The sequence below is a fragment of the Syngnathus leptorhynchus genome, chromosome 11, assembly GCF_054491065.1.
Source record: "Syngnathus leptorhynchus isolate UIUO chromosome 11, UIUO_Slep, whole genome shotgun sequence".
Classification (NCBI taxonomy): domain Eukaryota; kingdom Metazoa; phylum Chordata; class Actinopteri; order Syngnathiformes; family Syngnathidae; genus Syngnathus; species Syngnathus leptorhynchus.
In genome coordinates, this window is record NC_141205.1 from 2649912 (window position 1) to 2935009 (window position 285098).

General features: G+C 41.9%; 9 protein-coding genes and 2 long non-coding RNA genes across 38 annotated transcripts in view; 6 read left to right on the forward strand and 5 right to left on the reverse strand.

The window, feature by feature from the left end:
• Positions 1-11718: 11718 nt before the first annotated feature.
• Positions 11719-74704, forward strand: tox2 (TOX high mobility group box family member 2). 5 transcript variants are annotated; one of them, XM_085924764.1, is made up of 11 exons: positions 11796-11922; positions 29518-29574; positions 29853-29945; positions 40359-40418; positions 51791-52120; positions 64773-65060; positions 65935-66165; positions 69515-69595; positions 71666-72076; positions 72333-72478; positions 72749-74704. In XM_085924764.1, exons 3-11 carry the CDS (start codon positions 29904-29906, stop codon positions 72789-72791), a joined length of 1632 nt encoding a protein of 543 aa, XP_085780890.1. In that variant the 5' UTR covers positions 11796-11922; positions 29518-29574; positions 29853-29903; the 3' UTR covers positions 72792-74704. The 5 variants fall into 5 exon arrangements, with proteins under 5 accessions (XP_085780889.1, XP_085780893.1, XP_085780890.1 ...); XM_085924765.1 differs by having other exon boundaries at positions 29858-29945; XM_085924763.1 differs by lacking the exon at positions 29518-29574 and having other exon boundaries at positions 11719-11922.
• Positions 74705-80481: 5777 nt separating this feature from the next.
• Positions 80482-97042, reverse strand: snta1 (syntrophin, alpha 1). Its single transcript, XM_085924039.1, has 8 exons — positions 96392-97042; positions 93017-93202; positions 83430-83619; positions 83162-83351; positions 82762-82892; positions 82312-82508; positions 81628-81815; positions 80482-81508 (listed from the first exon to the last, which is right to left on the reverse strand). The coding sequence occupies exons 1-8, from the start codon at positions 96672-96674 to the stop codon at positions 81416-81418; spliced, it is 1458 nt and encodes a 485-aa protein (XP_085780165.1). The 5' UTR covers positions 96675-97042; the 3' UTR covers positions 80482-81415.
• On the forward strand, positions 96616-137335 carry cbfa2t2 (CBFA2/RUNX1 partner transcriptional co-repressor 2). Of its 2 annotated transcripts, XM_085924038.1 has the most exons (12): positions 96616-96742; positions 98139-98267; positions 128709-128882; positions 129081-129322; positions 129403-129492; positions 131758-131942; positions 132022-132275; positions 133570-133655; positions 133924-134110; positions 135576-135644; positions 135726-135916; positions 136000-137335. In XM_085924038.1, the coding sequence occupies exons 3-12, from the start codon at positions 128735-128737 to the stop codon at positions 136324-136326; spliced, it is 1779 nt and encodes a 592-aa protein (XP_085780164.1). In that variant the 5' UTR covers positions 96616-96742; positions 98139-98267; positions 128709-128734; the 3' UTR covers positions 136327-137335. The 2 variants fall into 2 exon arrangements, with proteins under 2 accessions (XP_085780164.1, XP_085780163.1); XM_085924037.1 differs by lacking the exons at positions 96616-96742; positions 98139-98267 and adding an exon at positions 119827-120118.
• A 727-nt stretch (positions 137336-138062) lies between these two features.
• Positions 138063-142244, forward strand: LOC147048820 (cell division cycle-associated protein 7-like). Of its 3 annotated transcripts, none has more exons than XM_085923870.1 (8): positions 138063-138301; positions 138564-138860; positions 138964-139056; positions 139173-139316; positions 139390-139534; positions 139644-139793; positions 139883-140019; positions 140135-140231. In XM_085923870.1, exons 1-8 carry the CDS (start codon positions 138194-138196, stop codon positions 140162-140164), a joined length of 1104 nt encoding a protein of 367 aa, XP_085779996.1. In that variant the 5' UTR covers positions 138063-138193; the 3' UTR covers positions 140165-140231. The 3 variants fall into 3 exon arrangements, with proteins under 3 accessions (XP_085779996.1, XP_085779998.1, XP_085779995.1); XM_085923872.1 differs by lacking the exon at positions 140135-140231 and adding an exon at positions 142145-142244 and having other exon boundaries at positions 138064-138301; positions 139390-139530; XM_085923869.1 differs by having other exon boundaries at positions 138066-138301; positions 139390-139530.
• sp1 (sp1 transcription factor) lies at positions 140404-146072 on the reverse strand. 6 transcript variants are annotated; one of them, XM_085923862.1, is made up of 6 exons: positions 145993-146072; positions 145365-145432; positions 143207-144578; positions 142478-142619; positions 142185-142378; positions 140404-142043 (listed from the first exon to the last, which is right to left on the reverse strand). In XM_085923862.1, exons 1-6 carry the CDS (start codon positions 145997-145999, stop codon positions 141748-141750), a joined length of 2079 nt encoding a protein of 692 aa, XP_085779988.1. In that variant the 5' UTR covers positions 146000-146072; the 3' UTR covers positions 140404-141747. The 6 variants fall into 6 exon arrangements, with proteins under 6 accessions (XP_085779988.1, XP_085779987.1, XP_085779990.1 ...); XM_085923861.1 differs by having other exon boundaries at positions 145365-145447; positions 145993-146049; XM_085923864.1 differs by lacking the exon at positions 145993-146072 and adding an exon at positions 145962-145979.
• A 110-nt stretch (positions 146073-146182) lies between these two features.
• On the forward strand, positions 146183-152277 carry LOC147048822 (uncharacterized). Of its 4 annotated transcripts, none has more exons than XM_085923867.1 (10): positions 146183-148774; positions 148884-148926; positions 149254-149294; positions 149943-149982; positions 150105-150128; positions 150234-150442; positions 150564-151000; positions 151085-151144; positions 151253-151307; positions 151426-152277. In XM_085923867.1, exons 1-10 carry the CDS (start codon positions 148630-148632, stop codon positions 151440-151442), a joined length of 1071 nt encoding a protein of 356 aa, XP_085779993.1. In that variant the 5' UTR covers positions 146183-148629; the 3' UTR covers positions 151443-152277. The 4 variants fall into 4 exon arrangements, with proteins under 4 accessions (XP_085779993.1, XP_085779991.1, XP_085779992.1 ...); XM_085923865.1 differs by having other exon boundaries at positions 146183-148351; positions 148605-148774; positions 150564-151144; XM_085923866.1 differs by having other exon boundaries at positions 148417-148429; positions 148605-148774; positions 150564-151144.
• Positions 151776-154831, reverse strand: tarbp2 (TAR (HIV) RNA binding protein 2). The gene is made up of 7 exons (XM_085923873.1): positions 154612-154831; positions 154024-154338; positions 153617-153686; positions 153425-153542; positions 153200-153327; positions 152910-153105; positions 151776-152783 (listed from the first exon to the last, which is right to left on the reverse strand). The coding sequence occupies exons 1-7, from the start codon at positions 154662-154664 to the stop codon at positions 152626-152628; spliced, it is 1038 nt and encodes a 345-aa protein (XP_085779999.1). The 5' UTR covers positions 154665-154831; the 3' UTR covers positions 151776-152625.
• Positions 154832-163961: 9130 nt separating this feature from the next.
• On the reverse strand, positions 163962-165791 carry sp7 (Sp7 transcription factor). Its single transcript, XM_085924646.1, has 2 exons — positions 165756-165791; positions 163962-165284 (listed from the first exon to the last, which is right to left on the reverse strand). The coding sequence occupies exons 1-2, from the start codon at positions 165789-165791 to the stop codon at positions 163962-163964; spliced, it is 1359 nt and encodes a 452-aa protein (XP_085780772.1).
• A 16738-nt stretch (positions 165792-182529) lies between these two features.
• Positions 182530-272719, forward strand: foxp1b (forkhead box P1b). Of its 13 annotated transcripts, none has more exons than XM_085923432.1 (19): positions 182530-182840; positions 188813-188898; positions 207249-207315; positions 218386-218545; positions 232903-233001; positions 244832-244969; positions 245051-245140; positions 247529-247679; positions 253208-253394; positions 255990-256097; positions 259878-259965; positions 260816-260899; positions 263521-263728; positions 263808-263884; positions 264820-264921; positions 265755-265924; positions 266176-266245; positions 266424-266590; positions 269190-272719. In XM_085923432.1, exons 4-19 carry the CDS (start codon positions 218396-218398, stop codon positions 269332-269334), a joined length of 2034 nt encoding a protein of 677 aa, XP_085779558.1. In that variant the 5' UTR covers positions 182530-182840; positions 188813-188898; positions 207249-207315; positions 218386-218395; the 3' UTR covers positions 269335-272719. The 13 variants fall into 13 exon arrangements, with proteins under 13 accessions (XP_085779558.1, XP_085779556.1, XP_085779550.1 ...); XM_085923424.1 differs by lacking the exon at positions 265755-265924 and adding an exon at positions 265344-265465 and having other exon boundaries at positions 182532-182840; positions 247532-247679; XM_085923425.1 differs by lacking the exon at positions 265755-265924 and adding an exon at positions 265344-265465 and having other exon boundaries at positions 182532-182840; positions 245054-245140.
• On the reverse strand, positions 256437-257842 carry LOC147048826 (uncharacterized). Its single transcript, XR_015067535.1, has 3 exons — positions 257801-257842; positions 257454-257520; positions 256437-256582 (listed from the first exon to the last, which is right to left on the reverse strand). It is a non-coding gene; the product is annotated as an uncharacterized LOC147048826 (long non-coding RNA).
• Positions 272720-282598: 9879 nt separating the features above from the next.
• Positions 282599-285098, forward strand: part of LOC147048827 (uncharacterized) — a 5005-nt gene continuing 2505 nt past the window's right edge. The window contains exons 1-2 of the long non-coding RNA XR_015067607.1: positions 282599-282739; positions 282806-282865. This is a non-coding gene — a long non-coding RNA (uncharacterized LOC147048827). The remainder of the gene's footprint in view (positions 282740-282805; positions 282866-285098) is intronic.

Genomic DNA, 285098 nt, shown 5'->3' on the forward strand with positions numbered 1-285098 from the left:
GGTGATGCAGCAGGGAGCATGCTGTCACTGAATGCAGTTCCCAATAAGCATAAACAGTTGCGGCAGAGACGATGAATAATACATATGCGTTACCTTTACGCAGTCCAAATTGTTGCAAAGAACACACACGCACATGCACACGCATATAGCAACGATTCTTTATAATGTTAATGAGGCCGCTAATGCTGTCACAGCGCTAGCGCTGCGGTTGATGTGTGGTAAATGTTTAACAGGTTTGTTTTTGAAATTCCTAAATGCAGCACACACAGGTTTGCTCTTTTTGCTCTTTTCCCGTAACATATTCAAAGTATACACCTCGGAATGGAAAATTTGTCTGCAACTATAGACTGATAGTTACGGAAGAGGATTAGGGCCAGTGAAGAAAAAAAAACGAGGGGTGACAGGATTCTGACTTTTTTTCTCAGAATTCTGACTTTAAAGTCAGAAATGGGGAATTCTGACTTTAAAGTCAGAATTCTGAGAATAAAGTCAGAATTCTGACTTTAAAGTCAGAATTCTGAGAATAAAGTCAGAAATTGGGAATTCTGACTTTAAAGTCAGAATTCTGAGAATAAAGTCAGAATTCTGACTTTAAAGTCAGAATTCTGAGAAAAAAAGTCAGAATCCTGTCACCCCTCGTTTTTTTTTTCTTCACTGTCCCTAATCCTCTTCCGTAGATAGTACTGTATCTATTTTTTTGTCATTAAAACATCTTTATGTTCATTTAAGCCTTAATAATAAGATGCAAGATCACATTGATGTACATATTTGTATCGCAACAACAATCATTAAATACATTGTTAATTGATGGATTGTAAATTAAAAAAAGTTGTAAATTAAAGTTGTTAAAATTATCATATAAAATAATTGCATAATGAATTTTACAAAAAAAACAATTATAAATAATAACGTTATTTCCTGGGGGAATACCTCACCTGGTTCTTTTATCTTTAATGCCCACTTTGCTAACTACCAGAAGACTGCATATTCTCAGTTGAACTATTCATGCCGGAAAAAACGAGATACACGTTCTACGGCCTTAATTGAAATGAACTAATAAGTGTGCCAAGGGTGTCACAGATAAGAAGATGCCAAACCAGGAGGAAAGGCAACACAACAGCCTAGCTGAAATCACCTAATTATTAAGAGGTCCAATCTAACAATAGAAACAATGAATTATCCATATATTATTATTAGTAGTATTATAAACTTGAGTGCACCTTTTTTTTGCATTCAGTACCAGTCAAAAGTTTGAAAACACAGTTTTGTCATTAAACCTTTATCATAGACACCAGATGAGGTTGGACCACGAGCGTGTGAAAGCAGATGAGGATGCTGTTTCATTGGTGTGGTTTTTGCCGGCATCTTGAGACTGGTGTAACCTTTATGTGCTTTTCAAAAGAAAACTCAAGGCTGACATGAACCACATGCAGCACACTTTTAATGAGCTGAACAAGAATCGTGTGGGCAAACAAATAAGGAAAGTACAGTTGACAGGTGATTTACACATAACGTGAAATAAATGTGTGTTAGGACGCTGCATATACGTAAGTTTACATGCAAAAAGAGTCACACTCAAGGTCATAAGATCAATTTTGTAGAAAACAGCTGCAGGCTTTGAATAGGAAAAGAAAAATTACCATAGAAGATGGCATTGCTTTATGTAATGGTAAATACAGTACATTATTATATTATATTATATTATATTATATTGTATTTTTATATAGTATTTTGAGTTGGTGTGGGAAAAAAAAAACAGTCAAGTGTATCTATACATATACCTTTACATGTAACAGCCAATGATCTGAAAGTAAAAAAAAAATGTGTTGTGGATGATTTTTAAATTTTGTCCTCCAATTAAACAACAAAAGTGAGCAGTAGCCGAGCAGGAAGTAATTAAGTGCCACCTAACACGAACAATAAAATTTCCAGTACAAGGACAAGCTTTAAACCCCTAAAAGATTGGTACAGTAATTCCATGATTTATGACTCCACTTGAGTAATCCAAAAGCCTCATACACACACAAACACAGAAACTCCTTACCTTACTGCAGATATTGTACTGTTCGAAGCACAACCATCCACATCCATCATGAAAAACACAAATATTGCACCCCTCTGATTGATGAGCCACAAACATGCGCACGACTTGGACGCCGCACAAGATTTATAGCCTGCACGTGAACAAAAAACAAACAATAGATGGGATTTAACCTATGTAATCATATAGGCAGGTGATAACAACAATGTGTCTTTTTTTTTTCATTCAATGTTGCAGGTGCAACTTATTATTTGTCGAGTGAGCATATCAAACCTCAGAGTTGGATGTCATATTGATGTTGAATAATATCAGTTGCCCACTAAATATGACAGTTCATCAATGATGAACGCCTGTAAACTGCATTCTACAAACACCGTAACACTTTTTTTTTTTATGGTTTCGGCTTATTTGTTATTAAATAGCTATCAAGCATTTTATGATGTTGTTCCAGTGGAGATGCTCGCTGTTTTTAGCATGTCTCACACTGATGTTCATGGGAGTTTCCATTGGGGCCAGGCTGGACTGAGTGGATGTCTGTTGCGGTTAGATCATCAGTGAGGTCAGTCCAGTGAACATTACTGCATGGCTGACTGACATCCTCTCATCAGTGCACAGCCAACTAACTGTGCTCTGACACTAATGTGTGTGCATAGTGTGCGTGGGCATGGACTATAAATCCTTATTTGAATAGAAATGGGCTGCATGCTCGAAAAAATCCTTGAATGGTCTCATAGGATTCTGCGGGAAGATTCTGGTTGTCATATTAAGGACGCAAGTACGGACGTTTAGGAATTAGTTCCTTAACTTGTCGACATTTTTCTTTGTTAAGAACATAAAACGTTCAAAATTGTTGTGCTCTGGTGGAGGGGACGAATAATATTTTTATATTTTACAAATTAACACACGTGAGCAACATGCAGGATGGAGCTGCTGTCAATCACAGCTTGCATCTAGACACTCACGAGCAGATTGGCCAATGCACACACCATTCCATCAGGCCCCGCCTCTTTCAGGCATACTGTATATTCTAACCCGGTGAGAGCCAGTGAAAGTTTCTTTGCAGTGATGTGTTCATCAGTCAAATTTAATCCAAGACTCACACATATAAACAAAACAATAAAACAACTTTTCTGAGTTGTCTACTGTCACGAACGATGCAAATCTTTAACCACAAGGCACATTTCTGTTGGACCAAACAGGTTTTGAATTTCCATCTGGCATATTTATGAACTGAAAACCTTGACGCCTAGATTCAAGTACCAAATGGAAAACACCATTTGCAACACTGTCTACTATCGTGATTAGTTTTACATTATTATTATTCGAAATTGTTTAGGTCCTGACTTCTTCTGACAAAATGTTGTTGCTAGGCAGCATGTTTATGATGCTACAAACCATCATGTGAACTTTGTTCCAATATCCTGCTACTAAAGTGCGCAAACTAACATACGATTTGGACGATTTCCAAACTCCACCTCATTTATGCAGCGAGGTACACTATACATGCCCTATGGTTGCTGCACATGTGCTGACCTCTTTGCTCTAAACACAAGCCTCTGTGTGCTTGTGTGTGTTTGTGTGTGTTTGTGTGTGTGTACATGCCGCATACCCATGAGTGGATGTAATGGATTTCATTTATCATCATCCACACAGCAGACATTATGTTAAACAAGCAGCACACTGTGTGAATATTGGAACATGTACCTGAACGCACGTTAGCTGTCGTTTGGTCTCACTCACGTTTACGAAGTGACGTGAACATCGGTGACTGCCGTTTTATATTATTCTCTTTTTTCGGAAAAAATAATAATCACAGGGTTTATTAATCCTTCTGCCCTGACTTGATACGTTTGTCCTGAGAAAGAAAATTTATACAGATATGGTCGGGCCTAAACTTGGTTTTCGAGATGGTGTTGCTGGGTGGTATACAGCAGTAAAAACCATCTCAGTGGGCTTTGTCTGGGTTCCTGATTTGCGTGATGGGGTTGACTCTCCCCTCTCATTTCTTTGCAGAGAACACATGAGTGAGCGGCTGGGAGGAAGTGATGCGACCACAAAGACATTTAAGAAATGTAACAAGCGAAAACACCAAACGGTGCGGCGGGCTGACCTCAAATGAAGACAAGAAAGTTTTTGCAAGGCTCTAAATGTCAACTTGTGACAATTAAAGGAGATTTTAAGTAACGTGGCGGCTGGGAAAATATTCTGTTTAAATATTATTAGTAATCCATTGCCAGGTTGCCTCGGGTGCTGTAATGGAGGCCGCTGAAGCAAAGCTAAGCATTTTTGACGGTTTTTCCCTCGTCCTGAATGAACTGTCACAGCAGTGGGAGGAAAGCAACCATCTTGTCACATTGACTTTATTTCAGGATTGTCCTGTCTCGTCCTGTCCGGCTCGTGTCTGCGAAAGCTCCTCAACTGAATTTCACTCCGCTCAATGTTTCAGGATAAGTGCATGACACCTTGGAAAATGTGACCCAGGATGAACTCAAATTTGGATTGTTTGGTGGCCCAGTTTTGGCAGAGGCCCGGCGCAAAAACGGGCACAAATTGATTTTCGTGCCAGTGCGAGTCTAGTCTAGGGTGTTTCGCGCCCGACTCATCTGGTGACGGAACGTTGCCAAGTCTGGACTCTGGTTAAAAGCCGCCGTAGGACAATCATGAATTGACCAGATTATAATCCTTCCCATAATTATTGAAATCATTTTAAATTTCAATTTGAACAACCCCATCACTGTTATTATACAAATGTGATGATAAAAAAGAAATGATTTTATTATAATTGATATTATTAGTTTCCAGTTTTTGTGTCTTCCTTTGAGTTTATTAAATGTCTGTTTTTAGTGCTTCCTGATTGGTACCAGAAACAGAAAACAATAAACGTCAAGTACAAAATGATCCACTTCTGCTGAACACTTATTTTAGAGCCTTTTTGAATCGCCCACGCAAATTAGTCATTTCACAAAAAACAAAGCCATTTCAACGAGTTTCGCTTTATGGAGAAGACTGGCTTTTTTGATCACTCAGCGGTGGTGGTAAACTGATGGCGGGATTATGACAAAATAATCCTTTTTCTTTTTTGCAAAGCACTTTACAAAAACATAAACGAACAATGCAACAGAAACAAAACAATCTTCACGTCGATGACAATGAAAGTCTCTCTGGCTGAATAAGCATTTAAAGAAGGTAGAGTATTTCATTTTTTTGTTCTCAAGTGTATCAGTGTATCAAAATACAGAGACAATAAATAATTACGGCACACTTTACATCCACTTGCCACACTCCGGTTCAATTCATTCCGTCCTGCCTCATCTATATGCAGAATCTGGTTACCACGACAACCAGGCAGCAACTTTGCAACTCTCTGGCAACCAACTTTTAATAATCAATCAAACTTGGAACAACACCTTTCTCTGCGGTGTGTCAAACTTATAAAGCATATTTATTTTCACTTTAAGATTTTTTTTTTGCAGTCACGCTGGAATGCAAAATGAGACGCCTGAAAATGAAAAAGTAAACCTGTCAATCATGTCACTCCTCTTTCAAAGGTGTCATAATCCCACGCTGAAAGCTGCCACAGTGGACCTGTTGCAGTCAGTTGAGGAAGTGAATGATAATCCATTTTCCACTGACTGAAAGGTTGGAAAAAGAAACAATATTTGCAAGTGTGATGCATCCGTGTTGAACTTTTCAAGTCTTTTTCAAAGAAGTGCTTTTAGGCCGGGCGAACCAAGTGACATTTGGGGAAGAAAGAAAAACCTCACTAAACCAAATATTGTTACAGTGAACATAATACAAAAGGGAGCTTATGTAATGTAGTCGTCACCATGGCGACAAGCCGGGATTTGTGTACGGTTGCGGTGATGTGCTCCATTTGAATTAGGTTGCACCTGTGTGTATTGTACATGAAAATAATGGATGGTGCACAGTGAATGGGACCATGCTTCGTTTTTTTTTTTTTTATTCTAATTATATCAGATAGAGCCAATTATGTGTTTATTTAAATGTTCTTTATTTTTAAAAACCTATTAAAATATTTTAAAATCTAAAAGATTAGATTATATTTAAATTTATTTTTTTTCAGTTTTTTAAATGATAGGGTCAAAAATCTTCCTAAATTCCTAAAATTGTAGCATTTTGTAATTATTTTTTTTGTTTCATACATGAAAAGATATCATGAGATGAGAACATCTACTGTAAGATGATAGATACATACACAAACATGCTGATTTATAGCACCACCAGAACGGTCAATACATTTCTTCACCGCATATAAACATTGCAGCAAATTAATATTTATGACCATACCGCCATTTCTAATAAATATTTAATGTCATCTAACTCACAAAAAGGTTCAAAGGGTTTGTTTAATTCAAAGTGTTGATCTTTCTGCCCACTACAGCATATACTGTATATACAGCAATTCACATAAATATAGCATCCTGTTATCAGCTGTGTTAGTTTCGTAGCCATGAATATTTGACTTGTTCTTTGAGTACCATGCGTGTACTGTCCACCAACACACTCCCCTCCAAAAGTAATGGAACGGACGAACTGGCTCTTTTATTTTCTGAGATAGACAGACAGAAAGCGCTCATCAATTTAGTTTGTCAGTTTTTGCATAAGTTTAAGTGACATCTGACTATGGGGCTTTGTGAAAATGCTCCACTTAGGTCTTATTCTCACTACATGTGTGCGCCTACCTCGCATAAGTGCTGCGTCCTCATTTTGACTCTTGGGTCTAGCAGTAAAACATCGAGGTGAGGTGGTGGAGATAAAAGCAAAAGCCTGTAATGTGGTACGACACAAGACTTTACATGTGCAGAGGAGAAAAGTCATCATAATAAAATCTTGCTCTGATAAAAAAAAAAAAAGCCCTGTTGACTGTCAAATATTAATGACCCCCGTGAAAGGCTTTGCAGCACATCTGAATTTATAAACAGAAAAGGCCTTAAATTACTTTCCCATCTCCTTACGACCACACCCGAGATCACACTCTCTCTCTCTCAAACTGTTTATGTTCAGCAATTGTGCGTGTGCGCGTGCACGCTGTGTTTGTGCAGCACTTATTATTCAATTTTCCACTTCCTGCCGTGAGTCACCATCAATGGAGGAAATTCTTTACAGCTCTACCTTTATCATTTTTTTCAACATTTAAAAAAAATATCATCATGCACACCCAGGACAAAGGCAGGAATTTGTGTGTGTGTTTTGTTTGACTAGGAGATTCGTTCATTTGCTTTGGTTACTAAAGCTGCATTATGGAGCAGTTACATAAGCACCTTGCTTGTTTAAGTGTGTCATGAGCAGAGAAAATGGCTTTTGCAAAGTTACAAGACGATGATAAAACGCAACACGCCGTTGTATCCCGCTTATCTTTGAATCCAAGATGTGCTTTGCGTTGATAAAAATTGCTCTCGGTGGGGGAGAATCTTAAAGGGACTGTATGTGATTGCGGCGTATAAGAAATGGCTCACGTCTCATCACATGAGAAAAATGATGGGGTTTTAGTTTTAGTTATGGAAATGGAGTTGGAAATATACAGTGCATTCCAACATACCTGATTCAAATGATCAACTCATCAGCAAGCTTTGCATCAGCTTGAAAAGCATCCTTTAGCTCAGCCAATGTCAATATTAAGAGTGAACAAGCCTGGACGTGTCTTGTTTATCTGCTAGCAACAGTGAGAAGATTTCAACAAACTTAGTCATGCACGAAAAAGATCAAAACATAACAAATTTATCATCGTTTTAGGAAATAGTAACATTAATTTCTAACCTCAAAACAGCGCCCTAAATGGAGGACAATTCAAAATTTCCCCAACCCACCAGTTGAGTCACTGGCCTATATCATGTTCTGACTTGTTTACAAATTTGCGTCGTACCAGAATTCAGTCACAAACCGAAGACCCGCTGTGCAAGCACTCCGCCTGATAGAAGCTCCGCGTTGTCTGTAGCAGGCCTCGGCACGTTTCATCACTTTCGCCGTCCCTCCACTACCGTACCGATGACCTTTTCTATTTTATACAGCATGTCGGATAAAGGTCACAACTGTTTTTTGCGATTGGAAACTATATTCGCTCTCTGATCCTGATGTATATCTTTTATTCCATTATGCTTGAAAATAAACATGCAAATAGAATGACAAAAGCTCTGTTGGATTACAAGTGGACCAGCCAGAACATCTCTGCTTTGGACTATTTCATTACTTTTGTTTTGATTTGAATGATCTGTGACCTTCAACTAATACATTCAATCTACTGCAATGTTAGACTTGATTTCATTTCATCCCTCTGTCTTCCATTTTGTCTTGTCTTTTTCTATGTGCGACACTTCTCTTTTTTAAGTCTTGGGCAAAAGGAGATGAGAAAGGACTCCACTTAAGCTCCCTCCCCCTCCCTCACAATGAGATGGAAACATTAATCAATTAGGTGGCTCTGAAAGGAGATGAAGCTGCCTCTGCTCTGGAAATGAAATGCCGTAGACTTTTAAATCCAGTCAAAAGGGCGTCCCCCTCGATTTACCACCCCCAACCGCCCCCGATCGTGTTTTCTCCTTCAACCCCCCCTTTTTCATCCTCCAGTCCCATACAAGTAGGTCGTCCAATGAGAATATGATGAAGATGAGTTGGGTTTATTTAAGTGTAAAATGGAAGGAGAGTGAGCTTGGGGGAGAGGAAAAAAAAAAGACATCTGTGCTAATTTTCTCTATCAGATAACTGACTTTATTGGTACACTTGTGCATGGCTGTAATCTAATCAAACAGGCGCATTGTTGGTGGCAAAGAAGCTCATTGACAGCATGGAATATGGGGTCGGAGGAGGAGTGGGGGGTAGGGGGGGGGCTTGTTTGAATAGACCATTGTGCGGTGGAACAAGAGGCAACATAGTGTCATTATCGGAGGTCAGCTCTTCCAAAAGGTTGGCAAAGGTTCACTACTGTGCATGCTGTGCTCACTGCACCTCATCAAAATAAAAAAGTATCATTTTACATGATATGATCAATGCAACTGTGAGTTGCCATTCGAAACATTAAAGAGACAACTATATATCATTGTAGACTAAATCCTGTTTTAATAGTATTCTTTCATATCATGAGTGTGTCCCCTCATCTGTAACAGCCATGCAGAACTTTGGAAATATTATTTAATGTCACTTTAATAAGTTCCTAATTCACACAAATTTCTTATTGTTTTACGAAGCAGGGCTGAACTTTTCATTTATTTATTTATTTATTTATTTATTTATTTATTTATTTATTTTATTTACTCAGTACAGGAGGAAATGGCAAGAAAAATAACATGATTGTTCCTCTTATTAAAATTCAATGTAGCAGAAATATCAGGTAGAAGTTATTGATAGTTAGTTGGACAATTTCATCGGTATCAACAATGTTTTTTTTTTCCCATTCAGAGTTAAAGTAAAGAGGAAATGGTAGCCAGTAACGAGATGAGTCAGTCATGAGGATAATTATGAATTAAATGAAAAAAAAAAATCAAATTGTACTCTCTAAAGACGTACTTTTTTGCTATTAAGGCTCATGAGTTAGTGTGACAGCAAAAAGGCCCATTAAATGCTTTCTGCCTTTTTTATATGAATGACTTTGCTTTTGACTTTATCTGCCAATGAATTTCTCTTTATATCCGTTTAAGCTCAATCAGAAAGCAATTCAGCTCTCTTTAACTTTTCACTTTCGCATTTCCAAGCAACTCTGGTGAGATAAATGAAAGCACTTTTGCTTGCTGAAGCCCCTGGTTTGATTCTCAACCGAGTATTTTTGTTATTTTGACTCAGACCTTCAAGCGATGACAAATTAGAGAGACAAAGTGGAATTAAATGTTAAAGGTATTGCCATGAAATGAAAGTGACCCATAAGGGGATTTTAATGACTTTTCATTCCGGTTACAAGGGAGCAGAAATGCTTTAAATAGATACAAACCGAGAACACTTTAACAGGAAATAAATGTGGTGGTTTTTTTGCACCACTCTTCAGCGGTAATTTAAGACCAAAGCATTCTTGTCAGGAATACATTTTGTACTTTTTCTCCTCTCCCCTGCATCAATTCTTGTGTAAAGAGAATATAGCAGTGGTGACCCAAGACTTTTGCCCAGTGTTTTCCAAATTAGTTTGACCTCATGTTGGCATGGTGATAATAATACCGATACCCCCCAAAAAATTATGCAAGTTTAAATTGCTTGTTCTATTAAATAATATGTTTTGTAGAAATGAAACAATCTGGTTCTTAAATGTGCTATGCTGTTGTCAATGGAAACATAACTAGATTGTTGTTTTAAGTAGCAATGTTCTTCCTCTTTTAAACTCCTTTATTCCAAACACCTACTCCAAGATTGTTTTGCTTCGATCGTATCGATACTTGAATCGATCTGCACCTGTTCTACTGTAATATTTCCTCCACTTTACATTACATTAGCTTACAGAGATGATTAGAACTTGATTGGCACACCCAGCGCTGGCCAGAAATGTCTTTGACGTAGCATTTTATGTGATCGAAAAGTGTGAGGTCAGCATCAGGACAGCTGGCCTACAGCCCAAAGTGCATCCCGGTGTGGTGTAACGCGTGTGATGCTCAAGAAACGTGTCATGGAAAAGCATTTTGGCCGTAAGCGTGTTATTTTCCTTCTCGGGGCTCTGCTTGGACATTGTTCTGTACTTACATCCTGTTGTGTCCACCAGTGTGTGTGAGACTGTTGAGTGCGTGTGCGTGTTTTAGTGTGTGAGAGGTCAAGACTGAAGCTGTGTGTGTAACATGGAAGCCACCAGAGGTCAAGCATGCTGGTTAACTCTTTGTAGGGAGGGCAAAGCGGCATACATGGATGTTGATACTTAGATTTAGTTCCTAAAATGGACACGGAATGTCTCAATTGCAAAAATTAGGATTAGAAAACTGTTCACATTGAAAAGGTAAACAGATAAACTTCAAAAAAGCACATCAGTGGTTTAGAACAAGCGTGGACTTCAATCAAGTGAACTGTGAGCTTGATGCATAAAAATGGATTGGATTGTGGGTGAGTGGGTGAGGATTGTTTGGAGTGGGCTCATGGGGAAACTGAGCTCATTAAAATGAAAGAAGTGTTACTTTTATGATGCATTTGTTGAATTCAAACATTAAATGAGCAAGTTACATATTTCATGCAGCTTTTATTATTCAATCACTGTTTTTACAATGGTTTCAAAAAGCCAATAAAGCAAGAACAATTTAGACAATAGTAAGGTGTCTATATATATTCAAATTAGAAATAAATAATATGAAACATAAAATATAAAGTAAATAATAAAAAATCACATTGCACAGGTTTGTATTTTCAGATTCATTTTATCTGAGTTTTAATATAAAAAAACAATTATCATTTTGAGGGAGTCCATTTTTATTGTTCATTAGTTTTAACAATAAGTAAATAGTGTTTTTCGAATGTTTTTTTTTTTTACATCCAAAATGAATAAAGTCAACCAATAATGTGCGATTAAATGAATGGGTACTAAATCTGGTTTCTGATTCGGCTTTCTGGTTGGTTCAATTAAGGCGATAAAATCCCAGTTTGGCCACAAGAGGTCACAGTTTGCTAGGCGCGCGTAGTAGGAAGGTGCGCTCTCCAATCGAAACAGTGCAAAGTGAGTGAGCGAGAGAGAGAGAGAGCGAGAGAGAGAGAGAGCGAGAGAGAGAGAGAGAGAGAGAGAGAGAGAGAGAGAGAGAGAGAGCGAGAGCGAGAGCAAAAGAGAGAGGTGCACATTCGACAGGATCTCGGCTCCTACCAGTCCCGCGGACCCTGTTATGGACGTCAGGTTCTATCCGGCTCCCCCCTCCAGCGTGGGTGCATGCACGTTAGCGCCTGACTCCACTTTGGACTATTACCACTCCAATAAGGTAAAAAAAACAAAACTCCTTTCTCTTTTTACTTTCCATCTCCTTATGCGTGGCATCCATCGCAACCGTGACAAGTGCTCCACTTTTCCCCCCTAGAGAAAAAACTGCGCAGGGCTTGCTTTGGACGCATAACTTTGTGTTTTGTAGAATTTAAAGTAAACAAAGATAGGAAAAAGGCATTGATGCACCTGTTTTAGCGTTTATCGGGTTCTGGGGTGACTTCCGATCAGCTGTATTGAATTTTCCCTGATTTCTAGTTTTTGCTTTACAATAAAGTGCTTGACAGCTTGTTTTTGAACTAACTTGGAATTGCAATAATAATCTGACTGAATGACACTAATGTATGCATTGTGCTTCAGGGTGGGCTCGGGGGGTCACCTATATGGAATTGCTATAAAAGCCCCAAAATCCGCTTAGAAATGTACAGTGGTGTCTTGACATATGAATTAGAATTTTTCAAGATACGAGCTGTGACCCGACCGATTTCCCAATACTAATTAGCATCCATGTTGCAGTCCATGAAGCAATGGCTTGAACACAAATGGTTGAGCAACATGTAGACAGACAATGTGGCAGTACTCACATGTATTCTTTATTCGATGCATAGAGATACCAATATTAGTGTTGTATCGATGAGCTGAAGATGGAATGTTATGAATTCCACTTGGGTTTCAAGCGGGACACTCCCCCCCCCCCTGCTCATGCAATATATGGGATTCATTATGCTTCAGGCGCACAACATTTTATTTAATTATGTCATCACCGTTTGCAATATTATAGAGTGCATTTCTTTTTCATTAAAATACCCATTAGAATATTTTTTGGAAGGTTGGAATTGAAGATTGGCCTTTGCATTCATTTAATTAAGAAAAGAAAATTTGCAATACAAATGCTTTGAGTTGTGTGTATCTCAAAGCACCACTGTACAATTTCCATTGTTGCAGCAGAACGGTTTGTTGTGATTGTGTCTTGTTTAGTGTCACATCATTTCAGTAGTAAACATGCATTGACTCCCCTATTTATTAGCTACAATTGTCTTTTTGTCAATTTTGCAAGATACTAGTTTACATTTTTGCCTTATCGTTTACTAATGTGGCTCTGCAGCAGTTTGGGCTCTGATGACAATGTGTTTAAGATAACATATTAAGATATTTGTTGACCCCATTTTGCTATCTGTGTTGATTGATGCACACAAGCGTATGCGGCCCCTATTTCTAGTGGTGGTGCGCTGGCTGTCGGCCATATATGGAACTGATTTGAAAAAAGCCCCCCAAAAAGGGCCTGAATATATAATTATCAACATTTCTTTTCATAATTTGATCATATTATACATTGGTGACTCCACCGACACTTTGAAAGTGTAGCTTTTTTAAAAATGTGCCTTATATAAATATACTATCGTATTAGAATTCACTAGTACTATATATGTCGTTGTATAAACAAATAGAAAGTGTCCTTTCTTTGCACTTTGATGACTCACAGAAATAGAACATTTACTTTAGAGGGCCCTATGGATGCCTTCTTGAGTGGTACTGACAATCACAGTATGTGAAAAGGTGATTTTAAAGCACCCTGAGGGATGATGAATTGCTTGCCCCTCAATGGGAAATTCGGTTTTGGTCACAGGGATCAAGAAGGAACTGTATGTTGCTCCTCTGATTTTTAAGACAGCCCTTTCTGTAAAAAAAAAAAGACACAACTGTCAATATATCTTTTCCTGCCATTGTCTGGTTACATAACAAGTTGTATAGTTGGCGTTATGGGGCAGGCAGGCAGGCAGGCAGGTACACGGCGGTGTCAGATAACTCCAAGTAACAGCTGTGACTGCGCCTACAACTGCGTAACTGTTGAATAACCATGCGTCCCGGATTGTTGTGACCTTTCGCTTGAGCGGGGATCCTCTGTTGCGTCAGGTGGAATTGAGTGTAAGGAATTATTAGAATAACTCTTTTTTTTTTCCCAAAAAATATAATAACATGGTGCATGAGTAGTGAGCAAATGACACATTATTTTTCAAACTCCTTCAATCCTCCCTATACCGTATTTAAGTGGTGGTGGTGTACCTAATGTTGTGTCTGTAAGTGTGTGTATTTAATGTCATCCAGGATGTGAGCGAGATATGATTCACATTCCATATGTCTATGCATGTCATAATTCATGGAGAAAAGCCCACACTTTGCTTTGTCAAGGAGCGTCTGCCAATGTGATTAGACGCTCATTCATTGTGCTTGATGGAAGAAGATATGATTTCTTGATTGACCATGCATTCAATCAATATGCTCTCGCTCGACCTCACTATTTTATGCGTTTTTACGAAAAACAAAAGTTTAAAAAAAAAAAAAAGAGTTTTTTTTTTTTTTTCTTCAGCCAGAGGGCATTGCAAGCTCCCAGCTGCGTCCAAGTTGTCCGCCGCTGCTCGCACAATCACCGTTAGTCATCTTTACATTGGGCCCTGAGATCCTTCCTAATCTTTGTGAAGCCCCCGCGCGTCCTCCCCGAGTGGGAGGCTTGTTTGCCAGCGCTGAAGGCCACTTTCTCTATAAAAATGCCTGTTTTAGCAGTGGGGCTGACTATTTGTCAAATGCATTATGACTTGTGCATATAACCCCCCCCCCCCCCACCTCACACACTCACACACACACTTCCCCCCCAGGCTCAATCACTCGGCTGCGTTGTAAAGTTGGATAGATTACTGGAGCTACTGCACCCTCGTTCTCTTACTCTCTCCATCCACCTCCATCCTTTTCTCTAAGAGAAGGCCCTCTGTAATTTATATATATATATATATATATATATATATATATATATATATGTATGTATGTACATACGTATGTATGTATGTATATATATATATGTATGTATGTATGTATGTATATATATATGTGTGTGTGTGTGTGTGTGTGTGTGTGTGTGTGTGTGTGTGTGTGTGTGTGTGTGTGTGTGTGTGTGTGTGTGTGTGTGTGTGTGTGTGTGTGTGTGTGTGTGTGTGTGTGTGTGTGTGTGTGTGTGTGTGTGTGTGTGTGTGTGTGTGTGTGTGTGTGTGTGTGTGTGTGTGTGTGTGTGTGTGTGTGTGTGTGTGTGTGTGTGTGTGTGTGTGTGTGTGTGTGTGTATGTATGTATGTATGTATGTATGTATGTATGTATGTATGTATGTATGTATGTATGTATGTATGTATGTATGTATATATATATATATATATATATATATATATATATATATATATATATATATATATATATATATATATATATATATATGTATGTGTGTATATGTGTGTATATATATATATATATATATATGTGTGTATATGTGTGTATATATATGTATATGTATATTTGGGGGGGGGATCTTGATCCTTTTTTTGGGTGTGCATGCCTTGGCCACCTGGGGGCAGTATAAGACAGACAGATGGATATCTTATCAGTACGGCATTAATATTTGTTGCTCTTTGCACAGGATAAAGAATATATGACTGCATTCTCTTAGATTGACATTGTATTCCTGCATGTGTTGCTGCGTTGTTTGTGTTCCGTCTCTTGAAATAGCAACACATAGTTGCTAATTTAAAAATTGGTGTACATGGGCATCAATTTTGGGCAATGTTCACTGCATTGACTGGGTGATTGCTCACCTCTTGTCATATGCAAAAGTATTTATAGTCTAACTGGTTACTCTCTTTCTTTGGAGGAATTAAGCTGGCTTGTCACCTTTTTGTGTGTGTGTGTGTGGGGGGGGTAGTCGCTTGAGGGAAAAGTTGCTAAACAGTGCGAACAAAGTGCAATGTTCGCAGAACTGACTGTGCTTTTGTCAACATGTGTCTCTTTGGTTGCAGCCATGTTGTTCGTGAAAGTAGTGCACATTGGCAGGAATGCACGTCTCAAAATATTTTTTAAAATTTGAATAATGAATCACCCGTCACTATTTAGGATTGGAATTGTAACATACAGCATCATTGCTTTATATCTCTGTATCCAGCAGTCTCTGTATCACCGCATTAGTCATGCCTTACTTGAGATTACGGCCCAAGCCCGTCTATATCTGCTCGTCGAATGTGTGCTCGTGTTATGTTTGGAGCTCAAACATAACTGCAACAGAAAGAGAAAATTCCCAGCGGTTCCTCGTCGTGTTCTCACAGATGAAGAAGTTAATTACACGGAGGCGAGCATTCTTCCGCCGGCAGCCTTGGACACAGACGTTTTTGGGGTTTTCACATTGTGCCCATTCATAACATTCTGCTGACTGGCCAGTCTACTGGCTGAATGTTAACCCATGCGTGGATGGGATGCGGAAATTACAATGTGGTGCCTTTGCGGAGGCGTATAACGACACGTTGATTATAGTGTTTAGTATTTGTTAAGCTCTCTAGCAATCAGGCCTGCTTTTCCTTTACTGTCCCAGAAATCTTGTGAAAAGGTCATGTGGACAAGCCGCGTAGCACTGCAGGCTCACACTGTCTTGCAGTTAAGTAGTCGCACATTAACACGAGGAGAAAGTTTGTGGTTAACAAAAAGTCTTGTCCTGATCACAACAACCACCATCAACTTTGTGGTGTTCCAATTTCACTTTGGAAGATCTTCTGCCACTTCTGTCATTTGGAAAGCTCGCAGGCTCACGCCACCAACTGCTGCATGCAAAAGCAACACGGCCACATCGCATCACATCCAAAGACGTCCGGGTAATTACAGTTTTGACGCTGATTGCCAGTGGAACCTCGGCCTGGCTGGCCCCGACCGGTGGCCCTCATTAAATCACATTAACCCTAATTACCATCTCTGACCCCGTTGACGCTCACATGGTACAGTCTTTCATCGTTGGCGTCCACGATACCAGGGTAGTCTCTTACAATATATTCTTGATTGGTTCCGGGAGTATGGGCACAGTATATAATATCCTTCAGCGACGTGGAAACCAAAAAAAAGAAAAAGAAAAACCAGATGTGTTCCAGCCTCGATAAGGTCTTGAAAGACAGACGTTTATTATTCTGCTGCCTTTGGTGTGGTTCGAACCCGACCTGCGGGAAACGCTGAGTGATGCCTTTCACTTAGCAATGAAAAACAAACAGGAGAAGTACAGTGTGTGCATGCTCCACTGGAGATAAGTGCTGCGTGGCTATACGTAGAAGAAGCGAGCCACTATATACGTTTATAATGACAATGTATTCAGAGTACTCTCAATTTGTGTTAAGTAACTTAATGGCTAGTGCAGGATGGCGGACCGCAGAAGTTATTGTTGACATTTGGCTGGCTTATAGGTCAGGAGAGTTTATTATAATGTTTAAAGCAGGCTTTGCCAACCCCCCCCCCCCCCCCCCCCCCAGCAAATTAGGAATGCAATTCCTTTCTGGGAGCAGAACGACTCGGCTGCAATATCTGCTTGGCAATCCTTTCACATGTACTTAAAGTGAACTAATGATAAACACAGCAAGGATGAACCGGAAAGCCTTTTGCTAAGAAATTGTGTCAAAGTGGGGGGAAAAAAGGTCATTGCATATTTCGACCCACAGGAGGTGTGTCCAACAACAACGTCGTACTGTAAAGCACAGATCTCTAAACACGGCCCTGGAGGGCTTCCATCTTGTTTTTGATGTCTCCCTCAAATGATCAGGGTCGTCATCAGGCTTCTTCTGAGCTTGCATTTAGTCTGAACATTTGAATCGAGCGAGTTGGAGGAGGGATACATCTAAAAGACGCTTGACAGCAGCCCTCAAGGACCAGAGCTGGACATCCTTGCTGTAAAGTGGCGGAGTCATTATGATCACTACCACCTTGCACATAAGAAACAAATAGAAATCATTTATAGTCCAAAGTTCACTGTATGCTTGATGATGCACTGGCACAGGCGGAACCAAAAGTTGCCATTTGATTACTGTCATGCAAATCATTAAGGCTGACCCCCAATTTGCATACTAGCGAGAGGAAAAACGAAAAATGCTGTTACATTAGATCTGACTGACAGATTTTACATTATGTCTAAAAAAAAAAAAATGGTGACAAAAACAACGTTGAAAGACCAAGTAAGAATGCGCCCATCTGGTGTATCAGACGCGAAGATCGCAAGCCTGGGCAAACGCCGGCGGTTGTCTTAGCGTCCTCAGGCATGTCCTGTGCAAACAAAAGTCAAAATGACTGCTTCACATCCATGACAATTTCAACACACTCTCTCACTCTCTCACTCGCTCACTCACTCACTCGCTCGCTCACTCACTCACTCACTCACTCACTCACTCACTCAATTTGTCTGCGCATGAGTCATGTAAATGAACAAGCTTTGTGTTATTGTGCGACTGAAACTCACCGTGTTAATGGATAACACATTGTTGTCAATAAATGAGCTGGTCCATTTTTTTGTCTGCTTTTGAGTGGTTGTGTGTGTGTGTGTGTGTGTGTGTGTGTGTGTGTGTGTGTGTGTGTGTGTGTGTGTGTGTGTGCTTTTATGTGTGTATATCATCCCAAAGCCGCAGCCCTCTCTCTCCCCCAGGGCCCCTTACCGCCCGCCTCAATCTACCCACGGCACCACTCGGGGCATTTTGGGGCTTTGTTCACAAGGTTTTTCGTCATGGATTTGCTGGCCGACTCTCGAGGAATTCCATTTGTTGCGTGCTGATAGTCTCCGAGCTACCTAGTCCCGGTGACTCGTGATCATAGCATCAGGAGAGGGCAAATGAAGACGTTTTTGAGTTTTCATTGACAGGTTTTTGCAGGGTCACTGGTGTTAGGCAGATTTTAAAGTGCAAGAGCTTTTGGTTCTTTTCTTGGCTTAAAATTTGTTCACATGATTATATTGCTGCATAACAATTGAAGATCAATTTAGTATTTTTATATTTTTGGAATTTTAGCATTTTTTTTCTCCCTCACTGTAATTACTTCTTTAATGCCTTGATGGTGGCCAGCAGATAGAGACAAGGTAATGAAAAAAAATGCATTGATAAATTAACATGTTTTAGTTCCATTATTCCATTCATTTAAACATTTTCAGGTTATGGAATTTTACTTCCCCAGGCCCGGAGAAGCTCAAGTAAATTGTTTTAGATTTACCTGAGCAGCTAATGAAATCAGCTGCATAGGAAATAATTGATGTATTATTTGATGTTTTTTCCCCCATATTGTTTATTATTATTATTATTATTTTATTTGACGATACAGTCAATACAAGTGTGACCTGGCCAAATGAGACAGAAGTACTCTGTAGCAATAAACCAAAACAATACGATTACAAGACAAATAGCCTCTAATCACATACACTAGTGGTAATATTGTATGAACTGAATGCTGACCAAATGTTTCCAGATGGAAAGATCCATAAAGATTCCTCCAGATGAATGTTTGCTTTCACAAATGCGTCGCTGCTTTCAAAGTCACCTCCATTTCCTGTATTGATCACCAAGGCACAAAAAAGGCTTTGTGTCTGCCGTGATAACTAACGTCGCGATGTGTTCCGTGTCCTCACTGTGCAAACATAGCAAGGCATTGACACGCAGCTTGCACAGGCGTGTGGCAGTGTGAGGCGCGTGCGTGGACGTATATAAACAGAAGGGGAATTGTTCAAATGGGGGGGGGGGGGGGGGTCGTGCCATTTTTTGGAGTTGTACAACGTATAAGTTAGTTATTTAGACAAATATTTTGAAGTCAAAGTCTCATTTTTTTAATCACAAAAAAGGCTGACTTTCAAGGGTGTGTAGATTTTTTAAATCCACTGTGTGAAATGTTCTCAGTCGTCATACACTTTACTTATTTTTTTACTCGCTTGTAAATTACATTTAAATTACAGACCAGATCTGTTGTAAACAATTCAAGAAGAATTTTTTTTTCCCAAGACAAGTGTGACACCAAATAAGAATATTGATGGCCATAACATCTGCTTGGCAGAGACAGAGCTGCACTGTGTTTGTTTGCAGAGTAGCAGTGTAACTGGAGCCAGAATATCTTTTCTCTCCAAACTTCCATCTTGACACGTGACTTTCAAAAGTTATCTCTTTGAGATGCAAAAGCGCATTCTGAGGTATATCACACGCATCCAATGAAGTACTTGCATGTTTTTTGGACTGCGAAGAGATTCAGTTGTGGCTAATCAGCAGATTTTTTTTTTTTTGGGGGTTAATTCTTTTTAGCTATGCATTACCTAATATTCTTTTAATGGACTTCACAGAAAGTGCTGATGGAATTACAAATTGGCAAAAGTGGCTCATTTGCACGGCCTGACTCCACCCCTTGGCTCTTTGGATTTGTTTCTGTGGAGTGATGGTTGTTAAAAGTCATTGTGAAGACTGCGCCCATTTGAAATGTTTCTCAATTTGTTCAGCTGCCTGACAATCATTTGTTTAGCTGGGCTGCAGGCTGCTTGTGAATTATTTTGAATGTGTTGTGCATGCCATCAATCCATCCGCTTTGTATTTTGACACATTTAGAATTTAAGGTCCTAAATGATGCTAATATCAATGTTTATAGAATTTGACTACCTGTTGACTGTGAAGCATACGTGCTAACCACTAGTGCTGCTAATATGATGCAACTTAAAATTAGTTTTGAGGTGACTCCTGTGTTGTGGTTACCCCCTGTTTGACATTTCAAAGCTAGGCCGCTTTTGAAGATTTGCCACATTTTTTTTTTCCCCAGTACGGTTATAAAGCCTCAATTGCCTTTCCTATCGTTGGCTGACCTGCTGAGCAAAGAACGCTTTGCAGTAATATTTTTATGAAAATCCTGTTGTTGGGTGTACAAATTTGCACAGAGTTTAGAGATATGCATGAAGAGAAAATGCTTTCAAATGTTCTCGAAACAGTCGACAGCAGTGAAATTTGCACATCAAACGTTTCGCAGAGAATGTTTTCACACACATCAGCTGAAAATGAGCAGCAGATTTCACACCAGCTGCTTTATCGCTTCACGGGCAAAATAATTACAAGATGAGAAATGTGCATTGGTGATTTTAAAAATGGTGGTGTGTGTTCAGGGAAACACTAACGTATACACCTTTTTTTTCATGTAGTCATATTTACGCAAAAGCAGCTATAAATTGAGACATTTTGGCTAGAAGGGGAAAAAAAATGAAGACCATAAACTCCCTTGCCGTTATTTGATGCCAATTACAGCATGACATTGCCAATTACTGGTTTGGCGTACTCGCTACAAGGCCGCTTTTCAATTCAATGTCAATCAAAACACTGATGTGATAAAAGTTTTCTAAAAATTGCAAAAGCCAACATAGGACTACGTACTGAGGGCCAAACACAACCAATTGAAACGTAATTATTGTTGTCGCTGCATTCGTAATGTGCCCGCTCGGAATTTTGACATTTTCCTCGTGTCGCTCGCTGGGATTCTCTCTCCTCTTCATCCTTGTCGTCAGCCAGTGTTAGTTGCCAGCGTGCGACTAAGTGACTGTGACAACAACCTCTGATGTTCCAGCTGCGGCAGATTTATGGCTTTATTAAAACGCATGTCGTGTAATTAGAAATGCTAATTCTTCCCCCGTAGTCGCTCGCCATTTTGTTGTTTCTTCTTTTGGCGGCTCATTCAATTACATGGGAAACTAAATGAGGACGGATTATTCAATCTTTGCAGGAAGCGTAATTAAGATTGTTTGGGAATAAATGACTATTAAGGATTCCTGTTTGTTATGAGATTTTAATGTTTCACACACGAGTGCCGGTCACGGGTTCATGATAATTTGTAACTTAAATTTATTGTCACAATTCATTAGGACACATTCAACAAATTATAGGTAAAATAAACACACTCGAATGATAATGATTAATGAGCCTATGATAGAAAGTATTCAGTATTGCATTTTGCAATCTGTACTGGGAACCGAAGAGTGGTGCAGCACAAAAATACACATTGGACTTTTTTTTTTTACTTACTACTTTTACTTTTATTATGATGTTCAGACCAATTTTCTTCCTCCAAATTTTAGGTATTTTTTGTTGTATGTGCAAGAGCAGTATATTTTCTTCACGGCTAATCGGGGGGGGATATTAAAACTTGTTTTTATTATAAATGTAGTCTTATACCCAGCTTTATTTGACATTACTGTGACTAATGAATTGTTTCCTTTCCTCAACGGTTCTCTTTCTCCCAATTAATTGCTTTTGTGGTGCTTTCTTTGGCTCTGTTTGGACTCATTATGAATTTGTTTATGTAAAGAGCAAGACGGCAGCCTGGTTGGACGGATCTCCTTTGCAAAAAATCGGTTTTCTCAGATGCGGTGGAATTTTGCACACAAGTATACTTGGCCTGAGTTGAACCTCCCTAGCTGGAAATGATTGTAGCGCAAAAGTAATTCTCATTAAAGTAATGAGAGAGAACTTTCCTCTCTTGATCGCCTGATCTTTTTGAAGAACTCTTTTGCTGAGTTGCACATCTCGCCAAATAGCGGCGAGATGACCGGCATGTGATATTTCTTTATGTACTGTACTTTTTAGTGGCTCCTCAGCAGCCTCTGCCAGGGATGTGCATTGATCTAGCATTGTAGCTCGATTTGCAAAAAAAAAAGTGCAATTGAAGTGAATCATAAAGTGTCACATGACTGCAGTGATTTGCATTTTTTCTGTATTTGAGCAACTATAGGCGGAATTAATTTCACTGTATCGTAGTTGTAAAGAAGCTGATCATATGGTATGTGCGGTGGCTGTGTTTGCTAATGAGCACAAAAAAACTCAACTCTCCAAAAGTTTGTTTGGTCTTTCTTGTTCTTGGATAAGTGATGATTTGACCGTTTGGAATGGCTTTTGAAAAAAAAAAAGCACATCCCAGCACAAATTTCAGCCGCTTTTATGAATATCTCTCGAAGATGTGATCCGTTAAAGACTGATGTTTTTCTTCCAAAAGCTTTGATCAGGCAAAATGCATTTTTTTTATTGATCTGCGATTCTACTGGTCGAGCAAAATAATATATACTGTGTGCAGGGGTCGAACTGGCCTTCAGAAAACCTTTATTAACATTAAAGACAATGTTTCAAAAGGGACATTCTAGATGTCTAATATAATCTAACAGTTAAACTAGTCTATGCTATTCAGATGGTCCATAACAGTGTTTTGGTTAAGATCTTACAAATCAGTATGCGTGTTCGCCACTGCAGCACATCTGTGGGAATAACCCGAACTCTGCACTCTGATTGGCCGGGAAACAAATTAGAAGTGTCAAAATTAATTGAGTAATAAAAATGTTAGGGTTTTTTTTCTTCAGTAATGTGCATTTAAGCTGTTAGAAAATCATGTGCCATAATTTGCCCCTTGCAATACTGAGCATCTGGACTAAAAAAAAAGAAAAAAAAATACTCAAAAGCACATGGCTGGAGTTAATTCTTTTCTCATTAAGGCATCGCAAGATTTTCTGATGCTTGACTGAGGTTAGGAGTCAATGTTTAACCAACACCGAAGCGCATTTAAGTACCTTCAATTGATTTTTCACTATTTTTCTTTACTCTGCTCTGCCTTTTGCAACAGCGAATACTCATTAATGTTGAACCTCGGATTCGGAAATGAGATCCGCACGTGTAAACTATTCAGACCGAAATGATCAGAATCCAATAATCAGTATTATAGAATGAGTGAGACCCTGCACTGCTGCCCTGACTGCAAGTCAAAGGTTTGTATTCCGTCAACAGTGTCGGGGAGTGATTAGACCTTGGCGACAAAGGCTGCGCTGTGCCATCAGTGTTCCCGAGCGGCATCTGCTTTTCGGAGCGTCCCCAAATGTGATGGCGAGTCACGGTGTCGTGTTACTCACTGGGCTTCACACAGTCAACGTGTTCACCTTGTCGATCAGGCCGATTATGTAACCCTCGGCGTGAGATGGAAAACATGTCAGAAGACCACCCTCTTGATGTGAAACAGTGAAGCGCTGATAGTTTATCAGAGCCGTCTCGTTCTGCACTAAGGTAACGACTGAAATAGTATTTGGTCTGTCCTCGGGGCAGAGATGTATTGCACAATTGGGTTATGAATGTAACCTGACGTGCCAGATGGTTTGTTTTAGGAATCTAGAAGGAATTGTTTGGACAAGTGCTTTCAAATAAAACTTGGGCGATTGGACAAACATCCTCTTGGAATTGTTGTGTTTTGGGGGCCCCGACTTGCCCAAAAGCCCACCAGTTTTGTATCCTGGTGAATAATCTATTATAGAGATTCTGGAACATGAGATGTTTGTAAAACTCAGTCATGAGAAGCCTTGGAAAGATCCCTGACATCACTTTCACCAATCAACAAGATGTTAAATAGTCTATTGATGGAAAGCCTGCCATTTTAGTTTGAAGATTGATTTCGGATTAATTCCAGGAGATATTTAGGGGCGTTGCTCCAAAGAAGCCAAATCACAATCAGATATTAATTTTTTTTATTTTTTTTGCTTACGCCATCTCTTATGGGCAGAGCATGGCATTTTAATCCGATCATTTTGAAGAGCCTCTTTTATTATTACTGATTGCGGGTGGTTGGTAACCTCAGACCTAACTAATTGATGAAAAATTAACTTTACCAGACTTACTTTGACAGAAAGCCCGACTGCACCCGGTATCCTCTGGTCACATTTGGTTATGACCCCCCCCATCCCTCAATTCTTAGCTGAAAGGTTATGACCTGCAAAGAGGGGTACCAACCCCAGCCAGGGGAGAAATATCAGTGGGAGAATAGCAGGAAACATGGTGGTGACAAGGGAAAAAGCTGCCCGTGGTATTCTAGAGCCCCGATGAGTATAAATAGGGCATTGGGCAAGAAGGCAGGAAACCAGCAGAGCGAGGCCTCAAGTCGGAATTTCTTCTGGGGAGCAGAGATAAGGGACTTAACTCCCTCCTGTCTGGGCCGGTTGACTGCTACATGCCACATGTGATCGCTCGCAATGCTTGTAGACGTTGACAGAGGAAGACCAGATTGAGGGATTGGATACACTGATTTTTGGTGCTGTGAGAAGTACATTTGATGTATGTTTTTGGGTCCAGTAACTAGGACCAAAGAGCTCTATTAACAACTTGGTACGAGATACTACACCCGTCCTGTCGTCACACTAAAACTAGTTTTAATCTAGTTTTATTTGGAAGGCAGCATCAGTGTTTAGCATGGCAGCCCTCAGTGGAGAGGTTCTAAATCGAGAGGTTCTGTTTGGTCTCCCAATGCCTCCGACATCTTGTTAAGTTCAATGAAGATTCTGATGTGAATGTGTGAATGGTTGGTTTCATGCTGGTCGTATTGCGAAATTCCTTTAGGGTGGTTTCATTTTGAATCTCGGAGGTACTTGTGATGATTTACAGCTGTACTTAACCTTTTGCTTCCACTTGAACTACTTCAGACACTAAAACTTATATCAATTGTTTCTCATCAAAATGCAGTTTTAACATGTTTGAAAAACTTTTTGCTGAGGTGTTGACAAGTTTTATTGGAAGTGCCTGTGCACTCAAATAAATCATCCTTTTGTGTGAGTTGGTCACACTATTTTACACTGTCTTATGCGTTCTTGAACGTGAGTCGGCAGGATTTGAAAGTCGGCCATTTCATCTGCAGGCATTTTATATTTTGCAAAGCAAAGAGCTGATCATTTATGAACAATATGCAAATGAAGTGCAGGTATTTTGACCATCTGCGGTCACCGACCTCACATTCTGTGTTCTAGTATCTGTGACTTTGTAGTTTTAAAAGACGGAGCATCTCCTGTTGAGGGGGAGCAATGTAGAAAAGAGTCAGATGGTGTACGAGGACATGAAGACCCGTATAACCACAATATTAATAAATGATACTCAAATGTGTTTTGGACAAGACAAAATACAGGTACAAAAATCATGACACCTGGTTCTTGGTCGCTTTCTAGTAACAGATGAGTCACCATTTTCACAGAAATCATTTTCCAAATCAATTGCGCTGAAGCCGCCTGACATAAATTCCATGACCTTAAAAAGAAGCGCAAAAAGAGGGTCACCAGCGGCATTGAAACTTTTTACTCCAATAGAAAAAACCTTTTTCACATCGGCATTAAGCTGCAAGTTCAAATAATAGTGTCCCACAGATGTTACTAACTGGCTATTTGGTCATGTTACATTAGGAAAAAAGTTAATGTGAGGCCATTTAATGCTGACTTCTTTTGTGGCTTGATCTCATTTCCACTCACCGCCTACCGAAGCTTTGGTCACTCTCTTAAGTGATTGCGACATTTTATCATTATGCAAATGATGGGCAATTCAATTTCAGTTGGTCATATGCGGAGGAGGGTGGTTCTAATTAGAGCGAGGTACTCAAGATGGGGAGAAACATGGGAGAACGGTAAGAAAGAGAGATGTAAATGGATAGAAGAAAAGCACGAGTGCTCTTTTGGGAAATAGCTTTTTCAGCCATCTTGTCAGATTTGACACAAATCGCAGTCTTGCTCTGAAAATTCATCCGTGAAACTTTGCAGATGAGTTGTTATTTTACGAAAAGCTGTCAGGAAAGGATGTCGTTGATCATTACAAATGATTATTAAGGTAAAACCCAAGATAAAGAAAAAATGTACTATGATGAATCTTTTGACTGTGAAGTAGTACATTTTAGAGGAACGTTATGAGAGTTATTTATTTTGAGTATTTGTATTAAAGTGTTGGTTTCCTATCAAAACATCTATTTTTTCTAGATAGTATGAGTGTTTAATTTCTTAACAGAATTGTTTTTCTTATAAATTTTATATTTAAAAAAAAGGCAATTTTTCTGGAGTAAGTAGCAATTTTACAGGAATAAAGTTGTATTCCTTCATTACATGGAAAGATTAATATTTTGGGGATTAATATGAGGTAAATGTTTTTTTAGATTAAGTAGCAGTATTGCAAGAACAAACTTGAGATGAAACCTAAAAAATATCGATTTTATTATTTTTTACCTTGAAAATACACCTCATAAAAGTACAAGTTAATTTTTTTCCCTAGTGGTCCTAATCATTTTTTTTATTGGAGAAAGAAAAATCCATCATTATTTTTCTTTTTTTTTTTTTTCGTTTTACCTCTCCAAACACATGCTGTACAGTATAACCGCATCGCAAATGTAGGCACATGCCACGAAGAGCACGCACACACAGATATAGCCGAGAGGATTCAGCTGAGCTCAGCGCCTGCCGTCAAATCTCACAATTGGACTCTTTAATTCAAAGCGGCGTAACAGTTCTCTGTGAAACCAAATCAAGTGGCTGTCGTCAGCACATCAACTCTTCCTCCTCCACTTCGTCTCTTCCTCCCACTTCTTATCATCACCTCCATCACAGTCACCTGCCCTAACCCAAGAACAAAATTGAGATAATTGTTTCCACGGTTACTGCAATCAAAAGGGTGTGTCCACCATTGCTTGAAAATGTATTGAACAATCAGATCAGGCTTTCTTTGTCATTTGTTGATACGTTACTTTTCAAATGCTAAGCAAATACTTTCAAAATGTCATTTCGCCCCCTTCTCTTTCTGTCATGCTGTATGACGCCACGCAGATGGTGCACGATGTGTTTAAGGAAACCAGATAACATTGCAGTCACAGGATTTCCTATTCAAGTCTTTTTCTCCAAGATTCATTCTCTCCAGATGCTGCAGGTAGTTAAAAAGAAGAAGAAACGTCCAAATCTTCTGGCAGCCATCTGTTGTCTTTCAACGCCAGCCGGCGGCCGAGATTTTGTTTGGCCACGCTGGGCGGTTGTCGCCTTGTTGTAACGACGTTGTTGTCGGTAAACCGCCTCGTGAAAAACAGACGTGCGGTTTTCGAGTGAATAAGAAAAGACTATCATCTTTTCTTAAAACTGTGTGGGAGAGACTTGGGCAATAAGTAAAATGTTGTGTGTCATTCCTTTGAGGGTCAACCTTTGCTGAGTCCGAAAGTGAGTTAGTCTCACTCCAGTCTAGACGGTCGCGGTAAAGCATATAACAAAGCGAGTTTTCACCTGTAACACCTGTTTTTTTTTTATCACAGCTCCATCTGCTGGATTATGTGGGTCACTGGCCCAAATGGCCCCCAGGCATGCTGTATATTTAAAGAGACTAGAATGCTTGGATTTTCAATGTTAATTCATTTTAAAAACCCACTACTCTCTTCAATAATATGCAAAAAATATGTTCTAACACACATGCATATATTTTAAAAAGTAATCGTAGGTCTAGTAATGGCTAATTATATTCCATGGGTTGCACCTCACCGTACAGGACGTCACCATCTGTAACACAATGGCATTCTATAGCCACAGTCCTGCGTGTCTTTATGGCATGTATGATGGGAACCTCAATCTGTTCTATAGCAACTGCACAACATCCTCTGTTTGTCATATATTTTCTCATATGACATCATAACATCTGGTTACAGTCAAGCACTGACACTACTCGACATAAGTGTCGTGCAAGTGTCCGCCCAGTAAGTGTATTACTACAGTCTATAAGTGCTTGCTTGTTGTATATAGTTATAGATCTTTTTTTTTTTTTTAATTCCATTTTTTGCACCAGGATAAAACTGCATGCATGTATTTTCCTTTAAGAACAATACAAATTTGAAAGGAAATGTCTTCACATTTTCTTAACCGCTGCTGTCGCATTCTGTAGGGTAATGTGATTTATTTTCATCAATATTTGCATGAATGTCATTCGTTGGTCATGCATTGCTAAGTGCATACTGTACATACAAAATGTATACAATCGCTGAATGATGGGATTTCCCCTCGTCTGGGGCAACACATTCCTCTCATCAATGCGGTGTGATGTATTTTTTTTCTTTTTTTAGTTAAGCCGGCAAGAATGTTGCCTTAAGAAAACACATGTGTTGCATTAAGCGCACCACATCTGCGCGCCGTGTACTATAACGTGAAACGGCTAACGTTACAGGTAACTATATCCCCTCAGCTGTGCCTAGCGGCTTTACAGAGCCATTGTTGGAATAGTCAAAATGTTGCACTGCTTACTAGATGGCAGCATTACAATAAGAATTAATATATGAAGTTATAACCAGAATTTAGAACAAAAGTAGACTAAATCCATGTTTTCATAAATCATCAACCCCGCCACCGGGAAAAGTTGATTACAAACGTTTGGTCAAGAAAATTTAAGGTTAACGCCGAGCCTCCACCCTAACAATGTGGTATGCCAAACATGGATGGAAATCATGACCTTTCATTAAGTCAACTCTTAGTATGCAACGGCTAAGCTCCATTAGCTCCGCATCCTGTTAATATGCACATTATTCCAACACTGCTAATAGGTTACTGCATATAGCATGCTTTTGCTTTTATCCCGTGGCCCATTATCTTCCATACATGGTATGGGAAATAAGCTTTGGCATACATTGTTTGTGGGTTTTGCGGCACGGTAATTGCATGGTAATCACTATGCATTCACAGCAGGCCCATAAACACAATCTGTTTATAGCACATATAATATATACAGCGAGTGAGGCTGCTTATGCTTAGGCCGTATTGTCAATTTGAATGCAGGTATGTGTCGCTGTTTTTTTTTTTTTTGGGGGGGGGGGGGTAAACATACGATGTTTTCGTCTTGAAACTGTATGCCGTTCACATTACGATAGGTTTACGATTGCATTAATCAAGAAGAAGCAAGCTGCTTAAGCGGGAAATGAAGCATGCAGCTCTTTTCAAATTAATGTATTCTGTTGTGTTTACAGTCAGTCGCCTGACTTCCGTGCACGCAGCCAGGGTTCGGGTCCCTACTCGGTGACACTGTGAGTGTATCTATCCCACGTTTGCTCTTTGCTCGTGTTTACATATCTCACATTTGTGTCAATAAATGATAGCATTGTATTTGATTTTAGCAAGTTGGGCTTCAAAGCAAATTGTGTGGTCATCGCATTATTAGGTTAGTTATCGCAGCCTACTGTGTACAGGAAGTCCCAGTAAGCTGTTTTCTGGGTTTGCCGATCAGCGACCATGATTGCTAACCTTTATTCTTGACTGGTGAAAAGTGATACTAAAAACTTGTTGTTTTCTTTTCTTTTCTCAGAGCAGATACAGCGGTGCAGATCGAGGCGTGAGGCTCTACAGTTCCCTGCCCATGCGCCCCAACCCTGACTCCAAGAGACTGCCATCCTCAGGGGTGAGACTTGCCACATGCTCTATTTTCTTAGACAGAGTATGGTTTATTTGTGGACTGGGGATCCAGAAATGTCTTTGGAGTCAAATATGTTTCCACTTATAGATTCAACGTCATTCCAAAAGTCAAACCTTTTTCATTCTGGAGCGGATTGAGTCAAATAATTTCTGCCTAAATTGCGTCGTAAATACATCTTCAAGTAAGACCAAAAAAAAATCAGGCCAAATTTAGCTTAATTTGAATTTTTCACAATTTGAAATTTGGAAGAAAAAGTCTTTTAAAACTCGTCATTTTGAGCAGAATTTCAGAATATTCAATATTCTTTCAAGTCATAAGTCAACAGAAAAATCTTGAGAAACATTTTCAGCACTTTTTGAAGAGAACCTTTCCGAACATTTGTGTTAAATCAAGTGGCCGCCATTCATACCTTGTCGGTCTGGACATTGCCACCATGATAAGCCGCGATGTGTTCAATATCGTCAGTGAGGGAATTCTATTGTATTAGTTGTATTTTCGATTTCATTCACCAGAGTGAAGTTGAATTTAAAGTGTTAAACTTTCTGAACTTTCACCAACGTGAACTTCCCCCATGCTCGGTGGGGTGCCCCGTTGGCCGCCACAAAGCTTCCGACAAAGCCGCCATCTCAACTTCTCTTTGGGTTTGTGTGGTGTCTGCCTGGTTGGCAGCTTTGTACAAGTGTGAAGCCAAAAGGCCACCAACTGTTATGTAGCTGTTTTTTTTTTTTTTTTGCATAAAATATTTCATTCCAAAATCAATTGCACTGCAACTCACTGAAGTTTTAGTGATGCTGCACTTGCAAAAAATATTTTGACTTTGACAAAGTGCTGCAAAACTACTTTCGCTCTAAACACCACCACTGTCTTTAGGACATCTTTCAGTATTGAGTGCAAATCATAATTACCATCTAGCTTGCCTTGCTTTTATGTGACAAAGGAGAGACAATGGCGGTAACAATAGAGCAAAAAAAGAGACAATTTAATTTCATCTGGCGTTGCAATTGTCGCAAGCGCTTCTTGAATTATCTGCCGGCTGCTTCGGGGAACGTGGGGGGCGGTGAGTCCATCAATGCAGATTGTTAGTGTCCACCTTTTTTTTTTTTTTTTTTTTTTAATTACAGCTGAAATCCCATTGATGTTTCATGCCCTACATTATTTATGAATCCAGAAAGAGCGAGACTGCTTACAAAGCATTTCCACCTGCTCCATATCTAAAGCGAATACCGTTAGTCGTTCAGCTTGAGAGAGATGCTCGCAAATCACGGCGATGAGTTCTGTGTCAAAGGCATGCGTGATGTTGTAAAGATATATATCCGCTCGCAGTGGATTCTCAAATCTTTAAAATCTGCATGCAAGTCCAAGTGCAACCCATTTCTCAATGAAAAAATTTGAACCAGAATAAAAAAAAAAAAAAAGGTAAAACGGGTACCTCTTCCTATATTCCTGTTTATTTTATTTTATTTAACATTTTATGTATCTCAAGGCACCTTTGTTTTCCCCCCCAAATCAAATAATAGTCAACAATGAATCCCCTTTACATCAGTATTTCTCCTAGGAACATGTATTTTGAAATCAAAACAACTTGGAAGTCAACCAAGCAACCTCCCAGAATGTCTCCTGCTTGACATTGGAGGTTAGTGTACGCCTTTTATGGCCTGTCCTCAGCAAAGTATCAGCTTGCATGGCGTCTGCATGAGGAGCAATGCAAAGCACTTAACATGCAGAAGGAAAAGCAGACGTTTTTCCATTGCACTTATCAGGCGCTGCAGCCAGAGAGAGCCTGCGTCAAGGTGGACAAGCCGCCCCCTCTCCGTCCCTCTTCCTTCCCCTTTTTGTAATCCTCTGATCTGGATCTGTGTCCTCAACCACCAGCGCTAACACCAGCCGCCAGCAGTTCAGTTAAAAGTGGGCCGGGCGCTTCCGCCGCAGCCGCCTACTTCGTTTCGAAAACCTCCATCTCCAACACCTCCTCATTTCCTGTCAAGGTGGGTGAAACCAAACCTCACCCACCGAGTGCAGATGCTTGACCTCGATACTTGCTCGTAAGAACATATTTCAGGGAGTTTAATTTGTGTTAAATACAGGGGAACCTTCCGGGGATCCTTTCCGTGATGCCGGTCCAATTTAATTTCAAACATTTGGTTTTTTTCATTGCAAGTAGTGCAACTTGTACGGGCAAATTTCTAAGAATAAAGAAATAGATATTTTCTACTGTCACAAAGTTGTATTGCAGTACGACCGTATATAAGTCATTCCACTGATACGAGTTAAGCCACATTTTACATGGCTACATTTTAAATGCGTACCCTATTGCATTACTTTGCAATGATAAAAAAGCAAATTTGGGCAAGTTGTATAGTTTGTTTTTGTAGCTGTGTTGGGAAAAATCAACTTCTTTGTACACAGGTTTATTTTGTTTGGGCTTTCCACACATTTGATCCACAGGGTGAAAGTTCTGTAGCGATAAGACGACAGGATCATCTAAGGATTGCTTTTCTTGCATTGGATCCCACGTATTCCTCTCGCTTGCTGTCTCTTTCCGAGTTGATTTGGAGCCTTGCATAGTCAATTATGTCGAGAGAGAGAAAGACAGTTGGGGTACCGTATTCCATATTTTGGTGGGATATTAATATTGCATGAGAGCTGTTCTGTAGCGAATATCTAAGAGAGTGAGCCTATTAAGGAGGCAGGAAAGATGTGACACACACACACACACACACACACACACACACACACACACACACACACACACACACACACACACACACACACACACACACATTGTAAGTACATTCCTCCATAAGAAGGTTGTTTTAATTAGTGTATTTCAGATTATAATAGAACCTGCCTCAATTTTCTTTTTGCTCGGCCAGCTCGGCTGAGTGATGCAGCGCTTTAATTGTGTTAAGAATGAAGTATTTCAGACAGTCGACTGTATAAACAAAGGAAGAAAAAAAAATGACAATCCACCCAAAGAAACTGTCCTAGATATAATTGTGATGCATCAAAGCCGGAACGATGGCATGACAGGATATTTATTTTTCCTTGGTGATGCATACGACAGACTATTTGGTGTACTAAGTAGCACTGATGCCGGATGATCAGTGATTGACGGCTCATTTCAGGCCAACGAAGATTGTCGACAAGCAGGGAATTGTAATTAAACACTTTTTCCCAGAATACTAATATAAAAATATTATAAGATTATATTTCCCACTGCACCAAACACCGAAAATCTGTTCATTTAGGCTCTTTCCCCATCGCACAGCTCCCTTATAACCAGATGGGATAAAAAAAAAGAAAAAAAACAGAACCATGGCCTAAAGTCGACACAGTCAGTTAGCCCCAGCACTCGGGGGGCTACACGCTGTGCTCGGACATTGAACAAGTGCCTGGTGACCTCACATCACCAGCTGGGCCTTGAAGACTTATTTAAACGGTCAATTCTCTGTGGCGGTATCATCGGCCATGCTGCAAATAGGGCCCTGCAAAAAAAAAAAAAAAAATGTATGGGTGAAGCCAATGAGCATAGAGGCTGGCAGTGGGGAGGAGGAGCAGAAAGGAACTCACACACACACACCCATGCACAAACATTCCCTGCCATATAAATGTAGTTGGCTCTCTCTGAAATTCAAATGGCAAGAAGGCAAGGGAGGGGGGGGGGGGGGGGGTAGAGCCAAAGATGATGAAAAAGGAGAAAAGAAACCTCTGGCTTAAAAGGGGAGGGGCCTTCCCCAGAAAAAGAAAAGCTGCCATCTATGTATTAGTGCTCTGTAAATATTACATGAGCTCTGCATTCGCTCACTTGTTTGGCATTACTTCCAATGGATGGCTATATTATTTTAGAAACCATGCCTTGTTTATGGAGAGGCATGACCTACTTCCACTTTCCACTCTCTCTCTTCCTCTCTCTCTCTTCCTCTCTCTCTCTTTCTCTTTCTCTCTCTCTCTTTCTCTCTCTCTCTTTCTCTCTCTCTCTCTCCTCTGTAGTGCTTTCTCTTCCTCTCGTCTCCCATCTGCAAAAACCCGCGCCGCTCGTCCCCGCAGAACAATTACAAGGCAGCGAGACTCAAATGGAGATGTTTGTACAAAACAACATGTGTATAATTACGCTTTAATGAGCTCTTGTCAGGGCCGGCGTGCGCAATTACTTTGGTAATAGAATATTCCGGCTGGATGTGAGCGTGGCAGTGATGGAAAGAACATCAAATGTATCCTGAATGTCAGATTGTGTTCTGTTGACAGAACTGGATGCAACATTTAGAGTTTAAAAACGGAACAGAAAATAATTCATGTACTCAAGCCATTCGGAATATTTGGACCCGATCAAGCCCATTCTGATTTTATTATTTTGGTTAGAACAGTCCATCCGATCATAATTTTAATCCAAACTCTGATGGGATTGAACAAATATTTTCAACCCTGGGAGTGCCGCCATTTTGTCACATACGTACAAAAGTGGAAGGCGATGCAAATAAAATGCTGAGCTGGGTACTGCGCACAAAATTCACTTTATTAGACTTGCTTCAAAGGCAAATTCAATGATGGCTTAAGACCTCGACGCAACACTGGACATTTAAACGAATGACAAATAACCCAACAGACATTAATTTATTCCAGTTTACACAAGCCATAAAACAACATTCAGCATTTTACTTTGACACTCGACAAGCAAATAAAGTGACCCGAGTTGTGCGGAAAGCACACATGAATAATGGACCTCCGAGCTGAAATTCCACCCGTGACTGTGACTTATCATTTCAATTTCTCTTGCTTGCACTCACGTGATGACTTGAGCCCATGTTTCATTAAATCCATCCAATCCACTTGCATATATCATCACACCGGGCGCACAATGGGAACCTTTCAAGGGTCCCCAGCCCCCTCCCCTTTCCCAAGAGGATGCCGACAAAGCTTCTCCCTTCCCCAGTGAAGTCGACTAATTCAGCCAGAGTCCCCCTCATCATTTTTTTGTTTGACTGTGTGCGGATCACCGTGCAATCAAGTTGAAATGAAACCAAAGTAGAATAAGAAAAGAGTCACATTTCTTTCCACTCTCACTTTCTCAAGGTCTGGTGAAGTAAAATAATTTATCTTCAGGATGAAAGAGCACAAAGGTAGAAAGAAATGGATTTCTGGGAATAAATGAGGGCAGCTCACATTCAATAAGTACACTTGTTTGTATGTTTCGTGGTTTCTCTGCTACACTAGAATAGTGAACATTGATGGCTATGTTAGAAATAGGTTATGGAAAAAAAATGGAATTTGAGAACTTTTACGTACGTGTTGCCAACCATTGGTGCTCAGCAGCAGTTGTTTGTTATCATTAAGATCATCTGTATTTTCTAAGGCAAAGGTACCAGATTTTTCTTTTGTTTTTTTTAATGGAGGGAGGGTGAAGGAGAAGGTGAGCACCAGGGGTGTCATAGCATATAATCAGCAATACATTAGCTTTGTTTTTAATAAGTTAACAATATGAACAATGGTGCAATTGTGCAACCATGGGAAACCCTACACCATACCCGGCCCAGTTTTTTTTTTTTTTTTTGGGAGGGGGGGTCACGTGCGCACGAAAGCGTCAACTTCTCCATCAAAACAATGTTGGCTAGCCTCCTCTGATTTTCTAAATATACCCCCAGCAGCCTCCGGATCACCTCGACGGCTCTGTAACCTGCCTCATTATGTCAAGGCATCATTTGAAAGCCCCCTCGGCGTGATGGACAAGACCATAAAGCCTGGCAATAAAGCTAAGACGAATGTTACATCTTAACACTGATGGAGGCAATTAAGTCCATCATAAGCAAGACGGGGGATGCGTCTTCTCAGGGGAGCCGTTCACTCGCTTGCCTTCGTTTCATTTCTTCTCTCAGCTCGTAGCTGACAGTCCATTACAAATGGAGCTCATGTCTTCTATTTATTGTTTGAGGTCCTGTTTGTTTGGGTCTCCCTCCCTGCTTTCTTATTTTTCCTCTCTTTTGTTGCCATGTGACACGTTAGAAGCCTGTTTTATTAAATGTATTTTATTTACGAAGCCAAAAATCGGAAAATTGGAAAGCAAAACAATCATTTTACATTACTGACGCCTTTTATTTTTGTCAAGTGAAAAAAGAGAACAAATTATTTGATTATTTTTCAAATTTTTGATTGTTAATTTTAAAAAGCAATTATTATTATTCCTTCCATTTTTTATGTAGAAAAATCTGTTGTGTTTTTATTATATTATTTTGTAGTTCTTTTATTTTTCAACTGTTTTATTTACTCATAGAAGCAATCTAATCGTATATACATTCAGTTGGATGTTTAAAAAAAGCAGATATGCAATTAAACATCATGTCTTTTTTTCAAGTTTCAAACTAATGAATACCATATTTCTGTGCGCTCTATCGGACCTGTGGGTGTGGTTTTGGCTCTGGGAAAAAAATAAATATCATAGGAAGTGTTATCTTCATCTGGCAGGGATCAGCGCTGTGTATTATTAGTCAGGTCCTATTACACAAACAGTGCGGTGGTGTTTGCAGAGAATATATCACTCTCAACATGCACATTAGGCACACACACACACACACACACACACACACACACACACACACGCACGTAGAGGTGAAATGTAGCAGTGGATATATTCACAAAGGCAATCCATATCTACTGTGCAGTGCACCATCCCCCATTACTCTCTCTATTTGGTTATGTATGCATTTGAGTGTGTATGTGTGTGCAGCCAGTCAACGTGAATGCTCTCATGACCACAGTCCTGACACAGGTCTTTGGACTGCTGTCCTTATTGTCAAATAGTGGTGGTAGTGCGTTTGAGGGGTGAGCTGGGGTACACATGCAATTTCTGGTAAGAAATTACAGTTTGCTTTTCAAATGACAATTACGGTTGTCTGTGTTGTTTTCCTCAACTCTTACATCCTGCCTGCCTCCAGCTCAGCAAACATGAAAGAAATATATTGCCATCGTTTTTTTTGTCTCTCATCATTATTTTGTTGGTGACTTTGCTAAGACTTACTGCATTACATCGCTAGCAAATCGGCCATTTGATTATTTTACCTCCTCTCGCGTATATTTGCACTGCTACTATGCAAAGCGGGCGTCTGCGACGTGGCTTGTTCACGAAGTCGTTGAAAATATCTTCACTGGAGCATTTCACTTCCATCCATCCATCCTGTCTATCTATTCAGCCATCCATCCGTCCTTCTCTGCGTGTCTGTTTTCTTCCCCTCCATTGTGTTGAACGCTGTGATTGATGACCTCTAAGACCGAGGAAGGCAAACACACAATGAAACGAGGAACTGTGCCATTCGCTCTTTGCTGTGCGTCAACAGGTTCACAGTGAGTACATCGGGGTAACTGGAGAAATGATCTGATCTATAGGTTAGGTTTTTGGGAGACACATGTTACTCCATAAATCGAATATGGGAATGTTTTTTTAAAACCAAAGAAACGAGAATAAACTTTGAAAAAAAAATCCAAGAAAAACTGGGGATGCTTCCCACCATAAACAAAAACAAAAAATCTAATTGATATTTTTTTCAAATGACAACTATTACTTTATTCTTATAAGATTGCTACCATATTATCTTTTTAGGAACAATACACAGTTAGAAAAAAACGTTGTTTTTTTTCATCTTACCGCATTTTTCTCATACACGTAAAATGTATTTTTCTCTGACGCTCTGTTGCAGCTGCAGCCATTTTGTTTTATTAAATCTTTGTATGTCACATCATGTCTTGGATTTGTTTTTTTTCACCGTTAATGTTGAGCATGTGGAAATATAAGAATAAGTCATTACCCACATTGACGTCAGACTATTAAATTCAATTTAGCCGTGGGTAAACACGACTAACCTGCGAGTATGCAGAGCTTTCATTCCACGCAGAGATCTCGACTGTATCCGCACTGTAACATAATTACAGCCCACTTTGCCCAAATGACCGCTTTGTGACCACAGAGAGCCATGCACATTTTTTGGACCCCTCAATGTAGATATTGTGTGTTATTCTGCCCTCTGTGACTCCATTTTGCTCTTTGCCGTGCTGTATAATTATCTGCTACCTTTTTTCTTTTTTTTTTTGCATTACGCATCGAGCGCAGATTTGCAGGTGTGAAAATAGGCCATTCACAGACACTGTCGGCTCCATGGCCGCGCGTTAAGGACGCAGTGTGAAGTCGTTTTTCGAGAGCAACAAAGGAAGTGATTTCCTTTTTTTTTTTTTTTTTTCTACCCCTCAGCAACCTGATGCAAAATGTAATGATTGTTCCCGACGCCAACTAACGGCGCTCTCGGAATGAAACCATTTGCTGTTCAAAGAACTTCCATCACGGGGCCAATGATAACATGGAAATGGAATTGGGGATTTCATTTGAATAATGTTGCAAGAAAGTGGACTGCTTGTTTGTGGCTCTGACTGCCTTTGTAGCTTTGAAATGATTCCGTGCAAACAAACCACCTTTATTTTTAGGCCCATAGGTAGAATCAGCTAGGCTATATAACGTCTTACCGCAAACTAATGTGACATCATACATGCACAAATAAATATGCGCACTAGAATAACATGAGACTACTTTTTATTCTTGGAAAGGTGACTTTTGTACTTTTTCATGTAAATTCCCAAGTTCATTGTGAGTTTGGTTTTCTCAAAAAATTGATTGTTCTGGAATTATATATTTTTTCCTCATCCATCCATCCATTTTCCAAAGCGTTTTGCCTTCTTATGTATAAAAAGCACAATATTGTGCTTTTTATTCCAATATCATGAGCTTTTTTTTTTTTTTTACATTAATATGAGTTTGAGCTTTGTTATATCGTCACCTTGAAATTCATACCGTGCTAATATCGTATTGTGATGTTTGGGTATTGTGAAAATGATCACATTATCCTGGTAGAAAAAAAAAAGAGACTGTCTTTGTCTTTTTAATATGATAGCTTCATTCTTGTATTAGAATGCCGTTTTGGATTCTTTTCCCAGGCAGTTAGCAAAGTGGCCTATTTGGTATTTTCTCACAAGAGCACAACGTCCTCCCAACCTTTCCCAACTCTCCTTCGAGCCAAAAAAATGTGTGAGCGAGCCTAAAATAATTTTTGCACTTTGCCATACGGTTGACAAAAGGCCAATGGTGCTGATTCACAGCTCCCGATCAAACATAAGCGAGCTTTTAGGTCTTACAGAGAAGACAGAGGTGTACCCCTGAGCTAAAAGAAAAAGCAGCGAGTGGGTGAATGTTTAAGTGGGTGTTCTGTGGCAACGGAGAGCACATGAAAGTGTCCAGGGTGCCTGCGGTTTATTTGGTTGTTGCGCGATTAACGGCGAGGTCGCAGCCAGAGGCCCGCAGCTTGAAAGACAGACGCAGCAACACAACGCAGACATTGGACCAGATGTCCGTCCTTGTGTCTGTGTCACACTTTTTGGCAGCCGCCACTTACAAGGAAGCAAAGCGCAACGTCCGTGAAGCCTTGAGATAAAATACAGCTGCTACTGTTGTGTTAAGAGCGTGTCGTGTTTTACTCAACTGCAAACACTTGTGTCGGCATTTTTGGCAAATAATAAAAGGAAATACTGTCTTTAAGATGTCGAGCCATTAGGGCTGAAAATAATGATTCATTGAATAATCGATTAATTTTTCGATTAACTTTGTCGATTAATTGATGAATCGGATCAAAACCATGTTAATTTTCATTGCTTTATCCAAAAATGGGAAACTAAGATTTAAATAGTGCTTTTATTCAGTTTTTATTTTATTCATTGTGTCAGAAAAAAAGCAAAAATGAAATAGCAGCATACTGGAAACTACTGTCATTTTTTCAAGAAAAAAAAGGCCTCACAGAATAAAAGTAATTCACCAAATTAAATTTTCCTGTAACAGTGATAATTTGAGTTGTATTTTTCCAAGGCAATTCATTTTTTTTTTTAAATGAAAACATAAATATGAACTATATAATGTTGTGACATGAAAACATTTTTTTTTGTAGTGTGCTCAAAGCAACTTCAAATCGTGTATTCAATGAACCTGAAGTGATAAAACACTGCAAGAGGAGTGAAACGCTATTTGACAGCTTATTTGACAGCCTGTTATGCCTTTGTCACTTTGTAAGTCGTGCACACACACACACACACACACACACACACACACACACACACACACACACACACACAGTTTGAAGCTTGAGGCACGCTGAGGGGAAAAGTGTGAGTTACACAAGCTTTGACAAGGCCTAATTACGCGTGTCTCTAATGAACTGTAATTACTGCCACACACCAGAGCGCAGAGGTCCGTAAGCCGACGACTTGTAGTCATTAGGCTGCTGCGTCGCCGTGGTTTCTCCGCAGACTGACTGGGGAGCTGTTTGCCTCTCTTCAGCCTCCCGCTTGTCTAATTGTTTCCTCCTCTGGTTGCAGTTTGATGGTGACAACATGTACATGAATGAAAACAGCCATGAGTTCCTCACGCCCGGCCAGGTGAGTTCCTGTGCTTCTCGCCTTGTGTGTTGAGTGGAAGATTGGTGTCAAGGAAGTATGTTGAGCTGATACATTAGCGTGAGATAAGATCTTTGCAGGTCTGGGATTAGGTAGTTGAATTTGGCCCATTAGTTGTGGAGGGTCATGGCCGCATATTTATGTTTTTGCTGTTGCATATTTTCCAAATCACATCATCTGTAAGTCATTTGTACTCAAAACACATTGCAATGTATATAAATACAATTAATCTGCTCCAGCCCTTCCAAAAAAAATGTTGTTTTTATTAGAATGGAAAACACAGCGCTCGGCCTTATTGTACTTTTTGAAAACATACCATAGTTACATAATAAACACAATTGTGAATGTCACTTTTTTCAGACCGATATATTAGAGATAATGTGTCCCTTGTTGCCTAATTTTGATTTATAAAATTTCATCTTAGTCCCAAAAAATGTGGCCTTTTCTAATATACATTATCATTCGCCATAGTGCCACAATATCGTGCACGTACTCGATATCCGAAATTATTTTTGCCTTAAGTATCAGGGCTGCTATCGGCAGCCTCTTCGAGTACCCCGATACGGTAAATTTAGGCCAGTATCAGCCCGATACCGATACCTGGTATTGGTACCTGCCCTTCATAATGTTCCATCTCTGATAAGATATTTTTAGAACTTTTGTCCTAGCAGACGTCCCAATGCTTATTGGCACTATACTATATTTGTTTGACAACCTCTAACAGCGGTCATTTTAATAGACAAAAAAAACAAAATTTGAGTGGCAGCCATGGAGATAACTGACTATGACGTTCACTTCGTTTGAATTGTTTAGTCATCATAAAGCACGGCTTCACTTTTGAGTGATTTGGACCTTATTGTAGTGGCAAGTAGAATAGAGTTTGGGGGGGTATGTGCATGGCAACCCTGCCCGGCTTGAATCTCTGCAGCGGCACAGCTGGTCCCGAACAACTGGGTGAGCATATGGTTGTGTTTGGACAGGCAGATTTGTCAGAGTTTGGGAAATAAGCCCATCTGACATCCACGGGGGAGTTGTGAATTTGTCTCTGTCAATTGTAATTACCGCAGCCGACTCACGGCCCACACTAGTTTTATGTTTCTGTTGAATTTACTGCTTTTTACGCTGGTTAATTTCTTAATGCGCCACTTTATTAAAAGTGTGGCTCTGAGCCCGGAATGAGACAGAGTGGATCGTGCGGCTTTATCATTTTTTTTATTTGCTTACGATTTATGAAGTCAATTGGGAAGATCTCTGCTTTTAAATCGACGGATGTCAGACGGTGATTTTGAACGCAGTTATCCGTCACATTTTCCCAGCTGTCAAAGAACTCTTTAGATCCACAGCTTTTTTTAACAACTCCGAATTCAGCGTCTTACAGCACTTGCCACTGAGTGATTACAAGATGTGCTGATGTGCACTCTGCGTTTTTGCCGTCGTACTGGAGAACAGATAAAAGCCTTGCAAATGTGGCGTAGATGATTGACAGGGCCAGAAAGACGGGCGGGGGTTCACCGAGCGAGTCAAATGGCGTGAAAGCGACGACTTTGCTTTGCCACGTATGTTTACTCCCAGTGACCTTATGTTTGACATGCGCCTTGCTCCGTTTGCTACTTCACCAAGTCCTCGCCTTCTTTCATCTGACAGCTCCAGTCGGAGACGGAGCTAATTGCAAACAATCCGTGACGTGTAACCCATTTGGGTAGTACGTGGATTTGTTTGCCTGTGTCTGATGTCACGTCGATTTGTGCTAACATGCTATTTAGGCTAGTATGCCTCATGTGAATCCAGTCGTTTCTGTAACATGGGTTCATGCTAGATGCTTATTGTTCTTTGCAACAATAAATAAATGAATGTAAACAGAATAGCTATAATTAAAAAGGCAGTTTTTGATAATATGGTCCCATTAAACTTCTTCTTGTCACCTTGTTCTTCATTAGCTCCATTCCAAATTGAAAAGTCTTAAAAAGTCTGCATGTGTGCATAAAAACATGACCATGCAGTGAAAGTTACCATACGGAGAGTTGATAGAGCAGTGAGGATATTTCTAGAAGGTCCTTGAATTCTTGACCAAAACACTACTGCGTGCACAGCAACAGTATTCGCAACATGTTCAGGCTTAAAAAGAAAAAACACAAATACAAAATTGTATAGGCTAAAGCTGACTTTCCTGTTTTTGCTGCTTTTTCTTCTTCTAGTTCTTTGACTCCCCCTCATTTGCTCTTTTTCCTAGTTTCTCTCTTTCTCCTTCACACCTCATTGCATTGAAATGCATTTGGGTCAGCAGCTCGGCATGCACACTGTGTAGAAAGTGAATGCGAATATGTTCTTTCGCACAGGATGTTCAAAGCTGCACCCCATCGTGTGAATCTGGCCCCGCCTTTCTTTTGTTGTAGTTGTTTTATACACAACAGCAGTCAACCAAAGTTAATTTTAATATTAGAAGACAGAATATATTGTGTGAATAGATGTGATTGATTGATTGATTGATTGATTGATTGATTGATTGATTGATTGATTGATGGTGGATGGAACATATCTGTAGCTTTTTGGTCAGTCACCAAACTGGAGCCCCCCCCCCCCCCTTCCTTCATCCTATGAGTTCCAAGTTGAAAGCACAAATGGACGGACATTGCATCACTGTTCATTCTATAGAGGGACTTTCCTCAAGTTCATTCCCTCTCATGGGCACGAGGTGACAGAGATTCATGGATTCCGTTCTTTGTCTTTCCGCTGTGATCATTCATCGTCTCCAGACAAGCAGGAAAACACCAACCCTGCCCCCAACCCTGCTCAAACATAAAAACCTCATCGTTGACGCTTTAATATGAGCAATGAATTTGGAGTGCCTCTTTTGCCCTCCTTGCGAGACCTTCGTCTGAAGTGGGATTTCACTTGCTGATAGTGAGCGGAACAGCAGCCGCATTCAAAGGTTGCCTTCTCACGGCATCGCGGGCCAACTGGAAAAAAAACTTCATCGGCACTTTACCTTGACGATTCTTCGCTTTGATGTCGTCTTGTCTGACTTATGAATCCGTTTAACAAGAGGAATATGTCATAAGGGGTGGGGGGGGTGGATGAGCAAATGGAAGGGAGGAGAGGTTGAGAGTCGGATGAACAGCACGGGGGAATAATTCCGCTAATGGAGTGACTGTTTGGATATTCAGCTGAAGTAGGAATCGGAGATTATGATCTTGCAATTAGTGTAACAAGGTTTTATTGATTGGCTGCCGCTGTTGCGTTTCTGTAGCCAAAAAAACGCCGCCGCCGCATGTGGTTTTAGCATGCACTACGTGTGGCGTGTTTAGCTCAGCCAGCCAGCCTCACTAGTACCGAGTTCGCATCCGGCTCGCGGCATCAAAGCTGAAACATTATGGATTGCCGAGTTGAAAGGAGCACATTTGCATATTTCTTTCACTTTTAAGTGAATACGTTGCCCTCCAAGTAAAACAGGTACAAAAAAGGAAACATCTGCTTGTGAATGATTGGATTTATGTTTTAGTGGCTCGTTTGCTGATTTGTCTTTAATTACTGCAACGGCAAGCAGATGCTTTCATGGATAATAAAAGAGCCGCTAAGCAATTTTGGTCATATATCCATATGATGGTCATATAGTAACAGTGGATGACGGAGCCTAACTGCAAATAACATCACAAAACACTTGAATAGTTCCTCAAACATGTACTTACCCGACAGTCTTTTCCGCTACTTGGCCGGTTCAATCAAAATAGGATCGATCACATAAACTATTGATGGTTCAGTGGAAAAAAACTAATCAGATGTAAGTTGTACTGCACCAGTGGTTGAATAATTAATTGTGATTTAATAAACGGCAGCACGGTCGTCGAGTGGGTAGCATGCCTGCTTCACAGTTAAGCGGTTCTATGTTTGAATCTCAGGTCAGGACTCAAAAGACTAAATATCTCAATAGCAGGCCTTGTGATGTGAGTGCTGTGTCTGTCCAATAGGATGCGAAGGCCTACACAAACACATTAAGGCTGCCATTAGTTTCATCTCATCACCAAGGGCACTGAGGGCCTTACACAAACATACGCCCGCCCATGTATGGTGCCATGTCCGACTTTTCATTTTTTTAAGAGAGCTCTTAAATGGACATGATGCATTAAAAGGTTGCCGGTGAACGACTGCACCGAGGCCACGGAGAGAAAGCAAAAAACGAGAGTGAGAGAAAACGCTTTCCATCTCTCTGCCACCGCCACAAATATGCCTGCGCATCTTTTTGCTTTGTCTCCCTGTCCCTGCATTGTCAGCACGCGGGCTATAGAAATATTTTGGCAGACTGCCGCTTGTTTTCATTTTCACAAAAGATGTATCAGAGGGTGGGGGGCGGGATGCAGAGGGGAGGGAAGGTGCAGTCGGTGGGAAACGGTGTGGAGACATTGCGTCAAGTCAGGCGGACGTTTGCTGTTTTCCACGATGGAAATTGCTTGTGGGGAGGAAGGAAAATGAAAACCAGTAGATGAGGAGCTACCAGATCAATGTGCAGATGAGGTGAGTCAGGTGAAGGGAGGAATTGAAGTGAGGAATCAATGAAAAAAAGACCGGGGCAACCACTCCGGACAAACCCCCCCCCCCGCCCTACCTAAACAGCAAAAGGAAGCCGTAAATCAACCTAATGTGGCCGAGCTGTAATTCAGACCAGCAGGGCCCGCACGCCGGCGTAGGGCGCCGAACGGCGGGAGTTTACAAAACCCCTGCGCTTTAATCAGCACACCGATCCAAAGATACCAGAACACCCCCCTGCCCCAATCACTTTGCTTCCTGTCAGTCACACACGGCTGAAGCCGGACTAATTCCGGCACGTCGACATCTCCAGACGTCCGTGGGTTTTTGGGGGACTCTGGGCGCCTGCCAACGAGAGTATTACTCATCCCGACTGGAAAGGTTGGAATGGAACTTTAATTCAGAACATAGAGGCCCAAATGTGATAGATTTGTTAAAGGTTGCACATAAAAGAGTTCAGGGATCGTGTTCGACAATGGCTCATCAGAAACATATGGTGGGAAGAGGAGACACACATGAGAAAGGGGGCCGGGGAGGGAGAGAGGGAAACCTTAACCAACTCTGCGAGGGCAGAAAAACGGTGAGAAACAAGTCATTGTGCCTTATCTTCTAAATCTGAAATTCTTGGGAAATTCTGAGGATGGTAATGTTGCATCCAATTAATTTTGAAAGTCAGGATAGGAAAGGATCTGAAGCTGTGATGAACAATATTCTGAGATTCTATAGGAAATTAAATGTTCTCAAGGGTTACATTAATAATTCAAACCATGATCCTAAAACACTTTAATATCATTTGAAACTCATCTTCATTATCTGGATAATGAATGAATACACCAAAATATTTTTAAAAACTGATTTGGGTTTGTACAGCTGTAAAGTAGCTATTCCCCAAAATAATTGTTAAAATTTAAATGATGGCCGGAGTTCTATCACCCTTGGAACAGATTATAATAATATCAATTATAATAATATTTACCTCTATTATATTTGACTCTATAATATATACCTATTTTCATTTGGCCTGACAAGTCACGAATTTAAATTGAGCATTTGAAATAGGAAGTTGGTATCAATGTTGGTATCAACCTTCACGTTCTTAGCGATGATGATCATCTCTGTGCCAAACAGCGGAGTTCATTGACACCAGCAATGAGCCGTCCCGTCCGCTCGCCACCAGCCTCGCGGCCAACAATGACAACCAAGAGCACAAGGGCACAGATGTTAGCGTCCTGTTGGCACCAGCTCTGCCAGTCACTCATACACAGCCTCATGGACTCTCCGCCCCTTAAGCGCACAGTGATACCAAGAAAGCAGCCAAAAGTTAAATGTTGAAAAATCTGACATATGTATGAAATGTGCACAAAAAGCCTTTCAATGGCTATTACGCTCATAGGAACGAACGGAGGATTTAACACCCCTCTGTTTGTTTAAAGCACAGTTATTTGTGGGTGACAGAATCCTAACAATTCTGCGAATAATGCCGGTTTGTCTGCGTGACTGCACCATCAGCGCTCCTTTTGTTATTCCCTACATTGTTCCACTCACTCAGTCCAAACGCTGCAGGCTTTTTTTTTCTTTTTTTTTGGGTACATTTTTTGGTATTCTCCATTTACCTTTTCTTGCAACAATAATTTGTTTTGTTGTGCGCGCACAGTAGCGCCATTGTGCGCTTGCTAATAGCCAGTTAGGCTGTGGGAGGAAGAAAAAGCAAGATGAGTGAACTCGCTTTAAAAGAGATTTTTATTATTTTATTTGCATTGTATGTTTGAGCGCCTGCTGTGGAGAGAAGATAGTCGCCAATAAATTAAAGAAATGGAAGAGGAGTAAAAGGGGGAATAAAATTGTACGCCGGCCAATGTAATCCTAAATGCGCCCTGTCAGGCAGCGTCTGTGATTATGCTCCTCATTTGAAACTTCCTTCCTGTGCCTGCCCGCTAAACACACAGCAGCCTCAACATGACCGGCACTCTGCACTACCAAGCTGGTTTGCGCTTTGTTTTTATCAGCTTAAAAATTGGGAACACTTTTCCCATAATCGATCCAAATTTGGGCATTTCTCACACTTTCCAACCAAAGTCATCAAAAGTTTTATCCTGAACAATTATCCCGTCATCCCCGTGTGGTAATAAGGTTTCTTCATTCCCAATCTACTTGGGAAACATTCAAAAACGGAAATATCAGAAAGATAGACTTCGAGAGATAGATAGATGGCGAGAGAGAGAGATAGATGGGTAGAGCGATAGATGGCTGATAGATTACTCTTGATTTACATTTGAGGATTTGCCAGAGTCGACATATATTATGATCGCCTGTGACTTTTTTCCCCAACTCAATCAGAGAGGGAATAGAAACACACCCCAACAAAGTGTTGTCAAAATTGACCTGATTATCGGTGCATGTATTCTCATTTTAAGGCTCTTTTCCAATGATGGAGGTTAGGACACAAGTTCTGTCTTCAGGTTTGGGCTACTAGCACACAACAGGTTTTGCGGTACACTTAACGTTTGAAAAAATAAAGTACCCTTCATTACCTCTGTTAGGAGTGGGACAGATCTGCCTTAACACTAGAATGCACTTTTCTGCCTATTGAAAGGCTTGGTCACACTGCTGAATCACACTTCAAACTCCACTCATGCTGCCATTACCTCTGACGCTACGCTGCTAGCTTCCAAAGAGGCAAGCAGACAAAGTCGGCCACTTTTTATCTCATCTCCCCCCCGTTTATTTACAAATGGTCTTGTTTATAGTGTTGCTAGAGTCCCACTTTACATGGAACACAGAGAAGCCCATTCTACAACACCATCCATCTCTGTTCGCTGTCAAGTTGGGCTTAATTAAAACCAGAGCTCATCTTGTGCCACACGATCATGTCAGAGGCACTACAAAGAGCATTCTGGCGGAGTACAGCAAAGACTGATGAGTGCCAGGCATCTGCTTACAGCTACCCTATACCTTGCTTGGTGCCTGATGGACACGGTAATGGCGCTATCTTGCCAACGTTGACCACAGAAGACATCATGTGGTCTGAGTGGTTTCATAAAACGGAGCATGGAAGGCAATAATGGTGCAAAAGTATGCAGATGTCCACATTCACCTTTTTGCTTATTAACAAAGAAGAAGAAAGACAAACTCGGGTAAATCATTCTGTTATCTAGTGACTTAAGATTCCGACAACAAACCTTTTTAGTTTCATATACCGGCCGCCGCCACCGATACTTTCGATCTTTTCTGTCTCCTTTCTGTCTTCGCTATGTCGTATCCTGTTCCCACCGCTTGTCTCACTTGTCAGACGGGGTTCACGGGGTCACCGGCATCTGATGGCGCGTCAAGGCCGATTAGCGTCAGCTGCGTTTGCGCCATGTCATATTTCATTATGCGTCCAGCGAGTCAGAGCGGGACCAGTGTGATTTGATTGGATGACAGAAATGATATAATTTGTGTTTAACCTCGGGCGGTACCAGGCTCTGAGTGGCGTACTAATGCATGTTGCAAAAAGATGAGGGCGGGTCATCTCTCGCTCCGCCAGCAACTAATTCAAAGTGGCACGCGGCCTAGCGGAAGCCAAGCCAGGGCGATTGCCCAACATGTGTCTAGGTTACCAGAGAATCCTTATCAAATAATAAACATTTTTATTTAGCTTTCCAAAGTATCATCCATCCATCCATCCATCCAGTTCAAGACGCTTTTGCCTGTTTCGACATGTAAATCTATTTTCAGCTCAATCTTCATGTATTATCGCCGTAAATATAGCATGATAGAATTATTATACGTTATAATCCCGTTTTGTCCTGGATGCCAATACGTGCAAGTGTTCTAACAATAATCTAATAAGAAAAAAAAAGTGCAGCTAATGAGCCATTAGCCACAGTCAATATCATCTCCAGAAGGCCTTGACTGCGCAGGAAAGGCTACAGAGGGAGGATTAGATGAGTGCCAAAATAAAAAGACAAGCTGGAGCGCTCCCCAATCAATGATATTTCCTCGTTCTGTCCCACGCCAACTGTCTCTTCATCTGTTTCCCTCCGACGGAAGGTGCGCTGCAATGCAACTGTTACGGTCCAGAGACGCGGCGCTTAATTAAAATGTTACTGCAGCTCCCACCGTGGAAGCCAAGTTCCCTATTCCCCAGTCAAATAATAACCCATATCATATAGAAGCTAATGATGTAGTAAAAATTGATTAGTTATTTTCATTGTCTATGTGGGAAAGTATCATGTTTATGGTGGTATACTCAATTTGCAATACTATATTTTTTTATATATTTTAAAAGGTCATTTGAGACAGTTTTATTCCTTTTTCTGTTTGTTTTACTTGTTTGTTTTTTGTTTCCTTACGTTTATGTTTCCATACCTAGAAACAAACAACATTGACCAAAATCATGGATCAAGTCATTCCACCAATATGGCTGATTTTTATTTGATACCATTCATTACAATTTTGTTGCAAAAATAAAATAATAATATTATTCAGAGTACAGTGCAGTACAGTACAGTACAGTGTGCAATTTTACATGCAAAAAACACATGCATGCACAATGGAGATGTATAAATGATTTATCAAGCCACAATCCAACTGGGGATGTCTTTGGCATATTTACATTTTATCATCGAGTCCAATGCAAGCAGGAAACTATCGCTGCTTTTGTGGATATACACTTAGAAAAAGGGCAAACAAAAAAAGGTGAACACGCTCCATGATCACTCAAAGATGGCACCCGTTAGAGCACAATGGCGAGGGACGCGCACAATGGCTTGGATGTTTACAGCGGACAATCCCATTTCCTTCCAACAATTATGAGGGACATTGAATCTCAGGAAATGTTGCTTTTCTCATCCATTAGACCAAACAATAACACAAGTGATCCCAAAAGGTTTGTACACACACACACACACACACACACACAAACATCTGTCTTCAAAGGACGGAGGCCGAAAACTCATGTCGAGACTGGAAGTGATCACCTTGTTCCTTTCGCATTAAGTGTAAGGAAAGAGGATAAAATGTCCAATTAAAAGCCTGGCTCAAAGGATTTCAAATGGATTTCAATTCTGCTGAAAGCTACAACATTCTCTCTCGTGTGTGTAAAATGATGCAGCTGTTCTATTGGCTGCTTTGCACGTGGATTTTTATTGGATGGACATTTTTTTTTACCTTCTTAGTCCAGGATTGGATGTTGTATAATTTGTTTTTTATTGGCCCATGAATTCATATTAAACGGTAATGTTATATATTGAGAGATTCTGGTATGTAGGTTTGCAAAGTCTGGAACATTTCAAATTAAAACTATAGTTAAGTTTGACATATTTATTGTATTTTAAATGTGTATGGTATTTTAATGTATTGTATTTCAAAGTACAGTGGAACAGTTGAACCGGGCAAACAATGCATTCACCTTGAAGAAAAATGACAACACAACATTCTCTCTCTCGCTCTCTCTCGCTCGCTCTGTCTCTCTCGCTCTGTCTCTCTCGCTCTCTCTCTGTCTCTCTCTCTCTCTCTCTGTCTCTCTCTCTCTCTCTCTCACACCCATCCTCTTCTTCTCCTCCAAAAGTATCTGCCACCGAGATAAATGACCACTCTGCCGCTGAGCATGACAGCCTACACAAAGATGATATTGAATTGATTTGAGAAATGTTGCCGGACTGACTGTTTGATGTATGCCGCATGACGTGAATCATAAAAATTCTATTAAAAAACTCTTGAATGGCTGACACCGGAATATTATTTGTGATGATTAATTTGACACAGTCATTACAATGGGAGTCGTTTCAGCTCAAGATTGCTTTTTCGTTCCCTGTTGACTCCGCTGGCTATTTTTTTTCTCTCTGGGTGTCTTTGTGGAGCTGATTGGACACGTCGTGTTTGCGTTCAAGTACCTTTTGGGTTTTTGTGCGCTCTTTTTTTTTTTTTTGTTGCGAAAAATGACTTGGAAGAAAATTTGAATTGAAAGTGAATTAGTAAAGGTTTTGGAGAAGTGTTGTCATCTTCCAACTATCTCAGTGTACTGGGTCATGAAAGCCTGCTGAAAGAACAAATTGAGTGATTTTGAGTTTTTTCCCCTGCTTCTGATCAAAGTCAGCTAATGCCTGATTAGATTTCTCGAAAAGATTATCATCAGCAATTATCTTATCGTTAACTTTGATTTTTTTTTTCTCCCTGATCTAATCACGGTGCACATGTGCTTATGTTTTGATATTTAGCAGCAAATCTTCATTAGTGTCTTTTTTTTTTTTTAGTGAGCATGTTGGGTTTTTTTCTTGTTTTGTTTTTTTGCACATTACTTTTGGTATGAGTTTCTGGTGTCTGGAGTCCATTTGGGATAATATGCATAAGGGTCATAGCTTGAGGTGCCGTTTCTACTTTTCTTAACTGAAAACAGATGAACCAGGCTTTATTTTCATACCTTTGCGTAAAAACATGAAACATTCAAAAATAGGAATCTTTTAAAGAATGGTGCTTAGCACACACTTAGTCTGCTTCTCAGTTTGGGTTAGGGATTTGCCGTTTGAATCTCATCTCCAGCTTTACTGGTACTCCAGCTTCTTCTTAGACTCCCAAAACTTTCTTGAGACTTCAAATTGTCCACAGGCGCAAACGTGAATGGTAATATTTGTTTGTTTACTGTATTGCCCTGTAATTGACTAGTCACCAGTCCAGGGTAGATCCAACTTCTCTTCCAATCAGATCTTACTGAGACTCTGGTGGACAGACCAGGGTGAACACTGTGTCTGGTCCAAACATGCTAGGATAGGCTCACCTTTATCTACCTGTAGCTAATGTTGTCTCCAAACCACAACGTTTCTACATTTCAAATGACTCTGTGTCTTCCTCAGAACTACACAACTCAGACTGGCGGCGGTAGCGGCAGCAACGGCGGAGGAGCAGGAGGCGGCGGCGGAGGTGGCGGTGGAGGCAGCGGTGGCGGAACGGCCAGCGGCAACGGAGCCGGCGACGAAGACTATGAGATCCCACCCATCACTCCACCTAACCACCCGGAACCTCCCCTCCTACACCTGATGGAGCACGACTCCACAGGCTACCTCTGTCACTCGCTGTCGCACAATGGCCTCATCAACCCTTATTCCTACCCGGAGCTGCCCACCTTGATGATGTCCAACATGCTGGCACAAGACGGCCAGCTGGTCTCCGGCCAAATGCACTCGGTGAGTACAAACCGGCGATTCCCAATGGCGAGATCATTAAAAACAACAATCGAATATGATCATTTGATTCTGAGCCTTGGCCATCAGTTTATCGGCTTAAAGGTGGCAGCCAGCGTATTGTTAAAAGTTAGTAGCCTACTAATGAAAACATAAGAGGCTATATTTTATACAGATTCACATCAAGGTCAAAGAGAATGTATTGGAGCATTTATCAGAACCAGAAGAGATATAGGACCAAACAACAGTCAGTACGTGGCTTGATATACATCTGAACTATAACTACAGTACTGGAGATTATGTGGAATATCGATAAGCATCCCCCACCACCACTCGGAGGAATTGGATTTGTATCATTTATCCTCATACACAATTTACATTTTGGTCGTGACCTTTGCTACAGAGGCGCTGCTTTAACAGTCAGGGTATTTTTTTAAACTACATAGTTCAGGAATTTAGGCTAAAGGTCCATTTCATGAAGATTGCTTTTATGTAGTAGGAATAACAACCCAAACTGGCTCCGTAGCACCCACTGGATTTCTTTTTTTTTTTTTAATCCAGGCCCTGGAGCCACTTTCACAAGCGACATGAAATTGGGTATTCATGTCTATCATGGATAGATGCATAAAAGGTCTCAAGGCGCCATTCCTGAATAGAAATGCTATGTCTGCCATTTTGGTTTGCAGCGGTCATTATAGGGTCATTTGGACATTTCTACCTTCAAACTGTCAAAGTTCCAAGTATGATGACTAGCCATGAAAGACAAAATGTCTAACTTCACTCCAAAATTCCACCCCCTAAGCCATATTTACTGAGTGACATAAACTTTTGGAGACATACCCATCATAAATCAATGAACAAAAAGGTCTCAAATAGCCCAAACTGGAAAGACACTGGAAATATACCTTTTTTGTTGTAAGCATACAAAATAATTTCAGTAAATTCATCCAGGAAATTTTGTCTGGTTGTTGATAAATTTGAAACATCCACAATGGTCTGATGGAAAGAACACCATATATATATTTGCAAAAAGTTTAGATTGTCGTCATTGTGCGTGGACAAATCACAGCTGTCACCCGAAGTGTATAGATGCAATACTTGATTTGCTGGCAATGTACGATCTTTAATTTCAACGTAGTTACTGGATATGGAGATTTGTCGTTTTCATATCCGGTGATAACCATCGTTTGTTTGTCATTTTTAGCAATAGATTATTCCAAATGAAGGGAGGTGAAGCAGACAGCAATTTAGATACTTTAAATAGCTTCTCGACGTTTCCTTGGTGCATGCATTTCTTTTTCTTTTCTTTTCTTTTTTGCTCTGTCAAGCTCCGCTGCTGAAAATCAGAAAGGTCTAAATCAAATAGTTTTCTGCCTGGCAAAGCTACCAAAGCGGAACGGAGCAAGGTTCATTTGTGCAGAGAAGGAATTTCTATTAAATCTCTGCCTCACCTTGACACACTCTGTCGACCCGAGTCATTAAGCAAACGCCCGAGTTCAAACGCGAGAATACCTGGGCGGACAGTAAAGAGGGTTAATTCTTAATTTTGGACTCTCCGAGATGAGATGATTTCATTTTGCAGAGGGAGTCGCTGCTGTGTATGCGGCCGTGTGTGCACACCATAAACAATATCTCTGTTGTTGAAATGGATCCACTACATCTGGAGGTCAGGGGCTTATATTCAATCTTGAGCATGTTGAAAAAAATCCATTAGGGTTCATCTTTCCTGCATCAGCCATTCTATTGTGCTGCTGCAGTGAGATCTGTTTTCATCAGGCAGATTCAATACGTGAACTGGGCAATGAAAAGAGGAGTGCAATAGACTTGGATGGAGAGAGTTGAGATGGAAGAAAGAAGAAATTGCAAAGAGGTGAATCTTACTCTAAATGAGCAAGCATATGCTGGATTTCATCATTGTGTATTTTAGAAGTAATTCACTCGAGTGAAATAACATTGAGCTCGGTACGGTGCGTGGACAAGGGCGATGAGAGTGTTTGGTCGCAGGTGCTCGCATAAAAGCATCGAGTAAATGAGCTAATTATGCAGAGAAATGAGTGGAGACCTATTGCGGTGATAGGTAAACATATTTAGGGAGCTATTAGGTACACAAGAGGCAGTGTTGAAAACTGAGTTTAGATGGAGTTTCTCTGGCTGGATTTACATGGTTCATGACACACTTGCATTTTTTTACTCTCAAGGGGCACTATTTGGATATACGTTGATGGGATGGAATCTGATTCCTTCATATCAGAAACAAGCTTCTTCCTAATATGGAGAGAAATGTGATGTGTATCGGGTATCTGCCCAACCGAGTTCATGGGGAAACATCACACGTGACTCTGAAGTGTAACATTAGCCTAGGAGCTAACACAAGAGATAGAAAAGGATGATCCGTGGTTGCCGTGACAACGACACAGAGGGTTTCACATGCCTACAGTTGACAAATATTAATAACATCACCTGATCTTGACCCACAGGAGGGCAAAGAAAAACTCCCAAACCCTAAACTGGGGAAAGAAAATGAGAAAGCAATGGGAGTTCTGAATCTGGTTGAATGCGAGGTCCCTTAAGAGTCTGTCCTTGAACCCTTGTTGTTCCATCTGTGTAGGTTACCCTTGGATCAAAAGCTTCAGAACACCAATGTTGGTTATCATGGCTAGACAGATGACACACAGCTGACTCAAGAACAAAATAAAACATACCGTAATTTTGTGAATATATAGTTTAAGTCCTCCTTCTCTGTGACTGCACTCAACAAGGCTGTTCTATCCCTGCCCCACTGTCATTGCATCACCAGATTCCAAAACACATGAGACATTTAATAGCTATGCTCAGGTGTCACTGATCTTATCATAGCAACCAGGCGAAGATGCTCATCTCTGCCGGACTCACCGAGCCGTCTTATTTTTTTTGCCTCTTATTCTGGACTTTGTCGACAACAACAAAAACACGACCAATATACATACTTCTTCATGTGGTATGATGGTGCAGAGCCTCACAATTGTGCTAGCCACCATCTGCTTGAACGGGAGTGCTTCATTTTCTATTAAGCGTGATTGGGAAAGACTCCGCTGAAATTCAAATGACCTCGGCCTCTTTTGCTCAATGGCGCGTCAGATATTATCCCTCGTCAAAGTGCCTCCAGTGTGATCATTTGAATGCGGAGCAAATGATGAATTTACAATCGTACCGAGAGACGTCCAGGCATAACGTGCAACAAATTAGCAGATGAAGTCCGCACGGTGTTGTCAAGCTCGCAGGTGTTTATTTGACTTTATACAAAGATGACAAGTGTTCCAGTTTAGCCTTATTTGTTAGAAACTGTTGCAGATTGTTCGAAAACAGTCCATAAAGTGCACGGTAGATGAACTTGGAATTTGCAAGTGAGTCTCTAAGTACCACAGCTCGTGATTGCCTGACATTTGGACTCTACCAGCCAACCCGTTGGAATAACATTCGTTGATGTCGTTGGATCTTCCCCCATGTGCAAAAGCTGCTTCGCAGCTTCATGAGCCCACGGCCGGCTAGCTGGCTAACGTAGTGGATAAACAGCAGCTGCTCCTCCACAAGTCCAGAATAAGTAACAGGCAAGTGCAGTGCAGCACGGTGTAGCATCGGTTTGCAGATTCGCGTCACAGTTGGGAGGTTGTGGGTTCGATTCCAGCTCCGGCCTGTGTAGGCTAGTTGACCACTCCAAATTGTCCGTCGGTGTAATTGTGTACGATTGGTTGTATGTCTGTATATGCTCTGCGATTGGCTGGCGACCAATTCAGTGCCCGATGGCTGGGATAGGCAGTTCAGAAAATGGACGGATGGCTACAATTAATGTCTTTGTTTCAATGTGAGATATGGTTCAGTGCCAGGAATCACTTATCATATTATTCCCGTCATGATTGTCGCATTAACTTGACCTGTGCTCTCCTTTATTCCTTCTTCTTCTTCTCCTTGTTCTTCTTCACAATGGCTTTGTTTTTCCTGGTGAGCAATGAAGTGCTCCTGGCAGCTGTTGGTGGCTCAGATGAGCCGACGCAAATGAAATTTGAGCTGCAATGTCAAGTGAACTTGTCACAGCCAAACTGCTGTGAATTATTGAGGAAAAAAATGGGCAGAGGTGTGTTTTAAAGCATTTTCCCTTCACTGTCAATGTTTTTGCAAACAAGAAAAATGATGCATTTAAAAAGAAGCTCAAAAGGAGAATCGCACATAACTTTTCCAATTTCAAAGTACAATATTGCTCGATGGACTCTGCTTTATTAATCTTCTCTTTCTTCTTCTGGACTTTTTTCCGCTCCTTTCCAATGAGAAAGGGCAAAAATGATTTTTTCAAGTCATTTGGTGGAAGGGATTAGAGAGCGTGTGCAAAAAAAAAAAAAAAAAGATGGTGAACGTCTGGTATTTTTCTCGACAGTTCACTGAGGCTCAGCGACAGACTGGAACTTTATTAATTATACCAACGTTAACTCATTCACTTCCAGCCTGGTTGAAATGGATCTTTGACGTGTATAGCTGTCAACGGCAGTGAATGAGTTAAATCCTCACTTGGAATAACCCAAGCCAGGGCAACTTGTTGTATTTGTGAATACTGCAAAAAAATTGAGATTAGAAGAGATATCATTTTTGCATCTCTATATGTATTTTATGATTGATTATATTGTATGACATATTAATTATGTTCTACACAGTTCTAAATCTGATTTATTGATGCATGTGTGACCCCCATATATGATTCTTGAGTGGCCAAACACCGAAATTATACAAAACAAGAAAGGTTCCTTGGCTTTATGTAACACATTCATGTTTTCCACTTCCTCATTTTAGTACTGCGCTGGTAAAGCCTGGCTAATAAAAGGCTCCTATTAATATGTCCTGTTGCCTAGCGACGGCAGGCAGCGAGTAATAGCATTCTGTGGAAAAATAGATGACCGATAAGGAAGAATTCAATTCTTTTCTCATCTCCTGGGAGAAAGTGGCTTATTTTTTTCTCTTCTTCTTCTTCCCGGCAATGTGATATGAAACTGTAGTTGTACATTAAGAAATAGCGGTTATTTTCCATTCTCATCATTTTGAAGGGATATTTATTGCCGCTTAGGTTGGCAGCTTATCTTTTTTTTCCCTCTTATAAAAGACAATTAATGTCTTGAGGCAATCAGAGGATATGGGCCCTGACTTCAACCATTTTAATCAGAAATTCTAAAGAGTCTGTATTAAATTAGCCAAAGCAAAGTTTTAAATTGCGTTTCCTTCCCATCCCAGGTGTAATTTCGACCTATATGTAAACATGGCCTTCAATATGGAAGCGCCACTCCAAAAAAGCACTCGCAATAATGTCACTTATCTGGGCCATCGCGGATAATCTCCGTCGAAGAAAATGTTCAATTTAGATAATTCATCACATCGCATTTCAAAAACAACAGTGCGAAAGATGAGCTACCGCACACCTGTTGTTGTTTTTTTTTGGGGCCGCCATCTTCATTCCGTGCCGCAGATGTGATCAACGGCGGCACTCAAGTGAAGAAGAAACAGATGCGGCGGCGACGGTGGCAGATCGCCGGCATTATAAGGCAGATACATGGCGCACACAAGGCGTCTCATATTGGAACCCGCCGTGGGCCCCTGCTGGGCGTTATCATGCCATGAAATCATGTCCATATTGCACTGTGGCCTATCGCCTCATTCCGCTTTCATCAGTGCGAATATTCTGCCCCCGGTGGCGGTGAATAACCGGCTCATGTCATCTCACTCAGAAATGAGTGGCCCACTAGCCACCGACCTCTGCTACTAGCTTCTAGCACCCCCTACTGTGCCACCAGACCGCCATCTCCAGAACAGAACTCAGTCGGCCCCATGGTCCAACACGATTCACGTTTAACGAGAGAAAATCTCTTAATTCTAGTCCGAGTCTGTGAATACTCATACATTCAGTTCATATCATTCTCAGGGTATTGAATCCAAAGGTGTCAAGTCACAATGTACAAAATTTGATTTTAGCCTTTTATTTGTGCCCTTTTTGTAAATATCTGCCTCATTAAGTTTTTCATTGTTCACCAATGCTTGTCAACCCGGTTGCTCGTGTCAACCAATCCTCAGCCGCTTGTGTCTTCTCCAGGTGGACCTGGTTGCCTCCTCTATTTGTTTGTATTTGGTTCCCTTCTTCTGTTCAGTCCCTGATGGTTCTTTGTTGTTTCTTGTTTCATGTTAAGTCTTTTGACTAGTTTGTTTCAGTCCTTTGAATGTAGTCATTTTGGATTCCTGCTTATTTTATTCCCCAAGTACCTTGTTTGCTTATTTGTTCTCTGTAAATTGATTTTTTCCTCACCACCCCGCTGTCCTGCTTTTGGGTCCTCAGCCACTTGCAAACGTGACAAATGTAGTATTATAGTCATTATGTCCTTAAGAAAAAAAAATACAGGAAGGTGTAGTCGTGTACAAGAGGATCCCAGTGCTACAGCTTTTGTCCTTAATGGATTTCCCGCCCCCTTTGCATTATTTTTGTACTTGACGTCCGTTCTGTTGTTTAAAGCCTAATATCTATGAATGTGAATCACTTCGGATTGAAGCGTTGCACAAGCCTGAGAAGACCAAAGAAAAAAAGTATAGCCTGACTGCATGCATTCAAAACAAAGCAAGGATGCATAACATCAGCCTTTCACTTCCATACAAGCTTCCAGATGCACTTCTCTCTCCTCTTTTTTTGTTCTTCCTCTTCATTCTTATCTTTGCTCACTCTTATTTTATTCATTTATATCTGAGGGGTGATGGTGGTGGGGGTGTCAAACTTAAAGTGCATTTGACACGGAAGTGAGGAGCCTCATTATCCGAGCATCCTTTTTTTTTTTTGCCGTCTGCTTGTCAGGGTTGGTGCGTCCTCCTCACAACTGTCATGTAAGACGGGACATGCGATTTTTTCCGCTTTTTGCGAGGTGATTCGAGACACGCCCGGGCCGAGGGAGGGGCTTGGCGGCCACAGAAGAAAGGAAGAGGGGAAAGAAATAAAAGCTAAGGAGGTTCCAACATCAGCTGTAATGAGCATCATGGAGGATGTCGCCGAGGGGGACATCATGACATTACTACCTGCCTTGTTGTCACGTTGCCCAGAGCGCCCTCCCCAACCCCTACCCCCACCCCCACCTCCACCTTCTAAAGTCTTCAGCAGCAAAGATGGTTGCATACAACCGCCTGGAGACATATTCAACATCATAAGATCAATCAATCAATTTAAACAAGACATGCAATAGTTAAAAAAAAAATTGGCAATCAAAACAATCTTTCTTTATTGTTGTCCTTGGCAGAGGAATAAAATTCATTTGAATAATAACATAACATTGCATCGTGATAAAAGAATCCATTCATCGTCGCCGTGACTATCAGCCTCCTGTGTTAAAACAATACAACAGACACAACACTGAGACAACCAGCATTACAATAGCGGCTTCAAGAAAAAAAGAAAATACCAAAAAAAAAAAACCCCATGAGCATTTGTGTGTCTGGCACATCTTTAAAGCCAGCCGTCTCCTACAAAATGTTGGCGTGTTATCGACTTGGCTGTGACTACTGTTGTGTCAAGGTCCATTTCAGCAGTGTGGCTAGCTGGAGATATACTTGGACTAAATTGCCTTTTCAGTCCAGTTTTTGCTCGTTTGCGAGGTATTTCTGTTTGCCTGCCAGGATGACATCATGTGAGCACGTTTGAGCTAAAGTGCAAGATGTGTTTTATTGTTTCGCTTGTGGCTGTGGAACTCAACTGCTGTCCACATGTCGGCAGCTGATTGGGAGGAAAAAAAAAAGTCCAAATCATGAATTGTTAATGTGTCCGTGTTGACCGGCTGCTTTGGTGTTTGCAGCCAACCAAAAATTTGCTGAAATTGTGCATTATTTTTCATTTCATGAGACATTGATTCAAGACCATATTTAATCTGTCTTGACTTACAATTCAAATTAAAAAATAATCACCTCTTTATTGGGTTCGTAAATTGGACAACCTACGTATATACTATTTCGTACATTGAATTCCACTTGGCTATGCCGAGTGCCCCAATACAGTAAGAATGAAATCTATCTTCAAATGGCCTCCAATTAAGCTTCAGCATATGCTGCTTGCGCTTGTCTTGACTCAGCATTTGCGTGAAAGCAGCGTTGGCTCCCAATGTATGATTCATAAAACGGCTGGTGCATTAATTCAGTGTAAATGACCCCCCCAGTGCATGCAAAGCTTGATAAAGCAAAGACACGATAGGGAGAGAACTGGGCGAGGAGGCGGCGGCGGCGACTCGCCGTCGTTAGCGTGCCGTGCCCTCGGGGCGAACGTCGAGTAGCTTTGAGGAGCTTGCACACATACACACACACACACACATCTTCCTCTCCACAACCCCTGAGCCTGCAGGCTGGTGTTTACTGCGCTTTTTGAAGGATGGCTCCCGAGCGCGCCTCTAATTAAAGCTGTCACGGCTGGGTGCCTGCAGGGATAATGTTCTATTATTATAGTCATTTGTTTCAATTAAACGCTGGCTGATTTTACAATAGCGGCCGTGAACCTGCGCGAGTGAGCCATCACTCTAAACAAGATGGCTCCAGTCAAGCAGCCAGGAGGAGGCGGAGTGTGCGTTTGTGTGTGTGTACAGTCACATGATCACGGTGTATTTGAAAAGAAAAAAAAATGCGGGAAGCTTATGAAAACGGTTCAAACGGTAAATAATGTGCAGTGATATAGATTCTGTTTTATGCTCCAATGAGGCGGTAGCGTCTGTTTATTTTGTATTTTGGTTAGGGTTGTCACCGATTGGTTGTTTTTCCTCCGGCGCGGTGGTTCTTAAAATCTTATTAGTAGTACAAGATAGCGCCAAAAACATAGACTACAATGTACTAGAATGAGACTATTCCAAGTAATTATTTCGAGATTATTATATTTCCCCGTCCTAAATGAAGGCTATATCCATGAGAACAGTCACATGATCCAGGGGTATTAAAAAGGCACACAAGATGGGACAGAGCTTATTAAAACACTGCAAACAGTTAATAATGTGCAGTTTTATCGTCAATGGACTTCATTTTTAGCTCACATTTAACAGTTTAATGTGGAATAAAATGATTGATTGAGGCGAGAAAGAAGGGATTCCAGTCAATAATGAATCAAAAATATATGACGCTAATAAGGTAGGGTGGGGGGGATAAAGAGAAGAAGCTACTCTCCAGGAGGACATGCCAAGGTGAGGTGTTTTCGGCTCTGCATTAAATCTCTCTCCTTGTATCTGAATAGCACCCTGCACCCCACCATCTCATCTCAGTGCTGCTGGTCAAATCCCCTTAGCTAAATCAAATGGTGCAGGCAATTGCAGGTGAGGTCGGGCACGGAGCAAAAAGGGAACAATGCCTCTGTGATATTCCATCTCTGGCCTCCAATGTGCTGCACATAATTGGAAAGCCTTTTGTTATTTGACTCCCATTTGACTGTGATGTACAAGGCAGGAATGCAAACACGACAGGCGTAAAGACGGCAGCGCGCGGTGGGAGAGAAGCGAGCTCACCGTCCATTTCCTGACTTTACATCACACGTTTGGCCGCGCCTGGACGCTCGCTATTGAAATATCCAAACGGTTCACCTAGCTCACTGTCTTTGAGGGATGGATTTGACGCCTCGTCTCATTTCTCTTCTATTCAATGAGAAGTTACGTTTTGGTTGCGGGTTGGTGTGTATTGTTATATCAACCTGATTTTAGTGATTAGCTCTTCTCCCCAAAATCTATTTCTGAGAATAAAATAAGACTGCATGTGTAACATGTTTAATCTAAATTGAATTCATCTGTTCCAAATTGCTGGTACCTCATTAGATCAAGTTTTAATTTGTTCAACTAATGATTAATTTAAGAATTTATTAATTTTTGAATTACTATTTTGACTAACCAATGAGTCGATTAAAAAAAAAAGGTTTTCTCTTTCTTTGCTTTGATTCAAAAACATTATTGCAAACTGCCAAAAAAACAAAAATTGATGGTTATTCACTGACTGGTTTGCTTTATTTATTATAAAAAAAATAAATGTACATCATAATTTTCCAAAGAAAAAGCAGGCATGTTTGCAAATGTCATTTTGATCAAGCATAAACAATCAATCCACTTTTGTAGAAGACTACAGAAGTCAGAGAATATTTACTTGATTGTCTGAAATTCTGTCCTTAAAAAAACAAACATTTAAAATAATTGTTGATTCATTTGATCATTGAATTGTTGCACCTCTAGTCACCAGTTGTGAATTTGGATTCAACTTCAATTCCTTGGGATTTCACAGTCGTTTAAGCCTGTGCAGAGTGCTGTTCATAGATTTTTATTTGATGTCTGTCAATAGAAATGTATTCAAAGCGCTGCTGAAAGGGGCCAGCTTCATTGTGGGATGTTTGCTTCCGCTCGGAGCAAAATCATCTCAGTGCCAGAGAGTCATTCATGCTAAAAGCAGAGAACGCGCTGACCGATAAATTCCTGTAACTCAATGTTCTCCCTCGTCTCCTTGCTCAGAAATAAAACCATGCCATTATGAATTAGCATACAGTACCTATGGCAACCGGCAACCTCTGTCTCTGTCTTTTATAATGTTTGTACAGTCATCTGTGACTGGCTTGAAACGGCTGCTGCTCTATTCCACGGATGATAATGATGAACCTTACCTCGAAAAGTAATTAAATGCAGATTATTTGAATGAATTAATCATACTGTGACAGTGATTTTTAAGTCTCTGGCTAAATGTAATGACTCGTGATAATGTATTACACAAAGGTCTGTTTTCTAAATTGCCGTTGACCCATCAGACCTAAAAGCAACAAACAACTTGACAGGCAGAGTTGACTTGGCAAATTAGGAGTTCCACAAGGCTCTTATTGTGAGCATGTTTTTTTCTGCTCAAATTTAACATATCATGCTTCTCAGCAAATATGGATAGCAAATGGAATCTTGCTGGCTGCTTGCCATATTTGCAAAATAAATACTATGTATATATGTATATATTTTTATTTTTTTTTATTTTTTCCAGTTGTGCACCGTTTAACCGCTTCATTAGTCACAGGGCACGACTTTCAAATGGAATGTAAAAACAGTGATTGCTGTGAGCTATGAGAACCAGTTTGAATGATGATGGCAGGGGGAGGGGAAAATATTTATGTACGATTCACAAACCAGCAGCAGCACAGTGAACGGGTTTGTTCTGCTTTCTGGGTGGAAAAAATATCGATGCCAATCAAACGTAATCCCACATCGAACACTCTTGATGGAGCTAGGGATGACAAGAGCAATTATGTTGCCGTGAATATGCGTGAATGCTGGTTTGTTCTATTGCAGGTAGTTGATCTCCTTGTTGTTTACATTAAAAATGGTGGCTCCCATTAAAGGGTGACTATTTTTTTTCCCAGTATGCGCCAGGAGGCTGTTGCTATGGAAATAGAAGCACAGTGGCTATGATAGGCCATTCATGTTTGATTAATTGGTTTTTCAACGCTTCTCGGCTTGTGAGGACCTATAAAGAGCAAGCCCGTGAAAAATGGAAAATTAATGGGTTTCTATTTCCTACTCCCCCCCCCCCCCCCCCCTTTATTCTTTTATTCACTTATTTTCATGAGGCTATTTCACCCTGGTGAAAAAAAAAGTGTTTTGAATTATGATTGGAAGTTATTCCAAATGCAAAAGGAATGTCTTTGTTCATGGCAGCAAACACAGAAAAATGATGAGTTTGAGCCTCGCTCGGCATTACTTTGTTGTTGTGCCTTTTTTTATTTTTTTTAACTCAGGCAATCCGCCGGAGGCCTATTATGATTAGAGAGTCTTCATCTTTAAACCTCTACTTGTGTTTTTCAAGACCTCATTCACACCGCGGCCCTTTCGATTTGATCTTTTCCAGCTCTGGCATTAATGTGTAATGTATTATTTAAGTCATAAATGTTTAAAAACAAATCAAGAAAAAAAAAGAAACTAAAAAGTCCCAACAAATGCTGGCTCATCGCTTTCCGATGAAGTAAATTGCCAAAAGCTTCCCCATTCACAGCCACATTAAAAGCATCCTTCTCTCGTTCTGTCGCAACGCATTTCAGAGAAACGCTTTGAATGTATTTGTTGTGCAGCGTCTTTTAAAAGCGACAAGAACACGATGTGGTGAGAGTCTTCCGCGAGCACCCTTGAAGGAAAATAAAAATTTGAAGAACACTGTCCAATTTTCTTAAATTCAGTCTGTGGACCGAGTGTAGTCTATGAGATTAGGCAAGAATTTTTTTGTGAGTTGCTGACCATGGGTATTGATTTCCTTACGCTTCCAAATTGTAATCGCGTGTGAACAACATTGCAGATGTAATAGCCAATCACAGAAAAAAGAGGAGCAGAAAGTATCTACAAAGTATCAGTAATAGGGATAATAAATACATTAATTACGTTATCCCCAAATATGTGATGGAAAATGGAAAAAAAATGCTAAGGACATACTACACAGCCACCCTTACGGTATTGTGAGGGTTTCTTCCCTCTGTCTGCTCACACAATTTATCATATTCATTGTCTAGCCTCTCTCCAATTGCTAAATGCCATCTCCTCTTCTATTTGCATATTTGGCTGATTGGCATTTGCACATTCTTGGGCTGCAGAGAAGATGATACTGTAGTAAAGCTGGTCTTCTTCTCTCACCCCAGATGCACGAGATGGCTTTGCACCACCACCACCACCTCCACCAACAACACCATCACCCCCACCAGCAGCACCACCCAGACGGCGTTCGTTACGACCCCGCCGGTAACCACCCCCTGATTAACCGATCGCCACCGATATTGGCCAACCCAATGAGCGCGCTGTCCCAGCTGAACCCTCAGCTGGGCCGGAGCGCACTGCCTCACGGTTCCCCCTCACCTCCCGGAAGCAAATCTGCCACGCCCTCCCCCTCCAGCTCCAATCAGGAGGAGGAGACCGATCCTCACTCAAAGGTACTGATGCGGCTTGTAGTAGTAAACCTGAAAATGTTGTAGGAATTTTCTTTTTGTTCGATTCAGTTTTGTGGGAGGGCATTCTAGGCATTTCAGATCTAGTGGATGAAAAACTGTCCTATTCTCCAGAGGCTATCATCAAAAGTCAGTTGAGATGGATGGATGAATTGATTGATGGATGGACGGACGGATTGATTGACGGTTACCAATTCTGACTTGTTTCCTACCTTTCTTGTTAAAGAGGGTGCTGAGATATATCCCATCTTAGAAAAACGGACTGATGGATGATGCAAATCCTGATAATATATTAATGGACCCAGATGAAGAACTTGAAATGTAGTTTGCATATTGAAAGGTCTCCTTCGACGGATGCTCTATTTGCATTCATTTGAATGCTAAATTGTAAAACTGTGCTCGTAAATCGCCTATGGGCCAAATTGTGAACGGAAACACACTGAGCTTCACACACATGGCCAAATGCAAACCAGCGCTTTGGCGTTCTTAACACTATTAGATATTAGAAGAGCAGACTATCCCAAAATATGTCCTCTTCTTTTACATGTGCGAATAAAAATGATTAGCATCTCTCTCTCTCTCTCTCTCTCTCGCTCTCTGTATCGGTAAGTAATTCCATTTGCACTCTCCACTCTGCTTGTGAGACCACCATCAAAGCTGGAGCAAATCCAGCAGGTAATTTAAAATTCCTCTTGCCCAGAAATAATCTTTTTTTTAATAACTTGTTGAAAAAGATTTAATGGTTTCGCCAATTGCGTCATGCTGGTATAGCAACAGGCATGTGCTTGCTTTTCTTTGGAGTTCTTCAGGGCAAAAGTGAATGACGTGGATGGACGCTTGTTTTTCTGCTTTTTTCCAGATGACGGGTGAAAAACGGTCATCCTCCGAAATGATGAAGCCCAAACCCAAACCGCAGAAGAAGAAGAAAAAGAAGGACCCCAACGAGCCCACCAAGCCCGTGTCAGCGTACGCGCTGTTCTTCAGGGACACCCAGGCGGCCATTAAGGGGCAGAATCCCAATGCCACGTTTGGGGACGTGTCCAAGATTGTCGCTTCTATGTGGGACGGCCTCGGAGAGGAGCAGAAACAGGTGCGTTGTCTTGAAACGCTAAAGCCACGCTATGTCATGTAACAGAAAATGTAACATGTAAAATGTAATGCATTGGAAGTCGGCCATTTCCAGGGTCCTTCAAAAACCAACATTTCCGAGATCTTTTGTCCCCATCGAAGCAAATTTGAGCCATGCATCATGCTTGGACCCACAAAAAAGTCATAATAGGGACATTTTGGCCATTTTTGGCAAATTTGGATGCCACATCTATCAAGAAAATGGGGAAAAAAAGATTTTAATGCGTTCTGAAATGAAATCCTGTCGAAAACCTATCGACGATTTTATTTGTGGCACAGATTTGTTATTTGTAGTTTGAGGGAAAAGCTCTGACCTGGCTGACAAAAGGCCTCAAGTTAACTGCGTTTGTGTGCCACCAAACACACTCCAGGTGTCGGACTTTGCAGGCTGTCCGTCGTTTTTATTCGCAGTTAATTTTTGCCTCCTCCACCGCTTCTCCTTGCCATGAATCTTCATTTGGGCGTCTGACACCCCTGAATGGGAATTCCTCATTTCCTGTCCTTTTATTTATATGTGTTGCTGGGTGATTTGATCACGCCGAGGGAATACGAGATTAGCAATTGCATCCGCGTCCTTGGTTTGGCCTCAAGGACATCTGCTGCTGAATTGTTATAGTTTGCAACCCGCCGCATGCTTCCAAAAAACATTTTCCGCATTACCTAGGAAGAGAAAAGGGCAAATCTGCCATTCCCCCATTTTGTTTGCTCTTTTGTCAGTTCAGTCAAACGTGTCAAACCTCGTCGTTGAGCTAATGGCGTTGTTCTGGCGAGAAAGCTCTCTGGCTGTCGTTGCGCTGATTGCTCTCTTTCCAGAACTGACTAATGGATATAACATTTCAATTAATAAAGAGCATGAAAAAATTATGTCCAGCAGACAAAATGTGACTAATGATTATGGCATAAGATGTAAAAGCTAAAAATGATACCCACAAATGATCCAAATATTTGAATGGATTCATAGATTGATCAATGGATTGATGAAGGGACAGATAAATGGATTAATTGCCGCTTGCTTCTGTTATTGTACGACACAGGTGTTCAGAACCCGCAAATAATCTCAATGAAAATATTAATTTGTTTAATTTAAAAAGATCAAATGCGTACTGGAATCAATAAAAACACAAAATAAATGTGAAAAATTACCGTTTGGTGCGTTCAAGGACACGGTCAATTGCTCCGCATGAACAGCACTTTCCAATTAGCTGCTGTGTGCTGTTAAGATCAATCAAGCATGACAAAACTTTCTTTGTTTTGGTCTTTTTCTCTTTGAGATTATGTAGTCGACAGTGTTGTCCTTGAGATTTCTTTCAAGCATGTTTTTGTTTATACTTGCCTTGTTATTATTATTATCAAAAGACAGTATTTTCTTCTATTTAATTCCCAGAGGCTTTGTGATGTGAGATCAATGCATTATTTGGTATGTTTTTGTCCTGAAGCTGACGTCATGTTCAAGCTGCTCCAGAAACACGAAAGCACTTTCTTTTGTTTTGAGTTAAGATGAAGATGTTTTTTTGAAATATATTTAAGAACATGAAAGAATTAGTGAAGTATTGTGAAGGTTGAGGCTCGATATTACCGTACACAGATATTAAAAGGCCCCTGACCTGTTTTTTCTTTGTACTTTCGATGTTTCCGTCAAGCTAGTGTGACATTTTTAGGGGCCTCAACGTTCGTAAAACCAGACAGAAAACATTAAAAATCAAACAGAAAGTTCGCCAAGTTGGTTTGAATGATCAATTTTAGATTCGATTGTAGGGCATTTGTTTGATTTATAACAATTTCTAACTTAACAACTGAAAGAAATTGTCAAGGACAAAAACTTGCACCAAAAAAAACATGAATTGTTGAAAAGTTAAACACATTTCTTCGTCTTCATTATTTTCCAAGTGATGACTTCAAATGAAAAACCTTTGTTGCATTTGAAATACGGTATGGATGTACAGAAAGTTCAACAAAAAGGAGTGTGAGGGCCTATTTGTCACAGCTTTAATCGTCACTAGAGGTTGTTTCTTCTTCACGCCCAGAGCTCATCACTCAGCCGGCTGTCAGTAGGGTGCAGCGTTATTGTCTCCTGTAATTAACTGCTTATCAAACAAGCACATTTCATTAAGCTACAATTAGGCGAATAATTTGCGCAGCGCACCTCTGTGTCGAGGTGGCGACGGCAGCGTACTCGCCTCTCGCGGCTTTAATTTGCGCTGACCTGCAGCCTCCCGATGTCGGCTAATGAATCCGCTCTTTTGGTAGTAATTAGACATCCTTAGGCTGGGGTAATTTATTTAAAAAGTCAGTGTCACTGTGTAAATCGTTAGCGGTGTTGAAATTAATTTGGAACGAAAGCTGCTGGGAATCGTTAGAAATTTTAAGTGCTTGCAGCAACATTTTTTTTTTCACTCCCACAGTCCATGTAAAGATGTGAAGTGTCATTAGATTTGCATTGATGCTAGCAGTAGAACAACATCAGTGTTATATAGACATTTCACTCCATTAGTCATTTGTGTCGTCAGAGAGGATCGTTAAGGGTTTAATAAAATGTCTTCTTCGAGAGAGAGAATAAACATCAGCTGGAGAATGGATCCACCTTATTTGCTTGAGTGTGTCTCTGTCTGTTTGTTTCCATGTTAGTTGTGGCTGACAGCTTACACGACATGCAATGGTAGCGCATGAATTCTTAATGGTTATTCGAGACCACCTCTTGGAAAGAAAATGACCCCCCGCCACATGTAGCGCTCCCGAGAAGGATCACTACTTACCCGTGACAACTTCACTTCATGGAAACACACTGGGGAAAAAAATGAGACTTGGCTGCAAATTTCATCAAATTGTTTTTTTTTTCATTTACTACGATTGCTCGGTGGCTGGGAACTTGGAAAAGTTGTTGAATGAGTTACAAATCTGACACCAGCGGGACCCACTAAGAGCACGGGCCGAAGGCCCTGGTAGTCAGGGAAGAAGGACAGAAAAAATGAAAAAATAAATTATGAAATAAGATTTTTTTTAAAAGAAAAAAATAAATACAATAAGATAAAATAGAAAATAAAATAATAAAAGGAAGGAAAGAGTTTGGAGGCATCCAGGAGCGTGGGACACAAGTGCAGGTCCATGCCAGAGTTGAACTCTGCAGGAACAATGAGCACATGGATATTTTGGACCGAAAGGAGAGCTAGTTGCACGCTGGTCAACAAGTGTTCGCTCTATCAAGCTAGTCGTCAATATCGTGATACGTAACACAGTCGTTTTGTCTGAGCCTATGATGACCTCCTGATGCGAGCTCACTTTGTAAGTACTGTTGTCATTGTTTGTTCCTGCAGAACTACAAGAGGAAAACAGAGGCGGCTAAAAAGGAGTACCTGAAAGCCTTGGCTGCCTACAGAGCCAGTTTGGTTTCTAAGGTAACCGTGTGTGTGCAAGTGTGCATACGTGTGTGTAGGTCAGGGTTTTGATATACATGGGTCAGCTGTGATATAAAGGATGAATTAAACCAGGAGAAGGAATAGGAAATGTTTGCTGTTCGTATTTGTGTGTGATGTGACATTCGAGTGTTTGTTCACATTTCCTGCTCGCCACACTTTATTTGACTCCAAAAAACAAGCCTGTTTTTTTTTCTTCCCCCATGCAGAAATAATCAGCAATCAAAATCATGACCATCACTAAATACAAACACTTCTTTGGTTTAGTCATTTTAGCAGTCCGTTTTTTAATAACTTAATACCTTCAATAATTTAAATTATACATAGGTAAATATTTGAGATAATCAATAAATGAATGGGACTACATAAATACAAAAAAATTAATTCATTAGTATTTTTATGTATACCTTGAAATATGAATAAATAAATAACGGTGAATATTTTAACACAAAAATCCAATATGAACAAACACAAGTAAATATCACTCCATCATTTCAATTTTTTGACCACCTGCCATACATAATAATAGGTTTGTTTGTTGTTCTCCGCATTTCCTATGTGTGACTTCCTCATGTAACATCTTCAAACCCTCCCTTCCGAAGCATATTCATTTCACAACGTTCCTCCTGCATTGTTTTCTTTTCAGATGCGACTCCAAGTGGCATTTTCATACTAAGCCCCACCCGCGTCTCGTTTCCTCTCCCCGAAACAAGCACCTTGATTGAGGCATGAATAGTTCATTCATCAGCCTCTTGACGGCGGGCGCACTTTTAACTCAAAGCCGCTTGTCTAAGCTCAATTACGCCTTGATTGAGGCTATACATTGACAAGATTGCTAGTCAAAAATAAAAACTTTGTCAGCCAATCAGATGGCAGGTTCATTGAAATGAGACTTTTGACTCTAAGTGGATTTGGAGGTAATCGTGGCTACGCATCATCGGCGTGCACCTGTTGCCTGTTTTTTTTGTCTAGTTAACAAATGTAGCTAACTACTCTGTAGCACAAAATCCTGAGAAAAAGTCTTTTCATAATCACGGCTTAAAAATAACTCTGAGCCTCGGGTGCTTTGCCTTGGATAAATCAAAAATCGATTGAATCCTCCTTCTCTTCACCAAATTATTTATAATATCATGTTGTGTGTGCCCCCACTAGTCTAAACACTGAATTCTGATGAACATTGCTTTTGTGAAATGTGAGTTAAGCAGCCAAATTCACCTGCTTTTATCCAAAATAGCCGCCCCCTGAGGTGTATTAAAAAAAAAAACTGAGTAGTTGGGCTAATTGCGCTGCAAAGAACACATTATTACAAAGTTGTTGTTGTTTTAGCTGACTTCCCCTTTAAGTCACCATTTCATTTTCCATTTGGCCCTGCTATCACCTCTCCATCTATCCCTTCATCCGTTTGCATTGATTATTCCAAGGGAAAGGAGTCAGGGGTGTACATCACTCCAACCCCGCTTGACATTTAATGAGAAGGAGTGCTTGTATGTCATACACACACACACACGGAAGGAAAGTTGGAGGAAATTGACACGTGTGGTTGTAGAGCTTCACTTTATTCCTCGTGACAAAAATGAACTTAATCATAAATGACTATCTCCTTTTTACCAATTAAATTTCATATTATTAGGAGTAAAAACCTTTGTTACAGTATTGTCAGTAGTATCTGACAAAGCCGAACTATTGCAAAGTAAATATATTACAATACTAATGTTTCATCCAGTGAGTGTGAGTGAATGTGGGTGTTGTATGTATAGAAAAGGAAGAAAATGGGGGCGAGCAGCAATAGTCCTGGCAGAAAGACGTGATTGTTTGTTGGAACAATGGAGCGTGCTGTTGGTCGCACGTAGTCGCCTTATGCTGGCACGCCGCCTCACGCTGGCACTTTTCACACCATTGAAACTTTGCTGTTACAATATCACACACTAGGACAGTTTTGACTCCCATAGAGTCGAGACAATGCACTCATCGACTGACTTGAACTCAAACGGGTTGTGTAGAAGGGGTAAGAAAGAAATCTGAGAATCAGATTGTCGTTGTTGTCCTCCGCAGACATACAACGACCCCGTGGAGCCAAAAAATGCCCAAACAAGCCAAGCGTCTCCTCACATGCTTTCCGCCAACCCCTCCCTGTACAGCGTGCCACACCCGCCTCAGCCTTCGTCCCCTTACCTGGGACCGGGGGCCTTCCCCCTCGCCGACCTGCAGAGCTACGCCGGCCACGCCCCCCGCCACGCCCTCTCGCAGACGCTCAGCCAATCGCAGATGCTGCCCAGCATTAGTGCCTCACCGCCCTCCTCCTTCCAGATCAGCCCGCCGCTCCATCCCCACCAGCAGCTGTCCCTGCACCAGAGCTCGCTGCTCAACCAGCCAATCCGCATGCAACAGGTCCAGTCGCAGCCAATCATCTCTCACCAGATGGGCCTGCAGGCCTCCCTTCACTCCCCGCCTCCTGGCCAGCAGGTAGCAACTTCTTAAAATTAGAGTTCAGCTAATACAGATTTTCGGATAAACCGATCAGCCTGTTTTGATACGAATGACCGAACGCTTGATTGTTTTATAATGCTTTGTCCCATAGTACAGTATTTGGTTGAGAGAAAAAGCTGCAAAAATTGGCCAATTTTTTGGCGGGCGGTCAATCTTTAATGTAAAAAAATAAACAAGCAAAAAACTAAAATATCTTCAGATGTATATAATTATAAAGCTGCTCTTTCTTCAGGGCTTTCCCCACCTCCAGTCGGAGTATCAGAAGAGCATTGGGGGACCGCAGTCTCCAGGAGGGTCTGGGGGTCCAGGTCCGGGGGTTCCTCCAGGCCACGATTGGGACGGGGAATACTGCAATCGGGAGTGCAGCAACCACTGCAGGTAAGTGATTTAGGAAAGTTCATCATTTGTGAGTTGGTCATGCAACGGATTATCATTTTTGCAGCTTTTGAGTCAATAGGGTTCTTGCATAATCAGTATAAAATGGTCCCCACATAGTGTATCCACAAATAATTGACTCCCCAACGAAAACGGATTATAATTGCCAATACAGTAGTAATTAGAATCTTTTAATCTCAATCAGTTGTAGAGAGTATGGATCCCCAAAATCACAAATCACTTCAATTATTGCCCTTGTGATGTGTTTTGCAGCGGCAGCATGATAGGCAGGGACAAGCCCCTCTACCTCACCTGAGCCACCACCGGGACGTCAAAATTGGCCATCGATGGGCCCGACCGACCATCTCTTCTCTCCCTTCCCTCTTCTCTTACATACGTGTACATACGTGTACTTAAACATACAAACACACCGCTCCACGCTATCGTTTCCTCTCGTTGTTGGACTTTTTCAGAGGGACCAGCTGAGCGGTAGGGAAGGGGCGACTTCCTGTATAAGCACTTATGAGGCCCCCCTTTCTGGTGAGGACAGGTTGTGGAACACTTGTCCTTTTTGTCCCCTCAGGGACCCCATCCAGCTTTAATTGGAGAAACTTTGTTCTTGTTGTTGTCGTTGTTGTTACTCGTTTTATTTATTTCTGCCTTGCTTTACCCCCCCCCCCCCCCCACACCACTTCTGCTCTCAGAAAATATTTACTCCCACTTTGACGTTTGCATTTGCTTAAAGGGGACATATTGTGGCCATGTTTGAATTGTTCATGTTTGTATACAGATAGTTGGCTCTCTGGAGTGCCTGTCCACCCATTAAGTGAGAAATGAAATGACAAAGTGAGTCTTAATTGTATATTTGACAATGTGCCTGAGCGAGCCCATAGACACATCTGCCCCACTGTGATGTCACAAAGTGGCTAATTTGCATAACCTCCACATTAAATTTCTCGACCAATGACGTAGCAGAATAGCATTAGCACCCTTACACACTAAAGGGTTCTTTCCTAACCTATTCGGTATTCGGGAAGATACATGATATGTCTCCTTTAAGGGCCCGCAAAGAGTTACAAAAAAATATCATGTGTCCTTTTTTTCAGTTCTTATATTTAAATATTAAAGACCCATGGAGGTCCAATGAGCTGTCACACAGTGTGATTGTAAATACAACTTTTATGGGATCAAATATGGAAGTTCACGTAGGGTTCTTCGTCTTTAAAAAAAAAATTTGTGTCAGTCATTGAGGGCGCATTTGCGTGTGTTTACTTTCTTTAGGCTGGATTCAACACACATTTCATGACATGCAAGGACATAAAAAATAAAATTAATAATAATAATAACCTAATAAAACATTGCCTCTAGTAAGTCATATGAAAAATATAATTTTGTCCCCTCTGTGACGTCAGTTTTAGACTTTAAAATATTTTTTTTGACTTTTTTTTATTGGTTTCTGGTTGTGTTGATATTTTTTTACCTCCTGTGTGATGGACATGAAATAAATTTTACAGAAAAAACTCGCCTGACCATTTTAAGTTGTACAAAAAAAAGTCAAGACAAATAAGACAATTGTCAATAAATTATTTGTAAAGTCAGTAATTATAAATATTTTAAATGGTCAACTTCTTTGTTTTACCACTTGCCCATCGCCCAAATACATTTTATTCATGAAAAAATGTAATGACTTTCCCCTATGTTTTAAAAAAAAGTTTAATTTCGTTTTTATTTTGCTTTTGTGTTCTATGGTCTTATTTTGTTTTATTTTACTTTTTGTGTTAGTTTTATATATTTTTTATTTTTTTCTGTTCTGTTTTAAGGTTTTATTTTGTATTTCACATTTTCTTTTAATAGTTTTGTGGTATTTTATTAGCTTTATTTTTGTTTTAAGGTTTATCTTTTTTTGTATTTTTATTTTGTACTGTTTGGTTTTGTTTTATCAGTTTTTATTTAATTGTTCTATTTTTTTGTTTTTTTTGTGTTGCAATATCTCATTTTAATTTGATTTGTTTTTTGCTTTAGTTTTTTTGTTCATTTCATTGTATTTACATGTTTTTATTTTTATTTGAGTTTGTTTTGATTTAATTTTTCACGCTCCCTGACATGAGGTCTGCCCTAAGCTCGACTTTCTTATTTCTTTTTCTGCAGCATCTCTTGTGTCACAACGCTTTTTATTTTCCCAAGTTGCATTTTGAAGATGATGATAATAATAAAAATGTTGAAAAGTGACCATGTTGCCTGACATCTTTTCATTTATCCACTCTTTGAATCTATTTGATTACGGTATATAGTCAGCCGTTTTGTTGTGACACACTGAAGTGTAATTGGCCTTCAATGTTTTGTAATAGAATATGCAGGATCTGTTATCTGTCATTGAACTGCATTTGTTTCCTCCAATAGAGGTCAAACGATATAAAATGTTGCAAATCACTTGAGTGTGTTTCTCCTCATTTGAAATGTGAGGAGAGAGAAAAAAAAAAGTTCTTGTTCACGTGGGTGTCACCTTGAAGGACTGCAGCAGGCAAAACTGTTCCATTTGCGACTTTGATGCCGCTGCAGTGAACACGTCATGCAGAGAGAAATATTGGTAACTTTGACAAGAAAACAAGTTGTACTCAAAGTTTTGAACAAAGCTCACATTGTCCATTTCATGCAAAGATAAAACTAATCATGTGGCAACACATTTGAAAAATATGATGCTTAATATAATTTTGCAGCATTTGTTGCAGTTGCATCTCATGTCGAGCGGGTGACAAAATGTACCACAGGACAGGATGTAACACGCGAGGCTCAAAGAACTTTTGCGGTTTCACATCTCCTCATTTGATGTAACCTCCTTCACGTGCTACGTGGCAACTTCAATATCGTCAAGTTTCTTATTTGAGCCCTGCGTGCAATGTGGAAAGTAGATGTATTATTATTTATTATTATTATTTGTTTCACAACATTAAAGAAGTATACCTGTACATAAAAAAAATGTTGGACTTAATAAAATAATTTATTTTTAAGTACATTCATATTTAATATTAATTTATTAGTTAATGTAAAACTCCAAAAATGTGAATGAAATATTTTTCATCTTCTACTCTAATCCACAATGACTTGCTTCTGTATCTAAATTGACCTCTTTTCTCATCTATGTCTTTGTCATTTGTGGTCTGCAGCTGTAACATCGTCTCAAAGTAATTTCAGTGGAAATGGGAAATATGGTCAATTGTGCTTGAGAACTCTGGCCACAAGTCTCACATAGTGGTGGGCGATAAATCGAGTGACAAAAACCAGAGTCGAAACCACCAGGTGCTGTGGTGTCGGTCTGTGTAAAAATGAAAATGATGGACCCTCAAGGTTTTCGCCTTAGCATAAAGTGATGAGTCAGATCTGTTCAAGTCTACGACACTGTGGGAAAGTAACAAAAAGAAGAGCTCACGTGTTAAATGCTTCACACGATACATTTTTCTACACAAGTTTGTCAAGAAGTAAGCAATTAAAGGCGTGTCAGCAGTTTTGTCTGTCACCTGACCGTCGTCACATATTCATTTTCTTTCCGGCCCTGATACTAACACTCAAAGCGGTGCCTTGATAAACTCTTCTAATGACAGCATCAGCATCAATTCAAACCTATCCAATCGCTCATTAGTGCGCTAATTGCATTCGTTAACTGCTCGCCGCTAATGACTGAAATCCCGTTTTCCTCTCGCACCCACGCCGACTTTGTTTCTGTGTTTGTCGCTGTCAAACATTCTGGAGAGGCCCATTTTTATTTTTCTATTATATATTTATTTTTGGTCACATTTTGATTTGATTTGCGGATTAATCAAATGAATGAAAACGACAGTGAGGAATGTCTATTCCTGTCTAATTGAATTACGGTGGGTGGCGTGTGTGATTTTCTGTGTTTGTGTTTGGCACCTGCCATCTGTTTGCCTGAGAGCAGCTCTATTAATAAGCCATTCACATTGAGATGGGCCTCTGTTCTTCACCCCTCTCTCTCCATCTAAATTATCAGAAGCTGCCAAAAACCCAGAAAGCAAAGACAAAAGAAGGCCTTTTTCAAAATACACCTGAGCCAAAAAGAACAGAACTGCTGTCTAATTACCAAGGCGAACAATTAAGGCCGTGCATATGTATTGACGAGGCAACTCACAGGGGAGCATATGCTGGTGAATAGCCCGGGATAGAAACATAAAGCAAAGAGTGAATACATTTCAATGTTGTTATGGTTATGCAAAATTACGTAAGGATGAAAGTATGAGAAACGTAAAATAGGCTTTGCTTTGCCCCTTTAAAACGTCTCCACACTTTATTTTTTTTATTTTTGGTTGCTTCTTTTTAATCATTTATTGACACAAATTAAAGTTAAAAACAATTGATGTATCATGGAAAATCCACTTTCTTTTTTTTACTTTTATATTCATTTTATTGTGTATTTGGAGTCGCCAAGATTGTAGAAAAGTGTAATCTATCCCTCCAAGTGCTGCAGAGATACTTTTATGATCTGTTTGGGGGATAATTTTTACTCCGTTAAATTTCTTTGTTTTCTATTACATATTTTATCTATGACATAATATCCGTTGGGGCGGGACAACCAAACCAGGTAAATGGGTGTGGCCAAACGGGGCGGGACTACCAAAGCAGGTAAATGGGTGTGGCCAAACGGGGCGGGACTACCAAACCAGGTAAATGGGTGTGGCCGAACGGTTTCCGCCATCTTTATTACCCGGAGGGACTTCAATCCACACAACTCAAGGTGCTGTTTTATCCTTGGGGAACACAATAATTTGTTAAATTCATTCGTTAGCTTGTCGCTAGCGATAGCATTAGCTTACTTCGTAGCTTGACTGCACTGGTTGTTTGAAAGACGTTCATAGCATTGGCGTCAATATTTCTGTTGATTGTGGAGCTGTGCACTGTTTTCACTTCTTGTGGGTGTATTTTGAGTCGTTGTATCAGATTAATTTATGGAAGGTGCTGTATTATTCTTGGGGAACACAATGTATTAAATGCATTCGTTTGCGTCTCGCCAGCGCTACCATTAACTTACTTCGTAGCTTGACTGCAGTGCTTGTTTACAAGACCTGTTCAATTTATTTTGTTACGTGTTACCTCAAAACAAGTATAAAGCATCACTCCTCCCTCACGTGTGATGCTAAAACAAGGAATTCAGACAAATGGATTGCTGTTCCACTTTATTTAGACCACAACTGAATGAGTTAAACGGAACCCGGCGTTTATGCAATCATGACTGTCTTTTTTACCTCCATGTACAGTATATTTATACATATGTTGGTATTGTACTGCCCCCAAATGGTCAAGGCGGGCACACCAGAAGGGGCAGCCCTCTGTGTACTGAACTGAAGCAAAAACTGGACACCACTGTCTGCAGTTACACACTAATAACGGTAAAGCTTTGCTTCCTTGTCGGAAGTAAGAACAGCAAAATAGTGTTCTTGTCATCCCGGGAGCCAATAGTGACCTCTGCCCTTTTTCTTCCTCCACTTTCCATGTTGACAGCCTCCCCCCCCCCCCTTCTCCTAAAGCCCAACCAAGAACAAGGAATTCCAATCTGGTGTTTTGTGTTCAGTATTCCGATCACACTGCACCTCTCTCCTGCAGTAATACAAGTCTACTTTAAAATTCATAACTACATTTAGAAGGGGGTGGGGTGGGGTACTGGGGTGCCCTGATGGAATATTTCCAAGGAGCTTACTTGTGCAAAAATACAATTTACTTTGGCATATTTAACAAGCCGTTTCCATAAGACACACAGGAGTAGCAACAATCCTCAGGAATAGGCTCGTGGAGGGACAGGCAAAAATGGCAAGCTCCAGTCTTTTTGTCAGTGATTCTGTGAGGGAGATTGGGGGAGGGAAGGGTGACAGAAAGTTAGCCTCAGCTTTCATTTGATGCCTTTTTTCCCGTTTTTCCCCCTGTGCTTGATCCCATCCACACATTTGACACACTTTTTGGAGAAGGTGATGGTGAATGTGCACCTCGCTTACGTTCCACCTGCTCTTAAATGCTACCTCCATTGTTGTTCCTGGAAAGTTCCCCACAATCCTGCTTTGAAGGAAAAACTAATGCTAGTGTGTGTGTGTGTGTGTGTGTGTGTGTGTGTGTGTGTGTGTGTGTGTGTGTGTGTGTGTGTGTGTGTGTGTGCGTGCGTGCGTGCGTGCGTGCGTGCGTGCGTGCGTGCGTGCGTGCGTGCGTGCGTGCGTGCGTGCGTGCGTGCGTGCGTGCGTGTGTGTGTGTGTGTGTGTGTGTGCGTGCATGCATGGGTGGAAAAAATAGATAACATGCTCTTTGAATTGGAATATGAATTGCTCATCCCATGCTTTGGTATTAATCTCTCTGCCTTTTTATTCGCTCTAGTCCTTTTGTGTTAAAGAGAGAAAAGAAAGGAGGGGGGGGGGGGGAATATTGGATATTGTAGGATGTCCTGTTCGGAATTAGGTCAGCTCCAATCAAATCTTAAGCGTTAACCCCCCCACCCGCACCAACAATCCTCGCTGTACTTCCACTTGAAGAAAGAGTCATGTCTTTCTTTGTGCTTCCTCTCAATGGAATCACAGAGACCCCTAGTGACTCCCAACACACACTGACATGCGTCTCACGCGGCGCACGAGTGCCACCCGTCGGCCTTATGAGTAAAATACTGAAAATGAAATGGAAAAAATACAAATACTGGAATAGAAATACAATAAATAAAATAAAACATCCAGAATAAAAGAATGTAAACATAGTCCTTAAACCTTCTTTTCGAGTTACAAAATGATTTATATTCTGCTCATTTATTCATTTTTAAAAATCTATTAAATGCCTGCAATTCCCACACCGTTAATAGATTTCTAGTTTTTTTCCCCCCTGCACCTTGTTTCACATTCCTCTCCCATCCCAACATTGTCTCCACTGCTCCTAGTTCATCAAAATACCCCCCCACCCCCCACCCCCACACACACACACACACAATACACACACTCTCTCCCCAGCAGATCTGACAGGCTGATTGCCAATTTCACCAGAGTTCAGCAAAAGCCAATGTGAGAGCACCCCTGCCGTTGCCACGGTAACAATGCAACAAGAGAGTGAGCAGAAAGGAAGGGGGGGAGTAGATGTGATCAAATGTGATTGTTTTGATATATGCGCAGCTCGCATTATGCTGCTACACATGCACTCGTGCACACAGACACACACACAGTATCTGCTCCATGCTGATAACGCATCCTTGTTGCAGTAAAAGCATGTAAGAGGGAGAACAGTTGGCAAGCAGCAGGCCTAATTGCCTCCATCACACACCCCACTGACTTATGTGGCCTACCATCATCATCATCGCACGCATGTTTGCATGTCATAAACGCCCCCCTCCGTTGAATAAAGGCCGCACAACAGGCACTTCTGTTTGCTTGTTTACGATGATGAGATGAGCCATTAAAGCTTACCAGTATCGCATTAGTTGCCAGGTCCAAACAATGTATTCCATCAGTCAAAGGTCGCATTGTGAGATACATACAGGGTGACAAAATGGCATTAATGTCAAAATTGGAACACTTTGCATGGCAATTATTGTAAAGTAGCTCAAGTCATCTTTTGTCACTGAAATCAGTGCAACTACCACTAATCCGTTTCAGCACCCCCGCCAAATTAAAATTATGTTTGTTTTTACGTAGGTTCAAATAGGACCCAATAATATCGTGCATTAAAGTCATGATTAAATTGAATGCAAAGAAATACTATCCTGATGTGATGCTGCAAATCAATTCAGTAATGTTTCTGGTGTGCCTACCTTGACCACTAGTGGGCGGTGTAGGTGACTCAGGGAGTTGCTCTAATAACTCATTTTTCTTACAGAACATATCACTGGCATCAAGCGGAATCCTCATATTGCCAAAATCCCGACGCCCAAAATGGCAAGTGAAAAATAATTTCATTTTCAACACTTTCGAAAGTCAATAATTTGCAGAAATATTACCCACACGTGTGATATATGCGAATGCAAAAAAGGACACAGTAGAGCAATGTATGTTAAAAGTTACCAAAGTTTATTACATGTTTATGTACAAACAACCCTTAAAAGGCACACCTTTGCTTGTTTAAATAAGAATAGACATTTTATTTTGGAGAACATTGACACAGGAATACAAGTTTAATGCGACGTTTCATTGTTTGTGCGAGTACTTTGTGATGAAGGCCATTTGGGTGCTTTAGTGATTAAATAAATGATTAAATGTTAATTATAAGGCCATGAATGCAGAATAGAGACATAGCTTAAGCAGGTGTCACACACCAATTTTTAACATTTTAACAGATTTTTTTCTAATGCAAAAGACCCTCCAACTCAATGCATCCATTTTCTCCTTTTTTGTGACGAGAAAAAAAAAATACAATTATGTTCTTAGTACCAAGACGAACCTGTGGGGAGCAGTGTGGTGCCACAGTTTATCCAAAAAATACAGAGAAGAAGACATATTAAGTTCTTATTTAGTATTATCATAAAACCAGAAAGAAAAAGTCATAAAAGGGTGTTTTGTGAGAAGGCAACTTAAACATCAATAAGTTCAGCATTTAATGAATCCTTACATCCATTTTAGATCACGTAGTGATCAGTCTCCCATCAATCCGCTAAACCTGTCTTCCTTTAATTAAATAATGGTTTCTCCAACATCAACCATCAAGACATTCATGACGCACACATACAATACAAGGTGAAGTGACGCTTACCAAAACTACAAAAAATGGCTGCTGCATAATCAATGCGTGACTCATGAGCTGTGCATTTGTAAAAAACCTCAACGCCCAAATGTCCCCCAGTCTTCCACGAGAGACCAGGACGAGCCGGAAGAGAGGACAGGAGGTTTAGTCATCACTTGCTGCTCTCATAACGGTCTGGGTTGTTGCTTTTTGTCAATTCATCAAATATTCTTAATACAAACTTTACGGACGTCATCACGCCAGGAGGCCGAGTCGCTTGACCTTGGCAGACAGAAATGAGTGGATGATGAATACCAGCGTCTTGGGGCAAGAATTAAGGTCCAGTTGCTGAGGACAAAAGGGAGCACTTAGTTTTCAAAATCAAACTTTGTAATAGTCGCTACTGGTACTTTCTTAACTTGAGTAAAGAAACACCAATATAGGATGCGAGGAAATACTTGACTCACAATTTCGGCCTCAGGCCCTCCGAAGTCAAGGAACATCATGCGTACGCCGTCGTCCGACGACATCCTCAAACGCTCGAAGGGATGTTGCAGCAGGACGCTCTTACGCACACCCAGCTCTTCGGTGAATAGCGTGAAGCCCTCGTCGATGTGAACACCTAGGGTGCACTCCTTTCCGTTCCAGCTGCAGGCTACCATGGGAGGGGTACATTGTGTTATTGGATCGACAATTATTGCTGCGCTACCTCATATGACCACTAGAGGTCACCTTGGGACAATAAAAGTAAAATTTCATTATTGTACTGTGTATTAAATAAAACTTTATCCAGGACTATCTACTTCATAACCACTTAAAACCAAGGAAATTAGTGAGTTAACTTTTACTCTCAATCTTGGCCCTTTTATTATTCTTGGATATATAATGTAAACAACTCTTGACGTCATTATCTCGATGAATGATTCCTGACGCCAGATGGTTGTTGATGTCTCCCGAGTGGGCATGTGGGCTGTGTTAAAAGCAAACACGTTATGGATCATTTTGACTCAAAAGTAATCATGAAGGGAGTCATTATGTTTTCATGGTTCACTTCATTTTATGCTTGTATGATAGGTAATAATCTCATGATTGGTTGAACAATAGTTAGTAATATACATTTTATTTGTAAGCGCATTCAACGACATAGTTACCTGTCGTGACCTCCTTGATAAGCTCGGCGGCATTGTGACAGCCGTCGACCAGCAGGTGAGTCCACGCCGACAGCTCCTTAGGGGAGTCCACTCGGAACACGTGGGTCTCCACACCTTGCTTGGTGCCCGTACGTAGGCCAAATGAAAGCTCGGATTCTAGGAGGGGAGAGGTTTTCCCTGGGCCGGAGTGGACCAGCCTAAGGCAGACATGTCGAGAGGACATAACAGGGTTAAAAGTATAAAAAGGGTGGAACCATATGACTCACAAATTCTGGTGTCACCCTTGTTTTCCAAATGAAACATCTGCTGAGGCAGACATGGAAAGAGTGAGAGTGTGCCTACTTTAACACAAAACTGTATTCACCAAATGCCTGATGCTCATACACTTACTGTTGTTAACTATTATGTATATACTGTAAGTGCGCACTTTACGTATTTATATATTTATACCTGGTGGTGATGAGAGGGTGACTCTTAGTGGGGTTGCTGATGGCGTCTTTGCTTTCGGGCAAGGCGGGGTAAAGAAGCAGTTCCCGGTCGGTCAGCACAGCGAGGACGGGCCTCTCCGGTCCCTGCACCGCCTGCACACATCAAATATGTTGACAGCTTCTTAAGGGATCAGCAGGCACGGTGACGACAATCGCATCTGTCAAATAATCAACATGAATCATAAATGTCCACTTCCTGCATTCAAAGTTGAAATGTATTTCCCTTTTTTCCCCCCCTTTTTAAAATCAGAAAGGTATTTTACTCCCAAAGCGAAGGAATGAAAGATATGTTCTATGAAATAGGAACTAACAAACAAAATGTCCGCCCAACAAAACCTCGTTGGTAGCAGATAGATCCTTACCTGTTCAACAATCCATCCCAAGTGTTTGACTTCCATACCCGGCTGCAATCGCTTCATCTCCTCCTTGACATGTGGTAAAAGGTTGGCAGCACCGGCCTGGATGGCGTTGTACCAGGACTGGGCCATGGCTGGGTCTTTGGCCCGCAGAAACACAGAGTTCCTCCTGTTGGGCGAAATTACCTCGAAGTACCTGCCAGGAAGAGATGAAGGACCTTGACTCTAACCCCTCCGATCAAAGCTGACCACACAGAGTGAAGTGCCTGCGTACCTGTTTTCTGTGTCAGGAGGGCATTGTTTGCGGGATACCTGGCACATTTTCAAGGAGATGCTGCGGGGTTCCTTGGCCTCAGCGGACAACTGGTCCTTCTGAGGCGTCGGGGGAGGCGAGTCCCACGGGAGAGCTCCGCCAGGGGATCCCGAGCTCTTGAAGAAGGCTGACATCTCCTTGATGTACTTGACTGAAACACAATGAGCAACATAGCGGCTCTTTCAAAAACTGTAGTTCACATAACGCTTATCGTAAAATCACTATGATCGGTATGACGGGCAAAAAAAAAAAGGAATATGCCATCATGAGCTATTTTCCGATTCCAACCCTTAGTTTCCAGCTGTCACCAGCGGGATTGTTCAAAAAGGAAATTGCCCATCTAAGAACTTCTCAGCATTACTGACAGTGAAGACAAGTGGCCTCTGTGTATCCGTAATTACAGGCAAAATCGAGGCCATAACTACACTTGGTGGGCATTGGCCGTAGCTCTATAAATTCAATGTGTTATTTGCACAGATTTTCCCATGAGGTCTTGAGGCTGGCTTTCACCAAGAGTACTTATTTTGGAACCTTCTATTTATTCCATGTTTACCTCAATTGAAAATGTGTGATGTAGTTTATCCCAACATACCATTCTATTCTTTATTTTTACATACAGGATTCTTCACAAGAGTTATTTAAAGTTATTCTGAACCCGCGGCATCTTTGACTTCTTAACCATAACACCAACACATGTACAACACACGCAGAGTGAGCTCTGGCGCAGCAGGCCAAAGTCTGCGGTATGAGTTTGGCACAAAGTAAAAATAGCCCCGAGGACTAAATCGGAAGACTGAAGGTAGGGATCTGGTTTCACTCAAGAAGTGTGAAGAAGTGCTCTCGTCTTGCTGAGGATAAAGAGTCATATAGCTCTAAGCGAAAGAACCTCGGGATGGGACAACGAGTGCGAGCGAGGGGGGCTTCCACCGTTCCCAAAATAGATGACATTCCTGCCGCTCAGTCAACCAAGCAGCTATTTTGTTTAAAAAAAAAAGAAAAAAAAAGAAAATTGAGTTGCAGGGCAAAAGTCGACAACAGATTCATTTGGCTTTGAAATGAAGGAGTAGCTCGAGTGTCTTGGCTGATCACTGCTTTAGAAAAGTCAATTCATTCACAGAAGAAATGTCTTCATACTACAGACAAGTAAGGCTAGGCAAGTTGTGTTATCATGTGCAAGGTCCAACTTTATGTGTTGTCTTTGGCATGAAAGGACAACAGTTCGAATTGCGTCGCTGCCCCCAACCAGTCAGAGTGAACGTTAATACCTGGCACTCCCGGAAATGAATTGAAAACAACTGGTTTGAATATTATACGAAGTCGGACGGTTCGAATTCAACCAAAATGTTCTTGGAAGAAATGTGTCATGTAAAACCTCATTTTGAATTGAACAACTGTAGTGACGGCAATGATCTCTGGAGATGTGAAAGTTATTTTAATAAAAACGTATTGAAGTTACTTTTTTGCCATGATTTCTTGTCTCAACTACACAGTGCAAGGCCCTCCGAGTTAGTAAGTGGCAGAAGACTAACAGGTACCTGCCACATTTCTCAAGTAGCTATCAACTTGTGTACTTAGTGTCTCAGAAATGACCTTCTGTCAATATGCCCCGGTACTAAACGATGGATGTTTGCTGTGTTCGGCAGCCAACATCGTCCACGATAACCACTCGGATTTAATGTATGAGGTTAAACACGGGTTTAAGTGATTTTTGATTTACACAAAGAGGCAGTTCGGGTGGATTTACATTCCTCTAGTAGGTGATGGCGCCATTAAGCCAGACATCAAGACGACTACCTTGATTGGTGATGTTTGTCAAAATGTAACAAGGTTCACTTATCCAACTACAGCAAAATCGAGTTAGTTGGAAAGAAGTAGCAACAAGGAGGCAAGGTCGGTCGTGCGTTTTGTGACGTTTCGTTGTACGGAAAATTTGATACAGCTCTATTTTCACAAAGACAGTGATGGATTCCACAAAAAGCTAGCTAAAAGAATTGTGGATGGAAAAAAAAAGGGTTTGCGGATAGAGGATTATGGAGGAGTAAAGGAATGAAAATGGGAAAAGTGAGCCAGAAAAAGGAGAGGAAATTGAAAGTAAGAGAATAATAAAAAAAAAAAACATGTAGTACTTCTAGTAAAGCTTAGCCAGAAATGTTGCCATGAATTCCATGGGCGGCACATTCAATACAGAAGCTAAAATTAGCTGAGATGGCACTGTTATTACTTCAGCTTATCTGGCAGCCAGTGAGACCACTTTTTCATACAGCTTTTGTGTGTGTGTGTGTGTGTGTGTGTGTGTGTGTGTGTGTGTGTGTGTGTGTGTGTGTGTGTGTGTGTGTGTGTGTGTGTGTGTGTGTGTGTGTGTGTGTGTGTGTGCGACTTGCTTCTTCCACAGAATCCCCCTCTAAGCTTTCCTTGACAAATCCTGACCAGACATTTTCAGCCAACTCACTTTAAACATTTTTTTTTCCCCCCCATAAAGCTTTTATGTCTCTCAACTGCCAGGAGAGTTTCCAAATAGCCAAAGAACCACTTCCAAAATGCTAGCCGCAATGGAAAAGTACCACTAAATGATTTGCTTTTGAATTATAATTATAGACACATTCGATCAATACCCCCACCAAAACTGTCAATCACAGCTGACAACATGACAGAATAAATACCGCCTGCTACTTTAACTTGATAAATGTCATCAGTGCATGAAAGAATGTGTGATCACAAAGTTTGGTTCCGCCTTTGTGTCAGGGCAGCAAAATGAAAATAAAAACAAGAGCACACAAGGAGCACATTAAAAAAGAATCTAAAATAAATGTCAGACTAGGACCTCCTAGTTGAGCACATATGTCAACAGTTGAGTTGAATTTCTGACACAAATAAAAGTTAGACTTTCAATTCAAGTTATTCCACCTAGGTCTGTGGGAGGCAGTCTTTCACCCGTAAAGTGGCTGGCAATTAAAAAAGAGGAAACCATGTCTACCCTTGTAAATGGCTAAAATTTGCAGGATAAATTATGAAATAAAAATCTGACTAAAATATTCAAATCTATTGTTACATAAATGCAATATCACACAAGTGAAAGGCTAAAATAAAAAAAAATTCCAGCCCATAAAATATGCAGTTTTGTCCCCAAATGCATTTGAAGTAATACAATTTCCATAAATGTTCAGACGATATGGACAAGCTAAAAGAGCTTTTCATATTTTTGAACGAACAAGCACAAAGCAGAAGAATCGTAGAGTGTTTTTTCAAAAAGAATACTTCAGAGTTATACAAAAAGAATACTTTAGAGTTATTCTTTTATCTTTACTCAACAAGAACTGTGCTATATCTGGGCAGCATTTTTTTTGCTTGTCTCACTTGGTTCTTCTCTGATTAAATCAAACGGGAACAACTATGCCCCCTGACCCAAAACATACTCAGCAGTTTAATAAGTAATTATTAAGCAAGTCAGCAGTGAGACATTAATGTCAAAAATTAATATCCAATTATTTCCATTTATTATTTGAAATGCAAAAAAAAAACCAAAGGTTGACAAGCATCTGGCAATCAAGCGTTTGTCATTGAAAGGTTTAAATGGTATTGTAAGAAAATTTTCGAAAAGTTCAGCCATTCCTCCTGCTCTACTGGTAACCGTGGGAACGGCTGGAATGTCATTGCTCAGCCAGCGACCTCAGAAGCATGCGGTTGTCTCTGGAAAGCATGCCAGGAAAACAATGTCCCAATGTTACAGCAGCAACGAGACAAAAAAAAGAAACGATATCTCGGGCCAAAACGACGCAGTAGATCACAAGCGTTTGCCTTAGCCTATTCTGTTTACTCGGTTCAATTGAGGTAAAACAAGCTATTAGTGGCTGCAATAAAGAAAAAGTGGAGTTCTTACAACAAAGCGCAAATATTTCAAAGATGCAGCACGTGCACGCCATGATTCCAACGTAAGGCTTGCGTGGAGATTCTTGGACCGCTTCCCAAAATGTGATTTCTAAAGATAGTTTGCTTATCTTACTTACAAAGGCAGGAAATTAATGCTCTGATTGGACGATGCTACAATCCGACTTTCAAACTATTTGATGCCAAATCTCATTTCTTGAAGCCTGGAAAAAGACAAACAAAGAATAGTTGTAGAAGAAGATAGGCGATTACTTTTCTGCTAACTACATTGAAGTGATAATGTACATCTCCTACACTACAAGATCTTTGAATCTTGGGAGGGAAGCTCTGTTTGGGTTCTTAACAGAAGGTATTAAAAGTCTTTTCCAAGTTATGAGCGTGTGCAGTACATGATGCTGCTAGCTTAATGCTAACACATGTGCAACACCGTACCTGGGCTAAGAAATAGTATCTGTGTGGCTGTGTTGTAATATTTACCCAATGGATATTCAAAGACAAACTGTGCAGCAAAGAAAGCATTTGGGCTTTATTGAACTGGCTTGTGCAACATCCAAGAGCAGTAATGCCTCCACACTGTGAGCAAACATACACAGTTAATAAATAACGCGCTGCCAGTGTGTTCGCCCGCTTAAGGTGTGCTCCATTCAGGTATTGTCAGTCATCTCTCGAAGGCTTCTCCTCTCCTGAATGATTTAGATAAGTTCATTATTTCCACAGCCCATCTCATTAAGATCACGGCGAAGGTAGATGGAGAATCCGACTCGTAAACTCATTCACATTCTGCCAAAGCGTCGATGTGATTACTTTGCACGCGGCGTCAGGAGAGTTCATTATACTAATTCCACAAAGTGAAAGTGAAGCAAACTTGAACAGGGCCTGGCCTGAAGACGAGAGGCGAGTGTAAAGGAGGTCATGCTGCTGACTTCTCCAATATTCTGGAGAGTCGAGATGAAGTCCACACACGCACACAAACACAGTATGTCCTCCTGTATCAAGCAGTGAGATTGTTCAGTCGAGTCCACCGTGACAAAGGCCTGGCCGCTAATTTATCGGGGGCCCTGGAAAAGCCAGCGGGGTTCACAAGGGCTCCCGCTAAGCAAACGTCACGCTACACGCGAAGATGGCCCTGCGGGCAAGAGTTGCGATTTGATCAAGCTTTGTTATTTTGCGAGATAATCCATCCCCTTGCTGTGCGTAAGCGCAATTTGCTCACGGGCCAGCAGAGCCAAAAGAAGAACCGAGCTTTGTGTCCAGAGGGTCAGAGCTTTCGCAGCAGGGATAAAACCACACGTAGACTTGGCCCAGAACTGGAGTTGGATTTTTAATACAAGGAAACCACAGTGAAATCTCTAGTTGACCTACAATTGTTCATTTTTATCACATTTTTAATTGGTATAAAAAGGACGTTATGATAAAAAAAATGATTTGGGCGTTTTTAAATCAATAAGATGTGCATGTGAGGTGCAAGTGTTATTTTTGTCACCATCCTTACATTTTACTATAATATTTACTACAGCGTGTTTGAATTTTAATAGGTGGGGCCTGGTCTGGTGAGTGATATGGCTGACTCAGTGTTGCTCAGGTTAGCAGCTGGCTGTTAATTAGTTAACAATTTCTAACTAAAATGTTTCAATGTCTGGATGTCAACTGTGAATTTATTTTGTGAATATCTGTCCGAAAAAAAAAAGATTGAAAGTGCACCAGTAGCTGATCATGCCAACTTTGTCATTTTGTGACAAGGCACATAGTCGTAATTTCAACTTTGGAAGTTTAACTGCCATTCACGTCACATGACATTCGTCAAATTAATAAGCCATTTTCAACGGCACATAAAAATATAACCCCAGGAATCAAAGTGAAATGTGTTCATTTTGAAGAGTGACTCGGTAGCCTGCTGGTCACTTTTCTTAATTAAAGAAATCCTCAGCAAAAATGAAGCCATGCATCCTGAGGGATTCTATCTGGCTATTAAACAAAAAAATGTGCTTTCTGAGTCAGACTAAAATTCATTCAGTCCAATCCAGAAGCAGAATGGCTAAATGCCAAACGACGTCATAGCTACACTTTTGATCTATAAGCCGACGTGATGTCTCAAAGTTTAACCACAAGCTGTTCATATTAATAACCTTGAGGGCAATCAATGGTGTTACTGATCCACAAGCTTATGTGCATGTTCATATTTCTAACATGGCGTTACCCTGGAGACATCCACCTGAGGAGTCTACACGCATATAGAAGTTGTAAATTCAAGAAAATCTCACTTGCCGTCCGGCTAATTGGCAACCTGGCCCAAAAATTATGAATCAGCCTGACATCAGCGTACAGAAGATCACATTTAGACAAACTGTACTCTAGTTTCTTGGAATGGATAATATTCTTAATTATATAATGAAGCTGGAATTTGACCAACAAAAAAAAATACGGCGGCGCTCGATGCATTGCCAGTTACTCGTTGGCTGACAACAGAACGGCAAGAGCGTAAGGTGAAACAGACCAACTTGTAATAAACAGCCAAGAAAGAAAAACTGTAATTTCACTGGACAATAATTGTCAGACTATTTTCAGTCGTTCCAGAATAGCTATATTGCAGGCAGTCAAAAGATCGGATGCGGGTGTGTGGCAAAGAAACAGACAGCGAGAGATTAGATTTGGCGTTAGTGCCTGTTGAGAGTGCTGACAAAGCGTCACAGGCACAGATGAACGTCCTCAAAATCTAATCGCACCCCAGGCATTGGCTAAACACATCAAAGCTTGCGCACATGGAATTTTCACACGCTTGTAAACTGGTATTTATGCGCTTAATGACCACAGTCGGTGCGGTTTTGTTTGCGTCCATCTGTTTCGTGATATGACACCGTCAGCATAGTCAAATCCAGCAGAACATGGCTCAAGGCCAAGGACTTGGGATGCAACAAAGGCGCCATTTGTCTTCTCGTGCAGTCTTCCCCCGAAAGTGACCAAACAATTGGGTTGTTTTCTCTCACACAAAGCCTCTGCCACTGATTGAATTTGCTCAATTAGCCAAAGACAAGAGCCAAAGAACACACCAGCGCCAATATGCACAAAAAGACGATCCAGTTTTTAGAGGACTGCCTGAATAGCCACAAATGACCACGAGCGGGAGGGACGTCAGTTCCCTTTAGTGCCGTGTGAAAGAATTTTCGCACAATGGCATTCAACTCCTAAAAATCAATTTAATCTTTTCCAGAATGTTTTGGTTGAACACCAAACTGTATGACTTTCTGAGTCAGAACTTTTTTTTTTCCCCCTTCCCTTGGCTTTAAAACGATTTTCCCAAAAGCATTCGACGATAGATGATGTCATTGAGGCATTGAAGATTCCACCGCGAGCAGCGGCGGCGTAATTGCTATTGCACAGACTGGACGGCCCGATGCGGCTGACATAACATCTAAAACACGTTCCCAGCCAGCCAGTAAAAGTTACTACAACAATGGAAGAACTTCCACTGCTGTGCTTCTATAACTAAGTCCGCTTAATCCATATGTGTGTGTGTGTGTGTGGGTGTGTGTGAGGATCAGTGATGAAAAGAACATGGGAGAGAGAACCAGCTGTGTCCAGAAATGTCCTGGCAGAGAGAAGCAACAAAGCAAACTCCGCACAAGTAACTTGGGGGTAAGCTAAAGTCCACAGCCACCATTGCGTGAAGATGTTTGATATAACAATGCATTTTGGTGCAGCTGCTGTGTTTGAAAATACAAACCGCTAGACAACGGAAACTAATTTGGCAGGAAGGTGAAACACGCACTGTGGGGAAGTGAAACCAACAATAAGGTCACGGTCTGACACTATTGTTCCATTTCATCGTTGTGACTCTGGAGCAAAGTTTTCAAAAGTTAAGTCAGACTGATTTCAAGGTTTACAATTCAACCTGTTTCAACATTTAAAGTACAATATAATCAAGCCAGAGTCATTTATTATTCTTATAAACAAAAAGATTTCTCACGCGCACACACGCAAAATTGTAAATATAACTGGGAGGAAATGAAGGCAGCTGGAGATTTATGGTTTCATCTGGTCTTTTATATTTATCTGACCCTCTCAGGTGTTTACTGTTCCTCTCACATACACACACACGCACACGCTCGCGCAGACACATTGATTATTCCATCACATCTTGATGTGAAGTCAGACAGGAAGAGAGGGCAACTCAGAGGGCAAGAGGGCACCTGACAGCATGGAACAGTTGCGGGTTTGATTTTCTTTCAGAAAGTCCAATTGACAACACACACACTTTCCTATTCATGGTGAGACATTTGGGGAGGATTTTACATTTGAACTCTGTATTCATATAAAGCTAGTGGTTTGAGTAAAAAAAAAAGATAAATCTCATAAACAACTAGAGAAATCACAGAATTATTATGTTTGAGAGCCTGAAATCAGAAGATTTCAACAAGTGGAGCGCTGGACTTGATAATTGAGTTGTTGTCAATTAATCGATTTATTTTGACACCTCTAGGGATAACATTTTTACCGGTCATACAAATGTAGGAAAATAGTTAAGTATGTGGATTTTTATGTAAAATCAAAACAAATTAAAACTAAGCAATGATCAATAGGCCCTTGAACCCACTTTTTATAGATCTATTATTATTAGAGGTCTGACACCATCCTCCACCCACATAGAGTAGGATAGTCAAAAAAATATAGAGATTTTTTTTTTGAGTGGCATGGAAGAGATGGAATGGCATTTCCGATTCAATCTTACTCTTGCACACATAAATAAATCTTCTCTTACCAGACCGAGTATCACATGTAAATCAAGCGAAAAGAAGTTTGCACTGTTAAAAAATACCGTCGAGCGCACCAGTGCACACTTTCTGAGTGTCCTGGTCTCTTTGGGTTCATTGCTGCTCTATTGAAGGGGGGGGGGCTAAAAGGATTCCTGACGTGATGGATCACAGAGCGGCACCGCTTGTCTGCTATTAACGCTTTTCTGCTTGAGTGTGGACAAGTAAAGCAGAAGTGCTGAGCTCTCCTGTCCGCAGCCTTGCTTCTCTGGCTCAAGTCAACAAAATTTGCCTGATGGCAAATCAAATGTTACCACAGTCAAAACGGCAAGAATTTGCAACCTCAATGAAGTTACAAGATGAACTAGAAATAGTTGCTTTGTTTGAAGAGAAAAAAGTCATCTACAATCGGACATAAAAGTTCTAGAAAAAGTTTGGAGAATGACGGAGAATTCATAAATAGTTGAGTCCCTTCTTTGTTTGATCTTCTACTTAAAATTCTGCAAAGTGTGTCACTTTTCAATTCCATTTCAAACCTCACTCCATGAGTTCTGGCAGCAAAAAGGATGGAAAAAAAAAACCCCCAAAACAAACAAATAAAAAACCCTGCTGATTCTCACTAAACATTCTTTGGGGCCTAGCGGGTGTTTTGTTGAAGTGGAGCGCCGTACTTGATATCAGAAATGTCATCTCTGCATTGATATTCTGTATCGTTCTTTGGGTCTGGTTTCACAGACGCTCATTATTTAAATCCATCAAGTGTGATCGAAGTATGATTTAACATAAATTATCCCACATGATCCTTAACTAGAATTATGGAAAATCTATTCAATCAAGGTCAGAAAAAGAACTTTGGTTTTCTTGTTGTACGTCTGAAGTGCTTGCGTAAATTTTGTGAGTGTGGAAACGTCTCACCTTCAAGGATGACTTCTTTGCCAGTTTTCTTCAGGGCCTGCACGGCCTCGTCGTGCGTGGCCTCCCGTAAGTCGCAGCCGTTGACAGACAATATGGCGTCGCCCACATAAAGCGCCTCTGTTTGGTCGGCGGCCAAGCCCTTAAAAATCTTGGAGATGAGAATGGGCATCTTGTTCTCCTTCCCACCTGCACGATATGAATCTCGTCATTTGCTTTGCAAGAGTCTGACGGGAGGAAAAGTTCCGTTTTTTTTTAACTCTTACAACACAATGTAAACGATAGATAACGGACATTCCCAGTCGGAAGATATAACTGACATATTATGCAAACATGGTGGTCAATAATGTCAGCTGGCAGTTGAACTCTTGATCTCGCAGCCAGCCCGTGATTATCTATTATAAAAGACAATATGACATTCAATTAATTTTAAATACGTCTCGCGCAGGTTTGCTCCACGCGGGACTTAGGAGTCAACGACCTGGCTCCTCCCGTGCAAGCCAAGCACATTCCCAATCGAGTTTTGGACAGAATGGCTTTCCTGGCTTTTGACCTCCCTGGCATCAGACTTGCTGCATGTAAGTATTAGAAATGAGGTAATGCCCAGAGGAGCAGAGTCAGTCAATACTTGCTGCTTATTTATATATATTTCTAAAAATAACAACATCAATGCTAATGCAGTTGTGTCATTGGGAGGGTTCAGAAATGAAAATACTGCCTTTTGTCTTATACGATTAAATCTATAAAGGAATGCTACAGTGAGTGTCCAATTATTATTTCTACCCATAACTGGCAGCCTAACACTTAATCCTCGCATATTCCTTCATCATCCCGCCGTGTCTTCATATGTCACGAACACGGCTGCACCTCCAAGCTGCGGAGGGTTGTAGTGACGCAAATGGTGACACAGGTGTATTAGTAGTAGCAAGGGTTTTTTTTTCATTTCATAAGTTTCATGCCCTTCAATTTGTTTGAATTTGGAATAATGAAAAATAGAACTGGATAGTCTCAGGTTGTGGGTATCAAACTCGAGGCTCGGGGGCCAGATACGGCCCACCACGTCATTTTATGTGGCCCGCGAAGACACATTTTGCATCAACTTTGTTATTGTAATTATATGTCATTATTTTGGGGATTAGTGGCTTTAATGTTACTTGGGGTGACTTTTTTGACAGTCTTTTAATATCAGAAATTGTAATGTCTGATGTTGATTTTCATATTGATGCAAAATCTTGGTTTCTCTAAGAGAAACAGCAGCTTCCATCATTAAGTCTTGCGTTATATAAAAGAGAAAGGACTAGCTGAAGAAAAAAAAAAAAAAGGCTAAACCCAGGCCCACGGCAACAAGGCTTCAATCTGACCGGACACTGTCTGGAGACCTGGAACTTTGCTCTCTGCTTAAATTAGACAGACCAGAGTGAAGGTTGACTGCCTCCACGCTTTTCTAAAAGCCAGGGTGGGCTCCCTAAAATTAACACAGGCGGTTGACTCCCTGATACATAGCTTTCGTCTCTGACCAATGACAAATGACGGCTTGGCTGCTCCTTTCAGCTGTTCACTGTCGCTAGTCCAACATCTCGCCACTTATCCTTTTCTCTTTTGCTTTGTGTTGCCTCTCACCCATCTTCATCTTTGGTTACCATCCAAGCCACATTGTAACAACAACATCAAGCCAGCAGGGTGCCAGCAATTATTTTGTTTTAATAATAAGACCTGTGGCTCTACAAGTCACCTACGGACAGAAGAGTTTTTGCCATTAGAGGCGCCATTGTTGTCAGGGTGCTAAAACGACCACGTTCGCATCAGCAATAATGAGGAGCAACAATGTCTTGTCATCATGTGCATACTGCAGACTAAAAAAAGATACAAGAACCTTTTGCTCTGTCTAGAAAAGCTGACGCCGGTGCCTTTTTTCTGCATCGCACGGGCAACTCAACCTGGCAGTTTTCCTGCATTCTGAGCTAGCATCCCTAGAAACTACCATGACAAAGGCACCTGAAATAAGAAAGCCAAGTCAAACGTCAAACGTCCGTTGTTGACATCATGCATATAATTATCTGATTGATTGAAAGGCATAAAATATAGCACCACACATCTATTTTTCTTGTTCCAGAACACAGTGTGAAAGCAAAACCAGTTGTGTGCCTTTGTTAGGTTCTGTCATCTGTCACAAATGTGAAAGAAGAAGCTACAGCCCTCCCGCTTGGCATTCTTGCTTAAAGGGTGGAAAGTTCCATGAAATTCTCAATCAATGTCCATGAGAGGTTAAATGGGGATTTTTTTTTTTTTTTTTCCAAACTGGAAACTTTTAATGGAGACTATGGGAATCAATTGGCAATTTAATGGAGGGTAAAAGTATGACATTCAAGCTTTAATAAAAACATTCAACAAACAAATACAGTCGAAACTACTTTTAAACCTTGTTTGCATTTCTAAAATCCAACCACAGCATGATCTCTATCCATGTTATTTACAAAACTTTAACTGCCCAACAACCGAGATGCCATCTGAGGTCTTGTAAACAGGATTGCAAAAGACTTTCCAACAGCCGCCACACATCACTTATGTAAGCCTGATTTTAGATGTGGGAACAATGCAAGATTGTCTCCTTGGGCCAATTTTATAGTCATATTTCATATATTTCATATATTTCATTCAAATCCTGTAGATATTTGATAAAGATAATCTGTACAGATTGGTGGCTACTGTTTTGACCTGTCTATACAGATTAAGCCAAAAAGTAGTTCATGCAGAAATGAATGAATAAACATAACATCAAATCTTCAAATCTCTTCTCTTACTATAGTCAAACAAAAACAAATAGGAGAAATAATGTATAACTATATTGTTAACATGTTAAGCAAATCAAATGAATGGCTTAATGTATAAAATAATTTACTGTACAGAGTTTGTTTTCAATTCATAGCTTTTTTTCTTCAGCCAAATAGCATACACCAGTGTCTGCAAAAAAAAAAAATCATGCACTTAATGCCATCGTGCCGAATATATATGTTTTAAAATTAAAATACACAATTTACCTTATGAGGTTTTTTTTTCTTAAACACCCTAGAGTCTACGCGGCACACTTTTTTTTTTTTTTTTTTTTTCTTACAAACGTTTCCTAATGACACTCACCGGACTCCCCGCTGAGGTAAAGAAAGCATGACGGCTGTCAACTTTTGGACCACACAACAAGTTCGTTGAGACATTCTATAATTGATCTGCTTCCATTCGAAACACCAGCGACATTGCATTTAAAAGTTACCAATCAAGTTTTTTTGCACGCTCAGTGAGGAAAAAGTTGAAACTCAGCTCGCGGTGTTTTGAATGGCGCTGCGACTCCACATTTGAGCCCCATTAGGAAAAAGTTGATCTCACCTTTAATACTAATCCCGAGTCCTCCGACGTCTTGCTTGGTAACTCGCACCGTGCGCTTCACATTGGTGATGGTCTCCGGGACGGGACATGAGCTGAGATTAGGGGGGTCTCCGTTGATCGCCCCTGCAGGATTCGGATTGGGTTTGGCCGTCTCGTCGGCACCCTCGCCGGGGTTGACCGTCAGCGTGTCCTCGGTGAGCGTGGCCAGCACCCGGATCCAGCGATCCACGGTCACCCGGAGCTCCAGCAGTCCGGTTTTCTGCGCCTTCATCGCGGCCGCCATGTTCTTCGCATTCCTGGAATAACTCTAGACGGGGCTGGCGGTCCTGTGGAGCGATATGGAGGGCTGGGGTAGGGGGCACACACACACACACACACACACACACACACACACACACACACACACACACACACACACACACACACACACACACACACACACATTTACGCGCGCACGCACGCACGCACGCATGCATGCTCACACAGCTCCCTCATGCACAGTTGCACGCCCTCGCAGTATGTTGTCCTCCAAAGAGGCTTATCCACGGAGTAGTAAGAATTAAAGCTAATTGAGAGTGACACCATTGCACACTTACTGTAACACAAGCCAGTTCAAATGAAGTGCTTCTTGCTCGCTCACATAGCGCGTAAACACAAAGTGCAATTCCCTCAGAAGTGCTCCAAAGAGCTGCCCGCAGCCCAAATGCCAATGAAGAAAGTTAGTGGAAACACAATTTAATCAGCACTAAGATACACACATAGTATTGTTTCACTGTGATGTTTTCATTATTGCTTTAGGCCAGGCTTTCCCAACCTTTATTGGGCCAAGGCCATATTTAGATTAGAAAAAAAAACTCACCTCACACCTCCAAAGAAAACCGTAAAGAAAAAAAAAAGGTGGATCATTGGGACAATCACTGTTAAAAAAAAAAAAGTTATTGGTATTCTCCCCAAAAGTTTTACACCGCACTGTAGAGGCTTATGGAGGCCACAAGATGGCGACAAAGTATTACATATGTTTGTCTAAAATAAAGTGCCTCACTTCACTTAGACTGTTCCTTAGCACCATAATGCCAGTTTCATCTCATATGTGTCTCAAAATAAAATCTGTAAATAGGCAAATTTACAATCCTTTGTACATAACTAAAACACAGACACAGTATTAAAACACACAAACTCATTTAAAATGTAAAAAAAAAAGGCATAGCATATAATCTGCAAAATGAATGCATTGATCATGAGCATCACCGACAATTCCAACATTACAGCAGTTGCACAATGAGATGCTTCATTACTGAAAGACACCATTGTTGCCATGTCTAAATCTCGCTCTGCTATGGTAGTTAGTGGGCCAATTCTTGTCTTCATGAAAAGTCTTTGAAGATGTTGTTGTCCTTTTCTGTGTTGCATTTGTGTGTGTGTGTGTGTGTGTGTGTGTGTGTGTGTGTGTGTGTGTGTGTGTGTGTGTGTGTGTGTGTGTGTGTGTGTGTGTGTGTGTGTGTGTGTGTGTGTGTGTGTGTGAGTGCCAGCTGGTGTTGCATCTGTTTCTCAGCAGGTGAAACAACAGCAAAAGTTGCAACAGTCAACATTTGCTCAAGTTTAGAACACCGATCAAAAATAAAAAAATCTATGTTGTTGAATGAGGGATTTTAATGCATGTCTTGTAGTAGTAAAACATCCCAATATGATTCATTAGCCCATGCATGCATTTAGTAAAATTGACAACTAATACTCTGCCTCCCTCTAGTGGTCAAAAGGCTGCACTACGCCTCAACAAACGAACTGCGCACTTGAGCTCGTGTTTCACACGTCTGCATCAAACCCACGAGATTCTGGATTTGAATCCCGCCTTGGGCCCTCCTGTGAGAGTTTACAGGTAGGTACATGTTCTTCATATACTTACGTGAGTTCTCTCCGGAGACTTTGGCTTCCCTCGTGTTCTAAACACATGCATGCTAGATGCACTAAATACTCCAAATTATGTGACATAAAAGTGTGCATGGTTGCTTGTGTATTTCTACCCCAATCTGATGTTCACCCCGTTTCTCTTATTAAAAGTCAGATGGGATAGGCTCCAGTGCACACAAAATTTTAATGAGGACAAAGAACTATTTTTTAAAAAAATGAACGGATGGAAGGATAAAATGCAAGCAAACAATGATAAACACAAGATAACCAACAGCACTGCTTGAACATGCAGTATGAACAGACTGGAGCTAATCTTTCTGATCTCCTCTGTTTTATATTACATGGAATAATCTCTTCAAGATTAGATAAGATTAAAGGTGCATTTAATGTGCCTTAAAATATATCCCTGCAATCTGTCCTGGGATTAAACGCACTACTATTTTTTCCCCCAAAAAAATAATGTTGTTTCCACCATATGGCGCATGAAAGTGGCGTATTAGAATTTATTCAGGTCAAATGGGTTGTAAACAAATATTGGTGGTTTGGATTTTTGGACAATTTTTGCAAATTGGAAATCATGGGAGTAATGTATCTATAGCACATTTGTTCAGAGTCAAGCTGTCATAAAGCGTTTTTTGATCGTGCAGTCAACAATTTTATAAAACGTTTGTATTTTTATGCAAGTGTAAAAACAAGTCCAACAAAATTATGCCGAGCATATTTTTTCACAGGAAAGGTAAGTTTTTTGGGTTTTTTTACTGTTTCAAACAATTCCTGGATAGCATCATGACGGTAAGGAAAATGTTTCAAGTTGACTTCTCCTTTAACACCTCTTGTTGAGAGCAAAACCATACAACACTAGCCAATCCTCTGAGCTCGCTGAACTGAGCTTTGGCGCGCTGTATTATCATTGGGGGCGGTGTGTCTGCACGATGACGCTTCTTCGCATGATGACAAAGTGTGCCATCTGACCCCCAGTCTGTACATCTGTCAGTCTTGTTCGCCTTTGTGATGTTGAGCGGCAGGTGGCCAGTAGTCTATCCTTCACACCAGACCCCCATTTTTTTTTTTTTTTCAAACAACGTTGGCATGAATAGAAGGCACAAAGAATACAATGTCTCACATGGAAAACACATTTCTATTTGGTCAATAGGACATTAGCTGTGTTGTGGCTGTGGCGTGTGCCTGTCATTAACATGTGGTCAGTGGGACATAGCCAATTGTTCCAGCCACTGACTTTTGACTTTTTTTTATTGCCTTTGTGGATATCCATCATAAAATTAGTCATTCAATCTTAATCCATTCGAGAAAAATATAATAATGCATTTAGTTAGTTGATGGAAGTGCAATACTGTGTATTCATGGTAACTTTATGAATGTATCCTGCAGTGGTGTTGAAATCAGTATTGAGAGCTAATATTTTGATTCATGTAGGTAAAGATGAGAAACACCTCTTGATGCAGCTGAGTTGACACTGTAAATTACTATCATGAAAATACTTATGAAACAAAATTACATGATTAACTTTTCTCATTGTCCGCTACCGGTAACTTGTATGATTATTTACAATACACAATAACGTTAGTATTTTCTTTTTCAATCCATTTTATGAGCATAACATCTTCCTCTCCTTTACGTGGGACCTGGCAAAGCTTTTTGACACAAACGAAAAGTTTGATGTGCTTTTTGTGGGGGTTTTGTCCACAAAATGAAAGTGGAAAAAAAAAATGGAATAATAGATAATACTTTATTCTCGTATTATTAGCTCCTGTATTAAAATTATATATATATATATATATATATATATATATATATATATATATATATATATATATATATATATATATATATATATATACCTACTAGTTTTTGCTCTCTCAAACGCTCAACAATATTAATAATTGGAGCGCGGCCCCCTCCGCCGAGCGTCCCGCTGTTCAATCAGACACATATATGCATGTCTCAATTCCCCAAAGACAGCGGACAGTTGGGGCGGCCCACCCCCTTAACATTCACCCCCGCAGACCCCGATTCCCTCTGCCGCCTCCTGCTCCTGCGGCCTTCTCTGCATCCCTCCTCGATCTGCTGAGGGCAACAGCTCCAGAGGTCTACCATATGGGCCAGTGTCTGAGCCCTGTGTGTGTTGTGACTGTTATCTTGCTCCACCTGTTCCACTATGACAGTCGAGTCCACGATGCTGCTGCAGGCTGGTGGCTGCAGATGAAAACAGCAATTAGCAATTCATACATACGCGGTTTACTCTGTGCACTGACGTAAGACTCCAGAACATCACTCAAAGCTGGGGTGTGCCCAGTTATGACCATTTCTGACCATCATCAAGCTTCCTCTTGATACCGCACAGACTTGATTCACGTTTCCTTCTGTAGTCTTCGACAGCTGACACGCCAGACTGTATCTGGTGGTGACACTTCAGCCCCACTAACCCACCCCTAGCCAGGTCCATGTGGGAGCCAGACCCCGGGCCAAGGCCAGAGCTCCCGCTTTGGAGAGGCGGGGATGATGTCGAGGAGGGGGCAGGGCGGGTGCCGAGAGGCTAGCAAGATGGCCCTAGTCATCATAATCATTAGTTGCCTGCTGGTCCTTCTGTCCTCCTCCTCCTCCTCCCGCTTGTCATGTCAGGGGGTGGGGGGGCACACGGCACGCGTATCAGCTGAGCCCAGGATGCTTTTTGAGTCATCGGGGTCATGTGGCAGACGCCTGGTTAATTCTCCTGAGGATCCCCAGCACTTACGTCAGCTCCGGGCTGCAGTCGCACCGTCATAGTAAAGCTCTGCGGCCACAACATTAGGAACACCTGCGTCAGGCTAATGAGATCCACTACAAGTGTTGTATGTATCACACACACACACACACACACACACACACACACACACACACACACACACACACACACACACACACACACACACGACTGTTTTATACTGCAATACTTTGACTTTTACAACAATGCAAAAAATACTTTTCACGGAGAGAAAACTCTTGGGTGGGGTATTTGAAGGCCATTATCCGATGATGTTAATATGTTCATTTAAAAAAAACAAATCAACAAAAATCATCCCCCAAAAATGTTTTTTTGCAGATTTTACCCAATTTTAAAAGAGCTAATATTGACTAATTAATCTGTCGAGCTCTGTACGCTGTATGAACCCATTAAAAAACAAAACAAAAAAAAACACCAATCACTGAGTAACACGGGGTTGAACGACAAACTGCGAGTCAGCTGGGGAACATATAAAGATGATGAGGCACCAAGAGGGAGGAGGGGTCGGTGACAAACACATGACCAGATGGAGAGGGAGATAGCCCTATTATGTAGATGGCTTCGTCCCCTCAGCCACACGTCCCTTCATGCAGATACACCTTTACATTATTCAGAAGGCTATAATGAGAGTAACCGAACGCGGCAGAAGGTTGGCCACAGGTGTGCAAGGCCGACATCTATTCTTCTGTCTGACCTCTCATTACGAAGCCCCACTTTAGATTCTTTACGGGGCGGCGGCCGGCGGTCTGTCCTTCACATACAAATGATTCCATATTTGAATTTTAAAATCTTATTGTCGGATCATCTGTTAAGTCTGTCGTTATCGCCGACATCTGTGTTTCCTTTGTTGCGCACCATTCCCGATGAGTCGTCCCCTCCCACCCACTTCTCGGATGATCTGGATTATTGCATGGATTATTTATGATAGATTCCCAATAGGGCCACTCGCGCAGTTTTTAACAATAAAAGCGTCCATAAAAACTGACATTGAGAACAGTGAGCTCTCACTAGCCACTTGCGAACAGCCAAAGTGCAATGATGCCCGCTAAATATTTATGATTGTCTATTTCCACATTTTTAACTTCAAATTTACCCCTGAGTATGACCCCTAAACAATTTGTCATTTCAAAGTCATTTTATATCATTCTTAAAATTCAAAATGCCTGATTTGATTTAGAAATAAAATGCACTAGTCGCAAAGTGCGGAAATACCAATGATTACTTTCCTCTTAGCCATTTTATTATTATTTTTTGACTCTTGCAGAAATGTTTTGATTTTTTTTTTTAAACTAAACCAAGTATGGCATTAACTTCCTAACCTTGAAATGTCGGTTCTGCCGTGAAGCGAGGGTCGCTTGACTCTACCAGCTTTCATTTTGTGGAGGTGTGCCAGCAGGCCAAGCACCTGCAGAGCTCACACAGATGGTCCGACTGCTGAGAAAGTCCGCTAAATAGTCCGCCGCCAGTGACCCGGCAAGTAGCAAATAACAGAGAGAAGCTTTCCTGCCAAGACAGAAAGCGTACGTTAAAGGTCACGTATGTGCTGTGCGCTCCCATCGCAGAGTCATTGTCTACTGCAGGGGTCCAGTTTAGGGAAATGTCTTCAAGCCAACAAAATGTTGAGCATCTGCGCTGCACGGAAAGCCTTCAAAAAATAGATTTTATTGTCTTTATTTTATTCTATAATTTTTTTAGTATATTTATTATTCTTATATTAAATATATTATCATCAGTTTAATTTAAATGAATAAATCAATAAAAATCACTTATGTCGCCGTACACTTGTCTCGATCATGTGAGTCGATACATATATAAATTAAGTCAAGTAAAAAAACGCTGAGCTTGCAGATTAGTCGGGCTTTGTAGGTTATAAAATTGGATCAATCAGCAGATGCCGGTAGCCTGGGAGGGCGTTGCTTTTCCGTTGTATGACGGTTCCATCTTATCCTGCCATCCAGACACTCAGTTGGCCAGCAGGTCACGTCAGCTGATTTACTCTGTAACAATCCTGCTGCTGTGACAAAGAAGGAGCAAGGCCGTGTCGGTCGTTCGTTCGGTCGGGGATGGGGATGGCACAATGTCGGGGTGGGCTCAGTGGCCAGCTGTCACACATAATGACCGCAGCAAATCCCAGCGCCCGTCTGAGCCTACTTCTGCTCTGACTCGGGCCTCCTGCTAACAGACCAGTCATCCTTTTGTTAAGCTGTCAAGTAGCTCCTTGACAAGATGAGTTAGACAACACATTGTTGTCACAATCAAAGCTTTAGTCTAGATTGATGCATTGTTTGGGTTGCTCACTCAACACGCGCTTGGTTTGAAGTTGCAGCGATTGATCAACATAGATTTGGAAATAATGACGGATGGATTGTGATGGTGATAAATCAGATGGATGCATAGTTGGCAGTACAAACGGATGCCTTGAGTCTCCAGGTTTTATTGTAACACCTCGGCTCACGATGCCAAAGTGCGCAGTAGCAAGCGAGGCTTGTTCCTGCAACGTATTAACACCGCTGCTTTGTCCTGACAACTGTTTACAGCGTGCACCTGCCAATAACTGCATGGGTGGCTGCTCTACACAACTGCTTAACACACGCCACTCCATTAAGGCCACGGGCTAAAAGCTTGGCAGCTACAGCTCTCCTTAAATTGATTGACTTCGACATCTCCCTGAAGGAGAGAGATTGGATTTGATAAAAGAGTGATGTTTTTCCTCTTGTTGTCTTAGTAAGGTAACGTAAGAGGGGTAAAAATGATATCCTTGATTTTAAGAGTCTTGAGCATAGATGTGGAAAAAAAAGTAATTTATTTGATTCCTTGTTTTGGGGGGAATTTGAATATTTGGGATATTTTGCAATAGAAACAGCAAAGTGAAGAAAAATGATGTCTGCTCCATGTGTGTTTTTATATTGTCACTTGAGCCTTGACCGTTGTTACCTGAGCAACTGTGATGTTTTATTTTCAATCAATAGCAAGTGCTAAAATGGCTGCCCCCTGAGATGGATAAAAAAAAAAGGTGGATCTTGCTGCTTAATTCACATTCTACAAATGAATCAGAAGCCTGTGTTTAAACTAGTGTTGACACATTATCGAAAAGAACGTTTTTGACATCCCTTTAAAAACTTTATGTCTTTCTATGTATTGTAGTGATTTTGAAAAACAGCACATCCCGTATAAGGTCGTTTGTCAGATTTGGGGGTTGCCCCTGTATTTTTTGACACCGATTTCCCTGAGGCATCACTAATAAGGTATTTATTGATTTTTGACTTTACTACGTCTTATTTCAGCTCGTGTGTTGTAACAATTCATATTGTTTTAATGTTCTCTATTTTACCGTCATTTGTGACACGTTTGGCTCCCCTTGAAGCAGAACAATCGCCCCCCCCCCCCCCCCCCCCCCATCTTGTGCACACAGTAGCCGACCGACGCTTTCCTCCACGGCAAGAGCGATAGGTAATGACTCCTGCCACGGTGGAACTTAATTTGTTATTGTGGTGGAGCAGCTGTGCGGCATGCTGCAGAGAACAGGTGGCCGCCTGGCAGGAGGAGGGGACGGAGGGGCAGGCGAGGGGGGACGAAAGCGTGTGGCATATGTGGGTGGCTGGAGGGGTGGGGGGGGGGGAGATGATGATGATGGTGGTGCGTGTCCTTGAGATAGGGGTGGTGTAACTCACAGTTTTGTCAGCCAGCATCCAAATATTATGCTTGTGAAGATCACTAATTCAAGACATTCTGGATGCAGGCCACATCTGCTCTTACTTGTTGTTGTTGTTTTTGTGTGGCTCAACAGTTGGTGCATTGCATATTGACCATCTTGAATTGTCCTCATTTTCACATGTTTTATGTGAAGGCTTTAATTAGAAAAGCTGGTTGTTAAGTACATTTGAGTCGAACGTCAGTTTTGCAGTTGGTATCCATATTTCCTGGTATATATATTTTTTTCTGTTTGACATGTGTGTTTCTCCCATTTAGCCCATCTTTTTTTTCCTGCTCTCCCAATTCATTCTGAGGAGAAAAAAAACAACAACATATATCAAGCTGCTTGAATGTAAATTCAGTGGAAAAAAAATAACTGCAAAATAATTCAGCATAAAAACCTAAATTGAGTTTTGAAAATAAGTGGACCTTTTTCTCATCAGGGGCCCGATATTGTTTTTCTAAATACATCGCAGGCCCATGCTGAAAGTATAAAAGAAATTATGATGCAGGGCAAATGTTCATTATTATATTTAATGAGCACTTGGATGTTTCAGGGCTTTTTATAACAGTTCCCACAAAGTCTGTTTTCGGTTGATGAGCAGACAGTCTACAATTACATAGCGTGGGAGGTCATCGTAGAATTACAATGCATAAACCCGTCATTACAACATCTATATGAGGCTTTGATGATTGCAAAGCAGCGGCAACGTTGCAGGAGGGACCAACGAATTTTTATTTTAAGTTGTACAATCTGCTTTCAAAAATGTAGAGGAATTGAGTCACTTTTACATATTTACACATTTTGTTCTCGCTGTGTCAGCATATTTTGACTCTTCACGTATCTTCAGGTGTCAAGCTTGCACACTCTGACCCAAAACAAAAGTCTTCCGTGTCCTTGGTAGCGTTTTGTTTCTTTCATGGATACTCGGCCTGCATCAAAAGGGTCATGAAAATGCACAAATGACAAATGAATAACCAAAGTGTTCTTTTCTTTTTTTTCCTTTATTTTAATCGTCTGCGCTTGAATGTGCTTCAAAACAAAACACAGCCGTTCTATTGTCGGCCCAGATCTTACGCCCATTAAGCTCCATTAAAGAGTGAGAATAAACTATGCATAACACTTACTCAATTGCATTATCCAATATTTAACGCCCCCCCCCCCCCCCCGCCCCCCCCCCCCACACACACACACACACACTCACAACAGCTATTATGCTCCCATTTGTTTGAGTAGCAGCTTTTGGGTCTATGTGTCTTTTCAGCAACGGATTTGCAGAGCCTTAATCCACCAGGCAAAGTTTTTTTTTTTTATCTTCTTTCCACCATCTGGAGTTTAAAGCTTTCAAGAGAAAAACACCAGGCGGTGAGAAACCAGGCTGGAGCTTCTGCTTGATGCAAGAAGGACTTTTCTTTCGCCTCCTTTTTTGTTTTCTTGTTTAGGCCAGCTTTCATATCAGGGTTTGGTTGTACCTTGCTGCAATGCCAGCTGGGTCTGTTTGGGTTCAAGGGCATGACTGCAAGCCCCCCCCCCCCCTACATACAGTGGCAATGAGGATGCAGATGATGTTAGTGATGGGGGTACAGTGGCCGCTAGGGTGCAGCAGAGAGGTTAACTGTAAATGGTCAATCAGTTGGATTTATCTTCATTGTTTTCTATGGCTCCAGGCTGCAAGTGAGGTCACAAAAGGGTGGAAAGTGCACGCATGGTACATTCCCAGAAACATTCCATGGCAAAGTTCATGAGGAATTTTGGTGGAAGCAAAAGAGATTAGCAATGGCGGCTAACATAGCAGTTTTTGATTTTGCAAATGGACCTTTCGTCATAGGACAAGTTTGAGAAATGCAATTCATTTGGTTAATCATTCTGGATATAAATTGAATAGATTGAAGCTAAAAGTATGGTCATTTTAATTGAAATGAATGATATTTAATATTAATGCACAGCATTTTCACAGTGCACATGCAAACTCATTTTAAATTGAAAGGATTAAAAATCTTTTTTAAAGTAGTTGTAGTTTATATTTATTTCATTCTATGAATTACTACAATCTACTAAAATGTATGTCCTATTTTTCATAAAACAAGTAATTGAGTCATTCATTTTGAAAAAAATACTCAGACAATATTCCCTTGACTTGAACTGCTGTCTTTTTATCTTTGTTACTGTTATGTTGAGTCTTGTTTGACTTGCATTTATTTGCAAGTACTACCATAAACCTATTCCCAACTTTTTTTTATAGTTATCAAATACCCTTCTACCGTGCACACCTACAACTGTATCTATTCCATCCTATTTGATCCAATTACTCCCAAAGAAAGTGTCCAACTCTATAATTGTGCAGCCCTATAAGGCCAAAGAATGTCGCTGTGTATTAGCCACACACGAGGCCAATATCAGTGTGTCAACTTATCCCAAACCTACTAACGTGACGCTATGCAGAAAGCTAAATGGGCCCGTGGGAAAGAAAAAGTATATTTTGCAAGCGAGCATGAAGACTCGTCAATCATTTCCATGTAGATCCCCTTGATTCAATTAGCCCCTCTTGGAAACATGTGGGTCCTTTTGGATGGAAGTCCCCCCCACCCCACCCCCCACTCCGATCATTTTTCCCATTCGCCTTCTATTCTTTGGGCTGAGTCGGATTCCAATGGCCTGACGTGAAAAAGGGGAAATAAACGAAAAGAGGCCCTGCAGGTTTCCATTAGAGTTCTAATTGCTTTTGGCTTTTGCTGGGCGGTCAGCCCCGGTGCCAGACGTCGGCCTTTTGTGTTTTGCCATGTGGGGAGAATGTTCTGGAGGTAGACGGCGGTCGGTACCTGCAGTCATCCCCTTCAACTCCTCTGGCCGCTTGTTTTTGCATGAGAGTGTGTTGTTTTTGTTAAGATTTGTGTGTTTTCTACTGGCGGCCAATATTTGTTAACGCGTGCGTCATGCGTGCGTTTTTGGTTTTGTGCCGTGTGTGTGCGTGCGAGGGTTTTGTGAGCCCTCAAAGTATCGCTCTCACTCTCCCCCGGTCACCGCGTGGGTCTTTTCCACCGAGACGGACACCTGTTAATGTTTTACTTCGGGGCCCCCCGAGACTACACCGATTCCAGAACCTTCCAGATTTGCTCATCGTGGTCCATCAGACCACTTCAATCTGGCTCACATTTACCATCACAGGGCCCGATCTGGGTTGGATTTTGCACTTCAGCTGAGTCAAGATGCTGATCCAACTTTGATTAATGACTCACCGGCAACAATTTTGTTGGGCGAGCTCGCCCGGCTGGATTGCCTTTTTAAGATGTTTGCAAAGTGCGGCTCTCGTGAGAATGGAGGGAATTTATGGGGTCATTTTGTTGCCCAATTCTCCTTGTGAGATCACCACAACAAAGGAATCTGACTACTTCTGTTTGAATGATAAAGTGGTGAGCCCGCAAATTAGCCAGAACTTGCCATGGGTTTGTCACGCATGTATTCCTAAATCTTAAGCAAACATTCCCAGGCTGTGGCGTAAGCGGGTTGCCAGAACCGGGCTGAGTCAGACTCTTTGGTGAAAATTTTCACCCGGGAGTCAAAGTTTATGTCTTTGCTGTTCAAATACAGGCAAATAAAAATATTAGAACTTTTTCACACTATTAAGTGCCATCAGTCCGTCTGGTTCAAATTTTGAATTTTTAAACCTTAACATTGCTTAACACCTTAACCTTAACAACCTTAACCTTAACAACCTTAACCTTAACAACCTTAACATAACCTTAACCTTAACAACCTTAACTTAAATGGCCTAAAGGCCATTTGGTACCGGGCCACACAGTTAATATTTATTTATTTGGCGGGGGGGGGCAGCGAAATATATATTCCTGATCAGGACTATACATATGTTTGTAAATTTGTACGCCCATGGATCAGCCCCTAGCGTAAAAAAATAAAATAAAAAATGGAGACAGTGGTCGAGGATACCTGCTTCCAATCGGAGCTCATTTGGGCCAATTCTCAAAAGGGCAACTCCCTTTTCAGTTCAGTCCTTGAGATCTGTTATGAAAGCCCAATTTAATGTTTGTCAGTGAAACTTGTGTCAGGGACTGATTATATTTGGCAACCTTGTTTTGTTGTTCCATGAGTGAGTTTGAAAAAAAAAGAAACTTCATGGTGAGGGCCCTATAAAGCAATCCTGTTTCTGCACTGTTGCAGAGCTCCCTGTTGTTTGGCAAAAAAAAAAAAAAAACAGCGTCAGCCTTGTCAACCCGATAGGAAATGTCGAGTTGGGTGTTTCGTGAGACCTTGTGCACTCTCTCCGCCGACGTCTGTTTCCAATTGAGCGCGCGCTGTCTCACCCCCTCCTCGTCGATGACTGCAGACAGTGTGGCAACTCCAAGTGAGGAGCGAGCGAACAGTTAAAAGTGTGGGGTAGGGGCTGGGCTGGGCTCGGATGGGGGGGCGGGGGGGTGGGCGAGGAAAAAAAAAACGGTGAGAGAAACGAGTCGAAAGGGATTAGCTGTCAGGGAGAATGTGAGGCTAATTGAAGCCAGCTCTCGCACAGCTGCTTCTTGTTGCAGCTCGGCGCTCCGACAAAGGATGGGATCCAGATGTGCTCCCAGCGCCGATGTTTCGCCCGCCAACAACAATCCTCACAAATACCAGCCTTGCTTACAGAAGTCCCAGTCTATTTAAGGTGCCCCGACAAAACATAACTCCCCCCCCTTTTTTTTGGGCTTGATTGCGGGCTCCCCGGGTTCTGCTTGGCGTGTTGTCATTTTGCACAAAGTGGGATACACATTGGCTTGGAGTTGCCTTGTGTATGAAATTGCCCTGCCCTTGCTCATATGTTTGAGCTCTAAATCTGATGAGAATCGATTCAGATTTCACCAAGAATAAAGTCAATTGGAAGGAAAAAACAAATCCCCTAAAAAGGAGTTATGGAATCAGAAAAAAAAATTGTAATTACATTTTTGGTGGGGATTTGTGATTCATTTGATATTACAATCAAAATAAATATACATAAATTAATGAATAAATAATAAATTTGACAGAATCTTTCACTGCCACCTCCTTTCATGACAGTGTTGACAGCTTCTCATTTATCTTCGATGGGAAGCATATTCAATGATGAGCATCTCCAGTTGAAAAAAATAGAAAGAAACATGACAAGCTAATGACAGAGATGACACGACTGCTCATCAAATTCATGAACCACAGAGGAGCTCTATTACTTCCTGGCTTGTTCCCCCCCCCCACCACCACCACCACCACCCAGCACGGTTGTGAGGAGATTTATGACTTTTGTCAAGTTCACCTCATGTTCTAGTGCATCTTTCTTCACTCCTGCCTGTCACAAAGGTTGGATTTACACTGAGCTCCCAACTGCACGTTTAATGGCAATATCCTTTTTTTCCATCCATCAACATTTCAATGACATACATCTCATATGGCTGACTGATATCATTGCATATTTCAAAATCTTACATTTTTCCGAGGTGGGGCTTAAGAAATTGGGAAATTTTAAAGGCAGGCACCTAATATTGACTCATTTTGCTAATTTAATAATATTTGGCAAAGCACTAGATTTATTTATTTTATTTATTTATTTGACACTGCCAGGACTAATTGTGTCAAATGGGCATTTTGTCACCCGTGCCACATGCGGTTTAAATTCACCCCAAGTTTCTGTGTGGATCAGACTGGAGTTGAGCTCCGTATCTTCCTCCCGTGGGTGGAATGTGTTCTGGCCGCCGTTGTTTATGAGCCTTGTCAGTTTGTGTCTCTGCTTCTTGTCCTTGCTCGGGGGTCCTTGTTGAGTTCTGGTGCGAGATGTCACTGTGGGGGCCACAACAACAGCCCAGTAGGGGATTGCCACAATACGCTGCTGGAGACATTTGGGAAGTGTAAAACTTGCTCTTTAGCACCGCAAATAATACATTATTTATATAGATATAGTACTGTATATCTTTCAAAATTTTGCGGAACCAAATCCATTCATTCACTTCCGACTGGCACCACCCACCACTGATTCCGTCCAATTATATTGCAGAGAAGCCAATCCAATAAAGTGAAGTCAGACTTGTAACAATACCGACATTATGAGCAATACTTTACATTCTAATGTTCAAGCAAAAAGCCACCACTGGGGATATTATAGGTTCTCGGGGGGAAAGGAAAAAATTGTGCAATTCAAACTGGAAATACTTCTCTTGTATACAGAGAGAGGATTGTATTGCAACATTGACAAGTCCAAACAACCCCGAGGCACAACCTTGGGAAATACCAACACCTTCCTGTGTGTGAGGCTTATCTTCCCTTGGGTTTAATTGAGCCCTTCACAAACCCCCCTCAAGCGCACACAAACAGTGACGGCACAGAGCCCGAAGGCTCTATCTGTTGCCAGGCCAGGTGTTTCCCTGTCGGCTGCCAGATGAGCCACCTGCACATCACAGGTGCCACGGCCGCCGGGGAAGTGAGCAACACAGCTGCTGCCGTGGCCTCGGGAGCACCCTCTCCAAAAAAAAAAAGGATGGAAAGTTTATACAAAATGGTAGCAGGAAGTATAGGATAACGCCTTGTCGTCAACGCCTGACTTTCTCTTCCCTGCAAATGACACAAAGTAGGCGTTGTGGTTCAGACCAGACTCTTGTAGCTCTTGACGCTGCATGTAAGTGCATTTATTACTGATATTTAAGAAGCGGTGGTTTTTTTCACTTGTGTTTCCTCTCCTTTAAGATGAATTTGATTGCAATGAAGAGTAACAAAACAGATGGAAGCTTGTTCTTTTTTGTTCTCAGCTAAAAAAAAAAAAAAATTTCAATTGTTCCAGGATTGGATTCCGTATCATTTTTTGTGCAATATGCTCAAAACATTCCGTGATCGACTCGGAAGCCGCACCCCCCCCCCTTTCTCTTGCCAAATGTCATCTAGAATAGCTTAAGACTGACATATCAGTTTAGTGAGGACAAAACATTGACTTCAAAAATTATTTTCAAAATGAATCAGTTCCGTTTGCATGGACACACAAAAAAAACCAACATTTTGTTATGTTACTTTAAAGTGGAGTGAACCGTGACCTTAAAACCAGCCTACATCCAGAGCCGCGATTTACAGCCAATAATGCCGACATAAACAAACTTACATAAAATGACAGTTCCAATTTCCCAAAGCAGGCACACCTCCAGCACGAGGCGAGGTGAGTGGATTTACTAACTGTATGTGTTATGACTGTGTGTGGCCCCAGCCAAGTGTTCTCCTTCCCCAAACATGGACTTGTTTAGAGAATTGTCCGTGTTTACGTGCCAACGCGGTCATGACGCCAGCGGCACACAGCGCGTTTCTACTATCCCTTCCACCTCAATTACCCGAAACCGCTGCGCTTACAGCTTGAAAAGTGCCGAGAGCAACTGATGAATGTCCACGGCAGTTCTTGCGGTTTGGGTCAGGGAGATCATTTAAACCAGGCGTTCATCTTTCTTTTTTTTTTACTAAGGACCCTATCACAAATCTAATGCATTTATATCAATTATATCATATGATATTTTCATAAAAATTTAAATAGCTGCATTACGGCCAATATCCGCATGCGAGTATTATTGTGTTTGTCTACAAGTGTTGCTGCACCGTTTGTTTTCACATACCCATTGTATGTTGTCGCTTTGGGTTGGGGACTTCTCTGCTTGCTCTGCTTTTTCCTAATTACGCCGTGGTCCGACTTGCGGCCCAAAGCGGTACTACAGTAAAGACACATAACTCCAAATGTGATTTTGTCGAAAGAAAACATCCCTTGAAAATCCATGTCGAGGGGGGTACCCTGTATTGTTGTTTTATTGGCACCTCAGTCTGGGTCGTGGATCCCATTTTGTGAACTACTGGTTTAAAGGGATTGAGGTTGAGGAGTTTGAGGGGTGGACTTTGGCGTCTGACTGCGCACTTGGCCTCCCCGTTTGGAAACTTTAGGAGAAGATGCAGCCAAGAGAGCGTGTGACCCCGCCGCTCATAAAAAAATAGAAGCACACATGCAGCCACTCTCTCGCTTACACTTTCACACTCACTTGCATTCCCCCCCCAGCCCAAAAATACCTGCGCCTCTTGTATTGACCGATCTCTGTCATTCGCGTATGGGCACATGGTAGCCCCCCCCCCGCCTCCCCGTACGAGTGTAACAGGAGATCTGAGGGTTTTTCGTGGGTGAGTAGGTGGGTCAGGCCTTACTTAAACTAATGGCTCCCAGCAGTGTTGAATAGCCAGACACGCTGGAGCCGAGGCCTGAGGTTTTGGAATGCCACTGCCGGGCTCAATGCTTGCCTTTCATCGGCATCGAGTCGGCGGAGGAGGAAAAAGTGAGGGAGAGAGCGAGAGAGAAAGAAGGGGGGAGGAGGAGCCCATTTGTTATGGGTGATATATGAAGCTAGTTGAAATAGAGGGGACAATAGATGAGGGGGGTGAAGAGAACCCGAGCAGGGAGAGGCGTGATAGGGCTAGTAGGATGTCAGGAGGGGCTAAAGCACCAGTTGGCTGGGAACCCCCAATGATCAGCCCCTCATTTGTTTCTAATGCCTTTAGGGTGGGCAGCAAATGAGTCTCCAGAGAATCTAGCCAGAAACAGAGCCTGTCGTCAAACTATCCGTTTATCCATCTAGCCGTTCTGAAGAGCACTTGTCTTCATTAAGGTCGCGAGTGAGCTGGTGCCTATGCCAGCCGATTTTTGGTGGGAGAAGTGGGACATCCATCCATTCATCTTCGAACGAGCTTAGCCTTTTGCCGGCAGACATATTGAAAGGCGAAGCTAACATGGAGCCATTTCTTACTTGAGCCTGCCGTTAAACTACCAGTGTGTGTGTGGAAAAACATGAAATGCGAATGACCTCCGAAAGTAGCGCGATGCGGTAATGCCTGTTAATGTGTGCCATGGAAACAACGCTGATGGCGAGTCATTAGGAACTGTTTCCCAGTACAACGTCACACAATTGGCAACGCTTATAATGATCGAAGTAGCCTCAAGTCTAACCAGACCCAACTGCTTTGACACGTCATTAAACTTCGCAGCGGGAATTTGACTTCAGAAAAGCGACCTTGTCGGCCAGTTCCTTCAACTAGTAGTAAACATGGCAATCTAATTGCGTTTTGGGACTGTAGTTGGATCGGGATTACCGAAACCACCACAGAGGCATCTGAAATGCTTTTTTTTTTAATTGCCATTGTTTCATTCTTTTGTAGAAAATGTTGCCATGGCATCACCTCAACATAATGGGTTGTTAAATGGCTTGTGGCTGCTGTTTTTTTGTTTTTGTTTTCCCGTTATACAACTTTGAGTCAAATATTTACTCCTGGAAAAAGTTAGAGGTGATGCGTTATTCCTTATGTGGTTATTTCGCAAAACAACGCCAACTATCATTTAAAATCATTAATTTCACAAGCTGTGCTTTACATCAGAGGTTCAAAATACTCTACAGATGAAAATGCTATTAGTCGTTCTTCACAGAGGATAAAGAATATATGACGAGGCGTATCCTTATCTTGTCCGTCTACATGTTGTTGATGCAGCATTTGGGACAAAATCTTGTCAGGGAAAATAATGTTGAAAACGGAATTGTTTTTCTTACATTACAAAAACGTAGTATCTAAACAGGGGTGTGTAGACTACCTATAGCTATTGTACATAGAGACGGGTATAAATGACTCCGGCAGGCGTTTTCAGCCACAAGGCTAAGAAAAGGCATGTGTGAATCCACTGAGCCAGGCTGCTTACCAGAACTGCTTTGTGGTTTCTCAACTGCTCTTTAACTCAAAGTGCAGGAGGAAGAATAGATTTTAAATGAGCGTCTTTATTTCGGGGAAGCGCATTCCTTTCCCGCATCGTTTGGGAGACGAACAGTCAAATCTGTTTTGTATTTACGCCACCTATCATTCACTTCATCCCTTAGTGATAACCCCACCCCCCCTTAAAAAAGAAAAAAAAATCCTCTTATTTAATCTCTTTTTATTTTTCCTTTACAGTAAATGGACCTCTGGACAATTACGGGCCTTAAAAGTGATGTGTCCCCATTAGATAAACACACTGGAGAGGAAGTAATGGATAAATATGTGCAAGATCAGACAGGGTAATCTGTGGCTGCATCAGATTAGCCAACATTGAGATAGTGGTGGGGGGAAAGCATTGCCGGTAAGGTGGTTAAAGCGACTCAAAAGTAGCACTAATGAAGAGGTTGGATCTGAAAAAAATCAAACAAATGTGTCGTTTTATCAGTAGAGTCGGAACGTCCGGGAAAAAGAGCCAAGCGGGAATGTTTTATGATCCACGTGACACTTAATGTGACGACTCATTTACTGACAAACATTGCCGGACTGTGCCATTGCTCCGGTTTTGGATGAATGTTTCTTGCTTGAATGAGGAAATGTTTTGCTAGTGAAGTTTGTGATTAGGAATTGTCAATGACCTCATCGGCTAATGGAACATTTGTTTAGTTTCTAAAGAATGACTGGAAATGGTCATTTTATTTATTTCCTCAATAAGTAACTCATTATAAAACTTTTTTTCAAATTTGTAGAATTGAACAGAAATTTTTGAAAGTACTGTAATAATTTTCATATATTTGTGATGTTTATGATCATATCTCGTATACTGTAGTTATTCTATTATTCTTTTTATGGTGGCTATTTTGTAAGATGCTTAATATAACGTAGAGATGGTTTTAAGTTCATTGATGTAACCAGCCAATTAAAGAAATAAAACATAATATATATTTATTGACATATATATATTCCTTTGCTTGCTGTATAGTGATGAAAACACCGATCTTAAAAAAAAAAATCCCCCAGAAATTGATTTTACGCTGTGTGGGAAGTGCTAAAACTCAAAGTAGTGGCTGGAATAAGAATCAAGAATGGCACCCTAGCAGCTTTTCTTGAGCCCATAAAAATCTCTGTCATCATTTTAAAGCCATTTGGCCGCTATTCTCTCGGTTTCTCAAAGGAGAAAAAAAAAAATACCCAAGAGAAATGCTGTCTGGAAGAAATAAGCACGGTGACACAGTTGTTAGCACGTCCGCCTCACGTTGCACGTTCTAAGCCTAACCTTCGACTCCAGCGCACCCTCGTAAGGTACGGATGATGAATGAATGAATGAATATTATCCCTAGGTATTATCCTGTGATGTGGGATGTGTTAGGAGTGATTGAAGACTCACTATTGTCGGAGGAGTTACTGTTATACGTGTGCTGTGCCGTGTTAGTCATCTTGCATGAACAACAGAACAGTTAGAACACACATGTCAATTTTCTCCTTTTCGTGTGGGGCCCTCTTACAATTTAAAAAGGAGTTAAAATGTTAAAAAATCAGCATGTGTGTTCTCTGTTTAAGTATAAAATCAAGCTGTTATGGTTGCATTTACAAGCAATCCTTGTGGTGAGTCACTGGGTGTGCTGCAGGAACATCAGGTTCGCATTTCGACACAATCGCTTACTAATATGCCCACTGTCTTAAATTCAGCATTTTTCATTTTCAGCACGACTCCTTTTTTCTTTTGCTGATTTTCATCCTTGTACAAAAAGTTCCACCAAAAAAAACCCCAACAGACATTACACGTGTTTTCTCTCTCGGCGTACGGCTGTATTGCTGGTGAGGCCCGCGAGGGAGGTTTTTTTTTATGGGCCGTTATGTTGCATTCTTGGGCTGTTGATTAAATTACAAACCACTAATGGAGATGTCAATGCAAGACCACGGGAGCATGGAAATAAAAACTCAAATAATGTTTTTAAAAGAGCCTTTGAAAACAGTCCAGTCGTGAGCAAAGATGTTATATTCATCCAGGGTGACTGCAGTGCATACACAACCGTTCAGTTCACAGGGTAGCCATATCAACATATATGTGTGTGTGTGTGTGTGTGTGTGTGTGTATATATATATATATATATATATATATATATATATATATATATATATATATATATATATATATATATATATATATATATATATATATAATATGTTTGGATGGAGCATGGATTTAGTCTTTTTTTTTTTTTATATATATTTGATATATATATATATATATATATATATATATATATATATATATATATATATATATATATATATATATTATTATTATTTTAATTGATATTTATGTATATATAAAATGGTAATTTGAATTGAATTGAAAATTGCCCATATAAAACGATAGGTGAATTGTTAGGGTTGAATAGATTAGGTTGATCATATTATGTTGGAATGTAATCAGTAATAATTAACCTAAGCTTGTCCTGTCTTAACAAAGTAGTAGAACAAAGTGCTAAGATCCTTTGCACTGATTGACCAACTGTAGAAGACGCAATCAAAGTTGTTCTGTCTACTCAACATCGTAAAACAACCCCTGCTATGATATGATCAGAGGCCAGGGGTTTCACCCCCACCTTGGCCACCACACATGTAAATTGTCACCCCCACCCTTCTTCTCTCAATAAATACTGTCTTGCATGAATGCAACGGCAGACTTTGTTCGGACATTGCTGTATCTACAGTAACGAACAAATTCTCCACTTGCAAGTGTTCAAAGGGCATACTGTCTCCCGTGTGGTTCTTGCAAAATAAGTTGGAGTCGGAACATCTCTAACATGAATTATTTATTTGCAGTATACACAATAAAAATAACACGATACAAAAATACACAACATTTGGATCAACATCTCATATGTATTCATAAATGAATGAATCTCATATGTATGGGAACATTTCAAGGACTCATGGAGGGAAGTTGACCATTTTTGTTATGAGTAGCTATTTTGGGCTTTTCCGTTGATAAACTCTCCTATAGGGGAATTCACCCTAATATGGCTATGATGATGATGATCAAACTTTATTTATCCCACAGTGGGGAAATTTACTTGTCACAGCAGCGTACAAGAGTGCAAGAATAGAGACAAGTGCCAAATGTAAAAATGGCTAAATCAGAAGTAATTTTATTGGACAGAAGAGTCATGCTTAATTGTCCTTTTTTGGGGGGGGCTAAACTTTCTTGGGTGAGCATAGTGTCAAATTTTGATCATTTCAAAGATTTGCTGCGAAAAAGGGCATCTTTTTTTGTTACTTATCTGCCATTATCTCTTCTTTTCATTTCAATAGGGCTGTGTTCACTGTATTTCCATAATGCTCATTTCCTCAGATCCCCTACTGCCTCTTTTTCTTCAGTCCTTTCTTAAAGAGGGAGGGGGAAGAAAACGCTGTTTACATTTTCTAAAAGGGGAAAATTGGAGAAGGGAGCGTGTGAACTGAAACAGATGCCGCACACACTCTCTTGTTCTGTCTTCATCTGGCTGCACACACATGTACACAATGGCAAACAGCTGCGACGCCAGGAAGACGGCCCGGCGCAAGATTGCCTGAATGTAACATGCGTCGTGATTGCTCTTGCTTTTTTTTTTTTGGAGGGGGGGCTGAATCAAAAGGGTTCTTGGTTTAAGTGGAAAGTAAGCTGGAATTGGTCCAAATTGGGGCAGCTGGAGAGGTAACAAGTTGTAATATTGACAAATTCAGTATTGATGGTTAAACCAATAGTTAAAAAAGTAATGTATAATCATATAATTAAGGAATATATTAAATACTTATAGTAATATTGTTACTGAGCCCAATTAGTTGCAAAAAAAAAGATGGCTGTTTTCTTTTTCAAGAATAATCAGGTATCTGAGTCACATATGCTATATAATATCAGCAGTTTTCTGAAGCTGAGCTGTGATAGGTTGTGAACTGAAACCTGGGAACTGCGATATCATGAATCAAAATTCAGAGAAGTGGCAAGTTCCATTTTCAACCTCCTTGGCCGTAGTTTGTTGGAGTTATTGTTTAAACAGTCACAACCTGACTTTGCTTGCCTTCGTGCGTGAACAATCCCAGGCACTACAGTAGTCCTTTCGCATCAGATGGAAGGCCTTCCTCATTGGCGCATCACTGACCCCCCCCCCCCCCCCCCCATCCCCGTTGTCTCCCGCTGCCCTCACCTCCTCCCTCATCCTCCCTCCTGCTCGCCGCCACCTGGCGCTGCCTCTGAGCCTGCTGGCTGACCAGATGCACTCTGAATAGAGGAGAGGAGGCGAGGCCAGGTTATTACGGATGATTATTCACACAAATTCAGTTTTTGAATGTGTGTGCCAAACAGTACTTGCAGGTTCACGGGGACACCTGGTTGTTACACCAAACAGGAAGTGGAGCGTGTCCGAGGGAATGTGTGTGTGTCTGTTCTAGTTCATCCCTGACGTGTTTGATGGGGTTTAAGTCAAGCGTTCTTCCAAGCTGTACTCTGAAGAGTTTCTTCCCAAAACAATCAATCCCTCAAATTTAGGAGAGGACATGTGGCAGACAAGTTTTTTCTTACTGTCTTCAGTCTCCTGGCAAATAAAAAAAAAAATAGAAGAAAAGGAGGACAACCTCGTTGTGGTCTGCAGGATTCTACAATCTCCACTTTGCTCTCAATGTGGTCTGATGATTGAATAATTGAGTATCGTAGTACCCGCAAAGCCCTTTCACATTGCCCGTGTCATCGAAACCGGTCCACGTTGTACTGTAAAAGTAAAGTGGGGGTCTCCTAAATAGCCACCATTTATCACCACCTGCATTGTCTGCTTGTGTGCATAAATCAGCCGGCGATTTAAGTTTAACTTGAGCGGGGTGGGGTGGTTTCAGGCTCCTCAAGTGTCCCCCCCTCCCCATCCCATCCTCGGACCAACACAATAGGTTGACTGCATTAAGGGCTGAGACAAAAGGGTATCGGTGAGAGGAAAAAAGGAGGCGGGGGCCGGGGCCGCATGCAGATGCGCACACTTTTGTCACCCTTGGCACGGCCTCTTGTTTAGCCTTTAGGTGCCAAAGCAATTAGTTATGTTAATTGCAGGGTCCATCTCAATGAATGAAGGCACTACTGGATGCTTGCTTGGCCAGCAGCCATACTGTGAGGAGAAGGAGGCGAGAGGAGTAGGCTTGGTGATGTCTCGCACGGTGGGAAATTGAGGGCGGGGCTTAAGGCACGGGAGGCAGGGTCTGGGTGGCTCGGGTGCAAGGAAGCTCAGAAGCTCAGAAGCTGCATGCAGTGGAGGAAGTACGGCCGGGTGGACGTGACCAAGACGAAAAGGCACACGTAGAAGAGAGAGACAGAGAGAGAGAGAAAGAGAGAGGGGACGTGAACGCACCACAGCACTGAACGCATGTGTGTGCGTGTCGCTCCATCTGGGTGCCATCTGTGTCTTCACATTTGCGGGAATGCAAACACACGCGTGACACATGCGGGAGAGGCAAAAAAGCAGCGGATAAGAGCAAAGAAGAAGCCACAAGTGCAGCTTTTTGACGGTCTCTGCAGGAATTCAGACGTGTGGACTCTACTAGAGAGGAGGTAGGAGCCAAACGCCATCCACATGCGTGTCTTTGTGCTTTTCTTGTGTATGTGTGTTGCTTTTAAGTCCCTTGTGCCGCCTGCAACGTGCAGATGGTGTAGCCTCATCCTGTCCTCTTTATCCCCCATCCTTGTCCTCTGAGCTAATGAGGACTTAATGTACAGCACAACACAATCTGTTGCTACCTGGTGTCCGCTTTGTTCGGAAAGAAACAATCCCCCTTATACAGGAAAGAATGTAAATGAATGGAATCAATCATTGACTTGATAGAATTTTGAAGTGACATTTGAACAGACAGCTGCAGAGGAGTAATCATAAGGCAGTGAAATGGGAAAGGTAATAAGAATGTGTCTGCGGTGTTCAACTAAATTAATACAATTCAATTTAATGATAGCAAATTATTGCATTAAATACGTGGTTTCGAATGACGTGTGATAGACCATAGGGGAATCATTTTGCCTGGGAGGCGAGTCTTATCACATAAAAACAACTCACTCCTGTAGAACAGAGAAGCTTCAACCTTCCATGATGCAATTTGAAAAACAATAAATTAAGAATAAACCAAAAATGATGAAACAAGATACAACTGGTATACAAAAGAAGTGAGAGAAGAACAAGTTGCTCGATGAAATATTCACGTGGAAAATGTGGGTCGGATGCAGACAGGGAAATTATTGCCTGACTACTTGTTACGAATCAAACAGCCAACAGTCTTGATTGTCATGGGCGAGAAAGCAAGTCAACAAGAAAAGTGCCTAGTTGTCATTTCCTCCTAAATAGCCATCACTTTTATTTTCCACGTGGCAAGCGGAGCTGAAGAAATCAGACGCATCTGTTGTATGGTGTCCAGGACATATGGACACGGAGCGGCCAGGGAATCCGTCCGCTCTGTGTGCATCTTATGCGTCAAGCTGTTACACAACAGGGATGTGTTTTTGCCAAAACATTTAAGGTTGGTTGTTCTTTCTTGCATGGGATAGAGGAGGTTGTGTACGTGTGTGTTAGGGGGGGGGGGCGTCGGAGTGGGTGGAAGTTAGATAGTGAAAACACAGAAGAGACCTGGCTAGCGTCACACCGGGCCTGTTGAACGAGGAGATAGGAGCGACGAACTGTCGGCCAAAACAGAGACCCCCGTCTGGTCTGCTGGTCAGCGTCAACCTCGTGACAACATCGGTCGCTGTGTGGAAAAGCAGGACGGGACAAATGCAAATATATTTCGTCATATTCTCAACTCGGAGGAGGTACCCGTATTGTTTTTGTAGATTTGAGATCTTCCATGAAATGCATCCTGTAAGGTTCTCATTAGACTGCACAGGTGTACTATTGTTTTGTATTGTTGAAGTCGTGCCATGTTCCCTGTGGCCAAGGTACTAAAAAAAAAAAAAAAAAACTTCCCAATTATCAAAAGAGCTGATCTTTGCATCAACCCGCCACCCACCATCTTTTTTTTTTTTTTTCATTTATGCAGCGTGGACCAGCTGCTTTAGAAGTGGGGATGCAGGAAGTACTCTATTAGTTCCAGTGGCAAGGTCTGTGATATCTGACCCCCAAGGATGGCGATTGGAGGGTGTGGGTAATGGGGGGGGGGGGGGGGGGGGTCGCTAGCGTGACGCAAAAATGGCCTTGTCACATCATAATGGCCACAGACGGCGGGGTTGAAGTGATGGTGTGTCATCTGACAACCTCGTGACCCTTAGCCGCCCCCACGACTGCCACCCGGTGACCCGGGAAATGTTGTTATGGTCTGAAGAAATTAGGACAACTCTGTTGATCTCCAGGAGGTGTCTTCTACTCCCCAGTTTGACTTGTTTGAGATGTCTGATGATGACATTATTTTTTTATACATATATAAATTAACATTTATCAAGAGTAGTTCAAGGCTTAGAATGGGCTCATTTGACACGGGGGGGGGGGGGGGGGCATTGTGTTAATAGCAGCTCAAAAGGGGCCAGCACTTTTATGTCAAGCATGTTAGATGATTAAGAGTTTTAAGAGTCCCACTTGAGGATGTGCAACAACAACAAAAACGGCCTTGTAGAGGTTCTGATAAAACTACCCCAATGTTAGTATCCGGGCTAATCCTCCTACAAAAGAATGCTGATCGGCCCGCAATCGTCTCGGGTGGATTTGTGGGATTGACACACCTGTACTCTCACTAATCTAAGCCTTGCAAGGACACACTGAGTGTGTGTGTGTGTGTGTGGGGGGGGTGTCTCAGACATGAATTTAAACAAGACAGAAGAATGCAAGGTATTCAAATGAACCGTTTACATCTATGTAGATAACACACATCCCTATCATTCATGCTCATCCTCCCCAGATGTATCTTTTTTTTATTTTCCGGCTAATATTCCGGAGCACAGCTGGCCTCTTTGTTTCACTTATCTGTCTTTCCCAGCGGCGTACAGCTGGGCTCCGCTCGCCCACCCGTCTTTTCACCTAGGGGCTGTGTTACTTAAGGCTAGGCCTCAAGTTTTCAGTTTTCTCCTCCAAGCGGGAAGCTTCTGTCCGCAATTGTGACCCCGGATGAATGTCAGAGAAGAAATGGAAGGTCGTGTGATTATGTAAAGTGGGTCAGAGGAGTTTTGGATAAACATCTTCAGCGTGACCCACGTGGTGATGGCGACATCTGGTCCGGCCCCAATTCTGGGACCGTGCGGTCCCCTGACACGCCGTTTGATCTAGGTCAGCCGCTACGTTTTCTCTTCTGCTTTATGAAATACTTTGGAGAACCCGTGCATGTTTGTAAAATTCTGTTTTGGTTGAAGTGGATTTTCTAGCTTTGAAACTGCACAGGAATGCACTTCATGCTCATTTTTGGGTGGGAAAAGAAAAGCTACGTTTCCAATTTCAAATGCAGGCTCACAGGAATGATAATTGATAGGCAGGATAATCAATTAGCTACAGAGAGGTGAGAAGGCTTGTAACCAAATAGGCACTTTATCCATTACCTTCAGTGTGTGTGTGTGCACGCGTATTTGTGTGTACATATGATGATTGGCAGCTTTGAATTGTTCTGTCTTGTATGTTCCACGTGTGGGCGTCTGCTGGCCTTTTCACAAGTTTGTGTGCGTGTGTATGTGAAAGCCACCCCTGGTGTGTGTATCCAACACGCACAAACACACACACACACACTAGTGTGACAAAGGCAACAGACAACACCTGGTGTGTGTAGCCAACACGCACAGACACACACTCACACATTAAATGTACTGCCATCACTGGAATCCCAAGCCACAACTCTGTGATTGGATGGTTGCTGACAGATGTAAAAGTGATTGATCGTCTGGTTAAAGATGCAGCTTTCCATTTCCAGATTTCCAGCCATCCATTTTCTTATTACTTATTATGTCGGCATTTTTAGTCTATCCCAGCTGGCGTCCGCCGAGAGAAGTGGGATCAACAGTCAGTCACCGGGCAAATATAGACAAACAAGCATTCACACTTCTCCCAAGGACAAATTCAGAGCCTTCAAGTGTGAGGCAGATGTTGCCATTATTTCCATAGGCAACTTTACTTTTTACTCAATGTGCCAATAGTGTAAAAGTGTTTCCCCAAAGTCGGCGATGATGTGTTGATGGGTGCGCTACCACAGATCCAAGATCCCCAAATTGAGCATAACCAAAACCCCAAAATGTCTTTAACAGCGGTTTGTTTTTTTCAGGCAATTGCATGCTAGTTAAGTTGTTTTGCTTCTTTGACTTTTTCACCTACAACCAGTGATTTTAGTTTTTGCACAGAAAGTAATCTCTGGATCCTTAGAATATTACATTTTCATTAAACAGAACTAACTGCGTTATGGATTTGATTTGCTGGAAGTCGCGCTACATGCTTAACAAGGAGCACTTTGTCCGATAAAGTTAGTCAAACAATTCTATGAGGGGGAGAAAAAAAAAAAAAGCCTTGGGCTATTTATTGACACTCCCAGTTGACATTTACTATCAAACTAAACGTAAAAAGAATTATATCTTGCGTATTCAAAATAACCACATAGCTTGCCTTAACCATATTGGGGTTTACCTTTTGTAACCATAGCGTGGCTAACCAAAATCCGGTCTCTACCAGCTCTGACCTCATGTGCAGTACCGAACAATCCGCTTCCAGAACGACATCACTGTGCTTTTTTTTTTTTTTTTTACTTTAATGAATACCGTCTGTATGCCTCGCCAGTGGCCTCTCGCAGTTCCTCTCCCACTAAGTACAATTCCATCCCCTGATTCCTTTTCTTTCCACAATACGCGGCACGCTGCATTACAGCTGTGTTTTTCTAATCATCCCACCGAGCGACGAGGTTACGCCAGGGCTTCTCCTCGCTCCAGGAACACATCTGTGCTTTCTCACATGGAAGTCACACTAACATTTTTATCCTGACTCATTGTCCTTCACCTCACTTTGTCTTTATCCTCCCCTTAGTCCTCTTTGATTTCTTATCCTCTGGCGCAGCCCGATACTTTTCTCACCTTAAATATCTCGGCGGTACCGCAAGGATGCCTCTTACTCCTCCCTGGGCCCGAGTGAAGAGAGCGAGCGGTGTGTTGACGTTGGGCTTGGGCCAAATATGTAGTCGATGGCGCAGGAAGGCGGTTGGCGGAGCCAAGAAAAACAGCCTGGCTCAGAGTCCGACAGCCATGCTTGTCTTTCTGATGAAACCCAATGAAAACAGTATTTTCTAGCCTTGTTCCTGAACCGAGCCCCGCCTGCTCTCCATCTGCCTCTCCCTGCTCGTACCTAACCAACAAACCTTCTTCAGTCTTAGCGCAAGTCAGTATTCTTGCACCTTCGAAAAGAGGCTCTTCTGTGATGATAGGTTGTTTGACGTTGGGTCATTTCAAAAAATGCGAGAAAATTCTGGGCACTTTGGCCAGGAGCCTCTTTCAGAAAATGCACAGAAGCTGGTCGCCATTTTGCAGTTGTGTGGTTCAGTGGGTCATGGCGGTAATCAGGGTCCAAATTCTACTCAGGATTCCCAGAAAAATCGGAAAATGCCCAAAATTAATGATCTGGCCTGGTACCTGAGGGTGTATGAACATTTTTTCAGGGATGGGCGGGGGGCAGTGCCCCAGTGGCCCCACCTTCTAGCTCCGCCTGTGCTTTTTGACGCAGCTCTAGGATCGCTTTTTCCAAATGAATCCATTTTAAATAACCAATTTTTAAGTGTTTCACAAATATAGGAGTCTCAATGGTATAATGTAAAAACTTGATTGACCATTCTTGGCTCAGCCCTTATCAAAATGTCATCAAAAACTACCGTGATATCAACGACCTCATCATGGCCCCGATGAACTGTTGTACTGCACAATATGGATCTAATGTGCCAAGAGCTTTGGCCAGCTGGGACCTCCAACAGTCACCTGTGAAGGAAAACATGGGAGGGATGGGGGTGAAGGGGTGCTCCAATACCCCCCCCCCCCTCCAGTGCCCCCGCCCTCCTCTTAGTGAGCACATTTAGGTTGGCTGGGGGTCGGAGGGGGAGGGTGGTGGTGTCGTGAGGCACGAGGACGACTGAATGAGAGCGAGTGGACTTAAATGCTAAGCAGACAAAGGCTGCACCTGGTCCCCATCCGTCCATGCACAAACACCACAATGCGGCGCACATCTGTTCCTCTGTCGTGTGCTCCCTCTTGACCTCCGCACACACACACACACACACACACACACACACACACACACACACACACGTGTTGTCAACACAAGCACGGCAAACCATTATCACTCGACAGCGCGTGATCTTCTTGGTGTCAGGTTGTTGTCGTAACCTTCGCAGCCACTCGACAGGTCGGATGAACGTGCTGTTTTCAAAGGCTTTTTAGGACGCGTGTGCTGTCGCAAAGGAGACACGTGTGGCTTCTTTCAAAAAGAATATGCCGCTGCCTTGATTTACAAGTGTAGATCATCTCATTTTATTTATATCTAAAAAGTGGTTGCTTTTGCAGATTTGAGAATTGTTGTTTTACCAAAAGTGCAATCAAATGTGTTCGCAAGTCCCTCCCCGAGTGTTTCGGTGATGTCACTGATAAATGACTGGGGCCTGGGTTACGTCTCTTCTCACCTCATCTCCAAAAGAGATAGCAACTCACACATAAGATACACTTTGAAAGTTAACTTTGGAGTGAAACCATAAGCGTGATAAATCCTGGACATTTGTTTATGTCTCGTCGTGTCATATATCCGAACTCCCGTGTTGTCCTAAATTAACATTTAAATGGGGCAGTCGCGGGACTGTTTTTTTTTTCCGCCTCGTTCGCAATCATCAGCCACCGAGGCAATTACATGTTTTAATGCGCACGTGCATCACCTGAACCTGAACAAACAACCCGCACCTGGCTAGCAACCAAGAGACAGATGTGCCCTTTAGGTTGCTGTGGTAACAATCGTTAGGAAAGCACGTAAGCCTAAGCAACCTTATACAAGACGCTACTGATGACTTTCGCTTTGCGAACTGGGTTGCTCGCCAGCCACCGTGCGGGCTCACCTTACATCAGAGGCCCCCCCTAGTTGTCTTAACCAATTTTCAAAATGTGACAGACCGAACACGAAATAGTAGTCGTCGAAGAAATAGAGAATCTTTCGGTATGTGCGTTCTCCGCTTTAATAAGTGTCGCGTGTTCTCAGTGTTGACATGAGGGCCATATGCTTCATTGATTGTGTTATTGAGATGTCAGTCTAATTTCCTGACCATACGCAAGTGTGTCTCCGTGTGTGCGCTGCAGGCTGCATCCTGCTGTGCACTGGCACCGCAGATACGGTAGCTACAAGCGGGTGCGTCCGTCCTTCCTGCTCCCCTTGTTGGTGAACAGGTGGACAGGAGGGAGCGGTGGCAGCCAAGGCACAGTGGGTAGTCGGAGAAGAAGCAGGCTGAACAGTCAAAGATGTTGCATGCGCGTGACAGATGGGAAGCGCGAGGGGGAGGGGGTGGAGAGCCAGGCACAAATATGGATACCACAAGCTTGCGCAGACATGTTTTTGTATAGCATCATATTTAAAGGATGATTTTAATAGCAGGCGTGTTTTGCATTATATTGGCATGCCAGTGAAGGTTGGATGGATGGATGGATGGATGGATGGATGGATGGATGGATGGATGGAGGGAGGGAGGGAGGGAGGGAGGGAGGGAGGGAGGGAGGGATGGATGGATGGATGGATGGATGGATGGATGGATGGATGGATGGATGGATGGATGGATGGATGCTATTATGCCATCATATATTCATACTTAAGACATATTGGAGGAAATTTGTACATAGAACTGTGCATTTTTTTATAAATGTATAAAATTTTCTAAATATGTACAATAAAAGTCATCTTTACCTTATCCTATTATTCTAATTCATTTGAGACCACAACTAATACTTGAAATGACAATACTCTATTCATTTCAAATATTCATATTGAAAATGGAACATCTGATTAGCTATTGTATTTACTGTATATATGGCCAGTTATTGATCCTTATAGCATTTCTATTAATAACAACAGTTTTTTCAGGATTCTACTTAAACTATCCTGAATGGGTAAAGTTGTGTGTTACAACCTTTGGAGGTTGAAATCCCAAAGCCCTCGTGAGAGAGAGTCTAACTCTGCCTCCATTGTTATGCGTGGCCCACTCTCATCTTAAGGCCTCCATCTTTATAAACTTGGGAACCTGTTGCACAGGGCCGTGCAGAGTTCATCGGCCGTGAAAGGGACATAGAGGGCTCCATTGATGACAAGGCCACTCGCAAAGAGCATGAAACCGTATTTAAAAGTCCTTCTCCGGGGATGAACTTCGACCCCGCCGGGCCTTGCGTGTCTATTAATCGGCCTTTCTTGCAGCACTTAGAAAAGTCTGATCCACTCCAAATGGAGATACTGGTGGTTGAGGAGGGGGTACATGGCCTCCATGGGGCCGCAGGAAACAAAGGCATCCCCTTATGCCGCATAAATGACACCCCCGGCCGGTACCCAAACAAGCCCCATGCCCCCTTATCTGGTGGTCTCATTCAGCGGCCAGGGGCATATTGAAAAGTTGCATTTAACATTCAAAAGCTTTGACGATCTTGTTAGTAAAGCGTGAAATAGTCCCGGCCTTCTTTCTCTCTTTTCTTTCTTGACCCCCCCCCACCCCATCCCCCTTCTTGGCCGCAACACTCAATGAAGGGGCATTCTTTGAGGCGCACAATAGCATTCTTTAACATTTCTTCTGTTAGTGATCTGAATGGTCGAGAGTGAGGGGCTAAACTTTAGACATCTGGCTCTTTGATGGGGGGGGGGGGTTAATGCCGGAGTAAATGACGAGAAGAAGCGTTTTGTGGGCTTTTTACTCTCACCAATAATGTTCCAATTTGACATGGGGCGTATGTTCTTTTACTGAAAAGTACTTCTAGAAATAAAATAGCAGTTATGATATACATTAACAACAAATAACTTGTTTAACTAAAGGTGTCTATATTTGTGTCAAGAAAAATTCTTTTTTTTAAATTATTGAGCAAATACGGGGAAGATTAAGCACATTTAAAGTCAGGGGGTGTTCAATCCCAGAGAAACAGGATTGAAAAGAACTTGCTTGTCAACTTTGGATCTTCTATCTAAGTTTGGCCTCCTCTTTTGCAGACAGTGGAGAGAAGAAGAGCCCTGCCATGCCCGGTTCTCCTGTGGATGCTAAGACTCATTCCAGATCAGCTCCCAGTAGCAGCAGCAGCAGCAGCAGTGCCGCCATCATCATGCCCCCCTTGCCCTCCATCAACCCCAGCGGCCCCCGCCTGGCCTCCTTCTCCACCACTGCATGTAAGTCTTTTCATTTTTAAAAGCGTCACAAATGTTCCAGTCAACAGAAGTCAAAAAATCAAGTGCATGAAATGCAAAACAAATGAAAAACATTTCATTGTTATACCTTTGTCGCCGACACGGGTAGAGAAACAAAAATACATTTATAGTACAAAAATAATCATTTCAATCTTCTCATTGCTGCCGTCTTCTTCGCAGTGACCAACGGCAACCACCATTCGCCGCCGACGCTCAACGCGGTGCCGTCGCCGCCGCAGCGCTACAGCAACGGACCTTCATCGTCGTCGTCATCTTCGCTGGCCAACCAGCAGTTGCCGGCCACGTGCGGCGCGCGGCAGCTGAGCAAGCTCAAGCGCTTCCTGACCACGCTGCAGCAGTTCGGCAACGATATCTCGCCGGAGATCGGCGATAGCGTCCGTAGTTTAGTGCTGGCTCTGGTGGTAAGCGTTGCAAAAAATCAAAGATTTGCGACGTGGACATGACCTTTGAATGTATACTGATTGTTTTTTTCTGTTTGTAGAATTCAACAGTGACCATCGAGGAGTTTCACTCGCGGCTTCAGGAGGCCACCAACTTCCCCTTGAGGCCGTTTGTTATTCCTTTCCTCAAGGTAAAACATTCAAGTTCGACCTTCTCGCCCGTAAAATATGTCTTTGTTTTTAACACGACTATTTTATTGCTTTGGTTTTATTTGAAAACAACAAAACTGGCACTCCAAGTTCACCTTGACCTTTTCTGTACCTTATAGGCCACAACAGTAGGAACACGTGCACAATCTCATGACATATTTTGGAGTTTTTCTGTTTAGCCATGACCAGTTCTTATTTTATTTTTTTACATTAATAAATAATTAGATATTAAATAAAATAAAATGAATCAAAATACTTGTATTCATAATTAATAAAAGCTTCTAATTGAAGAAATTATTTTTTATTTAAAAGTGACATAGTAATTTTATTATTAAAATGAAAATGGTGGTTACCTTATTTACTTACACGATAAAATATATTTTTGTACATTTTTGTAAATAATTGTAAAATAATTGTTAATATCATATAATAGTATAGGTCACAACCTTTGAACCTGCGATGCACTTGTGCACTATTGCAAAGTGTGGTTTATACGTACTTATTGAAGTGTGCGCCGTTACTCTTCTTATCTGCTGCCTTTTCAATTCATGACAGCAGTGAGGCGAATGCGCACGACCCCGTGACGCTTTGAACTTAGCAAACGCTTCCTCAAATTGCTTTCACCATCATGACCTAATGCGCAACAGATGACGTGGTGTGTTTAACGGCGCCCCCGAGTACGCCTTTTTGTAAGCGGGAGACGTTTCTTGGAGTGTATACTTTTCTATTTAGGATCTCCCCTTTCGGTCTCACAAGCAGCCTGTAAATCTTTCCGCGGCGGCTCTTTTCTCCGCGCATTTACCTCTCACTCACCTCCATCCGTCTGTCCTGAGAGGAGAAAGCTCTGTTGCTTTTGCTAATTTATGACAGAAGGGGGGGGTCACAACTTCATTCTCGAAGGGAGGCTTTTTGGTGGGCAGATGGAATGGGGAGGCGGGGGGGGAATAGAAAGTCGGAAGTGTGAAACATGCCTATAAAGTCTTGCCTTCCACCCCCTTCCTTTTTTTTTTATGGGCTCTGAGCGCCGCTGTCCCATGAAGAGTGCTCAGCTGCCGAGGCGCCGCCGATCTTGCATCCGCCACGCCAAAAAAAAAAAAAAGAAAAAAGGAGAGCCTCTTCTCAAATGTCCACCGGTTAGGGGCCCGGCCCGGGGGTGAGGGCCAGACCACCCTTTTTTTTCTTTCGGTGCTTTCAACTTTGTGGGAACCGTTTGGGGAAGACCCCTTTTTGTGATCCCAGTCCACAAAAACAAGGCAGAGACCTTCAGAGTCCAACTTTGGGATGGACTTGAACAGGGTTTCGCCCTCATACATAGAGAGAAAAAAACACATCCAATGTTTTTACTCTCTTTAATGCTTTCCTCATGTTTATTGCACCAAAGCACAAAATAAAAATGGACAAGGAATAGCAATAGATGAAAAATGACCATTTTGGATTGTACATACCAATTTTTGGATGACACGATACATGTAATGACCTCATATTAGGCAGTAGAAAATATTCATGAAAATATGAGACAAATAAATGATAAAGTTAACTTTTAGATAAGCGTTCGATAAAAAGTGAGAAATGTCTATCTATTGTCTTTTCATCTATGAAGAATCAAGCAACAATTTGCAGGTAGAGAAAAACCACAATTAATAATTTTATTGGTTTACTGTATAATGGTCTAGTAATTGCCTAGTTTAATTGTTCAAATCGTAAAAATACCACAAACAATCATCTCGAAACAGTTCAACATTACGAAAGTCATTTTACAATATAATCCTCCATTCCAGATGATGTCAACATCGTTCCTTGGCAAATCTGGTGTACGTTTCGGGTAATAATGGCCATATGAAGAAGTGGTCACGTTGTTTGTGCAAATGATGGTTTGAAAATGCTTTGCAAAATGAAGAAGAAGAAAAAAAAGACAACTCTTGGCTTTTATTTACTTAGCAGAGAGAGGAAGTAGGGTAATTGCAAGCACACCAGCGTCTGCTTCTAATTAAAGACGAGGAAGAAAAAAGGAAAAAAAGAAAAATCTTGAGGACAGGATGGAGACAGAGAAGTTCTCAAAAGAAAAAAAAAAATCACAAGTGGGGTGGAAGAGTTTGTTGTAAAATGTTTCCAAGATTGTGTGTCGTGGCTGTGCTGTGACTCAGCACCCAAAGTCATATCATGGACGTTTTGTTGTTGTTGCTTCAGTTGTCTGATGTTGCATTGTACGTGCCAACAAAGCAGTTTTCTTCTTTTGTAATCTCCAGGCCAACCTTCCCCTGCTACAAAGGGAGCTGCTTCACTGCGCACGTGCGGCCAAGCAGACCCCGGCCCAGTACCTGTCCCAGCACGAGCACCTCCTGCTCAGCACCACCATGGCCTCCTCTCCGGACTCCTCTGAGCTCCTCATGGAACCCTCCGACGCCGCCGTCAAGAGGCCCAGCCCGGGCAGGTGAGCTCAAATAACCGAATTTTAGACCGCCCACGATTCAGCGGAAGCCCGTCTGACGGCAGCCGCTAACGACTTTCAGGGTCAAGGAGAACGGCTTCCACGAACGTCCGCCCGTGGCCATGGAGCCAGCCGCCAAACGCATTTGCACCATCAGCCCGGCTCCCCGGCACAGCCCCGCGCACCCGCTGCCGCTCAACGCCCAGCTGCACCCGACGCCACCGCCCCTGCAGCACTACGCCCTGGACGATATTGCCGCGCCGCACATCTTGCACCGCGAGCACAGTCAGCGCATGTTGGAGCTACGAGAGCTCAAAGAGCGACCCAGGCTGCCAGGTAATTTCATAGCGTCAACTACTTTGTTCAAATAAATAATCCATTTCGCAATCTGGGGACATCTCAATTCTTAAACTATAGCACCCTCAAAAAAAAAAAACTGTTAAAAGCTGAGTTTGCATTTTCACTCACAGAGGCAGCACTTCATCACCAAGTGAGCCACACGCTAACGAGTATGTGAAGTCTTTACGTACGCAAAAATATTCAACAGCGGGAAACATTGTGCCTGCCAAAAATAAAATGCTTCACCCTTCGTGAGTTTTTTTTTTTTTTTCCTTCATTGAGGTGCACTGGATGGCTTGCTTGATGAAGGGTGGTCTTCTGTGTTTGCTTAATGGCGCCCCCATGAATCGGGACTCAGTGTATCGTCGGCGTGCCGCGTATAAACAGAGGTGCGCTGTCCGTGACCGGCTGGATGGACTCTGGTGTATATCTGCCCTCCGTTTCAGGGGACTTGTCAGCTCTCTTTGGAAATGGCTACAGTCTTCACACACAAACACACCTTGATATGCTTTTGGTGGAGGTGCTGTGTTTATGAGGTCCCTTGTCTCACAGTCTCCCGCCCGCCTGCCGCCACTTAACTGGAGACACACACACACACACACACACACACACACACACACACACACACACTATTCCACACACACGCATGGCTTTGAACTGATGAACGCTGATGAGAACCAGGAGGTCGAGGCGAGCCACCATAGGAATCATTCTTCTTCTCAACACGCCCAGTGTGCATGCGGCTTCTTGTCGGCTGTTTGTTTCTGCATTTTACCCAGATTGGCGCTTTCCTACGTCTTTGTTGTGTTCGTGTCGGGCGCACATGTGTTTTTTTTTATGATGGCAAACAGCGCGCGGCTGGTTGTGTTTAAATATCGGAGCCACTGCATTCAGCCTGAGTGTCTCCCTACTGGAATGCCGGGAGATCCGCAAGGGGAGGGTGCCAGCAGAGACATTTGGCGTGTGTGTGAGTGTGTGTGTTTGACAGCTGACTTCCAGATGTGCTCCGGCTCCGGGTGCCGAAAGTCTGTTTTGCATCACGGGGCTTCTCTTTTCCTCTTCATTTCAGCTTTTTCTCATCCTTCATCTCGCTCGTGTTTTTCTTCACCAAGTCAATCGTGGCGTCATGTGCAAAAAAAAAAAAAAGCACGAAAAATAAAACTATGTATTACGCGCCATGTGAGGACACTGCTGTCGTGTTACAGATTGGAATGATGTTTTTCTTTTTTTTTTTGCATGAACAGGAATGTTTAATAATTTATTGGTTTCATTTGTGTGTGTTTTTAATCAGGGACTAACGGGGGCTACCGCGAGGAGCCGGTGGACCACAGGCTGACTGACAGGGAGTGGGCTGATGAATGGAGGCATCTGGATCACGTAAGTGTCTTTTGTGTCTCCTCTGAGAGATGCATCAACACATATTTTCATCTTTAATACAGATCAGGAGGGTTTTTTATTATCCTGACAGAAATCCTAGAAAATATATCTTGTATACAAGTGAATAAGAAAAAATAATCCTTTGTCAACTGCCAGATTTTACTTCCAATGAAGTAGAAGATGTATACAATATACAAAAATGAAGTTTCCTCGATTGACAAATTCTAGAGAACTGAAATGAAGGCTGACTCAACATTGTCGTGTCCAGGTGCTGAACTCCATCGTGGATATGGTGGAAAAGACGCGGCGGTCGGTGAGTGTCTTGCGGCGGTGCCAAGAGTCGGATCGCGAGGAGCTCAACTACTGGAGGCGGCGCTCCAGCGAGCAGGAGGACGCTCGCAAAGGTGCCTTGGCACCCTTCTCCAAAACGCACAGCCCTCACTCTGCAGAGTCTGGTGAGGATTTTGTTCAAAACAAAACATTTATCGTTGTTTACTTCAGGCATTGGTCCTCATAATTCGTCATACTACGAGCCGTAGAATTTGCAGAAATTCAAATAGAATCCTCTTATGATTGACATGGCCACCCAATTTCATTTGAATTGAGGACACAAGTGTCGGGACGAGTTTTTTTTTTTGTTTTTTTTTTCAAATGTTCCAAGAATCGTCAAAGTCAAAACTTTGGCGCCATGCTCTTCCCACATTTGATGGCATGGCATAGGCAAAAAAAAAAAAATCTTGGCAATTTCAAAGTGCCCATCTGTTTGGGACACCTGCTTTCAATTGGGACTCATATGGGCAAATTGCCTAGTAGGAGTGCATCAAACTACAACCTTGGAATTTGTCCGAAATGGCTGCTTCGAACCAAAATGAATGACCGCCTGTTCCATTTCAGGCACGGGTCCTTGAAAAGTTGAGACTTTTTTGTGCATTCGCTTATGATATAGAAAAGGATACTCGATTTTGTGTGAATCAGTGCAATAAAACATTCCAAGGGTTGCTACTGTGTCTTTTGGGGGCTCAAGTTTAAAACCCCTCAAATACGTACATGCACTTGCAAGAAATGGTGAGTTTTTGCTCATGTTAACATCCCCCAAAACAACAATTCCAAGGGGGCTAAAAAGATCAAGAAAGGGCAATACTAATTCAGTACATGGCTGACATTGCCCTCTAGTGGAGGCAGGAAGAATTCCGCGTCATCTGTGCCCTGCCAGGCTAGCCTTGGATTGTCCCCCGCTGGGCCACAGTCACATTCACAGGTGCCAGGACTGGCCTGGGCCATATCGGCCACAGAAGGGCCATCCTGCGGGCTCAGCGAGACAAAGCTGGCCAACGTGCACGAGTACCATCTGGCACAGCCGGGAAGACAGCCCCGCCGTCCGAGAAAAAAAAAAAACATTAAAAAATATCAACAAAGACTGCATGGTCGCATAAGAGCGAAACTGTGAGATCATTAAATACTGCAGGCTTACCTGATGTGAGTGCAGAACGTATGGAATGACACACTGTGAGATGAAGGTGATTTGCAGGCAGATAGAGAGTTGCAAGCAGACACAGAATGTTGACACAGCTTGTAGGCCCGCCTCCCCACCGTCCAAGCCAAACACATTCCTCTCAGAGGCTTTCAGATCTCACACGAGACGACGATAAACAACAATTCTGCTGCGTCTCCAAAGCAGATAGATATGAGAACCTTGTTTGCATTGCACATAGAAATGCTTCCAAAGTAAAGGATGGGGAACCTCTGCAATTGGAAGACATAAATGAGATTTTGAAAAAAAAAATGCGGCAAAAAATTGTCAGCTGCATTGAAAGTCACGTCATGAGCAATCTGCAGGATCATATGGCGCAAAACTCAAAATGGCTCAGTAAACTGCCATAAAAGGAATACTCACACACTAACCGTGCTCTCTCTCTGCAGAGTCTCAGCGAGACTTTGCCCCGCGACCTGGCTCGGCATACGTCACAGACGAGATCTGGAGGAAAGCAGGTGAGAACTCACTCGAAGCCCCCCCCCGTCGTTTGCCGTCCACGTAAGCTAACCGAACAGTGTCGCTCTTTCCGTGCGCAGAGGAGGCGGTGAACGAGGTGAAGAGGCAAGCCATGGATGAGGTGCAGAAGGCCGTGGCCGAAGCCGAGCAAAAAGCCTTCGAGATGATCGCAACCGAGCGGGCCAAGATGGAGAAGACGCTGGCCGACGCCAAGAGGAAGGCTCAGGAGGACGCCATCATGGTGATCAATGAGCAAGAAGATTCCAGTGAGGTGAGCCCATATATACATTTTTCTGCAGTCAGCCTGGTTTCTTACCTTTTCTTACAAAAGTGACCTCCTACGTTTTCTCACAGTGCTGCTGGAACTGCGGCCGCAAAGCCAGCGAGACGTGCAGCGGCTGCAACGCGGCACGCTACTGCGGCTCCTTCTGCCAGCACAAAGACTGGGAGCGCCACCACCTCATCTGCAGCCCAGGACTTCAAGCTCAGCCCAAACCCGTGTCCGCCATCTCCGCTGCTAAGGTGGCGGCGGCGGCCGCTGCCGGAGTGTCCCCCACAGTGCTCACCACCTCCGATGTCGCCACCTCCGCATCCAGTCCTGGCGGGGAGAAGGTTCCGGTGGTGTCTCGCTCATCCACCCCTTCGACCCCGGCCTCGGCGCCCGAGACCAATGGACATTAGGAGGAAGATGGTGGCTGAACTTTTTTATTCAGAGTCACTCCAGAATAGCAGATGTTCAACCCTAACCCCCATTGACTCGCCTTGGACCAACAGATCCCCATGACAGATGGAAACTTGTTTATAGTTACGCGCTCTCCTCAAAAAAAAAAAAAAAAAAAAAGAAACGAAAAAAAAAAAAAACTCAAGATGATGACCCATCTCCGGTGGCAGGGTGAAAATGATTATAAAATGAGAGATTAAAAATAATGTACACTTTCCTCTGAAGCAGCTTTCCTTTCCACTAATTTCTGTGTATCCATTTAAAACAGTGGCAGGTGGGTTACGTGTAATAAAACCAGCCATGAAGATTTAGAGGTGTAGATTTCAAGACAAAACTGATTGTGTGAATGTGTCAAGTGTTTTTTTTTCTTGCCAAGCAATATAATAACACAAAGCGTTCAGGTATTAAACTGTTTGCGTACCACCAAAGTTCATTTTAATGAGGACCTCAGGAAAACAGACAGAATGATGTTTCCACCAAGTTAGTACACTTTGGTTTACTTCCCCAAGTAGAGTTGGGAGCTTCACACACTCGCCTCTCTATTTGTATGAAAATACACAACTCCAGCTTAAGTAAAACGCTGCTGTGCAACACAAGTGTAGCTTACATGCATTCAATAACTACATCCACAGCGGACCAGCAATCAGGTTTTCAATTTCTTGGTGGGCCCTTAAAAGGCAGATGATGACGTCCATTTTGGCACGCGGTGTCGTTGTAGCAACTTGGCAAATGGTCTCCTCACACAGCACAGACATATCTCAGGAGATATACTCACACAACTTCACGTCCAATGTTGTAGTAGCTACTACTACATACACTTGCTCTCGTTTGTTGTAAGAGTTTGTCAAAAAAGAATGATGCCGTTATTTTCTTTTATTTGCCCTGTTTGTCCTTTAAAGATTTGGTACAAGTCACATGACAAAAGTTATATTGACGCAAGGTACAAAATAAAGAAATAGAGCTACTGAAGATGGTTTTTTTTTTTTATTGTTGCTTTGGTTTATATTTTAATTGGCTTGCATTATATACCATTAGTACTCTTCCAATTTTTCCAGCTCTTCTTATTAAACTTTTCAGCAATCTTTTGGTAAAAGAAACTGGAAATTGCATGTACACAATTCCTACTGACATGACTATAGGAAATTTGGAGTGACCTTAACATGTTTCTACAAATTCTAGACAACCTGAGGTGAGAATTGAACCTGAGACCTATGAGGTAGGAACTCCAACCATAATTCCATCATGAAGGTTGTATTAATAATTCCACAATTAGATCTGTGGATTATACCACATGTACAGTACAGTACAATTCCTATACATATGTCATTGTGATTAGAGAGACCTTAAAATTTGAATATCTGAAATTAATACACAAAATCTGACAGTAAAGTAATAGTCAACCAACTCAAAACGAGCAAAACAGACAAATGTCCTATCAGAACTCACCACAAGGTGGCAGTAAATCGCACAATTGTATTGGGCTCGTAAGTCCCACGCCCTACAGAACCCAGTGAGGGTTTAAAAGCACGGCGTCACGAAATGAACCCTAACCCTAAACTGCAACAGAAATATATTATGGGTACAAGTTTAAAAGATGTGTTTGTTAAAATTCCCTGGGTGAAATAACGTGGGCGGTGTGATCATTTTTGCGCTACCCTCAAGCAGACAACAAGCACATTCTTCATCACTTAATCGTCTTAATTGGTGGGCAACTTTACCTGCGGCACTTCCTGTTTCGTCATAATTAAAATGGTGTCACAGACGTCGCGTCGTTGAACGCTCTTTGGCTTTTGTTATTGGGATTTTAAGCACTAGAAAGTTTTCGGGATGTTGCACCTCACAAAGGAACTGGCTGAAACTTTTGCCGAAGACTCTGACAATGACAAAACGTTTTATGGCTTTTGTGAAGATGAACTGAGCGACCACTGTGACAAGGTGCACCATTTTAGTTCCATAGACTTCATTTGATTGTGTGTGTTTGTGTGTGGTTGTCTTCATTTATGTAATTGCTGTTTTTGCTAGTCTGAGTTATGACTTGCAAATGAAAAGGTAGGTATGTGTGACCACAGAGTCAAACAAAAAAATGTGAGTACTAAAATTGAGTGTAGAAAAAAGAAGAACAATTATAACACCTAGAAGTTGTTGTATAATATAATATAGTGCATTGAAATGAAACTTGTTTGCTTCTACCATGCAGAATAGTGACCTGGAAGATGAATATGAAGGTCCAAATGGAGGCCAGCATTCTTGTGTTACCTCCAAGCAAGAGAATGCCAAAATGTCAAAAACCTTCAGGTTGAGGGTGGCGCTCCACTCGTCTCTGACTGACCACAACTCCGATGATGATGATTCTGTTGTTGATGATGGAGAGGAGGAAGAGGAGACCCAAAACAGTCACGTTGAGGTTGGATCTGTTCATTTGGAAGAACCAGAGGATGTGTCAGATTCTCTCCTGGTGAAGAGAGAGCGAAACATCAAGGCAAACAAAGCCATGGTAAAGTTATTCAGTTCACTTACAATTGATCATAAATCTGGAAGTCACTGCAGCTGGAATTAAAAAGAACCTGCTGTGTTTGATTTGCTTTGTGCTGCAATAGTTGGCTCAGCTCATGGCAGACTTGGAGAAGATGTCTGGAGGCACCAGTCGTCTGAAAAAACAAGAAGCAAAGCAGCCCAGTGAAAAAACATCTGTGAGTAGACAAAGAAGAAATACAATTGTATCCTTTGTGAAGACAATTATGAATTGTGCAAGTGTATCTAACATGTTGTGTCTTTCAATGACTATTGTGGACAAACCTGTCCACAGCATCCACCTCGCTTGATGCGGGAGTCCAGGAAGAACCCGGAGCAGGTGTCCCGCCGACGGACCCGCTCCATGGGCCGATGCGAGGACCTTTGTGACGCACGAAAGGACGAGCTCGAGCACAGCTTGGAAGAAGAGCTTCTCAAGGTAGTTTCTCTTGTCTCGATAGTGTCTCCAAATTTTCGCACGTTCATATTATGTAATTTACATTGGGTTCCAGGTGCGGCGAGCTCCGCAGCGTCGTAGCACCCCACGGCCCAATCCCAACCCTCATGTGATCCGGCCCGTGGACGACATCACGGAGGATGAACTTCAACTGGTGGCCAACCACATGACAGACAAAATCTACAACAGAGTCACCGTAGGTTCGCGCTAGAGGTGTCAAAATGAATCAATGAGTCAACAGCAAATTGATTATCAAATGAATTATTATGAATTAGTACGTATTAATGGAGCTTTTTTTTTTTTTTTCAGGGCTCCACATGCCACCAATGTCGGCAGAAGACGATCGACACAAAGACATGCTGCCGGAGCGAGGGCTGCCGAGGTATCCAGGGCCAGTTCTGCGGGCCATGTCTGAGGAACCGATACGGAGAGGACGTCAAGACGGCGTTGCTGGATCCGGTTAGATCCTCCAACATAACATTGACTTTATATACAAAAGTCCTAAACTGTGTTGGTGATTTTTTTTTTTTTTGTGTGTGCACACTCAGGAGTGGCAGTGCCCTCCCTGCCGAGGCATTTGCAACTGCAGCTTCTGCCGGCAACGAGAAGGCCGCTGCCCCACCGGCATCCTGTTCCCCCTTGCGCAATACCACGGCTTCTCGGACGTGCACTCCTACCTCAGCAGGTACCTTTCATCAATTGAGGTTAACAATGGTACAGATGTGTTTTGTAGGTTATGAAGTGGATGCTGTGATTTAGCTCGAACTTAAAATGTGTAACACAAACATCTCATCTTTCAGTCTCCGCAACAAACTGAAGAGCGATGGTGACGACTTAGACATGTGAACTTGGGAATGATTGTTTTAGTTTTTACCAAATAAAGTTTTGTTTCTTTTATGGTTGAGTTGTACTTTAAGTGGGAAATAAGTACATAAAGTAAGAGAATAATGATTTTAATCCAGCTGTTTGCATTTGCAGTAGTATACAATATAAAATCCCTCATTTTAACAGGCAGTGGGAAGAAAAAGAGCACTTGTATGAGAAAAAGAAAGAAAGCCTGACACATTGGGACAAAGGAAGACATTCTCACAGTGGTGATGAGTATCCTCTTAAATTGACCTGTTGAATAATACACTGAGCAACTTAAGCGCAAACTCGCCGCGTCATGCCAATGACTTTGTCCAGTTAAAACTCAACAAAAGACACGACCGCTCTTCATTTCCGCTTATTCGTGTGAACTTTGGTCTGAGCATTTGCGCCGTACAGCTTTGAACAAAAATATTTCACAAATAAAAAAATTAACTCCACAAGGCAAAGTGTCAGCTGGTACCACAGAGTGGGGAGATGAAAAGTTCTTGGAACATAATGATCGTACACAAATGCATCGTTCACTTGATCGACATACACCAACAAAACTCATAATATGATTAAGATTGTGCACAAGAGGCAAACAACTAAAAAGGCAACCTCTCACAATCAATAAGGACCATTCTGGCCTCTGCTAAGATTGCTGGGATTTTCTTTCTTAGCAAATATATATTTATATATATATACACTCAAAAGTTATTTTGCAATAAAACAATCAATCCTAGCACTTGAACTTGGCTGTGTACCTAAGCATGTTAAATAATTTCATTCGTCTCAGCAGTCACAGTTACCGTAGTAAGGATGATGTGGAAAATCCAGTTCTCCCAAAGAAAAAAATAATAAATGCTTTATTTGGCATTAAAGATGGATTGAATGTAGTTTTGAAACCGGTCGAGTGTTGCAGAGCAAATGGCTGAAACAAAATAAAACCACCTTAAAAGGTAAAGGAGAGTCAAAAATTGTCTTGCAATACGCACGTACTCACTCAAAACACTGCAGTGTAAAATGTGATGTTTTTTTTCCTGCTAAATTTGCACTCTTCAACCATATTTAGCACAATATTGTGTTTAAGACCAGTGGGGGTGCTTTCACATTACTGTATTGTGAAGGATTTTTTATTTATTTTTTACTTCCCCCTATGATTCATCATAATTTGACTTGCGAGTCAGTTTGGCAGTGAGAGTAGGGCTACTCAAACATAAGTAAGATGGGTCATATGTTCCTAGAAGTAAAGCGTATGTGTCATTTCAGTATCCGGGATCTTGTTTGAGAATCCTGCGCTACAATTTTCAGAGCTACGTGATGTAGTACAAAACATGATTTGAAAAAATTGTGCTTTTCATTGTGCTGAACCTTTGTAGGCCGTTATTGTTGTAGAGACGACGGTTTACAATTTCGGTCAATTTATTGCAGTTCCATTACGGAGATGATTGTAGTCGTGGGGCCATGATGATTTCTGTAAACAAATAGGCAACGAAACCTTTCAATCTAAATGCATAATCTTGTTTGATCAATGTCTGCGGTCCCTGAATGCAGCGTGCTCCTCTTAGTAGTTGCCGTTGATATGATTCAGGTCCACCTGCACCATGTTGATCCCGCTGCTGGCGAGCCGAGCTAAGCTCTCCGGGGAGAGCGTCTCCATGGTGACTATGGAGTGCTGGTCGCCGGCCGACATGCCCTCGTCCTCCGGGGATTGGGCGGCGGGAGGGGTGTCGGAAGCGGCGGCCCCGCTGTTGCTGGGCACTGCCACCTTCTTGTTGAAGTGGGTTTTGATGTGTTTGGAGAGGTGGTCGCTCCGCATGAAGCGCTTGGGACAGTCCGGACAGGCAAAGCGTTTCTCACCTTGGGCATGGATGAAGACAAATATGCATCAGAATGTAGCAAGTGCTCAATGAAATGTGTAGAACAATGCATTTTGAGACTAATATTTGGTCTTTTTTCAGGCCATGGCCAAAAAATGGTCATGTTTCATCCTCCTCTCACCTGTGTGCGTCCTCTTGTGACGCTGGAGCTCGTCGGAGCGTGTGAAGCGCTTGCCGCAGAAGGCCCAGCTGCAAACGAAAGGCCGCTCGCCCGTGTGCCAACGCAGGTGAGCTCGGAGGTGTGACGTCTTGCCGTAGATTTTTCCACATCCCGACATGTGGCAAATGTGTTGCTTTTTTTTGGTTGGGTCGCTGCTTTTTTGGAGGCACAATATGCGCGCGCACACAAAATCAGCCCATTAGTGTCAAGAAAATGGTAGTTGGAAAGTGTTTGGGTTTAGGACCATGACGTACCGTGCTTCCCCGTCCTTGCAGAAAGGGCAGGTGCAGGCCTCTCTGCGGTTGCGGCGTCCCTGCGACGGCGGACTGATGTCCTCGTCGTCGAGGGCTGCGCTGTCGTCCAAACCTTCTGTGCCTGTCTGCAACGTTTGGTCTCCTGCACAGTGTTAATGATAAACACTTAAGTTTACAACCAAATCTGTAAATCCAAATTTTCAATTTCCTGACATCCTTTTCAATAGTGAACAGTTTATCTCATTATATGAGGAAAACTACGAATGAAGTCATTTGAATAGTTTCATTTAAAAAGTTTAACACTGACTCTAGCTAATCTACACAGTCAAATGCACTGTGCTCAATCTTTGCAAATCTAACGGGAGTAATGTTTGCGACACAGCGACAGGAGGAGTCAAGTTACACCCTGTCCTTGTCCTCCACAGAACTTGTGGTTGAGCGTGATGACGACACAATTGATGACCCACATTGACTCGGTCGTTGGAGTAGTTTGACTGGTTGTGCCGGTGATGTCATTTGCACACAGGCAAACAAACACCCATTAGTTTTTTGATGTACAGAGAATCAGAAAGTAATTGCATTGGAATGAATCTACTCTCAGATCAATTTGTGGCCATCTTTAAGGCGAAGGGAAAAAAAAAAAATTGAACTATTAATTTGCAAACATCTGCTTCTACTTTGGGTAAAATAAAAGAGGTGCATGAATGAAGGAGATCCCCTGTAACTGACCTGCTTGGCTCGTGAGGGTGATGGGAACGCTCTGGAGCTGGTGCATCTGAAGGCCCGATCCTCCGAGCGTGTTGAGATTGATGGTCTGGAGTCCAGGGATTTGCACGGTGTTTACCGACACTCCTCCGGTGGGGGGGGCTCCCTGAGTCTGGCCCAATGGGGCCAGCGTGATCTGCGCCCCCGCTGGACTCTGGATCTGCAGAGTCTGCCAGCTGACCTGGCCGTTGGGCCCGACTGTGCGCAACAGGATAGGGCTAGTGTTTGGCATGATTTGAAGGTTCTGGAGACCTTCCTGGCTAAGAGTCGGTGTGGCAAACACCTGACCGCCTGCCGTTGTGATGGTACTGGCCTGGATGGTTTGGAGGGGCGTTGCCCCTTGGAGGACTTGCTGGGGCTGGATGAGGATCTGTTGCTGCTGTGGCTGCTGCTGTTGTTGTTGTTGTTGCTGCTCCCTGTTGTCCGGCTGTATGGGGACACCGAGAGAAGATGCGCTCTGTTGGTATGTCACCGCCGTGGCTCCGTTACCACTCTGCGCCATGCCGTACGAGGAGGAGGTTGGCGTCGTGACGGTGGACACGCTGGTCAAGTAACCCGCACTGGAAGACGTGGGCTGCTGCTGTACGAGCTGGCTTCCGCTCCCGTCGCCATCCGCTGCTGTTGTAGCGGTGGCTCCGGTGCTGATGGGCAGCAGCGTGATGTTCCCATTGAGCGACATGGGCATATTCGCTAGGAATTGTGTCTGGTTTTGCAACACGCCATTGCCCAGGGTGATATTCTGGAGGGGAATATGCCCCTGAATGAGACTGGGCATGGCGATGATGTTTCCAGCCGCAGTTCCTCTGTTGGCAGCGGCTATGATCTGCTGGCCATTGGCGGAGGACACGATCTGAAACTGCTGTCCTTGAGCTGTGGCGGCAGCGACCGTGGAATCTTGCTGGCTATGTGCAAACTGCAGCGGTTGACCGTCGACAGTCTGGAATTGAGGAATGACCTGATACTGAATGTTGGGCATCATGCCGGGGATGGCGGTGAGCACCTGTTGGCTCTGCAACGTCGGCGCCTGAGCGACGACATACTGCTGTTGCTGAGTGCTCACGGCCACCGAGGACGTCGGGGACAGCAAGCCTCTGGCCTTGCCGGCCTCGGTTTGTGCGTTCACTGAGTCGGTGGTGACCGTATTGCCGCACGATGACGCCTGCACGCTGATGGGCACAACCTGCCAACCGTTGGCATTGGAGGTGAATACACCTTGACTCATGTCCAGCTGCTGTTGCTGCTGTTGTTGCTCCCCGGGAGAGTCGCTCTCTCCCGGGGTGTCAATGCGACTGCAAGTGGCCGCAAGCATAGCCAGTGGAGATGGCTGCTGAGAGTCCTGAAAAGGGGAGGAGGGGGAAATATACAAAAACACAGCGATAAAGGAGTTACAACATGTAGCTTTGTAAATGAGTGACTGTCATTACTGCTACAGCGGAATCCCTCAAAGGGGGTACAAATTGTTGTCCAATCAAAGTCTTATAAAACAAATATGGCCAAAAGGTTGGACAAAATTAGTCCAGTGGTGCCTTGATTTATGAATTTATCGGGTGATCGAAATGAATGGATATACAATTAATCTACCAACATGTTTTTGTTTTTTTAATAAGAAAAACGCTCTACATGTTAGTGCTTAATACAAATAGCCATGACAAAATGAAATAGAATCTCAAGAATTTTTATGCAATCCTTCTTTTTGATTTTCATCAATTTAGAAGAATAAAAAAAAAGAAATTTTAATGAGCTATACGAGGGGAGGGGTGGGCGGTACGGGAGTGCCCGCATTTCTCTCCTCTCTCCCCCCATAACACAACAACGGCCGGCTCGGCCTCCCCCTGCCCCCAATCCCACCCATTTAAAATGCGGCCCTATAAACTCTCAGGGCTCCGGTGGACACCGCCTTCCCCCCCTCCCCCGCCGATGCCAGCCAAATGGGCCGAGCGAGAGGCTCCGCGAGCGAGGGGGTTTGCCGGCAACACCCCGTTTGTGGGCGAACTTTACCTGCCCACGTCCCCACCCCGAGACATGTGCTCCGCAGAGAGAAACAACACACAGCTAAACAATGAAAATCGACACACAAACCTTTCACACAACAATAACCACGGTTGAAATCGGGTTGACCTACTTGTGAATTTCTCTTTTGGCCGAAGCCTCCGCCGCTCTCCACCGCGGCCATTTCACCCTGCTGTTGATCTGCGGAAGAAGACTCTTTTAAAAAAAAAAAAAAAAGATCACTTAAGACTTTTAACTCCGTCGTTGTGTGCGTGTGGCGGAAAAGACGTGGCAACTAATCGCGATCTATTTGCCGCAAAATACACGGTTAATACTTGACGTGACATTCATTCAGACGACAAATGAAGCCATATTACATGCCACAAGTGCTCGAAGGGAGCTAACAAGCTATTGTATTAGCAGCGCTAACGTCAACCTAAACTACAGATCAAGTAGGGCATTTATCCACAGATCTTTACGCACAAACTAGTTGCCAACTCCTGAAGTGGTGATCGTTAATAACCTTTCATCGGAGTGTAAGAAAAGCGTTCACCCAATCCGCGACAAGGGCCAGCAAAGTATCTCTCTCTATTTAACTGCAGTGACTAGAGAGCCGCAGAAAAGCCAAAGGAAATACATACTTTTTACACAGCATAAAACTTTGTAAACGACCATACTTTCATAACGCTGTCTACTTGGCGGATAAATGTTTCGTCTTGTGGAGACTTACGACTTAGGGGGAGGAAAAAAAGTTGACTTACTGCTCATAATGTTCAAGACGGGAGGAGTTTCTCTTCTTTTTCTAGTTGACAACTTTTCCCAACTTCACACAAACTTGTCGCCTCCCCTCACCCACCTATGAAGGAGAAGGGAGAGGGTGCGCTTGATTTAAGTCACAGGGACGCCTGCTTTGCCTCTTGAGCGTTCCACATCCAACTAGTTCCCATTCAAATCATTACTGGTAGATGTGTCTGTCCTTTGAAGAGTATTAAGAGTATCTTACGACTTTTTTTTCACTTCCCACATTTAGAATATACATATACAAACGTCAAACTGTATCTTGTTTCATTATTATTTTCCTGTTTGATAATGTAATAGCCCAAATGTCAAAAATAGTAAACTGCAGTGAGATCTTGAGGAATTGAGATTTCGGGGTGTTACGAGACAGAACAAAATGGATTGCAGTGACATGGAGGAATGGGAACCATGGAGCAGAAATGAAAAATGCAACAGTTTTGGTTAAGCAAGACACCCCCGGGGCTTTCATGGTCTCGACATAATAGCTTGATGGTGTTGAAAACATCAATTGATAAAGAAAAAAAAACTACTTTGGGTGCAGTTGTGTTAAATATTGTGCCAAAGTGCGTGTTTTATAGTGGACATTGTATTATTTTTGTTGCACATTTCAGAGGCTGTACTTTTTAATGCTTGGCTATACTTACACTTAATACAGTCTTGCCACCTTAGTTAATTGAGTTCAAAAACTTTTTATGCTATGTTTATTGTTGTAGTCATCTTCAAGATCTCATGTTTGTACTAATCTGTGTGAAAATGTACTTTTGCAGAGCTGATCGTTTTACGCCCTACTGTAGTTTTATTGCATTGATCAAAACTGACTACACACTTTGGGCTTGAAGCATAAACTTGTGCTGTTTTTGTAGAAAAGAAGCGCACCTTTATTACAACTGATTGCCTTTTACACCAATAGAGAGCGTTTTATCAAGTCGTTTCCGGAACAACTCGAAATCCTCTAATATTATTGGCTACTAGTCGAAAAGAAGGCGGGTCGAATACGTTAGGTTGCGCCTCTTGAGTAAGCCAGAGGTGGGATTTCTTGTTTTCGCCTCGCAAAAGGCGCCATGTTAATTGGTCACACTTAATACTGTTAGACTTCCCCCTTGCATAAACATGTTCGACTTTTCTCGGCTGGGCAGCGAAAGATTGATGTGCATGTAAACACGGAATTGGGCGGGTGTGTACTGTGGAAGGCGGGCTGGTTATTTTCAGTCTTGCCTCCGTGGCTGCTAGCCACTCCCTTGGTGGCGCCCTGTGGGCTGGAAAAAAGCGCGGAGGCGGTCGGGGGGCGGCCATGGCTGAAGAGCGAGGACAGGCCTGAGACACGCCGGGGGCAGGGAATGGCTCTCTTGTGGGAGGGTTTTTAGATGATTCCGCCGTGCGAGGGGGCTGTCAGTGTAGCAGCACATGTGCCCACGTAAACAAAAGCTATTACTCTGCACAGTTACCGGCGGTTCCGTAAAGGCGTCGGCGAGGAACTCGCGAAAATGTATCATCGCGATATTTTGCTTCTGCTACGACAGAAGTATCGCGATACGATGATTGCGCAATAGTTAAATCAAGAGAAAGTACAGTCTAAAAAAATCACAAGACAACACAGAGGAAATCTTATTTTTATCCAATGAGAAATAGTAACAGTGAATATTTACTGTCCCCTCAAAATAATAGTCATACAAATGTGACCACTCAAAGCAGCATTCCATTCATACCTGTGTATATTTTATATTGAACATTACTCAGAACCAAATCACACACATGTAGGCTTTTAAAGAGAAATGTCAGCCAAAGTTCTTACAAAGAAATCTTGCACCCATTATCAATTCATTCCCAACGATGCTTTCTTTTCATTTGGAGTTTCTCATGGCTGCGCTGATAAGCATTGGAGATATTTTTTTCCCATCAGATTTTGGTCTCTATGTTTGGCCTCATGTTCATCTTATTTCCCAGGGCCTCGAGGATTAGTCGTGCAGGTTGTTGTTGTCACATCAACTACAGTATATTAACAATGAGCCTGATTGTTTAACCACTGCTCCTGATGATATTTAAAAGGGCTTGTTTTTGTCATGTTAAAAGATAAATATTGAATCTATATTGTAACATTGAAAATGCCCATGATGATAAGTGTCACTTATCTCTGCAGGATGTGCGGTGGTGACCGTCCCACGCAATGTGTCAGTTTTAGATGCTCACTTCCCCCCAGCGTCTATCTAATGTGACTTGTAAACTGATATAGAAGGCCAAAATGGTGAATTATTATCGCGAAGAAGCGTAAACGTCTGGAGCATGCAGCGTGTCAGCTGGGCTAAGATTGCAAACATCCTTCGGGTAAGTTCAGTTTGACCCACCAGGAGATGTAAAGCGAACATATACTATATGCCTCAAAAGGAAATGTCTGCAATTCAGGTAATGTTGCTTTTTACCTTAAAGTCTTGAAATTTATGAGCAGTCGATACAGTTTTTAACATAGATTTAAAAGCATTTACACTCTGGGAGGACTTCAGTTCAATTGGCAGGAAAGCGCAACATCATTCAATTGTTTTCTGCAAATCATCTTAAGCTGCTGTTCCTGTATTTTAAGGATCTCATCAACCACTCTGACTTCAATGATGGAAAATCTGTCCTCTACTGACAGAAGGCAAAGGTGGGCCAGTGGAGGTCAACAGTGCTCCAACCTGGAAGAAGTGGCTCCTCTTTACAGATTCCTCTCAGAATCCCTATCAGATGATGACGACGATGTCTTTGCAGACGGTTAGTGTGAAGGGTGGTTTTCTTAAACCTACCAATAAGTTTCTGTCATACAGTAAAAATGTCATTCCCGAAAGTACATATTGTGTGTGTATGTGTGATTTTTTTATAGGATGCTTAGCAGAAAAAGCTGAATTCTTGCAGCAGAACCGCGGGTAAGTCAGCTCTGTTTCAACTGTATTATTTTGTACCTGTGCCTGAGTTTCAATGAATGCAAACCTATAGAAAGCCTCTAAGGTCATATGTTAATAACCAAAGCAGGAAGTCCGCATACTGACTCGAAATGACGTCTTTAAACATAAATTAATTCATATTCAAAATGAAGAGCCGTTTGAGCAATCAAATGTGGTTTCAAACTTGCTTGATCTTGATGTTTATCAACATGAGGAAACCACTTTATCAGAAACATTGCGCAATACCAGCTGAATGTTTGCGTATGCATCGCGCGGATGGCCAATGCAAGATGTGAATGTGTGTTGCAGGTTGGAGGCCTGCTTGCATAATGACTCTCTTTGGGGTTTGGGTATGTGCAGGACTGTACATTCATGCGCTCTATATTTTATGGTCAAAGTAGCATTATTATTATTATAAGGAAGTCATGTGGGGTTTTTTTTCTGTTTTTTTTTTCTTTCATTTCAAATATCATCATTGCTTAGAACAATATTCTATGTCCAGGCTAAGTTTTTTCAGTGTTTGCAGATTAAGTCATCCGCTTGTGTTTAGGCCAAATAAATAACATTGCTTTGGCTTCCTCTAGTGGCATCATGGTGCCAAGCAAGCATTCTCCAATGGTACATGAAAGTATTACTAAATAAAAAATACCAATACAATTTACAACATTTTAACATGTAATACAATCGAACATATTAGAATACAGCTTGTAGGTCCAGTACAGAATATGTTTACCTACTCATGAGAAGTATATATTTTTAAGTCCATCACATTTTTTGAAGTTGTTAGATCTTTACAAGACACGGTTATCAGGTTAGCTGTAATTAAAAACGAAATTTATGACCATCATTTCCATCATTTCTAGCATGTCACGGGCTAAATGTTAAAGTGACACACACACACACACACACACACACACACACACACATGCAGCAGCACTTATCTTACAGACACACAATGACATTCCTTCCTTTTTTTTGCATTCCAAAATACATTTCAGATTCAACGTTAAGTGGCGGACATGTTCCATCCAACGTGGGGTGAGTGAGAAATGCTGTCTGTTGTTTTTGACTGAAATGATCTCATACTTTTCTAATTGAACGGAATCATTCCTTGTCCTCGCTTTAATTTTTTTTTCTTGTATTCCATGACAACTCTGAAGACTTGCAATGCACCCTTCCACCAAGTAATGACCAAACTCTTTGACTTAGCATGCTCAATTAAAATCAACATTCGCACATCCTTTATGTTGTTTATGACAAGTGAAAAACCTCATTTTTCCTTACGTCAGGGTTCCGGAGGTGCTCCGGTCACGTTCAGTGGATGCCGAAGAGATCCTGTGGCAGTTGGGCTTCGGCTGCGACGACCCGCAGCCCACTGTGCGCGTTCCCCCTCGCTTCCTTTCCTTCCCCTCTCAAGCTCGGGGTATCAACTTCCGCCTCTTCTTGGAGTCGCAAGTTCGACGGATACGTGAAGAGGACCCTAGCCTGTGTATAGCAAGTAAGACAGTGTCATGGGTTTTGATTATTTCCCATGTGGTAAAGTGGTTTTGAAACAAAATGAATGAAATTCGATTCAAATTAGTTCCATTAAATCACAAACTTGCCATCTTTTCCCACAGGCCGTTTCAGACAAGTCCAAGCTCTGACCGCAATGGCCAACGCATTCTACTCGCTGTACTCGCATGTGTCCGGCACCCCCCTGCTTAAAGTCGGAACGCCCCAGTTCACCTTGTCGCCGCCCACCGAGAGCGTGAGGAGCAACCTGAGGAGCAGCGTGAGGACCGAGCCGCGCTCCCCCGTTGAGAGGCTCAAGGATACCGTCTCCAAAATGTGCCTCTACACCTCACCTAGGACAAGGTCCAGCCTACCTGATATGGACAATCCAGTACCCCAGCAGGTCCAGAATGAGTTTAAGAATGTACTGGGAGAAGAAGACTGCAGTTTGGCAACACAAGTGGTGACAGATACTCATGCCAAGCAAAATGATAGTGTCACAATAGAGGATGAGTTGGAACCCATTGGCACGGTAACCTATGAGATAATCAATCCAAAGATAGTTGAGTGTGTCCGTCAAGCAAACGTCTTCCCTGAAGTGTCTTTAGATGTCTGTCAATACTCAATTGATATCTGCCATGCAAAGATTCCAAGATGCATCAACGACCTCAAGAAGTGTGACGAGGGGCTCAACATAGAATTGGAGGTTTGTAGACCTTTGTAATTGTTTTTTTAAGGTGGCCTGTGATTAACTAATGTAATGACCAGTGCTTGACCACTCTGATTATTGACATGTTCCGTTTGTTTCCAACAGGTGGATTTTGTAGAAGAGGAAGAAACAGCAAGAGAAACAACTCAGCAACTTAAAGGTACACTTTGAAATGTTTTAGTCACAAAGATAATTTACGCAGTGAAGCTTTCTTCCTAACTTCAAACTCAAAAGGTGATGTTCTATAGCCTGACTGCTTCCATGCTGGGTCTTTATAGGTGGTGAGATTGGCTGATGAAGAAACTTCAGACAAAGACAACAGATGTTAACTTCAATGAAGCCATTTGGGAAGAAAAACAGCAACGATGCTCTTGACGATAAATGACGGGTGAAGCAACCTAAGCTAAATTACTGGACAGTTTTTTTAAATAATTGAACTCATACGCATTAAAGGGTAAGTTGGTTTTTTTTGCAGTTTTTAGGTAATATTTATCAAATATTTTTGCATCTTCTGTGTTATTTAAACATTTAATTTACGCAGTCTAATTTATGAGTTTGCAGAGAAAATATTTTTATGTAACATGAAATGAATTTCTCTAAACACATTTTGATGATGAATAAATTTCACTTGTATGCATACAATTTTCCAATTTATTACAACAGTAACAAGTTGCAAAATAGTTAAGTGCAATAGAATTCGGTCATTTTAGCAACAAAATTGATTTGGACTACAGTACTGTGTTTTTATGGTCCCCAGGGGGTCTATTAAAAAAATGGGAAATAATACTTAAAGATATTCATTTAAAAAAAGCAACACTTTAATACGATTTTCCTACACAAGTGCAGCAGCACACAGAATGCTGGAAAACTAAAAAAAGAAAAACAGATACAAAAGAGAAATATCATTTGTTGAAGACTATATTAAAAAGTAATCTCCAACATGTATCTCATTTGAGGGAATTCAATTTTTTTTTCAGCTCTGTCAACAAGTCGTGCGTTCAAATAGGTATAATAGGAATATTCCACATTATTGTCCCAATTGTCCTTGACAAGGCAACAATTGTCAAGTTTAAAATGTGGCCACTGTCCCAAGTGCTGATTTTAAATAAGCTGAATAACAACTGAGACAAATCATTACCAGGACCAAAAAAAAAAAAAAAAAAACACTTTTCTCAGCTTTTTCCTAATTTATCATGTTAAAATTGCTAAAAATATATTCAGCAGTGTCCCAGTGTGTGTAATCTCTTTGACTTAATCATGATGAGAATCCTTGATAGCTGCTCGATGGATATATGGATTTGTAGCTGAATACGTCCGTGTTTTTTTTTTTTTTTTGTCATAAAATGTGTGAGAGAAAATGTACATTTGGGGTGATGTACATCTTCACTGGTGGCATTTAGACATGAAAAAAAGCAAATTTTTCCAAGATTTCTTCTGTAAAAATGAGAGGTATTTGGCGTTGTCCTCATCCATGACCGTCACTTCGCCCCGGCCATGATTTTGAGGTACTGAAGTGCATTGTGGGCGGCGTTGGCACGAGCGTCCTCAACGTTCATGGCAAATCCGTGGCATACTGTGATAGGTTGTGTAGACAGCTCCACAAGACACTGGCAGCGGCCGCTCAGGCTTCGCTCCTCTGAAATCAAAGAGAAAAGGTTCATTTTTAATTTTTTGGAATGTTCTCAAAGTCACTTGTGATAGTATCCGTCTTAACTAAGTCTTAACCAAATGAAGCACTATCGAAGCCCCACGCACGCAATACCTAGGTCGAAGTAGCTGACTTCAAAGCACTGCTCAGTCGACAGATCCTCAAGCACCGAGCAGAAGTTGGAGTCGTCGGGCAGTCCCAACGGGTGAGTGCGCAGTTGCAGAATCTTCTCACCGGCTGAGTTCCTCAGCGCGTCCCAAGTGCAGCTGTAGCTTTTATTCTTGCTAGACTCCGCCCTGCTCCCTGCGTGCTGTGCAACAGTATAGGTCATAATTCAAGGAAAATAACATATTACTGGTTCAACGTGCACCTCGTATATACGCATGCTTTTTCATTTCGCTCACCATGTTGAATGTGTCATCTTCTACATCACCATCGTTGTTGGTCCTCAGGTCCACCGGGACGTCGTGTATCCGCGCTAGCATTTTGGCAGCTGCGTTTCTCTTGGCTAGCTTTTTAGACGTACCACTTCCTGATTCAAAAACAGCAGACACATTTTATTAAGATGGCCACTCACTGGCTCGTTTTTACAAATTATTGAGATCCTGTGTTGAGTGTTGCGTTTGTACCGATCTCCATAAATTTCTCCACTCTGCAGGTCATCGTAAATTCCTTGCGATGCGCCGGACCGGACTCTTGCGTCACTGTATATTCTGGTAGACGCCATCCCTTCTGCACCACTAATTCCTGAAAGACAAACACAACATAATCACACAAGTGTTTGAATGTATTTAGCTTCTTAGTCCAGAAAGGGAACAAACCTGCAGAGCTCCTACGGGGTTACATTCTGATTGCTGCGAAGTGACTAAAGTCTTCATCTCGCATGGGGAGCTGCATACAAGACCGCAATGTCAGAAACAGGCTCACCTCTGATACCCACAAAGGAAGAGACACAACATCACCAGAATGATTTTCAGATTTTTTACATATCAAGAATGAAGCCCATGGAAGACAATCATGGAATCAATCGCACTAAACATTGTTGAAGTCCATTGGTGGAGCAGCAATTTATCGACATTTTAGAAACTTCTGAAGCGAGGTGCGTGTTTCCAAAATTAACATGTTTGCAACAATTGCGTTTTCATGTGAAAATAATCTAAGAATTTATTATTCTTTTAATGCATAAAGTATCAACAGAAAATGAGATTCGCTGTGTATTGTAACTGACCTATCTTCATCCACAGGCACATCAACTCCGACAAATGAGTCTCCTTCAAGACCAAAACCTATGGGACCTGCAAGGTTCCCCTTGAGCATCTTCAGTGCCGCCTCGGCCGCTTTGTGCTTGGCCGCCTTCTTGCTGGGGCCTTGGCCCGTGCAACTGATCTCTCCCACGGAGACGCGGAATGTGAAGTTGGGCTGGTGAGCCTGTCCCTCGGCCTTCAGCAGGTCGTATACCGGGGTCTTTCCTATCCGCGTTCCATATTCCTGCAGCAGACTAATCGGCGTCTTTCCGGGATTCACTGCCAGCATTTGCTCAATACTGGATAGAAGCAAAAGATGATATTAATTTAATCAGCATTCTTAAACTTTACACATACCTTAAAGAACAGAGCATCATTTGAGTCAAGGAAAAAAAACAAGTCTGAGTGACAGGAAGAAGAAAATTAGTAATGGAGTGTAATTGTACACTTCTGCCAATGCAATGCACGATTGAGGATCGCTACACTTTAACAATACAAATCTCTATTAGTCACTAAACAATGTATGTGATGTTTTGACCATGCTGATAGCCTAGCCTGAATGCATTTTTTACCTGGAGCACCCGGAGTTTCTGTTCCAGCTGTCCGAGGCTGTCTCGTCGTTCATTCCCTATTTCAGACGGACAGCGGGTAGGATTCGGATGGCAAGCCCCCCCACCAGAACAAACGCTTCCTTTCATTAGACGGGTTTTCCCAAACAACATGTAAAAACGCAGTCCTTCTTCTCTTTAGCGTCAGAGTTGCTTGGCAGCACAAATATGACGTAGGGTTGAGAACACCTTCTGATTGGTCGGCAGATCTTTGTTTTTCTTCGTCGGGGCACACTTGCCGGCCGGTATTTTTATTTTATTTTTTATTTTTGACGACGACATAGAGATAAAAGTTCATTAAAAATAACTAAGAGATACAGGATGGAAAGTTGTGCATAATGGTATTGGAAAAATTAGTATTCGGTAGACTGTCAAAAGACCCATGGTCATGTTTCCATTGATCCACCAGAGGGCGACATTTATTCATACATCCGAGGTAGCGTGGATTTTGATCTTTTTGAATTATGAAATGCGCCTGAACTCTACTTCACGCGTGTACTTTATTGCATTAAAAACATAGAGTTTATTCTACGTAAATCTTTTTTGCATTGGTATTTTTTTCAATTTTAACTTGCTTTTACAACTTAATTTTTTCTTTTTAAGTTTAGCTTTTGATGAGTGATACCCTTTCAGCTCTCTGTATGTAAAGTAGTAGCTGGATAGGTCGAAAGTTATAAAGTTTAAGTTGTAAGGTAGCACCTCTCTGTTTGCAGCCATATTGAGTCACCCGGCACGCGCTTTCAACTACAAAAGACCTACAAAAAAGAAAAAAATCTAAAACAAATGTTTTCTTACAAATGATCTTATAATAAATACATTTATAATATTGCCATTGTCACATGTTAATCACGCTGCTTTTGGAGAGCTTCTGCTGAATAACCAGCGTCAGTAAAATGGGCAGAACTAGCCACGCTTCTGTGCCGATTGGTCGACAATCATCTTTCCGTGTGTCAGTGGTAATGCCTTGTAAACTCAATTGTGGATTCAAAGCAGTTTGTGTTTCATGTTAGAAATCTAGTTTCTTGTAATTTGAGCAAGCAGGAGCTGGTTTATTGATTATATACACAAATCTTTTAGTGTTGTATTATTTTCCCCTTTCAATCTTGGTACTTTGGATGTGTTTGTGTGCCGAGGTCCCCCACAAAAATTCCCACAAGTTCACAGGCCCCGGCCCAACTGTTGTAGCAGCATTTCCATGAAATATCTCATCTGAAAATTTTCCGCTTTTCCGTCTTTACTCTTGCGGTTGAAGCAAATTAATCCCGCGACACTGTCGAAACGGCGCTGGGCCTTCTGACGGCTTTATCCGTCGGCGTCGGGCCGCCACACACATTCTGCCAAGCGCAACACCAAAATCGAACCAGCCGTGAAAAACGGCAGTCCTTACGGGAGACAAACCGCTCGTTATTTATCCTTTTTGCTAATCGTTCGCCTTGTACGCTCATGTTTCACCGAGGCTTAATTTGCTGGCCTGCTTGTGTTTTTATTGGGTCGGCGGTTAGATCAGCGACTGAATGAGATCAGGAATAAATGCTCGTCTCGCTGTTACGTTATGCCTCATCCAGTGCACGCGCGTGTCCACAAACACACTTTTCCTCCAGCTCGCTTCGGGTTGCCGCACAAGTACGTCTGCTTCCTTTTGTTGCCAAAATCATCAGCAGATAGGCCTCACCCCCAACCCTAACCATCTCCTTCCTCAATATGATGCGTTTCCTTTTTTGTGTGTGTTTTGATCCCTCTCTTGCGGCCAAGCTGCGCTTGTGGCGAGGCTCGGGGTTCGAGTGGCGCTCCCGTATTATTTTTGGCAGCGGCCGTGGTTGGTGGCTGTTTGAGGGGCAAGGAGTCGGGGTGCAGCCCCCCGTCTCCTCAAAACCAAGGCTGTTTAAGGGATTTGCGTCTGAAAAAATTGCTTTGTTAATGATCGCAGTTGCAACGGGGCTGTGAGCGTAAGCATTTAGAGGAAGACTGGCATTGACGTTAACACCTTATATGCACCTTTTCCGTTTGCAGGCCACACACTCAGACTTGCGAAACAGCTCAAAAGAAAATGAACTTAATTTATTTACAAGTGCTCTTATCTAGCTATTAAACAGAACTTTCTACAAATGATGTAATAGTAGCAATGTAGTGTGGCGAGTTCATATTTTGCTTTGGCCTTTGGTGTCACGACACAATCACAGTGGTTGGTATTAATGACGCACTTCACTGCACTTTTTGCTTCACTGTCGCGTCAAAGGTGGAATACCGCTATCTAATCTGATCCCGATTCCATGCCTGGGTCCTTTATAAAGAACCGTAACCCAGGAAAAAAAAAAAAAAAGGCGGAAAACCTCGGTTTCAGCCAGGGAATATTCCATCAAACGAGACGTAGCGCTTGCTGAGGCAACATACGGTGTCAGACACGTCACTCCTCCTTCCTCCATTCAAAAATGATTTTCTTCAATTCTATTATTGGCCACAGATCAAGAGAACGTTATTACCCAACATTATTTATTTATATATGCAGGACAGCGATGTGTGGAAGTGCATGTGAATGTGTGTGTAGTATGTGCTGCTGAGTGGCATGTAATTGCGTGTGTGTGTGTGGAAACCACAAAAGATATTTCAATTTCTTGAGAATATTAAATAAACAAAGCCAAGCGCAGGCTGCCAGTGGCTTCAGGGTGGATGGGGTAGCGGCAAGGCCTGGTGGTGGTGGTGGTGGGGGGACGTTGTGGCCGTCGCTCAGGGGAGGGGGGGGGGGGGGTTGAGGCTGCTCACGGTCCGGGCCCCCGCCGGACACACTGGCGCCTCCTCGCGCTGGAGGACTTCAGAACCACCACACTCGTCTCCACCAAAACCCTGCCAAGTCCGACTCCCCGCTCCTGCTTCCAACCGCGCTGCTCCCGTTCCAGAATTTGACTCTCACTGTCGCTTCTTTTTTTTCTTTTCCTTCTAATTGCTCCAAACCACCATTCTGTTGTCTCTTTTTGTTTTATTTGTTTATTTTTCAGGAACCGTCTATAGAAAACATTGAAACTCCAGATGCTTTGTGCCGGACTATATATTTTCCATCTGCTGTCTCTGTGACAAGTTTGAAAGGAAATTAAGAAAAGTGTCGAAAAGTTAAGGTAAATAAGTACGATGGATTAAAAAAAAAAAAAAGTCTACATACCCCTGTTCAAATGCCAGGTTTTTGTGATATAAAAATGGAGACCAAGATAAATAATGAAGTACTTTTTTTTATAACAACGAAAGAGATTTATTGAAATGGGGAAGAGAAAATAAACTACTGAGATAATGTGCTTGCACAAGTGTGCACACACTCTTAAGGATGTGGCTTTGATCAGAATCAACCAAATCATTTTCAAACATGTCAAATGTCATGACACTTGCCAATGATTAATCCCCAAAAAGTTTAGCCGTTTTAGTAGTAGTAGGCTTTGCCTAAAATTTCCTTAATCAGCTTTTTTTTTTATTCCCCAGAAACTTGACAATTTTGCGCTGACATTGAATGCTATTTCAAACTGTTTATAATACCCTCTGAGGCTTTTTTCAATTCAATTGTAAAGGTAATTCATGTTATGTTTTGATATTATTTATCTTGGCATTTGAACAGACTTTTTATAATGTATGTGTCAAATTTATGTCTTTTTTTCCCCTCTATATGTTCCTATCTATCAGCAGTACCCCCCCCCCCTTAAATCCTCTCTCTTCAAATGTTCCACGGAAGTATTTAGTGGCTTGAGCGTAAGAAAGAAAACAAGAGCTGTTTTAGGCTAAACGTCACTCACAATCCAGTCAAGATAGTACTTTTTTTTTTTTTTCTTGCGAAGGAAAGAACATTTTATTGCTGTGCTGTAAGGATATTAAGTCAGGACAGTCCAAAAACCTCCATAAGTATTTTTCCAACCATAAGAGGGCCTTAAAGGGAGGAGGGGGGGAGTCTCTGAAATAAATAAACATTATGAATGGAGATATTGAAATGATTAACTAATGGAAGACATTTAAGGAGATAGATAGATAGATATGTGTAGGATATTATCCCGTTATGGTCAAAATGGAACTCATAGTACCAATTATAGCTTCCTAAATAAATATTCATCATCACATTTGTTTTACTAGATGGTAAACCTGAAGGACATTCCCATGGATAGATCATGCCTCATTGGCAAAAATGTTTCTGCTGTCTCTAATTTAACTATGGATGTTCAACATGTCTCGTGTTGTGTCATATGTTGCAATTTCCTTCGCTAAATTTTTTACTCCCTGGAAGTAATTTGTCATCCGGAGGCCATTAAATGGGGAGCAGATTATCTTTTAAAGGGGTGCAGCGTCACCCACAAGCCTCCCGCAGCTGCTTATAAACAAAATGGCATCGTTTAGTGTCGCATTTGGTACGCTGGGCAGTGAGGGAGTAGCTCCCTTTTAAACTTTAAAGGCGGCTTTCGTGTAAAAAAGAAAAAAAAAAGAGCGGTTACATATATATGATTAGCGTCAAAAATATGAGCGGCACTTTCATGATTGATACTGCACGCTGCCACATTAAAATACATGTGAAATAATTAATACCTTGATATAAAAATATTTATGATACAAGTTAGTTTTATGGTGGTGTTTTCTAACCTTGCAACGCGATACCGACTTATCAGTAGTCGGGTGGGAATCGCAGAGTGACACAGTAAGATGCTGTCGCCGTAATTTTTTATATATCTCTCATAATTCGGGTTGCTCGTAAGTCAAAGCACCGCTGGGCAACAAAAAGAGAAACAATGAAGTCATCTATCACGATTTGTTTCCTCGCTTGTCGATCTCAATGATGTCTGCACCTGATAAAGCAATGACAAACAAAGGAGGCTCTATCACACGGCTTGACCTTTCTAGTGCTCTTATGGTTTTCCTCTTTAAGCCTTGTCGCATATTGGACCCCGGGGTCCCCTTATCTCGTCGTTACTGACGGCCTTCTCCGTCCAGCCTCCGGGCATGCCGGCCGGCAGAGTTGCGCTCACACCTGCAGACACCTGTGCTTTTGTTTTATTGTTAACCTGTAAAAGCTCCCTTTTCAGAGCCGGTGGGGGAGTAGTGTGCACCCTAGCCTGTGGCTATGAGAGCACACGCACCATTGTGCCATTGATTCTGCTCTTCAGCTAAGACCACGTAACAGTAAGAAACTTACATTATAACATACATCTTTGATTGTACTGTGTCTTATACAGTACATAAAATTGCATTATGGACATTGTAAGTGTGTTTTATAATTATGTGAATATTATGATGTACAATTTATTTAGAAGGAAGTCTGGATCAGAAATATGTCATATTTAAAACGTGTTCCTATCACAAGAGGTGTTTTTTGTTGTGTCATACATTTAATAGGTTTTTTTTTAACCACTGAAATGCACATAATATCAGGGAGGTAAATTTCATGTCATGAACTTCTGTTTTCATACCCAGGAAACTAGTTGAGAGTGACTCAACAGCGCCTCTGCTGTTTGCATATAAGTACTGCACTCTCTTTATGCCCCAATTCTTTTACGATGCAATTAATTAAGCATCATTTTCACACACTCAACAACATTTCTTAAATAAATCAGCCAAGTCATCGATAACCAATAGGAATTAAATTTACCACATGAAAGTAAAACTATAAGACAGGTCAAATGTTAAAATTGTGCATAAAACATGCACGCAGTTACTCTTCAAGTCATTTATTTTAAGATTTTCAAGGTAACCCAATTTTATTGTTCATGTAAATTTAGAGGTGTTAAGGCTCAACTAATCAGTGTTGGGATGAGTGTTTTGAAAATAAATAAAAAGTCATTTCATTTAACAGGTGTTTCTGGGATCTAATGACATAATGTGCTGGTTTCTTAACAAGTCTGTTTTATTTTTAAATGAAATGGAGCGGAAGTGCACTTGTGGCTCAAACATATGGAAAGAGTGGCCATCTTGTGGTTTTGCCTTTGTGTGTCCCAGCGTGATTATTTTCCTCCTTATGGTTTACACTTAATGTTTCCTGGCCGTTTTAAATAAAACGAGTAAAAATAAAGCTCACCGCCACTGTGGAGGGGAAGAGCGTGTGTTTTAAAAATGTCAGAAAATACTCGTGGTGCTGACCATCTTGTCAAAACCCCCACTCTCCCTACCTCATTGGCCTGACACACCCAAGTCCAAGCCATCCTCAATCACCCCCCCCCCCCCCCCGCTTGCCTTTTATTCTGCGGATTCGACCATGCACCCACTTCAGACCACCATAAACACGGCGCTCCCTGATGACAGAGCCGGCCCCGGGACGTTTTATATAAATTGACCTCAACTACAGCTCATTAGAAGCCCTAAATTGGAACCATGCAGTCCTTTAAGTGTAAATGTTACAACTGGTGAGTCGGTGGAAGATTATTAGAATGTTTCCTATTGCCATAGAATAAAAAATAATATTATCTGGGCTTAATTGATTTTATTTATTTGGCATCTCACCTGCTCGCTGGGTTTACACTACACTGTCCAAATGACACAATTCCAGGTCTTTATACTGCAAATGTATGGAAGCCAATGTGTACTAATCATTTGTGACTGGCAAAAATGTATTTGCATGTAAAAATTTGCATTTAGCCTGCAAGTATGTTCGAATGTACTATTACCATGTACGTTCAAACGTAAAAATAGACCAAAAAAACTAGTTTGTGCATGAAAATACATGATAACGCAGCACAAGAGAACAAGCTCAGTTACCACCAAACTTACTGTTTTTAATTTATTTTGTCTTACTGTAATTATGACTTTTCTTCTTCGCTAGCATAGGTTAGTGACACAGCACTTAGGTCCAAATTTGGTTTATGTCGTTGCCATAGGAATGAAACAAATCATAAACTAAGAACCCCCTTGTAGATTTAATGTCGAAAGTCACGCTACACAAGGAGAGTCGAGATTCAAACTCAGAAGCTCTCAAACGTGAAGCAAACATGATAACCACTACTCACTGTGCTGCCCGAAGAAAATCCCAACTCCCATAAAGCTCAAATTGTAACTCTAACCTTTAAATAAAGTCATATAAACTTTAAATAGGGTAACTCAGAATTGCATACTGAAGACCATTAAGGTTATTTCCTTCAAATCACTCCAGGCCAACAAAACTGTATGTAATGTAATGTAATGCGATTAATTTATTAATTTGCGTTCCATAAGAATGCATGTAAATAGAGAGTTAAATAAAAGTTTATATTGGCAAAATATTTCACTGAGAAATGCAGTTTGAATCCACATCTCTATTTTGGACTCGCTCCTGGGCTTATCTCTATTAAAACGCCCAGCTCCACCCACCTCAAGCATTTTTACTATCATGACAGGAAAGTGGACCTGCGGTGATGGTAGCTTCATGGTATCAAATTATAGTGGTTTTTTTTTTTTCCCCTCCGACAGCCTGCAACACATTACCCTGACGTCACTTGTATCTCCACATCACGTCTGTCATCCTGCTTTACAGCAATTGTCCCTTTTGTTGAAGCATCTGAACAATGCAAGCACTTGCCCTCAGTCCTAATCCTCCCTTCTGTTTTTCTTTTTTTTTTCATGATGACTGATAATTACGCCTCTTAATCTTAAGAGAGGTGCAATTGTTGTTAACTACAGTGCAGGTCCTTGTGTGGTACGAATAGCTCACCTGTGTGCTTTGTTTGTCTTACAAATGACAATGAAAGCTGTTGAGGTGGAAACAAGACAGGAAGTAAAGTCGTTTGTAAGGATGCAAAGAATTCTTTTGAAATATCTTTACTTTTTTTTTTTTTAAAGCACCATAATTGTCACAGAGCAGGACTCTTACATGTACACCATACATGGCCTTCACTATGTACAGTATTTTCTTATTTCACATCAGCCAAAAAGCAAACACTGAAACAGTGCTCACTGTGCATTCTTTTTTTTTTTTGACAGAAGCGCATGGCTTCATTAGGAAGGTTACAATGAAAAACAACATGGAAAATATAATAAACACGTTGAAAAACATCTATATATTGTTGAAAATATATAGTATGTAGCCCTTAATTCATCATTTGTATGGAAGACTTCACAATCAAAAGAATACATACAGAGAAATAGTCAATGTCAAGATCTTTAAATACATCTTAAACTTCCTTGTTATAGCTAATAAATAGTCTTAAATTAAGGCATTTTATTTTATATTTGACTGGCTTCCATTCATCTTGCAAGCCTCGCTGCCGTTACATTTCCCCGCAAGCTGCAACACAACCGGCAATGTTTATAATTTAAGACATAAATTAGATTATTCATGAAAATAGGAATTTAAAATACACACACCAGGAAGCACGATAAAAGACTTTTGACATGACAACACAGTTTTTTTGTTTTTTGTTTTTGGCAACGAGAAGCGTCAAGTCCCGCTGCGTGTTGATTGTTTCAAGAGCGACGACTGAAGTATCAAAGTACAGCTGCGAATCAGATATGTGCGGAAGGCTCCGTCAAAAGCCCGCCATCTTAACCAAAACGTCTCGCTCTCAAACGACTCGTCTTGTGGCTTCGGAGCTACTTTTCCCTCTGCCTGTGCAGATTCAATTTCCCCAGTGGTTGCGTTCATTTGAAAGGCAAAAAAAAAATGCATGCTGGGTTTAGAAACGTGGACGTACGTGCGAGCCTTCATTGTTTTCCTTTTTGGTTGCTGAAAATATTTGCTTGCTCGTATTTACATGGAGAGGCTTGCTTACGAAGGAAATGAAATGAATGATTGTCAAGGCTGAAATGCTATCAAAAGCACTGACCTACATTTATGACCTCACTGCTTACATGTATGTGGATGTTCAATTTTCAGTCCAATCTACCCAAGGCATCAGAATCAGTAGTGCTGGCCCATGTAACTTAACTCACTATGTTGTCAATGAGTGTGTTTCTTTAACGAAATCAGACTGGCCCACAATGAGCATCAGCATTTTTTCATTCTCTGACTTGTCACAGCTAACTTTGACAAGCAAAACATGTTTGTGGCGATCTGAGCACATTGTTGTATTTAATGATAAGCATCTTTGGTGAGTATGATGTAGTTTATTTAAATAAATGGTTTTGACATGTTATTAATGTTGATTCAGAACTGCTCCAAATGACAAACACAAGGCCAATAGGGCAAAGCGGTGACCCCTTATCTTGCATTTCTCAATAGTATTGATCAGTTCTATAACTGCTACATGATAGTGGTAAGTCGGGTAAATTCCCACGGGAAGCCCAAGTACCAGATGCACGGCCCGCCACTACGCAGTCATTTATTGCATTGATGTCTTGGGCATATTTGGGTCAAAAAGAAATAAAAAGATCTGGATGAAGTTGAGGCTTCAGATCTCCAGAAGCCCACCGGTGTTCTCCACTCCGGCGGGCACCCCCGTCTTTTCGTCTCCATTGGCGATTGGCTCGCCGTTGCTGGCGCCGATCTCTGCTGTCTCCTCGACCCGGTGGTCCAAGTCCCCCTCGGCTCCCGCGGTTTTCCCCTGCAACGCCGAGTCGGCGTGGGTCTTCTGGTGCTTGGAGAGGTGATCGCTACGTGTGAAGCGCTTGTTACACAGCAAGCAGGTGAATTTCTTCTCCCGCGTATGGGTGCGGACGTGGCGCTCCAGTTCGTCCGAACGGGTGAAGCGCTTGCCACAGAACAGCCAGTTGCACACAAAGGGCCTTTCGCCGGTGTGCCAACGCAGGTGGGCCTTGAGGTGAGACGCCTTGCCGTACACTTTCCCGCAGCCGGGGATGTGACAGCTGTGGACCGGCTTCTTCCTTAGGGATGCGGCCGAGGCTCCCAATCGCTCCAGCTCCTGGCAGTTGGGGCAGTCGCACGAGGACCTCGTGGGTGTCGAACTTCCCCCGTAGCCGCCTGATCCCCTCGCTGGTTTTAAGCCCATGGGGTTCTCCATTAGCCCGGCACTTTGCACCGGCTTGGGCTTGTACATGTCCTGGGGCAACATGTGCTGGGACGGCTGGAGGAGATGCGAGGACGAACCCAGTCCCACAGAAGGGTAGGGAGCCGGGTTCAAGGTGGTAAAATCGGTGCTGTAACTAGGCAGCTGGGGGCTCAGGGAAGCCTGTGGTGCCACAGGCTGCAGAGAGGCCTGGAGACCTCCGTCCGACTGAGGCTGGGTCGCCGACAGCCAGTTGGAGTTAGGATGGACGTCCCACCAAGAAGATGTGGCGTTCGCCGGGGCGGCCGTAATACCGGGATGGATACCGGCTTTGTACCACGAGCCGTAAGGGTGCGTCATGTCCAACGAGGTGTACACGCTGGTGAGGCAGTCTGCCGTTCCGTGGGTTTTGGACACTAACAGGGACGGGTCCTGGGATACGGACGTTTGGAAAGAGTGAGAGAAAGGGTTGTACTCTGTGGCGTAGCCTCCGGTCGTAGGAGGGGGGCTTCCGGTCGGGGTGAGCAGTCCGCCGCCTCCGGGTGTAGTGAAGGAACCGCTGTAAGAGTCCGCCAGGCCGCTGCCGTCGGCAGTGCGCCCGTTCTTGGCCGTCTGAAGGTCGGAGGTCATGTTGTAGGTCTTCTTTAGTGGACTATTGCCGCCGTTCTTACCGGGTGTCGCAGAGTCCCTCACTGGGCTGGTGCTGCCAAATTTGTTGCAGGTAGCAGTTAACATAGCCAGAGGACTGGAGCCATAGCGCCCGTCTTCCTGGGGAGGAGGAACAACATGAGACTGTGTGTCTGACTCGTGGGGCTTCTGTCAGTGTCAACGCTAATACAAAACTCATGTCCCGACGCAACTGATGGCTCTTCCTGTGCTTGCAAAGTGCTCAAGGCTATGGCAGGCAGCACGTGTTTATGCTTGTGGAGGTCAAGCACTGCACCTTTAGATTTTTTTGCATTGCTGTTTTTTATTGTCTCGAAACCTCCTGCTAAATGTAACAGTGTAGTTTTCCATTCATCGTACTGGAATATTTGATCTAATCACTTAAATCAAGGAAATTTTTTTTAGTCATACTTTTTCTAATTGTTTTGAATTCTGTCTTGTATCATGCGGTTACTCCTCATTGCAATAAATATCATTCTGCTGTAGCTGAGAGAAATAACGGGAACCTGCAACCACTTGGCTACCTTTAAAATATCAACTTTGAAAGGGGACAAAAAAGTGCTCCATACTTACAATGAGATTCCCTACCTCCAGAATCGATGCGGCCATCCCTGAGAAACAAAATCCGAGAGGAAGCTGGAGGTGCAGCGGGAAAGGCGCAGCTCAGAGTCCCGGGACAGTTTGGAAGAAGTTGAGCAGCAACGCGTGGATGTGTTTTGAGTCTCCGGGAACCCGGCCCCCCTAATTACAGGCTTGGGGCTCGCCTGGAAGAGGCAGAGCTCGGGGTTGGGGGAATGAAGGGAAATAGATGCCGATTGGTGGATGAGAGCATGCAATCCCGCCTTCCCAAACACAGATGCATGAATGGGTTGCTCATCAATCACCTTGTGGACATTCATTTCGATTGATAGTCTATCTAGTATTCGCTAGCACAGTTTTTCCATTAAGATGAATGACTAAGTCTCATGTTTGGAGACATTTCACTGCACGGGAGTAGAGTATAAGTTCAAGGTGGAAAAATCACAAAAGATCCTCATGGCTCATACACCATAGTTGATCTAAGAACCGTTTTATTTTGTGGTTTGTAATCTAGATTTTATTATTCTGGTCTCAAGCATTCTCTCAGTTTCCAATGCAATGGAAGTTTTGACATGACAGCTCACGTCGAGTGAGCAAGCAGCACAGACAGGAGAGGAAAAACAAGATCAAGTCGTTGAAATAAGGAGGAGATTATCACATCACATAAAGCCCATTTATATGAAGAAAAAAAAAGTTGGGGGGGTGACTGATGAAAAGAGGGAACAAATGACGAATGAACGGTTGTAAAACTTCATCTGCAACTCATGGAAATTTCTTTCTGGCATTTTTCATCAAGAATAGATTGCTCATGTCCCCAGGCAGCTTGTGTGCTACTTTAATGTTACTTTAATGCATTTTGACGATTGGCGTCGCAGCACAAAAATTTGGTTGATTTTTTATGTATCGACTAGCTAAACCATAGCAATTTTGAACAAAATGACTTGTCCATTCAAAAGGTTTTGAGTGAGTTGAATGAGTCCTGGTCACTATGAGGTCATATCGCTGTCATGGTTTCCACAAATGGGGCATTTTGACTACAAATCATACTCATGTGTCATATTATTGCAAAGATACACAATTCTTTCTTATATATTTGTGAATGATAAATTAAATTTGAAATCAGTGTGGGGACTACCAAATATTTAAGTATACAACTAATCATTTTACCTTTCAAGATTAGATTTTTTTTGTGGGGCTTTTGGTTCAGATTTTTGTGCATTAAGCTCATGTTGTTCATTCAAAGTCTTTGAAACAAGGACATGCATACAAGTGAATTGTTTTCCCAGCTGAGAAGCTATGTTTGTTTGTCTTATTTCATTTGTTGGTCAAAAAAAAAAAAAAACTCTCCCAAAACGAAAAAAAACTCTCCACTTTGAGTCAGAAAGACATATTCTCATCTCCTTCTTGTGGGCGTCTCATTTTTTCGTGAAGGCGAGCACAGAAGATTAAAATTGTTGTCAAAAATAAACATATAATTTCTGTCCTTATTTTCTCCTCAATTACAGGGCACGGTCGGAGCTGGGCTTGTCGTCGGGGAGAGTCTGGCCCTCACAAGAACACAGCGGCTATATTTGGGAGTCTGCTCTCCGGCTAACCTCCGTCGCTTTTATTTTCCCATTCCAAGAAGGGCTGCAAGTGAAAGAACAAAGGCAAGTGCTGTCTGTCCATCCATCCATCCGTCTGTCTACACCAGGGGTGTCCAAACATTTTCCACTGTGGCCCAAATCTAGAAAAATTGAAGGAAGGTCAGGATAGGGGACACTTCACCTTGTCAAAGATCAAATTTTCCGTCCCACCATCTATTTCACTTGTAATATTTCAAAATGTGCCGGCCCGATTAAAAATATTTAGCAGGTGGCCTCTGGTCTACTCCTCCGATGTGTCATAAAAGCTTATCAAATCTTCCGAAGCACTCTTGAGGGATTTCCGTCCCCTCTCATTTGGCGTGAAGCCCATTACAGGTTGCAGCCATTAACAAAGCCTCTCCTTTCCTTAACGCCTCGTTAATGTTTAACGTTTTACATACAAGTAAAAATGACAGGGCAGGTGAGGCTAAAACGGCGAGCGGCCGCTTCGCCTCGGCTTTACAAGAGTTACCATGCTCCGAATCTTTGGCGTGTTCCTCGTTTACAGCTGCCATCAAAACGAGGGCAAGCCAAAGGTGTAATTAGAAAAATGCGTAAAGCTCTTAACAGTCCTTTCAAGAGGCTTTTCCTTGCTTCACTTCCAAGTTGCAGCTTTATTTTTATTCTTTTTTTTTTTTTCCAAGAAAGACATGATTTTGTGTTGACAACTAGCGGTCCTAGCTTGAATGGTGTCCAGTGCAAACATCAACGCTAAAAGGCTAATAGGCTGAATGAGGCTAAATGTTAAATCAGAGATTATTTTGATTTACATGATGAAGTCAATTTTTAAAAAAAGATCACAGCATTTTTTGTCTTTCCGCACACTGAAATTCATCCAAATTTTCACTGTTTCTCTCTTTGAAATTTGTCTCTAAATTTCTTTAGACATCCATCCCTCCATTTTCTACAGCACTTGTTAAGGTCATGGCTAAATTGGGGCTCAATTTAGTTGAGAAGAAGTGAGATACAAACAATTACTCACATCCTAATCTAAAAATATGATTTGCTTTATCTTCTTCCTGACAATTACTTGCCGTAAGTCGCCCCGCTTTGTATGCATTTTTTTATGATCTGGGACTGCAGGCCTATCAACTTCCTTAGCAAGGTCATGGAGCGGCCTTCTTTTCAGAAATAGTTACACAGAGGTTTGGCACATTGGTTTTGCTACGTCGCATCTTTGTTTCTTACCCGCTTCTCTGAAAGCTTAATTGGCTCTCCTCATTTGTCTCGTATGCTTTTGTATCACATGCCACCAACCAACGTGCGCAGTGACTCATCCATGGAATACCTCCAAAGCTTTGTCAGACCTCAGAAAATTAACAATGTTCATAATACTTCAACGGCAGGGGGGGGGGAATCAAAATGATTAGAAGTGTTTGACTTTGCTGCTTGATGGAAATGTGGTAAGAGGGAATCAGGGTCAGGGATAGACTTGCCTTGCAGCATGACTCTGTGCTATTTTTCCAGACCGTGTGGTCAAAGATTGAGAGCGCCTGTCAACGGAAAATGAGAGCGAGTGAGCGAAACGTGTGTGTGTGTTTTCGCGTGATGGGGGCTATATAGACGGACAGACGGAGAGAGGCGGGGGGGGTTCCATTTGTAGTTCCATCCATGCTGGAGATTGTGGCTTCCAATCTGAGTCACCTTTCCCTCGTTTTTGGCTTTCAAACATGCAAAGTGACGATGTGCTTTTTGATGAAAGAAAAAAACAAACAAACACCTGGTCAGTCTTCCACGCTTCGGGGCAAAAATGGCGGTTTTGAGTAATGCGACCGCCAATAGCGTAACCGGTGGACAGAACATACTCAGTGGGCAGACATGGCGGCAAGCACGTAACGTTTCAGCGTCTGCAGATTTTTCCGAATGGCACAATGCAAATGGGGAGACGACGTGCATTAAGAAGCAGACTGAAATCCCCTTTGTGTGTTTCCAATGGTATCGAATCTCACTCCTCCAGACTAAGGACAGGCATTGGACTCAAGCCATGTCCACACGAACATGAATATTTTCTTTATGTATTAGCTTTTTAACTTTTTTGCCCTTGGACCAGCGCAAGGATTTCTCAAAACTGCAATATATGCGTTGACAGTCATTTGTAGCAAGGCCAACCCCCATTTATATTTCCCAATTATGACAATACATGGGCTACCATTTTTTGAAACTACTTCAAGTTGTCCAGTCTGCATACAAGATACGAGCAAATCTTTATGACATACTTCTACCAGATTCTAGAAACTAGTCCAGTTAGCAGCTTTCTCACGGCACACCAGTCGCCATCGTGGTCTGTCTGTCACGAAAACCTGCGGTCACTTAAACGGCGCCCAGCAGGTGTCAATTGCTCAGGGTGGCCATCTCTTCATTTGGACTATTCCCGGTTGGGAATGTTTTTGGCTACTTAAAATGAATGAAGTGACTTATGTTTTATATCATCCACAAGACATTTACCTTGTGTAATATTTTTACATGGCAGAAATATTACACCCCAGCAATTGTCTAAACAATCGAACTGTAACGCCCTTGTTTAAGTAAAAGAAAACAAACCTAAAAATGGAAAACCCGAACCTTACAGCAGCAGCAGCAGCAGCAGCGGCTCGGTGCCATACGTCTTCCCAATGTACACAGCGGCCAACTATAACATAATAAACCGAAAAAGCGGGTTTTTTTTTTTTTTTTTTTTTTAAGAAATACAGGTTGAGTGCGTCAATTTATCAAAGCGGCTTAAATGTACTGCAGGCGCTAACTCGACCAGCGTGTGGAACCTCACGCCGTTTACCATCCCAGACTTGATACTGTTTTACACAATATGATAACACTGCACATACGTTTGAAAAGTGGCTTGAAGAGCCATAAATATCCAAATGATTGTTCCTTTAGACAGTAAATTTGGTGGGCTGCACAGACACACAAGAAAAGCACCACATGAGTAGTCAGTGGAGCTCGTGAAGCTGAGTGCGGCGGGGTCTTGTGGGCGACGATAATTCATCTTAAGCGAGTTAAGCAAGGGAGAGACACGTGTATGTTGCCTTGTCTTGATATGTGTCATGTTAGAATTGCATTTCCATCAAAGTGCGCAGGCATTTTAATTCATTTTTGTACTGCATTGCTATGAATACAATAGAAGAGAAAAAATGATATTCTTACAGCGTTACCACACACAATAATCACGAAACCAAAATCAAATTGTTAAATGATGTAGATATTCCCAGCATCAGCCAATGAGACATGTTATTTGGCTTTTTTACACAATTGTTACAGTGCAGCTCTGCTTACCTTTTGACTTTGGCGGGCACTCGTTTGGTGTCATTGCCAAACTGTAATAAAGGCGTAAAAATGGCATCTTTTACCGTGGGGGGGGGGGGGGGGGATCTGCACCTTCCGCTCTTGCCTAACAGCTTCTTATATATTTAGTCAGTGCCCCCAGACCCTGACAGCAGCTGCTGCTGAGGTTTGGGTGGGAGCTCATTACTTCGCGGTGGAGCTCAGCCAGAAGTTGGGGAGGCTTTCTTTTTTTGGGCTGCTTTATTTCATATGGGTAAATCTTAACGCTATACGTGCCATGATCTGTTCCATGTGTGGAGCGTGTGCCACCGCCAGTCATCTTTACCCCCCAACCCTGCCTACACCCAACTTAAGTCAAATTGACTTCCGTTTTTTTTTTTTTTTGAATCCTTGAATGCATCAAAATATCCCACAGGGTGGAAAGGCCTCATCTTTCTTTCTTTCTTTCTTTCTTTCTTTCTTTCTTTCTTTCTTTCTTTCTTTCTTTCTTTCTTTCTTTCTTTCTTTCTTTCTTTCTTTCTTGACAATGCAAAATGTAAACTCAGAAGCACCTTATGATGATATTGACTCCGTTTTTTTTTTTTTTTATGGTTTTTGATCGTCAGAGTTCTTTTAAGACTCAAGCAAATACTTTAAAATTGTGAAAAATGTCTCCTTTAACTCCTCCTGGCTGCATTGCCAATATTTCAAACCTCTTCAACTTTGTGGTCCACGGCTCTCAAGACAAAAAAGTGCCCGCGCCTCAAGAGCCTCTTCCGTTAATCGAAGATCTTTCAGAGCTTCACACTCGATGCCTCCTCGCACCCGCAATCGTGTGGTTTAGGGAGATCGGGGATCTGTCGTTTATTTATCAGAGACATATTGAGCTGGCGGCGCGAGGGGGGATCTTCAAGCGCGTCAAATCTCCTCGTCTGCAGGAGTCGGGTGACCGAGAGTATCGGATGTCCCCCGTCTTTTATTGAGTGATTGGGTGCAACCCAAGTGAAGTGTGCTTGATTTGTATTTCCTTTTGAGGAGAGGGGACTGATGTGTGGGCACTTCCTGGTCAAGATGAGAAAAGGGGATCAAGATGAACAAAAATTGGAGAGGCTGTCAAGTTCAAGAAGCTCAGATTGAGAAGGAGAAGAAAGAAAAAAAAAGACAAGGCGGGTGGAGTGGAAGCACAGTCGTGAAATAGAAAAAGGTCATAAGCAAGGTAAAATAAGCATATAGCTCATGGGGACTTTTATTACTTATAACCTGAAACCCCAAAAATCAAAACAAACACAAAAAAGGCCAAGCTGTGCCATATGTGTGTGCGAGAGGAAGCTTGACTTCATTTCGTCAGACCACCCAGCGCTCCTGCCCACATGCTGCCTCCTAAAATGAGACTGTGCAGGGCCCAACATGGCATACTTGACAAGATCCTCAAAATGAATCCTTGTCATTCTTCCCAAGCGCTGAGAAACGAGCAAACAATTGCATCTTCAAATAACTTTATTTCAAAATCATGCCAGACGCCAGCGCAAGATATGAGATTGTGAATGCGCTATCTCAATTTTTTTCCTGTTCAAAATGGTGGCGTGTAGGAACAATTTGTCCGCGCCGGCTGAGTCAACCGGAGTGCAAATGTCGAAATTCTCCCCAAAGCTCTTGGGTGCTTTGAGTGAAAATAAAGAAAGCGTCCTTCCCCCCGCTAGCCCGAAGCCACAGCATGTGGTCTACTCTGGTGCTGCGCTAAAAATGGCAGTCGGGCGGCCTCGGGTGAAGCCCAGAACAGCCTCCACCGTAATGGCCCCGCGTGGGTGTGGCCCCTCGTAGATGGCTTTTGAGGGGGCCCCTCCCGGACGCCCGCGCCCCTTGCCAGCGCCCAAGGGCTCCAGGCTGCCTGACCAGAGACACCGCGATGCGGCCCACGCTGAATCCCGGCCGAGCCGGCGCGGGCCAGGGTGGGTTGGGCTTAGGTCAACGGCGTTGTCGGCAGAGTTTTCGACGTCTTTGCAGCAGTTCCCAGCAATCCTGCCCTCTGCTGGGGTCACAGGGCAGAAAGAAGGCTAAACCGAAATATCGCCTATCCAAAAATGTCATTCCAATTCAAGATGTTTGCTCCGCTTGGAGATAGTTCAACTGCAGCCACATCGTGTCATGTATTTAAAAAAAAAAAAAAATGTGTTGGAATATTCGGCAAATGTTTTATTGTATGGTGGATGCAGTTTGCAATGGTGGATGCAGTTTGCACTGCAGTAGAATTATCTTAGGTTTAGTGATACTGCAAATTTCCAATATAAGAAAATAGTCAAAATAACGAAAATCTTTTCAAAACTTAACATTGTAATATTTAAAAATACTTCAAAGGCACAGGAGTACTTTTCATATATTAATTCATGAAAGATGAAAAAGACTTTAATAGCAGTCAAAGCAAGAAACGACACAAAATTTGATCACTTTTCACACCTATTTACACGTGTCATTATCTTAACTTTATTTATTTATTTTATTTTGTTTCATTTCCAAGCCCAATGATTGCATAATATTGAAATAAAATAAAAATTATACCTAAATATCAAACACTAAGTGAATGGATAAAAAATAAATTGCACTACAATCAATTCAATAAATAAAGTAAATAAATAAAATGAAACTAATTTGAGATTTACCTTTTTGAACCAAAAAAAGTATTTACTTCAGAATATATCTGAATCGAATTGAGTTTCTTTTGTGCACCCACCTGACAAAATATTGTTTTCAGTGTAAATTCACAACTCGTATTTTCCGCTCCATCAAACTGTCCACTCGGGAGGCTTCATTTAGAATCTTGCTTTAATTCGTATATTTAAAAGCAGTTATGTTGCTAACGCTGATGGTCCAAAAGCAGTTTGGCGTGATTGGCAGACCTTTTCGCTAATCTGGTCTGTTTTCAGTCAGTGAAGCTACTAAGGAGCTGAATGGTGCTACTGTCACTCGAGTCAAGCGCCAAATCTCTTGATCGTGTCGACATTTCAACCCCGCCAACTCTATGGACGTGCGTGTGTGTACTGCTTCGCCGTGTGGGTTAACTTCTCCGTGTAAAACGTGCACACGTGATAATAATGCAGCCTGAGTGGCGATAGTAAACGATACAGCTAAAAGACAGCCCAGCCCGCCAGTCACCTTCTGGTTCGAATCAGCGGGAGGGAGGAAAGAGCTCAAAGGGGGTTTACTTCTGGATAGGTTGGCTTTTATTGCTTCTCCCCTTTGGTTCGGGCCTGTTTGTGGAAGTGTTGCTGGCTGGCGGTCGGCCCCTCAGCTGGCAGCGCGGTGGCATTTAATTGCCCTTTGTTGTGGCGGGCGGGCTGGATGGGGTGAGGGGAGTGCGGAGAAGGGAGGCGCTGTGGTCTTCCCTGCACAATGGGGCTTCGGTCTGCCAACTCACAAACTCCCCGTGTACCTTCCCGCTGCTTGAAATTCGTCATCATTTATCAACAGTCTCAAAAATGCCATTCCCGTCATTTGAAATGGACTAATCGCACACATGGACAAAATTATTGGTGCGCCCTTTCGTTAAAGAGAGGAAAACCCACAACGGGTCATTGAATAACTTGAAACTGACAAAAGCAGTCATAATTCAAGCCGGGCCCTCGTGCTGCCTTCTCCTCATCGCGAAGCCTCTAAATGATCATCCAGCTTTAACACCAGCACACATTAAATGGCATAGGCCAAAAAGCTGGACAATTTAGCGTGGCCCCATCTGTCTACGATACCTGCTTCCGATTGGGGCCCATTAAGGGTAAATTCCTGTCATAGGAGTTCATAAGAATATACGCCCTGAAATGTTCCCCCAAATGGCAGCTTTGAGCCAAAATAGCCAACGTCCTCATCAATTTGAGTCAAGTGTGCTTGATACTTTTTTGTGAGCCCTGTTGTTAGGGTTGAATAGATTAGGTTGATCATATTATGTTGGAATGTAATCAGTAATAATTAACCTAAGCTTGTCCTGTCTTAACAAAGTAGTAGAACAAAGTGCTAAGATCCTTTGCACTGATTGACCAACTGTAGAAAACGCAATCAAAGTTGTTCTGTCTACTCAACATCGTAAAACAACCCCTGCTATGATGTGATCAGAGGCCAGGGGTTTCACCCCCACCTTGGCCACCACACATGTAAATTGTCACCCCCACCCTTCTTCTCTCAATAAATACTGTCTTGCATGAATGCAACGGCAGACTTTGTTCGGACATTGCTGTATCTACAGTAACGAACAAATTCTCCACTTGCAAGTGTTCAAAGGGCATACTGTCTCCCATGTGGTTCTTGCAAAATAAGTTAGAGTCGGAACATCTCTAACACCTGTCATGATTGAAATGTCCACCAAATTAAGCGTTGATGGGTGAAAACGACTAACCTCTGCCAAGAAAATTTGCACATGATCACATTATTGAAAATGATCACCACAAATCCTCCATCTTATGCAAAAAACAACAAATATATATTTTCTAATCAATAGACTTGACTTATGTGATCTATCCACACAAAAAGCCACATTGCAACCATTCCATTGTGTTGTTATAATAATTAACAAGTCTCTCGTTCATGCCTGAAAAAAAAAATGGCGCAACAGTCACACAGCAAGACTAAAAAGGATAAAGACAGAAAAGAGCGCGCATGGGATGTAGACGTTTGTATAGCAAAGAGGTTACTGGTCTTGGCAGACAGCGGAGTGTTGGGGGAAATGATAAATGTACGTATAATTATAATCTATATATAATAATAAGGGATGGGATGAGAGTAAACAGAAGCTACATGATGTGTGTGTTGGTGCTGTTTTGTCAAGGGCCAAAGCCTATCATTATCGCATTTGTGAGGAACAGTTGCAGAATAATGGGTCGCGTGTGTGTTCAGAGGGGTGGGTGATTGGGCCCCTCCCAGTGGATGTGTCTCGGCGTGCGCCAGAGAGAATCCTGACGACATCTAACATAAGAAAGAATCTTTTATGCCTTTTATTAGTGTGGTGACGTGTGAACAGTGACTCATTTAAGAAACGGGACTGACTTGAATGTAAATGGAGAAAAAATTGCTTATGTTTATATATACAAAATGAAATTAAAAAAAAAGAAATAAAAAAAAAAAAAATGGTGTGGGTCCTTGAAGATATTTTTTAGAATGAAGGAAATTTATTATTTAGGGTGAATACCTTTATTTTTTAAATACTTTTTTGAATGGATAAATGAAAATGATCATTGAGGGGGAATAACTTCAAAGAATTACGTTTTTTTTAGATAATTGTGTTTTTAAGATGCTTTTTACATGATTAAATATGACATATTCTTTAAAATATAATAATAGAATATTTTTTTCTGCTTGTGCATCTGTCTTTCCTATAACATTGCAACCATACACTTGTATTCATTTCATTATTTTCAGAGTGATGCCTTTCCCAAAAGTTTTGGTCGTAAATGATACTTTTGCACCATATTGAGAGTTTTGAAATCTTTTTCCTCCAAGGGTGTTTCCCCGACACCCGTGTCTTCACCAGTTTTCATCTTCATATTTACCAGCTTCATGGGTCCAAACGTGTCTTTGCATTGTTGACTTTTCCCGCATCCCCCTTTTTTACCCAGCGCACTCCTCAATTCCCAATTCCGCTCCTCCGTCACGGTGGCTTTTGTGCTCACTTTGTGGTGAGTTTTGTGTATTCCTTGTGTGATTTACTCCACAACTGGAGAAATATGGCGATCTCCTTCTTCTTTTCCACTGATGCACTTACTGCAAAAGTGTTCCCCCTTCCCACAATGGCTGATGAGTCAGTGCACGCACGTAAACCGAACAAAGCACAAACAGTCTGGGAATATGTTTACATATGCAGCACGGTGATGTGTGTGTGTCTGCTACTGATATCTGCCCCCCCCCCCCCCCCCCAGTGTGTGTGTGTGTGAGTGTGCGGAAAAGAAACCCAACGCTGGGCCGCTGCGAGTTTCTGGAAATGAAAATGGAAACTGGCACCAATTAAGGAAACCAATAAAGTAACCTCATTTCTATACGTTTGCCAAGTGGTGAAGGGGATTGGGACTGGAAACGGCTTCAGTTACATTCAGGCTCCAGTTAACGTACAGATAACCTCAGACAGTTGCGGGTTTTTTTTTTTGAGCGTGCGCTATTGTCCTCTTTGACCCTACACGAGCTGGACATGGTGTACATCGCATTTTCTGATTCGGTTTACCACTAAAAAACTGTGACCCACTGGAAACTTTATGATGGGAATAGGTTAGCTCAATATGACGGACCTGTTGGGGGACCTGTTCTCATTCACCCTCTTGAGCGAGTGTGAATGCAAGCTTCAACTGTCTGTATAGTTGAAGCTTGGATTGTGTTTTCTCTCATGGAGGCAGCACTTCATCGAGCTGGCCAATTTGTGTGCTCATGCGGCATAAGCAGCTGACAAAAAAGAAAATCACTTTTCGCTCTGTTAAAATACAGAAATTTGTCACAAAAAATGTTTTGTTTTGAAATTATGACTTCTAAAAAAATATTATTCTTTTAATTTACCATGAAAATGTTTTTCTCCGGTCAATTTTAGTCTTCATGGACCAAACTTGCAAAGTTCACAAAAAAAGGCTGCAGTGAGATTGGAAAGCAGAACCGCTCGACTGTGCAAAGCACGCTTGACAATATTCGAAGACTTGAACTGGTCAAGAGGCATGAGCTTCCACAGCTATGCAAAACTATGCACAGTCACAGCATTCTCGTGTCTTTTTTTTTTTCATCATCTTTTATCATTCCCATTCTCACAATGACTCATGCGTCCGCCGAAAAACAATTCCCCACTCCAGACAGTAGTTAGATTTTTTCACAAACAAGAATTTCAAAGCATTTCTCACCGTGGTTTTGATTTTTCTTCATATATATATATCTATAAAAATCCCAACATTTCCTTCCCCTTATGGCTCTTTTCTTTCCGCTGGGCCATTTGAAAGCTTTCTGTTGACTCTTCCTGCCCCCCTCCCCCCCACACACACTCTGCCCCTCTGCCTAAGACTCATGTGGGACTGATTGAGGCTGGAGGATGCAGACCTCATCAAAGCATCAGTGCGGTCGAACGCGAGCGAGCGACGGAGGCTCCAATCTCGCGCTGGTTAATGAGCCCCCCGCCGTCCCCCCTCAGCATCCCCCGTCCCTCTCCTCTTCTTCTTCCTTCCTTCCCCACTCCTTCCCTCCAGCCGTGACATCCCTCCAGCGCCCATGCAACACATCAGTTTTATCTTTCCTTCTCTTGTTGCGACCCCACTCCACTTCCTTCCTTCCTTCCTCCCCCCCCCTCCCATCGTTTTGACACCCCTGGATTCAAATCTCATTTAAGCCACTCCAATGGATTGGGTGCTTGTGAAGACGCAAATGTTTTGGATGAAAAATTCATGACTAATGTATGAACTCCGCCTTTGGTTTCGCTGCGGACAAGCATGAAAAATGCCACAACATGAATACAGTAAGCAAAACCACTTTGCCCCCCCCAAAAAAAATCCAAATCCAGATGGTAGTTGTTAAATTTCATCAAACACTTTTGCAGCGTTGTGCGGTGGTCCTTCGCAATATTGCGGTTGACTTTTTGCAGCCTCACTGGATCGCAGATTTTTTTTACTCATACTGCACATAATATTTTAGCATTATTTAGCCGGGATTATTTTTCCACATGGACAATTACTGCAGACTGACAAAGCAATAAATGCGACAAGAAGAAGAAGGTCCAAAGTTTCACACCTAAAGGGAAACTAAACACCCCAAATGTTTTTTGTTTTGACATCCTGAATAAAAACTTGCACCAGACTCTTTTGTGATTAAGATGAAAAGAACTTGACTACAAAATAAAAACATACAAGACTGCTTCTTGTATGTTATACCACAAGTTATAAAATAAAACCGGCAACACAACTAGCAGGAGCCGAACAGCAGGAAGACAAAAAAAAAAATCTGCTGAGCGACTCATATTTTATTCCGCTATGAAAATGTTAGGCCGACGTACCACCGTCCATACTTATATTCTTGAGCGGGAAAAATCATCATGAGTGATTGAATATGTTATGTCAGACACATTTGGGTATAGAAAGGTGAATTCAGTGCTACAGGTCATTTGCTTTTACCGTCACGGAGCCTCACATTCTCCGTCCCGGTCTCAACGACACGCTCTGAAGCTTAGCTAAACATTTATCGTCGCATTCTTCTAATAAAAAAAGAGGAACCCAAAACCCTGGCTAATATAGTTCCTGCGCTAAATTAGCCGTGTTCTCGCTCCCCTTGCGCCCACTTTCTTTATTTTGTCTCGCAGCCTGAGTGAACGTGTGATATTAAATAGATATTGTCACTGTGCATTGAAAGGATGACAGCTTCAGGATGTGTTTCTATACAGGAGCAAAATAAACCCGGGACGGATTGGTATCCTTGTTCATGGATGTAGATAAAGAAACTAACCATGCAACCTTTACGACCTTTACATATGACGCCACACACGGCGCAAGGTCCGTGGATGACACGGGGAAGGTCAGGGGGTGTTATTTCCGTCCGACTGTGGCGACTGTAACTAAGTAATTAGAGGCAGGTCACAGTTTAGTCTATAGTGGCCTTAAAAGAGACAGAGTGGGAGTAGCGTAGGTTTACACCTAGAGATTCGGGTCTGGTCCATTGGGTTCAGTTTTTATCGTTGAACTCAGATCGACCGGTACGTTTGGCATCTAACTAAATGCCAGTAAAAGTCTGTTGAAAATAGAACATCCACATCTTTGAAGTACAGAACTCATCATTTTGAATGTTTGCTGATTTTGCAATTTGGTGTTTATTGCGCTAGCCAAAGCCATGTCTAATGCAAAAATAATGCTTTGGTGCCATCTGGTGGAATTATTTGCCAAGTATGCGTTACCCCACATAATTATGTTTGTTTCAATGATAGAAAGCAGCGACTGTTGGAGTGGTGAAACTTAGTTTACTTCTATGTCCACGCAAGTAACTCGACTCTTCCTCTCTGCTGGAGTCTGCATTTTCTGCCAACCGCCTTGTCAACCTGAGAACACCCTAATGACTTCCTCGCTCACTCGCTCGCTCACTTTCTGCTGAGTGAAGTCATCTATTTTCCCTTGTAGCTTCAAGTTTGAAGGCTTGAAGGAAGAGCAAGCGCGTCAGAAGTTGGGAAAGTAACGGAAAGGGAACGAGACAAAGTGCTAATGAGCTATTCTCGAGTGGCGTACATCCTCCTTGAGAAAACATATGAAGGTCTACTCATCAAGTGTCCTGTTTGAAAAGCTATAATGGAAAGGATGATTCACTGTAGTAGAAATGCCCCCCAAATTGGTAAAACTGGGAGTTTTTGCTGGAAATATTTTTTTTTTATTTTACCAACAAACAATGGCCGTACTTTGATGCTGAAAGCCCCTCTCCATTGAGCAATAAGCTTCATCCAGTTGATATTTTTTCCACAAAGCAATACTTTTGGTAGCGTGACTTATTCATGATTGATTGTTCCCAAACATCTAAATGTTATCTATATAATCTTGGATATTCCAACAGTTTTGGAAAGTTCTTAAATCCCAAGATAATTAAAGAGTGCAAGGCTGCAGCAATGTGCCAGCGTACACGTGAGTGAGTGAGTGAGTGAGTGAGTGAGTGAGTGAGTGAGTGAGTGAGTGAGTGAGTGCATGGCAAATGGTTTGACATCTCAGCCTCTGATTGGTTGTTCTTCCTTGTGTGTGGTGGTTTGAGAAAGACAAAGTCTCCTCTTAAGAATGTTAAAATGTTACGATGCAATTACTTTTTAGATTCAGTTTACATTTAAGTGTCTCTTGTCAGGGAAACATAATCCATAGTCACATTGGTTGTGATTTTTTTTTAAATTATGGATATTTTGTCAATAGGTTTTCACAGTAATAAAGTGAACAAAAATAAATAAATAAAAATTAAAAAGTATTGAATGTGTATTTATGAACATGCTTAACAAGGGAAAACTTGATGCATATTTGATGCTATGATTTTAAGATATAAGAAGGATGGTAGGTACGTACTATTGTTGCCCTGGATACTACTGGAGGAACGAAAGGTTGTTTGAATGTCAAGTGTTGTGCTGCCCTCTTGTGGCGAACACACAGACACACAGTTGCAATTGGTGTCTCCAAATAATACCATTGTGTATGCAGTACAGTACTAGCACACACAGCAACAACAAAAAGATATAAATCGACCCCCAAATGATATAGATAATGGATGGATGGAGATATAAATCGAAAGTGAACAAAAGATGACTGCGGATATAAAATTAAAATACTTCTGGTGCGCCAAGTGAATCCCATTTTATCCCGAGAGCTCCCCCTGCAGTTTAGGATGTTTAATAATGGATCCTCTTTGAAGCTTTGTTTTGGCTCCTCCCCCCCAACCCAGCTACAGTGAGAGAAAATCCCTGTGTGTGCGTGAGCCATTGGAACTCTTTCAGAATTCATAGCGGCTCCTATTCATTAGCCTAATTACCTAATTAACAGAAGGCTAATTACTTGTTGTCTGCATGCTTGCGTTAGAGAGGCTATCACGTAACTGATAGTGATCCTCAATTAATTTACAACTGTGCCCAATCAAGACGGGCCTTTAATCCACACAGCGCAGCGGCATGGTGACACGGGAGGAAACATGCTCATAAATGGAGGCCAACAAGCATGTTGGGACCTGGCCTTGTTCACCTTTTATTAGCGAGTTTACGTTTGTATAACAGTGTACAAGACATCTAAATTGTTTCAATCCATCCAGCCAATCAATCATGTTCAGAACCCGAGCTATAAAACCGTAGTTTATTTTTTCAAAAAGACAACTACACCCATTTTAAGGAAATGCATTTGAAAAAAATGTGCATTGAAATACCAATGTGCACAAATTTGCTGAACATTTTATTCACGACCATCATCAGCAAAGATTGGAAGAATCCAATTGGTGGAAACTAATGTTGGCATGTAAAGTCTAGAAGTTCAATAGGATAATATTTATTTTATGCTTATTTTAGATAAACAGTCCATTTCAGAAGTAGCAGGGGAAAAAAATCAATCATGAACGTATATGTACTAAATTCTTGTTTTAAAAATGGTCTGTCGCCTACAATCAACGGGTGGCGCTGTCTACTAAGAAACACACTGCAGCAGCAGCAGCAGCAGGTCTCAGCTGCAGCATAAAAAAGATGTTCACTTGTAATGTCTTCCATAATGAAAAGGGCTGTGCTTCTCAGACCTTGATCAAGGACAAAAAGCGACTTAAAGTAGTTTCTCGTGAAATCAAATCAATGTTGCTTTACAATTAGTGTTAACTGGACTGTTAAACTGCCCTAGTTATTTCTGTCCGAGTCAAGCAAAATACACCCGCTGTAACATCAGCCATGTCTAAGGCAAAGCAAAAATTCCCAACCAAATTTGGCAATAACCAGTCTTTCTTGATCATTTAAAAACAAGGCAAATAATGGATACTAACTAACCAATGAAAATACTGCATGCACCTGACCCATTTAGTCAAGAGCCTGATGTACTTCAACTTAACAATCAGGAAGCTTTAAACTCCTCCCAACCTATTTGGTACTATGTCAAAGTCTATTATGAAAGTATTTGAAATGGCTGAAATAAAAAAGAAACATGATTGGCATTTCAAAAATAATATGTAGTTAATTGCCTCTGTGTTATAATTAATAGACGTACTTCTTCCTGACCCCCCCGCACCTTCTGCTAAAATGCATATCATTACATCCATCCCCCCCCATAGAAAGAAGCGACTTATTGCTTCTTAGCGCTCTTTTCATCTGAATAGAATTGTGGCCACTGCAATGCAAATGAACCTTGTTTACGCAGCAGGTGGATATGACGTCATGGACCTGGACCATCAAAACAACATCTAAATCGGCGCTTCTTGCACCGTTTCTTTGCTTTTTCATACCTTCTAACAACACCCAGGAAGGAGCACGAGTATTTTTCAACATCCACCTGGACGACAAACTATGTGCTTGCTTCAGCGACCGATACGCTAAGTTAGGTGTGAAGTTAGTTAGTTCCCCCCCCACCCCACCGTTACCAAAAAAGGCCGGCGGAGTAATCTTGTTGGTGTTTACGGTGTGATTTGTATCGCACGCGGTCTCCGTACACAAGCTGGCGTGCAGCCTAACAACTTGTGTTCATCCGCGTGCGTCTAGAGCAGCCCTCAAGCCACTCGGATCATGGTAAGTTTCTATGATCGCGCTCACCATGTTAACATTTATCTTTGTTGTGTCCTATCACGATGCCTTGTGCTTCGGCGCGCACAAGTGCATGCGCACAGACATTTCTTTTGCACATGGCTGTCGCCTAGAAGTTTGCAGGACGGAATTGACAAATAACGCACGCACGCACACGCACTCACCTGTAGGCTAATGAGAGCTCATAAATACAAACTCGTAGGATATGATGTCGGTGTGGCGTGTCAAGTTTACTTTACAACTTTACCAACGTTGTGTTCTTGCGGTGTTTTGAAAGTTCTGGCGAACTTCATAGGATGGCAATGTCTTGCGGTATTTTTTTAAAAAGCAAGGTAAACTGTGTGCATGCAGTTTGTTACGTCCCATTGAAAGTGGAAGCGATCTCTTTGGATAAAATGACTTCTTTTAGCTCATGCAACAGAAGATTTGCAGTGATTTCTTTGGAGGAAGAGCAAAGTTGCAGTCGCATCAGCAGCAGCAGCTTTTGTCCACGTGTTTACTGTCCCTCAAAGTCAAACCACTACAACTGGCACTCATTTAGAAAGTTTCGGGGTTTTAATAGTAAGCATTTCAAGATTTATTTTTTCTATCTTATACTGTATAGAGTTGTTCGGCTTTTATTTGCCATTTTTATTCAGGCTAACCACTGCATAAATACCATGCCATTAAAAAGTGTCACTGGATATACCTAGGCATATTTTTGGATCATTTACCTACGTTTGCATTTAATGTGCTTAGTATGAACATATTTTAACTCGTTGACTGAGCCACTTTGTTTTTATTTCTAAATGCAGAAGATGCTGACCACTTGATGAATTCATAATTGCCAAATATTTTGTCAAATGCATTTTTTTGTGTTACTTTCTAACTGCAATTCAGAACTACTTTACTTCAAGCATTTTGTGTGTTTTAAAATATATTTTTCAGCAAGTGCATTACCAATCGACAATAAACTTGGCTTTAACTTTTCAGTAGTTTGATTTGTTCAGCCGTGTATAGATTTTGTGGACTCATCACTTTGATAGGTGATTACCATTGCACCCGCATCCCCCTTGTTTTGTTGTGTCCCCCACTTTCTGTGTTTCTGAAATCACTTCAAAGTATGTTAAAGAGAAACTGCCGCTTTAAGACGGTTTATGGTAGTACTCCCTCCTCCTTCGTCTTTGGATTAGTCATTGTCTGAGAGAGGAGGGAAAAATACTTTTTGATAGAAGAAGGAAAGTAAATACACTCCAACAAGCGAACCTTGACAACCCAGATTAAGGAAAACATCAGAGATCAAATAGTGCTGCTGCTGGGCTGTTGTCATGAGCTGCCTGAGGGAGAGACAGAGGAAGGGGGGGCTATACACTATTTGAACAGCCACTGGGGTCAGTGTGCTTGCTCACTTATGCAGAAACGGACCTTCAAAAAATGGGACCCAACTTTTGAAAGAAACTTGTTTTTCTGTATGTTCTCTGGCCATTGTGTTTGAGACCTGGATATTTGACATTCAGTCCGATGGAGTCAAACGTAGATTGTATATTGCCGACATCATATCCGTTTCAAGACCAAAAACAAACAAACAAACAAACAAAAAACAACGCCTTTTTTAAGCAATATTTCATTTGCGCATTTTTGTCCGATCGCGCAACTGCAGCCCACCGCCGAACACTCAACCGTAGCGCGTCGCCGAACGCGCAACTGCACCGCGCTGGTCCCATTATTGTGACAGAGCGGCCGCTGAAATTTAGAAAATAATTTAAAAGTCCTCATGTACTTTCCAAGATTTAAGTGGACCTCAGTGCGCAGGAAGTTTAATTTTGTCCGATCGCGCAACTGCAGCGCAGGGCCGAACGCGCAACCGTAGCGCGTCGCCGACCGCGCAACTGCACCGCGCTGGTCGCATTACTGTGACAGAGCGGTCGCTGAAATTTAGAAAATATTTTAAAAGTCCGCATGTACTTTCCAAAATTTAAGTGGACCTCAATGCGCAGGGAGCTTAATCTTGTCCGATCGCGCAACTGCAGCGCACCGCCGAACGCCCAACCCTAGCGCGCCGCCGACCGCGCAACTGCCACCGCACTGGTCGTATTATTGTGACAGAGCGGTCGCTAAAATTTAGAAAATATTTTTAAAGTCCTAATGTACTTTCCAAATTTAAGTGGACCTCATTGCGCAGGGAGCTTAATCTTGTCCGATAGCGCAACTGCACCGCGCTGGTCGCATTATTGTGACAGAGCGGTCGCTAGAATTTAGAAAATATTTTTAAAGTCCTACATCCGAAGCAAAAAAATCTCGCATTTTTTGTTCGAGAACCGGGACGTTCGAAAACCGAGGCTCCACTATATTTGCATCCAGTCTTATGGGGCTCACGCACCCGTATGCTGGAAGCTGTGCACCGCTTTCAAGCGAAACGTTAGCACCTGTCTCCGTCAGCTGTCCCCTCTGGCTTTCATTTATGCATGTTTGATGTGGGAAGGTCCAATCAAACAAATAAACAAACAAGCAAAACCAATGTGTCCCCAGCCAACCGACTCACTGAAATAAAGCTTGCACGTTTTTGTTCAGAAAAAATGATTTATTGTTGCTTATTCAGTAATCAGTCTATAGAATGAATAAATCATTGGCAAAGTAGAGAACCTGACGAGTATTAATTCCTAGTTAACGTAGACATCAGCAAAGCCTCATAAGATGAAATGGCAGTAGGTTTTAAAGTTGTCTTGTCTGTCTACCCGGTTGGCTTACGGGAAACCCAACAAGTCAGGGTTGTTCCGTCGCCATTGCTGGTTGGAAAGTTGGATTTCTTTCATCCCGTCTTCTGGATGCATCACTCTGGCTAAGCCGGCTACTTGCTATGTTCTAAACGCATCAGCGTGCTCCAATTTGAGTCGGCAACTCTGTGACTGGAAGTGGGATGAGCCGAGCGCTGCTAATGTTGTTGACAGGCTGTTGCTGCTGTTTTTGTTACTCTTCTCTTGTCTTTGAAGATCAAACCAGTGAGTGTCAGAAATGTGCTTGTCTTCCGTTTGGCAATTTGAGGTGCATTCCAACAACACTTAAAAGACTCTTACTGCCGCTATCACTGCATAAAACATCAACGTGAGGCCCTGTTCCGAAAGGGAGCTCCTAATTGACTGGTTGTTGCTTGTTTATTTGATATATATTTACAAGCCGGGCCGGGCCGTGCCGTAATTGGAAGGTCGTAATTACCCAAGATGCAGTGCTGTGCAGCGCTGAGGTGCTAGCGGGCAGATGAGAGCGCAGTACAGATATAAAAGTTTGCAGGTTCTTATTATCATCTAGCATGCTGCTTGATAGCAGACGGGGAGATTGCTAATTGGCCCATTGTCCCACACGCAATGTCATTGTTTACTATTATGGTGTCCAATATGAGCATCAAACACAGGCCGCTTTTATTGTTGCACCTTTTTTTCCCCGAGCATTAACGGCGTCCCCCAGAACAGAAGTGAATCATTAAGTGACAATTGAACGAATGTTACTCCTTCACTGAGAATGACCGAAATGAAAACGGATTATTTCCTTATGCCAAGGTGCTTGAATAATGAAATCCATTTTGCCCTCCTGGGTTTACTACTATGAAGTCATACTTGTTGTGGTTGTGTGTGTGAGCTCTTCACGGAGGATGACGGTATCTTGCCTGACCCTTCATGATTCAGTTGACCCGAGAAATGGCAAGATAGCGGTGCCATCTGATTTATTTTGTCTCTCGGTTTCATGTCCAAACAATCTCGGTATATTTCTCAGACACTATCTCTTGCTTTCCCAATCCCCCCCCCCCCCCCCCAAAGAGGTGTAGACCTTGTTTATACTCTGCCTGTTGTTTATTTGCTAGCTTGCTTTCCCAGTAGAGTTTCAGACATTGTTTGCCTCTTAACGCCAGTGTCCTTAGAGGCACTTTGTTTTTGCTCTCAGAGTTGTAAATAATGTGGGGGTGCCCGTTCCCAAAGCGCTATGGTCAGAGTTGATTTTGTTTTGAAATATTTCACTTGATAGAGAAGTATAAGTGGATTTCATAAATGTACATTTTGTAAATTGCCCAAACCAATATGTAGAAATGTGTCAGAGAGAAAGTGTTTTGCTGCTGCTGCAAAACTAACAAAGGCGATAGCATGGTTGCAAAAATGCACACACCCTCATAAACATGCTTCCTTTTTCAACAGCGACAACAAATGTTCACATGAGGGAGAAAGGGGCAAAATGCTTTCCTTTCACGGAGCAAGCATGCCATTTTCTTTTATATTTTACTGCTGCCATTGGTGTTGGAGTTTAGCTGCCAGCGATTCCTCCAAAAGGAGGGTTCGGATTAGGGTTGAACATTTAATTGGAGCAGCTCAGAGTGTTTTTTTTTTTTTTCACCGTCACCTTGTAATTGTTTCGGTGTTATAAGCAGCTCCCGCTATTGCTGCAAAATGGAAATGCTTTGAGTCATCTCTTTGGAGAATGGCTCTCGATCACACATTCTTTTAAAAGGGAAAAGGAAGATGAATTTTGCCCATAAAGGCTGTATCACAAGGGCTTTTTATCCTAAATGGCTCGGGGAATTGTTATCTGTGGGAAGTGTGTCCTGCCTCGATCGTGTTCAATCAAGTGTCCACTTAGCTGTGACTAGGAGTAATTGTTCCCAAGTGGGCCACACACTGACCTGTTAATGTCTGCTTTGACCCGCTAACCTTGTCAGCACGTCTTGGGGAGGAGTTTAAATCATGTGGATTTCTGTCGTGTCTTTACCCCACCGGGTCAAGTGGGCACCGGCCCAGAAAGACCACTCTCTTGTAATTGTTCCCAGCACCGCGGGTCAGCTCGGGGTGTTCCCAAAGATCAACACTTATTGGATGTGTTACTGAGAGTGGCGTTACTTAAGTGGTCAAGCCATTGATCCCGAGCAACGCCGGTCGGTGCCCTTCCATGCCTTCGAGTCACAGCAACTGATGTTTTGGTTTGTTTTCAAAACGAAAAGGTGATCTATGACTTTGCACTGTGGATACGGGAAGAAAAAAAAAAAAGTTTTTTTTTTTTAAACTTTCACCTCTGAGCAAAGTCCACTTTACTATTGGTCCAAGGTGACAGGACCTCACAAACAAAGGACTTGCTCGTTTCATGGACATGTAAATACAGTTGTGTCGCCACAAATCCACGCGGTATGGCCGCCTGTCGGGATCAACATATTTTTGGAAATAATGACAAGCATGCCAGCGAGTAATCAGACGGGTGTTATCTTGGGCCAATAGCAAGCACAAGAATGTGGACAGGCTGTGGAAACACAGCTACAAGTGTGGATGCTTGAATTCCTCTCTGGCGAATTATGTAGAGTTGGGACATTGGACATTGGTTGCTTTGTTGTTTGTCTGCTTGTAAAGCTGCCCGTTAAAACCAAGACACGTGTTTGCAACAGAGCATGCCATCAAATGAATATTTGACAGCTGACCATATTTGTTTATTTGTAATATATTCCAATGAAATGTATTTTCCAATTATCTTCAATAGTTCTATCTGAAAAAGCAGAGTGCTGTCAAGTGACATTTGACTCAACATTTGATCACACACAACTGTATGCAAAATAATGTGTGTTCCACATCACGCACACAAAAATGATATGAGTCAGTTTGTGGCATTCCATTGTTTTAAGATGAGCAATGAATCAGTATCTGTGCTTAAAGACACAAGCCTTGTGGCCAAAATTGCTTTGATATGTTGGTTCCGATATGACACAAAAATTATGCATGTAGGCCAGGAATCAATGTGTCATAATGTGTCAAATTTGGTAACAAAAAAAATCACATTTGCCCCTTTTAATGTCATTTCTTGGCTCAGTCAACAACTGTAGGGGTCCCCCCCCCCCCCCCCCCCCACACACACACACACACACACCTTTTTTACTTCCTGTTTGTAATTGTTGTGTCGCTTCCTTCCCTCCTTTCTTTTTTTCTCTCTATCTCTCCCTCTCTCTATTTTAGATGTACCAGTGTTCTTGTACTAAGACATCAAACTCAATTCTGATTGGTGGAATGGTGTTCCTGGAAATTCAGCAGGCGTGATTTGGGTACGTAATAACTAGCCCACTCTTTCTTCTTGACATTTCATTTGACTAATTACTGATGTTTATTTTATATGAATTTCACATGTTATATTTAAATATTTTTGCCATTCTTTTCAATCAACCTCTGGGTTTATACATATGACTGAAATTTATAATTCTATTATCCACCTGTGCCAGTTATTATATGATCCATCTTTGCTCTGTGTGACTGTGTTTGTTAGCTGTGTGCAAAAGTTGGTCTGTTGGATTTTGAGGTGTTACACAATGACTAAGACTTTCGTGGACCTCCCCTAGTTACGATAACTGTCTGATTCAGCTGCTTGCCACGAGTTGGTTCAATGTGGAGAATTACAGACGTGCGCATTTATTCTCCGCTGACCAACTGTAAAGACACAAAGTAGCGCTTTCAGTCGTTAGCAGACATTTCTTTGAACAGATATTTCCGTTCCCGCGAGTGCCTTTCCAGTTATTGGTATTATACGAGGATATGTTCCTCTTGTTCCTGCCATATGACTTGTGAACGTGTTCTGTATCTGGCTGCTTGCCAGCCATGCCGCCAGTGGCTGCTGTAACCGCTGATCAGGAGAGAATGCGACACTTGTGCAAAGTCATGCAATCTGCAATTAAATATGGGACTGTGAAGACGAGGCTATCTGCAACCCTTCCCATCAGCAGAGGTGCGTGTTGGCCGGACCATAAATCCAACACAGCAGGGCTTTTGCTGTGCCCACTACTGTCCCTGTCTCCACGTCAGCGTGTTTTTTTTTTTTTTTTTCCCTTCCACATCTGGCCCTTTCATAAACGGAGTCTTCCAAATCTCTCCACAAAATGAACTTTCATAGATGACGTTTGATCGAGAGACTAGCGCATTGCTCCTGATCTTTTTAAGCAATAAATTTGTGTTCCGGTTGAGCATGTTTTGACAACGTTTCCCAGTGAGGAGCCCATTCAAGTGAGAAAGCAGCGTCGGAGAGATTCACGCATGGATGAGAAGAGGGTCATATCTTTCTGCTCCTTTTGTGCGCTTGCCCCGCCATGACACTTAACGCCTCATTTGTGGGCTCTGTGGTCAATGGCTTGAGTCTGTGATCTGTTACCATAAAAGGCAGCTTTTCTCTAGATGCTGATGGGGCACTTACTTGTGGGTACCAGCACTCCCCCCTTGGATTGACTATCTACAATATAGAGGCTATAGGAGGACTTGTATCTAATGGATAGTTATAGATCATAAAGACAAAAAGCTCTTCTGCCATTTTGCTTGCAAGAGCGAGTTGAAAAGGACACGTAGACTGTGAAAGCACTTCCCTTGAACTTGTGTAGGAGTCTTTCTTGTCAACACTGGGTGGACAGAGATGCAGGATATCCAGGTCAAGGTTTGGGCATGTCTCGTTTCTTCCCACTCTGTCCACACCCCTTTTGTGTCTGCAGTCCATGGCAGTCGAGCCAAGTTTTGTCATCCATAAACTGCCGCAGCATTTTTTAATAGCAGCTGTGTTCGTATTTTGTCACAATGAAATTATTAGAATGTTAAATGGCAACTTTTCTGATGCCTGGGATGGATCTTGAACAAGTACCCAGATGATGCCCCGTCTCCAATGTGCGTAGTTGCTCACCAACATCCTGCTAAAGGCTTGCACTGTAACTCTATTCCTCTTGGCTCTCTTTGTTTTCCACTGATGCAGATGCTTTGCCTTCATTGTGTCATATAGGGGAAAATACTTTGCTCGGGGAAGGATAGAGAGAGCGCCTTACTCCATTAGTGTCATTTGAATGGCTTATTAGATCAGTCTGACTGATAGATGCAGAAAATTGTTTTAATTGTATAATTTCTGTGGTTAACCACTTGTGCATAAAAGAGCCGTCAAGCGGGCGAAGCATTTGGCCCCTTTTTTCTTATCGTTGCCTTTGCACAGGAAAAGAACAACAATCGGGGCTCTTTTGGATTAGGCGTAAACACGGCCAGAGTCACGCCCCCCTTGGGCAGGTTCAGATGAGCTCAGTGAGATGCTGCCCTTTTAGTAATGCATCTGACCAGCGAGACTCCTCAGGCAAAAAGAAAAGCGCCTTTGAGCGTCTGATCAAGATGGCATAACTTGGCACACATTTTACAGCCTCGGAGAGCACGGCTCACTAAGCCCGGCACCCAGAAGAGATGGAGACTCAATATGTACAGTCGGTCCAAGTCCGACATCAACCTCCTTCTGCCGCCTCCTGCATTTTCCTGTTTGGACTTGAAGGTGATTCAGAGCCAAGGTGGTGACAGTTAACGGAAGCAAGGCAGAGGAGAGAGTATTTATTTACAGTGAGGCTCAGTGATGCTTGTTCAGGATGCGGTTTTACGCAGGATGCCCCCCCCCCTCCCCAAGAAACAAAACAAACATCCAAGCCCCAAAGCTCATCTTATCTTTCTCATCTCCACCCTTGGAGGTTTGATTATGAATGAGGGAATGTGTTTTAGTGGAGGGAGGGGGGGGGCTTTGCCCTCCGTATTGTGTAACTGTCAAGGTCTGGACGCAGCCAGGACGAGACTTGCTCAAATTGCCTTCCTGCCTGCCCGGCCCAGGACTGGCACTAATGTCACCAGAACAAAATGAAGCGCCAAAGAGAAATAATTTTATTTGGGAGTGATCATGTATATTGAGAACCTCATAGCCGATAAAGTAAACAGTACAAGAATCAAAATATAAACTGCAATGTCATGAAATTTTATTGCCTCACTAAAAAGAGATGTTTGGAACATTTTAAACAGATCTAGTGCAAACCAAAAAAATCGTATCAGCAAAAATCATTGAATGATACGTGCCTGCCCGTTGAAAACAAACTACGTGGAGCTTTTCTCCTTTTCTGCCATGTTGACAGTCTTTTCCAAGTTTCAGCAGCAGGTTTTATGGTCTGCCTTACGGCCTCATCTGTGTGGACGGACGGGGCCATTTCAACTGCCACATAAAAAACACATCTGTTCAAGTCCAAATTGTAAAACAGACGCACGTGTCCGTCCGTCGGGGCATCATTGAGTTCAGAATGCAGATATACAGTAAGAGACACATTGGAGTTGATATTTTGTTCGGAATTTTTTTTGAACTTTCAAACACTTCCATTGCGGTAGTGTAATTGAGCAGTCTTTAGACTTTAACCAAACATGCATGTTTGAATTTATGACTCCAATACTGAATTTGGTTTATAAGGTGGCTTTGCTCCAATCAATGTATTTCGCGGCCTTTACGTTGATGTTCCAGAAGTTCACTATAAGATAATGTGTGCAGGCCTTCTCTCCGCCTAACGTCAGTCACGTTGACGCAGAGGCCTTCAATATAAATACTGTATATTTTTATCGATGCATTTATTTAATGGTCACAGTTGTGCATTTTACAAGCTCCCAGGCACGTCCCGTTTTACTTGATCAAATTGTTTTGTGTATCGCCATCATTTGTGTTCTTAGCATTCCTTTATGGTGTGCCGTTTGCCCTTTGGGGGACGGCGCGAGTAGTTAGTCATTTCTTTTTTTGAAACCACACGCACTGTTGATTTTGATTTATGAATTCGATGAGTTACTTGTTGTTGCTTGTTGAAAATGCACACTAATGAATATTTGTACATGGATTAATATTTGAGATAATATAGTACCATCTGCTGATGTTGAGTGTTTTTGTAAGAAGATGGTGTACTCAGACATGTCATTTTGCATGTAGCGATGATGTCAAGACCTGTTTCCTGTGCTTTGTTGTGGAGAACTTTAACACCTCTACGTGATGAACTCACAAAACTTCAAATATAATTTTTATGCGCGACATATAGCTATCGCAACACATTTTATAACTCCAATGGAAATATGTAAGTTTGTTGTTAGTATATATAAATTGTCCAGTATATTCATTAATTCATCAAAAAACTTGGTTTTTCTGGCCTGCAAAAGTATTCTTTTTTTTTTTTTTTTTTTAAACTTTTGTACTGTCTTGTATTCATTGCAGTGAAATTCCGACAACACTTTTATGTTGTGGTTGCAGAGCCTTATCTGTGTTTGAGGTCTCCACTTTAATGGGCTTTATTGATCTAAACAACATCAGGGGTTGTGGTCATGTTCGTCAGGCTGAGATAACTTCTGTGTAATTCCACTTCAACACTATATTAGCCTCTTATCAGTCTAAATAACGTTGCCTTTTAGGCTGTAATGCACCAGTAAGTCACAGGAGCTCTTCATGTTGGCGGAATCTTAATAAAGCATATCCTGTGGACATCTTCCTGCGGAGAGAGTGAAAAACTAAAAGGTTAAAAGGCATGCTGGGAAGCTTCCACACCATTACTGAGAATCGTCTCCTTTGAAAAGCTCAGTATGTAATAAATGTAAAAAAACAACCACAACTGTACAAGATGCAAAATAGTGGTTCAGGAATCATTAAAAAAAAAAAAAAAAAAGCATACCATACCATTCTGCTCAAATTACATCCGGTGGCGACTAACTCATCTGTGTAAATCCAAATCCAAACTATCCAACGCATTTCAAAAACAAAATGAAACTGAATCAAGGTGCAAAACAAAAGTCCAAACAAAAACCCAAAAGAAAAATCCAAAACAATAATAACTCTGTTTCTGTGCTGACAAAGAAATCTGTTAGCATTTCTTTTTTTCAAAAGACAGAAGTGAAATCACTGCGTTTGGTCATCATTTATTCTTGTGCATGCTGTGAGTAGTCAGTTCCTTAAAGGCTCGTTCAAGCCAAGTGTATTTTGTTTCCCTTTCCGTGAATAACCAAGCGCAAAACAGAGATGGGCATTTGACCAAATTTTGTAGATATATTTATTCATAGTCAAGGACAAAGCGTGTTGGGGAAGGCAGCTCTAGCGTAGAGTCCCCGAGCTCTGGTTGAGCAGGAGATCCCTTTTCAGTGCCAGCTGTTCTCTCAGATACGCCGTTCTGTGCTGAAATTCTCTTAATATATTTCAGCGGGCTCAGGAGAATAGTCCAAAACAAGCGTGCCAGGGAGGAGAGTGTTGAATTTTTTATCAGCGGGCTTCAACTCGCTGAGCTGGTGGGCAGCGCTCTCATTCATGAGCAGATGTTCGGTGCAGTTCGACTCTGCAGCTAATGTGAACTTGCTGGCCTCTCTGCCATTGGCTGCAAGGACGTTGGCAGTGACCTGGCATCTGAGAATTGTTCTCTGTAAAAGGCACGGCTTTCAAATCGGAACCCCCACCTTTTTTCGCCGCATCTTAGCCCAGGAGCTGTGTCCTGCGTGGACAGCCTATCTGTCTTCCGTTTGACAGTGATTAAACACTCACTTCTGTTTATTGGGGCATACACAGGGCAGCAAATTCCGTGGACTTTCTGTTTATTTCTAATTGAGAGTATGAACCAACAATGGTCATCATCAGGAAAATGTGTTTCATGATTTAGAAGATATTTTATATTTGTTAAAAAGCAAGAGTTGCTACTTTTGAACATTTTATTGCCAGTCACAGGTTTAAGCAACACACAGAATGTTTGCTATTTAAGTTTCTTTTTTTCACTTTATTTGACCCACATTATTGTGGTTTTATATTTCAGTGGTGGCAGGGGTGAGCTTTTATGACATTTTTAAAGGGCAAATTTTGTCGATTCATCGGTTCATTCTGACAGCTCTAATTTATCAATTAAATTGTAACTAAAAAGGCTTGGTAAATTTAAAGTGACAAATAACACGGTGTCTGTAGTTTTGAAGTGAACATTTTACCTTTGTTTTGAAGTCAACAGTATAGATCTTGTTGCGTTTAATTGGACAGTTGTTCATTTTCTCTTCTTGTTTACTGCCGTTGGCATCTTCACATCTTGGCAAAGGCGCACCAGCTTTTGGCAGTTTCCGCTTGTGACTCAACGAACAAATTGCATAAGTAGTCGTCGGGAGTCGTGAAATTGACTCAGAACATAACCTGCGTCGTCGTCGTCGGTGTGACATTGCAAGGCATGCAGGAGAATTACTGCTCGAGCATTCGTATAAATAAAGCACCTGTGAGAGGCAAGCTGCTTGGCTCTGCTTGGTCTACTCCTTAGCTGGAACCAGCTGGTGCTGCGGTCAGCCCGGCCGGCAAACGCTTTCCTCTCTATGGACCGGTGCTGCTTCTGAAATCTGCACGGACAAGCTGCTCGGCCTGGCTTTGATGTGGCCGTATAGATTTCTAACGCTTTCCTTTTAACGTCGGCTATTTGGTGCGTATAGTGCCATTAACAAATTGGTTTGTGTGTGTGACATTGACTATAGCAGGCACCCTGCCAGTCATTTTCCGTCGGAGCGTACGAGTGAAAGTCATCCCACAGTAAAGTTGTACATAAGGGACTTGAAGATTGGAAATGACAAGCTCTTGTTTCGTCTGCATGTCTCATTTTCACTTTCTAATTGGTCGTTTTTCAGGTTGGCTTTATGAGAGCAAAACTAATTAGTGTTACTAAATCCAGCGGAAAAAAAATAGCACTCTGCTTGATTGTTCTGGTTTCCTCTCCTGTGTCAGACGCTCAACAATAAAATGTGACTGTAATAGTTTTCCAATCGCTCGTATTTCAACGTCCCAGAGCTGAATGGAAATCCCGGTCTCTTGACATTTTGTTTGGCAAGATCCGGGAACAGTGGTTGCCCTCTTGCTTGTGTCTTTGTGACTCATAGGAAGCTTGGTCTTTTTCGGTTGTTGTTTTTTGCTGGTAGGGCAAAACAATGTGCCGTGTTTTCGAGGGGGCAATCACTGCTTTGATTTGGACGTGTCCTGCTGAGAAGAGCAGCCAAACAAGTTTACAGTAGCAGTGACATTGGCGTTACCTTTATTCAAAGCGCTCCAGCTGCAGCGAGCCCTCAGGAAGCACATCGCGGGCCCGCACGGGCGTCCGGCGTCCACAAAGAGGAATACGAGCTGTGTTTGAGTTGGCACGCGCTCTTCTCTCAGGGAAGTTTTGCTGTCGGTGCAGAAAGTCCGGCGGTGGCGGCTCTTGTGGGGTGGCGCTGATTCCAAGGGCAGGATGGGCCTTTTCCACCTCTCCCCTCTTTCAGGAAGCACATCTTGTCGTTTTTGTAAAGTAGGCGACGGCAACGAGCCGTGCTTGCTTCCTGGTGACACTGTAGTTGTGCTATATTATTTTTTTTTCTGTTGTAGACAGAACATACCTGGCCGTTCTTTTGTTGCGCAGCCACTGTGGCTTTGTGCAATGAGCTAATAAAATGTGTGGCAACATCAGTGTGACAACAATTGAAGTCAACCATTGCAACCATTTTGTATTCAACAACACAACAACTCTGTTGGGAACTTGTCCTCAGAAAGCCGTAATTAAGAAGTGCTTGATCCAAGGTTAGGGAGGAGCGGTGTTTAACCGCAATTAGAGCAAAGCGCAAATTAATTTGGACTCGTTTACAGTTTTTGAAATGTGTCATTATTTGTTTAATCAAGGGGGGGTCACGTTGCTGTGTGTGTGTGTGTGTGTGTGTGTGTGTGTGTGTGTGTGTGCATACCAGATTGGGGGTAGGGTTGTGTTGCTGCTAATGGGGAAATCTATTTATTCATTCAGCTTTAATGAATCGTAATTTGAAAGTGACCTGTTTTGTATCCCCATGTTAGTCCGCTAACATTTCTCTCTGAGGTGCACGACTAATGTACACACACACACACACACGCGTCTGCACTATGTCTCCTGGCGGTGGTGCGGCTCTTGAAAGCTTAACACATAAAAATAAATTGGGTCCAGGTTTCCTTCAGTCAATTGTCTAAATAATGTGGTTTATTTCTGTGTGAGCATGGCAATAATATATCACAGCATTCACAAGCATTTCTAAAGGAATCATGAAATAAAGCACACGCACATGCATGCACACGCACGCCCGCACTCACACACACGCATTTTTTAAGACCCGCTTTTTGTCGGAACTCCAATCACACATGATAATAAACACATTATTATCCAGATATGTGGTGAGAATCAGAGACAGTTTTCCGGGTCTGGATGAGCAGGCATTCACTAACTATCCCACAAGTCATTACTCCTTGTGTGGCATATAAACACGTTGAAAACAAACAATGACCCTGCGCAGACGCCAAACCGCAAAAACAATTTCAAAGCTACGCAATGTGGTGTAAACACACAAATGACTAACCTTCATGCTCGAAAGGCTACACCGTGGCCATACTGTATTGTTTGTATTATGTTGACCTTTGAGGGATTCACTTTGTATTTCTTTTTTTGGTCTATAGTCCCTGTTTTTTTTCCAGATTGGCCTGAGGTCTAGAAGAAGTTGCTAAGAAGTTGATGAGTAGTCAAATAGAGGTCAACAGTTGAAACCTATTCAGATAGATGTACGTAGAGTTGACCCAGTTAATGATATTTATTATTTCTTCAAAATAGCTTGCGTGACATTAACATTAATTTTTGGCGAACTGAAGGTCATCACACAAATATGCTAACATCTGTAGGACAATAACTTAAAATAGCCAATTTTTAGTTCTTTCTTGTTTGTCTAAAAAAAATAACAAATCAAACGATTGTGAAATGTGTATATGCTCCGTTGCTCTTGTATAGAAATGCATAGCAGGGTTTCCAAATATCAAATAGTAAATATTTATATGAACATGATACTCATGTGTGCTCTGAGCCAAGGGGACTTAAGGGTGATGCAAAGTCATACTTTTAATAAAGCCTAGCTGCTGTATGATCAAATAGTGTCCCTAATTAAGACCTAAGTGTACACCCATGTAACATTCTCCACGGAATGCTAACAGCCTGTCATATTTCCAGAGGAATTGGCTGCGCGTGTCTCCGAAAAAACAAGCCGAGTGAATTGAGTGATTGGATTCTGGGCTGGGGGGGGGGGGACATGTTACGTGGCAAGATAACATGTTTGCATCCATGTCAGGTTGAGGCTAATGAAGGCCAGAATGATTCTTGGATGCAAGGCTTAAGCAAATGATCCCTATTTTGAATATATTAGAGCCCCATAGCGGCAAAGTGCCTCCCCGCCGCGCCGGAGCTGCTGCATGTTGACTTGTGGTCTGCCGAGGCCGCTCAAAAAAGGCAGTCACGCTCTTCACTCATGCTGTAAACCACCTTAGCCTTAAAATAAAAAAATTAAAAACTCGGGTCTTTCAAAGATCACTTGTAATACATCAATATTATTGACCACTTTGATAGATATAGGGTGCCTCTTCTCACAAATAACTTAAAGCATGGATGAAATTTTCCTGCTCCTAATAATGCTAAGTCAAGTCAAGTTTATTTGTATAGCCCTAAATCACAAGCAGTCTCAAAGGGCTTCACATAGACAATCAATTGACAATAATTCTCAAAGCATCCCCTGATCTTAGGCTCCCAAAAGGGCAAGGAAAAACTCAAAAAACCCCTACAAGGGGAAAAATGAGAAACCTTGAGAAGGGACCACAGATGGAAGGATCCCCCTTTCAGGATCACCAGGCTGCAATGGATGCAAAGAGGGCACATAAAATACATCATATGGAAACCAAAAAGTGGATGCCCAGGCCAAAGCCAAGAGCTGTCGGAGGTGCCTTCGATTGTCCTGGCAGTGTCCTCCAGGAGGGTATTCCACTGCAGTTCCCTCATGGTGAATTGGTCCACGAGAATCTAGATAGCCATCGTCAGCATGGGTGTCACCTAACCACCTCCCCAGCCGGGGAGGGGTGGGGGAGTGGGGTCGGGGAGAGGTTAAAGGCCACATCATAGAAATACGTCTTTAAACGTGTCTTAAATGTTTCTACTGAGGTAGCAGTTCTAACATCCATTGGCAGGGCATTCCAGAGCTCTGGAGCCCGAATGGAAAATGCTCTAGCCCCTGCAGACATTTTCTTGGCCCTCTGTGTCACTAAAAAACTAGCGTTTTGCGAACGAAGGTTACGAGACGGAACATAAGGAACAACAAAGTCGACGAGATATGAAGGCGCTAAGCCATGCAATGATTTATAGGTTAACAAAAGAACTTTGAAGTCACATCTTAAATGGACCGGGAGCCAATGTAAATTGGCTAATATTGGGGTAACGTGATCAAATTTTCTTGCCCGTGAGAGCAGCCTCGCAGCAGCATTTTGCACTAACTGTAGACTTTTGATGCTGGACTTGGGAAGACCAGAGAATAATGCATTACAGTAGTCCAGGCGCGACGTGATAAATGCATGTATAATAATTTCGGCATCACTGGTCGAGAGGATTGGGCGAATCTTAGCAATATTACGAAGGTGAAAAAATGCTATTCTGGTTATATTTTTAATATGCTGTTGAAAGGAGAGCGTTTGGTCAAATATTACCCCGAGATTAGTCACAGTATCACTCTGAGTGATAGTACGGCTATCTAGAGTTATAGCGGTTTCCTTAAATAAATGTTGATAACGAGCTGGACCAACTATCAACATCTCAGTTTTATCTGGGTTCAGACGAAGGAAGTTGAGAGACATCCATTGCTTGATCTCTGCAAGGCATGCCTCAAGATTACAACAGTCCCGCGGATCTGTCATTGATAATGGCATATATAATTGGATGTCATCCGCATAACATTGAAAACTAACATTATATTTACGTATTATGTCCCCAAGCGGAGTCATATAAATATTAAATAGAAGTGGTCCTAGCACCGATCCCTGTGGGACACCACACGTAACTTTATAGAGCTCAGAGGACGCATTGCCATGGACCACTCGGTGCGTCCTGTCTGATAGATACGAACGAAACCAGTCTAGTGCTGACCCCGAAATACCAACACAACCTTTAAGACGCTCTAGCAAAATATTGAAGTCAACAGTGTCAAAGGCAGCACTAAGATCTAGTAGTAACAATACCGACGAAGTATTTGAATCCATAGCTAAGAGGAGATCATTAGTCACTTTAGCAAGTGCTGTCTCAGTGGAATGATTAGCTCTAAACCCAGACTGAAAAGATTCATATCGATTATTAGCGACCATGTAATCAACAAGCTGCTGCGCTACTACTTTTTCAAGCAGTTTTGCTATGAATGGGAGATTTGAAACTGGCCTATAGTTACCGAGACAGTCCGGGTCAAGATTTGGTCGCTTAAGTAGCGGTTTAATGATAGCGGTTTTAAAGGCTGTAGGCACTATCCCAGAGGAGATAGACAGATTAATTATATTTAGAACGGACGGTCCCAAGATTTGAAATAATTCTTTAAGTAGTTTGGTTGGAAGCGGGTCAAGTAAACATGTTGTTTGTTTAGCCGCACTAACTAATTGTGTAAGCCCTTCGAGGGACACGCATTCAAAATTTGAAAAGGTTATCGCATGATCATCGGCGCCGGTAATCGGCGGTCCTGACTGAACGATCGGAATGGTCATCTTGATCTCATCCCTAATGGAGTCAATCTTCCGAGCAAAAAATTTCATGAACTCGTCAGCCGAGTGAAAGGAGCTATCAGGGGTTGGCTGGCGTAGTGTTAGCTTTGCCACCGTATCAAATAGGTATTTAGGATTGTTCTTATTGAGATTAATGACCTGCGAAAAATAACGAGTTTTAGCTAAGATAAGCGCATCTTTATATTTCAGGAGGCTGTCACGCCATGCCTGATGGAAAACCTCAAGTCTGGTTAAACGCCATTTGCGCTCATGCTTTCTACTTAATTGTTTAAGCGAACGTGTTTCATCTGTGAACCACGGAGTAGGCAGTCTACGGCGAGTTTTTAGACGTAGCGGCGCCACCGAGTCAATGGCATTTAACAATGTAGCATTGAATTCATTCGTAAGATTATCAATAGAGCCGGTATATGAGGGCAATACGGCAGTTGCTGGTCGCAGTAGCTCAGATAGCGCAGTCGCAGTCATGGAGTTAATATTACGGCTGCTGTAATTCTGATTGCTATCTTGTCTTTGACTAAGAACTAAAATTTCTAATTTTATTAAGTAGTGATCAGACAAAACAGTAGTGTATGGCAGTACTGTTATATTAGAGGTTGCCAGTCCTCGGGATAATACCAAATCTAAGGTATTACCATTCTTATGCGTTGCTACCTGTACGGCTTGCGTGAAACCAAACGTATCAATAAGAGTCTGAAACGCCGAAGTAAGTGGCTCAGACGGTAAATTCATGTGGACGTTAAAATCGCCCATGATTATTATATTATCCGCGTTTGTCACTAGATCAGCCACGAATTCTGAAAATTCATCCAGGAAGCTAGCGTAAGCCCCAGGTGGACGGTAAATAACAGCAAGATAAAATGACGGTAAAGCGGTAGATCGGACAGTGAGAACTTCAAACGTTTTAAATATGTTAGTCGAACGAGGCGTAAATCTAAGATCGGAATTCGAGATGAGGGCAACACCCCCACCCTTTTTTCGAGGACGCGCCACATGCGAGCTCACAAAATTTGGAGGCGAGGCCTCATTAAGCGGTAGCAGTTCATTAGGTCTCAACCAGGTCTCGCAAAGACCAAATATATTTAGATTATGTTCCGTGATGAGGTCATTAACGAGAACTGCTTTCGTATGAAGCGATCTAATATTCATAAAACCAAATTTAAGTGTAATCGGTTGGTCAGGGGTTGCAATTGTCAGAGGATTTTTGAACGAAACGAAAGTAAGATTGTGTTCTCTAGGCCTGACATCACCTCTCAATTGTTTATTCGCGCGGCGGGACGATACGACCGTAGGAATTTGATAGTAAACATTTGGTACACACGTAATATTATCTGAAACAGGCACCATATCATCAGCTATACCGGAGCGTTTGGATTCGTCTGCCACCTCAGTAGAAAGTGTGTTCAGGTGTACTGTAGCACTATTCAAACTGTGACGCACTAGTCTACACAAGGAGCTATGTGCATGCTGGAAGTCTAGCCTAGCGCTAGTTAACTTGAACTTAACTGCTGCCGGGCGAGTTGGGTTCGGCGCTAGCCTGGTCCGGACACCTCCGCGTTTTCCCCTCTTCTGCCTCCTCGCACACCGCTTCCGACGCTGCCTGGCCAGGGAAGGAGTAGCAGACGAGTCCGGCGATGATTCAGACCGAAGCAGTCCTAGCGACTTTAACGTCCCCGTATCAAAGCCCGAAACGCCGCAAAACTCGCTTTCGCCGATGTCGAGCAGAACCTGCCTGCTGTACTTGTAGCGCAACATGGTACGATCAGACAAACAAGAAAACATAAAACTGTCAGACAAACACTCATTAAATGAACTCATTGCTTCTATGCTAAGCAACACATGTAACTCAATTTGACGTATCAAATGTGTCATTTTCAAAGTAGCATTCATGTGGGTGATCGTACATTTAGCCAAGCCACAAAGTGTCCCAGCGTGCGTGTACACTGCAACATTTTCACGTAGAAAACAAAACTGTCTACATATATTGTGTTACATTGATGGAAATTTAAATGGTAATGTTGAGATCTAAAACACACTATTTGAATATTCAAATGTACGCACAATAATTTCATGCATTATGGCTTTTAGTATTTGCATACAGGTCTGCTGCTCTGAGCTCGGGTGGTTTAAAAAAAAAAAAAGGCAGCAACAATGATACTGTTTATGTTTGTGGAGATAATAAAGTGAGAAAGTGGAAGTATGCCACTTCACATGTCTAAACTTTGTGCCAATGTTTTAGTGCTGATCAAAAATATGAGATGTTAAGATACTTGTGCTGTAAGAGATCTTTTTTTGCTTCATTAACAACATCGCCAGATTTTTGCTCATCTTAGCTTAACATTCAGGTCTTTAAATATTAATAAAGATACTTCATTATTTAAAAAGGATAATTTCTGTACAGATTAATTTTATGTCCCTATAAAATATTGATTGATTTTTAAAATTATGAATTTACAGAACTATTATTATATTCATAAACAGAAACACGAAAAGGTAACATGTTCAGTAAAATTTCATCAGACAGCGTTTGGCGTCAGTGAGGAATTTATATTTTAAATGTATTTTTAGCTGTTATTTTTTCATTATGTCAGTTTCTCTTCTAATTCATTGATGGGTTTTGGCAAACTGATCCAGGGAAATCTATCTTTTTCTGTTCTGAGAAAATTATAAAGCGAGATGTCACATTGCCATGAAAAAGAGATGAATTCATTACACATGAATCATTTTCATATATATATATATATATATATATATATATATATATATATATATATATATATATATATATATATAATTCATATTTCCTCGCTCACTCTCTCACCATTTATCAAGAACAAAACAGGAACAAAGATGCAGTACCAGGGTCCACCTTGCCTAATTTGACACCGATACTAATATATACTCATACAAACCGTATCATTTAATCTCCATCCTATATTTAATATATGTTCAGGCCAGTGATGTTCTATATAGACATGAAAGTGTTTGAATTTAAAATCTGATACTCATGGCGAAGCAAATAATTTCAAATAGTGTGAAATGATTCTCAAATCAACAGAGACATGAGTAGAGCAGAGGCGAGTACTTTCCCCTGGTGATCCTCCAGGCGCCTTTGTTTCCTTGGTGTGTCTCCAGCTCATTAATGTTCTAAGCATGTGAGCAAACCAGACCATACTCCATAACCCATAGATTGGTGACATCACACACGCACGCACACACACAGCCAACAATCCCTCAGCCGTTTTAAGTCCTCTGGCTCTTTTAGGAAGTGATGGCCACTGAGCTGCCCTGATTAAAATGACAATAGTCTAATTAACTCGACCTCGGTGTCAGTGCACTAAAATGGCTGATGGCCTGTCAGTTCCTGTTTGAAAACCTTTTGTCTCCCCATTGTCCAAAAATAAGACCCCCCCCCTCCCCCACAAAGAATGCCTCAACCTTACTTGATGGGATTTGCTAATGGCAATTATTTCTCAAAAGCTAATTAAATCTAGACATTTATTTCAAGTGTTTTTTTTTTTATTTCTTATAGTCCTCGAGTTATCCTTTGAAGGTGTACAGTTACAGTAAAAAATATGTTAAGTAGCTACCTGCGAAAAAAACAATTTAAAGGCCAAAAAGGTGCTGTGTACATAACTTTTTACTCTAGACCTCTGAATGACTATGCTGCTTGCGGCCCCATAAATTCTTACATTATTTGATGAACTCATCTTAAACTTTGAGGCAGAAAAAGAACAACAAAAAAAGCTTTAATGATTGAAATCGAACCTCCCCCTATTTTTCTATTGGCGATCAAGGCCTACAGGGAGATAATTAGGCTTTAGACTAAAGTTAATGAAATGAAAACCATTCTTTTCTTTTGAAGGGGAGCTTCATCCTAATATCTGCAGACATCTCTGTATTAGTTTTGTTTTGGCTTACAAGCACCTCTTCTGGCTGTCAGTCTGTGGCTGATATGGATAATCATCCAGGTCTGCCTTCTCTGCATCTGCCTGTCTGTGGCCATCTCATGAAAAACTCAGTCGAAGTCACATGGGATAAGTCTGGATTTGGAAAAGAAAATCAATTCCAGGATAAACGTTGGTGGCACGTACCTGCCAAGGGCTAACAAATGCCATTAATTATATTTATAAATCGTCCATCATTATGTAATCATTGTTCTACATCACTGACTCTCTAACAGTAAACCATTAAGGCGACCAGTAATAAAATATACATCATAACGTAAAGCCACAAACAATAAGTGAGAGACAAGAAAAAAACAAAACCAATATTTATTTCAATACAATAGACAACAAATCCCTGATTGGCTATTTGTTAGCACAAATGCAGCAGCGAAAAGAAACACGGAATTCAAATGGAACGACTTGTTCTTTGACTTGTCACGCATGATATTAATTCTTGCAAAGAGCAGACACCTTGTTTATGAACACAAATTGAGGTGTTAGCCATGCCGTTGTCTGACCCAAAAGCACAAGTGGTGGCCAGAGAGCAGTGCATATATTAAACTGTCCTTGTGGAAATTCACATCTGGTGAGTGTGTGTGTGTGTGTGTGTGTGTGTGTGTGTGTGTGTGTGTGTGTGTGTGTGTGTGTGTGTGTGTGTAGTGTGCAACAACCCCCACTTCCCTTCCCCCAACTCCACTCTCGCATTTCATCCTCTGTACACCAGTGTTGCGGTGCTTCGGCATTAGTTGTCTGCTCTGCGTCCATCTGTTGTTATTATTTTCCATTGATAATTGGCTTCAACAATGGAATGCCCCCCCCTGCCCCCCCTGCCTTTGAAACCAAATCCCGTGTTTGTTTTCCAGAGGTCTCACTTATGCTCTCTGTTGTCTGGTACTCCTTCTGACCCCACAATTTGTCACTCACCTAACTACCTTAAGACGTTCAGATCAGCAGAAAAACAAATGACATTGGTACTGTTTACATCACTCCTCAAAGATTCATAAGGTGCCGTGTTCTGTCATTTGGCCAGAACTACTATAAGAACTTTACTATAAGTTTGATGGAATTCCATGGTGGCAAATGTTGCTTTGGATTTAACAAAGTTCAGTTATTATGAAATGAGTGGACAATGTATTGTGTATTATAAGATGCATTGTATGTTAAATGGTTTATTCAAAGTGGACCATAGTATGTTTGTTTGGTGGGTCTAAACGACAACTGTACCATTAGGTCTGTGATTGGTCAATATGAATTACAGATGACAGACCGAAAAGACGATTTTTGGGAAAATGAAAGGATTTTAACTGGTCTAAAAAATTGGGTGTGCACAACTCTACAATAGCAATATAAGGCTGCTGCTGAGCACGTTGCTATCATTCCTACGTTTGCAGTTGTCTTATTTATATTCCGATCAGTTCTCCGCCACTCGGTTGTTCATACAGAATAGTGAGGTGTAACATTGGCGAGCCACTTCTGCAGTGAAATGGCCGTAAAAGGGGCTATTGATTTTAGCATGAATTAATATGATGGTGATGTGTGAAGTTCATTAACGAGCCACCGCAGACAGTATCAAGAGTGCTTAGAGAAATTAATGGAATATCTTACTTAATGTAAATATTCATGAGCTCTCATCTTTTTATCTCCACAGTGTGAAACGTGATGAGAGCCTGTCCATTAGAGGACCTTGAGCCCATTGTTGGGATTGGTCACATTTCAATGGAGGGGTATCAATACATATGAGCATAACCTTACAACAAAGCCATTCCCATTGATTTCAAATCTGGGTTGAGAGAGGAAATTGTGAAGCAAAGTCCTCTTCACAGGTTTGTGGGCTTAATGGGTCCACCGTTGTTCATTAGCATCTAGTTGTCCAGTTCCTCTTAAAATGTAAAAACACAACAAAAGAAACCAAATAACCAAATAAGCAAACAATGTTTTGCACACGCCGGTTATACATATTTTACATTTTAATGTGCTGTATTAACAACATCTTAATGTGTTCCTTTGATTGATATTTGTAATTTATTTGTCTAACAGAGCATTCAACTAAGCCACCTGGGGGGATAATTATCTCGACAATAATTTGTTCCGTTCCCTAAATTCCGATGTCGGAATGTGTGATGACTTCTGACGCAAGCTCCCCTTGTTTATCCTCACCGTGTGTTACCTGCTCCCCTACCGATCTAAATGGCAACTTTGCAGCCTGTTGCGGTTTGAAATTGAGGCAATTATCTTTCTCTTATTAGGGCTTCCGCTGTTGTCTTTACAGTGCACAGAGAAGAGGTGTTCCCACCTTCGTTATCAGGATCTAGTTGTTGCTGGTTTGTTCCAAGCAAATACCAATTTGCTGTCATCAAAAATGATGGAAGACGTTTGGAGCTTGAAATTAATTCATTTCATTTGTCACCACTTGCAATTGATTTATGATTCAACTGGTGATGTGTTAATTGAAGTGTAATTTATCACAATAATTGGAGGGTATTTGAGTTGAAACGAGCCAGCTTTTGTTATTGTTTGATCTGTCTGTCTGTCCAACCTGTTTAGATGCTCGTTGGTGTCTTTTTACTCAAATGTCTATTTTTCGATGAATACCAACTCTTGGTCGCAGTTTTGACTGTCAAATGTTTGACAAAACAGGGAGGGTTTGCGGTTGTGAGATTTTTTCTTCTCTATCCGCCTCCATATTTGGTTACGCTTTAATGCTTTAATTCAAATGCACCTGATATCTTACCCCACAGTGACATTTAAATTTTCCATAAAAATACAATTTTGTTTCCTTCAGCTTTTTTCCTTTTTCTCGGGTTGAGTGCTCAGTTGGGAAAGTCTTGTGCAAACACATCAGTCGCGTCAAATGCATCACATACTGGCACGTCACATTAACCACAAGCGGTATGGGGTTTTCCATCAGAAAGATGATATTTTCCATATCAAATTACCAACACAATTTTTAATTTGTGCTTTTATAGTAGGGTTGAAATGAAAGGATTTGTAGAATAGAATAAATCCAATTACCTAAAAAGAAAATGCATAAGCTTCTTTGTTGGTTGCATTGACAATTAAGTCTTAACTTTATTTTTCCATTTCTTTGGTCTAGGCAGTATTTAGTGTTTTGCCAACGCTGGAAGAGAAGATTGCGTTGACTAAGCAAGCTCTTCAATAAGGTAAGCGACATTCCCATATTCAGGGACTACACTGGGGATGACATTCGAGTGATAGGCGTACTCTACCTAATGCATAACTGCAACTGCATGCAATAACATTTGAAAGTAATTATAGCGTTTTGATTAGAATTAAAAAATATATATTACGAATGAAAATAAACAATTTGGGCTTAAAAGATTGTGTGCACATTTTGGACATCAGTTTAATTTACTCTGTTGCCTTTACTGGCTGCTTTAAAATGTAATTTCTTTATATCAGCATCAAACGGAACTGTCCATCTATTAGTATTTGGCTTGCTAAGATTCGAATTCGGTGGCATTTACAGCCGTCTGTTTTTCCAATGCATTTATAAGACTTTGATTCGACAAAGCTCTTTAATCGTTTACGCCTAGGTTGGAACATAATAAACAAGTGTAGCAAAAATGCCTCGTGGGGGTAATTCTGGCAACAAAGTGAACCGCTTCTGTCACTTGCAGTGTTGTTGCTGCACTTTAAGTACCTTCATCTATTCTCTCTGCATTGCTGCCATTGTGTAAAAAAATAGAAAAAATAAAATGGCAAAGCAAATGCGAGGCCCCTTTGCAAATTGGAAAGATCACCTTACAAATATTGTATAATGTGTAGAACAACATATTGAACAACAGCTAGCTTGCTCTCTATTGTTTTGGCTCTGCTGTTTATGCATGTATTTTCCATTTGTGTGTTCAACAAAAAAAAATATATCTGAAAGTTCACTCATTTGACCTTCAACAATACGTTGATCAAAATACATTTCCAGTCCAAAAACAAACAAACAAAAAAAGTCTGCTTCATATCCTCCTACATTACGTGGTGCTCTTGTATGGATTGGAAGGTAGAATGAATCACATTTTTGTTGTATAGATGGTCATCTCCAAGAAGATTTCCTTTTGGGAAGGAAAATGCATTTGCTGAGGATCAATTTATTTTTCTATCACTATCAAAAAGACCATTTGCACTCCTGGTCTCACACCTTCTGTTTTGACTTGGACATGGATAATATCAACCGGCCACCAGCAGGTGAACACATTTCTATGAGATGTACAGGGAAATGTACATACAATGAGAATTACTATTTAATCACATGAAATGGATTTGGATCATTTTAAAACAACAAGTCTTGAGTTTATTTGCAAAACAATCTCTGTGGCTGGCTAGAAAACCACAAAGCCAGCGTTGCAACAAAAACTGGAATGACAAACACCATTAGCTGAAACGTGTTAGGGTTGACAAATTATTTTGATCATATGATTATGTTGGTAAGTAGATTAGAATCATTAACTTTGTTAAAATCTTACACCTTTCCTTGACTCTGGAAAGTTTCCACATCCAGTTTTTGAAACTTTCCAAATGATGTGAAAACATTCTTGCTTAGTTAATTATCTAAAATGCTCCACTAGTTTCTGTTTCCAAAACCTTATAAAACAAAGAGCTAAGACCCTCTGTACTGATTAACCAGGTTGCAGAGGTGACCCCCGAAACATGTTCACTCTCACCCCCGCCTTGCTTTCTCTCAATAAATATTCTCATGAGGCATAAGTCAGACTGCTTTCAAGCACCTCTGTACCACACAGGGTGCCGATGGCTTTCTCCGCTTGCAAGCGTAAAATGGCCACACTGTCACACGTGTGGTTCTTGCATAAAAGGTAGAGTGAGCAAAACTCTATCAAAACGTTTCCATCCTTTTGCAACCATCTTGTTGTTTACCCTCGCGTACGCTTACCCCCTTTGTCAAAGCTGGCCACGGCCGATCCGAGAGGCCCTCGAGGGGAGACGTTTTCAGCTGTCACCTCGACAATAAGAAACAAATGTCACAGCTGGGCAAAAAAAAAAGAAAAGATGCCTGACTTTCTTACAGTACTTGGCCTTCCTTTGTGTTTGACTGCAGCTCCCCTGTGTAAGCACTCTCTATTGTGACATGTCCACTTTTGTGTTGCCACTTGTCTTTCTTGCTTTTTTTTTCTCTGTCGTTATTTGTCTCTATGTCTCTATTGATCTGTGTCCGTGGCCTGGTGTTAGCTATGTGGAGGTTGAATGATGGGTCTCCGCTTGCTGTGTTATTTAGAAGGAAGGAGGAGTGCAGTGCTGTGCTATTGAAGTCGCTATTGCCACTATGCAGGCACAGCGCACCTCAACTGCACGTCATAGCCCGACTGAAGCTGTTTCTGTTCATCACGGTCATGCTTGCAGGATAGAAATGAAGCTTCATGTAAAAAATCGATTGTCACACTAGATTTTTTTGGTTGTTTTTTGCTTCGGAGCCTTCCACCTGCTCTTTCTTGTTACAGACAAGAGCTTGATTCAACTCCAAAACAACTTTTTAGGTTTCAATTGTGCAAAGCAAATGCTGATAAAATATGACCAATCAGGTCCCATTGCTGTCTGTCTTTAGCAGCGCAATCCACTGAGGATACTCTGACTGGGGTTTTGGCAAAGAGGTCAGCAGCCTTTTTTCTGGCGGAGGAAATCGGGCTTCATCAGATGCATAGTCTTTCTTTTCCCCAGCTGGTGGAGGTAGATGGCAACCTCAGTTAAATCCTAAAATCCTCACGTTTATGATATTTGCCCAGCATTATCTGTGCCTGTGGATGAATGGGAGCGCTGAAGATGTGGAATGTAGAAGGTCATACGTCGTGATTTACACAGCGTACAGCCCCACAATCCCTGGGAAAAGACTTGGTCTAGGATCAAACGGACATCATGCAATATGTTCATAACACTGACCTTTAGATTCATTCATTTTACTTCTGCCCCTCAAATCCAGCACTGTATGAATAACGTCGACATTTAGGAAATTCATGATGATAAATGTATTTTTGGCCCTGGTTTGGAGAGTGCATCTGGGTTAACTGTCATGTGAAATGTCCTTGTCTCGATAAGACAAAGCTCTATGAAACAAGATCGGAATCGCTGCCAAGTGTCACTCCAGCGTCCATCCAAATCGGCATCGAAACTAAACTGATACCTTCATCAGGTGAATTCACGTAGGGCAAATGTCTCTCTGTAGCTAATTTAGGGATTTAGATCTTTGTCTTGATTCTTAAGCAAACTATCGTACTGTGCGCTCTTTGCTTTCAAAGACTAAAAATAAAGTTCTGTTGTTGTTACACGTGCCCTATGTGATAGGCAGATGACATTTACCTTTATTTGATGTGAATGAACTCTGTGGAAGGCCTCAAGGTCACTTTCTGAGAAAGGCAGCTAACGCTAGTAAACATATTTTCAGCCAAAGATTTGTCAACACTGTAAAGGTATACAAATCAAGTTCATCAGATACCAGCAATTCACTTGCTCAGATTTCACAAGCTATAGAAAATTGGGCTGCGTTTTCATTTGTCAATTTTGAGAAGAAGAGCCCACTGTTAGCCGTGGAGGTGCATTTGGACTTCAACTCCTTTTAATTAGAAGTGAGATATTAGCATTTGCTTGGGCTTTATGTGGGGTGAGGGGATCGGGCAGCGACTGTGCTTTCATTAGCCAGCTTCTCTGTGTAATGAGTGCCGTCATTAGCTGATGGAGGGGATTTGCTGGAGCTTTACCTTGAAAGGCACATCTTTTAAATACTTGCAAGGAATACGGCGTTTTAATGGATTTCTTAATGAATAGAATAAAGATGCTACATGTTGAAAATTTGAGTGCCGATCGTGTGGATCAGCAGTGGTCGTCCAAGAAGGGGGGGGGGATTGAAAAGCCAGTTGGGGGAAGAAAAATATTTGTGACTAAAAACAACATTAGAGGTAATAATTAAAAAGTAATTTATTTTTGTGCAATTTCTGTGTGATTTGCAAGAGGCATCTAAGCTGTAGTGCTTGAATTGAAACACTCCGCATTTATTAAAGAGCACTCGCGGGATAAAGCTGACGGCACAAATGTCTACACTGAAGTGCATGTGGACTTTCTGCCGTCCTGACAGTCAGAGAGCTGGGGTGTTTTTTTATGATACGGAAGTCAGTCTAAGCCTTTGACGGTGACTCCATTCTAGAAATCATGCATGAAGTGATTTGTATTTTATTGATGAGTTTTTGAAGTGGCAAGTGTGGGAAATTGGATCTTTGATCTCCTCGAGTTTGGGAAATATCTTCTGAGTGTGTTGAGCTCTCCAGGTAAAATACCCCCATCCAGCCATACGCTCTCACGAGCACAGAGACCGAGTCAGACCTGTCATTTAGGAAGAATATCCCCCTCCCCTTCCACCCCCCCTCTTTCAAAACACTTCTGGTATTTGTTGTGGATGTTTTCCCTGACTGTACACGGTAATTAACGTTGTTCATTAACAAAAACCGGGTATTTGTTTTCGACTTCAACCAATCACTTTGATATGCTAATTACAATGTAATTTAATTTGAGCCCCGTAATGATGATGCTGTTATTATGGACATAAATGATGCAGTTAAGCCGAGAGTAATCTCATTTGCATACTGTACATGCCAGTAAATTAAGCCCTTTCCTGTGTTGCTTCAGCTTTAATTTTCCACTCCTTTTCACACGGCATCCCTCAGCCCCTGTGCCTAATAGCAGACCAGCTTGTTTGATGTCGACAGCTGCTTACCGTACTAAATCTACTCACAATATGTAGTCCATAAAGCCTCCTAAGTGCTCTTTTAAGAAGTTCCTATTAATAAGCTAGCAAGCTATTCGTACTTGGTGCTGACAGAAATGCTTGCATTTGTCTTACACCATCTTTCATCCGCAGTTGATACAATCAACCGATACTTACATGTGTACTGTGCACAGGAAGGAAATAGAATTAGTTAGATGAGCTGAAACATTTAAATGTGAACAACGCATCAAAAAATGCAGAAATTAGGAAAGGAGAAATACTTTTTTCACGGCACTGTACTTCCTGAGGATTTCCGAGGGTGCCCTGAAGAGGGAGAATGCTTTATGGGCTTTTACTCTCGTATCACAATCGCCCTTTGCTGAGACTCCTCCAGTGTTATTTATATCATCAAGAATATTATTATTATTTTATTTTTTTTTGCTGGACAATTTTCTGTTAGTCTCTAATTGGCCGCATAAATCTAGTCAGTTGAGGGTGAGAAATGTTCTGGTGTCATCCAGTGTAATCTTCACCCTTATTTACCAATTCATTAAGATTCATTGATGCAGGCTCGCTGAGAGGAAATGACAACATAAATCAGGCCTCCAACATAATGACCCTAATCAGTTGGGAATTGCACATAATGTCATGATGAACTATGTCCTTGTGTTAGTGCCACTGTATATTGTAGTTTTGCTGCTTTATGAGTAGGACACATTCCCCTGACAAGGGCTGTATTTAAAAGAAAACATAAAATGGAGACCAAAAAAAAACAAAAACCCTGACACTATTAAAAGGCAGAAATCCATGTCAGGTCTTTTGATATGTTGTCCTTCACCCTACAACTGCCCTGACTTTCTTCCATTTAACCTCTTTGTCCATTTGCTGGGAAGTTGTGGCTTTTAAAATAATAACATGCTTCACAGGCTTAAATGAGCCTGGTGTATTGTTGAAGATGATTTGTGATTTCAGAAGCCAGCCAATGTGTCAGGGAGTAATAAGCGCTCCCGTACCGATGAAGTGAGCACAATTAGATGCCTAATTGAAAGTTATTGTGCCACAATTGTTTTACGACACTGACAGTTAGTCAATCTTGGGGCTATCACGCGTTTGGTCTCCGAGCAATGCGGCCTGTGATTGGGTGACACAAGATTTGGACTCAACCAGCCAGGTGAGCCCAATACCAGTCGTTCACACTCTGAATACGTGCTAAATTCCTACTCAAACGCCAATGGCTCTTTAGCGTGATCATTTCAAGGGTGCTACTGACATAAGAGGGCCTCAGAATCAAAAGAAGGGAAAAAAAAAAAGATGAGGTGACTCATTGTCAGCTCACACAGAGGACATTGGTCCCAAAAGACAGTAGTTCTAATAATATTGTCCCTTCTTTACACGGGGACACAATATTAATTAGACAAGTTCGTCAAAGCTAACCTTGGTTTTCCCAAGAAAATGTGTTTGACATATTTCATCTCCACAAGTTTGCATCCCCACTCGCTTAGGAAGACTCCTTACATGACTCCTTGTAAAGATGATTAGAACTATGACACCGTTTAAGTAATGTTAAAACAATAAGTAGCTTTACAGATCCCAAAGGTTGGTGATGGACTGAAGGTATTTTTTTTTTTCTAATGGTGCCTTCAAGGTCTAATTGGTTACCTCAGCTTGACGGAAGAGGTCCGCACGTCTTTTATTTCATGATGTCTGTTCTCTTGCTGCCGTCTTGATGGGCATGAGCCACACGCAAGCCAAATGATCAAAGTCAAATGAAGGAGAAAACGTGCGGGGAACATCTCCTGAAAGAAGCTCCAAATCCCAGAATTGCCATTCCATTCATGTACAAGCAGATACAAAGTCATTAAACTTTTCTATTTGCTTACTCCCACTTCGCCCTAGTTGTACTAAAAATACCGTGGCCTGCCTTACTTTGCCACATGTCATCGTCTGGGCACCGTGGGCCTTAATGCTGAGCTGTTGTCGGCGTTAAGTGGTTTTTTTTTTTTTTTTTTTTCTTGCTTAGCTTCTTATCTGTAGTATTCATAATGAAACTATCTGTGACCTTTTGTAATGCAAATGTATGGTTACATTTGACATGCTATTGTAATTATTGTGCGACTGGTGACTTTTTTTGGCTTGATGACTCTCTCTGTGCTTATGTGTCACGTCTTAAATTTGGTCTTTTTGTTATAGTTGCTTGTTGTTGTAAAACTAGCGTGGCTCATTTTACCAGAGAAGAATTCCTTGTGTGTTTTTACATACTAAAGATGATTCTGATTCTTTGCTCTGCAGTTCTGTGCATCAAAGATTCATTGTTGTACCAAATGATTTTTTTCCCATGTCGTGCTTATTTTATTGCACCACCAGTATTTGACATTATAAATGATGTGGGTTTTCTATCAAACATGTGGATTTTTGTGTGTGTGTGCATTTTTCCCACCGCGTCTCGTGACGTTGTCGGGATCAAACTCGGGAGTCATTCGACACACAGGACCTATTGTCATTTCCTTGAACCAACTGTAGTTACTGAATAATTAAACAAAGTAAATGTTTAACATGTTTTTGCAAGTTCCTGCTGTTGTGTTGTGTGGAGCCACTGCGCTACATATGCACTGTGGGAGAAACACAGGCATACTTTGCTTTGACGATGGCAGGAGCTCACCTTGTTGACTGCTCACCGCAACGTGGCTTTTTCTCAAATACCGTCTTGCTAAGCAGGTGGGACAAGGCATTGTATTGAGTCTTCAAATGTCAGAAGAACAGCCATTTGTTTATCTTGACTTGTGCCTCGCTGTTTATTCTAGCCCAAGCTGCATCTGCATCAACAATGATTCCCTAAAGATACGCCCCCACATATCTGGACCTGTTTACACTCTGCCTGCCCCCGAAAGCCTGGGAGGATATCGGCTGATCATTCTACCTGGTTAATATTGAATGTTGCTTGCAAAGGAGAGCTGTTTGTTCATCAAAACAAAAGCTGCTTCTCCTATTTACTGTCGCCATAACAACAATCAGCAAGACAAGTTTATGTTTTGAAGTTAAATCGTTGAAGTGGTGGGACAATGATTGCTAAATATTGGTCAGTTTTCAAATCACAGCAGATTTTTCACTCTGAGTTGTCGATAATGTGTTTTGTGTACGTCTGAAGACTTTTCCCAAGAATCTGAAGCCAAAATACAGCAAAACATGAAGTTGTTCAAAATCCTTGAGAAAGATTCTGTTGTCGTATGGATTGTTGTGTTGTCTAGACGAGCAAGCGAGCTGAACCCAAAGAACTCTAAAGTGAATGACTCCCCTTTGTCCCCTCCTTTGTGTGTCCTTATCTCACTCAAGAATTGTGCTCTTGTTGTGTGCTTGTGTAAACAGGGCTTGTGTGAGAACTGGTTGAATTGTAGCAGATGGCTGCTTGGGCTTGACTGTCATGAGCATTAAGGAAAAACACAACATGGAGAAGGGTCAAGGCACAGCTGTGCGAGTCGAGCCTACCTTGAGTGGACTGCGGTCTTGCTTGAGCAGCCACAAACCAGGATTTGATTTTTAGAAAAATGTTTTTGGGGAGGAAGAAGCAGCAGCAAGGTGAATGAGCTCCGGACACGTTCTCTTAACCTTCAGCTAGGAGACGGACGGAGGTGACGCATTTTTTTTGTACGATACTTGTCTTTAGTGAGCTTGTCGAAAATTTAGATTTCTAATTTAAAAGGCCGAAGCTCCAGATTTCCATTTGTGGGTTGAACCACTCTTGCTAAAATGACTTCATTTAAGTTTTGTTGCAAATGGCACTTTTTGCCATGTAGAAGGGATCATTGATATATGTAGTCATCGTTGCAATGTCACAGTTCATCTAATTGTTTGGGGGGAAAAAATGCTTGACACTAAATATTGTGCTTCATTTACCGCATTCCACTAAACCTAGAAGTTGTAACTCATGAACCAAAAATTATATCATGACACAGTCTGAATATCTTGATATTGGCTGGGTAAATCTGTGATGAAACATCGTATTCTTTCTTTCTGCTCTAATGCAACATTTTAACAGTGGCAATGGATACTGTTGGAAAACACAGCACAGACCTGACGATGATATGATCCAAACTTGTAACGTTAGGCAGCAGTTTTCTCTGGGAAACTTTGCGTTGAGCAACCACGAGGCGAATATGTCACTTTTGTTTTTATAATGTGAATATGAAACAGCGGTTAGAGATAGAAATACCTGGTAACAGCAAAAGTTTTGCAAAACTTATATTTTTCCAAAACTAATACCCTTTGGAAAGAAAGTCTTTAATAGTATATGATAACATGTTTACATATATTTACAAAAAGCTCAAAGGTTAACTATATAAACATCGCTCGCCATAATTTCAACCCTGCAGATCTGGTTTTATGATTGTTCTATATGCACATAGTATGTTTGTTTTTGGAGTAGGAACTCCCATGTTCTTTACCTCAGTGAGTGCAGCACTATATATTTTCTGGACACCTGACCTATAATTACGGCTGCCCGCCAATGTTTAGAAGCATATGAGTTTAATGGGAACATCTGAAAAGCACACAAAACATGGCTGTCCCTTGAGTTAAGTGAAAATAGATATATCAAATGAAGAAAAATGCAGGGCAGAGTTACTGGAGCTCCCTGATGTGGCGTCGCTTTCTTGGCATTTCTCATATCGACTTGATATTTTCTGTGATTTCTTTTCATCTCTAATTTTGTTGTATCTGATATTGCAACCTTAAACGATTCAATGATAAAATTAACACCAGTGGACATTCATGGGTACTATTTGTCAAATAATCTAAATTAAATAGGCAGTGCCTTCGTCACTTCATTCACTTTATGTGAACGCCTGCCTGTTTTGATTTAGTGGCTTGGGAGGAGAAACTGTTTGCAGTGGCCTGCAGATGGAGTTGTTAGTCGATGTGTCCCATGCCACGGTATTCCTTTTTGCTTGCTGCCTGTTTAGAAAATCCCATTATGGAGGGAGTCAATGCCAGACTGGAGGGGTTAGCTGGGTCAACATCTGTCTAGAGAGGGAGTAGTCTCAGCCTGGAGAACAGGGCCTGTAGGCTGGGCTGCTTGGGGCTGTTCAGACAGGCCTCGAAGTGTGTGTGTGGGGGGAATTGGGTGATTGTGGGGGGTGACACACCACTGAACCAGCACAGGCCACAGTGTCAGATGACTCTCTTGGCTAGGTTGAGCTCTGTAGTATCATGCAGCCAGCCATACTGTACTTAATTTATGTTGGGTTGTAAGTTCACAGCGAGCGCTTCCTGAAAATCACCACCTCAATAGAAACCTGCTGTTTATTTTCCTTGAAATATTTCTACGTTGAGATGATTATCTCACCTATGCGTTTCACATTTTCCCTTTGACAAGTTGTCAACTTCAATTTCCTGTCTGTCAGCCTGAGTGTCGAGGTATGTCTGTATCTTGTTTCCATCTGCACCTCCAGAGAGGCTCGATCCGTCCGAGCCACCGAGTAGATATTAACATACGTCGGCCACCCCCATTACAGGCCTTAAACGCGAGCCCATAAATCTGTATTTAGTTCCATTTTCTCTAGCTTTCATGATGAGGCCCTGTGTTTTAAAGGCAATTATTCCGTTTCAAATAAATAATTAATCGGGCAAGCAGATTCGCTTCTGCCTGACTCTGTCAGCTTCATTAACCCGGAATTGGGAGGCTCGGTGAGTTGCACCAGTGTGGCGAGCAAGCCATGCGCAGCAGCTGTAAATCACCCTCCTGCTTAAAAATAGAGGCGCTGATACACACCAGTGTCACGAGGACGTATCCCTTGAGAGAAATGGCTGCATCATCTACTGTATGTGACTTTATCCAGACACGGACCATTACAGCTAAAATGTTGGCATGTAGCTGTGTATGCATTCTTGGTTCCCAATTTGACTTAAAACGTGAAACAAAATGTATTTGTTGCTCTCAACATTCTTTCCAATCATCCCATTGGGATTATTTATATTCCAAACTGCATTTGGGTGTTAATTGAACAGCCCTGGAGAATTACGCTGTTTTTGCTCAACCACGCATTGGATGTTTCTCATAGAGCTCGTTTGGCACGCCTCACGTAGTCGGTCGCCCTGGTTCCCATTAAAAGGCCATTGAGCAGCGGTTCTTCTGGGAGCTATGCGAGTAAATATACCCATTTCCATAGAACGTATTTTCTGTTTTGTTTTGGAGGGCCGGTGTTTTCTTGGGCTCCCCTGCTTTAACTCATCCAGGCTGGGTTCCTCTCCGAAGAGCAACCGTATTTATACTTCATGATGGCGAACACAAACACAACCCCAGTTTGACTCCATATTTTCCATACCGGTGCTAGAAGAGCAAACAAGATACAGACAAGCAAGGAGATGTGCAATAAAAGTGAAATTCTAAAGGAAGGATATGACAGATGTTTATATTTTGTCCTGGAGTTGTAACACAACCTGATTGCTGTGTTTTAACAGCTGTTTGACCTTGTCTCTCTCTCCCTGGCCCTCCCTGTCCCTGTTTTCTCTCGGCAAGTTTTTAAGTCATGATGCAAGAATCTGGGACAGCGACAACAAGTAACGGAGCATTTCATCAAAACGGAGGCGCGAGCACAGAGAGCGATTCCAAGGAAGGACAAGGCAAGAGCGCCACGCCATCGGCGGAAGTGACCGCAGCCGATCTCCAACAGCACCAGGTAGGGCCCACCTATCTTCACTTTATTAAGACATGTCATCAGCAGGCCAACAGCACCTCTTTAAGTGCCACTTAATATTTCATTCATCCTCAAAGTACATCTAGTACATAAACACATTACTATTATTATTTATGTATATTGAGGCACTTTTTGAATATTTAAATAAGGGGAAGTGCTCTCTGTGTGTGATTGTGTTTGGTTGCTAATGTGTTTACCGTAGCATGCGGCATCGGAATTTTTTAAATATTTATACGGATGTTAGGACATATTTTAAGTGTGTAGGTGCAAAAAGATCTTGCTGACAGTTGGGGGGGAATATTACATTCAATGGAATGACAGCATTTTCTTGGGATGGCTGTAAACAAACCTTGCACTCACGGGAAATGCCACGCTCTGACGTGTTAACCAACGAGGTGCAGAGTGGCGCATCAGTGTGCTTGTCAGCCAAGCCCAAAACATTTTCTCCCATCTCAGTTTAGAGGCGGAAAGACAGGCTCTTTCTGTTGGTGTCAGTGTTATGTGTGGCACACGACAGCGTGTTTAAGGAAACAACATTGAAAAGATCAGTGTGTCTTGTGCTATCTGGCTCTCGCCGACAGGGCAACGGAGGCTGTTGTCACGAGCTGTTTGGTGATGATGCGCAGGCTCTGTGCAGCTGACTGTTGTCACAGCGCATCCGTCAACGTTTGCTTCCGAGAGCGCAACAATACTGTCGATGAAGAACGGAGTGATAATTCAAGAATCTTATTGTTTGTCGTTGGTCTCAACCCAAATTGTGTCCAAAAGTGGCTTAGTCCTCACTTTTAGTGTTCAGCCTTTACTCTGTCAGCTCTTCATCTCGGCCCTTTTTTTTTTCCATCGCAGGAGGAGAATGTCGTCAGTGAGAAATTCCTAGCCATACTGAATTCATTACTGCAGTAGTCAGAGAAAACCACGGATGAAATTTCAATCACTGCGGGCAACACTTGAGTAAACAGTTGTGCTGAAACCAAATTCCTGTTGACTTTTTCCTTCATTCTTTACCAGAGGCATTTACTTTGGTTCGCTGTGCAAAGATGACTCGGTTGCATGTGAGGCGATCTCAAAGGATGACGGGCGAGGGATGACACCTTTATGTTCTTGGGTGTTAAGGAATAAAAATCCCCTAATTGATGGAATCAATCAAAATGTTTTACCTCTTTGTAACATACTATGCATGTTTATTTCACTTTTAAAATTACCTCCCCAAAATATCCAATAATCTGTTTCAAGTATATTTTAAAAAAAAAACATATTTTTTCGTCCTCAAATACAATTGTCATGGACTCACTTAGCTGCGCTATCATAACAAACCTGGCAGTGACGTATCATTTATTCTTATTAGGCAATGTAACAATGAAAGACAGTCCTCATTAATAAAGACGGGGGGTGAAATAATTGTAATCTGTTTGATCATCTTGATTTTGACAAGGGAATTCATCTTGTCGACTAGTCAGATCTGCGGAGGGAAGTGGACCATGAGCTGAACTCAAGCATGTCTACTCATGATATTAGATTCAAATACAGAACTTTTTTTTTTCCTAATTGGGTGTGCTTTATGCTTTCACAAGACTTACTCCCTTCAAATGTGCGTATGTTTGTTTTGCAGAAGCTGTGGTTTACTTACTCTATACGCGCATGAGGAAGTGAAGATAGTCTTGGAAACGATTGTAAAAAAAAAAAACACTTTGCGAATGCACTCGCCTGTTATTTGATTCGACAAATTTGCAATTGCAAAACGTGTGAATCCTTCTGTCCTTGAAATCAATAGACATTGATTCAGAAAAGTTTTTAAGCATGATCTAACACCACAACAAAAAGAAAATTGACAACCGGAGGAGTTGATGTGGTCGATCATATTTCTATTCTTAAATATGACAGGCAAACAAATTGAAAGCTCGCTTTCTCTTCTTCTGCCTTTGTACTGAATGGCCAAGATGGACGTGCATAACAGACTGCAGAAAGAGCTGAGCGGGTACAAATTTCCACTTTGCATAATACAAGTCATACATGATTCCCCGTGGAGGCTCGAGAAAATGAAAATGCACTTTTCAACACCGCCGTCATTGCCCGCTATCGTGTTGAGCTTGCGATGACTCGGTGATCAAACCTTACCACATGATTAACATGTGTAAGCAGAAGTTAAAAATAAATGAATAAAATAAAAAGCTATTTTGTTTTTAGCATTTGATCTACATTATAACAATACATTCAACAATTTAAATTGTTTACTTTCGATTTTCTGGCGCTATTATGGCTACAATGCCTAATTTACGTTCAGCATCCCCCATAATGCAACGGGCTATTTACAATTTTTTTTTTTTTTTTTACTCTACATTGGCAGCTCTACTCTTCAGTACGTATTCTAATAATTATAATATCGAAATGGTTTAAAACTCCAGTTCTAAACTATGATCCCAAAACATTTTGATATCATTACAAACTCATTTTACAACATGACGCCTCAGACTACAAGAGCTTATGCCTTCCCTATCAAATTGCTGAAATCATTTTTCCTCAGTCTGGTTGTGAATTCTCTGTGAATCTCAGGTATCTCCACCTGTTCTGCTCATATTGCCCCAATATCACATGAGGCCCGCCCGGCAGAGCTTCTGCATCCAGCTTATTGGAAAATCAGTGAAAGAGGATAACATCAGTGTTATGACACTGCATATTGCCTTAAATTGCTTTATTGGTAAAATGATAGTGCTCGTCCAATTTGAATAATTTCATGGAATCCCTCACAGAACAGATTAATTATGTTATCACACAACTGGCAACATCTGTCTTTATAGCACAGCACATGACAGTTTTATTACAAGCTAAATTTCTTTGCTGGTTCTGGCAATTGATGTGTGATCTGATTATTAATCACAGATGCACAGCGATGGTAAAAAAAGGGATTGGAATTATTTGAAAAACAAGGACATTATTACAGTGGAGCTTCCAAATGCAAACACCTTCAAGGGAGGGCATCTAATTTGGCATCTGATTTAGAATTTTCTGAAAAGTTGCACAAAACACAGGAACAGGAACTACATTTGCAAGAATTAAAAATTGTTGACCAGTTTTTTGCTGGAGACTGGACCTCTGACAACTTACGATGTTGCTCGATTTATTGAGAATTCTCTCTGAGAAATGGCAAATGGCAAATACCGCACAACTTAAAAAGTAGTATTTTATTGTCAAAACACTGTTTACCCCAAACCTGTCCTTTCACCCATTTAGTTGTGTAACAATACCCGTTTTAGAGAGGGCGTTCTTTAAGGACAGCCACTTGAGAGACTTAAGAAAGCGCCGTTGCTCCTGAGAAAACAGAGGCGCAGGGCCTATTCATTTTTAATGAGAGCACTACTTTGAAAACTTCACAGAATTAATATATATCAGTGAAGCCTTTCCTATGCATAAAACTTGAGGGTAATTAATATTCATAGGCTGTGCTTGTTAACACCCCAATGCCAATACAATGTAGATCCAATTAACATAGAATGGACCCAAAGGAATTGTCCAGATACTGTAAGCCATTGAAATTGATAGCGGGGCTGTCTTCTTTTAAAACACGTTATTTGTTTCATTCGGCCCTAATCCTTGTCTGATGAAGGAAGGCAGCGTTCGGGGCCTGGCATGAAAGCAAAAGATTTTTGTGTGTGTGTGCGCGTGTTGAGGTGGTACTGCGTGAGTGGCTCGATGTACGCAGAGAGGGAATCACCTTCACTGGCCGACTGATGTGAAATTTCTGTAGTAAGTTGAGTTTTTATCTCTTATTCATCATCTCTCGGCACAGAGGTTGTTGTTTTGCTTCTTTGTGTCAGAGCACAAGTCTTGTGAGTGGCAGAGAAAGTGCTGCAGGTCCAAGGGGAGCAAAGTGAAGAGAAGGGGGATGCCACGCTGTCCATTGTTTGCACACATCTTGCAGGTTTTGCGCCTCAGCACACACGCAGGGCCAGCCCCACTCAACCTCTTGCTGCATCGCAGCTCAATGTGATTATCAGCAGAGGACTTTGATTCCGCTGTCAGTTTACATCATGGTTGCATCGTGGCAAAACGTTTGTGTGACTCTTTTCTACCTTCTGTAAGATCAAACCACGTTGCACGTTCTCAGCTGCTGATGAAACGACTCAATCTCGAGAACACGTGCCATGATGGCCGTTCTTCCACCTGAGCCGTGGCAAAATGCAGCGGAAAAAAAATAAAGTGAAGATCTTGTGCAAAATGTCGACAAAATCAAAATACAATTAGGTTTGCATAACCTTTTTAATCCATCTTCACAAAGACAAGAATTTTAATTGCGTCAAACATAAATATCTCTACTCGATGTGGACAAAAGGGGTATTTGTAAAATATATGCCGATCAGTAACTGATGATAAAAGTCGTCGTAGTAGTAAATATGCATAGGCAGCCAAATTGTGTACATCTCAAGGTAAACGTGATAGTTTGTCATTCAACCATTACAGAACAGGCCTGTTATGAACGGCATCTGCTGTGCACAGTCAGCAGCGACACGCCTCCTCCGAACGGCCGCCTTCCATGTAGCGCGTGATATAGCATGATGAGACGCCGAGTCATAAACAACCGTAATGTTAGCGCGGTATCATGTGAATGACAGGTGCCGTAAATACCTAAGGCAGAATAGAGACAACGATTCATATAAATCCCATCGTGTTTCTTTGTACATAAAACAAGTCCGCTTTCAATGGATGAGAAGAACATCACTTTGACTTAATTTGCCAGCAGGAGAAAAGGACAATGTGCGCATGTCCTTTACAGCGATGGCTGTTGTTATTTACTTGTTTACGACTTTCCACAAGATGTAATGGGATGGCTGGGTGAAAGTAGTTGCTGGTAAATGACACAGAAAATAAGACCTTTATGTTTTCCCTCACTTTCTCCCGCTCGCTCCCCCTCCCTGGCTATGGTCTGCATTTAAGTGAAGAAACATGAGCCTTGAACATAAGTAACTGTTTTTTACATTAGGTGCTCCCTGGAGGTTTGAGGAAAATATCGGGGCACTGTGTGAAATGTGAATGTGAAATCTTGCAGAAAGAAATATTTATGACCATTTTCTGCTTGATTAGAGTTGGGGGACAGGACTTGGAAGCTATTGAGTGGACAGTTGTGCTTCTGGGCTCACATTAAACAAAGAATATCATCGGGAAGATATCATGGTCGTTGTTTTTTTTTTTTTTATTGTTACCATTCCTATGTTAAAGCAAAAGCACTGGTTAGGGTTTCATCATTTTTGTGCAGGTCAGTTTCATTAGTTGTTTATCTTCCAAATGATTTTTTTGAAAAACAAAAAAAGCCTAAATTTCCTTGTAATTTTCAGTAAAATCAGTATGACTTTTGCAAGTTTTGAGAAAATTGCGATTGGCTGGGAACCAGTTCAGGGTATCCCCCGCCTACTGACTGATGACGGCTGGGTTAGGCTCCTGCACGCCCGTGACCCCCGTGGGGCCAAGCGCTACAGATAATGGATGCATTTTTTTTTAAAATAATTAGTAGCTCTCAGACACATCATAATACCTTCAAAATAAATAATCCTTTATTGTTTGCCGAAGCTTGAATGCATTCGAGGTGTCACCCTTGTCCATCTGTTTTATTGTACTTTAGCTTTAAGAGCTTCCTCTGTAGCGAGGGTTGAGGATATCATGTTTGATCAATCCTGCCTGTCAGCAGACAAGGAAACGTTCGGAAATGTTCTCACCACTGTTCCCCACAACCGAAGCCACTCTGTGACCTGACAAATCCATTTGCTCGATACTTCGAGAGAATTCAGATTCTTAAGACTGCAGATTTGTTCTGTTGGTGTGACGTGCTATCACACCTCCAGTCTACTCTGACACTGTGATCTTTTGAGACTATACTCTTCAAAATAAAACCGGCGTTGAGGAGTGATTGAATTAGCGATTTGTGGCAAAATTTATCTCAATCCGCAAGTAATTTGGTGCTCACTGTCTTAACACTCATGCTCAATGAAAACAATAAATTGTGTCCTTATCTTCGGGAGGGGAATCAAGATAGGAGCTTGAGGCTGTGGATTAAATGGGATTGATTTGGTGAGGAAGTTGACACAGGAAATTGATGCCCAGCTCACATTGCATCTGGCGGGAAAGAGGGAAAGCGTTTTCCTTCTTTAATCATCGGGAAGCTTTGCTTCAAAAAGTGTCTCAGACGTGTCTTCGCCTCGCAATGAGTGAGACCTGGTTATGTCCAGTGTTAAATTGAAAGAAGGGCTGTTGGGATTTGGAGGTCGCGAGACAAGAGAATTGGTGCTCACGGAAACTTGATCAATTATCACAGTTTGCGGAGCTCTTGAGGGCTCCCTTCAAAGTGCCCCAGGACACAACAAGAAAACCATGAGGAAATGCGCCCGTACTATCATTAGCACGTTTAGAAGATGTGCAATTTGGTGAGGTGCCAAGATTTGTCTTTGCCTTTTCATCAAAGGCTTGATGAATTTACAATCGGCTCGAAGGTATGACCGCTGACGGACCTGATGTATTTCCTGATCTTCTGTCTGTGGGCCAGCTGTAAGTAAAGCTTCCACTCCAGCCATATGTCCTGGTGTTGATGTGGAACATGTATGGAGTTCTGTCAGGCAGGTGCATCCTTTTTGCTGACTTCCGACCACACCGTTCCAGTTGTGTGTTTGGCTGGCAAACTATTTTAAACCTCTGACTAGTGGCCACTGTGTTCTTTTCACCATCTGTTTGGGGAATGAAAAAAAACCAAATACTGAAAATCAAAATAATTACATTGTGTCGCTTGAATGCTTACAAAGCGAGATGGATTATGAGGGGAACAAGATTTGCTTTCAACACTTTTTTTTAAATGACCCTTAAAATTGACAAGAATCCACTTCACACCTTCCAACACAGCCAAGGCACTCGACTTATTCACATTTTTTTTTAGTCTTCATTTTTTATTCACCTCAAGCTAATTCATGTATTAATTGATTGAGCAAGTAATGCAGAATTGACAGTATGTAGCCCGATTCCTAATAGATTCCCTCATTTACCTTCAGGGGAGTTTGTTTTTGGAGCACATTAGCTTTGCCGCGTCGTGGTCTGTCAGACGTTTTCTCTAAGGAATCTGTGTTTAATTTGAATAATTATACAAAATGTGTTCTTTTGGTTTGCAGGGACATCAGTGCCCCAGATGAATAAAGAAGTAAATTACTATAAGAAAAAAACACACCCAGGTAATTATTCTGAACGAGTAAATGAATGACCCATTGACGCCCAGTTTTAATTGATTTTGCAGAGGAAAATCATTTTATTATTCCTTCTGATGTGTTTTTGTCTTGAGCGTTGGGAGGGGTTTCAGCTATGTATATATTTCACTCTTTATTTCAACATTTTAACATCCAGAAAAGAAGAGGGATTTTTATTTCTACACAACAGCGCATTTCATACACAAAGCAACTCAATGTGTTCATATAGCGCACGCTAGTAAAGTGAGTAAGACTAAGAATAGAAGGGAGCTCATTTTATACCACCACTGTTATGTTATTCCAAAAATACGTCTCCGTTGTACATTTGACTCTTTTAAAGTATGCATTGCAAATTAGAATACGAGCGAGGAAAGCCTGAAAGGGAGACCCTCGCAGTGGCTGTGGTCAGAGAACATGCGTTATTTGTTAAGTTGCACTCCTCTACTTGATGTGCATTTTCTCGGTGATGACATGTGCCACTTAGCATGTAAATTCTTTAGCGATTCACCTTAAAGTGAACCCACCGAGAGTGATTCCGGTACCGGCTTAAAGACAGAGGTGTGTTTTTTACGAGCAGGCGAGGCATGTCCTTTCCAAGGCCCTCGAGCACCGTATCCCGCTCCCCTCCCCTTTAATCACTGTATCAACTCCTCTCGTAAACTCCATGAGCTGTGCGTCGACACGCACGCGCACAAATTTCTCCGGCTCTGTTGTAATGTGCTCCTTTGTGGTTCGCCATTTTTAAACATAATCAGCAAAAATAAAGCTGTTGTAAGCTACTTTGTCTTAAACAGGCGATTATTGGTAATAAATAATTTTTTTATACATACTTATTACAGAGGTAGTTTTCTTCCTTTGCTTAATGAGAGTAATTTGATGTGCTTGAGAGATTACAGTGGTGGAATTAATGCTGCAATCCCCATTCCAAGATAGAGCGAGATCTAAGATTCTTCACAGGTCGTGTGCTGCGAGATGCGCCCCTCTCACACAGCGGCTAATGGAGTTGAACAGCAGTCTGTCATCCGGCCGCCCACCACCCGAGCATCTCTATAGCCCTCATGCCCTTGGTTCCTGCAATGTTTGTTGTTGGGACAATTTGGGCCTACGTTTTATTTTAGGCAGGCATTTTGAGTCTTGTGGCTAAAAACCTCTTGTTGAGCTATTATGCTTACTTAACTATAAAGGGATGCTAGCCACTTACCTTTTCATTACTTTTTAAGTAAAAATCACATGGTAATCACATCCTATTCCATGTCGGTACATCACCCGTTGATTTTATAAAGGATAGTAATAAATAAATGCAAAATGAGTTCAAACCTAGAAACTTTGCCTCACCACCACGAGTCCTATCGTCTACTTACGAGACTTTAACACGTTACACTTGTGTGACGATTGATATGTCTAGACTCTGTAGGAGATTGCTCCTCTATGTGGCTGAAGCAATCAGATCACTCCCGCCCTCCTCCTTTTCTCTTTCTTTTATTTCTTTCGGCCCGGGATTGTATTTCCCATCTTGGAATGCCTTCAACAGAGACAGCGCTATTCCCAGGGAGCCATCTCTGACTGCTGCAACTCAATCCACAGCCAATTGGACGTGGCTGTGATTCATACACAGTCCGTAGACACGGTGGGAATTCTTTCCAGCCGCCTTATGATGTGGAAGGTCTCCCATCAGCAGAAGTTAAAACGCTGAGCATCACATGGTCGACCGACATCCAACTGGTCTTTTGGACGCAGAATCCATGATTATTGGGTAATTATTTAAAAAAAAAAAACGACTCTACAAAAGTCACTGCGATATTGCATAACAATTAACAATCCGTTCAATTCAATGGTGTTTTTGGAGAAAATCGATGGTGCATCTTGAGGCTGTTGCCATGTGGATAATTTGAAATATTTACTGTGACAGTGTGCTGAGAGCTCAAGCACTTTGCGATGGAGGCTCGTGTCTCCTTCGCCTTTTCTCTCAATGCAACTTTTGCCTGTCGGTTGCTTATGGTTGCTCTGGCTGCACATGGACTACATTCATTTATATTCACCACAAGTGAATTGGAAGATTTCTGGATTTTACCAGTCATATCCCCAAAGTTTCAAATGTATCGTGTTGAGTCCTCTACCGACAATGCAACGTTAGTCTCCCATTTTAAACAATAGCATTCATGCCATGCATGATAAAATCCTCTCATCGTACTCAGGGTCTCACGCTGGGTTTTTGGAAGTGCCCATTTTCCCAAGCGCAACGCTCCCCCCCATCAAGTGATGCAAGACTTCTAACAAAGATGCAATCCGGAGGAGTGCATGTTTTCTGACAGTCCGGCACAGTTGGCATCTATCGTCTTTCTCACTTAAACTACTTGATTTGTAATTTTGTGTCTGCTCTGAGTATACTTTGGCATCATTCACTGGGAACAAAAAGGGAAAAAGTTATACCTGATATGTCCTCATCGTTGTTTCCAGTGATTCGATCATCTCTATTTTTAGTTTCTTATTTATGAATTGAATCCATATGTCCTTTCATGCCCGACCACTCGAAATGCAAATTCTCACAGGCATGAGTTTTCCAGCTTGAGACGGCTTGATGCCTTGCTCAAGGACACGCCAACGAGGCAACACTGAAACTCTCCTGTTTTCTTCCTTATATTTTAGCGCATCATTCTTTTAGCATTTTCACCATGTGAACTAGGCCAACCGTACTGTGGATGTCACCATTGCACGGCATCACTTTGAAAGCTGTATATGGGTGCGTTGACAATCTCCTACAGGAAGAAAATGGTCTTTTTCTGCTCATCACCATGTTGCAAAATTGCACATCTGTCTGATTTGTCAGTGTGACCTCCCTCTTTTACTACGGACTCATTCCCAGCCAAGCTGAAATTTAAACACAGCACTTGGCTCAAGGTGGAGAGACATAAGAGAGACGCGACCGAGCAGCGATAGACTTTCCGCCGGAGTGGAGTAAATCAGCATCGAGTGCCTGTAAGCTCTACTGGAGCTGATGACGCCAAGGAAGAAAATGCGCTATCTTAATGGTACATATTTTCACGAGGCAGCCCAGTTGCCTAATATGTCTATTCTTATGAGTCATTTACTTCTTTAATTACCTTTAGCAGCAGATGCACAACGGTGTATTAATGTGAATGATTTTTACTGCCACTTTATCATACCGAGCCTCTGAAATTGAAAGGCGTAATTGAGGCGGAACAGCGACTCACAAGAGAAACAATATACCTTAGACTTGGGAGTGTGTTTACGAGGTAACGGCCACACGGACGTTGTAATAAACACAGAGTCTATTTAATAATGGCAAGTGAAGGAAGGAAATGCTTTTAGCGAGATCTGCTCGGTTGTTGAATCATGCTCATTGTTTGGCATAATCAGACAACAGCGTGTTCACTTCCATGTGTCTCTTCAAGTGTCATCAGTTTGGCCTGCCTTTTTTTTTTTTTTGCTGGCAACAAAAAGTTACTGCTAGAGAAGCTTATTTACTGTTCCCATATTTGCTGCCTGTGCAAGTCCCAACAATCCATGTCATTTGCATATGCTGGCTTTTGGTGTGTCTGTGTGTTTTGTCTGCCGCTTGTGTACTTTCCTTGGTGTGATTTTCGCCCACAGCCCGCTCTGAATAGAGGCCTTCTTTAGCCATCTGTTGTTAAGCTGCTGGCTAAGCGAGGCTAGGGAATCCAAACAAATACAGAATACACAGCAAACGGAACCTGTCAGGCTTGCATAATTGGGCTGACCCCGCCGGGGAAGCGAGGGACGTGAGGGCAAGGGTGACATCGCAAGTACTGGGCTCCACCCGCCTCAATCGCCTTCTTTGGGCACTCTTTCATTTGCTGCCATGTTAGTTGAATTGGATTCACTTCATGTTACTTTAAAGTATCATTATTTCTGAAATACTGGGGCGGAAGCGGTGTGTGACCCTGGAGCGCCTACTTTATTTTTTATTTTTTACTAGAATAAGTGAGAATTGCACATCGTCTACAATCTAAGCTTGTTTAATATGGCCTGGATTCTCTCAAAGTAAAAGAGCAAAGACTGTCTTGTCTTTGAAAGGAAAGAGCAGAAGTGAAGAATGACAGGTGAGTGTAGAATCGGTGGCAAAGTCAAACACGTAACCTTGACATTTAGGCCCATGCTGCCGAAAACCCCACAGAGGCCCCAGACAGAAGCCAGAGGGCTCGCTATCTTGTGAGACGGACTACATTAAGGGCTAACCTGTTACTCGTGTTGTTGCTGGCTGTCTCCGAGCTGCCATCTCCTGCCTAATAATGTCTTCTGATACGTGTCTGTTAAGTAAATACAGCAAAACACACACGGCGCCGCCTGCGCCTGCTCCTGCGTGGGAACACGAGCGCATCTCATTCCATCTCCTTCTTTCGCCGTGGCCGCAGGGATCAAGTTACACCTGCTTGCACATCGTCTGGCAATTAGCAGCAATCTGCTTCAAATCATTCCACGTTCAAGGTCTCCACCACCTGTAGCGACAGGAGACAGACATTTGTAGAACTCGAGAGAGAGCTCTTCAATAACGGTCCAAGAAAAACCAATCCTTCAAATCCATCTGCTAACTTATTTTTTTCATCCATACTTTGGCTTCTTGAATCAAATTTCTGCATGGTGTTCAACAATTATGATGTACAGCATATGGCAGTTGAATATGATAATGTGAGTAGATTTTTTTTTATCATTGATGTTTGTGCCCAGAGGAGCTGGTTTGCTTTTGTTGTGGGCTGGGGTGATGTGTTGTATCCAGCTGAGTACTAACACGACTGTGTGGCAATGCTCTGAGCTGGGATTTGTAAGACACCCGGAGCTGGCTTTAGCAGCAGGAAACTCCAAAGCCTGTAAATAATCCACATGTGCAGACAGCACATAAAGACATCCAGTACTTAGCAGTTCTCTTATCGCAGCTTGATGGCCCCGGGGACAAAAGAGATGCGCCTCCCTGTAAACACTAATATGATGTGAAAAGTAGATGTGGATAATATTTTAGCACAGGGAATCAATAGTACAAAAGATGACTCCATAGGACAAATGCTAAGTCTGTGTTGCTGATAAAGCTTCTCGTGTGCTGCAGGTTGTTTTGTAATCAACAACCCCTGCAGCTTTTCCCTCCCTCAGTTGTGTGTGAATTTTTATTTTTTTCCTCCACAATGTATAGCCATAGTGATTGTGAGGGTCAATATTTGCCTTTTCCACTGTTCACTTCTCAGGGGAACCTGCTTAGCATAGTTATCTGGCTCAACTGTTTTCTGCCCGTGCATTGATTTGTTCAATCAACCCGTTGGATGTCCAAACAAAAGAAAACGGCTTAAATTTTTAGGTGTGAAGGGTGTTCTGTGGCTGTCAACACTTTGCTTTATTTATCACGTTTGGCCGAAGCGGCTATCAGAATGGAGTTGTGACTCAAGTGAGCGCTATCTCTGAATGGAAGATCAAAAGATGAGATTGAAGAGTTGAGGGAGGAGAAAGCTCTGAAATAGTAGACTGGGTGTTATGTAAACATGTAGATGCAGTTTACATGTTAACATTAGCAGACTGTGCACGCTTGAAAGCAACATTCCTGATGGTGACAGAAAAACTCCTATTTGGTGCTTTAGTCGCCTTTGAAAAGTCACTTTGTCTTATAACCCAGAAGAAATAGTCAAGTGCCGTCAGGCAGCAATTTGAATTTAATTTGCCAAAGTCAAGATGATCATGACTCTGTTTTCAATTGTGTGATCACATAATTATTGTCCTTGCTATAATTAGAAGAATGATTTCATATAACCGTTGACATGAATAGAATGGGGCTGATAATCTTTCTAATTCCCCGTAAAATTGCCTTTGCTAAATTGATATGTTCCTGAGGCAGAGCGTTACCTAATTTTTTTTCATGTTATGAATAATTTGTATTTTGTTATAGTTTTCAATATTTTTTAACAGACTTGATTCTTTACTGAGGTTGACAAAAGAATCAGTACAGGTTAATTGATACTCATGATATTTTTACAAACATTTCAGTCAGGGAAGACTCAGACATGCATTTCTTTCTCCATTGCTCTCTGAACTTTCCATCATATCCTGTTGACTCAACTCGTATGCCGACACTCACAGACACACGCACACACACTTGAATGTCTCACTGCATTTGTCATCGGTTACAGTGGAAAAACAATCATGTTGACATCTTTTTAAGAAAAAACACATTTGCTGTCGGTGACTTTTCAGTAACATTGACTGTTTTGCTTCTTGATTACATTCAATTCTTCATCACTAAGTTATCCTTCAGTTCTTCATCCAGGCGCCCATGTGACTTGGACTCTTTTTCAAAGCCAAAGTCACACGTCAGCATCTTCTGGCGCCCATTCACTACATTTATCCCAATATTGCTCCAATAATCGAAGAGAAAACGGATAGATTTTCCATCGATGAGATGAGCGATGTGCCCCTGACTCTTTGTTTCATTGTGGGAGCAATCATCTGAGAATGGTGGAAAGAATGAAGCTGGTTATTTACCCAGATGGTTTACTGGTGGAGGTGTGAGACAGGCCAGCTCGCTGTGGGAACACAAGGCTTGCTTTTCTTGGTATCGCTGACCGTTTTGGAGACCGCAGTCTCCCCCCCCCAGCACTCGTCAGCTTTGTTTGCTCTGGATGGCATGTTTGATTATTTATCGTAAGGGAAAAGGGAGTAGCTGGAGCAATAAACATGTGACTTCACTGTATTTTGTTTTCCACCAAGAAGGCTGTGTCCTTTACCAGATATTTGAGGCAGTCATAAAGCTGTTTATTTGCTTTCTTGATTGTAGTTTGGCAGAGCTGAAGGAGAGCCAAAAGCTCTGATAACTATCAGACAATATAAAATGCTCTCAATGGAACGTCTCTCTCTGGATACACTTGAGTTTGTGTTTTGTCATCCGATCATTGTTTATACCAACTTTACCTCCGGTAAATGATATCATGGGAGCGTATCAAGCGATTGTCGGCTGTGTTTATCTGTTCATTGGCAGAGAATATTGTTTTTGAAGCATCTGCTCTGAAAAAAAAAGGGCACAGGTGTGCACTCACCAGACATATTTCTGTTAGACACTTTTTCTGTTGGGCTTCATGAAAAAATCATTTAACCTATTTTCTCTTTCAGACTCTCCAGGTAGCACGGCAGTTACTTCTGCAGCAGCAGTTCCAACAAAACACTGGCCGCAGTTCGCCCAAAACAAATGACAAAGACCAAAGCCTACAGGTACTGTGAAATATTTTGCTTTTGCTGCTAGCTCTTTTATGCTTTTATCAGTCTGATTCTGTTTCTCAAATTAAAAGCAAAATGTAAGTTCAAATGATGATTTTTTTTTTTTTTAATGATACATTCTATTACACAAATGCATCATTGAAAGGCAGATATTCACTACCACAGAGGCGTTGATTCCTGATTAAATAGCGATTCGGCACCGTTTTTAGCCACACTCTCTAGCCGGCCGAAGCTCGTTACCAGTGCGATGTAAATGGCTCGCGTCGACCTACGACATGCACAAAGGTTACACAAGCGCATCACGCAACGTAAACGCGCATTTATAGTGCCCGGCAAACATTTTTGGGTACCGTTTCTACCCTTCAGTTATTGAAAAAAATTTTTTTTTTCATTGCTTCTGAGTTTTAACTGCTGCTACTGCACAGGTACTAAGTTGACATGATTGAATTTTCCATTCAGTCTGCATGCTGCTTATGAGGCGTATCTTTGCTTGGACGAGCGAATCCGTTGTTTGTATCGGTGTGAAATTGCTAACAACTTCAGGGCATATGGGGTGATTAATAGGGAGCCCCCTGTCCTTTGTGCATGTATATATAATATTTAATACCCCGACTGTCCCATTGGGAGCCCTTTTTAATGAGCCATTGTAGCGGCTAGGTCTAATGTCAGGTTGTGAAAAAAAGCTTCTTTGTTGTGCAGATGTCTTCAGAGTTGCTCCAGAGGATGAAATATGACTGCGATGACCTTTCAGTTATGTGCATATTTGTCAGGATTCAAATAAGTTAAAGGGATCAAACCCAACAGTTTCGCCAGCCTGGCAGGGAATTGTGCTTCAGAGGTCAACAGAGGGGAGCACAATCGCAAATTCCTGCGTCCAGCCAGTTGTTGGTACACAGTAAAGTACTCGGCCATCTTGGGCAGACAAAGACAAAATTAGAATTCTAATTTATTAATGTATACACAGAGCTTGGCCAAGCTGTCACTCAGCTTTTGAACAGAGAGTTGCCTGCCACCCCGCCCGACTCATGCCCACTTGGTGTGAAAAGAGCGCAGACTTGCTGGAGTATCTTTACTAACAGCATAAATTGCCTGATGTCCATTGTTCTCCTTTGCCGGGTTAAATTTGCAGCAATGCAAATGCCACACGTCCGGAGGGTGTTTATCTCTGAATTACATGTTCTGCTCATTAAACAAATCCCAGTCCCACACAATCACATTCAGAGCGTAAACATGAGTTGTGAGTACATCTCAGATTGCTCTCTCTCTCTCTCTCTCGCCGACTCATCTACTGTCCCCTTTTAAAAGCACGCCGGTGCTGCAATCAGCGTGAACGTTCACCGTCTCCATTATACCAACACCCTGTATAATGATTTGCCGTTGAACCAGACTAGTTAATAAAAGGCATGATCCAGCAGTTATTAGGCTGTGTAGTAAACCTCATAAAAGCACCTGATGTGTGGAAAAGGCTGTGCTCTTCCCATTAGGCACAAGAAGATGCGCTTAGAGACTTTTAACTCATTTGGAGATGGAGATTTAGAGGCGTACTTTCCAATTCACTCTTCATCAAGTCCAAAATAATGAAGCGCAGTGTACACACAGCATCGAAAATAAAGTGACTTCACAGTGGTATTCGTGGAGCACTTGATTTGCATTCGATAGCTCTTTTCATGGCGCCAACCGGGGTGCCCGCACACGCACTACTCCTTTGCTGCGTCTGGATAAAAGAGGCCTCCGCTTTATCCCATCTTGCCTCGAGGCACCTTAATCATCCTCGATAGACAAACAGCTTCCTCACTCGCTGGATGGAGTTCAGCAAAACATACTTGACCGGTCGAAAAGCCAACGAATTACATTGACAGGTTGACGTGTAATTAAAAGCAACCCATGTCACTCGTACCTTTAACGCTTCGCACCTACAGTGACACGACGACGAGAGCCAGCGACTCCCACCCCACTAATTACCATTATCAGTGAAATGCCGAGGCTTGACTCATTAGTTCCATGTGCATTTAATTAGAAGCCGGCTGAAATTGGATTTAACTTATTACTTTTTCATGGATCACTTTCTTGTCATCACTTCAAATTGGATTGCAGCCCCAGGTAACTAATTATGCCAGCCGTAGGATCAGGAATAGAGAAATAGGTAATTAGGAACAACACTGTCGGACCCTTGCTGATAGTCCACCGGCATCAAAGAAGGGGAGGGGGGCCTCGTAGGTGTCATTGCTAGCCAGACGTTGCATTGCAAGGGATCCCGGGAAAGGCATCAACCTCCCGTTGCGGGATTAAGCGCTATTCAGCGCGGCTTGAAGACGTTATGTTAACATGATGTCTTTGCTACTCGTTTGATGCCCGGATTGCATTTCTTTGTGGGACGGGATTGGCCGGCATTATTCATGTCATTGGCACAGCGATCGGTCGGCCACAGTCCAGCTAATGTTCCCGGTGCAGACTTGACTCGGAGGTGGATCCATTTGGCATGAAATATACATAGACCACAACAAATGAAGCATGAGCCACAAGGCCGTTTTGAGTTGCATCATAGCAGAAGTAGTTTGCTTCCTCCAGAAAAGGGAACTTGGAAGTTCTTTTGTGGACTTTCACCTTAATGTGCTGATCGCCTTGTCAGGTATTGGAATCTAAATTTGATTTGTTTATGGTGGTATGAATTACACGGGGTAATATTTACTACTTTTGAAGAAGGTAGTAATATTTTTCCTCCCTCTATATACTGCTTTTGTCCTCTTTCCCTTTCTCTGCCTTGGTGTTTGTTCACCATTGTTGTGGTGCCTCGCTGAGGGGCATCTCCAGGTCAACAGATAATGTCTTTGGTGTGTCCAGGATGAAAGGCCCTTAAATTGTGTGGCGCTCAAACGCCCCCATTCAAGCGCATGCGCTTTTTGCATCCTTGGTTTGTGGTCTAAGCGTGATGTGACACAATCCATGGGCCAATCCTCCTGCCGACAGGACGAGGAGGAGCTGCCGTCCTTCTTTCTTTGAGGCTCCTACTGCTTCTGCAATGGGCCCGTGGCATTGCCCTGACACATGTATACCACAGCGCACCAATCTGTAAGTCATTAGAGCACTGGGCCAGCCAGGCAGGCCTGTCAGCTGCACCCCCGCCCGCCAGTGCCGCAGGGTGATCGGAGACAGCATTATGAGGTGTTTCTCAAACTAAGTCAGCCAGTAGCCACGAGTGTCAAAGTAGTTGCAGCAGTGAGCATGAGATTATATGATCAGAGGTAGAGTTGCTGCGGTCCACACGGAGCCCACCTTTTTACTTGTTTGTCGGTAAAAAACAAATCCTTTTAACAGAGGCTGAATTGCTTTTGTATATGCCAGACCTGAAGTGCAGCTAACGCTGCCACAGGAAGTCACTAAAAACAAGAATAAGTGAGGCTGTGCAATGTAAACAGTCACAACAGTGGAGGGAAATGCGAATTGCGCAAGAAAGGAGACATTTGTGTCGGCTGACGACGAGCTGCAACTTGATCTCCCTGAGCGTTTTGCTCGATTTTTAAAACAGAGATGTTTATTTTCTCAGCGACAAGATTTTTTTTTTCTCAAATGTGCAGTGATTTTTGTTGTATTTATTCAATTTTAGTTTTAGTGCTTGCACAACATAAAATTGCCTCGATCCAGATACATTTTTTAAGTCATCTACTTCAATAATATATCTGGATTCAAATGATTTCAATTTGTTGCAGCCAGTTGATTAAAAAAAATGAATAAATTGAATACCTTTTTTCTTGCGTGCATTTGCTCAGTTTAAAAAAATCCACATTCAAGTGGATGATTCTCAAAAGATTTGATTCTATGTTTCTGTCTGTTATTTTACGTCTGGAGGTGATAGACTAATGAAATCATGTTTATATGCTTTGAGGTGAGACACTCTGTCCTTCATGATCAGCCCAAAACCGAGAATGATTCTCGCGTGAAACCCCAGGATCAAGCTGTCTCTTTTGTCATTGTCATGTTGTAAAAATGCATTATGCGCACTGTATAGATTCAATCCAGGTTTGGGCTAATACTGTCAGAATGAAGTCATCTGTCCCAATTCTGCATAGCAAACAAGCACTTGGGGGGGGGGGGCTGCTCTGTTTCGCCTCCTCTCCTAGCCAAGATGATGAGTGTCGAATCAGCTCCAGTCACAGCGCTGGGAGCCATTCTATCCTTTCCAGGCCTCCGTTTGTGCCGCGTTTCCCTGCAAGCAGTTTGTTCTCTCATATTTCCATCTTACTCACCTCCTCACTCACTCACTCACTCACTCACTCACTCACTCACTCACTCACTCACTCACTCACTCACTCACTCACTCACTCACTCACTCACTCACTCGCCTTGGACAATTGAGGCACGGGTTGGCATCTTCCATCCCGGCTGCATTTGAGTTTTGAGAAGACTTTGTAATTGGAGCCGTATCGGTTTCTTCAGCCGGAGCGGAGCAGGGCTGAGCCTAACCAGGCATTACAGTACTTTCACTTGAACTCAAGCAGGAAATGGGAGTGTTTTATAATGCAATTCACTCTGTCACGGGCACAAACACTCACTCCTCCCCGAAAACTATCACCGGGGATGCAGTCCAAGGCTCAAGGTTACTGATGTTTCTCTGCGCGCGGGGAAATAAAATCTATATAGCGTGCATCCCATCGACACCAAAGTGTAATTATTTTACATGGCGCTGGCACAGAAGCAATGGATTAGAAAGACCGCGTGTGAGAGGAGATGCTTGAACTGTGTGTCTGCTAAATTTATCACAAGGCCGTTGGGAGCGTTGAAATGAGAACAGTGGCCTATTACTGCTAAGAAGGTGTTTTATTGAGAATACGTTGACATGCCACCCCAGGGAAGATGCTGAGGAAGAAGAAGATGGCCCTTGGCCTCATCCGCCGCGTGTGCGTTTGAGAGCGAGCACGCATGCAGTTGCGGAGCTTTGCGCGAGAGCTGTCTCGCCCGTCTCGGATAGAAAATAAAAGCACCTTCGCCGGCGTTTAATTATTCAGTGTGACATACAATGGAATTGTCACTTTGAACACTTGAGGTGTCCCATTCAATAATTAATTCGGGCCGGGCCGGCTTAGCCCAGCTCATTGTTAGTTATTAGCCGGCGAGAGAAGTGGCTTGTCACGCCAATACCGTGTTTAGCGGTGTTTATTTTACCAATGTGTTTGCGGACTGGAGTGCAACCCGTGAACATTCTTTCATCCTTGGCCAAGGCTTTATAGCTTGTTGATATGTGATGCGTTAAAACTCGCGGTCGCTGCCTGCTGTTTATTTTCACAATCATGAACAAAGTGAGGTGTTAATCTTTGCTCGTATTCTTTGTTGAATAGATTTATTTTTATCACTGTTGAAAATTGGTTTTAATGGCAACTTTCAGCCTTTTATTAGGTTTTGATGTACTCTTGGATGAGTAATAACATGAAGCCGGTGCTACAAAAAAAAAAAAAGGTTTGGCCACATAAGGCATGCTTTGCCTCCTGCTGTCTAAGCCCTTGGGCAGTTCAACTTCATCTCCAGTAGGTGGCAGAGGTCTATTTTCTTCTCATGTCTTGGCTGCTCAGTGAGTGCACATGGGTGTTTTTAATGGTGTGACGTTATCACGGCAATAATTGCTCTCATTGGGATGTCATTGAAAAGATTGCTTGCTAGTGGCTCTCCCTTTTTAGTTTTTCTAAAGGCGCAAGGGTCACTAACTGGGAGAAATGTGTTACTTTCATATTCATTTTTATGACATAATATACTCCAACACGGCATGGAGATTTTTGTCATAAACCTCTGCAGTTGGGAAACTGTGTAAACAACAGTGCGTCAGTTGTTTAATCATTTGTTGTTGAGTCACAACTTTTGTTCTGCCACTCATTTCAATTTCCATTGAGCAGAACAATCAAGGGCTGATAGCTTGGCAAGTTTTCTTTCTTTCCACTGGATAGCAATGTGTACTTATCTGTTGTTTAATTAAAAGGCTTCTCATCTATAGGCTTCCATTGTTTACATAGCATGGCCAGAGTCCCAGTGGAGGTCAAAGGGTCAACTTTTTTTTTTAAGGGACAGCCCTCATCCCCCTCCTTCTGCAAAGTTCACCTGCAGCTCAGCCTCCAGCTCTCCATTGTGTGGCCCCATTTGAATTAATGATGTTTAGAGGGATGCTTGTGATTGGTGGAGAAGGGTGTGGTTGATTGGGTAGTTTTGTATCTTGTCAGCCTGGGAGTCACCTCGCGCGTGCAATCCGTCTGTATTCCGAAGAAGATCGGAGACGCTACAGCACAACAGAGCTTGTTCTCAGCCTGCCTGCGTTGCCACTGCCTCTTGCTATCTCCCTCCCTCTCTCACCCACTCTCTCACTCCCACTGTGTGCTGCCCCCCCTCTCCTCTCTCTCTCTTTCCGTGGCTGCTCTGTTCTCCGCTCTGCTTCACTCCACACCGCGTGGCCCGGCTTTCTGTTTACCCTGCCAGCTAAATGGAGTTTGTCAGGTTTGTCAATATGATTGAGTTCTTTGATATAGCGAGCGTTTTTACTTTGAAACTTGACAATTGAATTTGACCGGGGGGCCAAATTCTAAATGTATTGTCTGCTTGTTGTTATGTTCTGCCATTAATAATGGGTTAAATGTGTCATGCACATTTGCATGAGCCACAATTGACTACTTTGCTTCACATGCCTGCTGACAAGAGAAACCAAAACAGTTATCTGCACTTCCGTGTCTCTGTTTTATATTTTCCTGGGGATGTTTGGAGTAGTTACTTTTTCTTCTTTCGAAAGTGTGCTCGTTTATCTGTCATTTTACTCCTCGTGTGGGAAAGAGTCTTAAGAACTGAAGTCCTTGGAAGTAAATCATCTTGCATTTTTTTTCTGCTCCTTTTGTCTTGTTTACTTTTCTGACAGTGGACTAACCAGTTAAACAAGATTTAGAAAGGCTCTGTATGATGTTTTAATTATGGACAGTTCTTAGGAAAACAGGTGTCACATTGCCTGTTTCCACTATAATTTCTGCGGTTGTTGTTTTATGTAAAATATTTTATCAGTGGAATTTTCTTTTTGTTTGTTGTAGTGCCAAAGCTGGGCATTCAGAATTTGATCAAAGTATGTTTTTTTGCCTACTGTTTATTTTGTCATTGGCCAGACTCTGCTTGGTTTTGTTTGAATTAAATTATCAGAGTTTGTATTTAGCTGAATCAATACAAAATACATTTGGAGGCACGCTGCCACTCGTATCTTTATGAATAGTCTCGTGAAAGTTGATGTGTGATCATATGTATTATTGCACGGTGATACATTTTTGATCTAATTCCCTGATAATATTATCCCAATCATTTTAAACATTCTTTTAAAGTTTTGGATCTACTTCAGATTTTGTAAAGTTTTATGCACCATATTTGAGTGTTCAAAAAGTGGGTAGGTGGAAAAGTATAAGTAAAGAACAGTTGAGCAGATTGTCAGCTGGTTAAGCCGAATCGAACGTCAACAGGGCAACGTGCACCGCGATGCCGGGCAGCTGCGCCGAGCCGCACACTTTGGGAGAGCTGGAGTGCGAGCTGATTGGCTTGACAGTTTGTAATCAAAGTTGATGTATTGTTCATTAGTTGTGCATTAGCCCTTTCAGGCGGGGGCCTGATTTGCGCAGTGGCCTGTCAAGAAGAGGGGCTGCCAGCACCTGTCATTTCTTAACTACAACATCGGCAAACGGATTCGAGGTGTGTCCCTCCGTTTGTTAGGATATCCTGGACAAATGTGGCCTTTGCTTTGCAGTGAAACGAGCTGACAGTACACAAGAGCAGAGACAGGAGAATAGTTGAGCAAATGTGTGTGCCACCAGTCGATCCTTTTTGGTCTTGCCTTCATTGTCTCACACAGAAATGTATACTCAAAAAAAAGAAGAACAACTTTTAGTCTGTCTTTTAATGTCACTACTGTTTAGAGAATATGCTTGCCACTTGTAGATGCTTAACAATGTAAAGTGTCAACATCGTCGCTGAGGTGTCAACGTTTTCACCACTCGGCTTGTATAATTCAAAGAATGAGGGCTAAGGCAATATTGGCAAGTTGCACCTCCCAGGAGGACTTATTTTGCGCCACAAGTTTTGTCAATTCCAGAAATGCACGAAACCTTTCGACAGTAAAGATTGGCGGAGCGACACAATTTGTGTTCCTCTTGTCTGCCGTCATGGAAACAAGGATTAGGTGTTCTTTGCTGGATAATATAAACAATCAGCAGCAGGATGTCAACCATTGTCTTGTGACTACAGTTTTATTTGAAAGGGATTTATAGGCTGCGATCTTAATTAAATCTCAATTGACTGAAATAATGCGTCTCAAAGACATGCCGTTGCATAACCGAGTAGCAAAGATGAGACGCGTGTTCTTGTGCAATATTGTCGGTAAAAGATCAAATAAACAAACAGTGTTGTATTGGACAGTACAGTCCTCTCCTAATTTATGAGCAACGTCCATGTTTTTAATATATTCTGGCTCCTAAATACATATCCGAAGGTCTGTGCGACTTGGCATTTACATCAGAATAGTGAGGATGGAAGGACGTATTTGTATTTTTTTTTTTTTTTTATAAATATGATTTTCTATCTGGTATTGCAAGACATTCTGAAGCATTTTCATAGTGTGAGTTTGTGTGTGTGTGTGAGTGTGTGTGTGTGTCCGTGCGTGTGCGTGCATGTGTGCGTGTGTGTGGGCGCTGGGTGTCATCAGCAGTGGTGAGAACCAGGGTGAGGCACACTACTCAGCTGCTGTTGGGATGAGCTCACCCGCTTTGCCGACCAGTTTGTTTATTTAAGTCTAACGGCGGGACCAGCAACCCCCCCCCAAAAATGTAGAATGAAGCGAGTCCAAATAATTTTTTATACAGTACATTTAATCACAAACTAAATATGTTCATGATCCCATTTACGTATATGCACTGTAGACATCTTAATTGTTTAACATTTTCTGGGTTTATTTAAAAAGAAATTTGCATATCAAATATTTTTCATCATTTGTGATCTTCGGTATTAAATGTTTTGGCTTGTAACGTTTTATTAATTTATGGGTGGTACAAATTGTACAGTGTTCATATTAGAATCCAAAATGTTCTTACGTAATAAGATCAAATCTTTATTTCTGACATTTTGAATGCAGGACACTTGGTTAAAATTGGTTGCCATAATGACCACAGAGGTGAGAATTAAAAAATGGATAAGGCCCCCCACCTGGACTTTACTTTGAGCCAAACGGCAAGTGAAATGTCTGAGTCTCACTATTTTTTTATCCTCTTATGTTCTTGTGTTGAAAGGCGAAAAAAATGTCTCTCTTTTCTCCTTCTCATTTCATTTCCTTTTTTTTTTTTTTTTTATGTCATCTTCTACTCCTTCCTTCCTTCCTTCCTTCTAGCAGCCCGGTGACCTCTCATATCTCGGGAGGGTCTCGGAAGCATCTTTATTATCTTGCAATCCTGTCAGTGTTAACAGTTGAGCTTTTGTTTAATATCTTTCATATTTGTTTTGAGGTAAAGTCCTCGAGAACAAGGGCGCATACATTTTGGTGCTCCGAAATGTTTTGGCCATCAATGTCAATCTTACATGCCAAGATTATTTCAAGATGTCCAGAATGTGACATATTTGTGGAAGTTGGACATGTGTATAAATGTGTCCGTATACGAGTAGCAGGCCCGAGGTTACACACACGATTGCCTCTGTCAGTCTGCAGCTGTGCAAGAATGTTTAAGGTGGTAATGTTGGAGAGTGCCACACCTTCATAAAATTCATAAACGTCAACTATTTCAGGCTTCCTCAGAATGTCCTCTTTTTTTCCCGAACACACTCATATTTGTGAGTAGATTAGAGCTGGGCTCTTTGGATCCCTTTCGTTATTAGTGCCAGTGTCTCTGGTAGACTATCTTTAGATGGTAATGTATCTTTTGTAAATCATCTGGATTAATCCCAGAGATAACAGCGAACACCATATGGGAGTACTCCAAATGGCGACCGGCGTCTTGTGTTTGCGTTAAATGGGAACGATACAGCGGCCAGGACGATATTTTCTTGTTAAAGTGCTCCCTCCTGCCCTCCCTCTCAATAGCGTCCCGTTTTGGGCAGATTTTCAGTCCTCGGGCGCAGGATTAAATGGCCATAGTTACATTGATCGATAGGTTAAGAAGCGGACAATCCCTCTCGCTGCTAATAACCTCAGTCGTATATACGTAGGTAATAAATAGGTCATAAAATGGGAGTCTGTAAGAGGCTGTTGATGCTGTGAGTCAGATGCTGGAAATCACACAAAGATGTAAAGAATTAAAGCTCTTCAAATTCAGAACAATCTTGATGGAATTTGCGGTTACTGTTGAAGAAGCGCTTGTGTGTAAAAACCTGATGTGTTTGCCATTCTTGGGTTTTAACATCATTTTAATGTCGTTTTGATATACACAATTTGAACACTGTGACATGCGCGCTCATAAAATGACCAAATGCGTTCATGACTAGACTGAAGAGAGAATGAATATCCATTACAATCGCATCATATGATGTTTAACATTTGCACGTCAGAAAAATTGGGCCGCTCGCTTGACCTTCAGAATAGTTCATAAAAATTAGTGATGCCGAGAGAAAAAAGACCTTGTAAGAAAATGACTGTGAAATTAGGGAATTAGAAGGAGGGTGCCTATGCAGATGACAGGACAAGTCATGTGCAAAACTCAAGATGAACTGCATATTAAGATACAATGGGCGAGCGGGATTCATATTGCATTTTCCTCCTCGACCCCCCCCCCCCTCCCCGCTACGACCGCCGAAAATAAGAGAACCTGTTAGTCCTGCATTAAGGTTGAATCTCATTCATTGGCTGGAGGTTTGACAAACACAGCTCACTGCATTTTATATCATGAAGAAATTAATTACAGCACAGTCCTCCTCTTATTTATTATTGCCATATTATATATGTGGTCAAACTTCAAATGTTTCAGATATGCAGGTATGTCAAAAAAAGAGAGAACATCCCATCAAAATTGATGAAAAAAAAAATCTAAATTGTATCATTTCAGCGTGACATTCCGGTACCGTTTGAGCGACCTTGACTGTCAAACGTTAGCTTGCCCGACATTTTAACACCTTCACGCACATACGCATTCATTGCAAAAACGTGAATAATTTCGAGAGGGAAAAACACTTTGACGTACGTTTACAAAGTCTCTCGTTCACTTGTCAAGGAAAGGCGTTTTTAATGGCGCCGCACATCGCCGCCTGCAGATAGACGGCGAGTTCCCCGCGACACAAGAGCAATTAAGGCACCCTGACAACTGTGGGGCCTTTTTAGTGTCACAACAAATCAGCGGCTTTGAAGAGCCACGCACTCGCACCTTCCAAGAGTTTGTTAGAGGCCCGCGTGTTCGTCGGCCTGGCTCCTCCTCCGGGCACTCCAAATTGTCACAAGAACAGATCAATGTTGACAGCAAGTCTAATGAAATGTTCTCACATGACATGTCCTGCGAGTTTGGCCTCCTCAGGTACGGCGCCTTTGCCATGTTGTATAAGTGGCAAACACAGAGATGCAGATCATTCGCAATGTGTGTGAGCGTGCGTGATGAAGAGATGTTGCTGAAAGCAAGAGGATGGATATGGGCGGACAAATACTCTGCAGGCATGAGTTATCCCTGCCTGCCCATTTTTTTTTCTTTCTTTTTTTAGGAGGGGTAGAGTGGCAAAATTGATATGCATTGTTGTAAGGGAGTGTTAAATTGAAACCACTCGGGAGCAAATGGCCGCGTTAAACGAAAATATTGTTCTTGTTGATTTATACAATACAGCCTTGTGGATAACCTGGCTTTTTTTTTCTGTACAGGTTCCAGTCTCAGTGGCTATGATGACACCTCAAGTGATAACACCTCAGCAAATGCAGCAGATCCTTCAGCAGCAAGTCCTGAGCCCTCAGCAGCTCCAGGTTCTTCTCCAGCAGCAGCAGGCCCTCATGTTACAGCAGGTAAACACGCTGGCCGACTCCCTTTCACACAGGTGTCCATATCTCACCAAATGTCATCTGGGTTCTCTGGCTTCTCTGTAGCAGCAACTCCAAGATTTCTACAAGAAACAGCAGGAACAGCTCCACCTCCAGCTCCTCCAACAGCATGGAGGCAGCAAGCAGAATAAAGAGGTAATAAGACTGACATCACTGCAACTGGCTGCCAGTGTGAAAACCACTGAGCAGACAGAGAGCATGGAAGACATGCGTGCACCCTCCCTCAAAGCCATCTGCCTCCAGACTGTGGTTAAAGCACGGAAAGGGGGAGGCGGCGGGTGGGGGGAGTCAAGTGCATCCATGCTTCTGATTAGTATGTCAGACTTTCTGCTTAAATGGCAACGAGTGAGTCATGATGTGAAATACTTTTCAAAGTTTTGATTTCCCCCTACTGTCCCCGTACAATATTTTCCTTGCCTTTCTTTGGAGCCTTACTACTACTGCGCAACAAAGACATGAGCGCTGCTGAGAGTCGTGTGCAGGACATAATGGAAGGCAAGAGGAGGAGGGGGGCAAGAAAAGGGCCGCATGTAAATCTGAGAGGCTTTTCTTGGTGATTAACATGGAAATGGCAGCGGATGGGAAGGCATGTAATTGTGAGATATCAGTGCGGCGAGAGCTCCCAGCTTTGTTGTCTGTGTTGCGGTTTTTATTTCTTGCCCCATCTTTCTCGTTTGCACTCTTCTGCCCCCCCCCCCAATACAGTGGGGCATGCTCGTAGGCTTATTGCGTGCTAATGATTGGCGGAAACGGCCGTCGCTATGGACAAAGCAAATTATTGTGCGGTCAGAAGAAGTTCAAAGACAATCAGGGAATTTTCACCGGTCCCCATTGAGTTGAGCGTTTGCGGAGGAGAGGAAGCTTGGAAAAACGCAGCTCGCCATCCACGCCGCTCACGTGCCGGCGCACTGTCAAAGCTCGCAGCTTCAAAGTCGAAGCTCCCTAATTAATGAACTGCGGGCTTCAGTTTGGACAAGTTGTGGCGTGATGCTCCCATAAATCAACATGACAGCGCGGCTCCTCGGCCTGTCACGAAGTCGCATCTGATGTAAACACAAGAGGAGCAAGGGAGACAAAAGGAAAGGGGTGGAGGAGCCAAGGAGGGCCAATTGATCAGTTGAATGGAGCATGAGAATAGAAGAGAAAAATAACTTTGCAAGCATATTATGTGTGATCACAGGAAATAGACGCAACCCCGCGAGGCTTCCCCTCTCTGCTGTCTCTTTCTCTCGCCGCTCTTTTTTTTTTTTTCTCTTTGGCATTTCGGGAAGCCATCAAAAGACAGAATAAGAATTACGCTGTGACTCCCTAGTGACTGCCAGACAATAACCCCCCGTTGTTGCTTTGTGCCCCCTTTTTATTTTAAAGACATCAAAATTTGCTTTTTCAAAGATCTTTAAGTTTATATTTGAAGCTCCACAATGAAAGGCCTGCCAGTGCCACTCTTTATCATTTGTCGGGGTCTATATTTTTCTCTCCCTTGTGCCACTTCTTGTTAACCTCTTATTTGGTCTGTTGGTTCGTGTGGTTTTTACGCGTCTGCATGCTGGGAGTGCACAGGAGACCTGCCCCCCCCCCACACACACACACACACACACACTTCCCACCGCCCCGGCCCAGAAGATAAAACATGCAACGACTGAAGAGAGTGAAATTAATTTGCAATAGTCAGTGTTTGGTTCTTTTCTCTTCTTTTTCAGAGAAGCCAACTTGTATTTATTAAGATTTTTGATGAAAGGCCTTGTTCCCTGTGAACTACCACCCCCGTGGTACGACTCTTTGTATCAGACTGTCAGTGAGGAAGTTGCGAAGGGCAAACCGCTAAAACTTCTCTTGCACTAATGAAAATGAGAAGCCATCTACCTTTCAATTAATATGGTAGATCATAGAAAATCGCAGTTCGTCCTTAAGGCCGCCGGAACCCTCCCTGGAACCCGTCATGTCGTCGTCTTTGTCGTCTCATCTTTTGGATCAAATCACATTTCATCTGTAGCTTCTGTCCGTCACCCTTGCTTGGTTCAAGAACCTTTCAAAAGTTGACCCGATAAGATTTCTTCTCTCATTTTATCCAAACTAAGAGCTTTACACCCTTTCCACATCCATTTTATCCGGCTTTTATTTCCGAGCTGCTAACAAGCGACCTGACAGCTGCTCACTGTCGAGACTTTTTCGTTTTATATATGCACTCATTTGTGAGAAGTAAACAAAAGTGCGGCATATCCTGTGTTAGCTAACTGGGTGTGGTACACAACTTGGCACAGCTTTGAGTGCCCCCTTCTCTCCTCCTGCTCGTGCTGGCACTAGCCATGTACAAAAACGGTTGCTTTATTGATTTGATCAAAAACCAGTTTCCTGATCCATAGCGCCATCAAACTGGTAGTCATAAGTTGTTGGAATGTATTCAATATGCAATGTTGATTTATATATTTTTGCTCAGTTTGTAGATTGAAAAAGAGCTTTAAATATTAACACTCGCTCTTGAGCTTGAGTGACTCCATTTTGTGACAACGTGTGTGTCTTCAGCAGCAGGTGTCAGCGCAGCAGTTGGCTTTCCAGCAGCAGCTCCTTCAGGTCCAGCAGGTCCAGCAGCAACATCTGCTCAACCTTCAGAGGCAAGGGCTGCTCACTATTCAGCCTGGACAAACGGCCCTGCCACTGCAATCCCTCACGCACGGTCAGTACACTATATCATGCGCTATGCAGCTATGCCACATGTTCATTATTTTGTTTATTTATTTTTCGATCAAACAAAGTACCATTTTAAATGCCTCATTACCTTGACACCAAATTAGAGCCAGTATATTTTATGACGGGGGGGGAAGTTAATTTGGCATAGGGAGAAATAAAGCAAATCTCAAGAGAACGAAAAAATCATATGTAATGTAATGATACGTACTATGAAGAGATCAGCTATCAACGGTGAAAGCTGCCAAGCCAAATCCACACATGACTGTAAAGAGCAGAATACAAAAGAATTTTGAGATGGTTGGATTTATCATTCATAAAGTGTCAGTATGTTTGCTTGTCCAGGAGCCAGTGTGTCTATTTGGCTAACAATTTTGTGTCTTTATTTATTTTCTTTAATATTTGTTAAGGAGTGGTGGCCTTGTGACAAAAGAGACTGTGGCAACATGTCATTGGCTATTCATTCCCAGCTAAGACAAACAGTTTTGAAATAACAAGATAAGGGTGATTAAAAACAGGAGGGTTCAGAGGTGCTTAGGTAATAGGCACACACAAACACGTTTGTACAGTGCTGTTATTGTTTGGACTGGCTATGGAATCACTCATCCGCTTGCAGGCAATTGCCGTGGGCACAGGCGTGGAGCATTGCTGTGTTGAGTATGCTTTGTGTCAGATGTCTGGCAAACAAACACACACCCTTTGAGTAAAGCATTATATGGACACATACTGTACTTTTAGGAGCCTTTGCAATCGTCCCATCCTGTTTAGACTGTCATTGGCAAGCGTGTGTGTGGGTGTGTTTGTGTGTGTGTGTGTGTGTGTGTGTGTGTGTGTTTGGATTTAACATCCCTTCAAAGTTGAGACCGTATTTAAAATATGTATTTGTATTTCACTGTTAGCTTTATCATATCTACCTTAAACATCAATGAGTTTTGAGTTTCACATCATTTGTGCAAACTGTGCAATTATGGCAGTATTTTTTGTTCATGACAGAAGTTGCTATTTTGCGTTCAATGCAAATTTCAACGCCGCTGTTTTTCAAAATATTTCGTTGAAATCCATTGTCTAAGGTAGTGTCGTCTTTAGTTTTGGTCCCCACAATCCATTGATGTTTTACTCTTTGCTTCCGACAGCTGTTACATGACTTAAGCTCGTGTCTCAGCTCACCCCCCCCTTCCTTTTTGTCTTCCTATTCAACACATTTTCTGCTTGACTGTTTGAAGTTATTGATGACCTTTCTGTTTTCCACATCACTTAACTCTTTCACGCATGAGTGGTCTTGGCCTATGGTGCTGTGATCTAATCGACACTACTCGCCTTGCGTTTAGCGCTGCGTCGTCGCAAGTGATGACTTGATCGGCTCTATCTGGGCTCCAGTGATCATGAATTCAAACTCAGGCGTAATAAATTGGCACGGTTATCTTTCTCTTCTTTTGCTCATTATAAATATTATGAATACAATGATTTTGTAAGGCTATCGCTCGCAGCCTACATTTTTTTTTTCCAAAAGTCAAGCTAAATAATTGGAAAGAAAAATACAAATCATATCCTGTCCAAATTCTGACGTAATTGCCTGAGAGTGATTGTTCTCCGAAGGTGGAGCACATGTTGATTTTATATTTTTTATTTTTTTATTTTTATGAAAAGCAATGATGCAGGAAAGTGGCAGTTGAGTTTATGTGTATATTTATTGCTATTTTTCTCACATTGCTGTCATATCCAATGCTTTAAATGTATGGAGTACTTTATTAGAATGATGTAATTTAGCATTATACAAAATAGTTTTCCCAGTAGGGTCTTATATAGTTCTCCAAATGTAAAAATAAGAATAAATATATATAAATGGTCTATTTTTTTAATAGCACAAATTATTCTTGTGTAAATCAAACACTTCACAAAATAATTACTTTAAATGAGATTTTGGACAGTCTAAAAATTATTGAACTCTCTAACCACAAAAAAAACCCCAAGATAAAACCACTTTTGTTTAGCTTAATGTATTTTGTATCATTCTAATGTGCTATAATTAATGCTTTCCAACAGGCTGTTGAAATTTTGTGTAAGCCTGTAGATAACAAAGTCAAACACAATTTGGGTAGCCTCCGTACTATCCGTTTGTGCAGCCATAAATTTTTTTGACATTAATGTTCAAAGTCCTGGAAGCAGTTAGACGATATCTGTTATAAATTATAACAATTTGCTCTGGAGGATAAAAGCCCCCCCCTCCCCTCCTCAACCCACCTCTCACCGCCACCACATGCACACACGTTTTCACACACGCGTCCTCTTGACCTGATAAGAGAGTTGCCAGTAGTGTGCTCACATTGCTGAAGGCTTGAAAATGTGTTTTCATTTAAATGCAAAACACACACACACACGCACGCACGCCACATCTGCACACTGTGGCTAAAATGGCCCGGTGCCCCTCGGAGTTCGCCCTGCGAGAGGTCTCGTTGCCGCACAACATCATTTAAGTTGCCTCCGAGATGCCGGTGGGATGGTGACAAGACAAATTTGCCCGTAATATGAAAGCAAAGAATGTGGCCAGCCATGAAGTGGCCACGGAACAGCAGCACATCAGGGACAGCGGTGGCTAATGTGGCCGACCTGTCAGTGATTGATACATGCAGCCGTAGGTTACTGGTAATAGTTCCTGCAGCAAGAAGCGGCACATATTTCTGGCCTAGGGGTGCATATCAGCAGGCCAGTGATTACTGCAACATAAACAGGGGTGCGCTAAGGTCCCAGCCTGACGGAACAATAAACTAATAGCAATGTCACTCCCCCCTCCCCCTCCCCATGACACCGGCACCGTGTGCGAGGAGTAACAGCCCGGTTTAAAGAGTCTAGAGCACAAGGGGCCATTTTTTATTTGCAGGATGACGGCCCGCAACTGATGTCATTATGAACCTTAAATCAACTTTCTGCTTGCTTGAACATGGTCACCTGGGTACAGGGGGACAAGGACAGGAAGAGGTTGAAGTGCCCGGCCCGTCTCCGTGCCACAGCTTCCTGCCGCGACAAAATTGAGTTGGGAGGCGGGTGATCAATCAAGTGTCCCACCAACATACATTTTTTACGGGCTTGTCCGTATTTCCCCATTGTAATGAGTGGAATAGTTGTGTTGAAAAATGGAAAGAGGAAAGATAAACCAATCCGGCGGTTGAAAGGCGGACGAACCGCCTGGGCAAGAGAGAGGTTTTTACAGATCAACGTCGTTATGTGAGGTTGTAATCGGATGGAGACATCTGCAAAAGCAACTCGATTGTTCAAGCATAAAAGATAACGTCGTCAGGACAATTTGTCTAATGACATTTTAGTGTCATTTATGTGAAAGCGCCAGCCAGAGCTGTTGCTGGACTTTTAAAATGGAGGATGCAATCAAGGTAAGAGTGAGAAACGAAAGAGACGAGATCCAAAAAGAGACACCTTGGTCCCACTCCGTCGCCTCTATTGTCGGCCTCCTCCATCCGTGGCGTTTTCATCTAAGTAAACAGTCGAGTTGGGGTCACCGGGACTGCTTGGTAATTGAGCCGGTGTGGGCCGCCCTGTCAAGCACATCGGCTAAAAATACATCGCCCACTGTCAGCGGGCACCAAGTGGGGGGAAAATGATTGTTCCCGCTGTCTAAGTGCAGGACACCAGCATCAACAGTGACCTTCTCTTTCTTCTCAAAAAGCAACTTTTGGCTCAAAGCCTCTTTCACAAGCCGCAAAGCTTGAATGGAACATTTAGTCATGTGATTGTAAATCGGCGAGCAGGGGATTTGCATGCTCAAACGCCGGCGGTGATACGAAGCATGTTTTGCCTGTCATGGGCGTGCACTTCCATTAGAACTCAGCAAGGCGCTGAAGGCAAGAAGGGTAAACACACGCCCAGTGGAATGCCAGCCAGCGTCTTGAAATATTTGAATGAGGAAAGACGCTCCTTGGAACGTGAAAAGGTTATTGATACGTCCTGCAATCATTTCCTGCTCTTTGATATGCAAACGATCTGGTGTGAATTTAGAGCAATCCTATTAGACTCATTTCACACTTCTTAGCCCTGGCATCTCTCTGGAGTCCTTCGCCTCATTAGGCCAATGTTCTCCATTACCAGCATAATTAAAATCTTTAGTAGCTGATCAAATTAAAAATATTTTTGCTGATCGTACTGAGATCTTCACCTCACATTTATTTTCCACAACAGGAATAAATGAAGACTAAGCATTTTGCATACGACCGTATGACAATTTGGTGCTTGAAAGGAGCACTTGTGATATCTATAGAGCTGCTGATGAGAAACGGGGAGGGGGGGCCGGAGACCAGAAACTCCAGTAGATAAGCACGTGCAAATCATCTTTCATTTAACACTGCTCATTTGGAGAATTGCTTTAATTAATTGTAATGTTAAGCGATTGGCAGGTTTTGTTTTTCTGCGCACCACATATGCAAGGACTTATTTCGCCAAGCTTTAAACATGTGGATTACGTCAGCAGACTGGATTTGAATGGCAATACATTGTTTCAGATTTTCCTTTTTTTTTTTTTAAATGGGCGTCAAACGGGTTACGCAGTTAATTAGTCAAAATAATCACCTTCCGAAAATAATGGCCTTTTTTTAAATTTCTCTGAAACACGAAAAGAGAAATAGTCCGGATTATATTATATTTATTAATAGTTTTATTTTATGCTGTGATTGATTGGTTTAACTAAGAATGTATCCAATTTTAGCATGGGTGGCCAGCATCATGAGATGTTTACAAACAAAAAATATTAGAGGTCAAAAGATGACTTAAGTCATTATTTTCAGGTGACAAAATGCTATAGGAGGGAAAAAAACGACAGTATATGGCTTCCTGACAAAAAAAAGACAAAAACCGGATTATGTCTTCTTATTTCAACTCCTGACCTCCGGGTTTCAGGTTTGCTGTCAATCCAAAGCAGAAACTCGCACATATGCGCGCACATATCCCCCCCCCCCCCCCCACACACACACACACACACTGTGGATGCGTTGTCAACACACCAATAATGTCATCTGTCTTGAAGGGATTTATTTTTCAAAGAGCTGTGCGAGATGCAGTGTGCTTGACTTGTTAAATGAGGTTTAAGTCTTGTGTGTCAATTGGAGGCGGTGCAGAGCTTTAAGTATTTTGCACATTAATGCGCTTTTGAGAATATTACCCCAGGGTCCTGTTTCTCAAAGAGGCAGGGGGGGATGTTTTCTAGTGTTGCGCTCGTAAACTTATTGTCGTGTGCGCGCGACACCGAAATGATGGTCATTATTCAGATTTCATGCCTTGTCTGAATGTTAATGATTTTACTCTGGGCATGAAATTTGTGTGAGTACGAAGGGATTTGTGTACACAAACAAACATTATCCAGATGACAGGAGAACTGAGGAGGGGGGAGAAGTACTTGCTTGGGATTCTAATTAATACGCGGTTTTGTTTACAGACAAATGATTGAATTAAACAGCGAGGACGAGAGTTGGATTAGCCCCTAATTGATTTGATGATCCAATTTGTTTGTTGCAGGCATGATTCCCGCAGAGCTGCAACAGCTATGGAAGGAGGTGACAAATGCTCACGTAAAGGAGGAGCACAATGGCAGCAACAACGGCCACCGGGGCCTGGATCTGTCCTCGCCGGTCCCGCCAAAGAACCCTCTCCACAACCAGCATACCCCCACCAACGGCCAGTACATGAGTCATAAGAGAGAAGTGTAAGCCCTTCCTTTTTGTCAGGCCTCATTTGCATGCGCTCACAAAAAGCCGGTTCCCAAAAATTCTGCCTTTACCGAGTGATTTAATTTTGACTTTGCACAATTGGAACGGTATTAGTTTGACATTGTGAAATATATTCGGACGACCTCTATTTTATGAAATTCCTTTCTGTGTAAAGGCAGAACGTCTGGGCATTATTGTTATATTTAATTTTAAGTGGTGGCAGTGCCTAATGTACATGTCCATTGAACATGCATTATCCATCTATCCAGCCCTCCCTTTTTGTCTTTGCTTTTTATATCATTTTATATAATCTTACAGCGGCATTGTCGGAGATCTCATCTAATGTACTTTCTTACATTTTTCTCATTAAGTCGCATAATCTTGCAGAGTCTCCACATATTGTAATGTCCCCCACAGGCATTGCCATGTTTATGATTAATTTATATTTTATTTAATATTTCAGTAGTGTTAATGAGGGGGTCAAGTCTGCCTTTCTGTCATTCAGATTGCCTTTACTTGAGAACATTACGACACATTTGCAGTTCTTTCTATTTAGTAACTCTGTATGGGACTTGTCTGTTTAAGGCTGGCTTTTTCATTCAGATGGTTGTAAAAAAAAAATGTTTACATCAATTTTCAAATACGAGGTTTTATACAGTCAAAAATAATCCGATCCACTGACTTCCAGTGCTTCATTTGGCTCACAACAGGGCGTGCGTTTGTACATGTGTTGAAGCATCATGTAGGCGGGCGATATTGACTCACTCACTCCATCGCACATGGTCACAAGTGAGCAAACAAGGTGAGCATCAGTGGCAGAAAAACACGGAACATGGAAGACGACAGCGCTCGAGCTGGCGAACGCTGAGTGTCAAAGATTAAAGATGTCAGCAGCAGTTTAGCATGAAAGCTTAGGTGAAGACAGCATTCAGATGGAATATTGTCGTCATACGTCGTTTCTTAGATCTGTCAGAAAAGCAAGCAGGTGACTCTTTTCGCCCGAATTGTGTCATTGCTCACGTAACAAACAAATAACAAAATATGAAAAAATATAAATGAATAATAATAATAAAATAACAGAGACTACTGAATCTATCTGAAAAGATTTGAAATAGACAGTTCATAGCATTTTGAACTATTTTGTTCGTGAAGATCAAGTTTATATTTACACAACACTGTTATTGAGCATATTTCAAAGAAAGAACCGGCTCGTAATCTAAACATTTAAAATTCCAGTCTGACGAGCGCATCCTGTGATCTTGCCAATGCTGAAGCTAATGAACTTTTAATTGATGTGGTTTGGCAAGTCCTTCTGTCAGGCAACAGCAACACGCCTCCCTTCTGATGGACCTGTTTTCCCGACTGGCTTCAGATTGGTTTACAGCGGGCCCTAAGTACCGTGTAGTTAGTTTCATGTGTCATATCAAATCTGGCCAGGCACGACGACGCCTGCAACTAAAACCTTAAGTGCATCCACAGGAATCACTCATCGGCTTTGCGCTTCCGTCTCGAGGAAGGAGGAGAAATTCAATCACTGCCGTCTTGACACCCCGAAGCCGCGGCACGTGCTGCTGCTGCTGCTGCCGCCGCCGAGTCGTCTTGAAGAACAAACAGGCTCCGAACAGGCCTCTTTTTCTGCACATAGATCACAACTTATAAAAGGCACCGAAGGCTTTAGATTTGTTTCTTTCTCTTCTTGCGTCTCCAAAAGAAACCAATGACATGGTTGCCCGCGGTTATAATATAATTTACGCGTTCTACCCTCAGGCTGCCCCATAACTGAGCATCATGAAATACTACTTGTCAGTGGTGCACATCAAATATAATACAATGCATTGGACCATGGGATATTTTTTTTTCAAGATTATTTTTTTCTCAAAAATGTAGAAAATATATTTCACACTTAAAGCTCTACCTCTGTTTCGCCATCCGCGGACTAAAATGCCCATTCTTTGCGCATGCTCATACTCATTGCCATTTATGTTTGAAAATCAGATTAAGACAACCAAACAAGAGTGCTCAGACAAGATTGTAAAAAAATATACTAATAAATAAATAAAATTAGAACCATAGGTAAATAGCAGAATAGCGGTAAATTAATTTTATTCACTCTAGATACATACTTTTTTGCACCAATTGGACACTATTAATAGTGAATTGTGTCAGTCGTTTTCAGTCCAGTATTTGAAAAGCATCAGCTGAGGTGAGAAGTAGCAGCGGCGTGCACCATTGGGAAGCGCAGGTGGTGGCGAGCGATACAGGCCGCCGCTCCCTCAGGCTGTTGTAGCTGAGACTTGTCATGCTTGTTTCCATATGGCGGACTGTCTTGTTCTCATGCTAGTCTCCCCACTTTTCTCAAGAGCAAATTGGGCTAACATTCCTGCGACACCTTTTGCCATATGGAAGATGTAGAGTGAGTTTTGCCAAGATGTCTCTGCTATGGCGTTTGAATATATTCGCATGCCGCTTGAGGTTGTCCGTCCGACAGTGAATTGATACCAGATGGAAATGTTTATAGTTTGTGCTCAATTCGAAAAGTATCTGTTGCTTTTCCCATCGTGCCAATAAGTGAAGTTGCATTTCTCCTTCAGATCCACAATTGAAGACTGCCACCCCCACAGCCATCCTCTCTATGGTCACGGTGTTTGCAAGTGGCCCGGATGCGAAGCAGTGTTTGATGATTTCCATTCATTCTTGAAGTAAGTAAAAGCCATCTTCGGCGCCGTCCTCCATTTCCAAACGTGTGTCCCGGCCGGCCATGGGTCGATTACATGTTTTTGTGGCACCAGCCATACAAAAGCTAGTTGTTATTCCTGAGCCTGCATGGGACGGTCCTCTCTCTTGACAAGGGTACGGAGCCCGGGCCTCCCTCGGAGGACGCCATGGGCCTCTAATTCCCGTGATAAGTGCAGTTCCCATGGTGACGGGGAGCATTTTCCCAAACAAACAACCGTAGGATGTTTATCCGTAGCAGGCCACACTTTGGGCGCGCTGCGTGTTTGCCCTTGTCATGGGGACCACGGGGGTCTGTTGTTTGCCTTTGACTGCTTTGTGCTCTATTTCTGTCTTTTCCTCGCTGTATGTCATAGCTTTCTTTCTCCTTTTCTGCTTCTCCACTTTTTCTGAATTGAATTGTTGTCCACTCCATCGCTGTGGAGCCCTCTATCTCAGACAGAAACACCTGCTTTGAAATGACAAGTCAGGAATAGATTAGACCTTGTTCAGCCAGGCGCGGACCGTTGTTGTTATACATCACGATTGGCTCGCCTGAGACCCCGCGTTTGCTTATCAAGCTTCGGTGTGCGGTGCGCTCTTGTTAATCCAGCTCATAACGGCGCCATGGTTACGGAGAGGATGAAAACATCTGCGGCGTGGCAGCAGATCAATGGCTCACTGTCACCCCGGATTAGTCTCACTTTAAACAAGATATGACACAATTCCATTATCCCAAAACAAGCGCTCACACAGCCTCCCAACAGACGCGGGGCCAAAGGTGTCGTGCAGCGCAGCCTGAAGAGATGACTGCGAGTTTTGATGCTTTGTCAATATTTTGAATCCTCTTTTGATGGTTTGCATAAATCCACACTATTGCAGCTTGCCTTTGAAGTGCTCACGACGGAGGCTTGTTTGCTAATAAATAGAAAGTGTGACGTGCAGTTTGCTAAACAGAAGGGTAGCTTTTGCTTTTCATGCCATCGTCACGTACAACCTTGTATTAAAATGTGCATTACACCCAAATGCCCTCGCATATATTTTGCCTTTGGGGGTGGGGGGGGTGCCTTTAAATCATTCACTCTTTATTGTATTCTGACATTGCCTCGCCCTTTGTTTATACAAGCAAAGGGAATAAAATTCTGGGCACACACAGTAGAGCTCTCCCTAACAATGTGTGTAAGCGCGCTCGGCTTTGTTTTTACAAGTGTTTTTATCATGGCAACATCTTGTTTACTTTAGTTGCCTGCTCAAACTGCTTGGAACATGTTAAGAAAACATTTGGGGAGAGTCTCCACAAAGCCGTCTTTGTCTAACAGCAGGCTAGTGTGCGTGCAGCTCACCAAGGTGTTAACTCTCAAAGCCTTAAGCGCTTCCATATGAAAGCCAGGCAACCGTTGCTGCGGGCCTCTGAGAAGAATAAAAATGACAACAACAACAAAAATGTATTTAGTGGACTAAAATGTCAGAGGATGGAAGAATTGTTGAAACTTGAAGTCAAGCTCTATCAATCTGTGAGTGTTGAGTCAGCAGCACACACACTGCCGAGCAGACAGAAAGAAAGGTGAGAAGGACTTTAATGTCAACCACATTTCAGCGGCACATGCCAACAGTAACAACCAACACCGGGCTCAAATGTTGTTTTAAACTGTGTGTGTATTTATTCTGTTTCAAAGAAAACATGACATACCTTGGTTCACTATCTTGATAAACACAAAGCACCAAATCCCCGTTCCTGTTTTTGTGCTGAAAACACAGGGTGTGTGTGGTAAGAGCTCAGTGGGGAGGGGGGGGGGAAGCGGTCAAGAACCAAATCGACAGTGTCCCGCCAGGGGTCAGTGCCAGGAAAACACTGCAGTGCCCTCTAGTGCTGCTCTGTCTGCAAGCCAAAATCCACGTACACGTTCCCAATTCAGAGATTAGCAAGGGCAGAACATGAAAATACACATGGATTCACGTGAAATTCATTCTTGCGTTAATAGCTGTCAATCAAATGACGCATCAAACAGAAATCATCCATTTCTAATTCAAAAGATTCGGTGGGAAAAAGAAATGTTGACCTTCAGCTCACTTTGTCTAGTTTCTGTGGTCAGTAATTGCAAAGGAACAAAAAAGATGGGCAAACTAAGTGACATACAAAAATGATTGCATCACAGGCTTGTCTTGAGTGACTTGTTTTATTGTTCCATTTACATGAAACATTGCCAGTCTGCCTCAGAGCTTTTAAAAGTGGCTCCATTTGAAGTCCAAAAAGTGACACACGCCAACATTCATAGTCTCTGTCGTTGTCAATTCGCCGTCGCCGCTGCTCTCGTGTCCAGACGGTTCTCTCAAGGCCGCATTAGGGCCATTTGAATATTTCATTTCCTATTAATTATGCACTGTGACTCTCCATGTCATTAGAAGAAATAAAGTGGAATGTAACAAAGGATGAAAAGAAGCGGGGCATATGTCGCCGATGAACGGAGAAATTTCAAAGCCGCTCACGTCGGCTGCCCTTCATTGAAAATTCACTCTATGCCGCTTAAATTGAAGTTGAAGCATCCTTACCCATTATTTTCTTCTTTGAACATTTTCATACACTGAAATGTTTACCTGCTTCATTTACAGAGCTACTTAAATTGAATTGACATTTATTTGACACAAATGAACAGAAAGCTCGTAGAAATCAGTAGAAGTGGAAATTAGAATGCTTTATCTTAATGCTGTACAACATGAATTTTAAGTACCGGATTTAAAGGAGGGTTGAAAACCACAAACAGTCTCACAATGTCCTTCCATGTGTCAGTGTACAAGTGGTATTAAGAGCAAAAATACATTTAGGTTATGATAAAAAGCGTCCCCCCACGATGCCGTCACTGACTATTTTTGATTTGCTGTGAATGGCAGCAAAAAGTGTATTTCTAAAGCCGGGCGCCTAACTCTCGGCACCCGCCGAGACGAGCCTGGTGACAGTGACCTACATGGTCACTGAAGATGTGATATAATTTATGATATATATATATATATATAATATATTGGATCCATTAGTGAGCATAATGAAGTAGTGAAATGAAAGGGTATTTGTGAAATCAGTTCAAACATCCTGCTCGGATTATGATTAAATGATTAATGAAATGCCCCTGCATAAGCATTTTCAAACAGTAATTCATGCGGCGGCTGATAAAATTCCTCCAATCATATTTCCTTCACTCGTGAACCTTATCTGCACCATTTTATATGAATCACTGGGGGGAAAAAAAGAAAAAAAAAACCTTGTCTGGAGCCTGCCGAGCTACTTATTTAGATTAGTTATAAAAGTAGCGGCAAAGAGAATATATTTTCCTGTATAAGATGATCACATATAATTATATCCATAACTCAAGTTGGTGACAGCTCCCATTTGCTTCTTCTGTTTGTCTGGGTTTTATTTCAAATATTTAGATATATTTTAATTACATAAATAAAGGGGGGGGGGGGGGACACAGATATGTATGCAAATGTCATGCAATCCGAATGCCAGCGCAAATTCTACAATTCTTCAGTCATTCCACATATCTGCCATATAACACTGACTATCATCCATCTATGCTAAAAAGGAATTTGCTTGGATATATTTCAGCGACATACAGCAATTTTCTCTTCCCAGCTATTTGCTGCTCCTTGCAAGCATCGTTAAAAGTGACTTGACTGGACTGTTTCTGACATCAAACAACTGAAACAAGCTGCTGCGCTGTGAAAGTGACACATGCATTTTTTTTATTCTTGCTCTGTGTTTTGTTTTCCAGGCATCTTAACAATGAGCACGCTTTGGATGACAGGAGCACCGCCCAGTGTCGGGTGCAAATGCAGGTCGTGCAACAGCTGGAGCTGCAGGTATTGTCTCGGCTTTTGTTTTGGACCAAACATTTATGTCCTCTTCTCCTGACAATGCTTTTGCGTCAAACGCCCCCCACCCCTCCCGAGCTCGTCTGACATCAGCCACGGGGTCACCCGTAGACGCCCAATGAAATAAATTTGTACATTGGCAAGTAAGCAGTCATTAAAAATGTGTTATGAATGCATGACAGCTAGAAAAAGATATATGAAGAGCCGGGAGCTAAGTAGAGAAGATAATTACGTTTTGTATATTACTGGGTTTAAAAGTTATTTATGACTAATCTTTTGCGCAGACAATAAAATAAGAAATCTCTCACATAAAGGTGATTGAAAGAAAAAACTCAGTGATGAATTATAACAAGAAATAGACAAAAGATCATTTTCCTTTGTAAAATCTCTGGATTGTTATTTATTACTTACTTATATTATGAGCAGTCTTTTTAGATTTTCTGAAAAAAAAGTCTATAACGTTTCTCCATCACTCACATTGTCTGATTTTTAGAGGGACTTTAAATGGATTCCTAAATTAGTTTCAATTGGACATTGACAGGTTAAAAAAGGGAGTATCTCCTATAAATAACCCGTACTAAAAATCATCTGAATTGTTTCATTCTGTGGCTTCATTTTATTTTATTTCTGGTTGTTTAATATTCCAAGAGCTGGAGTGAACATTTGTCAAACACACAGTTCTGCTTTTGCTTGCTGTTGATTATGAGCAGCAAACCGTACCCAAATTCTTTTGACCACAGTTAAAAACATGTTTGTCACTATGATAATGCAGTGTTTGTACTCATTTAAAAAAAAAAAAAAAGGGGGAAAAAAAATAATGTGCTGTCCTCCTTTCCAGCTCGCAAAGGACAAAGAGCGTCTGCAAGCAATGATGACACACCTTCATGTGAAGTCGACAGAGCCCAAAGCCACGCCACAACCGGTGAGCCATCCCTTCGTACGTCTACTGCCCCCCCCCTCCATTCCTTTGTTTGTCTTAATTGGCACATATGTATCCATTCATCTGGCCCTGCATCATCTTATTTTATCTACTAAATAAAAACAGCTGTTGTCTCCAGGGAGGCAGTAGATATTGTTGGGAGCACATCTGCTGACATCCAAGATTCAATTTGGTGTCAGAGATAAAGTGCACACAAACAGCTTCGTCTCGGTAACTAAATAGAAGCTCTGCCTCTTTGCCCCGTGAGATTATCTTTTATCATCATTACTATTGATTATTAAAGCCAAATAATTGACATCTGGATCACAGTCATCATGAAAACATCTCCAAGAACGTGTAAGGTGTCCTGTTAGATAACATGACAATAAATTCAAATGATACTCAATTATACTAAAAATTAAAATTGGTGGGATTATGAACAAACGAAACAAAATTGATATATTTAAAAAAGGACCCTTTTTTTTCCAAATAAAATATGTTTAAATAGTTGATTGGATCGATGAGGGTTGACTGACCATTTAAAAAGAAATAATTCCTAGAAATAATGTAAAGCTGCGATCAGCGAGGAACCAGTTCAGGTATATATATAATATATAATGTGTGTGTGCGTGTGTGTGTGTGTATATACACACACACACATATATATATACAAACACACACACACGGGCACACACACACACTCACTCATACCGTATATATTTCTTATAATTAGCTTGCAGTAGTGTAATCCTTATCCTATTGACACAAGTGCTTACCTAGCATGTGGCATTTTAATGGGATGGGTTAGTCTGTCATGTTTTTGAAGGGACCATGTAACAGTGTGAATGACACTTCTTTCATCTCACCACGAGCCAAAGATCATTGTGCTGCAGTGCCTGAATTCAAAACGGAACACACACACACACACAAAGTCACCGCCATAAATGCACCATAGATAAGCAAGAGTCCTGTGTGTCATGACACTGTGCAGCTTGGATCATTTATTTACAGTGGCCTATTGATGTGCACAGGCGACATGTCCACTTGTCTCTGCAGTAAGAATCAACATAGCCTGCCTGGAGACATCAAAAGACAACAACAAAAGACTCTCTTGTCTGTTAACGCTGTCCCTGTGTCACACACTGATGGTGTAGATTAGAGTGCCAAAAGTGGGCTTTGACACCGGGACATTTGTATATGAAAAGTGGCTGAGGCAGCCGATAGCATGGCTGTCTCCCCAGGGCCTGCGAGAATGGCTGTGTCAGAACTCAACAAGAACGCTCGCTCTCAAGGGGAGCTCAGATTTTTATGCAAATTAATAGGCTCCTTTCATAAAAAGTTCTTACATTAGCCACCGTAATCTGCTATCAAGTGCTGTATGTCTGGCTTGGCTGGGTGATTGGTGGAGTTACACAGGTCATGGACGTGACCCCCCCACCCCCACCCCAGAAAACCTCCTGCCGAATGAATGCAAACACATCTCCCATAAATTGGTTGTTACACAATGGTGTGCTATAGTATATGATAAAAGCACGTTCAAGTATCCAGGTGACACAATAAAACAGCAAATTGTCATTTTGGATATGATTAATGCTCAATGATGGCGTGCGTGTAAAACATCAACCCAGCAGGATTAATTTTATTCTCATAAAATGGATGAGGTTGGGGGGTTTAAAAACAAACGCGTTACATCGCCGAACGCGTGCTTGTGCCTGCGCTGGGTGTCACTAAGCATTCCTGTCAGAAATCTGACCTTTTATCGCCATACATAATTGAGGAGGGACTTTTTGTTTATTTTCTTTAGCAGCTTGCCGAGTCAAAGCCAGTATAATTAGATCACCAATTACCATTTAATTAATTTCAGTCTGAAGTCTCATTTTGTCTGTACGCTGGAGTGAGTCCAAATGGTGAAGCAAACAAAGGCCAGGCTATTACCAGCCTGTCTGGCCTATTGTTGCAACCCCTCTGTGTTTACGGCCGGGGAATATGGATGAAAGAAGAAACAAAGCCAGCTAATCCTCACCAAGAGAAGTCAACGTACTATTGATAGCATTGTGCTAGTGTGATTTATTTGCTTCATCATTTGCAATAGCTTTTCTCTTGCTGCTGTTGGTGAGAGGGCTTCAATGTACATTTCCACCAGCGTTACTACAATTTAGTCGGCCCGATGTGCTTTAATATTGATTTTTTTGTTTGGTTGATGACGTTTTACAATTGTGATTATCAAATAGATAAGAGGTTTGTTTCTTAAATGTGTGTTTGGGGCCTATGTGTTTATCAACACAAAAAAGTATTTGATACATTCTTGCAGATGGAATTCATGTTTCATTTGACACTAGCAATCTTATTGCCAATGATGTGTGCCATACGATTGCCTGCAAATTAATAGCATAGCTGGAGCGAGGGTCAGAGACAAATTTTCTACTTGTCAGGCTGTACATTGCTCCCAGCTGCCTCAAGCCATGTTATACCTTCTGAGCACTTGCCATAATTAGTTTACCTCGTTGACGTTATAACTTAGCCCCAGCATTGACACCGGCCTCAGACTACTTAAAAAAAGACAAAAGATTAAAAAACATGGAGGCACTAAGTGAGCTCATCTATGTTTTTGCTCTTTCCTGTAGCTCAACTTGGTGTCCAACATTACATTGTCAAAGTCCAACCCTCCTGAAGCCTCTCCTCCGCTGAGCCTGCCCCAGACCCCGACCACACCCACAGCGCCGCTCACACCCCTTTCGCAGACTTACTCTGTCATCACGGCCAACAATCTCCACAGCATGGGCCCCATGCGACGGCGTTACTCTGAAAAATACAACATGCCCATCTCTCCAGGTACCCAGACATATGTTCTCTTTTTTAAAAGGTATTGCCCAGTGTAACGATGCTACTTCAACCTTTTCTGACATTGCAGATCTCAGCCAGAACAAAGAATTTTACATGAATGCAGATGTTAGACCGCCGTTCACATACGCCTCATTAATAAGACAGGTAATGTCTTCCATACTATTTTCTCTTCACTTAGGGCCTCATCGACTTACAGTTTACACATGCAAAAACTGCTGCATAATTAATCAGTCATGCAAATGGTTATGTAAACTGTTCTGCTAACTGGGAACATCCAGAATTGCGTATGCCAAATACGCTAAATTACCACGTGGTTCGTTTTGTGCATTCTGAAAGAAGTTTATCAAAAGAAAGCACCACCACTTTTATACCTGTTGCCAGCAGCGCGTGAAATATGTTCAATTGAATAAACACGCAATTTAACAGCCGCTATTTGGAGTACTTGTAAAGGATCTTTACAAGCTTAGTCAATCATTTTCAACACGCACACTAACAACGCTTGCTATTTGTTCGCTATTTGGGTTCTTGCTGTCATAAATCAGGGCCTTAGTGTCTCCAATAATTTCAATTCAGCTTTTTAGGGGACATTTTAGTTTCTCTGTGTTTCTTGTTGAAATTTGATTGGATGTCGACTTAACTGATTAGTCAACCTCAAGTGATTGCATGCATACGAGACTCCAAATACATGCAGATGAAAATTTCATGTGATTAAGCATTTGGGTGATTATAAGCAAATTCATTTCACACAAGAGTAGGGATGAACCTGTTTTAAGAATGCCAGTCAATTATGGCTTGCTCCCACTAATCTGGAATCTCAGGAATTAGTCTGAGCTGGCCATAATTGCTGCCCTGTAATCTGCCTGAGAAATGTTTTTTTTTTCCATGCCCTTCATGTACACCCACAAAAGAAAATGTATTCACATCTGCTATTTGAATGAAAAGTGGATGGGGGGGGCATTGTCTGTTGCAGACACACACACACACACACACACACACACAAGGCTTCTAATGATTTATTTATTACTTTGTGAAGGAGGTAACATTTGAAATATTTGTTTCTGTCACTGTTCCTTACCCAGGCGATCCTCGAATCTCCAGAAAAGCAGCTAACGCTAAACGAAATCTACAACTGGTTCACACGAATGTTTGCATATTTTAGACGCAATGCAGCGACGTGGAAGGTAACGTTTCTGTTCATCATTTGACGTATTCAAGCTGTTACATGACATATTGCCACAATGAAATTTCGCCCAAGAATTATTTATTAACTTTGATCCTTACTTTTACCAAATGCCTGATAATGAGCTCCATATTGCCTTTAAATGGACCATAAACAATCTCGCTGTAATTTGTTGGGATGCTCAGTTGGTGGGTGGCTTCACTCCACTTTCCACCACAAATGAGCTCATAGACGCACAATCCAAAACCAAACAAACAATTTAATCAGAAGACACGACCAAAAAAAGGCAAATTATCATACCCAGTCTTACTCGTGACAAAGATTGCAAATTGTGTATCTTTTTTTTCTTTTAATGAAATGTTCCTCATGCAGAGATGTTTACTGATAGAACCTTTTTGTCTGTTTGTTTTTACACAACTGCAGAATGCAGTCCGGCATAATCTTAGTCTACACAAGTGTTTTGTGCGGGTAGAAAACGTAAAAGGGGCTGTGTGGACAGTGGACGAAATAGAGTTCCAAAAGAGACGGCCTCAAAAGATCAGTGGGTAGGTTTGTTTGTTTGAGTTCCTTGATGGGAAAGGGCCGCTGCTGCCGCTGCTCCATCTCACTGTCTGTGTGCCACATCGTCCAAAGTCCCCGCTTGCTTGGGCGTGCACCCCCTCCATGCTCTCAGAAGGCTTTTGGTGATGCACCGTAACCCACCGTGGCTTTGGCTTATTTTCATTGTGATCCTCTCCCCCCCCCCCCCTGTGTTTGTGTGTGTGTCTGTCCGTGGTCTGTGTCGTCACACACTGCATCCGCATCTGGCTGTCCCCCACCGGTCGGCTTTGCCAGGGTGCCGTTCGCACCAACCTTTCCCTGCATAAGTGCTTTGTGAGAGTAGAAGATGAGTTTGGGTCCTATTGGACCCTTGATGATGAGGAGTTTAAGCGCGGCCGACACGTACAGCGAGGCCGCCCTCGGAAATACGCCGCTGATGTGAACTTTGATGAGCTGCTTCTCCAGTAAGCCCCCCCCACCCCATGCATGCTCCCTCCCCCATCAGTGTTGCTGTGAATGCGGTCAACCATCAAGCTTTTGTCTTCAACTTGTTCTCGCTTGCCATGCACTTGAGTGTGTTGAAAGATACTTTATCATTCCTCCACCACTAAATGTAATTTGCTCTCCCGCCAAGTGCATTGATTTCTTATTAGCAAATATGATACTGTAACTGAGGTGCAAGCAAGTAGCGGTAATTCAATTTTGATGTTTGTAGGAGTCCAGCATTGGTGAAGAATATTCAGACAAGCCTTGGCTATGGGCCGGCCCTCTCCGCTGCATTCCAGGTGAAAATAGAAAAACAACCTCTGGGAAGCAAAACACACCACTCGGTTTGATTTCCTCAGTCACCTAAAGTCATGGCTCAATGTATTTGTATAGTAAAAAGAATGATGGGCAACTGAGAAGGCGCTGACAACTCTCTTCCGTTCCCGGTTTAATGCTCGGGGCCTGCCTGCATTTCAGGCTTCGATGGCAGAGAACAACATACCTCTATACACAACTGCTTCCATTGGAAGTCCCACCCTCAACTCTTTGGCAAACGCCATCCGAGAAGAGATGAATGGAGCAATGGACCATGGAAACAGCAACGGCAGTGACAGCAGCCCAGGACGCTCGCCGCTGCCAGCTATGTGAGTGGCATATGCTTGAAAATATTTTGTATCTTCCATTCCGCAAATGTTGTCGATGAACAAAATTGAACGGTGCCAGTAGAAAAGGATGTTGAACTTTAGACAAGCTTCTGTCGAGACCAAGAAGGAAGAATAAGGAAGTCGCTCCCTTTGTTAGTTTAACAATTTATAAACGATTATATCTGCGTTTGAAAACTCAGAGTAATGTAAACACTTTGGAAATGACGGAGCGCAAAGTGAGTTAACCGTCAGCTCAGATATCGTGAAACATGAGCTCCAACACATTAAACAGTGCGGAGGAGCCGCCTAAAGAAAAACAACACGAAAAGCAAAATTAGTCTGGGGGACATGATTCAAAGCTGTTGTGTTGGAAAGTTGCGGTTGGCCTGCCAACCGCAGTTCCCAATTCACTTGTTGAGTAGGAGTGTCTACTAAGTTGTTTGAAGCTTAAAATAATACAGCATCACGCATGCTTTCCAGATGTGAGGGCACAGCACTCGAGGATGGCCTCCCGAAATTTTGCCTGCAAACAAAACGCACGCGAAAAAAAAAAAAAAAAAAGCTCAGGGCCAACTAGAGGAAAGTGCCATCCCTTATCACAGAGAACATACTGTAGCTGTGAGCATAGCCGTGGAACAGGAAAGGCAGAGACAGGATGGGTGTGCTGGCCTAAAGGCAGCCTGCTTCTCCCTTCTGCCCCTCCGCGTCTCGCTTTAGGCTCAACACTCTCACTCTTTCTTTTCATAATTAAGTGTATATGCTTTATGCCAAGACAAAAGTAGTTTCAGCGCTTTTCTTTTGATTTTTATACGATCCACGTTGCCATTAGCTCTATGTAGTACGTTTGCTGAAAAGAAATATGGATTTTTGTATTTTTTTTGTCAGTTAAAGGCAAGGCAACTGTATTTGGAGGCCACATTTCAAAGCAAAGAGAACTCGAGTAGTTTCAGTCGTTATGACGTAAAGAACGTACACGGGCAACAAAATATTTAAAGGCAAGAAATGAAGTCTGGAGAACCTGACTTGGTCTATCTTCAATTTGCATTTCCTAAAGATATTCAAGACCCATCACATTATATTATAGTCCATGAGCACACTTTTGATATAATAAACAAACACTTGGAAAATGTTTAAACCTATTCTGGAATGTGTATTTATGAAACTGGTTGACGTCAAAATGTGCAACAAAATCATACGTTCCAAAGTCAAGATGTCTTCAAGCTTAACATTTGAAAGCCAAGCAACAAAATATTAGCAGAGCATTTTTCTAAACTGGCCAAATGAACGTCAGGTATCCAGAGAAGGCTAATTATAAGCAAAGTGTTGAATCAGCATGCTGTTCAATAGCCGAGTGATAACAATTTCATGTCTGCCTTGCAGCCACAGACTCGTGCCTCAGGCGCTTGTGGGTTTACTTTGATGTGAAAATGATAGAAAACCTGACTTTACTCTCTCCCCTCCCCTTTTTTCCCACATTTGCAACAAAATATGTCAGCTTATTAGCATACGGTCTGATTGTCAAATGTGAGCTTGAGAAAAGAAGCAAGTGCCAGTTAGTCCCTTGTCAGCGCGGGTAAATGAGCCCGGCGCTCGGCAGTGGGCCGCTCAGCCCCCACGACGGCGGCCTGGCACGGCAGGTTGGCGCGGCGAGTCTCCCGCAGCTGCTTTTAATGTTTATCGCCTGCGTTGTGCCACACTCACCGTCGCCCCTCACGCTTTATCCCTGCTCTGTTTGCGTAATGAGAAATTTGGCACATCTCATCTCTTTAGTGCCTCTTTTGGCCAAACTGTGAGCTGGAGGGGGGTGGCGCTCATGTTTTTGCCTTGTTTACAAGTGACAGCGTTATTATTCTCCTAAGGGCCACGTTTCTTATCGCGGAGTTGTGCCGGGCGGGCGGGCGAGCGGGCTGCTCTCTTTGCACGCCTTCCCTGCCAGCGCTTTTCTTCCTTTATTGACACTTGCTTGAAAATATGCATTAATTGCGGGGTTTAAAGCGCGCGCGGTGGTGTCTGAGGGCTGTGTTTGCTTGAAGTTGATTAATGATAGAAGCCGGCTCGGGGTCATCCTCCGGAGACCCGTCTCGCAGGTTGTGCATGTTAACGAGCAGGAAGGGGGAACACGCGGCGCGCCACCGCAAGGCTGACAACAGCAGCCGGCTCGCTTACTCGCTCGCTCGGCGGAGTCCATTCTCTCCCATTTCCGTCTCTCGTGGTGAATCTTTCTCATTTATCAATTCTGAGTGAATACCTGCTTCTCGGTTGCCGTGAAAAGAAAACACGTGGATCCGTTCCCGCATTAGAATACCTGAAAAGAAAATTAAAATTATGCCAGACATTTGTTTTTGTTCCCATTTCTTTACAGTCACCCTGAAAGGTTACACAGCTGCCAACTGTTACGTTTTGTCCGTATTTTGTTCAGGAGATCACTGAACACTAGCTCGTAATTCATAACTCCTGTGTCGTATAATCTTGCAAACAAATTGTCAACAATCCAAAAGAGTTTGTAGATTTCTGGAAGTATATTTCTCTCGGTTGGCACCTCTGCTTTATGATAGAAAGCAAAGCATTTTCTCATTTTTGAACCCCTCTGCTGGTCAAGGCATCGCATCAGCGTCAAAGAGGAACCACTGGACCTCGAGGAGCACGAAGGACCTCTCTCCCTGGTAACGACTGTCCATCACAGTCCCGATTTTGACCACCACAGAGATTACGACGACGACCAGGGCCACGACGACATGATGTGAAGGCCGCGCATCCGTCCGGGAGACGCACAGCGAACAGCCGTCTCGGACGCTTGATTGCCACCGTCGCCAAGTCCCTCTTGAATAGTGCCATAAAAACACATTGCAACTCACAAAAACATCCCACGAGTGGGTTCTTTTCCTTCCCCGCCTCTTTTGACTTTTGAAGTCAAAGCAACTTTGATTTCTACTCTGCGACGGACGGACGGACGGATGGATGGATGAGTTTGGTACGCGGCGACACGCTCGCCTCACCGATGACAGACCAGAAGGGGATGGAGACCCTCAGCACTCAGGCAGGACGGCAGACTGTGACGGGGTTACATCTCGCCCTCCTGCTCCTCCCCACCCCACCCCCACTCTATGCCCTCTCCCCACATCTTGCCTGTGTGAGGACACATATTGACAGAGACCAAGTGACTGACATGTCAAATCGGGGGATGTGCTTTCACTGCCTTCAGTACTTTGCATCGCGATGAGTCCATCTACTGTGAGAGGGGTGTTTTTTTTTCGTTCAGTTTTTTTCGGTTGTGGGACAGTTCAATTTTATCAACACAATGTCTTTCCATCAGCCAATGCTGTTATTGATGTTGTCTTTTTTTGGTTTGGGTCTTTTCTATAAACTCATCAGACCTCATGTTCATGCTGTGGAGATTTTGCGTGTGTTCCGCACTTGATGATGAATGTTTATGATTTCCTCTGTTTTTTTTTTGTTTTTAAAACAAATGTCTGATAATGTATCATTTTTCTGTCATTTACTCTGAAAAAAAAAATGTAGCCTGGCTATTCATCACCTCAGCGCCCCTTCACCAACCCTTTCTCGTGAAGTCCACCGGCATTGCAGCATTCCTATGATGAAGGTGCTCGTCGTGCATCCATGAAGTTTAATTTAAGATGTGAATAAATGACAGAGAAATGATACAGGTTCAGATTTATCCTTATGACATTACACTTTGAAACAGACTCGAGCACGTTGGGCTGCAACACAATTTTTGATCACTTACAAGCGATTTAGTGAGGGGGAAAAATGAGAATGTCAAGCGTGCACCAGCAAGATAATGATTTGGACTAATTCCTGAACATAGTTGTTGATCAAGAGTGGGTTTCTCCTCGCTGTAATTCCTAATTTGAATCCAGATTAACTTTCTTTTGCTGTGATTTTGTTCTGACCTGGGTGTTGATCATTTCACACCAGAAGAAGTTTTACTTCAGGAAGGGAAAGAGTCTAAATATTTACAATTAACTTTGCCCGTTCCAGATTTGCACATCATTGAGAAAGGTCGGAAAATGCACATTTCAGACAACTTATCTACACAGTTAGTAAAATTGGACTTTTATGAATCCCGACCACTTTTGTTTCTTATTTATTCTCACAGTTGTATGTGGCTTTTGGTGAATCATTGGGTGCTAAAAATTGTGTTGTGACACTACCAAAGAGATACAAAATCAATAATCATGCAGCAAGTGGATCAGGCCCAAAATGGCTTCCTCCTCCAGTTTTCTCAAATCGCTCAGTCCATTGCGATTTGGGAATCAAAGGAGGCATCACAAAATGGGCTACTGCAGTGACCAAAAAATGATGAACCAGAGGCTTTGACCAGCCATTCCGACCAAATTAGGGAAACATGTTGTCTTTGTAAAAAAGCTCAATCTATTCATGGAGGAAAACAAATTAAGAAATCTTTGCTGAGACCATTGTAGACAGCTTTCTTGACTTCAAGTGGACCACGGAAATGCCATGTTTTGTTTCTGTATTCCATGTTCATGTCTCTGTTTTTTGAATGATTCTATGCCTGTTTTTAGATGTTTTTGCATCCCGACTGGCTTCCAATGTACCCTAACACGGATGAGACGTTCTGATTGTTTTTAAGTTTCTGTATTACTTTTTATATTAAAAACAAAGCACTCAATTCAATTTAAGTTGGGCAGAAGGTACTTTGTGACAGATGTGTTTAATGCTCATTAAAAAAAAAAAAAAAAAAGTAGAAGAGGCCAATTTGTCCAAACGAGGCATCACAGTGTCAGTACCAGTCTGGCAGATGTTGAGAACAGTCAGACTTGCCCAACAACCTCCAATACCAGCCTACACGTGAAGACAGTTGTTGAGTTGAATTTACTCAATTTTATTTTGTCAAGTGGTTGTAAAAAATAAAAAGAATCTGGATCCAGATACTTTTTGTTCCGTTTTATTTTTTTCCAATCACTTGACAAAATAAAATTGAGCAAATTCAACCCAAAAATAATTTACGTGTTTAGTAAAAGGCAAAAATCATGCGGATGATATCTTCGAGGTTCGGTGATTTGCTCATGCAGCAAGCGCTCAGTTACGCTCGTGTGCGTGTGTGCGCGCGCGCGCGCGCGCGCGCGCGTGTGTGTTTGTGTGTGATGAAGCAAATGAACGATTTTTAACGTTCTAAATTAGCTGTCTGATGACTCAGTTGATATTGAATCTTTTTTCCCTCACTTCTGACAAAAGATAGATTTGTGCATTCTCAACAGTATACAAATTGTGCCGCACATGAATTCAACTTCAGAATTCTTAAACAAAACAGAAAATCATCACGGCAGATGTGGGGGCTGGCTGGCTGGCTAGCTGGGCGGGACCCTCCTCCCAATTTGGGATTTTCAACTGTAATATAGGAACAGAATTTTCTCTGTTTTGGTTGACTTTGGAATTTTTTGTACAGACTTTCCCTTTGTTGTGTTTTTGATACTTCCTTTGAATGGTCCAACCACTGCCTTCTATGTGAAACGCAAAAGGAGGCTTTCTCTTTAAACGGAGACGTGTTGCATGACAAACTCCCGGCTCGTGTAGAAGGAAGGCTCTTATGGTGGAAGTGGCCCCTAAAAATAAAACAATGATAATTTTATATGGAGTTAATAGGAAAAAACAAATATGCAGTGCCAAGATGTAAAAGATGTAAAGACTATTGTTAAATAATGTCTTCTTTGTTTTTATTTTTTAAAGGAGAATTATCAGTGGTGCATCAGATTTGCCCTCCTCATCAGCCTTTATCGTTGTTGTTTATTTTCTGATTTCAAGTTTCATTGTCGGTGGACAGAGGTTGTTCTAGACTTGTGGCATAGTTCCATCGCCGTCAAACATTCAGGCCGCTTCTTGGATTTCAGCCTCTCTTACCGTGCACTTTTTTGGTGGGTGGGGGAAGGGGCCACGTTGTCATCTTGCCGTTCGGTCTTTCTTTTCTTTTATTTATTGGAGGATGAACTATGTTGTTTCTTTTTCTCTTTTTATTTTTTATTTTTGCGCCTCGCTTCCACGTGTGTCACCTCCTCATTCCTCATCTAACCGATGCAGACCACTCTGTTGTAGTCAGTGCCAACTACTGACGTGAGCGTTCTAAACATGCAATAAAATGCTGGTTGTAAAGTCTGCTTCTTCTGGCTCCATCTGTTTTTCTGCACTGGGCTCATCGCTTTATTTCAGGGATTACATATTACGATGAGTTCAAGAGTTTATTTCTTTTTCCATATTTTTCTACTTTGAAACCCTAACACTTGTTTACTTGAGTTTTTAACCCTTAATTATAACCCACAGCCCATTTTGGACCCTAAACCATAAGAAACAACGACCGGCACCAACATGAGATATCATGCAGGTCCACAGGTGAAAGATTTTATACGACGTGAAGGTTTTAAAGTCGCCAATACACAATTGGTTGCAGGAGGGTCAGAAATACCGCGACAGTGCCAAAAGGGTTTAGATTTGTCGTTATTTTTCTCCATCCGATGCAATTTAATAGCGACTTGTGTTTGTCATCACGACTCAGAATATCTGGCTCGGCATTAAATGATATCATAATTAAAAAGAGACAGTTATACGGTCTTTTGCCCATAGCAATTTAGGTAACTGCATTTGATAAGTTGTAAATTGTTGCGGCATAAAAAAGTGTCGGAATAATATAACAGCGCGTGCATTTTGCTGAGGGCTAATGCTGATGACCACGACTTGTGTTTTTACGAGTGGGGCGCGGGTCAGGCTGGCTGCTAAACAGGAGGCAAAGATCAAGTCTAAGTACTTTTAATCTTGTGAAACAAGCAATTACAAATACTTGCATTGATTTGTTAAAAAGCTTTAGGTGACATAAATTGTTTCTTGCTTAGCTTACAGCTGGAAGACATAAATGTCACGGGATTATTAATTAGGGCTTTTGAGCAAGAAGATTTAATGGAAACAATATAAAATCCCGAGCAACCTTGCTGGAGGCGCTGCCACGGTGCAGACAGCACAATTGTATACCCAACGCCGTGTTGTTTCCATGACAATGGCCGTAGTCACAGACGGACGAATCCCAAAAGATTTCAAACAAATGAAACAAAAGAAAGTGCGATTCATTCCGAAGATAAATAATAATTATGCAAAACAACTGAAATATAACCTTGATGCAATAAGACATGAACACAACACGGAGCCCTTGAGTCTTCACATACTAAGAACCAACCCTGACCCAAGTTTTCAAACCCTACTTTGAAACTTCAAGCCTACTTCGATAGACAAATGTGAAACCCTAGAAATCTAGTTGAAAACCCCGCTATCATGATAAAAGAGTCTATACAATCAATTCAAACATACCTTTTGAATGACATGTCACTGTTTAGATAATTTGAAAAGAAACACTGTGTTCTCCACCGCCTCCAGCAGCCAACACTGACCAAATCCCAAACATTGTAGTCCGGCAATTAACAGTGCTGCCGTGTTTGCTTTTCGTGGTTTGGTGTAAAAAATGTGTTTATTAAGATGGGTTGCAGGCACACGCCGCTGCGCAATAGACCTGCATGTAATTACATTCCAATTATTTGTCCGTCTCGGATATTGTAAACCGCTACTTAGCACATCAGTTAAATTGACACAGTGCGCGGCTTGGTTTACTCTGTAATTAAAACGTGTTCTGTTAATGAGATGATGACCACTTTATTCCAGGGCTCTTGTGTTTGGGCTCCTCTGCGGCTCGCTGTTTGGATCATGAGTTGCCAGACGCTTCCCTAATCAGCCCTTGTTTTCTTTCAATTACCACCTGCTGTTCAAAAGGCATGCATCGCTGCGTCCCCCCCTACACACACACACACACATACACATACACACACAGACAACAATACGGCAAGGCCAGTACAACATTCACTCATTCACAGCCGGCCAAGTGTTTTGCATTATTAGAAGGTGCAGGCAGGTCTCAAAGCGAGTTCAGGCAATTAAAAAAAAAAAAGAGGATGGGGGGGTGGGGTATAAAGGTGCTTATCACATCAGTTAGCAGTGATGGTGTGTGTAAGCAGGGATAATTACCCTCATTGGGTGAATGCTGGAGGTTTCATGCTCTCATGTCTCTTTACTTGCAAGATGAGGGTTAACAGTTGTAAGCCATTTTTTAATGAAAAATGGCTTCTTCTTTTTTTTTTTCTTTTTAAAAATGATCATGTATAGTAAGGCTTTTTTAAATTTAAATAATTAATTTAATTCAACCCCCAAAATTCTTTCAAACCCTACTTTTAAACACTGACCTTATGTTGAAACCCCACTTTGAACGATCTAGGAACGGTTTCATATACACACAATATAGAGAGTTTTAAATTTTAGAGAAAATCTGTTCTGCTATTTTATATTAATTGTTGTTTTAAATAATTAAAATACACTCCTTTGAGCACAAAGTATTTTCTTTTTCCTCTGTGAATGTAATGATATTTTTCTTTGGGAGCGAAAAATGAGCTATCTTTCTAGCTGGTCCTGAGCAGTGTTTACCCGCAGTGAAGCTTGATTAAAGAAGCTTTTGCCTTTACATTGGTGCACCCCTAATCTATATGATTGGCATGTTAATTTCTCTGACGCTGCCATTCAAAACACAAACATAAAATGTTGGTTTTAGTACGGGGAGACCCGGTAGAGTGAATTTCAAGAGCTTATTCAAATATTTCATTAAAATGTAAATTTTCGACAAGGCTGTACGGCTAGCTGTGCACAAGGCATGACTTGCTGAGTTATGAACTTATAACAGCATTTCTCTTTCTGATGTCAATTAACAGGGGTGTGGGATTGTGCAAAGTGCTTACCTTGTTTTATCACCACACGGGAACGCCAACAAATGCAGCACATGCAACAGGAACTTTATGTTGACTGGTGACAAAAGCAAAGTAGATGATTAATTCAGTTGGGCCTCTGCCAACTTGCTCTCTTCTAACTTACCAACGTTTTTTATTCTTATCATTTTCTTGCATGTGAATGTGTGCAATCAAATAATTAATTGTAGAATCTGACATATGGAGACAAACAACTGCCGCATCATTTACACACACAAGGATAATGCGCGAGGCTTGGGCAAAGCTCCAGCAAAGCTCCAGCAACACGTGTTTTGGAATTGACGTGACGATTCCTACCAACTTGAAGATTTAATACTTGCCGACTCGTATTTACTTTTGAGTTTTGACAACACGCACGTCAAGCTGTGGAGGTTTTGTCAGCGAGTCAGTCACTTATTTTTCATCTCAATGTTAAATAAATGTTAGATGAATCAACGAATAAACAATTGTGTGTTGACTTTTAGGGTGTCTGTCTGGCATCCGTGTTTGCTCTGTTTTTACTTTGATCAGCCACTGAAAAGTTTAACGGGAAGAACCTGCGGTGATGGCATCACTCAAGCGTTTTTTTTTTTCTTCCACTCCTTCACCTGATTTCTTTATTTATCTTCTCATTTTTAACTGGTAGCTGGAAGAAGACAAAATGGTTGCAGGTGCTGTTGAAAATAAGAGCCATCCATCATTATTTATTAGGCATGAAAAAGATACACAATAATGTAATTTAATCGCTCGGCAGACAATTATTTCCGCATATTGATAAGATAATGCGGAAAGTGCCATGAATCCTAATATGATGTTTGCTTTTATTGGTGTATAATACAAGCCGAACAAATAATGTAATTGTATCACCGAGGAAATATGATTATTTGCTCATGCTAACATTATAATACTAATCGGCTGCAGACAATGGTGTCATATTATTTTGCGGTGCTTAACTAGTTACAATTTGCATTAACTGATTCCATGTGGATCGCAATAAAGCATCCTGGGCTCCCTTTGTTCCGTTTCTCATTACAGCCGGATGAGGCTAAAAAAAATAATCATTCCGAGTTAAAGCAGAAAACTTTTGCATTGAGTTTGAACAAGAATGTAATGTAATTTCTGTCTTTGCAGACTTTTAGCCAATTTAATGACAGAAGCATGTAAGGGGGGAGTCCAAGGCTAAAAAAAACATTACTCAGTGTTGAAAAGAGAGCATTTCATTAAAGAGTAAACAGGTTCAACTATTTGCATAGGTGTGTTGATTTACTTATTGAAAATCGTCTGATGATTAACATTAATGAACCTGAGGCTTGATGTGCCAACTGTCAGCCCGCATCAGCCTACCTCTGTAAGCGTCGAATGTGTGTGTGTGTGTGTGTGTGTGTGTGTGTGTGTGTGTGTGTGTGTGTGTGTGTGTGTGTGTGTGTGTGTGTGTGTGTGTGTGTGTGTGTGTGTGTGTGTGTGTGTGTGTGTGTGTGTGTGTGTGTGTGTGTGTGTGTGTGTGTGTGTGTGTGTGAGACAAATGACAAATGACAAATTCAACCTGTGTACAATTAGAGTCCACCAATGTCTTTGTGACATTATGAGAATGTTTTATTGATGGCTCATTATTAGCAGTCCAGTAGCAGGGCGAGTAAGTGTGATCCACTCCGAAAATGCAAAGTGTAATATTATTAAAACCTGCTTTATTATTAATACACAAACCCTAATCCATCTCGGCAGAGAATATGTGCATATTTTAGTGTCTCATTTGAATTTTTGCAACAAACACACACACCTAAAAACCATTAGAAGGACACAGTGATGACAGATTTAAATGGACTGACTTTTTTTTTTTTTTTTAAGAATTCATGTGTTAGCGCCACGGTTATAGGCAGAGTTGAAGGAAGACAAAAAAGGAGGGGTGAGACTTTCTGTTTGATTGTGAATCGCGCAGCGTCCCACAGCTCGTCCCCGTCGAGAGGCGAGCGGAGAAGCCGCTGCGAGGAGGCGGCATTTTACACCAGCGGCGAGAGGACTGTTTGCAAGTCATTAGTGGTTTGTAAATAATATTTGCTCCCATGTGACAGCTCCTTTGAAATGTTTTTCCAAATAATAACACACAATGAAACAAGAGGGCCCTCATGTTGGGATTAGAAATCTCACAACTGCTTTGAAATCAAAAAGCAGGAGCGCAATATTTTGCTGCTGTCAGACATTTGGCAAAAAGGTTCATGATGGTTAACATTACGAGAACGAGTCGGCTGCTCTCGTCTCAGTCTGACCTGTGAACAAGAATCATGCTGAGATGCAGGAATACTCTGAAAACATTTTGTTCCATCGTGCAGGAGAGAATATTCAAAATGCTTGTCTTGTATGCCCATACATTACATTAGGTTTTTTTTTTGTCCAAGGCAAAAAAAAATTTGAGCTTCTCTACCGCGTCGCAGATCAAGCTAACGGATGACCAATTTTTTTTTTGTTTGCGAACTACCAACAACATAATGTTTAATCAAAAAAGGTGAAACAGGCTCGGGTCCCGGTGGTGTATCCTTTACATTTAATTAAACAATAATCAATTTTAATTTTCATCGACAATTATCCCTATCACTTTAAATTCTGCTAAACTGAGATTAATTTTAAATAGTGCTCAGCTCAGTTTTAAAACCTTCTGGGTGCAACCCAACCAAAGTGATTGAAAAGTTGGCTCACATTGGTAATTCATTGAAAATTGCCAATGTAAGCCAAACTCGTATGTCTTTTATGTCTAAGCAGCTGCACGGTTACCGAGCTGCTTACAGGTAAATGGCCATGACCCAAGCGTAACGAAATCTTTCATGCATACATTGCTACCTCACGTAATTACAATTTGACTTTATGGCCCGGTGGGATTACAATGCACAGCAAAGCAAAAAGCATGAAAATCTGCAGCTCTTTCTCCCGCTTCTCTTTTTCTGTCTTGTTCAACTCGCAGTGCATCTGCAGCCCTGCCGCTTTTCGCATTGTGTTTGACGAAATGAGCACGCGTCAAGACCGTCAATTGGCCCCCGCGGTGAATGCAAACAGCGCCGGCGGGCGCTTATCGCGGTACTACTGCCAATCTGTGCCAAGCGAAGCCTGCACCTTCCCTGGATACACCACTGGTCTTTGAAATTAAAGTTGACGCCCGTAATCCAGGCAAATGGTCCCTCTACTCTCGCTTAGCAGCGGTTTAGTTTCACTCCAGCTGACGATAAAGCCTGACAGAAACACGGAGCGCTATCTCCTTGCAGGGGTTGTGCCAGCTTATCGCCAAACAGCCCGCTAACCTTCTTGTGTGGAACAAAACCAGAGTGTTGCCATCCAAAGGATGCCACGCAGCGTGGTTTGTAAATAACACCATGCCAGGCAAGAAGTCAAACAAAGTCATTTCATCAGCCTCCCAAAAGTAAGTCAATGTCTAATAGAGGAGTGATAGAGTGTATTCATGTAAATCCATCCGGGCGCAGCTGCAGGAAATTGACAGGGATCTACTGGGGCACGTTGCCTGTAAAGGGTGGGATTTACATGCCTAACGAGGGCTTAAGCGCCCTCCCCCGACTTTACCTGTTACTCTTTGGCCTGGCGGCGCACGTCTGCACGGGCCGAGGTCACGCCGCTTATTCTTAATGCCTTTTTATCCCCCCTCATATCTGTCACTCTAAGAAATGAACTCGTAAACTCCGCCGGGGCCGCTCAGTATCGCTAAATTGGCTGGGCTTGACGGCCCGTGAGACGTTTTGTTTGTTTCCAGCTGCGTTGACACCGGATCAGCTGCAAGTTTATGTGTTTGGGAGACAGGGGAGCAAGCGAAAACACGGCCGTGCTTTATGAGTAATTGAGATTTGAGTTCATGCATTTGTTTCTCCTGAAGAAAAAGTGCAAATCTTTTCCTTTTGAACAGGATGTGGCTTTGGGCCATTGCGGAGAGCGGGCATGGCTGGCGGCTGGCAACACACGCCCCGTGTCTGCCCCTCAAGGCACATTGTGCAGACTGCTGAAGGCACTTTAGGCTAAGCACAAAGTGATTTTTCTTCTTTTTTAAATGTAAAACAGAGCAGAAAGTGTCTATTGAAGCTGCTCCAACAACAAAAACAACAAGACGTCAACATTCACTCTCAGTCTAAGATCCCTGGCAATGATTTAAAAAAAAAAAAAAAGTGGTAGCACTTCTATTAACGCCAGTGTCCTATCACACAGGAACTGAGCCCGGATGCAAATTGTCCCTTTTCGCTTGGTGTGTTTTGTAATTTTTTCCCCCTTCTAAACAATGATTTTTCTAAACCGGAGCTGTCGCCAATAAAATTAATGGGAGACTTGCTGAGTGCATACAGGAAGTGGCCTTTTTAAATAAACACATTGTTTCCAAACTAATCCACACCCCTATTGTTTACAGACGGGGAACTGAGCTGGGTACACGCCACTGGGCTAGTCCAGACTTATTAGTCCCCGCCGTACCTCCACCCCTTGACTTCTTTTGTCAAGGCCGCTGCTTTTCTAAACAAGAGAGGAAAAAGTAACGATAAAAGTGTCAATGTTATTTCAGGTTAGCATTAGAATCTTTATTTTTTTGAAAAGCATGTTCAGCCCACAAAACAAAGTCATGAAAGACTGAATTTGTGTGTAAATACTTCAAATGATCAATCCATAAATGTGTTGGATGGTTTTCATTCAAACAGCAGGTGTGTTATTTGAAGAGACAACAATGTGTAGAATGGTTTACTTTGTGAATCTTAATTCAGCGCTTAGTTGCCAAAGTATAGAAAAACACCCCATATTGCCAACAGCCAACCAAACTATGGTAAATATTAACTTCCAGTATTAGCAAGCAGGGAGCCTTTTGTAATGAATATACTTTGCATGATAAAATTATCATCCCTGAATTTAAAATATCTCCAACCACTCTGTCAGCCACTCTCACTTATCACCTCCCGCATTGATTTTTGTTTCAAATACAACCGGTCACTTATACCACCATTTACATAATGGCCGATGAGGAAAAATTTGCGCGGCGGATTGTAATTCATAGCTCCACTCTGAGTGCTCACCAGCGCTAATACTTCAGCTAGCTTCCTCACATTTACATTTCAATCAGTGATTATAGCCTCTCCGCCTCTTATCCAGCTCAAAGTAAATACACGACTCAACTATGTCGGACTAAAATGCATTTGCTGGAACCTGGAGAGATTCACATGAATATTCTGTCTGGGACGTAGTCGCTGCTCGCGTATCCTCTAATAGGTTTGCTTTTTATGTACTAGCTATTGTGACTGCCAAGGGCTTCACGTGTGCAGAAAATGATTCAGGTGAAAGTTTCCCAACGACGGCATGTCGCATGTTAACGGCACACGGCCACTATTTACACACGTCTTGATCATTTTGTAGATTGACAAACAATTATGTTAACCTCCTTTCTCGCCCACTGGCTCTATGTCTCCAACATTAGCGAACGGAAAATAAAAATGCAACACGCAGGCCACTTCCTGGAAGCTTTTAGGCAGCACAGCTGCAATGATTAAATACACCGTGCAAAAGGTCAAAATGTGGAAAATGTCTCTATTGTGTTTACTGCAGCTGTGAAACTTTGCAAATGTGGGTTAAAATGAAAATCAACTTCTCAGAGTGGACTGGTGACAAAAATGGGGCTCGTGCAAATTAGCATGCAGCCTCGCATGGATCACAAAGTTTATTTCAAATATACAAACTAGCGAGCGGTAAACAGAACCGATCAAAAACAGACGAATGCAGCAGTTAGGTAAACAAATGCATTTTTTGAGGGTACTTATAAAGGCGGCACGCCGAAAGACTGCGGTTAATATATCCGCCTCACTGTTTGGAGGTTAAGAGTTCAAATCCGTGTTCTCGCTTTCCAGTGCAGCATTTTACCAGTTCTCTTGTTTCTTTCCACGTTCCAAAAATAATGATCTTAATCGGAGACTCCACGGGTGTGAACGTGAGTGTGAATGGTCATATGTGCCCCGGTAATGTCTGGCAACCAGTTGAGAATTTGATTTGACCTCTCAGCCAAAGTCATATGGGATAGGCTTCAGCCCACCCGTGGTCCCACGGCCTGACGTCTTCCAAGTCTCCTTACATACGTTGGTCACAGTTGAGCGTTCGGTACACATTTAGAGGGAAAGAAAAAATTAGTGTACGAATGCAAACCATATGGCATTCAGAGGGTTCATTTGTAAAGCCCCTGCATCAAAGCTTTTTCCAGCTTACAGCATATTAGCGATGTTTTTCCAGTCCAGCAAAATCAGGAAGGTAACCACAGACTTGCCTGATGCGAAACACATGAGTGCGGTCCGTGGGGATGAGGCATGGTCAGGGAGCATCGTGAAAACAATTATTCTCCGATTGTCTGGATGGAAGATGTCACCCTGTCTTGAATCTAGTGGGGAAGCAGCGTCAGAGCTTCATTTATAAGAACCTCACCATCAAATGTAGACAGATCGATTAGATGGCTAGATAGATGATATGATGTCCCATACATTTGAGGCAATGAAGAATCCAATGTATCCAAAGCCTTTGTACAACTGCAGACAGTCTGTCGACACTCTGGGTGGTTTCTCCTTCACTGTTGATCTTGGGCTTGCGCAGCACACATGCAAAGGTTTTTGCCAATGTTGGGCCTGCTGCGCCATACCACTGAGAGTCCAGCAAGGGTATTATTCTAGCAGTAGACACACATTTGGTTGCCTTTTCATAACCTTAAAGTCAATGATCCGGCATTTGTGCTTATGACGTGAAGTCAGATGCTCCCTCTGCTGTTCCCGTGCCTATAAACACACACGGCAGCACGGACATCGGCGTGATGCGAGCCCGCTCGCTGTGTGCCATTAGGTAGTTGACCTCGGGACAGACAGAGAAGCACTTCCAGGAAAAGAAAAGCCGGGGATTCCTGCTGGGGGCTAACGCATCAAAGAGCTTGACTTGAGGCTATAATTAACTGCCCTAGTGTGGCGAAATGTAAATGGATTCAAGACATTGAGCTGTTTATTTATTTACATTTGTGCTTGTACATTTTTCATAGTTTCGGGACATTCTTGCGACAAGCGAGTGTAAGCAAGCTAATGGGACAAGGGGCCTCCTCATCTGAAGAACGTGAAGGAGAGTCTGTGTAATGATGTTTGAAATCCTAAACTAATGCAAATGTACTACTTGCCCTCCCCACGTCTCCTGTCTGTGATTGCAGCCAAACCCGTGCCCCAGCTGGAGTGCAGCTGATGCAGCCAAGAGCTTTAAAAGAAGTTTACTAATGTCTTCCCTCGACGCATCTTCCTGCCAACAACACCAGTGGCTCACTGTTCCGACCGTTTTTCATCGCTGAAACATTTTATAGGTATTCAAAAATGAACTCATACTTTCATGTGCGCTCGTAGTAAATCTACGCTTTTCTGTGCCATAGATGTTCTAATAAAGAAAACACGAACAACAGCAGGAAACTTTCAATGTCTGAACGACGCCGGTAAGTCAAGATATTTTGCTGCTTTGGTTTATTATCATTATTATTAAATTGTACTCGAATTGGTTATCTGTTCGTCTGTCCACCCATCCATCCTTCAATCATAATACGAGTGGTGTGATACACAATTGCGATTTATCTCCCCTAGCGCTGTACTCCTTTTGCCAACAATTATTGTTTGCGGCATCGAGTGTGAGTGTTTGAAACAATACTGTGTGACAGAGAAAGTCACATTTGTAATATACATTCATATATTAAGGAACATATACACTGTCAGAGAAGAGTAGAAGGAAGAATGTATCATAGGAACTCCCCAAGCAGTCAGTAGATCTGTGGTAGCCTAACTCAGAGAAGATTAAAAGAAAATTCAATGTCCTTGGCACCGCGCGAGTGTCAGCATGCAGTGCTCCGAGACTCATGCAGCAACCTCGTAAAGTTTGCTGGATTGCTCAAATGATATTTCTACTCCATTTGAAGTCAGTGTGAAAAAGTAGCATACAAGCACCTGAGAACAACTGCAGACAACAATAACTCTTGCAGATCTAATGTGAAACAGGCGTGACAAGTGTGGAGCTTGTCTCGCTCCATAATTTCAAGAAACGGACATCCAATCTGGTTGCCTAACAAAGTCTACCCAACTCAAATATTTTGTTTGCGGATCAATTGGAGATATGTCAAATTCATATCAGTTCTTAACACGAAAGAGTATCTTCTTTTTTCCACCACAAACTCACTTAGTGGTATCTGAGAAGTTACAGTGCAAGGCACTAATCCTGTTTCTTTAGCTTGAGCAAAGCACATATTTGCTCATCATTTATTCAACAATGTGTAGCCAAGTGACTCTGTAAATCTATATTCATGTTATTGTCTTTGTCCTGAGCAGTGTGACGCTTGATTAGGCCTCACACGGCAGCCGTGCCCTTCATCACCAGCCTACTTTACGCTTTTGCAATATTGATGAGCGACAGTTGTGCCAGGAGAGCAGCACCGACTAAAAGCTCCCTCCTGGACTCGGGTCCTGTTGTGCGAGTGTTCACGGTTGGGCCCCGTGGGCTCGACTGGTTTCTCAGCGTACTCGCTGAAGATGTTTTAGAACAGACCCTGAAAAGTGAGTCTGTCCAAACAGAGACAAATAGGTGCAGAGTAAAGTGAAAGATATATATCCTAATTGATTTTTTTCTAATACAAGTTGCGTTAAATCATTTAAACATAAAAAAAAAGCCCATACCTGCTTGTTTTCCTTGACTTTTTTATGGTACTGTTGTTTCTAAGACAAATTTCATTTTGGCATCCTCGTACAATTGATGTCTTTGTTAAGTGTCCAAATGCCACACACCTTATGAAAATATAATTAACAAACACAATGATTGCTGCAACCAGTTTCGTTGTTTTATTATGATTCACCAAGTGTGTGCTTGAAGGGATGAGGCATGCAAAAGAGTCCCAAACAATGTCTTACGAAATGTTCCATGATGTTGCTCATTTAGCTCATTGTGTTTATCTAAAGATGTGTACAAAATGTCAAACGATCAAGGGCTGAACATTTCTTGCCATGTAAAGTCATTGTGCCCCGTTGCCGTGTTGAGTTGAGTTAGCCACAAGACCTCAAGAGCGTCTATCTAATAAACCCTTCTTGAAGTCTATTGATCTGGCAAACAACAATGACAATGCGCACATTGAAGAGTATTTAGCCACTACTGACTTCCTCCTGTAAGAATGTTCTTTTTTTGCACTCACAACAGTTCAAATAACATTCGTGGTTTTCGGGCAATGATTTAACAATGTAAAACAGTTCAAATGTCCAAATAGAAGTTTACTTATTGCAGGGAGGGGCAGATTGTCTTTGAGCTTAACAACATTGCCTCGGCGTTTTTTTTGTCAATATTTAATATACGGAATGTAGAGGTGTGTTCACACCTTTATCTCTAAATATTTTGACACATCTGACGCATTACAGCAATGTGTGTGAACCCTGAGGTCCATAGGTGAACTTCTGACTTCCTCTTCTTATGCCTCTCTTGTTTGCAATTATGATAGTTGAACACACAGGATGAGAGCTACAGTATATTGACCGTTAATGACATCATATAAAGAGACTGTTTGAACTTGTTGCTCCGTAGCGTCTGTTAGGGTTGAATAGATTAGGTTGATCATATTATGTTGGAACGTAATCAGTAATAATTAACCTAAGCTTGTCCTGTCTTAACAAAGTAGTAGAACAAAGTGCTAAGATCCT

Excerpts from the sequence above, each read along its gene's own strand:
- tox2 (XM_085924763.1), top strand. The coding sequence starts at position 11,830 with ATGGACGTCAGGTTCTATCCGGCTCCCCCCTCCAGCGTGGGTGCATGC. Across the intron at positions 65,061-65,934 it reads AGACCGATCCTCACTCAAAG|ATGACGGGTGAAAAACGGTC; the intron begins GTACTGATGCGG and ends GCTTTTTTCCAG. Across the intron at positions 69,596-71,665 it reads GAGCCAGTTTGGTTTCTAAG|ACATACAACGACCCCGTGGA; the intron begins GTAACCGTGTGT and ends TGTCCTCCGCAG.
- snta1 (XM_085924039.1), bottom strand. The coding sequence starts at position 96,674 with ATGGCGGCCGCGATGAAGGCGCAGAAAACCGGACTGCTGGAGCTCCGG. Across the intron at positions 81,816-82,311 it reads TATCAAGGAGGTCACGACAG|CCTGCAGCTGGAACGGAAAG; the intron begins GTAACTATGTCG and ends CTCCCATGGTAG. Across the intron at positions 81,509-81,627 it reads GAGGGCCTGAGGCCGAAATT|CAACTGGACCTTAATTCTTG; the intron begins GTGAGTCAAGTA and ends TTTTGTCCTCAG.
- cbfa2t2 (XM_085924038.1), top strand. The coding sequence starts at position 128,735 with ATGCCCGGTTCTCCTGTGGATGCTAAGACTCATTCCAGATCAGCTCCC. Across the intron at positions 131,943-132,021 it reads AAGAGGCCCAGCCCGGGCAG|GGTCAAGGAGAACGGCTTCC; the intron begins GTGAGCTCAAAT and ends AACGACTTTCAG. Across the intron at positions 135,917-135,999 it reads AGCAAGAAGATTCCAGTGAG|TGCTGCTGGAACTGCGGCCG; the intron begins GTGAGCCCATAT and ends GTTTTCTCACAG.
- LOC147048820 (XM_085923872.1), top strand. The coding sequence starts at position 138,194 with ATGTTGCACCTCACAAAGGAACTGGCTGAAACTTTTGCCGAAGACTCT. Across the intron at positions 139,057-139,172 it reads AGCCCAGTGAAAAAACATCT|CATCCACCTCGCTTGATGCG; the intron begins GTGAGTAGACAA and ends ACCTGTCCACAG. Across the intron at positions 139,794-139,882 it reads AGACGGCGTTGCTGGATCCG|GAGTGGCAGTGCCCTCCCTG; the intron begins GTTAGATCCTCC and ends GTGCACACTCAG.
- sp1 (XM_085923859.1), bottom strand. The coding sequence starts at position 145,906 with ATGGTCGTTTACAAAGTTTTATGCTGTGTAAAAA. Across the intron at positions 145,433-145,872 it reads AGTTTTATGCTGTGTAAAAA|ATCAACAGCAGGGTGAAATG; the intron begins GTATGTATTTCC and ends CTTCTTCCGCAG. Across the intron at positions 142,620-143,206 it reads CACCCTCACGAGCCAAGCAG|GAGACCAAACGTTGCAGACA; the intron begins GTCAGTTACAGG and ends AACACTGTGCAG.
- LOC147048822 (XM_085923865.1), top strand. The coding sequence starts at position 148,630 with ATGATGGAAAATCTGTCCTCTACTGACAGAAGGCAAAGGTGGGCCAGT. Across the intron at positions 149,295-149,942 it reads TGACTCTCTTTGGGGTTTGG|ATTCAACGTTAAGTGGCGGA; the intron begins GTATGTGCAGGA and ends AATACATTTCAG. Across the intron at positions 149,983-150,104 it reads CATGTTCCATCCAACGTGGG|ACTTGCAATGCACCCTTCCA; the intron begins GTGAGTGAGAAA and ends ACAACTCTGAAG.
- tarbp2 (XM_085923873.1), bottom strand. The coding sequence starts at position 154,664 with ATGAACGACGAGACAGCCTCGGACAGCTGGAACAGAAACTCCGGGTGC. Across the intron at positions 153,687-154,023 it reads GTGCCTGTGGATGAAGATAG|CTCCCCATGCGAGATGAAGA; the intron begins GTCAGTTACAAT and ends TCTTGTATGCAG. Across the intron at positions 153,106-153,199 it reads AAGATGACACATTCAACATG|CACGCAGGGAGCAGGGCGGA; the intron begins GTGAGCGAAATG and ends ACTGTTGCACAG.
- sp7 (XM_085924646.1), bottom strand. The coding sequence starts at position 165,791 with ATGGCCGCATCGATTCTGGAGGTAGGGAATCTCATT. Across the intron at positions 165,285-165,755 it reads TGGAGGTAGGGAATCTCATT|GAAGACGGGCGCTATGGCTC; the intron begins GTAAGTATGGAG and ends CCTCCTCCCCAG.
- foxp1b (XM_085923432.1), top strand. The coding sequence starts at position 218,396 with ATGATGCAAGAATCTGGGACAGCGACAACAAGTAACGGAGCATTTCAT. Across the intron at positions 263,885-264,819 it reads ACGCCTCATTAATAAGACAG|GCGATCCTCGAATCTCCAGA; the intron begins GTAATGTCTTCC and ends TTCCTTACCCAG. Across the intron at positions 266,591-269,189 it reads CGCTCGCCGCTGCCAGCTAT|GCATCGCATCAGCGTCAAAG; the intron begins GTGAGTGGCATA and ends CTGCTGGTCAAG.